At 36.7% G+C, this 288358-nt stretch overlaps 1 pseudogene; it reads left to right on the plus strand.

The window, feature by feature from the left end:
* Positions 1 to 287361: 287361 nt before the first annotated feature.
* Positions 287362 to 288358, plus strand: part of LOC117078828 — a 7679-nt pseudogene continuing 6682 nt past the window's right edge.

Raw genomic sequence — 288358 nt, forward strand, 5'->3', positions numbered from 1 at the left:
GTGATGCCTCCAGCTTTGTTCTTTTGACTTAGGATTGTCTTGGCAATGTGGGCTCTTTTTTGGTTCCGTATGAACTGTAAAGCAGTTTTTTCCAATTCTGTGAAGAAAGTCATTGGTAGCTTGATGGGGATGGCATTGAATCTATAAATAACCTTGGGCAGTATGGCCATTTTCACCATATTGATTCTTCCTATCCATGAGCATGGTATGTTCTTCCATTTGTTTGTGTCCTCTTTGATTTCACTGAGCAGTGGTTTGTAGTTCTCCTTGAAGAGGTCCTTGACATCCCTTGTAAGTTGGATTCCTAGGTATTTTATTCTCTTTGAAGCAATTGTGAATGGAAGTTCATTCATGATTTGGCTGTTTGTCTGTTACTGGTGTATAAGAATGCTTGTGATTTTTGCACATTAATTTTGTATCCTGAGACTTTGCTGAAGTTGCTTATCAGCTTAAGGAGATTTTGGGCTGAGACAATGGGGTTTTCTAAATATACAATCATGTCATCTGCAAAAAGACTTCTTCTTTTCCTAACTGGATACCCTTTATTTCTTTCTCTTGCCTGATTGCCCTAGCGAGAACTTCCAACACTATGTTGAATAGGAGTGGTGAGAGAGGGCATCCCTGTCTTGTGCCAGTATTCAAAGGGAATTTTTCCAGTTTTTGCCCATTTAGTATGATATTGGCTGTGGGTTTGTCATAAATAGCTCTTATTATTTTGAGGTACGTTCCATCAATACCGAATTTATTGAGCGTTTTTAGCATGAAGGGCTGTTGAATTTTGTCAAAAGCCTTTTCTGCATCTATTGAGATAATCATATGGTTCTTGTCTTTGGTTCTGTTTATATGCTGGATTACGTTTATTGATTTGCGAATGTTGAACCAGCCTTGCATCCCAGGGATGAAGCCCACTTGATCATGGTGGATAAGCTTTTTGATGTGCTGCTGAATCCGGTTTGCCAGGATTTTATTGAGGATTTTTGCATCGATGTTCATCAGGGATATTGGTCTAAAATTCTCTTTTTTTGTTGTGTCTCTGCCAGGCTTTGGTATCAGGATGATGTTGGCCTCATAAAATGAGTTAGGGAGGATTCCCTCTTTTTCTATTGATTGGAATAGTTTCAGAAGGAATGGTACCAGCTCCTCCTTGTACCTCTGGTAGAATTCAGCTGTGAATCCATCTGGTCCTGGACTTTTTTTGGTGGGTAGGCTATTAATTATTGCCTCAATTTCGGAGTCTGCTATTGGTCTATTCAGGGATTCAACTTCTTCCTGGTTTAGTCTTGGAAGAGTGTAAGTGTCCAGGAAATTATCCATTTCTTCTAGATTTTCTAGTTGATTTGCATAGAGGTGTTTATAGTATTCTCTGATGGTAGTTCGTATTTCTGTGGGATCCGTGGTGATATCCCCTTTATCATTTTTTATTGGGAGTTGATTTTTTCAAAAAAGCAACTCCTGGATTCATTGATTTTTTGGAGGGTTTTTTGTGTCTCTATCTCCTTCAGTTCTGCTCTGATCTTAGTTATTTCTTGCCTTCTGCTAGTTTTTGAATGTGTTTGCTCTTGCTTCTCCAGTTCGTTTAATTGTGATGTTAGAGTATCAATTTTTGATCTTTCCAGCTTTCTCTTGTGGGCATTTAGTGCTATAAATTTCCCTCTACATCCTGCTTTAAATGTGTCCCAGAGATTCTGGTATGTTGTATCTTTGTTCTCATTGGTTTCAAAGAACATCTTTATTTCTGCCTTCATTTCATTATGTACCCAGTAGTCATTCAGGAGCAGGTTGTTCAGTTTCCATGTAGTTGAGCGGTTTTGATTGAGTTTCTTAGTCCTGAGTTCTAGTTTAATTGCACTGTGGTCTGAGAGACAGTTTGTTATAATTTCTGTTCTTTTACATTTGCTAAGGAGTGCTTTACTTCCAATTATTTGGTCAATTTTGGAATAAGTGCGATGTGGTGCTGAGAAGAATGTATATTCTGTTGATTTGGGGTGGAGAGTTCTATAGATGTCTATTAGGTCCGCTTGGTGCAGAGATGAGTTCAATTCCTGGATATCCTTGTTAACTTTCTGTCTCGTTGATCTGTCTAATGTTGACAGTGGAGTGTTGAAGTCTCCCATTATTATTGTGTGGGAGTCTAAGTCTCTTTGTAAGTCACTAAGGACTTGCTTTATGAATTTGGGTGCTCCTGTATTGGGTGCATATATATTTAGGAGAGTTAGCTCTTCCTGTTGAATTGATCCCTTTACCATTATGTAATGGCCTTCTTTGTCTCTTTTGATCTTTGATGGTTTAAAGTCTATTTTATCAGAGACTAGGATTGCAACCCCTGCTTTTTTTTTTTTTTGTTCTCCATTTGCTTGGTAGATCTTCCTCCATCCCTTTATTTTGAGCCTATGTATGTCTCTGCATGTGAGATGGGTCTCCTGAATACAGCAGACTGATGGGTCTTGACTCTTGATCCAGTTTGCCAGTCTGTGTCTTTTCATTGGAGCATTTAGTCCATTTACATTTAAGGTTAATATTGTTATGTGTGAACTTGATCCTGCCATTATGATATTAACTGGTTATTTTGCTCGTTAGTTGATGCAGTTTCTTCCTAGCCTCGATGGTCTTTACATTTTGGCATGTTTTTGCAATGGCTGGTACTGGTTGTTCCTTTCCACGTTTAGGGCTTCCTTCAGGGTCTCTTGTAAGGCAGGCCTGGTGGTGACAAAATCTCTAAGCGTTTGCTTATCTGTAAAGGATTTTATTTCTCCTTCACTGATGAAACTTAGTTTGGCTGGATATGAAATTCTGGGTTGAAAATTCTTGTCTTTAAGAACGTTGAATATTGGCCCCCATTCTCTTCTGGCTTGCAGAGTTTCTGCCGAGAGGTCTGCTGTTAGTCTGATGGGCTTCCCTTTGTGGGTAACCCGACCTTTCTCTCTGGCTGCCCTTAAGATTTTTTCCTTCATTTCAACTTTGGTGAATCTGGCAATTATGTGTCTTGGAGTTGCTCTTCTCAAGGGTTATCTTTGTGGTGTTCTCTGTATTTCCTGAATTTGAATGTTGGCCTGCCCTACTAGGTTGGGGAAGTTCTCCTGGATGATATCCTGAAGAGTGTTTTCCAACTTGGTTCCATTTTCCCCCTCACTTTCAGGCACCCCAATCAGACGTAGATTTGGTCTTTTTACATAATCCCGTCTTCTTGCAAGCTTTGTTCATTTTTTTTTCTTCTTTTTTCTTTTGGTTTCTCTTCTCGCTTCGTTTCATTCTTTTGATCCTCAATCACTGATACTCTTTCTTCCAGTTGATCGAGTCGGTTACTGAAGCTTGTGCATTTGTCACGTATTTCTCGTGTCATGGTTTTCATCTCTGTCATTTCGTTTATGACCTTCTCTGCATTAATTATTCTAGCTATCAATTCTTCCACTCTTTTTTCAAGATTTTTAGTTTCTTTGCACTGGGTACGTAATTCCTCCTTTAGCTCTGAGAAGTTTGATGGACTGAAGCCTTCTTCTCTCATCTCGTCAAAGTCATTCTCTGACCAGCTTTGATCCGTTGCTGGTGATGAGCTGCGCTGCTTTGCAGGGGGAGATGCGCTCTTATTTTTTGAGCGCCTGCACAGGTTTCTGCTGCTTTTTTTGTTGTTGTTATTTAGCTGTGCCCTGTCCCCAGAGGTGGAGTCTACAGAGACAGGCAGGTTTCCTTGAGCTGCTGTGAGCTCCACCCAGTTCGAGCTTCCCAGTGGGCTTTGTTTACCTACTTAAGCCTCAGCAATGGCGGGCGCCCCTCCCCCAGCCTCGCTGCTGCCTTGCGGTTAGATCCCAGACTGCTGTGCTAGCAATGAGGGAGGCTCCGTGGCCATGGGTCCCTGCCGGCCAGGTGTGGGTATAATCTCCTGGTGTGCCCGTTTGCTTCAAGCACAGTATTGGGGTGGGAGTTACCCGATTTTCCAGGTGTTGTGTGTCTCAGTTCCCCTGGCTAGGAAAAGGGATTCCCTTCCCCCTTGCGCTTCCCAGGTGAGGCGATGCCTCGCCCTGCTTCAGCTCTCACTGGTCAGGCTGCAGCAACTGACCAGTCCGGCACTCCCTAGTAAGATGACCCCAGTACCTCAGTTGAAAATGCAGAAATCACCGGTCTTCTGTGTCGCTCGCGCTGGGAGTTGGAGACTGGAGCTGTTCCTATTCGGCCATCTTGCTCCGCCCTCTGTCTATGTCTTAAAATTTGTTGTAGTTATTCCTTCGGGTTGGTTAATCAGTTCATCTTTCTACTTAAGAGTAGTTCACACACCACAATTACAGTGTTATAATATTCTGAGTTTTTATGCGTGCTTACTATCACCAGGAAGTTTTGTACCTTCAGAGAATTTCTTCTTGCTCATTAAAGACCTGCCTTTAGCATTTCTTGCAGGACAGGTTGAGTGTTGATGAAATCCCTTAGTTTTTGTTTATCTGGGAAGGTCCTTATTTCTCCTTCATGCTTGAAGAATATTTTCATCAGATATACTACTCTAGGGTAAAAGTTTTTGTTTTGTTTTGTTTTGTTTTTTCCTTCAGCACATGTCACGCCACCCTCTCCTGGCCTGTAATGTTTCCACTGAAAAGTCTACTGCCAGATGTATTGGAGCACCATTTTATGTTATTTGTTTCTTTTATCTTCTTGTTTTTAGGGTCCTTTCTTGATCCTAGACCTTTGAAAGTTTGATTATTACATGCCTTGAAGTATTCTTCTTTGGAATAAATCTGCTTGGTGTTCTATAACCTTCTTGCACTTGAATGGTGGTATCGTTCTCTAGGTTTAGGAACTTCTCTGATATTATCCCTTTGAATAAACTTTCTACCCTTATCTCTTTCTTTACCTTCTCTTTAAGGCCAATAACCCTTAATTTGCCCTTTTGATGCTATGTTCTAAATCTCGTAGGCATGTTTTATACTTTTTATTATTTTCATTTGTCTCATCTGACTGTGTATTTTCAAATAGCCTGTCTTAAACTCATGATTCTTTCTTTTGTCTGATTAATTCTGCTACTCAGACTCTGATGCATTTTCCAGGATGTCAGTTGCACTTTTCAACTCTAGAATTTCTGCTTGATTCTTTTTAATTATCTCAATATTTTTGTTAAATTCATCTGATCAAATTCTGAATTTCTTCTCTGTGCTATCCTGGATTTCTTTGTTTCCTCAAAACAGCTGTTTTGAATTCTTCGTGTGAAACATCACATATCTGTTTCTCCAGGATGGGTCCCTGGTATCTTATTTCATTTGTTTGGTGATGTCATGTTTTTCTGGATGTCTTGATGCTTGTGGATGTTTCACAGTGTCTGGGCAGTGAAGAGTTACATATTTTTTGTAGTCTTCACAGTCTGGGTTTGTTTGTGCTCATCCTCCTTGAGAAGACTTTCCAGGTATTCAAATAGACTTGGGCCCAAAGCCCAATAATGCTGTTGTTTCTGCAGACTTACAGATGTATCCCTTTGGGGGTTTTGAATAAGATCTGGAGTAATTCTCTGGTTTACCGGGTGGAAAATTTTGTTGTTTCCCTTACTTTCTCCCAAACAAGTGCAGTCTCTCTATCTATGCTGAACAGCCTGAAAATGGGGATGTGGTGACGCAAGCACCCCTAAGGCCACCACCACAGGGACCACACTAGGCCAGCCTTGAAGACAGCACTGCACTGGGGCTTGCCCAAGCCCCACTGTAACCACTATCTGGCTACCCTCTATGTTCACTCAAGGCCCTAGAGCTCTACAATCATCAGATGGTGAAGCCAGCCAAGTTTGTGTCCTTCCCTTCAGGGTGATGAGTTACCCTAGGACCCAGGTAGGTCCAGGGAGGCTGTCTGCGTGCTGGGCATTAAAGTAAAAAACCTTAGAAATTTGCCTTATATTCTATTCTACTCTGGCTAAGCTGGCATTCAAACCACAATACAAAGTCCTACCTACTCTTCCTTCCCCTTTCCAGAGGCAGAGGAGCCTCAGACACTACCATCACTGGTCCAAAGGGGTTCTGCCAGGCCACTGCCAATGTTTACATAAAGGCCAAGAGCTCTTCAGTCAGCTTGTGGTGAATTCTGCAAGGGCTGGGACTAATCCTCCAGAGCATCAGACCCCACTCCAGCCCAGAGAAGGTCCAAAAATGCTGTCCAAGAGCCTAGGCCTGGACTTGGTGACCCAAAGTGCCTACTTGTTTCTCTACCCCATTGTGGTTGAGCTGTTATCTAACTTGCAAGACAAAGTTCCCTTCACATTTCCTTCTGCTTTTCTTAAGAAGATGGAGTCTTTCACTCTAGCTGCTATAACTGGCAATGTGCTGGGTCACACCTGTAGTCAGCTTATTCCAAAGCCCAAGGCCCACGGAATACTATCTTGGTATCACTGCTGGTTATTCAGTGGGCTCTATAGTCAGCAGGTGATGAATCCTGGAGGACTAGGCCCTTTCCTGCAAGGCAACAGGCTCCTTTTTGGCCCAAGGTGTGTCTAGAAATGTGGTCCATGAGCTAGGGCCTGAAAATGAGAGCTTCATGACCCTGTCTACTGTGGCTGAGCTGGTATCCAAGATGCAAGAGAAGGTCTTCTTTATCCATTGCTCTCCTTTCCGTAAGCAGAAGGAGGCAGTAACTTTCACTGCTGCAGGGTGCACTCCTGTGGGAGGAGTGTCATAAGCACTCCCTTAGTCACCTCAGCTAGTGTCTCCTTAGGCCATGAGCCAACCTAGTCTTCTGGATCTGAGTCCAGTCCAGCACAGGAGTTGCCTAGGAATTGTAGTCCTTATGTCCTGGACTGCCTTCACGTTTACCTAGGACGCCAGAGCACTTTGGTCTGTGGTAGCAAGGCTTGCTAGAAATTCAAGTTTCAACGGCTGAGATGGGTGATTCCCCTCTAGCCAAGTCTTGTACAAATGCTCCCTCCATGAGTGGGCAGTGACTGAGCCCAGCTTGCCTTTGCTCTACACTATGACAAGGCAACACTAAGTTCAATGTAAAATTTCCGTTTCTGTGCTCTCCCTCCCACAAGTGCACAGATTCTTCACGCCACGTGGCTGCTGCATGGGTGGGAAGATGGGGAGAGGTGATGGTACAGATTCAAGACTGTCTCTCTGACCCTTTTCAATGCCTCTTTCAGTATTAAGATGTGTTGTGATTGTTCACTTGAGTTTTGATTCTTGTGGTGGTGCTTTTCCATGTGTAGATAGTTGTTAAAAATAGGTGTTCCTGTGGGGAGGATGAGCAGTTTAGGCTTCTATTCTGTCATCTGGCTCTATGCCTCCCAGAATCAAATGAAATATTCTGCAGCCATTAAAATTGAGTATTACAAAGAAGAATAAACTCAAAATGCTGACTATAGAACAGAAAATAAGAAAAATGTGAATAAACTGGCTGACTGTGTGACATTTTCTTAAGGTGAATAGAAAAAAAGACAAAAAAAAAAGTACAACCAAATGCTACAGATGATTATGTTAGACTGTTGAGTTTACAGATTTTTTCCTGTTTTAGTAGTATCTAAAAACTATTTATATTAATATAATAAAAAGAAACATTTTAAAAACAGATCCATTATCTATCCAATTAGATCAGCTTTTATATTATAAATGGTAGTCATACTAAATTAGGATAACTGAAGTTAAAATTAATCATATATATTTTTTCTTTCTCAAAGAGGTAATTCAGCAAAAAACATTATAATTTATTGAGTTACTTTGAAAAAGACACTTTACTAAATTATTGGCCAGATTTATTTGTACAGTATATTTTTAATCACATATTTTTAATTATATATTTACTGAATAACCATTTTTTAAAAGACAGGTTTTACAAATTTGATTATAATTTATTCCATTTCTTATTTGCATAGTTTACTAGTGCTTCATGTTTTAATTAACTCACCATTACCAGCATATTGAAATTATATTTTAGTGCACCAATTGAAAAGAAAAGGTTGTCAATTTCTGCACTTAGTCATGCTGCTATAAATTTCATTGTCTCCTTCATGAGATTAAGGAGTGTACAATCAAGACAATGATTTTAATCCACAAGTTCATGAGGCATTTCCTAAGCTTTTCTTGGTTCCTACTAAATTGCATAATAAACTAGACTGTAAAGGCAAGCTACATCATAAAGAAAAATAATTATCGCCCTGTTTTGGGAATGGAAACATATTCATATAGACGTTCCCTTTCACATGAGGTCAGGAGGGCATGTTGTGAATCCTTGGTGTTTCCATTCAGACCTCCAGAAATGTGTCCTGGAAATTAATTGATTGGGCAATAGTGGATACAAAGGCCTTTGTGATGGTCAGGGATGGACAAAATTCCATTGTACAGTAAACCATTTTTTAAAATATTTTAACTGTTGGCCACTTCTGATGTTAATTCTTCTCTAAAACAACATCCTCAGTAAAACTTTTAAACTAGAAGTGCCTATAGGGAAAAGAGCTAATGCACGCTAGGCTTAATACCTAGGTGATGGGTTGGTAGGTGCAGCAAACCACTATGGCACACGTTTGCCTACGTAACGAACCTGCACATCCTGCACATGGCCCCTGGAACTTAAAAAAATAAAATCATTATAAAAATAAATGAATAAAAATAAACTGGAAGTGCTTATTTATATTAAGCACTCACACTATACAAGAATGTGTTTTATTATTCTAACTGGAAAAATAAATATAATTTTTGACTTTGCAGTGTTATCTATTCATCCATCCATCCATCTATCCACCCATCTATCTAGTCATCCACCAACCTACCCATTATCTATCTGTCTATTTAGTTTCTGTTTTCTCCTGAGTACAGTTACTTTCCCTATTCACATGTTAAAAATAAACACATTTTGTCTTTAAGAATAAAAAAGCCATAATAGTTTATAGTGGAAGTTATTAACCTTTTATTCAATGTTCAAGGTACTTATTTTTAAGCATTCCTTTTAAAAATCCCTGCACTAATTCATTTACTTAACTGTAATATCAAAACAATGATTTAAATATGTTTTAATTATTTCCTCTCATAATCTTTGGAACACCCATAAAAAGGGATGCTGTCTTTTAATAGTAATTTATTTTTATAAAGTAATCTTGCTTTGCTATTGTACGGCTTGACAATTAGGGTAAATAGTGCTATGAAGATAATTAACAGATGCTGAACTTTTTTACAAACATAGTGGAGAGATTTATAATTGTATTCAGACATTTCAGACATAATAGTTTACACTATCCTATTGCTGATTTAAAATCCAATGGTTAAGATGTAGGTAAACATGAAATTGAGTTATATCAAGGTGCTGTGTGTCACTGTGCTAGCCAGGGTATCTAATGTAATTTGTCTGTTATAGGGTTTATAAAACATTCCATCTGGCACAATATGCCTCTAAGACAGAAGGTGTTGGCATATTAAGATGCAAGTATCTCACATACGACTATTTACCCATTTATTATTTCAGCAGAACAGAAGACACTATTTAGGAAACAGTGAAGAGATTAGCAAACTCAGACATTTGATTCAGATATAAATTTGAGGACCACTGTGTCCATAATACATCAAGATATTTTAAAAGACAGTGAGATTTTTGTCTTAAAGCTAAAACCAAATATATCACAGGTACTTTTTCTTTTGTTCATGAAAATCATACCTTTTACTTTGCTTGGCTGGTTTTTATTTTAAAAGCAGATTTTCATTTTAAGAGCAAATTTTCAGCCAGAGTCTGAGAAAGGGAAACACTCCACTATAGACGAGCTTTCTCATTAAAAACAAAAGAATCACTTAGATAGTTGCTGCTTGCATTTTATGGATCTTTTAACAAAGTACAGGGACTGCTACCTTACCAGGCACTCCCACTGCTGTTTAACATGGATCATTTTTGTTTGTTTGCTTGCAGTAATACTCAGGTAATGAGATACAGAATAGAAAAAAGACGCCATCATTCCGTTAAAAGAGAAAACAGTTAAATGCGGTATTTTACATACTGGGAATAATGGAGATGCTGAAACTAATACTACATTCACATTCTCAATAATATCTATTCTGTAATCATCATTATTTGAGAAGATACCATGTAGGATCCAAATCCTATGTGGATGCTATAATTATCCATTTTATCTATGAGGAAATTCAGGCTAAGAGAGGTTAGGCAATTACTCAAGCTTGGCTTTACCCCCAATAATGTTTGGCTTCAAATCCCATGTTCCTTCCCTTGAGATTCCCTCAAGATGGAATATTACACGAAGAAGTCACACTGTAGGAGTACTAGAATAATATATGATTTAAAATAGCCTAAATCCATTAGAGGTCCAGGGGTTTTCCTGAGTAGATTATTAAATCATACTTCCCTGAATTGAAATGTGAAAAATTTATCTAACACAAATTCAGTTACCTTATGACTTAAATGCATTCCAACAGACAGGTGCCTCTAGCATTTCTCTTCTGACTGAACTGAAATTCCTTCCACTCCAAGACACTGTATTTCCATGTCTGTTTAAAACCTAAACAGAACATTTTCCACAGTGACTTCATTTTTCTCTCTGCCCAAATGTTTCCCTTTTTAAACATTTCCCTTACTGACAAAATGGTATTAAGATAATAAACTTTGATAAACTTTGTGTTCTCCCTCCTTTTTGGTTTTGTGTGTGTTTTTCACTATCAGTGCCTGCCATTTGTCACCAACTACATTTCACAGAAACATAGCTTCTTTTTCAGAATTACAGGGAAAAAAGGAAATAACCTTCCATTTCAAATAGTTTTTTAAATGCCTTTTTTTCCTCATAGGTCTTTCCTTGACATCATCTCTAATCATCTTGCTACCTATAGCACATAAGATTTTACCTAGGAAAAACAATAATAAAACTATCTTACACAATCAGAACCATATTCCTTATTCACAATTGCCTTAATCTATTTCTCTGAAATAGTGGTTTCAGCAGCTTCTCACATCTATGAAAATTGAATGTCATGACCTTTCTCTTTCTTCACAAATTAACAAGTTAACCCCCAACTATATAACTGACTAATATCTCCGTATGTCTGTTGTTTAATCTTCTGTAAGATAAACTCAATGAGCCTCTTCAAACATTACAAAGACACACACACATATACATACATACACATATACCTATGTATATATGTGTGTACATATGTATATATACACATGTATACCTACATTGTACACATATGTATATACATATGTGCTTATGTATCCATATATACCTATATATACCTATGTATACACACATATATATAAACCTATGTATACACATAACATGTACGTATACAAATATATACATAGGTACATGTATGTGTACATATATACACACACACATACCTGCATACTCTTTCCAGTCAATACACACCAACATAAGTCACTAGTGCTATAATTTCTAACACCATAGATTCGCTTACCTTTTCTTACATTTTATAAAAATTGAGTTGTACAATGTGCACTGTTTTATATCTGGCTTCTTTCTCTCAACATAATAATTTTGAGATTAATTGATGATTTACACAAATCAGTTGCTCATTTTTATTGCTGAGAATGGTCTATCATATGAACATACTATAATTTCTTCATTAATTTACCTGTTGATGGCTATGTGGATTGTTTCCAGTTACTGCACATTATTAATTTTAATGTGTAAAGATTTTTCTTATTGAATTTTTTCAAAAGACCTGGAAAAGTTGCTTTGCTCCTTTACTTTCCTCCTACCAGGAATATGCATTTCATTACTCTCTGTTAGGTCACACAACTCTCTTCTGCTAGATTGCAAATGTCTTAAGGGAAATGATTGTATCCTTTTCTCTTTCTGCCTTTTTCTGCTGTCCAGCACATGATTCATTTATGATCTCAGCCAGTAAGCATTAGCTAGACTAAATGTTGTCAAATCACTATTGAAGGTGGCTCTTTATAAAAAAAACAACAAAACAAAAACAAACATAAGATTTTATGTTTGATATAAAAAAGTTTTTTAGAGATGTTTGTTTTCCACCGCATGTTCTCACTCATAGGTGGGAACTGAACAATGAGATCACTTGGACTCGGGAAGGGGAACATCACACACCAGGGCCTATCATGGGGAGGGGGGAGGGGCGAGGGATTGCATTGGGAGTTTGACCTGATGTAAATGATGAGTTGATGGGTGCAGCACACCAACATGGCACAAGTATACATATGTAAGAAACCTGCACGTTATGCACATGTACCCTAGAACTTAAAGTATAATAATAATAAAATAAAATTAAAAAAATAAAGATGTTTGTTTTCTTTACTTACCCATTTTTATTCAAAACACATTTTTTCTGTGATGTTGTTAATGTATTTATTTTTTCAATAAATTTATATTTTTATTTAAATTTAATTTATTTATTTTTAGTTGATAAATACTAGTCATGTATATTTATGGGGTAAAATGTGATACATATTTTTAATTTTGTTTTAAGTTTGAGGTTATACGTGCAGGTTTGTTACATAGGTAAATTTGGGTCATGGGTGTTTGTTGCACAAATTATTTCATCACCCAGGTATTAAGCCTAGTATCTATCAGTTATTTCATCATGTAGCTCCCTCTTATAAATGAGAATATGTGGTGTTTGGTTTTCTGTACCTGTATTAGCTCATTAAGGATAATGGCTTCCAACTTTATCCATGTTCCTGCAAAGAACATGATCTCATTCTTTTTTATGGCTGCATAGTATTCCATGATGTATGTATACCACATTTTTTATCCAGTCTATCATTGATGATCATTTAGGTTGATCCCATGTCTTTGCTATTGTAAATAGTGCTTCAGTGAACATAAGCATGCATGTGTCTCCCATTCTGTAGACTGTCTGTTTACTCTGTTGATAAGTGTTTGTTTGTTTGTTTTGTGTTTTTGTTTTTTGCTGTGCAGAAGCTCTTAAATTTAATTAGATCCCATTTGTCAATTTTTGCTTTTGGTGCAATTCCTTTTTGTGTCTTCAGAAGACAGCTCTTTCAAGAACCCCATTTTGATACAGAAAACCCATCTCTTTCATTTATAAACATCCTATATATTCTGTCCTTTCTGTGACTTTTATTTAAGAGTCTCTGTTAAGAGTCTGGATTTGTATGTTTTCCACACACCTTAGATATCCTGGCTTGTATTTCCTTTGTGATACTCCACAGGGACCTTCAAAGAGCCATTGTCCTCTGTATATTGGTGACTGTTTCATCAGTCTAATCCCAAGATATTTTTCACGTACATACACACACACACACACACACACACACACACACACACCATGAACACATTAGTTTTTACGTTAGGAAAGAAGGGTAGAATAATTCCTTTCATTCAGATGTATCTTTTTATGGAATTAGCTCCCCAAAGGGAGATGGTAAAATATGAAGGAGTATGGAAAAGTTCAGGGGCCTCTCACTCTGAGCAAAAACAACATAAATAGAAAACACTGCAATGCCCCAAACTAACTAATAATACATACATCTTTGAAACTCAAAATCTCATTATAAAAGAGTCACAAAATAAGTTTGGAAAATCTTTCAACAAATTGAAAAATAAAACTTTCCAGCATCTGAATACAAGGGCTAACATTTTTATTCCCTCCTGATGGCATGGTATGGTAGAAATGATTGAGTCTTAGGCCACACAATTCTTACATTTTATCATGACAAAGAACCTGGAGATTATGCAAACAATTCAGATTCCCAAGCCTCATGTTCAAGTATTCTAATTCAGTAACTAAGGCACAGTAATTGAATTTTAAACCAATGTACAGGTAACTCTGATGGAAGTGTTGAAGCTTTTTCTATTCAAAGTGTGGTCTGTGGACCAGCATCATTGGCATCATCTATGGGCCTTGTTAGAAATGTAGTATCTTAGGATGCTTGCCTAGACCTACCAAGTCAGTGTAGATTTAAGAAAATCCCTAGATAACTTTCATGACCTTTAAATTTTGAGAAGCACTACTCTCAATATTCCATACTCTTTAAGAAACACAGGAAGTAGGGGTGGCTGGCAAGATGGCCCAATAGGAACAGCTCCAGTCTGCAGATCTCAGTGAGATCAATGCAGAAGGTGGGTGATTTCTGCATTCCAGCTTTGGTAACAAGCTCATCTCATTAGGACTGGTTAGACAATGGGTGCAGTACCCAGAGGGCAAGCTGAAGCAGGGTGGGGCTTGGCCTCACCCAGGAAGTGCAAGGGGCCAAGGAACTCTCTCCCCTGGCCAAGGGAAGCCATGAGGGACTGTGCAGTGAGGGATGGTGCATTCTACTCCAGATATTATGCATTTCCCATGGTCTTCACAACCCACAGACCAGAAGATTCCCTCAGATGCCTACACCACCAGGGCCCTGGGTTTCAAGCACAAAACTGGGCGGCCGTGAGGGCAGACACCGAGCTAACTGCAGGAGTTTTTTTTTTTTTCATACCCTAGTGGCTCCTGGAACACCAGCAAAACAGAACCATTCACTGCCCTGGAAAGGGGGCTGAACCCAGGGAACCAAGTGGTTTAGCTTGGCTAGACCCTACCCCCACAAAGCCCAGCAAGCTAAGATCCACTGGCTTGAAAATCTCACTGCCAACACAGCAGTCTGAAGGTGACCTGGGATGCTTGAGCATGGTGAGGAGAGGGGTGTCTGCTATTATTCAGGTTTCAGTAGGTGGTTTTCCCTTCACAGTGTAAACAAAACCACCGGGAAGTTCAAACTGGGCAAAGCCCACAGCAGCTGGGCAAAGCCACTGTAGCCAGACTGCCTCTCTAGATTCCTCCTTTCTGGGCCAGGGCATCTCTGAAAGAAAGGCAGCAGCCCCAGTGAGGGGCTTATAGATAAAACTCCCATCTCCCTGGTAAAGAGCACCTGAGGGAAGGGGCAGCTGTGGGCACAGCTTCAGCAGAATTAAATGTTCCTGCCTGCTGGCTCTGAAAAGAGCAACAGATTTCCCAGCACAGTGCTCGAGCTCTGCTAAGGGAAAGACTGCCTTTTTAAGTGGGTCCCTGAGCCCTGTGCCTCCAGATTGTGGTCGACAGACACCTCCCAGCATTGGTCAACAGACACCTCATACAAGAAAGCTCTGGCTGGCATCTGGCGGATGCCTCTCTGGGATGAAGCTTCCAGAGGAAGTAACAGGCAGCAATCTTTGCTGTTCTGCAGCCTTTGCTGGTGATACCCAGGCTAACAGGGTCTGGAGTGGACCTCCAGCAAACTCCAGCAGACCTGAAGCAGAGGGACCTGACTATTAGAAGGAAAACTAACACAAAGAAAGGAATAGTATGAATGTGAACAAAAAGGACGTCCACAGAAAAACTGCATCTGAAGGTCATCAGCATCAAATACCAAAGATAGATTAATCCACAAAGATGAGGAAAAACCAGCACAAAAAGGCTGCAAATTCCAAAAACCAGAATGCCTCTTCTTCTCCAAAGTATCACATCACCTCGCCAGCAAGGGAACAAAACTGGATGAAGAATGAGTTTGACAAGCTGACATAAGTTGGCTTCAGAAGGTGGGTAATAACAAACTCCTCTGAGCTAAAGGAACATGTTCGAACCCAATGCAAGGAAGCTAAGAACCTTGACAAAAGCTTAGATGAATTGCTAACTAGTATAACCAGTTTAAAGAAGAACATAAATAACCTGATGGAGTTGAAAAACACAGCATGAGAACTAGATGAAGCATACACAAGTATCAGTAGTTGAATATATCAAGCAGAAGAAAGGATATCAGAAATTGAAGATCAACTTAATGAAATAAAGTGTAAAGACAAGATTGGAGAAAAAAGAATGAAAAGGAACAAACAAAGCTTCCAAGAAACATGGGACTATGTGAAAACACCAAACCTACATTTGATTACTGTACCTGAAAGTGATGGGGAAAATGGAACCAAGTTGGAAAACACTCTCCAGGATATTATCCAGGAGAACTTCCCCAACCTAGCAAGACAGGCCAACATTCAAATTCAGGAAATAGAGAGAATACCACAAAGTTAATCCTTGAGAAGAGCAACCCCAAGACACATAATCGTCAGATTATCTAAGGTTGAAATGAAGGAAAGAATATTAAGGGCAGCCAGAGAGAAAAGTCTGGTTACCCACAAAGGAAAGCCCATCAGACTAACAGCAGATCTCTCTGTAGAAGCCCTACAAGCCAGAAGGGAGTAGGGGTCAATATTCAACATTTTTAAAGAAAAAAGCAAGCAAGACTAATCTACAATGTTTGAAGTGAGGAGCGTGAGGAGGAGTTCCACAGGAGACACTAGGATTGCAGTCTTTTGCAGCGCTGGTTGTGTTCTTCATCTTCATCTAGGTATTGGTTACATGGATGTGTTCTTATCATGAAAATTTAGTGACTTAACAGATCTTTGGACATTTCTGTAACTATGCTATGCCTTCCTAAAACACTTACTTTAAAACACATGATAGCAGAGGGATATTCAATAAGTGGAACATAAAACCACCACACAATGGATGGGGGTCATTAGAAGCTTATAGAATTCAACAAAATTTCTGAAGAAAGAAGTCAAGCTGCATGAAGAAGCCACACATTGGCACTCCAGTTGACAGCTCCAGCTTGCTTTTGGATTAATTTTAATGGAATCAGTATGTACTCTATGTCCGGCTCCTTTTGCTGCACATTATGTCTGTGAGAGTCAACAATGTAACATTTGTTGATTTATTCTCCTTGTTATATAATTACATTGTATGAAAATGCCATAGTTTAATTGCCTATTTTACTGTTAATGTACATTTCTTTTAGTTTTTGGCTTTTATCAGTAGTACCTTGTTGATTCTAATAGCTTATCTGTGCATTCTTTTAGATATTTTGCCTAGTCAATTATTTTGTAAATAATGACTTTCACAGTAATTTTAGAAAGTTTTGTGTTGGAGAAAATATAAATGCATTTATTTAGATTGCCTTCTTGCACCAGAAATCTGGAAAGCATGGTTTCACAAATAGATACATTACTAAATCTTTCTTCAGAAATGTTCTTTCAGTGTGTCTTCCTAACAATGCATGAATAGCAGCTTTGTTATAGATTTCTGATATTCTATACTTTTCCATACTTTTAATATTTCCAATCTCTAACCCCAAAATAAAACCTTTTAAAAATGTGAAAAAAAAAAGAAAAAAATTTTCAACCCAGAATTTCATATCCAGCCAAACTAAGCTTCATAAGTGAAGAAGAAATAAAATCCTTTACAGACAAGCAAATGCTGAGAGATTTTGTTACCACCTGGCTGCTTTATAAGAGCTCCTGAAGGAAGCACTAAATATGGAAAGGAAAAACCAGTGCCAGTGACTGCAAAAACATACCAAAATGTAAAGACCATTGACACTATGAAGAAACTGTATCAACTAACAGGCACAGTAACCAGCTAGCATCATAATGACAGGATCAAATTCATACATAACAATATTAACCTTAAATGTAACTGGGATAAATGCCCCAAATAAAAGACACAGACTGGCAAATTGGATAAAGAGTCAAGACCCATCCGTGTGCTGTATTCAGGAGACTTTAATGTGCAAAAACACATAGGCTCAAAATAAATGGTTGGAGGAACATTTACCAAGCAAATGGAAAGCAAAAAAAAAAAAAAAAAAAAAAAAAGCAGAGGTTGCAATCCTAGTCTCTGATAAAACAGACTTTAAACCAACAAAGATCAAAAACAACAAAGAAGAACGTTACATAATGGTAAAGGTATCAATGCAATAAGAAGAGCTAACTGTGCTAAATAGATATGCACCCAAAACAGGAGCACACACATTCATAAAGCAAGATCTTAGAGACCTACAAAGAGACTTAGACACCCACACAATAATAGTGGGAGACTTTAACACCCCACTGTCCATTTTAGACAGATCAATGAGACAGAAAATTAACAAGGAAATTCAGGACTTGAACTCAGCTCTGGACCAAGCAGACCTAATAGATATCTACAGAACTTTCCACCCCAATTCAACAGAATATGCATTCTTCTCAGCACCACATCACACTGTTTCTAAAATTGACCACATAATTGGAAGTAAAACACTCCTCAGCAAATGCAAAAGAATGGAAATAATAACGAACAGTCTCTCAGACTACAGGGCAATCAACTTAAAACTCAGGATTAAGAAACTCACTCAAAACGGCACAACCACATGGAAACTGAACAACCTGCTCCTGAATGACTACTGGGTAAATAACGAAATAAAGGCAGAAATAAGTAAGTTCTTTGAAATCAATGACAACAAAGACACAATGTACCAGAATCTCTGGGACACAGCTAAAGCAGTGTTTAGAGGGAAATTTATAGCACTAAATGCTCACAGGAGAAAGCAGGAAAGATGTAAAATTGACACCCTAACATCACAATTAAAAGAACTAGAGAAGCAAGAACAAATGAATTCAAAAATCCAGCAGAAGATAAGAAATAACTAAGATCAGAGCAGAACTGAAGGAGATAGAGATACAAAAACCCTTCAAAAAATCAATGAATCCAGGAGCTGGTTTTCTGAAAAGATTAACAAAATAGATAGAACACTAACCAGACTAATAAAGAAGAAAAGAGAGAAGAATCAAATAGACATGATAAAAACTGATAAAAGGGATATCACCATGGATCCCACAGAAATGCAAATTACCATCAGATAATACTATAAACACCTCTATGCAAATAAATTGGAAAATCTAGAAGAAATGGATAAATTCCTGGACACATACACCCTCCCAAGGCTAAACCAGGAAGAAGTAGAATCCCTGAATTGACCAATAGCAAGTTCTAAAATTGAGGCAGTAATTAATAGTCTACCAACCAAAAAGGCCCAGGACCAGAAGGACTCACAGATGAATTTATCAGAGGTACAAGAGGAGCTGGTACCATTCCTTCTGAAAGTATTCCAAAAAATAGAAAAAGGGGGACTCCTCCCTAACTCGTTTCATGGAGGCCAGAATCATCCTGATACCAAAACCTGGCAGAGACACAACAACAAAAAAAAGAAAATTTCAGGCCAATATCCTTGATGAACATCAATGAGAAAATCCTCAATAAAATACTGGCAAACAGAATCCGGCAGCACATCAAAAAGCTTATCCACCACGATCAAGTCAGCTTCATCCCTGGGATGCAAGGCTGGTTGCAAATCAATAAACAATAAACATAATCCATCACATGAACAGAATTAATGATACAAACCACATGATTATCTCAATAGATGCAGAAAAGGCCATCGATAAAATTCAACACCCTTCATGGTAAAAACTCTCAATAAACTAGGTATTGATGGAACATATCTCAAGATAATAAGAGCTATTTATGACAAACCCACAGCCAATATCATACTGAATGGGCTGAAGCTGGAAGCATTCCCTTTGAAAACTGGCACAAGATGAGGATGCCCTCTCTCACCACTCTTATTCAACATGCTATTGGAAGTTCTGGCCAGGGCAATCAGGTAAGAGAAATAAATAAAGAGTATTCAAATAGGAAGAGAGGGAATCAAATTGTCTCTGTTTGCGGATGACATGATTGTATATTTGGAAAACCCCACTGTTTCAGCCCAAAATCTCCTTAAGCTGATAAGCAACTTCAGCAAAGTCTCAGGATACAAAATCAATGTGCAAAAATCACAAGCATTTCTAAATACCAATAATAGAGAGCCAAATCATGAGTGAACTCCCATTCACAATTGCTATAAAGAGAATAAAATACCTAGGAATACAACTTACAAGGGATATGAAGGATCTCTTCAAGGAGAACTACAAACCAGTGCTCAAGGAAATCAGAGAGGGCACAAAGGGAAAAACATTTCATGCTCATAGATAGGAAGAATCAATCTTGTGAAAACGGCCATACCACCCAAAGTAATTGATAGATTCAATGCTATCCCCATCAAGGTACCATTGACTTTCTTCACATAATTAGAAAAAACTACTTTTACTTTCATATGAAACCAAAAAACCGTCCATATAGCCAAGACAATCCTAAGCAAAAAGAACAAAGCTGGAGGCATCATGCTACCTGACTTCAAACTATACTACAAGGCTACAGTAACCAAAACAGCATGGTACTGGCATCAAAACAGATATATAGACCAATGAGTCAGAACAAAAGTCTCAGAAATAACGCCACACCTCTACAGCCATCTGATCTTTGACAAACCTGACAAAAACAAGCAATGAGGAAAGGATTCCCCATTTAATAAATGGTGGTGGGAAAACTGGCTAGCCATATGCAGAAAACTGAAACTGGACCCCCTCTTTACACCATATACATAAATTAAACTTTTTAAAATGTTTTAAGATAGCTACTAGAAAATTTAACATTACACATGTGGCTTTGCCATCGTTTGAATGTGTTTCTCAAATTTCATGTTGGAAACTTAATCCCCAGTGCAATCATGTTGAGAGGTGGGACTTCAAAAAGTATAGGTCATGAGGACTCTGTTCCCATGAATGGATTAATGCCATTATCTCGGGAGTGGGTTCATTATTGAGAGTGACTTTGTTATAAAAGTCATTTGGGGCCCCTCTTATTCTCTCACTTTGTTCCCTTTTAGCCTCTATCGTAGGATGACACAGTAAAAAGGCTTCACATGATAGCAGCTCCTTGATCTTGGACTTCTCAACCTCCTGAACTGTAAGAAATAAATTTCTGTCCCTTATACATTACCCAGTCTCAGGTATTCTGTTACAGCAACACAAAACACATTATGACAAGCTCACATTTGTGGTCCATTATATTTCTATGGGACACCACTAAGGTATAAAACAAGAATAATAAGATTTCAAATAATCTCTCTTTTCTATGTTCCATTTTTTAAAAGTTTGCATGACTTTAAGGAGAGGACAAAGACCCTGTTTCTCATAAGGAAAAGTGATTAGAATGCAATGGAAAAATGCTTGATGTAGTTTTGAGGATATAGCTCTCTTACTCCCTTTTTAATGTAGATAATCCCTAATAATGATGAACCAAATATCTGTACTTCAGGAATAATACATCCATATAACCACTTAGTTTTAACCAAAGAGTCCTATTTCAACTTAGAAAAATGACATTTTTTTCTATTTTCAATTTACTGGTCACTGTCATTTTTGAAAGATAATTTTAAAAATACTGTTCACTCTCAGTTTCTGTGTATGGGCAGAGTCCACCCCTATAGGTTCAAGTATTGATTGTTATGAAGAATCTAGAAGACAATTCTAAATTGTCCAAACACTAATTTCCAAATTCACAAAAATTTTTTTTTAACCCGTGGATGTTCACTTATTTCATTTCTTTTGTAACATTGTCAGAAATCAGTGGAGCATATTTGTATGTCTATTTTTATGCCCTCTATTCTGTTCCATGCAGTCTTGCCATACAGTAAATTTTGCAATCAACTATACAATAAATCTTGAAATAATAAAAACTAGTATCTCCCATTTCATTTTTCTTTTAAATTTGTTTTAGTTATTCTAGCTACATGACCTGCTCATACACATTTTAGAATGAGTTTATCCATATTTATCAAAACTCTTGCTGGAATTTTTGTAGGAATTTCTGTAAATTTGTATAACAATTTGCAGAAATTAACATTCTTATTATGTGGTGTTTTCCAATTCATGAAAACAGTATGCTTCTTTATTTATCAAAATGCTTTAAAATTTCTCACATCAGCATTGTCATTTCAGCATCCTTATTTTGTTAGATTTACACCTATTTCATTTTATTTTGAATGATTGTAAGTAGCAATTTTTTAAATTTTGCATTCGTGTGTTTATTGCTAGTATATGGAAAAACAGTTGATTTCTCATATATCAGAAGCTTATCTTATATTCTGTGGCCTTGTTGAATTCACTTATTAGTTCTAGGAACTTTTTTTGTATATTCTCCATTATATTCTACATAGACAATCATGTCATCTTCAAATAGGGGCAGTTTTATTTCTTTCTTTCTAAACTGTGTGCCTTTCATTTTCTTTTTCTGTCTTATTGCACTGGCTAGAATTTCCAACACTAAGAGTAGTGACGTAGATAGCTTTGAGTCTCAAGATCTATAGCCAGTCTACTTTCTTCTCTTTATCTTTCAGAGTGTTCTTATGTTTGACCTATATATAATATCTAGGATTTTTAGTTATACCCAGTAGGAAGAATAGGGAAAAGTATGTCTACTCTATCTTCCCAGAAGCAAAGGATTTTCTCTACTGATTTTGTTATTCTTCCCCATCCTGCAAGGAGAGCAGAATACTTTAAAGGTTATGTTTTGCTCTAAGCTCTACTTGTGGACACCTGTGGATGCTCTCACAAGCAGAGTGGAGCGCTGATGTGGAACTCAAGGCATCCCTAGTTTCTTGCTAGCCTCCCTCTCTCTGACCCACTTTGCCGTTTTGAAACCACACATTGTCTTTTATAACAAGCTACTCCAGATACTTAATTAGAGAGGCACAGAAATAAAGGCACATAGGGTTGTTTCCTGACAGCATCCATCATTTGGAGAAAGCTTTTAGCTTTTTCCTCTTGTAGGACTTCTAATTATCACAAGGAACTATAAATTACCATGAATCATGTGAGATACAGGGTCAGCCAGCCCATCCACCTGTACGGTGGAAGGCCTGATTTTATTAGCTGTAACCAGTCTTGATAGATGAATGTCAAGACAGCCTAGAATTCTTTTTATAAAAGAAGCCATGTGACATTACTTAGCAGGTTAGTCACTTATTCTTACCAAGTTGTCACTGGGTTTGATGTGCAGTACAGCTGGCTAATAGAGACAACAGCAAAGGAAAAGAGGCAAAGAAACAAAAAGGTGACATGGAGGCTGTCAGTCAGAGGAGACTTAAGTGTGGGAAAGAAGATCCCCTGGCCTTTAAATTGGAAGAAATTAATACTGGCATTATATGAGTAGAAAAGGATGAGGAGGACATATTGGGCCATGCACTTACTCCTCAGCATTCTCATCTTCAAACAGGGATCGTAATGTTTTCTCTTATTATCTCTAAGGATATTTGCAAGGCTAAAATAAGAGACAGTGTTGAGAATAACTCTGCTATTCCAAGAAAAAGTGAATATAAATCTCTCAAAATTGTCAACATGGCCTTTATCAATGACTCCATCATCTATGTCCTTTGTGCTCCCCATATTTCTTCCCCTCATTATTTCCATTCAGGCCATCAAAAAGAAAGTGGAGAAAGGAAAATGTCAGTATCCATGGGGTATAGTGGAGTAGGCCTTGTGATACCTATTTTCTTTCTTTCATCATCAGCTTTGGTGGCATGAGAGTGAAAGAAAATGGAGAAGATGGAAATCTGAAGAAGAAATGGAGGTTAAGACAGGAACTTTTACTCACTTAAGAAATATGCATTAGTCACTTACTATATGGCAGCCTCTATGCTAGACTTTAAAACTTAAAAGTATATAGCCCAGTCCTCAACAGGATTCCTGTGTAGAGGGATAAAAAATGAAACAAATAATTATTATATAATATGAGCATTATCAAAGAGATTTTTGCAAGTATTTTTGGACATTTGGCACTCCTAACTCTGCTGAGATCCTCAGGAAAGGAAGAATTCACAGAGGTGAGCACTTTCAAGCATGCACAGGGTTTAACAAAAGAATGACAAGGGAATACTGGATGCAGGAAAGGTGAAGAGAAAACTTTGTAGCATCAAAGATTTGAAGTGAAAACAGCAGGATATAATTTACCAATAACAAGGGAACCACTTTTTTAAAGTGAGAGGAAAAACAGATACAACCAATACAATTTGAAAGCAAGAGAAAGTTTCATGTGTTTCAAGTTATCATAAAAAAGTTTGGTCTTCAGGGGGTCCTTTTTATCTTAGCAACATTCTATTTAGGAACAAGACTTCTCTCCACTTGTCTCTTTTCTTGAAGCATCAGAGGCTTTATGACTGAGATAGAAGAATAAAACTCTTTTGTCTTTTGATTCCTTCACATAAATAGACCATGCAAGGCACTTGATGCCATGTAGACTCACTTATTTTCTTACTGCATTTTATAGGCCATAAGCCCTGGAATTCTCTCGCAAGTATAAAAAGGCAGAACAGGGGAAGATCAAGAAGTCATTGTTGAAAGTGAATAGCATCAAAGAGTGATATTTATTCTTGCATTTGCACATGTTAAATGCACTTAGGAGCCTTGTCCAGAATCTCTAATCTCTGATCACAAACTCAAGGTCCATTTCTGTATGCAGGAAATAGATGTATTCATGTTGTACACAGAGCTTTTTAGAATCTTATAACTTTGCCCATTTATATTATCTTAATATATTGCTTCTCTGTAAAAATCAGAAGACCTGGTTTCTAGGTGCACATTTCTGCATAAAACTATGGACAGAGGATGAGGAGCTATCGCTTTCTTCTGTTTACCATATCTCCATCTCTCTCTATTTCTTACACCTGGCTAGGTTCTTCCATTTACTTTTTTTCCTGACTCCAATAGAATTGTAATTTATGAATCTTTCTATAAATAAAGCTATTTCATATATAACTCCCTTGATTTTGATGATATATCTTATTTTGGGTTTTCCCAAATGCAACATCCAATGGTATGCTGGTGTCAGCGCATACCAGTTTGTATATCCTTTTCCAATTCCTTGTTCAGTAACTCCAATTTGGCAGTTTGAAATTGTCCAAGATAGGAATATTTGCAACACAAAAATTGAGAAATGTTGTAAACCATTACTTTTTATGTCCCTGAGAGCCTGTTGTTAAACATATACCAGAACCCCAGTAATAACATCTGCACTCAATATGTCACAATTTAGCATAAAAACCTCTGAATATTCTTCCATTTCTAAACTTACTGAGATTCCACTTCACCAGAATGATTCCATGAGGCTTTCTTTGAAATAGTGATTGCCTTTGATTTATTTTTATCTTCCCTTTATCTTTTATATTTGTTTTTCCAAAAATAAATATATAGTATTTTTATATAAGTATTTTATTGTCTTTCGATTATCTGAAGGCTCAAGAGAAAAAAAAATACATTGGAAAATGAAAGTGTGTTCTGCTATCATAATATTATGTTCAACATTGAAATAATAATACTCTGTTGGGTTAACATGCCCTCTTTAGATGGCAGTAATAAAGAATTCAAGTTTAACTGTTAATGAATGAAATAAGGTCTATTCAACCTAGCAAAAGAGTGAAGGTCAGTTTAAATACCTCAATTTTAATATTATTTGTGTCATTCATTCTGAAATTTCAGGCCACTGAAATGGTCCCCTTTTCTATTTTCTAATTCAATACATAGGTAATGTTGCCCCCTATTTACTACAAAGAGATATGGTAGAACACCATTAAGGCAATTGAATTTTTGAGAAGACAGGTGCCTCATAAGTAGCAAATATTGTTATTCATATTCAGGAATGTTGCCAACTCCCACAGATTTCCTTGTGATTATTTGCCATTTTCCAGTAAGTAAAATTTTAATATTTGATGTCATTTAATCGTAAAAGAGGTATATTAAACTAGAAAAAAAGAAAAGAAAACCAAACACTTGGAAATATATATACATTGTATTCTATCTGTCCTGTAATTCAAAATTTAGAACAAGACTGGTATAATTTGAGCCTATTTAAGGATACCCTGTCATTTAGCATGAAATAAGAACGTGGGAAATAGGGGAGGAAAGCCTAAGATAACATTTCTATATCTACAATTTGATCCTTTAAGTCTCAATATTATACCACTCAAACAGATATGCTAATTATTGGATTAAAACAAGTTATTTTGCATGTAATGTGGATTCCATCTTCTTAAATATCTGTTATTATCTATCTGCTTAATCTGTTTATTGTGACACACATGCACAGATATATACACATACCCACACATACATGTGTCTCCTCTGCAACAAGGAATATACAAAAACAGGTTATTTATGGTATCTCATTTGATTTTGATGGCCATTCTAAGTGCTTTATAAAATTAATTCTATTTTATAGATGATAGAATTATAGCTCAGAAATGTCCAGACTTTGTTTTATGTGAGATACTTAAATACAGAAATATTATGGACCAAAACACTTTCTTAACTTTGTCATGGCTTGGAACACAATACTCTCAAGTATGGTACTTTGGTATGCTGAGTACTTTGAACTGGATACTAGAAGAGTCTCAGAAGCAAGGTGTCTCAGCCTCTTTTTTTCTCCCAAAACAAGTTACAGAAGACAAAATTCCTCTTGCCCAAGGTTCACAGGAACTGGAACTCTTCTTCCCAATGAAAGCCATAAAACCTAAAATGGTCACTCTCTAAAATTCTTCCTTCTTCCCTGAAGACTTTCACGTGACAAGTGTTCTACCCCATACCCAGAGGAAAGGAAAACTACACGGAGAGGCCAAGAAGAATCTAAATGGCCTTTCTGAAGATTCCTATGGCACATAAAACTTTGATTAAATAAATATATTGCTGTTTTCTCTTGTTAAGCTGTCTTTTGTTATATGAGTATTGGCCGTGACATTTGTGATGAGTGAGGAAAGGTATCATATCTTTCTGCCTCTACAACCATTATGCTACATTATCTTTCTCCTAGAATTTTGTTTTAAGAAGATGGCTCATGAAGAAATGTTTTCTGTGATATAATATGCTTGGAAAATTATACATACAATCCCTTCACCCTTGGATAATCAGAAATAATATTAACATTAAAAGCTATGTAAAATTCTATAATTTACTTAAAATCTGTTTATCTTTGTATAATTCACCATATTCTAGACTTATGTGACTTTCAAATATTTATTGAAGAACATTATCAACTTATGATGCAGCTTGTACTCCATAGAACATAACTGAATATGATAAACTAGAGAAAATATCATAGTCCCCCATTTCCCTGCTTTTTCTTAATGTTTATAATTTTACTAAAATACCTGCTTGTTTGCTCATAAAAGCTTTTAAGTTTACTGTGGCTTCTAAGTAGAATTTACAGAGATAATGCCTTAGGGTTAAGTCTGTTGTGAAAAAGATGATCGACTGCTGATCTGGAGAATTCCAAATCACTCGTAATTTATAGGTATCAATAAATCAATTTCTAGCTATCTAAATACATTGAGATTTTTGACTCCATAAAGGCACATTATTGGATGAGAATTGCTTTATTTATTTATTTTTTTTACTTCACCGTTTTCTAACTTACTAGATCATAAGTTCCATGAAGGAAGAGACTATGTTATCTTATTCACTAGAATATATCCGGTATCATTCCTGGAACATTAGAAGTGACCAAATAAATATTTGTTAACTAAAGGTCTTAAATGGCTAGAAAACTGAAAAAATTTTTAATGGAACTTATTCTCAAAACTAATCTCTGCCATTAGAATCCTGGATAGTGCTTGTCCTTGGGGTGGGGTGGGGTGGGGAGTAGTGGCTGGAAGGAAATGAATGGGGACTTCTGGGGTTCTTGCAGTGTTTGTTTTCTGGCCTTTGTGTTGGTTATTCGAGGGTGCTTAATGTATGAAAATCCATCAGGCTGCACATTTACTGTATGTTTATTTTACTCCAGTAATATTCACTGAAATCTATAAGATTCTAAAGTGACCTATGTTTTGCTCCATTTCTTCAGTTCATTCTAAATTTGTCAGGTCTTATCACTACTTGGCAACAAGAATTCATATCAAAAATTGATGATTACAATTTCATTTGTATGAGCCATCCCTAGATGGACCTTAAAAGGGCGAAATATACTGTAATTGCAGAAGTCTTGGGCTTTCTATCCCATTTTAGAAAGGTTTTTTGATTATATATTAGATTGGTGCCAAAGTTATTGCAGTTTTTGCCATTACTTTCAATGACAAAAACCACAATTACTTTTGCACCAAATGCTTCTCTCAGTGCTGAAGATGAGATTAAAGGCCTATAATAGACAAAGAAAGTAACCTACATTGTTATTAGATTTGAACTCTGTGGTTTACACGCATCACCTAATTTAGTCCATCCAACAGTTTGAGGTGGGCACTGATATAGTTTGAATGTTCCCTCCAAATCTCATGTTGAAATGTAATCCCTAGTGTTCGAGATGGGGCCTGTTGGAAGGTGATTGGATCATGGGGTTGATTTCTCATGAATGGTTTAGCACCATCCCCTTGGTGCTGTCCTCATGATAGTGAGTGGGTTCTCACAAGATCTGTTTGTTTAAAAGTGTGTGGCACTTCCCTCCTTGCTTGCTCTTGCTTCCACTTTTGCCAAATAAGTCACCTGCACCTTGTTTGCCTTCTGCCATGATTGTAAGCTTCCTGAGGCCTCGCCATAAGCTGAGCAAATGTTAGCACCATGCTTCCTGTAAGGCCAGCAGACCTGTGGGCCAATTAAACCTCTTTTTTCTGTAAATTACCCAACTTCAGGTGTTTCTTTATAGCAATGCAAGAATGGCCTAACACAAGTATTGCCTGTATCATAGATGGTGCTACTAAGGCCCAAACTACTAAGCTAATTGGTCCAAATTCATAGGGCAAACATAAAATTGAACCCAGACTCTCTAGTTAAGTCCAAACCTTTTCTGAATTCTGTACTACCATGGGTTTAACTTTTCTCTAGTGAGATAACTATCTATCTTGGTTTAAAAAGAAATAAAACAGAAAAACATCCATAGTTCATCAGAGACAAATTGGACTCCAATATATCATAATCCTAAGAGTTCAATTTGCTTTCAATACCAATGTTTAACATCCATGAATTCCATGGATTTTACTTTTTCTAAACTGTTTTAGTGACCCTTAATAAAAATAAGTATACACCTTTGTGTGAGCTTCTGAATGTGTTTATATAAACACAAATAATATATATGCACGTGAATATAAAATAGAGATAATATATTCATAATTATTAGTCAATAAGTATATATTCTGTGAATTTTTTTAAATGATATTTAATCTTCCAAATTATACATACAAAATTTAGTGGAACATTCAACATCTCATTCTCTGTTTAACAATTACAATAGCATGTATTTGATTTAATATATGTAAAATTTTGTTTGCCAGAATGGTACAATAATTTTGGAAGAGAAGTAGGTTACATGGAATGTAGTTAACTTCACATTTGCCCCAAACAGAAAGTGGAGCAATTAAAATAAGAGAAAAATTTTAATTTCATTATAATATATTTTGTTAAGGCCTTATAAATGCAAGAGATTTTATCAGGAAAAATCTAAAAGTAACTTATTTAGATTGTGTTTCAGCTGCCTTGCCAATGTGTAGCAGAAATCCAAAACTACTTGGTGCAAATTTTCTACTTTTCTTTTTTTAAAAAAAGTTGTCATTTACATGTTGGGTAATATCACAAAAATTGGGAGAAATCAGTCAACTCCAAAAGGTTCATTTAGTTTCTGACAATATTTCTCACACTTGCAGTGAACTATGCGGAAAAAGTGCCTTGATTAGCATGCACCATTAATCATTTAGGTGAAAGAAAAGGGACCTTTCATTTTCCATGAGCAGAAAAACAGTGGCAAATGAAGACAAAGTCAGATGATGACGAGTAGTTTACTTATCTCCTGGAATAAAGTCTGATTTGAGAAAAAATATTGTGATTTCAGGGGCATTCAGTTATGATTACTGAAGCCATTTATTCTGTGTGGCACACAAATATATCATTTGTCTAAATGTATTGGGTGTTGTTTTTTTATTTACCCTTGTTATTTATTTATTTTTCCATTGTTGAAGGAGAATGTGATGCTTTTAAATCTTAAAAAAAAAAAAAAAAAAGGAAATTTTGGATATTCTGTTTCTCCAAAGGACTCTTCAGAGGTAATTTGCCTGCTGCCAATAGAGAAAATTGTCATAGTCATTATGTGAAAGGTGAAAAACCTGATTACTTAATAGCAAAAAAAAAAAAAAAAAAAATGCTGTTTAAATAGAATTCTAAGTTTAGCCTTTGAGTGGAGAGGATTAAGATTGAAATGAACACATAAGCGGTGGTTGGTCAGGTAGTTCTTATAAAGTTATAGGAGTACCCATCACAAAAAGACATTTGATTTGAGTATCAGTCAGGATCCAGTCAGGAGACAGAAACCATTGAGTAAACTGAATGGGAAATTTTAACACAAAGATTTATTATATGGCCACAGAGATTAACTGCTGATTTCTTCACTAGCAGGGGTCAAGGAAACTCTGGGATAATGAAAACTCCACGAGTAAAGAAAACTCTATGGTAAAGAAAACTCTAAAGAATTCAAGAATAAGGAAGTTAGGAAACAGCCATGACCTCTAGGGCTAAGACATAGTACTAAGAAAGAAATACATTGGGAGGATTTACCCCAGCCCCTAACCAAGGTTGAGATTCAAATCTTGTTTAAAAAGGTGGCTTTTGCACACTGAATAGCAGAAAATTTTGTTGGAGGTGCTGTAGGCTAGGCCTACAAGGCAGAAAACTGGCTGGTAGGGTGCTGGTGAGAGCCACGGAAAAGCTACTCTTATGGGCACCACTAAAACTCACCAGAAAACAACCCTATGGGAACCATTGAAATTCGTTTGCAGATGAGTGCCAGTGTCATTTGTAGGTAAGTGCCAGTGAGTGTCTTGCACATCAGCCAAGTGCTGCATGAGGAGGAAGAATAAAGGACACTAGAAGCAGAAATAAAGTCATTTCCTCCTCCTGCAGGGTCTCTCCGGTGCCATCTAACAGAGCTTAACATTGTTCCAGCTGCAAAGAAGAAATATTTACAAGGGCCATCGACAGTGTCACAAAGCAGGGCAAAAATGCATGATTTGGAGATAAGAGGAAATAAATCAGTAACTTGCACAAGCTTCAAGCATGAGAACACATTTGCATATTTGTTTGAATGCACATGCAAATAAGTATAACATACAGACTCTACAAAAGTACTTCAAGTAACTAAAATTAAGATTGTCAATTTTAACTATAGATGAGTAAGATTACATCTTCTCCAAAACTTTAATCTAATTTATTTGGCAAATATTTACTGAGCTAATTATATATTTAGTCCAAGTTATCTGAGGCATATAAGTAAAAAATGCCTCCCTAAACCAACATAATTATGCTATGTTCCTGCAAATGCTTTCAAAATCCACTAAGCTGGACAAGTTAATAAACTAGAAATTATTATTAAAACATAGCCTCAATCACAATATCAAAACAACAAACAAATGCTGTCAATTAAAAAAAAACCCCTACATATTTCTCTAGTAATTGATTCTTTTCTGTCTCCAACAGAACAAGACATCATTATCTTTTTCTTCTAAAATTTCAATAGGTTATCAAGTGATTTTTTAAAATTTCAAATATCATCCATTTCTGTGTATTCTTTCTTCTTTTGTAAAAAAAGATATTTTAAAATTGTGAAATATGTTTTATCTATAGAAGAGTTTTAACACACATTATAACACATATTATAATTAATATATAATAGTACCAAATATGGGCACATGCTATAAAAAATAATAAAATGAACACGAATGTAACTATCATGCATTAGACCATTACCAACACCATTGAAAGGCTCTGAGTAACCCTGCCAAAATTGTCCTTCTTGGCCACCGCTCTTGCCAGAAGTTACCACTTTTTAGAACGTTGTGTTAATAATTAACCATTGCAATAGATATATCTGTATCCCTGAACAAGAAATTGCTCAGCTGCATTTTTTTTTTTTTTTTTTTTTTTTTTAGAGAAAGGGTCTTGCTCTGTTGCTCAGACTGGAGTGCAGTGGCATGAACATGTTAACAGTTCACTGCAGCCTGAAACTCCCGGGCTCAAGTGATCCTCCAGTCTCAGCATCTCAAGTAGCTGGGACTACAGGCATGCACTACCACACCTGGCTAATTTTTTCAGCTGCATTTTTAAAAACTTTATATAAGCAAAATCATGAAATCATACTCTATAACAATAGCTTTTTATTACTTAAACTTTTGTTGATAAAGTTACTAAAAATGATTTTCATTGCCATATGGTTTTCTCTTGTGACTATTCCATGCTTTATGTGTTCACTTTACTGCTGAAGGACTTCGAGTTATTTCTAGTTTTGTTTTGTTTTTTGTTCTGTTAAAAATAACGATATAGCAAATATATATATATCTCCTGGTACCTGTGTGTAATAGTTTCTTTTTGACGAATGATGGATTACAGATTCAGCACATTTTCAATCAATAGTGTATAGTATTATCATTGCTTTACATATTTGTGGACACTAAGAATGTCTGAATTTTTAATTTTTGCTAACTTTGTGTCTATGAATTGGTAACTTATTGAGTATTATTCTGAATTATTCTTATTACTAATGAGGTTGCCCACTATTCCATATGTTTAATTGCAAATTTATATTTCTTCTTTTGTGAAGAGGTTTTTCAAGTCCTTCACTCATTTGAAAAATTAAATTTCTATCTCATCTTACTGGTGTGTAGCAATCATTTCTAAATTCTGGAAACAAATATTTTTTCAGGTACATATGTTGCAAATGTCTTCTCCCATTAAATGGCTTTTCTTTATATTATTTTGATGCTGCACTTCAATTAGCAGACATTTTTTTTTTTTGGTGGAGGGGCTAGGGTCTCATTCTTTCACCCAGGCTGGAGTGCAGTGGCTTGATCTCAGCTCACTGCAGCCTCTGCCTCCCGGACTCAAGCCATCCTCCCACCTCAGCCTCCTGAGTAGCTGGGACTACAGCTGCACACCACCACACTCAGCTAATTTTGTATTTTTATGTAATAAAATACATAAAAAATATATGTAGAGATGGCGTTTTGCCATGTTGCCCAGTCTGATCTCAGAACTCCCAAGCTCAAGTGATCCACCCACCTCCGCCTCCCAAAGTGCTCAGATTACAGGTCTGAGCTGCTGCACACAGCCAGGCATTCATAATTTTAATGTAGTAAATTTTCTCAATTTTTTTCTTTGGGTACTTTATGCCTTTTATTTCTTGTTTAGGAAATCCTACTCTCTCTCTCTATATATATATGTTTTATATATATGTTATATATATATAACTCTCTCTCTCTCTCTCTCTCTATATATATATATATATATATATATATTTTTTTTTTTTTTTTGAGATGGGAGTTTCTCTCTGTCGCCCAGGCTAGAGTGCAATGGCATGATCTGGGCTCACTGCAAGCTCCACCTCCCGGGTTCATGCCATTCTCGTACTTCAGCCTCCCGAATAGCTGGGACTACAGGCACCCGCCACCACGCCCAGCTAATTTTTTGTATTTTTAGTAGAGGCAGGGTTTCACTGTGTTAGCCAGGATGGTTTCGATCTCCTGACCTCGTGATCTGCCCGCCTCAGCCTCCCCAAAGTGCTGGGATTACAGGCGTGAGCCACTGTGCCCGGACGAAAATCCTACAATATTTAAAGTCTACCCCAAATTCTCTATTTTATTCTAAAAGTCTAAAAAATCTACTTTTTAAATTTAAATCTTTGATGAAGTTGAAATTGAATTCTGTGTATAATATTAGAAATATTTCATAACTTTCCTTTCCATGTACATAACAAATTGTTGCAACACTATATTTTGAATATTTTAGCATTTTCCTGCTGATTTGCACTGTCAGCCATATTATACAACATGTTGCCATGTTTGAACCTTTTTCTGGGCTCTCTCCATCCCTTTGATCTATTCCATACTTATATCACAACTATTTTAATTAATATCAAAAAAATCTTTCCTGTTGATTCTCTACAGCAGTGTTTTGGCTCCTCTTAGCTGTTTGCTGTTCTTTAAATCTTTTAGAGTCAGTTCTTTGAAATATGCATTACATTTTGCTTTGCAATTTTATCAAATCGATGAAGGAAAGTCGATTCATCAAATCGATTTAAGGAAAATTAGCAATGCTGTTATATTGGGTTTTTACTCCAAAACATCATATGTTTTAAATGACTTAGTAAAGTTACATGTATTTTACCTCAAGATCTTGCATATTTTTGTTATGTTTATTCATTCAATATGAATTTTGTTTCACTATTATAAATGACATTTGAATTTCATTTCCTGGTGTTTGCTAATATATAAAGATGCAATTGATTTTTATATTAATTTTGTATTTAGCAAAGTTTCTAAACTCTTGCATTATTTTAATTTTTTTTTTCCTTTTTTTTAGACAAAGTCTCACTCTTGTCACCCAGGCTGGAGTGCATTGGCGTGATCTCGGCTCACTGCAACCTCCCCTTTCCAGGTTCAAGCTATTCTCCTGCCTCAGCCTCCTGAGTAACTGGAATTACAGGTGCCCACCACCACATCCAGTTAATTTTTGTACTTTTCATAAAGATGGGGTTTCCCCATGTTGGCCAGGCTGTTCTTGAACTCCTGACCTCAGGTGATTCATCTGCCTCCACCTCCCAAAAGCTGAGATTACAGGTGTGAGCCACCACACCTGGCCTATTTTAAATATTTTATTTGTAGATTCCTTTGGGCTTCTCTATTGACAAGCACATCATTTGCAAATAATGACAGTCTTGCATCTTCCTTTCCAACTCTTCAAGTTATGTATTTCTTTTTCTTTTCTTATTGTACAGGCTAGTACCTTCCATAAAATGTTGGATGAAAATAGCTATAGTTGTGGGTTGCCCATTTTCTCTTTTTTTTTTTTTAACAAGGTCTCACTCTGTGATCCAGGCTAGAATGCAGTGGTGCCATTATAGCTCACTGAACTTCCTGGGCTCAGGAAGTCCTTTTGCCTCAGGCATCCGAGTAGCTTAGACTACAAGCACATGCCACCACTGCTATTTTTTTTTTGGTACAGATGAGGTCTCACTAAATTGTCCAGGCTGATCTGGAATTCCTGAGCTCAAGTAATCCTCCCACCTTGGCCTCCAAAAGCGCTAGAATTATAGTCATGAGCCACCATAACCATCCTTGCTTATTATTTTAATGAAAAAATTTTGAGTTTTCAACATTGCTTGTATTATCTTTTTGTAGACTGTCATTAAGCAAGTGTCTATTGCTCACATTGAGGCCCTTGTTTATTGCTTTTAGTTCTGTATTTCAATTCATTTAGAATATGAAAACAGATATTTTATATTCTACATCTGATAATTCCAACATCTGCAGTATTTGATTTTCTGATTGTTCAGTTCATTATTTCTGTTGATTTTTTCTCGAGTGGCTTATTTCCCCATGTGTTTCGTGATTATGTTTTATTTTGAATTTTGGTTCTATGGAAGGTGGCCTGCAGTCACATTTTTCAATGTGATTTTCCTGGGAGGAGCTGAGAATGTTTCTGGTAAGCTATGGGATAATTACAACCCAAATTTCAACTTGAGTTTTTTAGATAGTGTAGATTTTAGTCACATATTTTGGTCATCTTAAGGATTCTCAGGAGACACATATTTTTCTATCTGTAGCCACACATCCAAAGGGTAGAGATGTGAGTATACCTCAAATGTAGTAGATTTTTTTTTCCTAGTTCATCCTTCAAGGATTCTGTCTTTATGTAGGTATTCCAACGATTCCCCACTGTGCTTAGATATATTGACCTGTGCATGGATCTCTAAGACTCACCCTCAGGGTTGTTAAGAATCGGCCTATATCTTTAAGGACATATGGGGCTCTCCATTTCATTATCTCTTATGAATTTGCAATTTTATTTTAGCATTGGAGAAAGTCTCTTACTTTCCCATAAGCTCAGACATGCTTTAAAAAGTTTTAAATAAGTTATAAAGCAATTTAGTTCCCTGAACCAGGAGGAATTTTTCTGTGGTTAACTAGTTTGTCATATTGCTAGACATGAAATTTTCCCACTCAAAACAGCTAGAATGAGTCTATGAAGATGAAAATCTGATATGCCACGTGAGTTCCCTGCTTAAAATCCCTTGGTGACTTCACATTGTTCACGCTGTCCTCATTCTGAGTTAATCTACCTCCTACCACCTAACCTTTGATCACGATTCTTGCATTCTCTCTCTTTTTTGAACCACCCTGGTCTTCTATTGACATCTTGATTGTGACTTGCTTTTTCCTACAACAGGTCCTTCACATATAAGCTTCATGATTGTCATTCTTCTCTTCCATGTTAATCTAGATATCTTCTATTTACCCTTTGGAGTTCAACTGACAATTAGTTCTAAGAGCTCCCTTGATTATTCTCCCAAACCTAACCCAAAACAAACCAGGTCCCTGTTATATGACTTCATTATTATCTGTCATTCTTCCTAAGTAATTAATGACTGTGTATATTTTAAGAATATGAGCTCCATGATTGCAGATTCTATGTTTGCTGTTTTCATGCTGCATTTCTAGCATCTCATACAATCATCTGCAGATGCTAAGCAGTGAATATTTTTTTTGAGAAATAGTTTGAGCCTGATCCAGGGACCATAAGTTTTCAAATTTAAGATAAACCAATATCATACATCATATACAGTAACAAGGATTATGCCTTCAATTAGACAGAATAGTAATGAAGAAAATAAAAAATAGTATTAAAAAAACAAGGAATTGGGACACGAATAGAATTAGAAACATTACAATGTAAAAGTGAATAATATGAAGATAGAATTTGGCCCAATGGTTGTCTTTGGTAGTGTGAACACGGGGGATACATATATTTTTATATCTTAGTCTCCCAAATAATTTAATAAGCATGTTACTTTAATTTAAAAAGAAATCAGTCATTTCATTTTCCTCCAGAAAATATTACACTGTACCTAAATTATATGTGTGTATGTTTATATATGTATATATTTTTTAAACACTCTAAAACAAGGTTCTTCAATCAATTTATTGGATGTAGCTTATTATCTTGCTAATTTGGGTCATAAACTTCTTATGCAATTTATAAAAATTCTTCTTGGCATAATGGTAAATTTTTTTTTCTGAGTTAGTAAAATTGGAGAATAACTCTTTGATGTTTATACTCAAATACTTCTATATGGTATAAAGTTGTGATAGAAAGAAATTATGGGTCAGGCACAGGTTCACGCCTCCCAGCACTTTGGGAGGCTGAGGCAGGCAGATCACCTGAGGTCAGGAGTTTTAGACTAGCCTGGCCAACATGGTGAAACCCCATCTCTACTAAAAATACAAAAATTAGCATGTGCCTGTAATCCCAGCTACTCTAGAGGCGGAGGTAGGAGAATCGCTTGAACCTGGGAGGTGGAAGTTGCATCAGTTGAGATGGTGCCATTGCACTCCAGCCTGGACCAGAGAAAGAGACTTTGACTCAAAAAAAAAAAAAAAAAAAAATATATATATATGTATATGGATATATAGATATATATCTATATGTGTGTGTGTGTGTGTGTATGTGTGTGTGTATATATCACCTTTGGGTCCGAAAATTTCAGTTCCTATAGCCTATATTCCTGCGTTTAGTTCAGGTCAACAAATAACTCTTGAGAACTTTTTTCTGGTGCTGCTTGCTGCAGGAAAACATAAGTTACAATTCTTGTTTAATGGAAATAGTTTCTAAAATAGAAGTATAAACAAAGCCCCATATTACAAGAAAGATAACTTGGTTTACTGAGAGGTTGGGTGGTCATGGAAATCTTCATAGTCATACTAAAATATAATTTCATTATTTTACATGGCTCTGTATGCATTGATTCAGATTAAAGTTCTTAATGATATTCGTATCCTGAAGCTGCGAGTACAATTCTTATAGCTGCGTTTCCTCCTTATGACCTCATTTGTAGCAGCAAGTTAACAAAAAACAAAACAACAACAAAAAACCCAAAAAACTATACCTAGCCCTTTCTAATTTAGAAGATGCATTTTTGAAAATGAGAACCCCAACTGAATTAGTGCTGTGTAACATTGTGATAGCAGAGATTTGTTCAGCTGTAGCAGATATTTGTTCTCAGAATTATCTTGCCCAGTTATCTTCTATTCTCTTTATGACTCTAACGCCATAACCTGCCTGCCTTAGGAGTGTCTTTCAGCTCCTTTCATAAAATTTATCAGTTTATGATGCCTTCATAAAGTCAAAAAATGTCCACCTATTCCTAAGTGCTGGGATAGATTTTATTATTTATTTCCTACTAGTTGACTTACAGGCCACTTCCTTCATCATAAAACTAGCATTTTAATGTTCAGCATTATATGATTGCCTTATTTACCTGAGTCAGCTCCAAGGCTTTTATTTGCACAGCGCTATGGTATGGAGATAGTTTATTCCCACCAAACTCATGATGAATTTGATCCCCAATGTGATGGTATTGGGAGGTGGGCCTAAAGAAAGGTGTTTGGGGTATTAGGATGGATTCCTAATCAATGACTTGGTGCCATGCTCTTCTCATTATAGGAAGTTACTTTTTGCTCTGGTGAGACTGGATTAGTTCTTGTGAGAGTGGATTCCTTCCTGCATCAGTAGGTTGTTATAATGCAGGATGCCCCTTGGATTTTGCTTCTTCATACATGCTCATTTCCCCTTGACCTTCTCTCATGTTGTGACACAGCACAAAAGCCCTCATCAGAAGTTACGTAGGCACTGGCACCATTCTCCTTGAATTTCCCAGCCGGCAGAACCATGATCTAAATAAGCTACTTTTCCTTATAAATTACCCAGCCTCAGATACTCTGTTATAGCAACACAAAACAGACTAAGACACATAGCTTTTGCATCCATTAAGGGTTCAAAACAGTTCGATAGAAAACAAAATAAAGAGGGGCTGCAGTAGAGTGACACATGTTGCAGAAACAATTTAATTTACAACAGAATGGTAGAATATCATTTGAGGAAAAAAACACATCACTCAGAGCACATGAAGAAAATGCATTATGCTGAAAAAGAATCTATTTATATTTAAAGTAAAACATTAAAAAATGAGTAGAATTATAACAAATCAGCACTACATGAAGGCAGGGTAAATGGAGTATGTATGTGTATTTTATATAGATCCAGAAATTGAAGGAGGATTAAAATCATTTATCATGTGCTAAGTCACTTCATGTGTATTTTTTTCCCCTCATCCTTCTCATCAAATTCTACAGTTGGGGACATTATTTCCAAATAAGCTATACCATTGATTAGAGAGATTACAAAGTATACTAAAGATTATTTTCTTCACAGGTAAAAAACTATCAGAACTCAAAACAAGGCCTGCCCAATCCCTGGCGGTATGTTTCTTCTGTAACCTGAGACGCTTTCCATTTATTATTACTATGAAATAGAATGCTATCCCTCCCCTAGCCCCCTACCCCTTGACAGGCCCTGGTGTGTGATAGTCCCTTCCTTGCATTAGGAGGATACCTATTAGCATTAGGAGAAATACCTAACGTTGATGACGGGTTGATGGGGGCAGCAAACCACAATGGGACGTGTATACCTATGTAACAAACCTGCATGTCCTGCACATATATCCCAGAACTTAAAGTATGAAAAAGAAAGTTCAATTTAATAGTAAATTTTATGTAAAAGAACATATTCACAATATTATTTTAATGTGTAATCCATATACAAATACTAGTGATAGATTTTACATTCTTTTCTTATAATAAGTGCTTAATATCTGGTGTATATTTTAAACTTGCAATGCATTCAGTTCAGACTACCTTTATTTCATGTGTCCAATAGCCACTAGCCAATGATTCTTACATTGGATAGAGCATCTTGGAGAATAAATAAATGGCACAGGTTTTCTTTATTCAAAAGGACTTCATGTACTGATATTACAGCAATATTTCTGTGGTCTGCTCACAATCATGTTTATGCTGCCTTATTAATCTTATATACTAGAATATACTATTTAATAGTAATATACAATTGCATATTCCAGCTTGGTTTATGTCTTCATCATATATTTATTTGTTTTTGCAACTAAAACTTGAATATAACTGCCTGGAAAATCAAGCACAAACTGAAACATTTTGCAGTAGTTCAATAGTCATAATCAGTAACATTCATCACAAAGAAAAAGATATGCTCTTGAACATTTTTTGAGTCCTCCTAAAAGACATATAAAAGTAAGCAAGGTCTGCAACTGAAATAAGAATTTATGAATAATCATTCATTTCAGAAATAAACTGTTTAACTACTTTTTAGAAGGAATTTCAGGACAAGGGAATAATCTATTTGCGGTCCCCTAACATTTTGAAAATGTCATCATTTTGCCTATGTAAATAAAACAAATGGCTAAAGCCAAAAAGTATTCTGTATTGAATTTTATTTTCTTTGGTCTTCTTTACTTTATCTATCATTATTTTACTCATCTATTGACATATTGCCCTAGTAGTCAAAAAATCTAATCACCTCCTCCCACCTCCAAGTCTACCATCCTTTTCTGAGCCACCATCATTTTCTGTCTGGAGTACTAAAATAACCCCGTGAACACTCCCTCTTTCTACCTGTGCTTCTCTACCATCTATTCTGAACATAACACCCCAAAAAAACTTTTTAAAATATGTCAGATTATGTAATTTCTCTGCTAAGACTCAACAATAGCTTTCACGTTCTCTCTGAGAGTAAACACAACAGCCCACCAAGCTGTACATGCCTCAGCCCCTCCATCACCTCTGAGACTTCAGCTTCTACAGTTCCTCCCAACTGTCACCATCCTCCAATCACATGGTTCTCAGTGGTGTTTTGGAACAAATCTACAAACTCCATCTTTGGATTATATGTTCTATTCCCCCTGCCTGGAATGCTCTTTCCCTATATGGCTTACATGAGGGATACATGGCTATTTCTCAACTTCCTTAATTCTTTCCTTACTTTCACATTTTCAGTGAAGTCTGCCTTGGCCACCATATTTTTAATTGCAAACTGACTCTATCCTTTCATCCAACCACAATCCTAATCCCACTTTCCTCCTTTTGTCTACCTCTATCTCTCTGTCTCTGTCTCTCTTTTGTAACACTTTCATTTCACATGCTATATAATTTACTAGTTGATCATATCTATTTTATTTTCTGCTTCAGTACATTAGAATGTAAACTCCACCAGGGTAGGGGTATTTGTTTTCTTTTAGTATCCCCTCCAAGTTAATGGATGAGTTTTTATTTTTATGTTTCCATATGGTAGAATATTAAATTTTAGCCTTTATTCCTCACACTTCATCTTCCTTTATCCTGCTTTATACTTATTATGTATCACTTATATATTGTTTATCACCCTTTAAGAGGCTGTTTACTTTAGTTAGCCATTTTGTTTAATGTTCCTACTCTCAGCTGAATATATGTTCCCTGGCAGCTTTATTCTGGAAAAAAAAAAAAGGAATTTGTCTGCTTTGTTCACTGCCATATCGCCATACCTAACAAAATGTAGAGGTGCCATGGTAGTGAATGTATACTCATTGAATATATAAATGAGCTTGAAGTTAGCAATTTTACACTTCAGGGAGCTACCTGGTACATTTGAACTGCAGATTAATATCAAGAGAACTTTCACTTCTGTGTGAAATCCAGAAGATGTACACTTCATAGTCCATTCGATGTCATTCATTATATTCTTACCAATGAGTACTTGACTTTTCACCAAAACTGTGCATATATACACTTGGCAATGAACATTAAGAAAAAAATAACTCAATTTGTCATCTTTGATTAATAAATTGAGGATGTTTTTATTAAGGCATAATTCATCAGGTGATGTGGAACCAGAGTCACTTCTAAATTATTGACATAGTCTATAAAGTAGAAGAAATACAAACAGGATAGGGTAAGGATTAACAAGAGATAATGTATCATGCATATACAGAAATAATCACTTTTTAAAAAAATGATTATTTTTTAAATAAACCTCTTGGGTCATGGCCTATCAATGCTAACCGCATTATTCAGTTAGTTAGGTATCCAGCAATAATTCACGTGTATTTGAAGCCAAAGATTTTCTGCAAAGTTGAGGGTGCAGCATGTATGGGTGCTAGTAAGGAGAAACAGGCTGCTCCAGCATGGACATTCTTAGCAGACACTGTATTTTTTAAGGCTACTTAAACCATTTTACAGTAATAGCAACAGATGTGAATAAATAAACCTGAAATAACTGTGTGGAGTCTCATTTGGTACTTTTCCTTCAAGCTAGTTGTTTTGGTTTTTTCTATATTTATTTATAGCTGGAAAGCTCCGTCTCATACATTACAAACTGGATGGGATGATATTATTAAATGTTTGACTGCCATATTTTAGATGTCAATAATCACACTATGTATTGGATAATTAGAAGATTAAGAGGATACAGGTTTTGCTGAAAACTTCATGGTGCTTTCAAAATTAAATGTGTACAATATTTAATTTGTTACTAAGTACATCATTTTGAAAATGTTCTCCAAAAATAAATATCCTGAAATCAATTAAACATTACCCAATATATCTCTGTTTTCTTCACCATGGGCTCTTTCATGCAAAGCCTGGATTCAGACACAAAGAATACTATAAAGCTCATTATCTATTAAATATAATTCAAAAATTTCAAATTCTTAATTCTAAAATTTAAAAATTGGTTGAAAAACAATGAGTGTTTGGTTGAATATTTAGATTATTACTTTTTTTCCAGTTCACATTTGGTAGAGACTCAAAGTCAAAGTCACCCAGATTAATAGACAGAAAATTTGGGGCTTTGGGGCTGGAGGAATTAAATACGGTGAATCTTAGTGGCCAGTGTGGCTTCCTGTAAATGAAGGTATTACCATGTCAATATTATTGATCAATTGATTTGCCATCACATAAAACTATCATCTGTGTGCTTGAAATATGTGTGCTCCAAATGTATTGTACAAGTTTGAATACAAATAAAAATGAAAAGCAATATCAGCTGTTTACATCTTTTACCCATCACTTCGTTGCTGCAGATGGCTTAGAGACCATATAACATACAGGAGTAAACCAAGCAAAAAAGGAATCTAAAAAGTATACACTAAAAAATAACCAAAGCAAAAGAATATAGATTCTAAAACAGGAAAAATGATTATTAGTGTTCTATTATTATTACTATTAATTCTATATTAATTAGGAGAAGAATTTAGCAGAATCTCTTTTGGTTGTGATTTTTTTTTGTAATTTTGTTTGTCTTTGCTTAAATTAGTCTTTAAGTCATTAGAGCTTGCCATTAAAAGAAAATGTAATTGTTTTTGAAGTTGAAATTTTACACAACCTGAATTTCACAGCAAGATCCCACACTTAGTACATAAAATCCTAATATTAGAGTATACACTAATAATCTGTTTAAACTTTTATATATATTAATCGCTGTTATGTTTGGAAGTTTTTCATAAATAATTACAGACATGCCTCAAAGATATTGTGGGTTCAGTTCCAGACCACCATAATAAAGCAAATATTGCAATAAAGTGAATCACATTTTTTTTTGGTTTCCCAGGGCATATAAAAGTTACGTTTATACTATATTATAGTTTGTTAATTGTCAAATAGCATTATATCTTTTAAAATGCACATACCCTAATATAAAAATATCCGCTTGTTTAAAAATGCTAACAATCATACGGGACTTCAGAGAAGCATAATCTTTTTGCTAGTGGAGGCTCTTGCCTCAATGTAGATGACTGCTGACTGATCAGGGTGCTGGTTGTTGAAGGCTTTTGAGGTAGTAATTTCTTAAAATCAGCTAACAATGAAGTTTGCCATATCAATTGATTCTTTGTATTACAAAAGATTTCTCTAGAACATTGGATGCTGTTTGATAGAATCTGACCCATAGTAGAACTTCTTCCAAAACTGGAATCAAGCCACTCAGTCTTCTCGAACCCTGCCACTGCTTTATCAGCTAAGTTTATGTAATATTCTAAATTCTTTCTTGTGTTCACAGCATCTTCACCAGAAGTAGATTTCGTCTCAAGAAAGCACGTTTTTTGCTCATGCAGAAGAAGCAACTTCTCGTCTGTTCAAGTTTTATCTTGAAATTGCAATAATTCATCACATTTTCAGGATCCATTTCTAATTCTAATTATCTTGCTATTTCCATTATATATGTAGTTATTTCTTCCATTGAAGCCTTGAACCCCTTAAAGTCATCCAAAGGGGTTGAACCAATATTTTCCACACTCCTGTTAATGTTCACATTTTGACTTCCTCCTGTAAATTATGCATGTTCTTAATGACATCTAGAATAGTAAGTTCTTTCCAGAAGGTTTTACACTTACTTTGCCCAGCTCCATCAGAGGAATCACTACCTATGCAGCTATAGCCTTACAAAAGATCTTTCTGAAAAAATAAGACTTGAAAGTCAAAATTAATTATTGACCCATGGGCTACAGAATGGGTATGTATTAGTATGCAGGGGCCATTGAAAACAGTATGCTAAGAATAGATAAGGCTCAAGGACAGTATCTCTAGCTAGTTGCACTTTTAATGAACTCCGGTAGTCAAGGACAGTATTTCTAGTTGAACTTTTAATGACCTCTGGTAGGCGCCAAGAAGGCAGACAAATAAGAAAGAGCTTAGAGACAAGGAACTAAGCAGAAGGTTACATCTGGGTGCAGAAAGTTTGTTTTGCATTGTGTTATTTTTGCTGACGTGGGATTTATGGAGTATAAATAAAGTGAGGCGGAGGCTCTAGGTGCGGCCACCATGTTCTCTGTTTGTCTTTGTCTCTTGTGTCTGTTCATTCTCCACCACCCCCACCGCGGTCCTCAATATTAGTAGGCATGAAAACAATATTTATCTTCATGTTCATCAGAACTTCATTCATTTCCATTCAAGCTCTTGAGATAGCGTGCACTGCCAGTAAGCAGTAATGTTTTGAAATTAATCATTTTTCTGAGCAGTGGGTCTCAACAGTGAGCTTAAAGTGTTCAGTAAGCCGTGCTGTAAACAGATATGCTATCATCCAGGGCTTGCTGAGTATTTATAGAGCACTGCAGAGAAGACTTAGCTTAATTCTTAAAGGCCCCAGGATTTTCAGAATGGTAAGTGAGCCTTAGCTTCAACTTAAAGTCACCAGCTGCATTCCCCCATAACAGGAGAGTTAGCTTGTATTTTGAAGCTTCAAAGCCAGGTATTGACATCTCCTCTCTAGCTATGAAAGTCCCAGATGACATTTACTTCCAATAAAAAGCTGTTTCATCTACATTGAAAATCTTTTGTTAGTGTAGTCACCTCCATCAATTATCTTTGCTAGATCTTCTGGATAACTTGTGGCTTCTACGTTGGCATTTACTGCTTTACCTTGAACTTTTATGTTACAGAGAAAGCTTATTTTCTTGAATCTCAAGAACCAATTTCTGCTAGCTTTTAACTTTTTTTGCAGCTGTCTTGCCTCTCTAAACCTTCAGAGAATTGAAGAGCATTAGGTCCTTGCTCTGGATTAGGCTTTGTCTTAAGGGAATGTTGTGGTTGATTTGATCTTCTGTCTAGAACACTAAAACTTTCTCCAGATCACCAGTAAGACTGTTTTGCTCACTTATCATTTGTGTGCTCACTGAAGTAGCACTTAATTTCCTTCTAAAACTTATTTTGCATTCACAACTTGGCTAACTTTGGCAAAAAGGCCCAGCTTTCTGCCTGTCTCAGTCTTCAACATGCCTTCCTCAGCTTAATCTTTCCTAGCTTTTGACGTAAAGTGAAAGATATGTGATTATTCCCTCTAGCTGAACATTTAGAGTCCATCATAAGGTTATTAGTTGGCTTAATTTCAATGTTGTGTCTCAGGAAATAGAGAGGTCCTAGGAAATGAAGAGAGACAGAGAAGGGCCAGTAGGTAGAGGAATGAGAATATACCCAATGCACATTAAGATCTCCATCCTATATGGAAGTGGTTTGTGGTACCCCAAAACAATTACAATAGTAATGTCAACAATCTCCAATCACAGATCACCATGAAAGATGTAATAATAATATTAAAAGTTTGAAATATTACTAGAACTACCAAAATATGACACAGAGACAAAAAGTGAGCATATACTAGTGAAAAAATGGCACCAGTAGTGTTGCCACACATTTTCAATTAGTGAAAAAACACAGTATCTGAGAAGTGCAATGAAGTGAAGCACAATAATACAAGGTTGGTACACATATGAAAAAGCCTGTAAAGATTGTAACAAAACATTGGTTTTACTTTTGGACTTAGCATCACAGAAAACTAATAAGCAGCAGAATAATACTTAACCTTAGCTTGTTTTATTCTCATTTTTTTAAAGAACAGTTTTTAAAAGACAGGTTATTGGCCTAAATTTATCATTGATTTTCTCTTTTGTTCCCTAGTCACTAGAACTATTAAATAGCTATTTTATTTTATAAGTGTGATTACCACGATGATACTCATCATTAGTAGCAGTAATACTTTACATTATACAAATTATATAGAAGTTATAATATCATGTATTGTGAATGTCTTTCAGAAAGACTCTCAAGAATTTTGAGGGACAGCATATTGCAATACAGCCTTAGGTTTCTTGGAATATACTGTATCTTAGGTTTAGATAAGAAGCTTTAGCCACAGTTAGATTGCAGTTAATTATTCAGTGGCTGCTTATCTCTTTTATGGATAATTCAAGTCCTTTGCTTTTCCTGTCATTAATGTAAAGCTCATAGTTCCTTTTCATAGAGAGACGAGGAGGTAAAGCTCAAAGTAGCCTTGGAGGCATTTTGGTATAGAAGGGAGTCAAAATTGTTAACCAAGAGGAAGACTTTGGGACAAGATTAGTCAGTCACACATTAGAAGCATTTTAGGTAGTTATTTGATAGGGTAAATCAAAGGCAACTTGAACAAATATAATTCCAGTGATCCAGTATATTGGTTTTCTATTGCTGTCTTGACAAATTATCACCAACATAGTAACTTAAACAACGTAAACATATTTTGCTGTAATTCTGCAGAAGTCTGACATAGGTGCTGCTCTGCTAAAATCAAGATATTCTTTCCTTTCTGGAGCCTGTAAAAAAGACTTTTCTTGCCTTTTCCAGTTGCTAAATAGTCCCCACATTCCTTGAGTCTTGACCTCCTTCTTCCATCTTCAATGTCAGTAATGTAGAATCTCTGTGATCCTTCTGCTATCACATCGCTCCCTCTCTGAACACAGGTGGGAAGAGTTCTCCACTGTTAAGAACTTGTGTGCTAAAATTGGCTAACTCAGATAATCAAATATAATATTCTTATCTCAAGACTTGTATTATTAATTGCATTTGCAAATTCCCTTTTGCCAAGTGAGGTAGTATATTCATGGGTTATGAATTACTAAGGCATGAATATATTTAAGAGGTCTTTGTTCTGCCTACCAGACTCAGTGGATCCCAAATTTTCACAATGCTCTTCTTTTTACTTCCTAGGTAAAACATTAAATAATCCTACCAAAATATATATATGTAACCCAAGAGTAATAGCTCTCATGTATAATTTTAAAGATACAAATTGCATCACACATAATTCTCACACAGGCTTATGAATTAGTTATTATTATTATCACCATTGTAAAGATTAAGAGAAGGAGAATAATGACTTGAGTCAAGTTACACAGTTTTGACTGAACACAGTGGCATAACCAATGTTCTACTCCAAATTTTCTTGGCTGTAGATTCTACCTTCTGCAAGTTTATAAGTAATTCTGAGAAATTTACACCTGGACTCAAATAGCTTTACTAGATGAAGGCTGTAAAACAGAAGGAAGAAAGAGCCCTAAAGCAGTAGTTCCCAAATGTTAGAGGGTATCAGAAGCCCCTGGGAGGTCTTGATAGAATGCAGATTGCTGAGTCCCACTTAAAGAGTTTCTCATTTAGCAGATCTTAGTAGAGCCTGAGAATCTGCATTGCAGCAGCCTGATGCTGAGATTGTTGGAGTACACTCTAAGAACCACTGACATAGTGAATGAAAAGCCTGAGTTAGGGTAGGGATCTGCCTTAAATGTTTCTGGCAGAAGGTAACCTGAAGGAAGGGATTGAAAGAACTAAAAAATCAGATAGGGGGAGAAAGAAAGAAAAGAAGAGAGAAAAGAAAGGAAGGAAAGAAGGGAGGAAGGAAGGGAAAATAGAAAAAGAAAAAAGAGAAGGAAAGTAGAGAAAAAGAAAAGAAAAAGAGAAAGAAAGAAAAAAAGAGAAAGAAGAAAGGAAGGAAGGAAGGAAGAGAGGAAGGAAGGGAAGAAGGAAGGAAAAAAGGAAGGAAGGAAGGAAATCATAAAATGTTATAAAGTAGAGGGTATGGAAGAAAGACAACTAATAAACCCGCATAATCCCTATGAAGTAGAGCAAACTTGACCAAGGCCATTTGTTTAATTAATAGCAGAGTTGGGACTAAAATCCAAGTTATCAGATATGGAAAGATCATTGAAGGTAATCATCTGGTTTTAGCCTTTCCTGCGTCTGACACTGTAAATGAATTCAGTCATCTAAACAGTCTCCATTCTCATGTCAGCCGATAAGTGAAAGGGTGGCACCCCAGGTCTGTTTGACCAATTGCTTTGAAAAAAATTCTGGAACACTTGAGGGTATAAATAAAGAATAAAATCTGGTGTTGTCCCAAATAAAGAGTAAAATATTTTTTTGAATCTATCATTTTATTAATTTGGTTTGTGTATAAAATACATCCTATTTGAACATCAGGAGGTTTTTACTACTGTTTTTTTCCTCCCAAATAACAACATTTTCGAACAAGGTCTTTGTGTGCTGTTTCTCATGTTTCTCTCTAAAGCTCCCTGGCAAGGCATGTGCTAGCAGCCTGGCTCCGCTGAGCATCTGGCTGGCACTAAGGCAATCCAGAGAGAGACAGAAGGACCTGCTCTTCATCATCTTTTTAGAAGGATTTAAACTTCGTAGAGCTTGGCAGGAAGTCATATCTTCACTTTATCATTTTCTAACATTGGCATTGCTTTTGAAAACCTATTTATTGAGGTTTCTGAAATGCCTTCTCTCACACTAAGTATGGTCATCTGACTGTAAGATAATCAAAAGAACCTGTGAAACATTTGGAGTCAAATGTATGACATGCCTTAAAATTGAGGCGAAGAGGGAAAGTGAGATGAGGCAAATGTAAGAGTTACAGCTTACGCACTGCATTTCTAGATGTCAGCAATGTTGAAATATGAAGCTTAAAGCAAATGCAGATCAGCAAAGGCTTGGAATAGAAATAACACTCTATTTCCTGGGATGATTCATTCAAAGAGGCTATTTATTGCATACATAGTTTCAAGATCACGTGCCCATTTCCTTCTATGATTGTTCATACATAAATATATTTTACTGGTCCTAAAATTAGCTTGACATTCCCATAGAATAGGGGGGCAAGTTCACTCAAAAGCCTGCAATGTCAAGATTTAAACATGCTAATAATATCCTGGTAACCGTTGATGTCTTAACATGAGGTCACCAAAGTATGATATGTGGTCCTGGATTCTTGATTTGAGTCAGAGTTTAAGTGTCACACAACTCTCCAGGGAAAAGCTTCACTGAAACAGATGAATGTGTTGATAATGTCTTTCAACAACATTGAGAGGTAAGCACAGCATAATTAGCTCAACCACTGGAAGTCTTCCATTTTGTTTCCGTGTCAGAAATCTCCCCAGGAATTATATGGGTTCTGTCTGTTATGGTATGTGTGGGATTTACCCAGGACTCAACTTCAGTTTCATGACCTTGGGTAAGAATTTAAGTTGATTCAGAGCTCATTGACCTGGAGGCGAAGCTACTCAGAGAGAGTAAGTAAAAAATCATGCCATGGGGTATAGGTATTTCTAGGCTGGTGTCTAAAAGATTTCCTGTGTATATCAAGCCCTCACTACAGAATCCAATTACCTCTTCTTGGTGACACTGAAAAGAACTCTTCATTTGCTTAGCTAGTTCTGCTTTTCTCCTTTTCTGTGGTCTCCTTACATTCAGCAATCTACTAAAGATACTTGTATTGGAAGGCTGTGCAACAAATGTAACCTACCCTCTCGACTCCCCCGACAACCTATTTTAAGGCAGTTTCTCTCCCTCTTCATGTTCCAATAGTTTATCATTGCAAACAACAGCACACCCAAATGGCTCCTTGCTGCCCTTTTACTTCATAAATAAGCAATGGGTATAACAAACAGATTTTGCATTCCATCTGCAAGCTCTTCTCTGAGAACCCATAGCATTTTAAAACTTCATTCGGAACACAGGAAATAAATGTAACGAGAAAGACACAAAAATAAGAGTTTCCCAGGTAAAAATAAATTGTAAATAAAATTCATTTATATTAGCTATGATCTCTGGAGAGCTGTTTACAGAGTATGAAACAAAAGAACTCCATCATTGCAGTGCTTCTCTGAGATCACAAAGAAAGCATATTCTATATAAGATTTACTAAGAACTCCTGAGGTTAGCAGTAGTTTATCATCATGATCATCATCATCATCATGTTTTTCTAATTTAAATCATTTAAGGTAGTCTAAGTTACCATTTAAGATTTAAGTGTAGAATAGCTAACATTTCTAAAGAACTTAGGAGCTTCCAAACATATGTTTGTGCACCATCAAATGTGTTTTTTGAGATAACTTTGTGAGTTAGCATTATTATATTTCACTTTTCAGATGAGGAATCTGAGGTACAGGAAGTGATGTGGCTTGCCTAGGATCAGACAATTGGTGACAGAACTGCCCTAAACCAAATGCTTATTTCACTACAACAGCAGTTCCAAATCCTGCCTCCAAAGCTTCTGATTATAACTCCTGGGGAGTTTTAGAGAAAAATAATGTATAGGCTCCCACCCAGAAAACTTAAATCAGAATTTCTGGGGGTGTGGCACAAGAAACAGTATATTATAGAAACTCTCTGGAAGATACTTATGAGTAGCCAAGGGTGAAACCTATAGCACCAATCTGAATGGCTTCCTTTATCATAGGTCATATTGGAACATAGATTATCTAATTAACTCTACATCTTGTGTCATAGGCAAGCAAGCTAAAAGCAAAACAACTGGCACACCATTCTTTACTTCCTATTTTCCTTCAGAAAGTGTATTAGTATTTTTTTAGGAGAGAGGATATGATGAAAACATGGAGCTGTATAATGCTAATAACTAAAATAACCCTTGATACAATGGGAACACCATACAAAGCAAACCAAGAGAAGATTTTAACTAGTGGACTCCATCGAGTATCCTACTTTCACAATTCCCATCACCTGTACACCATTCTACTTTCTTTTCATGGAAACAGTCATTGACATTGGCACTTTGGGTACGTACTCAAGGGAGAAAACGCAGACTGCATGAAGTGACTAGTGGGAAGACATCCCTCACCAAATTTACACTATTCACTTTTTTCTCTAAGTCATTTTCTAAAGAACTGTGAACTTCTCTTTCAAAATGGCCCTGACCTTTATTTTATTGGTCATTTTAAATGTTCCTACAGTTCCTAGTATAATCAGCTTTCCTCCCCTGAAACTGAGTCTTGAGGCTTATTTTCTAAAATAGAAGATAGACTGATCTGATATTGACTTGTTCAGCATGACACTGGATTATAAAACAAGATGTGGGAAAAGAGGGAATTCAGTAAATTCCATTATTCCCTCTTTAGCTGATGGGGGGCTATACTTGGAAGGTAGAGCAGCAAAAAGTTTTATGTAAGGTGATGAGGCAGGAAGAGGAAGTTTGAGAAAGGCTCCTCTCATGGCATTAGAGAGAAGAAGGCAGATAAAAAGTGGCAAAAGAAGAGAGACCTAAAATTATTTTCCTTTATTTCTGGTAATATCCAGGACTTCGATAGATTGTGATACAGTGAAAGGAACCACAATTGTGCCTCTACTGGTTGGAGTCTTTGAAGGAGAATCCTGTATATTCATTCATTCATTCATCATTCATTCATTCAACAAATATTTATTGAGTCACTACTCTGTGACAATTGATGCTCTAGATGACAGAGATTAAAGCAGCAAACAAAATAAACAGAAATCTTTGCAACATGGCAGCTCAGCAGAGGTTGGTGAGGCATTCTTCACCCTCTCTCAGTTTCTATGTAGGAGGTCAAAGAGAGGAGCTTTGTTAGGGGGTTGACTTAAATGTGAAAGACGCATCTGTTGGATTACCCAAGCAGAGACTGAGTTATTCAGAGACTAAAATATTAGATTGGTCTGAGATTAGTGACCTAAATTAATAGAAAAATTTGAATGCCCTTCCCCCAAAGGCAGACAATGTTCTAAAGTATATCATATCAGTTACTTATAAAACAAGCAAACAAAACTGTGTTTCTCTGAACACGTACTGGTAATTTTGCAACTCTTTATATTCAGGAACCAGATAATATAGTGAAACAACACAATACCTGGGAAATTGTCTCTGATAGAGTGCTGTTGTAGCCCATTGTCAGCACTGGTAAATTTAGGAGGACTCAGTGAAGAGCATCAAGAAATGGGTGGTTTGGAGAAACAAAACATTGCTAATGTTTATCTATATTGGTATATTTCCCAATAACTCTTTAGATTGAGAACCAGATCTCTGTCCCTAGTTACAAAGATTAACTCCTAGGAAAAAGAGCAGAATAGATATGCTACTTTGGCCATTGAAATTAGGGACTGACATGCTCCAAGGAGTTTGTGTGTATCTATGTATATTACAATTCTTTGAAATAGCTGTTTCAATGCTACAGATTTTGAAAAACTCTCATGATTAAGTGAAACACTATTATAAAGTATGGAAAACAAATGTTTAGGTCCTCCGCCTAAGCATCATTAGCCACATCCCAGATTTCAATCTTGATTAGATATCCACTTAGTATTTGACACTGTCTAATTTCCTTTTTTTTCTTTCACTGAAATAACCATCTTATTTTTCTGTATTCTCTCTAAATATATCATCTATAATTGTGTGATTAAAGGGTTACATAGATGATCTCAAATCTAAAAGCTTTGGCAGCGTGTAATCACTTCTGAGAAGATTCTGACATGGCAGGAAGACCATTTTTAGACTTTGTTTTTGCCCATTTAGTGTCAGTTACATATCTCCAGTGCTTGGCATGTTTCCTAAGTATAGATACATGCAATGAGATACTCAGTGGCATCCAATCACAGGTACTTAATTCTCTACTTATATATTCAGGAAAGAGCCTGAAGTGTGAGGCAATGGGTACAAGGCATGCAGTTCAGTAGTAATGATGATTAAAGTAAGCAATTTTCCTCCAAGGAAAGATCATCATTCCTCAGTTCATTAATTGGTTAAAGACCTTGGATCAGCATAAAATGTTTTCAGCTGGTAATTAGCATGCAAATAAAGCACTGGCCCACAGTCCCAGGATTTAAAAGAAATGAGACTAGGCTTAAAAGGAATACTAGAGGCAAGGACATTTTAATAAAAATAAAAAATAATTCCCTAAGCATTGGTAATATTTGCTTTATGATGTTTTCCTTTTTAACCCTGTGGACCCCACCTTGTGAATTGACTCTGTTATTAAGATTCACCATTGAAGGCATTGCAGTGAAGTATTTAAGAAATAACAGAAGAGAACAAGTTGCTTCTGGGAAAGACCTGTGGGTTTTCTATTAGGAAATTTTTGAAACCGATGTGGTGCACAAAGCTATGACTTTACACAACAGTATGTTTTACAAAGGCTGTAAAGTCATTGGAGGGATTAATACATCTAAAACCTCAATATCAACTCCACATCTCAAAATGAGTTACCACCATTGTATGTTTCAGGACAGTCCAGACTATCAGACTGTAACAAATTAACTCCAGAATTTCAGTGACAACACAACTATAGTGGATTTTTTACCCAAGCTATATTTCTAATGCAGGTGGGCAGGGACCACTTCACATTGTGCCAGAGGGACCCAAGCTGATGGAGGCTCTGCCAACTTGTAGCTGCACCATCTGGAACATATGCCTTTCCTGTGGCAGAGAAAGAGAAAAGCTGGAGCATTGCCACCAGCTCTTGAACGCTTTGCAGTAAAAGTTAAGACTCGTTACCTCTGCTCTGAGCCTACTGGCCTCAGCCCTAGTTATCTGACCCTACCTACCCGGAAAGAAGCTGAGAAACATGGTGAAGCATACAATGAACACTAAGGGCATGCTGGGAAAGATTTTACCCAAACCTTCATGTCCCGCTTTGCTACAACAAATTTAGTCAAGCTTACGTTCCCCAAAATGCTTTTATAGAACAAGAATCAGAAGACACTATGGACACTTTCACAAGAGAGATGTAACAAAAATTATTGGAGATAGATTAATTCACTAACCATTTTCATATGGTATTTACAACGTAATCTCCATTGAAGTCTACCAAAGTGCTCCTAGTTTTAAATTTTAAAAATTGTTTATCTAGATTAATACTACCTAATATTTTTTCTCCTAAGAATCCTTTTTAAGCATTTGCTTTCCTAAATGACCTTCTCATGAAATATTAATACCACAGATATACTAGTTATCTATTGATGTACTGTATGTATACCTGAGCTTTATGCATTCAAAAGAGTAAGGTTCTTCTGTCTCCCACAAGAACCAATTTGATTCCCTTAGAGGTGATATCCCTCCACTCCTATCACCCATGGCTTCTACCTTGAAATGCATGACATAAATTTAGCAGACTAAAAAAATAGAAACCTGACCTATAGTCTAGAATTGATGTAGCTGATTTTATGTACTTTGCATAGTCATATTTTTACAGCAATTATTTTTTCTCTTAAGTCGTTAGGAGTCATGTGCCCCAAACTTCATTTTTCATATTCCTCCCCCAGTACCACGAAGGCAGTGTAACTTAGTGATTCAGAGTACAGGTTTTGAAGTCAAATAGCATGTTTTCAAATCCTATCATTTTATCTTAGACAAGTTATTTAGACCCTCTAGGTCTCAGGGTTTGTTGTTTTTTTTTTCTCTCTTTTTTAATATATAAATGAGACCTTACAGAACCAATATTAGAGAATTTTTTGAGGACATAGATGTCAATGTTTTTGTATATTGCCTAGAATGTAGTTTGTGGCAAATATTCTTATCATTGTTGATGCTTATGATTATGTGAGCCTATTTCATAGTCTCCAATAGTCTCCAAATCCCAGAATTTCTTAGTGGGAGGGCAAGAAACTGAAGCAAAAACTTTTCCATTATGAGCTTTACTCCTGTGTCACCATAGGCCTTAATCTTAATTTTCCAGCAGTAGCACTGCCTTCCTGACTTCCAGATCCCAGGCCACCAAGGCCTGCCAGTATTAAGATTCTGAACAAGAAACCACAATAATCCCATTGATTTGGAAAGGGCCTCACTCTGTATGGAAGATCAAATGTGTGTGTGTGTGTGTGTGTGTGTGCACATAATGTTTTATTTTACATATATACTGTTTTTATATATGTGTACCTATATGTGTATACATACATACATACATTCATACACACATATATATGGGTGTGTGTGTGTATATACATATATAGACACAAATACCCTAAAAGTATTAAGCCTAAAGGTTCAGACACCGACACAGATTTTAATGAGACAGCTTCCCAGCAGAAGCAACAGGTGAAGGAGAATGAGTTACAGCCTCTGCTGTGATTTCTCTAAATCTGATTACAAGACCCATCTGTGAGGGAGAGTGGAAGGAACACTAACTGGGCTTGGAGTACAAAACTCGGAAGCCAGATTTTAGGAGCATAATTTAGTAGCCAGGTAAACTTGCTTAAATCACTTAATCTCATTGAGCTTTGGTTTGGAGATTAGAATGACTATCGTGTTGAAGGATTCTGTTGGGCTCAAATGACAATATTGATGTACTAATAAGGATACTTGGTAGAAATTAAGGCTTTATGTGAATTAAAAGATGATTATTATATTTACTTACTTCTATCCATATTTTAAACTGTGAATTTTTGTGACTACTATGGGATGGGGGGATAATTTTCTGATTTCTGATTTTTTCCTATCAATTTATCTCATTATGACCCTGTTCGATTAGACCTTGTTATTGAATTATAAAATAAATATTTACCCAAAAGGCTGATATTAATTTTAAAGCTGTCTGAGATTGAAAAAAAAAAAAAGACTCACTAAATCTGCCTTTCGCCCCGCTAATAATCTTTCAAATATCTTCAAGGCTAGATGGCTTTGAATGGCCAGAAACCTACATCTGCACTTACTTTTCCTTTCCTTCTTAGCTAATGGTGTAAAAATCTGTTTAAAAAACAAACAGACCAAAACTTATCTCCGTACCTTAGATGAATTTCCAGTTGTCTCTGTAAGTCAGTCTACAGACAGGGATATAAACTGAGGATTGTTAAAATCATCAGGGACATCTGCACAACTACTTTGGACAGACATTAAAGATCATAAAATGTCAGGAATTCATTTGCACAAGGTAGAATTAGAAATGTCCCAGGCCAAGGAGCAAAAGTGGCACATGGTTAGGAATGCACCTGAGGAGTTTCTTTCTGTACCTTCTTGTGCCATCCTCCTCACTTCAACATGCAGGTAAATGGGAGGACATGGATTAAAGAGACCTGAGAAATTATTGTAATTTGGGATCTTAGAAAAATCTCTCAGAATTGGATACAACAAGACATATTGGTCATTCCCATGATGTGTATCATCCTACCAGAAAAATAATAAGCCCCTAAGTTTGTGCCACATAGTTACCTTAGGGTTCAGGTGATGGGCCTCTGTTTAGCTGACAGAAGGACACTAGATTTCCTCTCCTCCGCTACATAACACGTTCTTTTCTGTGTTAGCAGGGAAATCTGAGCTACTTTGCGTGAATGTTGAACGATGAAAGCAACTCAGCGTATCACCAGTGTTTTTTAAAACATGCAATGTCAAGCTTTATAAATTAGCATCTTATTTTATTTTATTGATGGCCTGTAAGCTGACTGTGGTAACTGCTCTTGCTCTGGCATCTCTTTCTCCTGCCAGTCTCTTACCTTTTCCATACCAGTCTATTTATTGGAGCAGATGCCAGGGTATGGGTTAATTATGATTCCACATAGTGTTTATTTCACTCAGTAAGAACTCTGTGAAAGATCTAGAGTAGCAATGGTGCAGAGTGGCAAAAAATTGGTGCATCGGACATTGAGCACAGATGCATTTAATAATTTACACAGAATTAATAAGACACTGGGTTATTTTTAAGACTGACAATCAAGTGACTATTACAGATACACTTTACAAAATTGATACTTTGCTGGGAGACAAACCAAGTTTAGTAATGTAATTAAATAGAAATTAAATTGGGGAAAATGCATAATCATATTCTTATTCATATGTTAACTTTGTAAAGATTATTTGAATATTGCAGGAATTGAGCAAGATAACTGAAGCAAGTTAATTAGATTTCAAGTGAATTGCCACCATGTTAATTCATATTTTATAAGAATAGTAATTAAAATCCAACATGTTATAGCTACAGTATGGTATTTTATTATATCCTATACTAACATTTCAGTATAAGTCATTTTAGAACATCAGCTTAATGGATTAGTAAAAGTATAATAGTGTAACTGGGCATTTATTGTTAATAGAATCCAGCTTATGAAGTGAAATTTTATTATTCTTAAAGTCATTCACAGCACAATTAATGATACAACACTTACATTCTATCTGGCACTCTTGTATGCACTTTGTTCTGCAAGTGACTCTGTAGTATATTTACATCCATTAATTTAACCTTATTTTATTTATTTAAAATGTAATTTCCATGGTCTCTGGATTTGAATATCAAGAAGCAGTGGGCAGGTTAATATACCACAAGATATATGGGCTGGGATTTCATTTGGTCAGACCACCATACCAGTTTATCAAACATTTCTAAGTTTAAACAAGGGTAAGGATGTAATGGGCAATTCTGCCTTCACAGAAGAATAATTACAAAGAGGATGATGAGATAAAGGCCTATTAAAATGTGTTGAATCTAATCTTCCCACGAGCAGGTTAAATGCCCTCTTGGTCATCTGCCTTTTAGAGAAGAGAAACCTTATTGCTCTGGTGACTTGGAGTCTAGCAAGGTTCCAGTAGTTGGTGTAGCCAGTGTTTTCATTGAAAAATGTGGCATAGAAGCTAGTGAAAAATAATATCAATAGGTTGTTAATCAGATCAACTTGAGATAGCATCTGCCTTGCTGGGAGGCCTCTGCGGAAAGTTCCTATTTTGTTGGTTGAGAAGAACTTTCTCTCCTTTTTCCTCAGTGCTTGAGATTATTGAAGAGATGTTTAATTGGCCAAAGGAAGGGTTTCAATCATGTTTCCAGTAACATTGATTGTGAAGAATGTATTAACATTTCAACTTTCCAAGTGAAAAAACAGAAGTGCAGATATGTAATGTGCATTTTCTAGTATTTCTAGAGTTTCCCGGGAAGGGATAATGACTGCATTTCCCTGATGATTGCTTCACATCAACCACTCTCCACTACTGCTCTTAACACAAACTGCAACTACTTATCTGCATCTCACTTCTGTGGCTTTTAAGCTCTCAGGAACACTCTACCCAAGTATAGTAAGAGGCCTGTAGGTGGGCACGGTGGCTCACATCTGTAATCCCAGCACTTTGGGAGGCTAAGGCAAGCAGATTGCTTGAGCTCAGGAGTTTGAGACAAGCCTGGGCAACATGGCAAAACCCCATCTCTATAAAAAATAAAAAAATATAGCAGGGCATGGTGGTGCATACCTATAGTCCCAGCTACTATGGAGGCTGAGGTGGGTGGATTGCTTGAGCCTGGGAGGTTGAGGCTGCACTAAGCCATAATCGTGCTCCTGCACTCCAGCTTGAGTGACAAAGCAAGACCTTGTCTCAAAAAACAAACAAACAACAAAACAAAACAGAAAAAAACACTGTGATAGATGTTGTGATTTGGTACCAACATTATCCTTCAGTAATAAAGGATTTAATCTCCCAGCTACTGGAGCCTCAGCTTTTACCCCTTTCAGGTACTGCCTTAGATACAGAGATCCCACTTATTCAAAGTCATGTCACCTTTCTGGGATAGCCCATAAGCAATGACTAATCAAAGGTCCCAAAGCCCAGCTGTCTAACCCCCAAGTTGGAAAACTTTGAAGGTGTATCCCAGCTTCACAACTTCCTGCAGGATCTTGTGAATATCACTGGGACTGTGTTGCAGGTCAGGTTCTCATTTTGCCCAATCCTGCCGTATTCTTTTTCCTTCCATAGGTTGTATCTCAAGAACAGTCCCTAACAAACTTCCTGCACACTAAACTCCATCTCAGAGTCTACTTCCCAGTAAAAAGCAATTGTCCTGATTCTAGATCTTTAGCCATTATTTTGTGGAAAACATAGAGTTAATTCTGCACTAATGTATTTTGTATCCCCATTTTGAATACACACTTCTTGAATGGCTTAAATAAATGAAAATGACAGTTGAATTTAGATGACAGGTTTAATCAGAGATTGAGTTTACAGGATTTAAGAGGGCCCTAGTCTTAGAGAACATGAAATAAAATGAGTGAATTTTACTCATAATAATGATAATTAGATTCAGATCTTGAATACATTAATTAGAAATCAAGGATATGAATTTAAGTGAATATCTGAAAACAAGGAAGGAACATTTTTCTCTATAATCTTCAGTGCTTGATAATTAAATAAAGGTCCCAGAGGAAAGTCTATTTTTTGCCTTTGAAGCTTCAATTGTTGGGTAACTACTGGAGCAAAGGCATTAAATTTTCTACAGGAAAAGAGTTTTGAGCAAGGAAAGAAATTTTTCTTGCAAATGCTCCTAGTGAAGAACACTTACGTTCATTACCCAATATACATAATAAAGCCACTCACTGAACCTCCTGAGAGCCCCTTGGCTAAACACAATTAGGGACAGTGAGCATGGAGCCAAGAGGAAAACAATTTTTTTTCATATTAATAACACTTTTGGAACCATTTCAGAAAGGCTTTCCAAATATTTAAAAGAACCCTAAATAGATTTCTATAGGGAGTTTTATTTCGATATTCAGGTACTTTCTAGATAGCTCCGTAACTATGAGCTCTCTATGAGCTCTTAGCTCTCCCCAGTGAATTTGCATAACCTCATTTAACACACTATCTTTGTTTTACAAACTGTAGCCATAAAATTTTCCTGCTTTCCTTGAGTTATTTCAGTCTGAGATTTAGGACATTTCTAAGTTTTAACTTGTCATGTCTTCCTGGTACCATTAAATCATAGCATTGTCTTAATTTTCCCCTAGATAATATTTACTGAGGCTGAGAATTTGAAAGTTAGCTAGGGATGAATGTAAATGAGAAGTCTCTCTAACAACCTACATTAAGAAAATCATTGCCCTCCCTAATCATAGAGAAGTCTCTGACTGTGATGTGGACTTATTTGCTTATTTGCTACTTTACTTAAATAATGGTATTAGTTATGACTTCAAACCAAAATATTACTAAATATGACCTTTGAAATAGAGATGTTATGTTGAACAACCCAGCATGTTTCCCTCCCCTCCCTTCCTTCGTTTTCATCCTACCTTTTGTGCTCTTCTTTCCACACACATTGTTTGAATCTATTGTCATCACTGATAGGTGCCAGTAATTCAAAATTTGTATATTCATTTATTTCACAAATATTTAATAAACATATGTTAGACATTTTGAATACATGTGTTCCAAATGGGCATTTCTTTGCTCTAAAGGAACTCAATAGCATAAGTGATCCCTGATCTTAAGGAAGCCACTATGGAGTAGGAGACTCAGACATGCAACAGCTGTATCAAATGTGTTATACATATTAGTTACTACACAAAAATGAGTTTGAGAACTTCCCAGTTTGAGAGCTGCCTTTGGGATTCAGAAAACTATTGATAACAGAGAAATGCAGGCAAGGAAACAGCTTTGTGGGCTTAACACTGAAATCCTGGAACTGCACCTTTAGGGGGTGCTAAACTGTATGGTCTGCAAAGAAGAAGCATTGAGCATTGAGACTGAATATTAGCAAAGGGGTAGATCAGGACCTTGCATTCCTTACTGAGAAATTTAGTGATGGGAATTATGTCAAAGAAAACAAATTGACCGCCAAAGATTTGGGGACCCACTAAAGATTTCTTCCCAGCCAGGGATTACACACTCCAGTCTCTAGTAAATCTAGATGATAACTGGTGTTCACTTATTGAATGTAAGCAGCTGAATTATGTGTCATTCCCAGATCAAGGTGGTAAAAAACAATTAGTCTTCTCCATTGCTTCTTATCTCCTGTTTGAATAATGACATCCAGGGCAACCTTAGAAGACATATGTAGATGTCAGAGTCTCCAGCAACCTGAGTTATTGAATTACTGGGAATCAGAACTTCCAGCCTGGAAACCAAGAACACCTACATTAGATGAATACACAAGTGAGAAATCAACTTTTATTCTGTGATACTATTGACATTTTAAAAATTTTCTTTGTTACTGCAGCTAGTGGACTTTCTTCTGATCAACATAGCAACTATTAAAGGACTTTTATTCATATGAATATGATGTAATCAATTGTATATTTTTGAAAAATGCTGCTATTAGTGTGGGCAGGAAGATCATGTGGTTGGGAGGCATCAATAAACCACTAGAAAGATAGGATCTGTATCGGAACTTCTATAGCAGGAAGGGAAAGGATAGCTTTGGGTGTCATTTGGATGCTCCATCCTTCAGTAACTGCTCCAAGCTTAATTAGGGATAAGTCTAGATAGCTGCTAGGTTTTGAAATATGAAAGGTAAATTTTTAAAAGTTAATATGAAAGTATCCAGTGAATAATGAAATTTATGGTAAATACATATTAGTTTTGGAGCACCTAAAATGTAATTATCAGTGATGACTGTATTCAGGATCACCATATTAAAATATTTGAAATGAAAGATTATCTTTTAATGGGAAATCTACATCTCATTGTAAAAAAGAATACCTTTGGCTTAACTCTTCTTCGTAGAAAATGATTTTTTTTTTTTTTTTGTATGGAAGCTACCCACTTCACAAGGCAGGACTGCCATGATATATTTCAGGCAAGAGTGCCTAGAGACATATAAATGCATGAATAGTGGAGTTTGAAGAAAGAAATTCCCTCTGCCAGGGTGCAGAATGCCAGATAATGAATCCTTATGGAGGTGACATTACAAATTGGAATCTGGAAGGAGAAAAGAACTCAGGGAAATAAGAGCCGTTATAGAATGAATGATTGTAGTAATTAAGGTTATGGGTAAAGATGGGTTTAGTTATTGCAATGCAAATAAATCAGGAGTGTGTTTTAAGCAATGAAACAGTGTGCCTCTTGGAATTTGTCAAGTTCTTGCCATTTTTGTTTCCATATAACCTAATGCTCTAGTCAGGAAGTATCTTACAATTGTAAGACATATTGAAAAAAGTTAATTGCTAAAATATGAAAAAAGGCTTATATATACACTTAGCTTCCTTGAACTAATTTTGGATTACAACAACAAAAAGACATCAATCATATTTCTCAATCAGTATTTAGCGTATCATTACCAACCTTGGCAGGGATAAATGACATTCGTAGGTGATGTTAATGAAGATGACATTTAAATTCAGATTGGCAAAACTCAAAGCTTCTATTTGTTAAATAATGCCCTAATATGACACTAGATCTCTGAGGCAATGTTTCAATCATTAAGCCAGAATATTGTTTGGTTAAATGTTTTATGTATAAATTGATTATAATTCTATTTCTTAAAAATCACTTTTATATAATGAAGATTTCTGTTTAGTTTTTGGATTTTATGTTGTTTATTAGTTGTCTGTTTTCTGTTTGCTTTCGGGGGTTGTTTTGTCTTTTTAAAAATGTTAAGCTGATACACTATAATTGTACATATTTATGGGATACATATGATATTGAGATACATGTGTACAATATATAATAATCAAGTTAGGCCAATTACATCCATCAACTCAAACATTTATCATTTCTTTGTGTTGGGAACATACAAAACCCTCTCTTCTAGCTACTTTGAAATATAGAATAAATTATTGTAAACTGTGGTTACCCACCTGTGCTGTAGAACACTATTATTTATTACTCCTATCTAACTGTAATTTTGTACCCAATATCCCTACTTCCTCCTTCCCCTCCCAACATCTGGTAACTACTATTCTAATCTCCACTTCTATGAGATCTACTTTTATAGTTCATACATATGGGTGAGAATGTGTGATATTTGTCTTTCTGTGCCTGGTTTATATTACATAACATAATGTCCTCCAGGCTAATCCATGTTGTTGCAAAAGGCAGGATTTTATTATTTTTATGGCTGAATAATATTCCATTGTTTATATATACCACATTTTCTTAATCCATTCTTTTGACGATGGACATTTAGGTTCACTTCATTTCATGGATATTGTGAATACTGTTGTGATAAACATGGCAATACAGATAACTATTTGATATACTGATTTCCTTTCCTTTGGATATGCACCCAGTAGTGAGATTGCTGGATCATATAGTAGTTCTATGTTTAGTTTTTTGAGAAAACTTCATACTGTTTTCCATAATGGTTTTACTAATTTACATTCCTATTAATAGCATATAAGGGTTCTGCTTTCTCACACTCTCACTAACATTTTTGTCCTTTTGATAATAATTATTTTAACTGTGGTGAGATAATATCTCATTGTGGTTTTGATTTACATTTCTTTAATGATTAGTGATGTTGAGCATTTTTTCATATACTTGGCCATTTGTATGTCTTATTTTGAGAAATGTCTATTCAGATCATGTGGCTATTTTTATATGAGATTATTTATTGTTTTGCTGTTGAGTTGTTTGAGGTCTTTATATATACTGGATGTTTATCCTTGTCAGATGGATAGCTTGCAAATATTTTCTCCCATTCTTTCAGTTGATTCTTCACTCTTTTGATTGTTTCCTTTGCTGTGTAGAAGTTTTTTAGTTTCGTGTAATCCCATTTGTCTATTTTAGCTTTTCTTGTCTGTTTCTGAGTTCCTACTCAAAAATCCTTTGCCCAGACCAATGTCCTGAAACATTTTCCATATGATTTTTTTTCTAGTAGTTTCATTGTTTGGAGTTTTATATTTAAGTCTTAAATAAATTTTGCTTTGCTTTTTGAAATCATGAAAGCTAGGGGTCTCATTCAATTCTTCTGCATATGGATATCCAGTTTTTCTAGCACCAGTTATTGGAAGGACTGTTCTTTCCCTAATGTGTGATCTTGGCACATTTAGTGAAAATCAGTTGGCAGTAAATATGTGGATTTATTTCTGAGTTCTCTATTCTGTTTTCATGCCAATATGATACTGTTTTTTTTACTATAGCTCTGTAGTATATTTTGAAGCCAGATAATGTGATGCCTTCAGCTTTGTTCTCTTTGCTCAGAATTGCTTTATTTGAAGTATTTTGTGGTTTCATGCACATATTAATTATCTTTTGTTTCTGTGAATAACATCATTCCTGGGATTAAATTTTACTTAATCACAGAAAGACTAATCTTTCTGATGTACTGTTGGATTCAGTTTGCTAGTATTTTGTTGAACATTTTTGCATCTTTTTTATTAGAGATATTGACCCATAGATTTTTTTTTTTCATTGTTGTTGTTTTCTTGTGTCCTTGTCTGGCTTTTGTATCTGAATAATGCTGGCCTCATAGAATTTATTTGGAAGAATTACATTTCCTTCAATTTTTTTGGAGTAGTTTGAGAAGAATTAGTGTTAATTCTTTAAAAGTTTGGCAGAATCCAGTTACAAAGGCATCTGTTCCTAGGCTTTTCTTTTGGGGAGTTTTTTAAATTATCAATTTAATTTTATTTCTTGTTATTTGTCTGTTTAGGTTTTCTGTCTCTTCATGGTTCACTCTTGGTAGGTTGTGTGTGTCCAGGATTTTATCAATTTCTTCTAGGTTTTCCAGTTTGTTGGTGTAAGGTTGCTCTAATTATCCTTTGTAGTTCTGTAGCATTAGTTTTAAAGTTTCCTTTTTTGTCTCCAATTTTATTTATTTGGCTCTTCTATTTTTCTTAGTTACTCTAGCTAAAGGTTCTGGATTTTGTTTGTTTGGTTTTTTTTTTTAAACTTTTTATTTTATTGGTATTTTGTATTTATGTCTCAATTTTATTTATTTCTGATCTTTGTCTTTCTTTCTATGATTTTTTGTTTTTTCTTCCTTTTCTAGTTCCTTGGGGTGCCATATTCAGTTGTTCATTTGAAATCTTTTTACCTTTTTGATGTAGGCATTTATTGCTATAAAATTCCTCCTTAGTACTGTTCTTAGTACTTCGTTTAGATTTTGGTATGTTATGTTTCCATTTTCATTTGCTTCAATTTTAAAAAAATTTCCTTCTTAATTTCTTCATTGATACATTGGTCATTCAGAAGCATGTTGTTTAATTTCCAAATATTTTTATAGTTTCCAAAGCTTATTTTATTGACTTCTAGTTTTATTCCACTGTGATCTGGAAAGATGCTTGACATGTTTCCAATTTTTAAAATTTGTTGAGATTTTCTTGTGACCTATCATGTGACATTTTGTCTTGAATCCTGAAGAATGTTCTACATGCTGATAAAAATAATGTGTATTTAGCATCTATCAGATAAAATGTTGTGTACATATTGCTTAGGTCCATTCAGTCTAGATTATAGTTTAATTCCAATGTTTCTTTGTTGATTTTCTGTCTGGTTGATCTGTCCATTGCTGAAAGTGGGATGTTGAAGTTCAAAACTATGATTGTATTGCAGTCTATCTCTCCTTTTAGATATATTAATATTTGCTATACATATTTGGTTATTCCAGAGTTGGGTGCATATATATTTACAATTATATAGTCTTGCTGAATTGACTCTTTAATTATTTTATAGTGACCTGCTTTCTCTCTTTTTATAGTTTTTGACTCAAAGTCTATTTTATCTGATACAGGCATAGCTACTCCTACTCTCTTTTGGATTTGATTTGCGTGGAATATCTTTTGCTATCTCTTCATTTTCAGTCTATGTTTTTCTTACAGGCTACATGAGTCTCCTGTGGGCAGCTTATAGATGGCTCAGCTTTTTATTCATGCAGCCAATCTCTTTTAATTGGATAATTTAATTCATTTTTATTCAAGGTTTTTATTGATGGGAATTGGCTTACTTCTGACACTTTAAAAATTTTGTACTGGTTGTTTTGTAGATCTGTCCTGCTTTCTTCTTCTCTTGCTTTCTTCCTTTGTGGTTTGATGTCTTTCTGTAGTGGTGTGCTTTGGTTCTTTTACTTTTTACTCCTTTGTGTATATTATAAGGTTATGTTTTGTGGTTACATTGAGGCTTACATAAAACATCTTATACCTATAATATGTTATAAAGGTACTAAAAGCTTAATTTTGATTGCATACATAAACTATCCACTTTTGCCCCCTTTGCCAAAGTTTTATGTTTGTAATGTCATATTTTACATCTTTTAATAATATGAATCTCTTAAGAGATTATTGTACCATTATTTTAATAGTTTTACTCTTTGACCTTTGTACTAGAAATATAATTATTTTTACTACTGCTCTTACAGTATTAGTGTTTAGAATTTGACAATGTATAAATTTTTACCAATGAGTTTGGTATTTTCATGTGATTTTATGTAATTAATTAGTGCTTTCTTCCTATAGCCTGAAGAACTTAATTTAACATTTTTATAATGTAGGTCTACTGGTGATAATCTCTCTCAGCTTTTGTTCTTCTGAACATAAGTCCCTTCACTTTTGAAAGACAGAATTGCTGGGTATATTATTCTTGGTTGGAAGTTTCTTTTTTTTCAGGATTTTGAATATATTATCCCACTTTCTTCTGTTTTACAAGGTTTCTTCTGAGAAGTCTACTGATAATCTTACAGGGGGTTTCTCTATACATGGTGATTCACTTTTCCCTTGATTCTTTCGACACTCTGTCTTTGTCTTTAATTTTTGACAATTTGACTAAGATATGTCATGGTAAGAATCTCTCTCTCTCTCTTTTTTTTTTATACTGAGTCTCACTCTTTTGCCCAGACTGGAGTGCTGTGACTCAATCTCAGTTCACTGCAACTTCCGCCTGCATGGCTCAAGTGATTCTCCTGCCTTAGCCTCCCCAGTGGAGGTGGCTCTTGCCACCACACCTGGCTAATTTTTTAATTTTTAGTACAGACAGGGTTGCATCATGTTGGCCAGGCTGGTCTAGCACTTCTGACCTCAAGTGATCCAACCGCCTCAGCCTCCCAGAGCATTGGGATTAAACACGTGAACCACCACTCCTGGCCAAGGATCTCTTTTAGTTCATTTTATTTGGTGTCCCATGGGCTTGTTGAATTGAGCATTGTAATTCTTTCCTCTGAGTTGGAAAGCTGTCTATCATTACTTCTTTGAATTTGTTTTCTGTCCCTTTTTCTATTTCTGGCATGCCAATTATTCATAAATTGTTCTGCTTGATAGTGTCCCATAAGTCTCATAAGCCATTTTCACTCCTTTTTATTCTTTTTTTAAACTCCTCAAATTGTATGATTTCCAGGGATCTTTCCTCACAGAAGGTGTAGCCTGAACATGAATACAGGTATTAGTCACAGGTCCTCTTCCCTGGCTTAGTCTAGATAAAGAGGGGGAAAATGTGCTTATTCAGCCTCACTATGAAAATAGAAGTTACTGGAACTCACTTCCAGCATCCCAGTCTTTCCAAGTACATCTAAAATATGTGGCTCCTCTTATATCATTTTTTAGGGTATGAACAAGATGGGACATATTCTAAGCCCCAGGTAGGCACCAAAAACAAAGATAACAGTCCAGGCAAAAAAAAGAAAGAAACGAAGTGAGCTTGCTATATGTTCATCTGTTTGTTTCCTGTGGTCTTGGGTCACTCATGATTACAATGTTCCCTTGAAGTCCAGAAATACTTCATTAAGGACACTGTCCCTTAGGTGAAAGCTATGGAAATTGTGGTGCTTGGTGCATGGCCAAACTCCTTTCAGGAAGACTGGATGTGCCTGGATTTATCTCCTGGGTAAACTGGGAAAGGTGGGTTTTATGAAGTGTCAAGCTCTGGCTCTGACTACTGTAGTTAGATTGGTTATTTCTTTGATTGTATTCCCTGTTAGCTCCTTGATGCAGTTCATTAGAGTGTAGGCCATCACTTAGCCACCGAGAATGCGTGTCATGAGCCACTTCCAGAAAGAACGTGAGAGCTTCATGTTCCTGCCCCCTTTTCTGCATACTTCAAGTGGGTATAGGGCCTGGAAGTGTTTGGATGTCCATTTAAGACCACCTCTTTGTTCTGGGATCAAGGGAGATTCACATATGCCTCGACCAGAGCTACTAGGTTTAGAATGGAGGGTTTTAGGAGGCAGCTTTAACAACTGGGGCTTCTCATGTATGTTCTGGATCTCTTCTAGGGAGAAACAGGGAGTTATTTGTTGTTGCTGTTTTTTATGCCTCTTCTTTTCCCTAATCTTAGGGGATATAATACCCTACAAGCCTACATGCCTGTACAAGCCTACATGCTTGTACAAAAGCCATAGTCACATGGTCACTGCCTTTTTTTTTTTTTTTAACCTGTGGTTTAGAGAGACACATGCGTATGCCAGCCCTTTCTGTTTCCAGAGTTAGGAGATATCCATTTAAGACCACCTCTTTTTTTGGGATCGAGGGAGATTCACATATGCCTAGTCTCTCTGTGCCCAGAGCAACTAGGTTTAGAATGGGAGGCTTTTAGGAGGCAACTTTAACAACTGAACCTTCTCAGAGTATGTTCTGGATCTCTTCTGGGGAGAAACAGGGAGTTGTTTATTTGTTGTTGTTTTTAGGCCTCTTCTTTGCACCAATCCTAGGGGATGTAGTACCTTAAAGAGCCCATACACTTGTACAAAGCCAAGGTCACTGCATTTTTTTTTTTCACCTGTGGTTTAGAGAGACACAGGAGTATGCCAGTCCTTTCTGCTCCCAGAGCTAGGAGATTTATGATTCAGTCAGGTAGGTAGATGTTATAAGAGTTGGGGTGTTTGGTGTGGTTGTAAACTTTACTCTGGCTGCCCCCAGGTTGATAATTGACTACCTTTTTAACTACCTGATGCAAGTTGGTTAGAAGTCAGGCTACCTGCAGCCACTGCAGGGGTATTTCACAAACCCCTTCCGGGGGAAACAAAGGGTTGTGTCTTTTATACATAACTTCTCTGCACTACTCCTTGGAGAATAAAGTCCCTGGAAGTCCTGGCATGTCCTTAAAAAAACATCACTTTGTTTCCTACAGTCTTGAGAGATATGAATATGTCTACTCCCCTTTGCTCACACAGTTGGTGAATTAGAAGTCAAACCATGGAGAAACTTGGGCGTTAGGCCCTATATATAAGACCCAGACCCCCCTCACCACAGAGGGAAACTAGGTGTTGGAGAATTATTTCCCGATTTTATGTTGCAGTGCCCAAGGTGTGGTCCATGCAAGTGTGCCTTGGCTTCTCCTATGTACTCAATGTGCATGTTTGCTCAGTGGTTCGATGGGTAGGATTCCCTCAATTGCTCTCTGATTTTCTCTCAGAGGGTGCTGATTTATGGATAGATGTTTATTTGGTACATCTGTGTGTGGAGGGAGAGTCAGAAGCTTCCAATTTCCCAGTGTTGGTGACATGACTGTATTTTCTATGACTAGTAACAGAAAATATAATATACCATCCAGGAAATTGATTCGAAATTCAAGTTTTCAAATTCCTTTATATGACAACACAAAATTTTTTATTATAATTTTTTTTGTTTTCTGATAATAAAATTTTTATGTGCTCAGTCTATAGAGCTTAGAAATTATAGAAAAGTAAAAGAACATTAAAATATTTAAAAATAATGTGTCTTTCATTTTTCTTTATGCATGAATAAACTTGGTGTGCTTTTTCTTGCAATCATATATTCTAATATCAACAATATTTATTTACATAATTTTAGTAGCTGCATAATGATCTATCTCATAGATGAATCACATACTTTTACATAATTATTTTCTTCCTGAAATATGGAATATTTCCAAAATTTTGCTATTCTAAAACCACGTACACACAAAGGAAGAAAAAACTTCCACTTGGATAAATTTCCATATGATGTTTCTATATCTGAACATATTATTTTCATAGCAAAGATTCCTTGAAGTAAAATTACTACATCAAAGTGCATAAGCCTTTTGAAAGCTCTTGATAAATATTGCTAAAATGCCCTCTAGGTCACCTCTAGCAATTTACACTCTCATCATTGGCTATTCTTAAGGGGGCCTAGTGAGCTTTGATTATCATTACTGTTTCTAACCTGTGTCAATTTGATAGCTGAAAAATGAGATCTCATTGTATTTCCTGTGTTTTTTCATTTATCTGTCATAAGTGGAAATAAGTTTTTTCTTAGTCCTTTATATTGTTTTCTCTTTTAATTGACTTTCTAAACCTTTGCATGTTATTGTTTTCATGATACTGATTTAACACAGTATGTTTTTAGCAGTGTATATTCTGAAAACTTTTCTTCTAAACTCCATTTTTTACTTTTGTACATATCTTTAAATTATTCTACAGATAAATTATTTATTCATTTCATCTTTAAAATTTACCCATGACATAATCATTTACAAGTTACTTGCATTTTTAAGTTATTTTTAATATGTTTTATAGTTTTTTTTAATTTATAGATTTACTTTGGTATGTTTTGCTAGATCAAAATTTCAGTTGTAATTCAATAAAGCTGCAGGATATAAACTGAGCACACAAAATCAGTTTTATTTCTATACATTAACAACAAACTATCTACAAAAGAAATTAATAAAACAATCCTATTTACAATAACATCAAAAAGAATATACTACTTACAAATAAATTTGACTCTGTAGGTGAAAACTCTATACACTTAAATCTATAAAACATCCGTAAAAGAAATTGGAAGTTATCTTGTGTTCACGGATTAGAAGAATATTGTCAAAATATCCATACTACACAAAGTGATCTACAATTTCAGTGAGATCATTATCAAAATTCCAATATCACTTTTCACAGAAATAGAAAAAAATTCCTAAATGCATGTGGATCCACAAAAGAACCCAAATAGCCAAGGTAATTTTGAACAAAAAGAACAAAGCTGAAACCATCACACTATCTGACTTCAAAATATACTTTAAATCTATGATAACCAAACAGAATGGTATTGGCCTTAAATGCAGACACATAGATTAACGGAACAGAATAGAAAATCCAAAAATAAAGCTACACACGTATGATCAACTAAACTTCAACAGAAGCATGAAGAATACACAATAAAGAAAGGACAGTCTCCTTAGTAAATGGTATGAGAAACTGCCTATCCACATGCAAAACAACAAAATTGGATTCCTATCTTCTACCATACACAAAAAATCGACACAAAATAGATTAAATATTTAAATGTGAGACCTAAAACCACAAAACTCCTAGAAGAAAACACAAGGAAAATCTTCCTTGACATTAGTCCTGGAAATGATTTTTTGTACTTAGCTCCAAAACCGTAGGAAGTGAAAGTAAAAACACATAAGGGCATCCCCATTGAATTAAAAAATTTCTGCACAACAAAGGAAACAATCTACAAAATGAAAAGGCAATCTATGGAAAGGGAGAGAGTACTTGCATTGCAAATCAAATATCAGATTTCTTATGATGGCTATAATGAAAAATAAAAAGTAAATATTGGCAAAGATGTGGAGAAAATGGAAACCCTGTGCATTGTTGGTAGAAACATCAATTGGCACAACCATTATGGAAAATAGCATAGAGGTTTATCAAAATATCTTAAAAAGACCTACCATATTATTCAACAATCCTACCTCTGGGTTATATTCAAAGGAAATGAAATCAGTATGTCAAAGAGATATCTATGCTTCCATGTTCATTGCAGCATTATTGACAATTGTCAAGATGTGGAATCAACCTACATGTTAATCCACAAATGAATGGATAAAGGAAATATAAAGTGAGAAAATAAAATATAAAATTATTTAGTTTCAAATATATAAATCATGCCATTTGGGACAACAAGGATGAACCTGGAAGAAATTATGTTAAGTGAGATAAATGAGACACAGAAAGACAAATACTGTATGATATCACTTATATGTGGGATTTATAAAAGTGGAAAATAGGAGTGGTTACCAGAGGTTGTGGGGGTGGGGAAAATAGGGAGATGTTGGTTGAAGGACACCAACTTTCAGTTATAAGACAGATAAGTTCTGGCCGGGTACAGTGGCTCATGCCTGTCATCCTAGCACTTTGGGAGGCCGAGGCAGGTGGATCACCTGAGGTCAGGAGGTCGAGACCAGCCTGGCCAAAATGGCGAAACCCTATCTCTACTAAAAATACAAAAATTAGCTGGGCACAGTGGTGGGCGCCTGTAATCCGAGCTACTTGGGAGGCTGAGGCAGGAGAATCACTTGAGCCTGGGAGGCAGAGGTTGCAGTGAGCCAAGATGACGCCATTGTACCCCAGCCTGAGCAAAGGAGAGAGACTCCAAAAAAAAAGATAAGTTCTGAGATCTTATGTATAGCATTATGCATAGCATAATGGCTATAGTTAATAATAATGTATACTTGAAATTTGCTTAGAGACTAGGTCATAAGTATTCTTGCAACAGCAACAAAAAGGTAACTATAAGAGGTAATGGATCTATTAATTAGCTTGATTTTGTAATTATTTCACAATATGTACATATATAAAAACATCACATTGTATACCTTAAATGTATACATTTTTAATTTATCAGTTCTACCTCAATAAAGCTATGGGGGGAAAGATCTAAGTTGTTTGTGTCACACGTGTCCGTATAGAAGACCACCTAAACAGGCTTTGTGTAAGCAACAAGGCTGTCTATTCACTTGGGTGCAAGTGGGCTGAGTCCGAAAAGACAGTCAGCGAAGGGATACAGGAGAGGGGCAGCTTTATAGGACTTGAGTAGGCAGTGGAAAGTTACAGTTGAAGGTGGTTATGTGTTGTCAGCAGGGGAGGGGGTCACAAGGTGCAGGGTGGGGAGATCGTGAGAGCCATTGTCCAGGAGAAGAATGTCATAAGGTCGATCGATCAGTTAGGGTAGGGCTGGAACAAGTCATAATGGTGGAATGTCATAAGGTTGGTTACTCAGTTAAGGCAGAAACTGGCTCTTTCACTTCTTTTGTTGTTTTTCAGCTGCTCCAGACTTCTTGGCTCCTGCAGGCCATCTGGATGTATACGTGCAGGTCACAGGGGTTACAATGGCTTAGCTCTGGTTCAGAGGCCTGGCTGTTTGTTTGTGTGTGTTGTATCTTCCAAAGTTTTTGGAAAGAGAGGATATGTAAAAGGATATATAGATTTATATGTAAATCTATAAACTGATAGCTATATTTTATATGCTTTAATCAATTAGCACTTTCCTTTACCACTGTCTAAGATATTTGCAACAATCTGAGCATAGCCTCTCTCTTATATATAAAACTATACTATGTGTAAGTACATAAAAATTACTATATAAGTATATACATCTGTCTGATGATCACAATTTACAGGATGACGTGTGTTCTAGTCTTTATTAAAATATCTCTATTCCTTCACTGTGTTGTTTTATAATGCTTTTTGTATCATATCACATGTATATTATATATTATATTATTATATAGTCTCTGGTCCATATCAAAACTACTTATGTTAGCTCACTGATCTGTTATAACCATAAATCACTCATTTATTTGCTACACTTTTTTAAATGATACATTTAGAATAATCGACTGTGCAAGTGTTTTATTTCCCCTTTTCAAAATGGTTTATCTGATTTTTTTCCAAGTAACTTAAAATTATTTTGTCAAAATCCAAATAACTTTCTGTTGGTGTCTTTAATATGATGGTAGCCAATGCAAAATAATTTTAAGTGTAAGTAAAATATTTTTAAAAATTCAATATTTCCATCCAGGAAAATGCTGGTTCTTTATTTAAATTTTCATAGCTCATAGAAATGTTGTGGCTTTGTTTATGTAAATTCCAGTCATTCCCCATTAAAATTGGTTATTTCTATAATATACATATAAAATACTTTGTTTTTATTTTAGGAAATTTCAATACATTGTAAATTCTAATGGGACTTTAGTGATATATAGGAAGGCTGGTACCTTTTTAATTAGGTATTTTACTAGGCTTTGTTGTTAATTCTATTATAGTTAATCATCTGGAAGTTTTAAAAAACAAATGTGATGACATCATTGTAATAATTTTGTATTATTCTTTCCACTAGGTTTAACTCATTACTTGTTCTCTTTTCTTTTCTTTTTACTTTGACTACAGCTTTCAAAAAATGTTAAATATTAATGCCACTACCAAACTTTATAAAATTATTTATAAACTGGAGAAAATTTCATTACAGCTGTGTTTTCCAAAGTGTTATCCTTGAAGTATTAGTCTCCAGATGCTCTGCAAGAAAATATTTTGTGTTTAAAAAAAAAAGTCTGTGAAAGTTTTCATTAAGGTGTTATAATGTATTTTTGCATGGTAAAGATCTAAGAAATTCTACAGTAGTAAAAAAAAATTTAATTGTGTTTTACTTCATTTTCTTCTAACAGTTTTTTCATAGTATTTTAATTAAAAAGTTATTAGGGGCCGGGTGTGGTGGCTCATGCCTGTAATCCCAGTACTTTGGGAGGCCAAGGTGGGTGGATCACCTGAGGTCGGGAGTTCTAGACCAGCCTGATCAACATGGAGAAACCCCATAGCTCCAAAAAAAAAAAAAAAAAATACAAAATTAGCTGGGCATGGTAGTGCATGCCTGTAATCTCAGCTACTTGGGAGGCTGAGACACAAGAATTGCTTGAACCCAGGAGGCGGAGGTTGTGGTGAGCTGAGATCACACCATTGCATTCCAGCCTGGGCAACAAGAGTGAAACACCATCTTAAAAAAAAAAGAAAAAGAAAAAAGTCATTAGGATTCATTTTTCCTTGAACAAAATTATCTATCAGTTAATACCAAGAATAGGAGTGGAGATGAGAAAAAATGTTCTTCTCTGGGGGCAGACAATAAGGAATACATTGTCTGAAAAAAATTAAAAGTGTTAATAAAGCCAAACTAAAGAACAGTTTTATTATTGCTATATATCTATAATTCTCACCCCAAAAATCTTTCGTTGATCTGAGCTCTACATTTAGATAATTGTTTTTGTTTCTGTTGAGTCTGTATGATATGTGTATAAGCTTCCGTTTTGACCATTTTAAAAAATTATCCTTTAATGAGTATTATATTCTACATGGCAGTTAGTTTGAAATATTCCCATTTAGATAGTGACTCCCAAGACATACAGAATCAACTACATGTGTTAATTTGGAGAGTTCGTTGGTAGAGGATAGAATTGTCATACTTAATTGGGACAAAGTTTCTATCACTGTGGGTCTTTGTAGTCCTTCACTGAAACCGCATTTTTGAAGTAAACAATCATAACATAATGGTAGCAAAGACAAAGAAACAGAAGGTGTGTTATTTTGATTCTATGATTCAATAAGTACCCTTTGAGATTTTATTTGTGTTTAGGAGTATAATATTTGTGTTGGCTAGATGCAACTTCTGGTTCCTACATAAAAAATTTTGCTAAAATAGAATGATATATTTAAGCTGGCATTTTTAGTTATTCCTATTTGGGCAGCAGAGCTGGCCTTTGTTTTCCTGAATCAGTCATTGGTTCAGACTGGGAGTGAGGCATCTCCCATTAGGAGAAGCTAATTCTTCACAGGAGGAACTGCCGTGAGCAATTAGCACCCAACCCTCACGTGCAGCAGCTGGGGGTGGTTCACTGGCCTGGTAAGGATTCTGAGTGTGGAACCATCAGAATGCAGTGCAGCGTCAAACTTTTATTCTGTTAAAGAGTTCTTCAGTTTCTTTTTCAAAAAGACACCTGAGGTAGGCATTAAAAAATTTCCTTTCTGCTTAAAAAAATTCATTGCCTGGAATCGGGGAATTTTATCTAATATGATTAAGAAAACAGTCTTTGCAGATGTGATTAAGAATATTGAGATAGGGAGATTAGCCTGGATTTTGCAAGTGGATCCACAGTGCAATCTCATGTATCCTTATAAAAAGGAGGTTGAAGGAGATTTTGCACAAAGTCACAGAAGAGGTAATATGATTACAGAGGCAGAGATTAGAGGGGTGCCGTGGCAAATCAAAAATGGTGGCAGCCTACAGGAGCTAGAAGGAGCAAGGAATGAATTCTCCCCTAAAACCTCCAGGGGCGTGGCCCTACCAACACCTTGATCCATATTGTGAAATAATAAATTTGTCTTATCTTAAGCCACCACATTTGTGTTAATTTGTTGCAGTAGCCATAAGAAACTAATGCAACACGGTATTCAAATTCACAGGTAAATAACTCTGAATTAGGCAGACTTCCTCATTCATATCACATTTGTGCCAGATCTGTAAATAAACTTTTTCCCAATATTCATAGATTTTTCTCTTAGCAAGTTTTTTTGTCTATATTGTTGGTGCTACACAAATGAATCTTATTTTGTGCTACCTTTCATTAATTGTTTCACGTGTATTTTTTCTCTCTTATTCATTAGCCTGTAATGTCCTATTGAACAGAACCTATTTTGATAAAGGTAGAAAGAAAATAATTTTTAAAGTCAACTTTTCTTAGTTCTGAATTTCAGACCCTAAGCAAGATACTTAAAGTATTAAGCCCTCAGGTTTTTCATATATAACACAGTTGCTAATAGTACCTACGGTGTAAAGGATTATTGCATAGACTAAACAAGAAACAAATGCCGAGCACCTGGCTCAGAGTAGGAATCAGATAAAATTCCCTTTCTTCTTCTTACCCTGAGTAACAAATACATCCTTTGGCACTACCACACCTTTGGGTAAATACTGTACTTGCTTAGGACACACATACAATTAAAACTTTAAATTGAAATACTCTTAACATTTAATATTTACAGGGGGTACATATATTATTTGTATATCAATGTTATATATTGGAGTGGAAGGTGACTTGGGAACACATTAGGGCTATGAGGGCTGAATTTTTTTTTTTTTTTTTTGCCCTATTATAAATCATTCTGCATGAGGAAGCCGTCAAAAACAATTGTTACTAACACTTTTAAATCTGATACTTTTTTTGCAATCTGAACATAAGAAAGCAATCACTGGTATGCTGGCTCCTTCAAATGCACCTAGATATGGGACATCTTTTTGGTGTGGTCTGGATGTTGCTATATGTCTTTGCATATGTTAGTAAGTCTAACTAATTGTCAAGAATAGACACTAGAAATATTAGGTTGATGTAGAAGTAATTGCAGTTTATGCCATACTTTTCATAGCAAAAACCACAACTACTTTTGCACCAACCTAATACAAATGGCATTCCGAGGAACGAATGCTATTTCTGGCCCTCATAGTGAGCCATTTTCATAAGAAAGAGACCATGAAAAAAATGAAAGTTAATTAGCTCAAAAGAAAGGTGGATTTAAAGGAAACTAAAATAATTAAGGGAGATAGAGTAATATCCAATAGATATTTTGGTGACCCAGTGAGTCCCGGACATGCTGGATAGGTAGAAAAGCCAAATAATCGCAAAAGATAATATAAATACTTTTTTTTTCTTGTAATCTCAATAGCAAGTGGCCCAGGGTATGCCCTGAGCTGCTGGATCAAACTAGTTCTTAGAGTTCATTAATTAATCTAATTTGCCGCTAGATCCATTGTGAGTGTGTCTTTCGGCCTTGTCAGTGACACTCTTGCGTTGTCCTTGTTTGCCTGCAGATTCTGACCAGCAGCAAATGTGTGTCTATGTGTGTAAATAAACCCTGGCCTATACCAGGAGTATCAGGAATAATATAACTAATTTATTGAGAAGATTGGTAAGGGAAAGTGTTTGCTTTTTAAAATGTTTTTCTCTCTCTCTTTATATGTGTGTGTGTGTCTGTGTGTGTCTGTGTGTGTGTGTGTGTATATATATATATATTTACAGATTAAAAAGATTACTAACAAGGAACAGAAAACCAAACACCGCATGTTCTCACTCATAAGTGGGAGTTGAACAATGAAAACACACGGACACAGGGAAGGGAACATCATAGGGGGGTTGGGGGTTAGGGGAGGGATAGCAAAGCATTGTTTTCTTATAGTCCTCATCTGAGTTAATCCAACCCCAGCTACCCAGTAACCCAAACCAGAAATCTGGAACATGGTTTAGTGTAGCAAAGGTTTGGATAGCCTAGGTTTGACTTCACTTTTCACAACTTTGAATAACTTTGCCTCTCAGTGCCTCAGTTTCTCATATATAAAATGAGAATATAATAGTGTATTATAGTGCATTCCAGGATTCTTGTGAGGATTAAATGAGAGTTTATATATTTAGTGTTTAAAATTCAATAAATGTATATCTTTAATCCTTTTTTTATGCACTACATTCAATCTGTAAGTTTATTATTTTATTTTCTCTTATCAGAAATTTCCTTCGCATCATTATCACTTCCTTGCTTCAAGTCCTTCCAGTCTGGCTTTCCTGGATAACCTGTATCCAGTGTTTGCAAATTACTTCAACCATCTCTCTCCACTCTTCCCCTTAGACGTATTTCTTCTCTGGTAGTGTGTACTGCTGATGGAGTGTGTTTTCTTGATATGAAATATTTTACATATTTATGGAGTACATGTTAGTATTTGTTACATGTGTAGAAAGTGTAAGCTGGGCACCATGGCTCATGCCTGTAATCCCAGCACTTTGATAGGCCGAGGCAGACAGATCACCTGAGGTTGGAAGTTCGAGACCAGCCTGACCAACATGGAGAAACCTCGTCTCTACTAAAAAATACAAAACTAGCTGGGCATAGTGGTGCAAGCTTGTAATCCGAGCTACTCGGGAGGCTGAGGCGGGAGAATCGCTTGAACCTGGGAGGCAGAGGTTGCGGTGAGCTGAGATCATGCCATTGCACTCCAGCCTGGGCGACAGAGTGAGACTCAGTCTCAAAAAGAAAAAAAAAAAGAAAATGTAGTGATCACGTGAGGGGGTGTTTGGTATATCCATAACCTTGAGTATTTACCATTTCTATGTGTTGGTAACATTTCAAGTCCTTTCTTCTAGCTACTTTGAAATATACTATACAATGTTGCTGACTATAATCACCCTACTCTACTATCAAATAATGGGGTTATCTTTTCTATCTGACTATATGTTTATATTCACGTATCAACCTTTCTTTATCCCCCCTTTCACTCTTGCACCTTTCCCAACCTGTGGTATATATCATTATATAACATTCTATTTTCTAATTCCAGAAAATCAGTTTTTTTGTTTGTTTGTTTGTTTGTTGTTTTGTTTTGAGACGGAATCTGGCTCTGTTGCCCAGGCTGGAGTGCAGTGGCGCGATCTCGGCTCACTGCAAGCTCCGCCTCCCGGGTTCACGCCATTCTCCTGCCTCAGCCTCCTAAGTAGCTGAGACTACCGGCGCCCGCCACCACGCCCCGCTAATTTTTTTGTGTTTTTAGTAGAGATGGGGTTTTACCGTGTTAGCCAGGATGGTCTCAATCTCCTGACCTCGTGATCCGCCCGCAAAGTGGTGGGATTACAGGCATTAGCCACGGCGCCCGGCCCAGAAAATCAGTATTTTAGCTCTCACACATGAGTAAGGAAATGTGGTATCTTTTTGTGTCTGACTTATTTAAATTAACATAATAGGCTTCAAGCTCCATATTTCTGCAAATAACATGATTTTATTCATTTTGATAGCCCAATAGTATTTTGTTGTGTACATATACCACATTTTTAAATTTATTAATCCACCAATGACACTTGGGTTGATTCCAAATCTTTGCTATTGTAAAGAGTGTTGCAATATTCTTTTGATATACGGATTTCCTTTGGATAAATACCCAATAGTGGAATTGCTGGATAATAAAGTAGTATTAATTTTTTTTTGAGAAAACTCCATACTGTTTCCCATAGTGGTTGTACTAAATTACATTCCCACCAACAGTGTACAAGAGTTCCCTTTTCTACTCATCCTTGACAGTATCTGTGCTTTTTTGTTGTTTGATTTTTAAGTAATAGCCATTCTAACTTGGATAAAATGGTATTGCATTGTGGTTTTGATTTGCATTTCCCTAATGATTAGTGATGTTGAGTATTTTTTTATATACCTGATAGCCATTTGTATGTCTTATTAAAAATTGCATTAATGTCCTTAACACACTTTTTAATGGGATTATTTGATATTGGTTGTTGAGTTGCTTTAGTTCCATGTATATTCTGGATATTAATTAGTCCCTTGTCAGATAAATAGTTCGTAGAAGTTTCTCCCATTCAACAGATTGTTTCTTTACTCTGTGCATTTTTTCCTTTGCTGTGAAGAAGGCTTTTAGTTTAATTTAGTCCTACTTGTCTATTTTTGTTATAGTAGTCTGTGCTTTTGCAGTATTAGCCATGAAATGTTTCCCAAGACCAATGTCTTAAAGCATTTTCCCTATGTTTTTCTCTAGTAGTTTTATAGTTTTGGGTATTATATTTAAGTCATTCTTCTGTATATGAATATCCAATTTTCCTGGCACCACTTTTTGAAAAGGATGTCCTTTCCCCATTGTGTGTTCTTAGCAACTTTCTATTAAAACAACAACAACAACAACAACAAAAACAGTTGCTTGTAAATGCATGAATTTATTTCTGGACTGTCTATTCTGTTCCATTTGTCTATGTGTCTATTTTTATATCAATACCATGCTGTTTGGGGTGCAATAGACTTGTAATTTTGAAGTCAGGCAGGGTGATGCCTCCAGCTTTGTTCTTTTTTGTTCAGGTTTCCTTTGGCTATTTGAGCCCCTTTTTGTTTTCATACAAATTTTGGCATTTTTCTTAATCTCTGTGAAAATAGAAAATACTTAGGGATTGCACTGAATCTGTATATTGCTTTGTGCACTATGGTCATTTTAACAATGCTGATTCTTTTGATCCATAAGCATGGGATGTATTTCCATTTGTGTACTCTTCAATTTTTTTCATTAGTGTTTTGCAGTTTTCCTTGTAGATATTTTTCACCTCCTTAAATTTATTCCTAAGTATTTTATTTTTGGGAGCTGTTATAAATGGGATTACTTTCCTGATTTCTTTATCATCTAGCTCATTATTAGTGTATAGTGTATAGATTTTTTACGTTGATTTTATATTATGCAACTTTACTGAATTTATTAATTAAATCTACAAGGCTTTTGGTGGAGTTGTTAGTTTTTCTAGATATCTGATTATATCATTAGGTAAGAGGAACAATATGACTTCCTATTTTTCACTTTGGATGCCTTTTATTTCTTTCTCTTGACTGATTGCTCTTATCAGGACTTCCAGGACTATGTTGAATAGCAATGGTGAAAGTGGGCATCTTTAACTTGTTCCAGTTCTTAGAGGAAACACTTTCAGTTTTTCCCCATTTAGTATGATTTTAGCTGTGAGTTTGTCATATATGGCCTTTATTATTTTGAGGCATATTCCTTCTATTCCTAGTTTGTTTAGAATGTTTATCATTTTTAAGTGATGTTGAATTTTATCAAATGCTTTTTCTGCATCTTTTGCGATGATCATATTATTTTGTTGATGTGATGTATCATGTTTACTAATTTGTATATGTTGAATAATCCTTGCATCCCTAGTACAAATCCAAGTTGGTCATGGTGTATTATCTTTTTGGTGTGCTGTTGAATTCTGTTTGTTAGTATTTTGTTAAGGACTTTCTGCATCTATGTTCATCAGGGATATTGGCCTATAGTTTTCTTTTTGCTGTGTTCTTGCCTGGTTTTTGGTATCAGGGTAAGGTTGGCCTCATGGAATGAGTTATGGAGAGTTCTCTCTTCAATTTTTTGAAGTAGTTTTAGGGACATTGGTATTTTTTAAACATGTTTGGTAGAATTCGGCCATTAATCCATCCAATTCTAGGCTACTTTTTGTTGGAAGACTTTTAGTATATGATTCAATCTCACTACTTGTTATTAGTCTGCTCAGGTTTTCTGTTTCTTCCTGATTCAGTCTTGGTAGGTTTTATGTTTCCAGGAATGTGTTAATTCCTCTATGTTCTCCTGTTTATTGGCATATAGTTGCTCATAATAGTCTCTCATTCTCTTTTTCAATATTTCTCTGATATCAATTGTAATATCTCCTTTTTCATTTCTGATTTTGTTTATTTGGGTCTTCTCTCTTCTTTGTTAGTTTGGCTAGAGGTTTATAAATTTTGCTTGTCTTTCCAGAAACCCAAATTTTATTTGGTTTACCCTTTGTATTTTTTAAGTCTCTCTTATTTAGTTCTGCTGAGATCTTTATTATTTCTTTACTTCTAGTAAGTTTGTTTTTTTCCCCTAGCTTTTCTAGTTCCTTGAAGTACATTATTAGGTTGTTAATTTGAAATATTTCTACTTTTTTGATGTATGCATTTATTGCTATAAACCTTTCTTTTTCGCTGCATTTGCTGGTTTCTACAGGTATTGGCATATTGTGTTTTCACTTTCATTTGTTTCGAGAATATTTTTAATTTTCATCTTAATTCTTCATTAACTCAATGGTCATTAAGGAGCATGTTAAATAATTTCCATGTATTTGTATATTTTCCAAAGTTCCTCTTAGTGTTGATTTTTATTTTTATTCTATCGTGGTCTCAGAGGATACTTGATGTAATTTTAAGTTTTTAAAAATTTGTAGATATTTGTTTTGTGGCCTATTATAGAGTCTCTCCTAGAGAATGTTCCATGTGCTAATTAGAATAATATATATTCTGCAATTGATTGAAAATTTTCTGTAAATGTCTACAATATCCATTTGGACTAGAGTACAATTTAAATCCAATACTTCCTTATTGATTTCCTGTCTAAATTGTCTTTCTAATGCTGAGAGTGGGGTGTTGATATCCCTCACTATTGTTGTAGTAGATCTAGCTCTCTTTTTACATCTAGTAATATTTGTGTTATGAATCTGAGTATTCCAATGTTGGGTGCATATATATTTAGAATTGTTATATCATGTTGCTAGATTGATCAATTTTTAAATCATATAGTGACCGTCTTTGTCCTTTTTAAAACTGTTTTTGATCTATAATCTATTTTACCTGATATAATTATAGCTAATTCTGTCAGCTTTTGGTTTCCATTTGCATGGAATATCTTTTTCTATCCCTTTATTTGGAATTGATATGTGTATTTGCAAGTTAAATATGTTTGTTCTAAGATAGTTGGATCATTTTTCTTTATTCATTTTTCTCTATATCTTTCAAGTGGAGAATTAATCCATTCATATTGAAGGTTGTTATTGATGTAAGAGGTTTTTTTTACTATCATATTGTTAATTGTTTTCTGGTTGTTTTGTATATTCTTTTTTCCTTTCTTTTTCTCTTATTGTTTGTCATTGTAGGTTGGTGTTTTACTGTAGTAGTACCATTTAAGTCCTTTATGTTCCTCTTTGTTTATTTGGTTTACCACTGACTTGTATCCTTTCATGTGCTTTTATGACTATAATTTATCCTTTAGCTTTAAAGTTTTGAACTGCCTTGAATTTTTCTTATAAGGCTAGTTTCAGGGTGATGAATTCCTTTAGCATTTGCTTATCTGGAAAAGACTCAATTTATTCTTCATTTATGAAGGATAATTTTGTTGGACATAATATCTTTTGGTGAAAGTTTTTTGTTTTCTTCCAGCACTTTGAATATGTCATACCATTCTCTTCCTGCTTGTAAGGTTTCTGCTAAGAAATCCACTGTTATTCTGATGGGGGTACCTAGGTGCTTTTCTCCTGCTCTTTCTATTATCCTTTATTTTGCTTTGACTTGAGACAGTTTGACTATAATGTGTGATATGGTTTGGCTGTGTGTCCCCACCCAAAATCTCATCTTGGAATTGTGATCCAATCTTCAAATGTCAAGGCATAATCTTCAAATGTCAAGGGCGGGATTACCTGATGGAGGTAATTGGATCATGAGGGCCGTTTCCCCCATATGGCTCTAATGATAATGAGTGAGTCTCTTGAGATCTGATGATTTTTAAGTAACTAGCATTTCCCCTGCTTGCAGTCACTCTGTCCTGCCACCCTGTGAAGAAGGTGTCTGCTTCTCTTTTGCCTTCCGCCATGACTGTAAATTTCCTGAGGCCTCCCCAGCCATGCTGAACTGTGAGTCAATTAAAACTTTTTCCTTTATAAATTACCCAGTCTTGGGTATTTCTTCATAGTAGTGTGAAAATGGACTAATACAATGTGTAAAGGAGAAAATCTTTTTGTATTATATTTGTTTGGGGATCTTTGAATTTCTTGCATCTGGATGTCTAGGTTTCTTGCTAGAATTAGGAATTTTTCGTCTAATATTTCATTAAATATATTTTCTAACATTTTTATTCTATGTCCTTAAGGATACCAATAATTCAAATATTCACTTGTTTTCTATTGTTGCAAATGTCATGAAGACTTTGCTCATTTTTTTCTTTTTTCTTTGTTTTTATTGAATTGCATTATTTCAAAAGACCTATCTTCAAATTCTGAGATTCTTTCTCCTGATTGATCTAATATATTGTTGAAACTTTCAAATGTATTTTATATTTCAGTCAATGAATTATTTAATTCCAGAATTTTTGTTCTTTTGTTTTAATATCTATCTCTTTGGTAAACTTCTCATTAATATTCGGAATTGTTCTTATGATTTCTCTGCATTGCTATTTCAAACTCTTATGTATCTTGCTGGGTTTCTTTAAAAATTAGAATTCCGAATTCTTTTTCCAGGATTTTGTAAATTTCTTTTTGATTAAGATATGTTGCTGTAGATTTATTTTTGGAGATATCGTATTTCCTTGCTTCTCCATGTTTTCTGTGTGCTTACATGAATATAAATGTATCTAATGTAAGAGTCACTTCTCCCAATTGTTGAATTTGCGTCTATAGGAAAGGATTTTTTCCTGAAACTGTGTGTGTGTGTGTGTGTGTGTGTGTGTGTGTGCAGTATAATCTTTGTATGATTTTTAAGCTGTAAATCGTGTCAGTGGTATCCAGGATTTTCTTTGTGGTTTAGGAGGTGTTTATTAGTGGAAGCTTTGGTGAAGTTTTGCTGAGGACTAGGAAGCCAGGTGGGCCAGTCTCCAGGCCCCAGTGGCGGTGGCAGTAGGCTAAGTATGTCTGTCTTTGAGCCCCAGTGTGGCACACACTGGCACCATAATTAACAAGTCCATGGTGGCTGAATTTTGGGTTTCCAGGTGGCTTGTTCAGATGCTGGCAGTGGCAATGGTAGACCAGGATTATGGGCAGGCTCTTGTGTCCCTGGACAGCAGGCATGATGTGGATGATGGCAGAAGCAATAGTCAGGGGTACCCCCTGGTCTTTGCTGGTGGTGGTGTTGGCTATGACGGGTTGAGTAGACCAGTCCCCTAGCCCTCTAGGAGTGCATGAAGATGGGTGCTAACTATGTTAATATCAGCAGGTAGTGTTATCCTGACCACAGACCCTGGGAGAAGTGTTCAGGTGCCAACAGTGGTCAACTGGTAGGAGCAATCTCCAGGTCCCTGGATCATATGCTTGAATAAAGGGGGGTTGGGGCATGCAGGACTGGGCCAGTGTACTTGTTTCAGTCCCCATGGTCGTGTGGTCAGGCACTTGCTGTGATAGGCAATGACGGCATTATCCCCAATTTTCCAGCATAATGCTCATGTATTTTCACTGGCAGCTGCACTGTGAACCAACCAATGCAAAGGGCAGGGACCCTCTCAGCAGGAGCAGGATAATCAGGTAGCTGTGGGATGTGAAGTTTCCCTGTACCTTGATCCCACAGTGGCCTGAAATAGCAACAGTGAGATTTGTCTCTGGGATGTATGAAAGTGCCCAGTCTCACCTCTCTGTCCTTGGGCCTGTGGTGGTAGAGGCAGTGGCAGTTCTGGTCCCAGGGCAAAATAGATCTTCAGAGGCTGGGGTGTCACAATGGCACAGGTTGTGGTCCTCTCAATGATGAGGGTGGAGCCACTCTTAGTGGAAGCAGCATAGTTGGGAGTATAGTTTGCTTGAATCTTGGTCCCACAGCAGCCCTCAGCTACAGAGTGGGGATTGTCCTTGGGGTGCATGAAAGTGCCTGGCCTCCCTTCTCATCATTAGCACCAGTGGTAGCAGCAGTGGTGGCATCAGTTTCAGGGTAGGATGCAGTCCTTTGGGGGCTTGGCTCTCAGAATGGTGCCATGCTGAAGCTGCTCATGGCTCAACACCTGTGGGACTCAGCATGCGTTCCTTCCCTGAAGCAATGCTTCTGTGCATCTCTAGGCAGCTCTTTATGTTATCCTTGAGGCCCCTGTAGGTTGAGGGACTCTCCTGTAGCTAGAATTGTAAAAGTCCATGACAAGAATGTGGGGCCCTGGGGGCTGCTCACTTACCCTTTACTCGTGTCTGGGAGTTTCTCCTGGCTCCCAGCTACTCTCGGCCAAGCAGGATGCCTGCCATGTGATATGGTTTGGCTGTGTCCCCACCCGAATCTCATCTTGAATTGTAACTCCCACAGTTCCCATATGTCATGGGGAGAACCCGGTGGCAGATAATTGAATCATAAGGGTGGGTCTTTCCCATGCTGTTCTCATGATAGTGAGTAAGTTTTACAAGATGTGATGGTTTTAAAAATGGGAGTTTCCTTGCACAAGCTATCTCTCTCTTTGCCTGCTTCCATCCATGTAAGACTCCTCCTTGCCTTCTGCCATGTTGAGCCTGTGAAGCCTCTGCAGACACATGGAACTGTAAGTCCACTAAACCTCTTTCTTTTGTAAATTGCCAGTCTCAGCAGCGTGAAAACGGACTAATACAGTACATTGGTACTAGTAGAGTGGGGTGAAAATGTGGAAGCAAATTTGGAACTGGGTAACAGGCAGAAGTTGGAACAGTCTGGAGGGCTCAGAAGAAGACAGGAAAATGTGGGAAAGTTTGGAACTTCCTAGAGACTTGTGAATGACTTTGACTAAAATACTGATAATGATATGGACAATGAAATCCAGGCTGAGGTGGTCTCAGATGGAGATGAGGAGCTTGTTGGGAACTGAAGCAAAGGTGACTCCTGTTATGTTTTTGGACAGAGACTAGTGGCATTTTGCCCCTGCCCTAGAGATTTGTGGAAACTTGAACTTGAGAGATGATTTAGGGTATCTGGTGGAAGAAATTTCTAAGCAGCAAATCATTCAAGAGGTGACTTTGGTGCCATTAAAGGCATTCAGTTTTAAAAGGGAAATAGAGCATACAAGTTTGGAAATTTTGCAGCCTGACAATGCAATAGAAAAGAAAATCCCATTTACTGAGGAGAAATTCAAGTTGGCCACAGAAATTTGCATATGTAACAAGGAGACGAATGTTAATCACTAAGACAATGGGGGAAATGTCTCCAGGGCATCTTACAGACTTTTGCAGCAGCCCTGCCCATCCCAGGCCCTGCAGTTTAGGAGAAAAAAGTGGTTTCGTGGGCTGGACCCAGGGTCCTTCTGCTGTGTGCAGTCTAGGAACTGTGCCCTGTGTCACAGCCACTCCAGCCATGAGTAAAAGGGGCCAAGGTACAGTTCAGGCTGTTGCTTCAGAGGATCAAAATCTCAAGTCTTGGAAGATTCCACATGGTGTTGAGCCTGTGCATGCACAGAAGTCAAGAATTGAGTTTTCAGAATCTCTCCCTAGATTTCTCATCCTAGAGGATGTATGGAAACGCCTGGATTCCCAGGTGGAAGTTTGCTATGGGTTTGGGGCCCTCATGGTGAACCTCTGCTAGGGCAGTGTGGAAGGGAAATGTGGGGTTGGAGACCCCGCACAGAGTTCCTACTGGTGCACTACCTAGTAGAGCTGTGAGAAGAGGACCACCATCCTCCAGACCCCAGAATGGTAGATCCACTGACAGCTTGTGCCATGTGCCTGGAAAAGCTGCAGACACTTAATGCCAGCCCATGAAAGCAGCCAGGAGGCGGGGGCTATACCCTGCAAAGCCACAGGGCTGGAGATGCCCAAGGCTGTGGGAGCCCACCCCTTGCATCAGTGTGACCTGGATGTGAGACATGGAGTCAAAGGAGATCATTTTGGAGCTTTAAAACTTGACTGCCCTGCTGGATTTTGAGCTTGCATGGTGCCTGCAGCCCCTTGGTTTTGGCCAATTTCTCCCATTTGGAATGGCTGTATTTACCCAATTCCTGTAACCCCATTGTATCTAGGAAGTAATTAACTTGCTTGTGATTTTACAGGCTCATAGGCAGAAGGGACTTGCCTTGTCTCCGATGAGACTTTAAACTGTGGACTTTTGAGTTAATGCTGAAATGAGTTAAGACTTTGTGGGACTGTTGGGAAGCCATGATTGGTTTTGAGATTTGGGAGGGGCCACGGGTGGAATGATATGGTGTGACTGCATCCCCACCCAAATCTCATCTTGAATTGTAACTCCCACAATTCCCATGCGTCATAGGAGGAATCCAGTGGTAGGTAATTGAATCATAGGGGTGGGTCTTTCCTATTCTGTTCTCATGATAGTGAACAAGTCTCACAAGATATGATGGTTTTAAAAATGGAAGTTTCCCTGCATAAGCTCTCTCTCTCTTTGCCTGCTGCCATCCACGTAAGATGTGACTTGCTCCTCCTTGCCTTCCTCCATGTTAAACCTGTGAAGCTTCCCCAGTACATTAAACCTCTTTCTTTTGTAAATTGCCCAGTAAAATTGGGTATGTCTTTATTAGCAGCATGAAAACAGAATAATACACCATCCTTCCCTCTCCTTAGCTGCCAGAGCTTCCCATCACTTCTCTGTTGAATTCCATTGTTCTCTCTTAGATGATCTATTCAAAATGTCATGAGTGTGGTCCTTGACTGGACTTCTTTTCTGGTGTCAGCTAATTTCGTTGTAATAAAATAACAGAATAGCTCCTTTTAATAAGTTTTCTTCAAATTTTATACAAAAACAAAACATGGGTCTTAGAGTACATGACTTGGATTTCCACATTTAGTTTAAGGCTAGATATATTTTTAGACTACCTTAAGATAAAGTTATTTATAGACTAGGACCAGGGCAAACTCATGTTATCTTTACTGTTGACATGGATAGCAATATTAACAAGTTTCACATCTCAATGGATTTCAAATTTTATTATGTAATATGGGCATTGTAATATCAGCTTCATAAATGTTTTGTGATGAATTTATAAAGTATGAGGTATTTTACATGACAATTTTGATTTTTTTGGTGAATATATATACATTTTATATTATCAATCCTGATTCAGTATAGTTTAAAAGGCACAAACTTACCTCTGAATTCCTTTTGTAAGCAAGTCAGATTTTCTTTATCATTTTTCAATAGAATGCATCTGCCTTCATAAATTATATATAAAGTTGATAAAAGCAAAGAGCACAGCCTTAGGAAAATCTAACAGGTCAGTAGCTGTTTATAATTTGACAATTTATGAGAACAAATGTCTCCATTACATAAATAATTCGCTTGCATTTCATTTGCTTACACACCATTATTTCTAAAAGTTTGTCACAAAAAGAATGGTGATCAATTTATCTTCTTAGCTGGCACAGTGGGTAAAGTGAGCACCACTGCATTCCTTCAGTCAGCTTGCTAGGAAGATAATATTAATCTTTTATTTTATAAAGATATACCTGAATTTTAGCCAAAGGCCAATGATCCACAGAGACATAAAAAGCCCTATGAGTAATTCAGCCCTGAGCTTTTTCTGTGTATTCCAGTGATCATTTGGCTGGTTCCACTTGAGTCACTGAATGGAAATGGAAACTGTCCTTAAATATTATTCAGCCCTTTATTGTCTCTCATCAGCATAAGAGTACGAGCAATAAAACTGCTTCGGGGCATGTTTGCCAGCTTGTGTAGAAGTAAAAAGAGCCTTCCGTGTACTAAGGATTAGACAACTTGTGTTCGAATCAAGACCTCCCATTGGGTATTCTTGTGCCAATCAATCATAAAGCATTCTGAAAATCACTTATAAAATAAGAAATGCAGATTAGATATGCCCAATGATTTATAAATGACATTAAAAGCAGTGTCATTTATAAATTATAAAATCATTTATTATATAAGAAGGCTGGACCACATGCTTGAATGTGTTTTGTCAATTTGGGTAAGAATGGAAGCTATATTTCTCAAACTCCCTTTCCCTGTGTGGGTCCAGAATAGTTTGGGTCAAGAAAGAAACTTGTGTAAGATTTGGAAGGCAGAAATAAATGTGGAGTCATTACTCTTGGAAGAAACTTTATAGTCAGACACTAGGATAGCAGACCAGAAGGGCCCAATAGTCCACTGAATTCCAGTTTATCTTAACTCTCCTCCCATTCTGAGACCATAGTTGCTGGTATGTCAACCAGCAGTAACCCTATGCCTACAACCATGCACCTGACTACAAGTGCCTTAGAAGTACTAGTCATACATAGGCACCAGCTTCTTCAGAAGGGGCAGTAACAATGGGCCTCCCCATGAGTACTCTCTTCAGGGGCCCACTTAGAGATCCAGAGGCTCTTGTCTAGAATTTCCTGTAAACTAACTTGTACACACATACCAGTGCTTCATGTCAACGTGGTTAGAGCAGTTATTTCTCTGATCTCCTCACTTTCTCTTTTGTAGCATCCTCACATATTCACAATTTGCTGTGACCAAGTATCTCAGTCCAGAATATAAGTTCTAAGGGAATATAGCAAGTACAGATGCACAGATGTGACTCAGAGCATCTGGGAATACCTGGAAAGTATGCGTTTGTATTGAGCATTTTTCTGGGTAGAAGGGGTACATAATTTTTAACATATTTATAAAGAATTCAGTAAGTCCAGGCTGAGTGCAGTGGATCATGCCTATATTCCTAGCACTTTGGGAGGCCAAGGTGGAAGGATCACGTGATGCCAGGAGTTTGAGACCAGACTGGCCAACATGGCAAAACCCCAACTCTACTAAAAGTACAAAAATGAGCCAGGTGTGGTGGTGCACACCTGTAATCCCACCTACTTAGAAGTATGAGACACGAGAATCACTTGAACTTGGGAGAAGAAGTTTGCAGTGAGTCGAGATCGTGCTGCTGCACTCCAGTCTGGGAGGCAGAGCAAGATCAGTCTCAAAACAACAACAACAACAAAAGAATTCAATACAATTCATTGAGTCCAAACAGATTAAAATCAACGCTTAAGGCTGTACTGCTTAATATGGTCATCACTGGCCACATGTGACTACTTACATTTAATTAATTTAAAACTAATAAAATAAAAAATTCAGTTTCTTTATCACATTAGTCACATTTCAAGTGCTTGGTAGCCACACATGGTTAGTTAGCTATCATACAGGACAGTGCAGAAAATGTTTTCATCATTGCAGAAATTTCTGTTGGATAGTGTGCTTCCAGGATAATTAACATTGTAGGAAATGCAGAAGTTCCATTGCTTTCTATGTATGATACTAAGGGAGCTAAGCACCTTTCTTATTATTTCCCTACTTCCTCCAATTTCTCCACCAAACACAAAACCCTATTCAAGTAGAACATCAAATTCATTGAACAGCTTAGTACAACATCTATTTTTCTTTTATAAAGGTCAGTGCTTTTGGTACAGCATGATTGCATGCAGAGTTGAAAAACAGATCCAATTCACCTACAGAACCACATAAATATTTTAAGACTGTGTTTTATAAACTGTAAACTTTATTATCGGCTTTGGTTCCAGAGCAGATGAAGTCTATATATTATCAAGTCCCAGCACTCGTGGCTATTGTTTTAGTAGCCTGCTTCTTCACTCCTGCCATACACTACCCAGCAGACTGGATTAACAGCTCTCCCAGGTCCCCTTCCACCTTCCAGGAGAAATACTGATTGAACCAGAAGCAGATTCTTCCTATTCTGACATATATGTATACAAGAAAAGCCTAGGATTTACCAACAGCACAATAGGCTACAAACACGAAACCAATCACATTCCTCAGGGAAAGCACTAAGGAGTTTATCATCCTTTCAGGCCAGAAAGGTTTTGAATGGTGAACACAGACCTCTACAGCTGCAACTGACTTCTTTGCATTTTAAGGAGCAACATAATAGCATCCCCGATTAGGAACTAATTAGAGAAATAAGCAGCAGTTGTAGAATTTTGGCAGCTATCCCTCACAACCTGAAAGCAACAACAACAAAAACTCTTCAAATTCAACTGCATAAGGAAAGACTGGAGTGGGAGTCAATATTGGCTTTGTCATAAAGGGAATATAGTTATTTACCTTAAAATTATCTAGAATTTATCCTATGCAGGCCTTTTAGAAGTAGGTTCTCTGCTTATACAGTAACTCAAAAATAATATAGGGGACTGACAGTAAATTGCTCCTTAAATTGAAATATGTGTAGCACCAAAGTCTGGAATGCTTTTAGTCTTTCACCATTGAATATGATTTTAAGTGTGGGCTTTTCATATATGGCCTTTATTATGTTGAGTTAATTTCCTTTTTTTACCGACTTTCTTGACAGCTTTAATCATGAAAAAATACTGAATTGTTTTAAACACTTTTTATGCATCAATTAAGATTATGTGATTTTTTTTGTCCTTCATTGTATTAACATGATATATTACATTGATTTTTGTATGTTGAAACTTCCTTGCATCTGAGGGATAAATCCCACTTGGTCAGAGTGTATGATCCTTTTAACGTGATGTTGAATTTTTTTGCTAGCATTTTGTTGAGGATTTTTGCGTTAATATTCATTGGGGATATTACTCTGTAGTTTTATTTTTTTGTAGTATCTTTAGCTTTGGTATCAGGATAATGCTTCCCTCATACATTGAGATTGGAGGTGTTCCGTATTCCTCAAGCTTTGGAAGAGTTTGAGGAGGATTAGCATTAATTCTTCTTTAAATGTTTGGTAGAATAGCACCAGTGAAGCCATTTGGTACTGGGCTTTTCTTTGGGATGATTTTGATTACTGTTTAATCTCCTCACTAGTTACAGGTTTGTTCAGATTTTTTGTTTCTTCATAATTCTCTTGGTAGATTGTGTATTTCTAGGAATGTATCCATTTCTTCTAGTTATACAATTTGTTAATGCATAATTGTTCATAGTAGTCTCTTACAATCCTTTTGATTTCTGTGGCATCAGATGTAATGTCTCCTTTTTCATTTCTAATTTTAGTTATTTGAGTTGTCCTTTTTACTTTTTTCTCAGTTAATCTAAGGGTTTGTAAATTTTGTTGCTCCTTTTTAAAAAAGAACTCTGAGATTTTTAAATTTGTTTCTTGTTTTTATTTTCTATTTCATTTATTTCTGTTCTAACCTTTTATTATTTCCTTCCTTTTGCTAATTGTTGGTTTAGTTTTCTCTTGTTGTAGTTCCTTGTGGTATAAAACTGAATTGCTGATTTGCAACCTTTCTTCTGTTTTAAGGTAAGCATTTGCTACCATAAACTTCCTTTTTTTTTTTTTTTTTTTTTTTTTAAATACAGGTTAGGTATCCCTTATCCAAAATGCTTAGGACCAGAAGTGTTTCAAATTTTGGATTTTTTCAGATTTTGGAATATTTGTATTATGCTTATCAGTTGAGCATCTCTAATCTGACATTCTGAAATATGAAATATTCCAAAGAGCATTTCTTTTGAGTGTCATGCCAGCATTCAAAACATTCTGATTTTAGCACATTTTAAATTTTGGATTTTCAGATGAGGGATGCTCAACTTGTCCAACTTTTGCTGCATCCCATATATTTTGTTATGTTGTGTTTTTTTCATTTTTCTCAAGATAGTTTCTAATTTCTCTTGTGATTTTTCTTTGACCAATTGTTTGCTTAAGAGCATGTTGTTTAATTTCCACATCTATGTGGATTTTTTGTTCATTCGTTTCACTCCTGTTATAACTTTTTAGTTTCATTCCATTGTGGTCAGAGTAGATACCTTGTATGATTTTAATCTTCTAAAATTTCAGATTTGTTTTGTGACCTAATATAATCTATCCTGAAGAAAGTTTAATCTGTGCTTCAGAAGAATGTGTTTACTCCTTTTGTTGGTTGCAGTATTCTGTGTTTGTGTGTGTGTGTGTCTGTGTATGCGTGTGTATGTGCGTTCCAATTTATATATAGTGTTATCTAAGTCTTCTGTTTCCTCATAGATTTTCTATCTAGTTGTTCTATCTATTATTAAAAGTCAGATATTGAAGTCTCCTACTGTTATTGTGTTGCTGTCTATTTCTCCCTTCAGTTTTGTCAATGTTTGCTTCATATATTTGGGAGCTCTTATGTTAGGTACATCATATGCATTTATAATTATGTCTTCCCAATGAATTGACCACTTTATCATTATATAATGTCTTTATTTGTCTCTTGTGACAATTTTTGACTTCAAGTATATTTTTTCTAATATAGGTATAACTGCCCCGATTTCTTTTGTTACATAAAATATATTTTTATTCTATATCTTTCAGTCCACGTATGCTCTTATATCTAAAGTGAGTCTCTTGTAGACAGACTATAGTTACAACTGGTTTCCTTATGCATTCAGTCAATCTATGTCTTTTGATTGGGGAGTTTAGTCCATTTACATTTAGAACTTACTATTGTCATATTTTTTGTATGTCTCATAGATATTTTGTTTCTCTTTTTTTCTGTTATTGCTTTCCTCTGTGTTTCATTTTTTTTTTTTTTTTGTAGCAACATGTTTGATTCCGTTCACTTTTTTGTGTATCTCTTCCATAGATATTTTGCCTTTGGTCACCATGAGGATTACATAAAACATCTTAAAGTTACATCAATCTATTTTAAACTGACAACAACTTAAATCCAATCATATGCAAAAACTCTATTTCTTTTTTTTTTTTTTTTTTTGAGGCGGAGTCTCGCTCTGTCGCCCGGACTGGAGTGCAGTGGCCGGATCTCAGCTCACTGCAAGCTCCGTCTCCCAGGTTTACGCCATTCTCCTGCCTCAGCCTCCCGAGTAGCTGGGACTACAGGCGCCCGCCACCTCGCCCGGCTAGTTTTTGTATTTTTAGTAGAGACGGGGTTTCACCGTGTTAGCCAGGATGGTCTCGATCTCCTGACCTCGTGATCCGCCCGTCTCGGCCTCCCAAAGTGCTGGGATTACAGGCTTGAGCCACCGCGCCCGGCCAAAAACTCTATTTCTTTACATTTCTTCTCCCCCACAACATTATGTTACTGATGTCAAATATTGCACCTTTTTATATTGTGTATCAATGCACATAGATTTTTTTATATTGTGTGCTTTTCTCTTTTTTAAATATTTCCAACTTTTAAGTTCAGGGGTACATGTGCAGGAGGTACAGGTATATTATATAGGTAAAAATGTGCCATGGTGGTTTGCTACACAGATCAGCCCATCAGCCAGGTATTAAGCCCAGCATCCACTGACTATTCTTCCTGATGCTCTCTCCTCTACCCACTAGTCTCTGACAGGTCACAGTGTGTATTGCTCCCTCAGCCATGTGTCCGTATAGTCTCGTCACTTAGCTCCATTTGGTTTTCTATTCCAGCATTAATTTACTAAGGATAATGGACTCTAGTTCCATCCATGACCCTGCAAAGGACATGATCTTGTTCCTGTTTATGGCTGCATAATAATCCATGGTGTATATGTATCATTTTTTTAATCTAGTCTATCATTAATGGGCATTTTAGGTTGATTCCATGTCTTTGCTATTGTGAATAGTCCTGCAGTGAACATACATATGCATGTGTCTTTATAGTAGAACTATTTATATTCCTTTGCATATATACCCAGTAATGGGATTATTGGGTCAAATGGTATTTCTGCCTCTAGGTCTTTGAGGAATTTCCACACTGTCTTCCACAATGGTTGAACTAATTTACACTCCCACCAACAGTGTAAAAGTTTTCCTTTCTCTCCACAACCTTGCCATTGTTTTTTATTTGCTTGTTTGTTTGTTTTTACTTTTTATAGTAGCCATTCTGACTGGTGTGAGATGGTATATCATTGTGGTTTTGATTTGCATTTCTCTAATGATCATTGATGTTGAGCTTTTTTTTCATATGATTGTTGGCCACATGTATATCTTCTTTTGAGAAGTGTCTGTTCATGAGAACACATGGACACAGGGAGGGAAACATCACACACCAGGGCCTGTTGCAGGGGTGGGGGCTTAGGGGTGGTATAGCATTAGGAGAAATACCTAATGTAGATGATGGGTTGATGGGTGCAGCAAACCACCATGGCACGTGTATACCTATGTAGCAAACCTGCACATTCTGCACATGTACCCCAGAACTTTAAGTATAATAAAAAAAAAGAAGTGGGCCAGGCACGGTGGCTCATGCCTGTAATCCCAGCATTTTGGGAGACTGAGGTGGGCGGATCACCTGAGGTCAGGAGTTTGAAACCAGCCTGGCCAACATGGTGAAACCCTGTCTCTACTAAAAATATAAAAATTAACCAGGCGTGGTGGCAGGCGCCTGTAATCCCAGCTACTCAGGAGGTTGAGGCAGGAGAATCACTTGAACCCAGGAGGCAGGGGTTGCAGTGAGCCGAGATCATCCCATTGCACTCTAGCCTAAGGGACAAAAATAAGACTTTGTCTCAAAAAAAAAAAAAAAAAAGAAAGAAAGAAAGAAAGAAGTGTCTGTATCTGTTCATATACTACTTTGCCCACTTTTTAATGGGTTTTTTTTTTTTGAAAATTTAAGTTCTTTGTAGATGCTGGGTATTAGACTTTTGCCAGCACATAGACTGCAAATTTTTCTGGGGGTTGTCTGTTTTCTCTGTTGATAGTTTTGTTTGTTTTTTTTTTTTTTTGTTGTTGTTGTTGTTGTTGTTGTTGTTGTTGTGCAGAAGCTCTTTAGTTTAATTAGATCCCATTTGTCAATTTTTGCTTTTGTTGCCATTGATTTTGGCATCTTTTTCATAAAATCTTTGCCATTGCCTATGTCCTGAATGGTATTGCCTAGGTTTTCTTCTAGGGTTTTTATAGTTTGGGGTTTTACATTTAAGTCTTTAATCCATCTTGAGTTGGTTTTTGTATAGTGTAAAGAAGGAGTGCAGTTTTCATTTTCTGTATATGGCTAGCCAGCTCTCCCAGCACCATTTTTATCTTATTTCATTTTATTTTATTTTGAGATGGAGTCTTGCTCTGTTGCCCAGACTGGAGTGCAGTGGTGCTGTCTAGGCTTACTGCAAACTCTGCCTCCCAGGTTCAAGAGATTCTCCTTCCTCAACCTCTTGAGTAGCTGAGATTATAAACTACTTGGGATTATAAGTACTGGGATTATAAGCACACGCCATCACGCCCAGCTAATTTTTGTATTTTAATAGAGACAGGGTTTCACCATGCTAGCCAGGCTGGTCTCGAACTTCTGACCTCATGATCCACCCACCTCAGCCTCCCAAAGTGCTGGGATTACAGGCGTGAGCTACTGGCACCAAGCCAACCAGCACCATTTATAAAATAATAAATCCTTTCCGATTGCTTATATGTGTCAGGTTTGTCAAAGAGCAGATGGTTGTACGTGTGCAGTCTTATTTTTGGGTTCTGTATTCCATTCCATCAGTCTATGTGTCTGTTCTTATACCAGTACCATGCTGTTTTGGTTACTGTGGCCCTATCATATAGTTTGAAGTGAGATGCCATGATGTCTCCAGCGTTTTTTCCTTTTTCTTAGGATTGCCTTGGCTATGCAGGCTGTCTTTGGTTCTATATGAATTTAAAACTAATTTCTAATTCTGTGAAGAATGTTAATAATTTAATGGGAATAGCACTGAATCTATAAATTGCTTTGGGCAATATGACCATTTTCGTGATATTGATTCTTTCTATCCATGAGCATGGAATATTTTTTCATTTGTTTGTGTCATCTCTGATTTATTTGAGCAGTGGTTTGTAGTTCTTCTTGAAGAGGTCCTTCAGTGCTCTTGTTAGCTGTATTCCTAGGTATTTTATTCTCTTTGTAGTAATTGTGAATGGGAGTTCATTCATAATTTGACTCTCTTCTTGCCTGTCGTTGCTGTATAAGAATGCTAGCGATTTTTGCACATTGATTTTGTATCCTGAGACTTTGCTGAAGTTGCTTAAGGACCTTTTGGGCTGAGAAGATGGGCTTTTCCAGATATAGATTTATGTCATCTGCAAACAAAGATAGTTTGACTTTCTCACTTCCTACTTAACTACTCTTTATTTCTTTCTCTTGCCTGGCTGTGATGGCCAGAACTTCCAACACTATGTTAAATAGGAGTGGTGTGAGAGGATAACCTTGTCTTGTGCTGGTTTTCAAGGGGAATGCTTTCAGCTTTTAAATTCTATACCATAATTTAAATAATTTCTAAGTCACCACTATAAGACTATAGAATTCTGTATTTGTCTATATATTTACCTTTACCAGAGAGGTATACATTTTTCTATATTTTTGTGTTGTTGTATAGCATCTTTTCATTTAAACATGAAGGACTCCCTTAAACATTTTTAGGGAAAGTCCAGGGGTGATGAACTCCCTCAGCATTTCTTTAGAAAAGTTTTATTTTTATTTTTTAATGACAGTTTTAATAAATACAGTATTTTTGATTTGCAGGTTTTACTTTCAGCACTTTCTGATGTAAATATATCATCCCACTTCCTTCTAATCTGCAAGGGTCTTGCTGAGAATCCTATGATAGTCTTATAGGAGCTCCCTTGTATAAGGAGCCTCTTTTCTCATACTGTTTTAAAGATTCTGTCTTTTTCTATGACTGTCGGCAATTTGATTATTATGTGTTTCAGTGTAGGTTTCTTTGTATCTCTTAGTTGGACTTTGTTGAGTTTCTTTAATTTGTATATCCATTTTCTTTCTTACATTTGAGAAGTTTTTGCCTATTGTTTCTTCAAATCAATCTTTGTTCCTTTCTCTCTCCTCCTGGAATTCCCATAATGCATATTTGTTCTGTTTGATGGCGCTCCATAAGTCTGTTAGGTTCTTTTTACTTTATAAAATTATTTTTGACTTTTCGTCCCTCTGACTTGATAATTTCAAATGACCTGTCTTCAAGATGAATGATTCTTCTGCTTAATGAAGTCTTCTGTCAAATCCTTTTAGTATATTTTTAATTAATTTATTATATTCTCCAGCTCCAGAATGTCTATTCACTTATTTTTGTAGTTTCTATTTATTTGTTGATTTCTCATTTTATTTATGAATAATTTTCCAGATGTATATTGTCCATCTTTATTCTCTTTTAGCTCATTGAGCATCTTTAAAATGGTTATTTTGAATTCTTTGTTAGGAAATTTATAGTCTTTATGTCTTTAGGGTTCTTTTGTGAAGATGTAATTTGCCCATTTGATTGCACTATGTTTTTCTGTTTCTTTGTATGCCTTCTTATATTTAGTTGAGATTTGGACATTTGAAAAAATTAGCCACCTCTCTCAGTCATTAATGAATGGGTTTGTAAGGAGAAGGCATTCACCAACCAGCCTGGCTACAGGTTCTGAAGACTTTTCTAGGGACACATTTTCTCTAGGATTGTGAGTATAGCTTTCCCAGTTAAAAAAGTTTTGTCTTGGTCTCTTCTAAACATCCTGTAATCTCTTACTCCTCCTGGTGTCTCTCTGTGTATTGTAGTCTCTCTGGTGCCATTACAAGACACAGTGCTCACCTTTGTGTTCAGCAATCCCCAACTTGGCATCCAAGGTACAGCACTGTTTCATTCAGTGCTCCAAGTCAAGCAATACAGGAAACAATCTTTCAGGATGCCCCCTGAAAAACCAGAATGTTTAGCACATGTTCCACTCTTCTTTTTCACTTCCAAGAGAAAAGCTAGGACTTAGGAGTTTTGTCTAGATTGTACTATGCTGTAATGGGGGTAGGAGTGTAGATGAAAGAGGGTAGCTTAAGCAAATGCAGCAAACTTTCATGCCCATTTCTTTGCAGTTCTTCATGGCTTTGTGCTCTTCTCGGCGGTTGCAACCTCTTAACTGGTTTCTGGAGTTTTCATAAAGGCAATTTGGTCTGTATATTAAGTCAGTGTCTCCACAGGGTAACATGGGCTTAGGGATTCCTTTCAGCCATCTTGCTGTCATCACTTGAAAGCAAGTAATACATTAATGTATTTTCTTCCTTAAAGAAAGGAAGCTGTATAAGGAAAGGCAGCTGTATAAGAAAGTATGTATACTTGCATAGGAATCCCTTAGTTAAAATCAAAACTCCAAACTCAAAAAATGGAAGGAGGATAAAAGCTTCTAATAAAATGTCAGAATATGTTTTTGTGTGGCTGTCTGCTCAACTAGACTAAATGCTGTGTAGAAACAGAGATGGGCCCTTATTCACCTTTGTGGTTGTGATGACATTCATTGTTTCATGCTTCCAGCAATGACTACTTTCACTGAATGCATGTTAGCCCATATATTTATTGCTAGGTACAAATGGTAAGCAAACACAACCTGGTTCCTGCCCGTATGGAGTTTCTAGTCTAGTAAAGAATACAAGCATATGAATAAACACCTAAAATCTAGTGTGACAACACTCAGAAAGGCTTAATTGCAGAGTACTAGGGGAAAATAAAAGTGGGACTTGTACCATAAAATAAGAAAAACATCACATAACAAATGCCTATCTTTGCTAAATTGAATGGAAGAAAGTCTATACTTGTACCAATGTTCCAAAGGTGGTCAGCAACCCCATAACATAACCCAGAACAGCTAAAATAGTCTGTGAACTTGCGAAGCCTCAGTGAAAGCAAGCAGCAAAACTTGATACTTCTTCCATTGTTCTCATTAGATGGGGCCCCCTACTTAGCTCACCAACTCCCCAAATCTTTATCATTTTTGAGTGAGCTCTTGATTAGCCAACTAGGCATTTTTGACACCAGTCTAGAACTTGAGGAGTTAATCAATAGTGTGGAGGCTGTGGGACATGTGGAATGGATGGCTTTAGGGGACAAGAGGTGGTCAGCACTCAATTTGTCTTGTGCCTCCAGTTTCATTTCAAAAGGTCTCTATTTTAGCTCTGACATTTCAGGTGTGAAGAGCAGAGTCAGCAAGTTCCCTTAGTGAATACTTTAAAATAATGCTGCAAGACACTGGGGAGGGAGGTGTGGAAGCAAAAGCCAGACAGTGACAGGAAAATAGACAGAATTCTTAGTCAAGGGAAAAGGAACAGCATCCAGTATTCTGATATGGATGGCCACTGTTCAGGGACAGTTAGGTTTTTTTTAATGCTTCAGGAAGAAATCTATTATTTGTTTTCCACTCTTTTAGCAAATACTTTAGAAACAAATGAAGTGATAAAAAAGGATTCTTTTTAAAATATAATGTGAACACTATTTAGATAGCATATAGTATTTTAAAAGGAGATTTGCTCTTTGATTGTAAGAAAATATGTTCATAAAACTCAGAGAGAAGGACAAGAAATTGATCCCAGAGCAAAATGGAGCTGTCTAGTTTCTTTGCAAGAATACGCAAGTATACATATTTTCTTACACAGCTGCCTTTCCTGGTCATTAATGTATTTTCTTCCTTAAGTACACCTTTTAAAACTTCCCTCTCAAATTTAGAATTCCACTTAGCCATCTTAAGCTGAATATTTTACAACCATCAATGTATATCCCATAAAGTATTAGAGCCAAATACATCGGGGTATAGATTCTAGATGAAAGACAAATGTGCTCTCTAGGCTTACAGGAATGATCCTTTAATGATGGCCTTTCTGGCATTGAGGGAAGTGATACACCTATAGCAGAGCTCTTTGAGTGTGAGGATGATTTTCTAAGGTGACTTCATTCCTGGCATTTTGACAACTTCTACTCTTCTATTGCATCATGAAGGTTTCTTCTACAAAAGTGGAGATAATGAGTTGGTGTATTCTAAGTTCTCATTGCACAAACCTTGAAGAGCCCCCAACAAAGTGGTCTTGTATACATGACAAATTCTAAGTATTTATTTAATGTTGTACAGCTTTGCTCAACCAGTTCCAATTTTTTTTTGTTCAAATTGATATCTTACACTGTCTACCTTTGTGAGAATATGATTTGGTGCATGTCATCATGCAAATTTCTCAACAATCCTCTGATGCCTACCTATTCCCTAGGGAATATTCAAATCTAGACATATGACTCCTTGAAGCTTTTCCTGACATCTACAAACTTCAAATATCTTCCTCTCCACTTATCTCCTACAAGTCTTTTATATATATATATATTTGGCACTCATTATATAATCTCTCAAATTCCAGTTTTTGAAGGATGTATTCTACTGAATCATCTCAAGTTTAAGCTCCTGAGAAGAAGAAGCCATACCTCATATCATGTTTTTCCTGTCTATACATTTGTTAATGTCTCAGTCCAGTGGTTCTCTATTTGGATGGATTATATGCAGCCCACCTTAACAAAAATATATTATGTATCTTCTACATTAAACAATGGAGTTTCAGAGATGTGTAAAATAAGATCCCTGCCCTTATAAAGATAAGTAGTGGAAAAAGAAACAAGAGCTTGGTTTCCAGTAGCCACGCCCATTTCCAATAGCCAAGATCATTTCCAACAAAGCACATTGGATTGCAGGTTCCTTGAAAACAGAGACCATACTTGTGCTGTGTCTTCAGCATGTAGCACAGTTCTGCCCTGACTTGATTCTTGAGCACTAGGCTAATATATCCAACAGCCTGTGTGACATTTCTACTGCTATGGGCATCTCATACTTAGCATGGCTCACAGACAACTATTGATTTATTTTATCCCATAGGAAGCTTGCTTCTTCTATTAGCAAATGACAACAGCTTCTGCCAAGCTCCTAAAAACCCAGGAGTTATCTTTACATTCATATCATCAGCCAATCACATTAGTTTTAAATTTGAAAAATATGTTCAAGACCAGGAGCCGTGGCTCACGCCTGTAATCCCAGCACTTCGGGAGGTAAAGGTGGGTGGATCACGAGGTCAGAAGATTGAGACCATCCTGGCTAACATGATGAAACCCCATCTCGACTAAAAATACAAAAAATTAGCCAGGTGTGGTGGCGGGCACCTGTAGTCCCAGCTACTCGGGAGGCTGAGGCAGGAGAATGGTGTGAACCCAGGAGGCGGAGCTTGCAGTGAGCTGAGATCGCGCCACTGCACTCCAGCCTGGGCAACAGAGCCCGACTCCATCTCAAAAAGAAAAGAAAAGAAAAGAAAAATATGTTCAAATCTCACTATTTCTCTTGCTACAGTTGAAGCCACCAAGTGTTTCTCTGTAATAACTACTATAACCACCTCCTGACTCATCTCCCTACTTCCACATGCATGTCCTTTCCGTTCTGTTTCACAGAAAGCTTATTTTTGCTTCAGGGTCTTTGGCTTTCCTGTTTTCATTTTCCAAAATTCTCTTCTTCTTGAATAGAAATTTTATCTTATTTATCACTAAAGTCCCAACACATAGTAGATTGCCTGGTACAAAGCAATAATTCAATATTTATCAGAAGAGTGAGCACAATTTTAATTGTTGTTTAAATATATGTAGAAATGAATCGTAAATGACTTGAGTTTTTATGCCTAGAAGCTGACATAGTTTAGACCTCAAGAAGGTTATGGCTTAAATATATTTCATTCTATGGGCTATCTGTATAAATAAATGAGTAATCCTCCACTAAGTATTAGATGAGTGACTAAAATGTTTGTCCTGAGTAAGCTCACAAAACCAATGGCTGTCAACCACAATAGTTAAGCCAATAGTTAAGCAGTGATTTTCATCTTTAATACATGTTTTCATGTTAATAAAAGCTTACTCTTAGCCAGACAGGACCTCTTTTAGCCTTTAAGGATTGGAAAAGTTCCCAAGTGAACAAGCATCAGTTTCATGATTTATCTTAACTGACTAAATGCATCAGTAATTCCTAGAAGCTGGGATAGGATGAAAACAGGACTGCATTACCTCTCTGGACTACAGGGTTGTGCTGCTTTAATCCTTTTCTGGATCTCAGCTTTTAAAAACAATGTGTCAGAAAATTGGGGATAATAATAGTAACTACTCAAGGAATGGTTGTGTGTTTTTAGAAAAGTAATATACATAAATACATTAGGACAGGGTCTGGTATATACTAATTCCTCATAAATGATAATATAATAATGATGATTATGCATTAAAGCATTTTTAAGCTGTAATAGTGCTTTCTAGATATAAGGGAGAAGAAATCAAGGCCTTAAAAATACAAATTATGTTTCGCTTCTGGCATAGAGATTACATGCCTCTGTATCTCACACAGTTTTCATTATTTTCATCAGGTATGTACTAGGTACTCAGTTAAATGTTTTTGAAAAAACTATGTTCAGAATCAGAGAGAAGCAGGGTCAGAAAAATTCAGGAAATTTTTATTTTTTTATTGAAAAAATAATTCACATCATGTTTAAGTTTTCCAGTTTATAACTAAACTTTTGGGAGGGCGCAAATATTCCTTGGGGTAATTGAAGTAAATATAATATTCTCTGCCACAATACATAATTCAAAGCCTACATTTTGTTCCAGTCAAGTTTAAATTTTATTCATGACCCTTCTCTCAAGTGCAAAGTTAAGGCATAGGTTAGGATTCTGTCAAACATTAGGAAAGGGAGGTTTTATTTCTTCTGAAGTTGACCTTGATTACTTTATATCTCTCATAGTTTTCAGTACTTTAATCAGGTTTATTATAACTTCCCAATAAATACCATGTGAAAAAATGAATAAAAAGGTATTTAGAAATGACACATATAAGCTTCATGTGACTTTAGAGACACGTGCAGATAGTTGTCGAGTCCTTTATTCTCTTGTGACACAGGCCATTTGTCATGATTAATATCATCTATGACATGGCCTCTTTACCTTCTTTTGAAGCCCCTGTTTCCAAAAGACTTCCCATTTCTAGGAATTATATCCCAGCCTGGTCATCACAAAACTTCTGTTTTTCAGGCTCCAATTACAAGCTTCCCAGGGGCTGAAAAGCATCTTCTATACTTCTTAAGGCTGTGGTGACTTCTTTTCAGTCCTTTGTTTTTTTTTTTTGTTTTGTTTTGTTTTGTTTTGTTTTGTTTTTTTGAGATGGAGTCTGGCTCTGTTGCCCAGGCTGGAGTGCGGTGGCCGGATCTCAGCTCACTGCAAGCTCCGCCTCCCGGGTTTACGCCATTCTCCTGCCTCAGCCTCCCGAGTAGCTGGGACTACAGGCGCCGCCTCGTCGCCTGGCTAGTTTTTTGTATTCTTTAGTAGAGATGGGGTTTCACCGTATTAACCAGGATGGTCTCGATCTCCTGACCTTGTGATCCGCCTGTCTCAGCCTCCCAAAGTGCTGGGATTACAGGCTTGAGCCACCGCGCCCGGCCCAGTCCTTTGTTATGGAGTGTCTCTGACACTCTGCCACTCCACCAACCCACACAGACTGGTCACAAGAGGGCCTAGTCGTTTAGGCTTATTACATATGAGAAGCTAAGTCACCTTCAAAGCTGTGAAAATCAACAATGTTGAGCGCTTGAGTGTTTCTCCAGTGACTGCCAATCTGATGGGGTCTCTGGTTGGCCTTGTGGCTGCTTTCAGTTCTCTCTGACAGCAGATAGCTTTATTGTGGAGGATGTTCTTGACCTGGAGCACCATTCATCAGAGGCACCATTCCTTCTCATTGCTTTAATACTTCCTGGAATTGTTACTGAGGAGTTTAGCTTCAAAATGCATTTTAAAACTTTTTTCCTTTCCTTCTTAATCTCAGAATTTAGCCTTGTATTTTTTAGAACTGTTTGTTTCCTTCACCAAGTACTCCTATGCAAAGTGCTCACTTGTCTAACTATGTGCTTGCTTAGAAATTCCAGGGGCTAATTTTGAAGTAAAGCAGGAATAGAGACTTAGCTGCAGAATCCTCCCACTTAGGGGGAGTCACAAACAATTAGTCTACCACAATCTGGACAAAAGTCAAGGTGATTCCAACTGGACCTTCAGATGAGAGATTATTCAAGATAGCCATAAGGCCAAGACACGCTACCCGCACCCTCCTAAACCACTCCTGCATGTTTCCTTTTTAAACCCTTTCACTCAGCCCAAAAAGTGGGAATGGCCTTTTAAAGGCATGAGCCTGGCCATTTTCCAGCTGCTAGTGTTCGATTAATAAAACTTTTCCTTCGCCACGCCTTCCCTCTTCTTTTCGGTCTCTGACTGGTGAGCAGCCAGACTTGAGTTGGTTACAGAATTCCCTGTAAGAATATATCCAACTAAGATCTCAAAGTTGATTTATTTTTATTTTTCTTATATTTACAGTGGTTGTCAAATCCAGCTATAAAAGCTGAGAGTGCTTGACCAAAAACCTAGGTGGAAAAATTAAACTGTTTCTCCTTTGATCTCTGCTTGATAGAATAAAACTGGGATTTGTACGAAGAAAGTTATACTTTTGGCTGTGAAATAGGTCCCCTGCTCCAGATATGTCTACTAACATTATAACTAGGGATTGATAACTATCCCTTAACCTAGTATTTAGCCAGAACTGTCACTGAAATATTGTGAACGTCTGTCTGTCGCTTTTTGCCTACGCTGACCCCCTTGCATGTTTAGCCACTCTGGGATCGAAGACTGTGAGATGTCTGGTGGAACCTCCCTACCCTATAGCGAGGTTTTGGAAGAGCCTATTTTCTTTACACAGTGTGCCAAATGATTATACCTACCCCTGAGCCTGAGATAAACACCAGACATACAGCTTCCTTATTTAAGCTTCACTTGGTATGGTTAGCCAGCTTTATTCTGCTCTAGATTATACTGTCCTCTCCAACTTCCCCTTGGGACTGTATCTGAGCTCACACATGAGATCTTCTCTCCCTTGCCTTTTTTTTTTTTTCTACCAGTTCTTTCCACTGCCTTGGGTCTATGCCACACGTTGCTATCTTTTGTATCAATATAGATAATTAACTCTTTCATAAGACCTTGACATGAGAGAAACACTACAAACAAGACGCCCAGAACTGCTAAGAACATGACCATGAATTGCACTCAAGTTGGTTCTCACATGTCTTCTGCAGCTATTTTGGCTTCTGGCCCCTGCATCTGCTCCACTCCAACCTCTAAGAAACAGACCCCAACATTTTGCATGGCTTGTTCAACACAATGTAAAAACAGAGTAAAACTGGGAATTATATCTCACTGCTAAAAATGCAGGTTTGTGGTTTGAGTGACCCAGAAATGATAATAATAATGCTAAGTAATCTTAAAGTAATTCAATTTTCCTGACCTCAGGAAAGGAGGAGGATTTTGTTTCCTTTGTTTGGCTTACATAAATTATTTATGCAAAACCAAGGTCTTTAAGGAAAGAGAATGTAGCCAAAGAAAATATTTTGTACTTCCTCCCTCATGTAGTCCTCCACCTTGCTCAGAAGGCAGTTGCTAATTAGGTTAAGCCTGCTTTCTCCCAAGGAGCCAAATATTAGATCTGAGAGTAAATTAGTTAGAACCCCAAATATTAGATCTGAGAATAAATTATCTTCCTCCATATCTCCCACAATAAACTTCCCATTATTAAAAAAAAGTACCATTTTATTTCATAGTTTGTTGTGTTCTGGGCACTGAATCTATCTGATTAGAATAAAACCAGTGGAAAAGGGGGAGAATGAAAAAGGAAGATTTTTTTTTAATCCTTTCAATCAAGTGAGGAATTTTTAGCCAGTTTTATTCCCGTGGTTTCCAAGTTGTTCTGAATGAAAACCAACCTTCTAGCTAACTCTTACCTTTGCAGTATCTATCAAATAAAAGTGCTCATGAAACGGTTGGTTGGAGGTCAAGTGAAAAGAACACATCAAGTTTCCCACAGATTTCTTCCCCAGTAGATAATGGATGTGAATTCACTAAGAAGCAGCAAAGCATGTAAGGGGATCCCTCAAACAGTATCTGCCCAAGGAGTTCACAAGACTTCCCCCTTTAGCCGAGGGCTTCCTGTTGTGAGTATGAAAGATTTTTGATCATGTCATTTCAATTTGTCCCACACAACATGTCTCAAAGAGAGAAAGAGAAGTATTTACCTCATGAGCACTAGTTGTTAGCCCAGATCTTTTTTCTTTCATTCTTTCCGTCTTTATTTTTTTTTTCAGTAGATATGTCTCCTGAAACTTTATTCCTGCTATGACCAAAGTGCCTTCTGTTATCACAACAGGATACAAAATAACAGCTAAAGAAAGAGAGAAAAAAATAACAATGCATTGCTTTGTAGGAACTCATACTCTCAAGTCTCCTATTACTTCTGCACCCAGCTTTGCACATTCAGATTTATCTCCTCTAGACTGTACATGCTTGGAGGCCTAAATAGGTTGCCCGTATATCAGAGTAGGCTGAATAGGTGAAGCTACTAGGCAGAATTGCAGAAGTGTTTTGTAGGCCTGCCAACAAAGAGAAGGTCCGATGCTTCCTGCAAAGCTGATTTGTCAGCTATCAGATAAGAAGTCTAATTGGTCTCTCTGTCTATGCAAATGATGACTTGTAGTTCTGAATAAATTTAATTTGAAACAACCTGTGAGCCTTGTACTCAGAGAAAAGTTAAACTAATTAAGTTGAGAGACAAGGTTTTTAAACAATAATCATTGTCACTAAAGAAATGTTTTGGTTCCCTAGATGTTACATATCTGCAAATATACCCTCTCTTTTAAAAATGTAGAAGCTAAAAAGAAAAATTCTGATTCTGCTACTAAAGTTTTAAAATTTCATTCTCTCCTCTTCACATTTGGTCCCCACTGCAAATGATTGACTCTGGGATTTATGTAGTCCTTCTATATCTATGTCCTCATCTGTCAAATTAGTTGAAAATGGTGCCTACCTTGCTGGGTTGTTACAAATATGAAATGAAATACTATGGCAGGTACATAGTAAGCTCACATGGCTATAATTAACAAAGCCCTTCATTATTCCATCTGTGTCTCTCTCCAGTCTCATTTGTCAAAGTTCTGGTTTTGTGTTTCATAATCATATGATTATATACATATATAATCATATATATATGACACCCAGCATGCAATGTTAATAAGGATGGGGGGCAGAGAAATTCTAGACAGAAAAGGGCGGGTTCCTGGCAAAATCCCACCCTCGAGCCGAAAAGCCTGAAACCACAACCCAAAGTGAGAAATACCATCCCTGTTTTCCCCCTCGAATATTGCCTTTTCTTAAACTACCCATGATCCACACCAACTGTACCCCATCCTGTGCCTATAAAGACCCCCGAGACTCAGCCGGCAGACAGTAGAAGCAGCTGGACTTCAGGACTATGGCTGGACATCGGAGAGAAGTGGCCTGACTTCAGAGGGACAGCTTGAGGTGTAACTTTGGAGAAGAATCTGGCCGGAGATGGTCGGACTTCAGGGGAACATTAACTACCCGCCTCATCCTCTTTTCAGCTCCCCTTCCCATTGAGAGCTGCTTTTATTGGCAATAAAATCCCCCACATTTACCATCCTTCAGTTGGTTCGTGCGACCTCATTTTTCCTGGACAGCAGACAAGAGCTTTGGAACCACAAGTGCAGATGCAAAAGGCTGTCACATTGGCCCTTTGCCCTTGCTGGCAGAGGGCAGCTGCCCCATGTGACAAAGCAAAGGGCCCACTGAGCTGTTAACACCTAAGCCATCCACAAATGGCAGAGCTAAAAGAGCACTGTAACAAGCCCTCTGGGGCTGCAGGGGTCACAGGCACCCCATCTGCATGCTGCCACGGGGACTACACAGAGTTTGCTCCTGCCAGCATCGAAGCAGCCGCTGGTTCCAGCACTCATGCACTCTAGTTCCTGCCTCATTTGCTCAGGCACTGCCTCCCACAGAGAGTTGAGAGCAATGGGCTGAGTAAACCAGGCACCCCTGTCACGAGTTCTGCGAAGGGGTCAGGGAAATATCCTGCTTCAATTTCAGCCCTCTAGATACATGGACATCTCTACTGTCTCTGGAATATGCTTCTCCTGACCTGATTCTCATCCTTTCTACATTTGAAACTGCTTATTCAAAACTTGGTTTAGCTATTGCTTTTCTTACGGTGCTCCATCTTCCCAAAACACTTAATTATTCCATTTTTTTTCTTTTACTACTTGTAACAGATTGTATTTTCCAAAGACAGCTCAAAAATATCTCTCACCATATGCTCTTCTGCATTTGGACATTGCCATTGTCATGACTCTGTCGAAAGGTGAAATTTATTGCTCCACTCCCTTGAATCTGGTCAGACCCTGTGACTGTTTTGGCCAATAAATTACAGCAGAAATGATGCTATGATTACTATAGGCACAGGCCTTAACTGGCCTAGCAGGTAAGCTTCCTGCCTCTCACAGCTTTGAATACCCATTTAAAAGGTCCAGGCTACTTTGGGAGGCACAGACACCACATAGAAGGGCTCTGAGGTGTCAGACACATGAGTGAGGAAGCCATTTTTGATATCCAGCCCAGTTGAGTCTTCAGTGACTCCAGTTCCAGCTGTTTTCTGACTGCAACAAATAGAAGGCTCTAAGCAAAAACCACCCAGCTGAACATAGCCAAACCATAAAACCATGAGAGATGATGAGAAATTATTTAAAGCCACTGAGATTTGAGGTTGTTTCTTATGCAGCAATAGATAACCAGGATAATATGTATCTGGTTTCAAAGAACCTTTACTATTGCTTGTGTACATTCCTTTTATTGGTTTCATTTCTTTGTATGTTTGTCCCCTTTGCTAGACTATGAACATCTTAAAAATTGAGGGTTTGTTTAATAAGCATTTGTAATGTAACTACTGGGATCATTATAGGCTCTAAATATTTGTTGAAATGTACATGTACAGGGTAAAATTGTTTCTTAAAATTTGTGAGAAGATAAAATTAAAATAATTACTTATGATACTATATAGAACATATTTTTTGAGTATCCTGTTCCTCTCCTCCAACTTTTCTACCAACACCAAGGAGGATGAGAAGATAAGATGTGACTCATATACCAAAATGAATCCAATACATTGGATACATTTTGTCCTAGGGGCACCTGGGGACACCAGGGGACAGTAAATTCTTACTGGAACAAAGGTTGTTTTCATCCTTGACAAAGATATGAAAAGCTACACTCTGAACCGTTATCAGTTGCCTCCAGGGAGGGGATAGAAATTGCTGGTGGGTAGGAGTCCAGGGGTGAGTAAGGACATTAACTTTGTACTCTGTGTACTTCTGTAATGCTTCAGGGTTTTTTTTAAATGTGCATACAGTACTTTTAAATTTATTTATTCATTTTATTTTATTTTTTATTTTTGAGACAGAGTCTCGCTCTGTCACCCAGGCTGGAGTGCAGTGGTGCAATCTCAGCTCCCTGCAACCTTCGCCTCCCAAGTTCAAACAATTCTCCTACCTCAGCCTGCCAAGTAGCTGGGACTACAGGCACCCGCCACCATGCCTATCTAATTTTTTGTATTTTTAGTAGAGATGGGGTTTCACCATGTTAGCCAGGATGGTCTCGATCTCCTGACCTCATGATCCGGCCCCCTCGGCCTCCCAAAGTGCTGGGATTACAAGCGTGAGCCACCGTTCCCAGCCTAAATTTAAATTTTAAAAGATTTTAAAAGTAAAATAAAAGAAAATAGAAGATAGAAATAATCACAGATTGACTGCACACCCTATGATAATACAGGGCAGTATATCTGCTGATGGTTCATTAGTTATGCACTTGGACTTCAGTGTTATGCAGACATGAATTGAATTCTGAGTGTGCCTGGGTGACTGGGTCCAAGCACTTCACCCCTCTAAGCTCTAGTTTACTCATCTAAACAGCAGGCATAAAAAAGTCTAAAACTGTTTTGCAGACCAAGAGGTAATACGTACAAAAAGTTTGGCACAGTGCCTGACATATAGTAAGTGCTCAATTATTGGAGTAAAGTAAGAAAATATGAAGAGAATTGGAAGTAGCAGCCGTTGAGGAAGAAAAGGAGTCAGTGCTGGGTGTGGTGGCTCACACCTGGAATCCCAATGACACAGGAGGATCTCTTGAGGTTAGTAGTTTGTGACCAGCCTGGGCAATGTAGACAGACCCTGTTTCTTAAAAATAAATAAATAAATAAAGAGAGAAGTCAGTGACAATGGCCACCTTTCCCAGTATGAATGGTGGGATTCTTTATTTCATTCGTTTTTTATATTATAGTATCACCTTAGTCCACACCCTCATTATCACACACTTGAATTACTGAAATACACTCTATGTTGTCTCCCTGTCTCTAGTCTCTTTCTTTCCTTGAATCCTCCCTAAATAGCTTAATCTGGTCTCATTCCCCACTGGTGTCTAATTAGAACTGGCATGGCTTTTCAATGTCTGCCCATTAATGTTCATGCTCTCTATCGCTCAAATTTCTTATGAACAAGACTCTAGATAACTTTAGCTCAGAAAAATTCTTCCTCACCCAAAAATCTGGCATGGAAGCACTATGTAGATGTTCAATCCACTACTTTCTATTAGTATTGTAAGAAAGGATAGAATAACACATATTCATAAATTTGAAGTGCTCCATATTTAGGTATTTGTGTGTTCCCCAAATATAAATGACCCAAACACTCAGCCAATGAATTGCCCATATGTAGTTAAGCCATTGTTTTAGATGCGAGTCATGTGCGTTTGGTGCAGGATGGAGCATCATATGTCAAAGCATATGCCTGCTGGTGAAGCCAAATGCGGATAACATATGCTTGGAGGTAAAATATTTGTAAGTCTTATTGCTTATCAAAAATTAATGAGAGCAACTGTGTGTGTTTACACTATTTGGGGTTTATAAACAGATCAGCAGGGTTAATTGTAGAAACTGTTTTTGCAAAACTGTCAAGTGTAGCTTGTTCAAGCTGTGGGCCTTTCTTTCTACACTTCAACTCTGAAATACACATACACACCTACCCTTCCCATACACAGGCAGGCACACCAACATGCATATTTACTATAAGGGTGGCCACATGTCGGAAGCCCTATTAATGGGTCCTTTAGGTCAGAGTTGCTTTTCTTCACAATGCAGATAAAGTAACAGTGTAGGAGGTTACTCATTAAAAGTTCACTTGTGGAAATATTTACATTTCCACTGAGGGGGGAAATCTGTATGTAAAATTCAAACAGAAGCCATAAAAAATCTACACTATGCATAGTTACATAAAGCTTCTTTGTTTATAAAGTTCATTCACTTACATGATCCGGTATAACTTTAATATGGTGACAGATATTTTTGTTTTTGTTTTATGGCTGAATAAATTGAGCTTCTGCTTGGCAGAGTTACTTTTATAGTTGGTTTTGCTGAAGCCAGACCTTGAGCCTTTACCTGCTGCCCCACCTCTAGGGAAGTTTCAACTCCATATAGCTATTCAGCATCATTAAAGAGTGATGTCATATTAGTCATCAGCTGATGCTCTGATTAACTGCTTAATTGGTGGTGAGAGCTGGGGAAGTTGTCTCCGATATCATTACCACTAAACCTACTATTTGTAGATTTCAGAATACTTGGGATAAGGAGGTTTGGCTGCACCATCAGAGCATGCAGTGATGTCACTGGTCCTTGGTAAACCAGCAATATAAGTAAACTTTTCTTTAAAGATGGTAACATTTTCCCTTTCCAAACAAACCCATCAGAAACCTGAGTGCCAGATCTAAATCAACAGTGACTGCAGAGCTGCTAGTGTGGCTCTTTCCGAAACCTCTACATGTAATCATTATTCTAATACTGATAATTATTTTTCAGTATTGACTATACTACCCTCTCCTTTTGATTCCATGTACACTGCCTTTATTTGGGCCTCCATTACCTCTCCCTGGCACTCTAACTAAAGTCCTCTAAGTAGTTTCCTTGCCTTCAGTCTCTCCTTTCCCAATTCTACCTTACAACTCTTCCATGATAATTACTTTCCTAGTGTAACTCTTGATCGTGTCAGCTACCAAACTCCAACTGTTCTCAAGAGTCTTCTGAGCATAGAAAATTAGTTATTTATTTTTCTAATTATAGGATCAGGGTTAAGTAGCATTTTTTTTTTCATTTTATCTATGCTTGCTCTGATGCAAGATTGCTTTACATGCATGTGATATGTTTTAGGTCTTAACTATTTAAACCAGGTACCATGTAGGCCATAACACATAAAAACACAGTATGACACTATTACTGGTTACAATCGGTCTAGAACAGCACTGTGAAAGCTACACCTGCAATGTTAAATTTTCTAGTAACTATGAATTCTATAGACAGAATTTGTATGATACCCCAAATTCCTATGTTGAGATCTTACCCTCCAGTGTAATGGTATTAGAAAGTGGGATTTTGGGGAGGTGATGAGTCATGAGGGCAGAGCTCTCAGGAATGAGATGTGAAATCTTAAAAAGGAGACCCCAAAGAGCTCCCTCAACTGTTCTTCCATGCAAGGACAGAAGGAGAGGACAATTGTCTGTGATTGGGAAGGAGGCCCTTACCAAACACTAAATCTGCCAGGATTTGGATCTTGAACTTTCCAGGCTCCAGAACTATAAGAAATTAACTTTTGTTGTTACCCAGTTTATGGTAATTTATGATAGCAGCTCAAATATACTAAGATACTGCATTAAACAAAAGTAAAAGGAAAGATATTACATTCACTTTAATACTATTTTATTGGACCTAATGTGTCTAATATATTTTCATTTCAACATATAATCCTATACAATTATTGAGACATTTACTTTATTCATGCTAAGTCTTTGGAATCCAGTAAATTTACTTTATATTGACAGCACATTTCAATTTAGATTAATCACAATTCACGACATACGACTACAACCTACTGTGTTCGTTATTGCAAGGCTAGAACGCTTTGTCCTATCTGCCTTCTCTTTCTCTCCTCCCTTTCATGACTGAACTTCCAGAAAGCATCTGTCCTTGCTTTCTGGACTTAATCACCATTCAATCTCCTGAACCCCCAGCAGTCTGACTTTTATCCCACTTTTACACTGAAATAGTTCCTGTCAAAATGCTCAGCAACTTCCTTGTCACATACAATGCCAATCCTCTTTTCAGCAGGAGCTCTAAATAAGTTTAGGTCCAACCAAGAGCACATGCCAGATGTTTCAGATGGAAGAGAAGGAAACTATTTACAAAAATGGAAGACATAAAATAACCTCAAGTCTATTGGAGTGCTAATTTTAAATGAGGGAAAAGAACAACACGAATTATTAAGAAAAGTTACCCAGGGCATGATCATGCAGTATCTTGTAAGTCATTTTTAGGAATTTGGGGTGTTTGAAAGGCCGAAGAAACAAGAGCAGAAATCAAGTTAGCACAGGAAGTAACTCCAGGAAACTTTTACTATGTCTATGATAGGACAAATAAGGCAATAGGTAGCTTCACCACCACACAGGAGTGCACTTACGGCTGACACTGGTGGAAAAAAATGCTGCTGCTGGTGAAACCTCTGTTTGGAAATTTCTGACACTGGGGGAGCCCATAGTGCCTGGTGGACATTGTCACTGCTGCTGGAGGATCACCAAAAAGAATGACAGTAAAAGATGAGTAGCTTGTCCCTTCTTTACATCTTTTAATTTCCAGCCAGCACCTCTCATTGACCAAATGAAATTCACAAAGGAATCTGGAAAATGTAGTTGTGATTGGTCTAATCGTCTGCAGTACACAGATGAGCTCACAAGAAAGGAAATAAGTTGAGTACAAAGAGATAAATGTCAAGCTGAACATCCTAGTGACATTTGGTACAAAAAATGCTTTTTCCTCCAACATCTCTGATCACTCACTTCAATCTCCTTGTTAGAATACTTTCTCTTAATTGTTAATTATTAAATATTACTAAGATTATTACATATATATTACATATTAATATTATTTAAAGTCTTGTACTCTACCGTCTTCTATTGTACTCAGCGGGTGATTTCATACACTCCATCTTGATCCCGCTGTCTCTATTTTTTATAATGATGATTCACCAATCTTGAATTCTCCTCTCTTCCCTGAGTTTTGAATCTAAGCCAAAGAAACTGCCCACTGGAAAACTGCACTTGGATATACCATATGCAGATAAAATTCAGAATTTTGGAAATACAAGTCATCCTCTCCCTTCTCAATAATATACTTCATCCTCCATCAGTTATTCCATCTTGGCCAATGAATGACATCATAATCCAGGCAGAAACCCAATAAAAGTTTTCTTTAATTCCTACATCTAATCAAAAAGTCATATCTACCCTCCATTTACTAATGATTTTTCAAAATTGCCTCCTCTTAGCCAGCCACAATGGTATGTGCCTGTAGTCCCAGCTACTCGGGATGCTGAGGCAGGAAGATTGCTTGAGCCTGGGAATTTGAATGTAGCCTGGGCAACATAGCAAAATTTTGTCTTTAATAAAATTTTAAAATATTGCTTCCTCTTTCCAGAAAACACTGATGTTTTTCTACTTCAAGTCATTATCTCCTTTGTAGTAACAATTAGGTTACTACCTCAGTAATAACAACTTGTAGTAACAATTAGTTTCCTGTATCAGTCTCCTAATTGCTCTCACTATGTTCAATACATTTTTCACACTGAACTTTGAGTGATTACCCTAATATCCAGACCTAAACACATCAGTTTTTTGTCAACAACCCCTACTAGGCCCTGTAACATTTCTCTCTCCTTATATTACCAACCCCATTTTATGCCATTCCCTGCCCTCTTTAGAGGTGAACACATTGAGAAAATGGAATTAATTTCATTTCCTGCTTTCTCTCCTCTCTTGACCTTGGTGCATGCTGCTCCTTTCTTTTGCATGGCACACACTCCTCCTCCTCTTCTTTGCTTCAGTCCTCACCTTGCACCTTACCTGAATACTCCTACTAATTTTCTAGATCTCAGGATATCTTTTTCTTCATCCAAGAAGACATCCTTTACTCCTGGTACTTCAAAAATCTTGATATATCATAACAGAAAGCATTTTCTGCCTTAGGTACCTACTCTCATCATCCCATTCTAAAATATCAGCTCTTGGAGAGAAGGAGAAACTGTCAATTCTTTTCCCTGGCATAATACTTGGCACATACTAGGCATTTGATAAATATTTTTAAATCAATGAATGAATAAATGGTTGAATGAAGACATGTAGCTAGATGAAAACATGGACAATTTCCCAGTATTCATTAATGCCTTTGCCTTTTACACCCTGATATATTGCTTTAACACAGATTGTTCATCATATTTTAGACCATTCTATCTTCTTGGATATAACATATGAATTGCAAAAGGGTATATTCACTTTAACTTATTCTCTCAGTATTCCTTTCTCCAGAGATCAATTGAGAAATTATATAAAAGGTCAGTCGGGGAGGGGGTTATGACTTTGTTGAAAACTATGTCTCCCTATGTGTAGTTCTTGATATCATTAAGAATTTATTTATATTTGCAGTTCCCAATTGCCCAGGACCTAGTTGTGCCCCATAACTGTTTAGTGAATGAAATAACAAGTGAATACGTAATCAATGAAAATTTGTGTTCTAATAAATAATACTCGGATGTAAATTTTGCTCAAGAATCACTTTCTTGAAGGAAGTAAGACCAATATCAACCTGAGAAAGCAGGTCATTGGGTTTGGGAATTGTTGCAATTGCTCCATGAAAGCATGAGAGCACTGAGCTTGTGCAATTGCCCTGAAAAACCAATGATTCTTTGCAAATGTTCATGAGTTCACCAAACTATTAAGTTCTCGCAGCTTGGATGCTTAAACCAAACAATTAAATTAATCAGGAAAATAAAAAGAATCTGTGAAAGCACTCTACTTCTAAAACTAGAAGTAGACATCTTCCCATAAACTATAAAATGTGAAATTAGAAAGGGGTCTTGAAATTTCTCCTATTCAATCTATCCCCACAACCCTATGCTTTATATTATAGATAAGCAAACTGGAGCCCAGAAAAGCCAGATGACTTTCTCAAAACCACACAATTCTTTTGATTACTGGGACTCCAATTTAAGTTTCCATGAAGAAAAGGAGAGCAATAACTATTCTACACTGAGAACTTATTATGTATTTAAAATTAGCTAAGTATTGTAGCATTTGGGTTTGGGAGTTGTAGCATAATTACAAATGTAATTATTCATACAAAGGCTGACTTCAACATAAATTTCTGCCAAGATTTATTGGCATACACTAGGTGGATGCTGAGCACTACTTTTAGTTATGAGGTTGAGGTGAGCAGAATAAACTAAAGATGGTATGTAAAACAAACTGTGAGAGTTACCTTGTCTCCTTATCTCTAGATTTTCAAATTACAGTGATACATTTCATGATGATTCTATTTAGCCTTTTCCTTGACTGCCTACTGAGGAAACAAACAAAGCACACATGCACACACAAAATTCACCTTGAGACTAGCTGATTGCTTTGGGAAAAAAAAATCTGAAACAATGTGAATGAGCTGACGTAAGATAGTAAATTTGCAGGTGGTTATACTGCAAAACAGTGCCCAGTGAAGAGGCTGTGTGTATTCCAGCTCTTCCTATTTCTGTCCAATTTTTCTATAAGGCCTGCTGTGCATGGTATCTGCAGTTAACCTACACGGGGCTCCACCAGATGCTAAAGTGTCAGTTGGACAGCCACAAAGCTGCAGTGAAGGCAGGAATAAATGTTTATTAGCATCCCCATTTACTGCCATCCAAAATATTCACATGAAAACACCCACCATACTCCCAACCCACCCCTCCATCTGCACGCCGGCTGGCAAAGAAAAAACGCAAACTGAAAACTCTCTTTGAGTCCCTGTTTGCATCCAGCTTTCTGAGTAAAGATGCTGGTTCTTGTGTTATGGTCTGAATGCTTGTGTCCCCACAAATGCCTATGCTGAAACCTAATGCAGAAGGTAATGTTATTAAGAGGTTGGGCATTTGGAGAGTTGATTAGGTCATGAGAGCTGAGCCCTCATGAATGGGACTAGCGCCATTATAAAAGAGGTCCAAAGGAGCTCCTTTGCCCCTTTCACCATGTGATGACACAGATAGAAGTCCCAAATATGAACCAGGAAACTGATCCTTACCAAACACCAAGTCTACTAGCACCTTGATCTTCGATTTCTCAGCCTACAGAAACTATGAGAAATAAATTTCTATTGTTTTCAAAATGCCCATTTTATGGTATTTTTTTTTTTATAGCAACCAGAATGAACTAAGACATCCTGGGAGGGACATCTCAATTCCAGGGAAGTGTCAAACAATGCTGTGCAATGTAGCCAGGCTGCTATGACAGAGACATGCAGCCCTGAACTCTCCTAAGAAGGTGAATGTGTCCCCTAATGAAGTGCAGCTGATGGGTCCAATGCAGTCGAGCAGCTACCATGAGTGTTTCCCAGCCTGCAGTCACACAGAACCCCCATCTAGTGCAGGCTGGATGTTTTTCATTCATCCATTCTAATTGTGATAGATTGGAAGAAGATGCAAAGCACTCTCTCTCGTCAGAAAAGCCTTGGTGGTCATCAGTGTTTCTACTGCCCGAGGCTACAACGGTTTCAAGAAAATGGAAACCGTGGACAATTTCTACTGAGGACAAGTATGGGGGCTTATCCTTGGCACAGGAGCTTGTACATTTGTGTAAAAAATTCAGATCTCAAACACTCTTCATTTTCTAATAAATAGAAATAGTTCATGGATCAGATATCTTTAATTAGCCAACATCTGAGTGAGTAATTATAGAGGATAATAACCAAAATGATGTGTGTTGTCCATTTGAAAGAGATAATATCTTCTAGCAAAAATAGGCCACCACGTAATATTTGGCCACATTGATTGAATAATTGGACATATTTTTATTTGTTCACAAAAGGCCTCTCAAAGGATTTCTAAATGTTCAAAATATACAAATTCCTCTTCATCAATAAAACCTTGAGTAAGTCGGTTTGGCCTAATAGTCACCTTCGCTGTAAACCATACAGACTTGGAAAACGTATTCTGTGTCCTGACGTGAGTCCATGATTGTCCTCTGGAGCTTCTGGAATCTCAGGAAAAGATCCAATCACACAGGCCTGGTGGCAGAGACTGTAAAAATAGATGATCTTCTGCCATTCTCCCTAAGCAACCCTAAACAATGTATTTTGTAACGATCATTTTTAGCTATGAGATTGGTGAGTTGAAATGATTACTTTGATGCCATTTAATTCAACAAATGTTTATTAAACAATCAATTTCTTTCATTATATATAGAATATTTAGGACAGAATCTTTTTCAACTTCCTAGATAATTTAAAATGCATTTGAAATAGTTACAAAACAATATGAGATGGTCATGGTGAAGACAGGAAGAGCACAAAGCCAGATGAACAAAATAACAGAGAAATGGCCAGAGCCATTGGAAGGGTTTTATTTAGAAAGAGAATAGGGCTAGCATGTGGAAAAATGAAGGCACTTTCAATAAGCAGAGACAGGAAGCAAGAGAGTTAATAAATGAAGTAGTGTATTGTCAAATAAAATTGGGCCTAGAGTGAGCAGAGAACAGTAATCTACAGAGAACTTTGTCAGTAAGTCATGGAAACAGAGTTGGGTAGGTAATGTGGGTCTGTTCACAGGAAGGAAGAATAGATTCTAAAGTAGCTGAATGCCGAAAGCTATTATTTGGGAATAATCACTCTAAAATTCCTTTGAAATTGCTTTTCAAAGACTTTCTCTCATGTAGATTATAGCGTATTGAGATAAAACATGACTATATCCTGACACTTTACTGAAAATTGTTTCTATTCCAGTTCTAGTTCTTTCTTGAAGCCATTTCAGGCATAAGAGGTATGAGAAGTCATATTTGATTTAGAGCCAGATGAAAACCTCCAGAATTACCAGTTATTCCACTGAAGTAACGCACTGTTTCTAGAGGACTCCCATTTGAAGGAAAACATGCTTCTTTCTTCATTAAGTGCACACTTATTGGATGCCTTCTCTGAGCCTTGTACTGAATCACAAGAGCTAAAGCATAAACCCACCAGGAGCTAACAATACCTAACACAAGTTGATTTTTTTCAGAGTGCACTGATCACAGTAGATCATAGTCAAACATTATCTTCATAGAACAGAGCTTGATGCCTATAGGTGTGATTTCTGAGTGACTGATAAAGGTCTCCTGCTAAGGTGCTACTAGCCAGGAAGGAATCGGAGGATTGGTGGGTACTGTGGGTACAGCACAGGCCCTAGGCTAATTGGGACAGTAGAAAAAGGCACTTAAAGAAAACTGTTTCTGATTTTGTGTTTGGTCTGAGACTGAGCCTGTTCCCTGTATTGTAAAGGAATGGTACATTATTTCTTACATCTGGTCCAAGATCCAACTGCAGAGGGTGTATGCATACATCCTGAACATTCCAGAGGGACTTATCTTACAGTAGGACCAGCAAATGTTACATTTTTAGAGATTTGAACATCCTAAAATTGCACACAGCTGGCAGTAAACTTGGGAGAACAGCTTCTGTGTGTGGTCAGGACAGTTTACCCTTCTCTGGTACAACAAAAGTTAGTCAAAGGAAGTATGGGTAAAAGGAAAGGGAAAACTTTCCTTTCCTCTAGGTTTTCATTGCCAAAGAGGAAGTATCAAAATAATTTCAGTTGGCTGATGAATGGTGAAATATTCCAGGCAGGGAGCTGCACAGCTCAAAGAGAATTAATTTTATAGTTTTCTGCCAATTTTTCATTTCCCACCTCTCCCCCATAGAAATGTGATGTCTTAGTCACACACTGGATGAATAAAATGAGCACATAGCCTACTGTTCAGAGCTGGGGTTGTGGTCATCTTCTGCCCTGGAAGATAGTCAAGGACTAATTAGGCATGTGTCTCTTCCCATCAAGTTTTGACAACCTGGAAGTTTAGTGGCAGCATAAGTGGAGGCCTGCTGACAGGGCTCTTCGGTAGAAGGGACTGTTTAAGAGGCTGGGAGCCTTAACAGATAGGCATCTGGCATTATTTGTCCTGTTGTTTATTTCCTGGATCTCCCACATTAGTGCTATTATAATCTGGCTGATGATTTGATTCATTGGGGAAACTTTCTTTTTTAAAATGTGTGTGGTCTCAACCTCCACTCTGAACTTTAGTGAACAGGAATTTCTCGGGATGGGTATCAATAATCTACATTTTCAAAATATTTCAAAATATGCTTTTTGAGTGTTTCTAAAGACCATCCATGTTTTGCATCCATAATTTGAGATGACCATAAGGTTTTAACTGAAAAATGAGTGTGTTGGGGGAGAACTTATTCAATGTAAAGCCATGGAAGAAGAAATGCTTCTTTGTTGCTTTATGCATACCTGGAAGATTCTGGAGCAAAGACAGTACTTTTTTTTATTAAAATGTATTAAGGTAATAGAAGTTTAACATGAAACAGAATTGAGTAAGCCCAATTATTATCTTAAAGTCAGAATAGTTTCAACATGCAGACAGAGGCACAGTGCCTTTCTTTTTATATCTTCCTTGGGACTAATTTAATGAGTTCCATACATTACTCTGCATTAAAAACGTATGCATAAAATTGTGTTTGCTACACTTCACAGGGTTTTGCACAGTCTTTACAAAGTGAACTTAACTATATCTTATTATAATCTAGAGTGGGTTTTAGAACCTAATCCTTTCATAAAATGCTACTCGACATTTTGACCTCCAAAACATTTGATTTCAGATGTCCTCACAGGTGAAGATATATTCCTCTTTACCCAACACATTAAAAAACACTCTCCAAAATCATGTTGACTGATGTTTTGTTTGCATAGCCACTAAATAATTGAACTCATATTCTATAGATGATGACTACTTGACCAAGAATTTAAAAATTGATGATACCTTTGTGTAAATTTGTACAGATATGATGGGAGTAGGCAATGCATAGTTCTAAGCATACATTCTTTTTTTGTCCATTTTTACACAAAAGGATACAGCCAACACCAGTAGTTAGTATATGGGGTAAACTTTTGAGAATAATGAAAGCAACAAAGAGTATTTTTTAAGTAAGTCTAAAGCTCAGTTTTCTCACCTTTAAAGTGAGAGACTGGCCCAGGTGATACTTCCTTAAATGCATAAGCCTAGCTTCATCACTCTGTGCTTCTGCTAGTCTCAGAGATGACTGAGTCAGAAAAGAAGATTGAGGGCTAACTACCATTTACCAGGATGAGAGTTTCACCATAACTGTGGTTGTTCTGTTTAAAAAGCACTACAGCCAGACATGGTGACACATGCCTGTAATCACATCCTCTCAGGAGGCTGAGGCAGGAGGATTGCGTGAGCCCAGGACAATAGTGAGACCCTATGTCAAAAAAATAAACAAAAAATTTGAAAAGCATTATTGCATTAATCCCAGTGCAAATATTATATGTTAAGTGACTTCTCCTACCTTAGCCACTAACCCTCATCAAAGCTTATCATCCTCCAATCCTACAACCCAAGGATTCAGTAGTACACACAGCCAGGGTTATAATTAATAATGGGAAACCAGTGCATATTCAGGTGTCAAGAGTGTCTACCAAAGGAGGACTGAAACTCACATGTTGAGAAATCAGTGCTTATTTAGCAGAAACTGGAGTCTTCTGGCTCTGGGCAGTTTCAAGGCCAGGCAGCAGCTACCTCTCAATTCCTGGCAGAAAGCACAGGAACCCCAGAATTTTGAAGTCTTCTTCAGAGGAGACTATTTCTTCATGTTCTCCTTGCTGGATATGAGGTATTAAAGGTAAAGGAGAAGAGAAAACAGGTTAGGAAAGTATGGCCAATGAGATATATTTAGTTGTTCGTGACAATAAATGATGAGATCTTGAATAAGAATGGGATAAACCTGACGTGATAATATCACTGTAGGTTTTAAAAATGATGAATCTAATACTCGTTTTTACATAGGCTGAAGCCAAAGAGAGAAGATGTGAGATAGGAAATAGGAAAATATGTTTCAAATACTGCAAAGAAGAACAAGAATCATATAGCAGTCACTAAGATAAAAAGAGAGAAAGAACATCCAAGGTCCTTCCTACTTTTCCAGTTATTGCAACTAAACACAAATATGCAGTTTTGCCTTTTATTATCTGTTCACTAATGTGTTCTTTTTGCTTCCTTATAAACACTGCCCATGTATTTCATCCCCCGCTCATTTCATGGTATCTTCATTTTTACTTTCTTGTCTTCCAAGACTGAAGTCAGCAACTCTCAGTATGAATGTCTCTATTACAGAGCCCCATGCACTAGGAATGACCCCTGGTGCCCAGAAACCATGTCTACATTGCTTCACCCTGCTCCCTTGGTCACTGCCAAAGAAACTAGAGAGTAGACATTTGTCTAGTTGGAACACTCAGATTTTTGTCGCAAATGTATAGCTAGACATTGTCAATAACACTAAGGAGGCTTATAGTTATTGTATACTTGGTGTCTATTCCATAGAACATGTTCTTAATGAGGCATTGTTATTACCAGATAGATTCTGTAACAAATACCAAAATGTATGTGATGGGGGAGAGCGGTATCAGTAAGCAAGATTATGTGATGGGAGGGCTACAACCAGAAGTAGTTTTGATTCTATATTATGCAAATATTTAAAATTTTGTCTTGGAAAAAATATGGAAATTTTTTAGACTTCTGCTTCATTTCTGTATTAAAATATGAGTTTAATCCTGGAGTTCTTATATCACTGTTTCTACTTTTTGAATGGGGATTAAGGAATCTATACTTAATCAAATGTTTTTATATATATTATATGCATAAAATTATATTGAGGTTTCAGTGTAAAATAGTGTCCTTAATAAGAAGCACTACATGTTCCATTTCCTTTCCAGTTCATAGATTTCACAAAAGGAAAGTTGTGTTTTGATTCCAGCATCCACTCCTATTAAAGACATGAAAAGCTTCCTGGAATATTATCTGCTAGTTCCTCAGTTAGGAAAATAAAACCCTTCACCTCCTTATGTTTAACAAAACCAAGCAGTTTCAAAATAAGTTCTCTAGTTCCTGTCATAGAAACCATTTATTTAATTTGGGTTTGCCATGTCATAACTTCTGCTTGTTAGTCCATTATTTTTACCCTGTGTTTCAGAGAAGAAACTAATCCACTAGGTCTTTTAATGAGTTTCCAGAATTATCTGAGATGGAGATAATTCTCTGAGGTTAAATAACTGATACAGTGATTGACCTTCATCTTCTTCTCAAATTCAAATATAATTAATTCCTCAGCTACCTACACGTAGGTTGCTCTAAAGAGATTCATATACTTCTGACCTTGGTCCAGACTTTATCTCTTTTGCATTAATTGACTAAGAATGTTGTCCACTTGGGGAACACTATCACCCCAAGTGAAGTTGATTAGTATATGCTTACATTGCAAACTTTTAAAAAAACAGATTGGAATGAATTCAAGGTTATACACATGAAGGAAACTACCTTTACTATCTATGTAGTTTATATATGGTATGTTTTATTACATTTTTGAGTGCACAATTTAATTGTTTGAAAGACTCTACTAGAGTTTTTGTTTATATTTTATCCACAGTTACAATTGTCAAGATTTCTGTGTTTCCTTTTAAGTAGCCTGATTATGGCTCTGTGTACTAAAAAGTAGACATAAATTATAGAGGTGTTTTTACTAAAAATGAGAAAATTATTTTTCCATAATTGTCACAGAGAACTCAATTAAAATAAATGACATTAAACAGAAACTGTTAAAGAAAAATGCATTGAAAGAAAATTGCTTGTGTTTATGTGTTTGAATTCTAGTTTTAAAAAGAAAAATAAAATAAATATAATCACAATATGGGAAATTTACAAAGCAGTGACATGATGAATTATATTGATTTTCAAATTTTGAACTAGCCTAGAATACCCAGGATAAACCTACTACTTGGTTGTGGTATATAATTCCTTATATACATTGTTGAATTAAACTTGCTAATATTTGGTTAAGGACTTTTACATCTATGTTCATGGGAGGTGTTGGTCTGTAACATTCTTTTACTATAATGTTTTTGTCTGGCATGCTATTAGGGTGATGCTGGCCTTATAGAATGAGTTACAAGCAGGTCCTCTGCTTCTATATTCTGAGATATATTGTAGATAATTGGTATAATTTCTTCCTTAAATGGTTGGTAGAGTTCACCAGTGAGCCCTCTGATTTGGGTGCTTTCTGTGTTAGAAGGCTATTAATTATTGATTTGACTTTTTTAGTAGATATAGGTCAATTCAGATTGTCCATTTCTTCTTGTGTGAGTTTTGGCAGATGGTGTCTTTTAAGGAATTTGTCTATTTCATATAGGTTACTAAATTATTGTGCAAGAGTTGTTCATGATATTCCTTATTTATCCTTTTAATGTTCATGGGATCTGTAGTGATGTTTCCTCTTTCATTTCTGATATTAGTCATTTGCTTTCTCTTCTTTTTTTTTTTGTCAGCATGTTTAATAGCTTATCAATTTTTTTGTTCATTTTAAAGAGCCAGCTTTTACTTCCACTAATTATTCCTACTGATTTCCTGTTTTCAAAATTACTTTTATTTATTTTATTCTACTTACCTTGTATTTCATTGACTCCATTTTTCTAGTTTCCTAAGATGGCAACTTAGATGATTGATTTTAGATCTTTCTTCTTTTTGTTTTTTAAATTAAAGTCCTGGGATACATGTGCAGAATGTGCAGGTCTGTTACATAGGTATATACATGCCATGGTGGTTTGCTATACCCACCAACCTGTCATATATATTAAGTATTTCTCCTAATGCTATCCCTCCCCTAGTTTGCTCCCCCTGCCTCTCCCCCACCCCGCCCCACCACAGGCTCCACTGTGAGATGTTCCCCTCCCTGTGTCCATGTGTTCTCATTGTTCTACTCCCACTTATGAGTGAGAACATGTGATGTTTGGTTTTCTGTTCCCATGCTAGTTTGCTGAAAATGATGCTTTCTAGCTTCATCCATCTCCCTGCGAATAACATAAACTCATCCTTTTTTATGGCTGCATAGTATTTCATGGTGTATATGTGCCACATTTTCTTTATCCAGTCTATCATTGATGGACATTTGGGTTGGTTCCAAGTCTTTGCTATTGTGAATAGTGCTGCAATAAACATATGTATGCGTGTGTCTGTATAGTACAATGATTTATAATCCTTTGGGTATATACTCAGTAATGGGATTGTTGGGTCAAATGGTATTTCTGGTTCTAGATCCTTGAGGAATCACCACACTATCTTCCACAATGGTTGAACTAATTTACACTCCCACCAACAGTGTAAAAGTATTCCAATTTCTCCACATCCTCTCCAGCATCTGTTGTTTCCTGACTTTTTAATGATTGCCATTCTAACTGGTGTAAGATGGTATCTCATTGTGGTTTTGATTTGCATTTCTCTAATGACCAGTGATGGTAAGCTTTTTTTTTCATATGTTTGTTGGCTGCATAAATGTCTTCTTTTGAGAAGTGTCTGTTCGTATCCTTCACCCACTTTTAGATGGGGTTGTTTTTTTCTTGTAAATTTGTTTAAGTTCCTTGTAGATTCTGGATATTAGCCCTTTGTCAGATAGAGAGATTCCAAAAATTTTCTCCCATCCTGTAGGTTGCCTGTTCATGCTGATGATAGTTTCTTTTGCCGTGCAGAAACTCTTTAGCTTAATTAGATCGCATTTGTCTATTTTGGGTTTTGTTGCCATTGCTTTTGGCGTTTTACTCATGAAGTTTTTGCCCATGCCTGTGTCCTGAATGGTATTGCCTAGGTTTTCTTCTAGGGTTTTTATGATTTTAGGTTTAAGTCTTTAATGCATCTTGAGTTAATTTTTGTATAAGGTGTAAAGGAAGGGTCAAGTTTCAGTTTTCTGCATATTGCTAGCCAGTTTTCCCAACACCATATATTAAATAGGGAATCCTTTCCTCATTGCTTGTTTTTGTCAGCTTTGTCAAACATCAGATGGTTGGAGATGTGTGGCATTATTTCTGAGGCCTCTGTTCTGTTCCATTGGTCTATATATGTGTTTTGGTACCAGTACCATGCTGTTTTTTTTTTTTTTTTTTTTTTTTTTTTTTTTTTAACTGTAGCCTTGTAGTATAGTTTGAAGTCAGGCAGCATGATGCCTCCAGCTTTGTTCTTTTTGCTTAGAATTGTCTTGGCTATATAGGCTCTTTTTTGTTTCCATATGAAATTTAAAGTAATTTTTTTCTAATTCTGTGAAGAAAGCCAATGGTAGCTTCATGGGCATAGCATTAAATCTATTTTTTGGCAGTATGGCCATTTTCATGATATTGATTCTTCCTATCCGTGAGCATGGCATGATCTTCCATTTGTTTGTGTCATCTCTTATTTCCTTGAGCAGTGGTTTGTAGTTCTCCTTGAAGACATACTTCACATCCCTTGTAAGTTGTATTTCTAGGTATTTTATTATCTTTGTAGCAATTGTGAATGGGAGTTCACTCATGATTTGGTTCTCTGTTTGTCTATTATTGGTGTATGGGAACGCTTGTGATTTTTGCACATCGATTTTGTATCCTGAGACTTTCAGTAGTCCCACCTAATCTGCAGAGGATGCATTCCAAAACCTTGAGAGGATGCCTGAAACCATGAAAAGTGCCAAACTCTACATAGACTGAGTGTCCCTAATCTAAAAATCAAAAATCCCGAATGCTCCAAAATATGATATCTTTTGAGCACTGACATAAAAGGAAATGACTATTGGAGCATTTTGGATTTCGTATATTCGGATTAGGGATGCTCAACCAGTATCTATTCTGCAAATATTCTTTAAAAAAATTGAAATCCAAAAAACTTCTGGTCCTAAGTGTTTCAGATAAGAGATCATCAACCTCTATATAATATGCACAAATTTATTTTTCCTACTTCACAATTTCACAGATAAAAGATTTGTTTTTACTGTAAATCTCAGCAACCTCAGCATACAATTTTTTTTTCTTTATTCAGTCAAGAGCTTTCACCTTTTCACTTAAGAGGGTCACTTTTAAGGCTTCTCCGTGGCATATTCAAATTGCCAGCTTTACTACTCTTGTGCTTTGGGGCCATTATTAAGTAAGATAAGGGTTACTTGAACACAAGCCCTGTGATACCCTGGCAGTTGATATGATAACCAAGATACTATGTGACTAACAGGCAAGTAGTATATACAGCCTGGGTATGCTGGGCAAATAAATAATTCATGTTCCAGGTATGACAGAGCAGGATGGTTCAATACTTCATCCCACTAATCAGAATAGTGTACAATTTAAAACTTATGAATTGTTTATTCCTGAAATTGCTCATTTAATATTTTCCAACCCCGGTTAACTGCATGTAACTGAAGCTGTAGAAAGCAAAACTGCAGATAAGGGAGGAGTACTGTATGTAGTCAATGCTATAAATTCCACACTAATTACTGCATTCACTGCATTTCCCAAAGTTTGATAAATTATGTTTTCATTTTTATTTAGTTCAATTTTTTAAAATTTCTCCTGAGATGTCTTCTTTGATCAATGTGTTTTTTAAAAGTGTGTTGTTAAATCTTCAAATATTTTTGGATTTTTCAGCTATCCTTCTGTTACTGATTTCTAGCTTAATTTCATTAAGGTCTGACAGAAGACACTGTATAGCTTCTATTCTTTTAAATTTGTTAAGATGTGTTTTATATTCCAAAATGTAATCTTTCCTGGTGAATGTTCCATGTGAGCTTGAGAAGATTGTTTATTCTGCTGTTACTAGAAGAAGCACTCTATAGCTATTCATTATATCCAGTTGATTGATGATATTGAGTTCACCTAAGTCCTTACTGCCTTCTGCCCTCTGAATCTGTCCATTTCTGTTAACTGGGTATTGAAGTCTCCAACTATAATAGCAGACTCATCCAATTTTCCTTGTAGACCTATCAGTTTTTGCCTCATATATTTTGATGTTCTGTTGTTAATCACATACTCATTGACAATTGCTGTCTTTTTGAAGAATTAATCCTTTTATAATTAAGTAATATTCTTTATCCCTGATAACTTCCTTACTCTGAAGTCTGCCCTCTCTGAAATTAGTGTAGCTATGCCTGCTTTTCTTTGATTAGTGTTAGCATTGTATACCTACCTCTATTCATTTACTTATCATTTATATGCTTTATATATTCAGTAGGGTTTTTTTGTTTGTTTGTTTGTTTGCAGACATCATATAATTGAGTCTTGTTTTTTGATCCACTCTTAATATTTCTAGAAGTGGTACATTTAGAGAATTGGTGTTCACAGTGATTAATGTTATATTAAGATTTATATCTTCCATATTTGTTACTATTTTGTTCCCCTTTTTCTGTTCCTATTTTTGTCTTCTACTCTTTCTATCCCTTTGTGGTTTCAATTAAGCATTATATATGTTACTATTTTGTCTCCTTTCTTAGTATACGAGTTGTACTTTTTTTTTTTTTTAGTTTTTTAGTGTTGCTTTAGTTTGTGATATACATTTACAACTAATTCAAGTCGATTTTCAAATAACATTATACCATTTCACAGGTAATATGACTGTCTTATAATAAAATAATTCTAATTTTTCTCTCCCATCCCTTACAGAATTGGTGTCATTCATTTCACATATATAAGTTTATATATTCATGTGTTGCTTAATGATGGGGATGTGTTCTGAGAAGTGTGTCATTAGGTGATTTTTCCATTGTGTGAACATCAGAGTGTACTTACACAAACCTGGATGGTAAGGCCTACTACACACAGGTTATATGGCATAACCTATTGCTCCTAGACTACAAATTTATACAGCCATGTTACTATACTGAATACTGTAGGCAATTGTGACACAATTATATTTGTATATCTAAACACATAGGAATATAGGAAAGGTACAGTAAAAATATGATATTATAATTTTATGCAAACACCATTGTATATGCAGTTTATCCCTTACCAAAACATCATTATGTAGTACATGAATTTATTATATACATCATATTTATATGTATGTTACATATGTTATATATTTATATATACACACAGAGGAGATGTGTGTGTGTGTGTGTTGTGTGTGTGTGTGTGTGTGTGTATCATCTTAGGCTAGAATTTTTATTAAAAAGAAGCCATTGTGTCTATGGAAAAGTTAAAATATCTGTAATCATGTCATACAAAAATAGACAATATCCCTAATATAGAGAGAATTCCTGGAAGTCTAGAATACAAAGATCAGTAAAACTATAAATAGTTAATTAGAATTGACTAAAGACATAATAGACATTTCACAGAAAACAAAATGCCAAATGCTGCTAAACATGAGAGATGTTCAAATTTCTCAAACTCATTAATAATGAAAGAAATGCAAATGAAGCCTGCACTGAATGTGCAGATATAAATCTTACAGTTATCAAAATGACCTCAAGGGAATCATGCCTCCAGTTAGTAATGCTCCTCTGAGATTCCCTCCACTTTGACTCTGGGCTGGGTCCTGTGATTTGCCCTGTCACTGGGAAATCAGAAAATGTGATGCAAGGCTACATGCTGGGGTTTGCCTCCTGGAATTCTGCTGCTACCCTGTAAGAATGCCCAGTGTGGCCTTGAAGACAGAAGACTGCATGAAGAGACATGACCAGCTTTCCCAGTTATCCCATCAACCTAATGTAGCCAAATGAGTAAACCTAGGGAAAACCAGCAGAAGAATAACTCGACCAACACACAGAATGGTGAGAAAAAATAAATCATGGTTATTTTAGGTCAGTACTTTGAGAGGGGCTATTGTCATCTAGCCACAGATAATCGATACACTGAGATATAATTTTCACTTACAGAATTGGTAGAAATCCAGGAGTTTCACTGTACACCCTGGTAGTGACTCTATAGAGAAAAACACTCTCATACACTGTTGATGGAAGGGTAAGTTGATAGAATCCCTGTAGAAGGCAACTTGGCAATATCAACTAACATTTCAAAGGCTTATTGTCTTTACCTAACAATCACATTTCTAGTGAATTATTCTACAGATAGATTTACCCAGGTACAAAATTGTGTAGATGCAAGTTTATTTAGGCAGATGTAATGTTAAAAGATAAAAATAAACTAAATGTGTATTAATACAAGTCTGGGTAAATATACAATGGAATTATGATCTGTAAAATGATAAAAAATAAGGACTCATTACATACAATGTGGAAAAAACTTAAAGATATATTATTAAGCAATAAAAGCACCGTGTAAAATAAGGTTAATAGTATGCCACATATTGTGTATAAAAAGAAGAAAAATAGAAATCTGTGCTTGTGTGTTTGAATATGCATTCCAAAAACTCTGGAAGAAAAGTATAGTTGTAGGCTTGGGGTGGGGGGTGGGGGTGCGAGGCATTTGAGATCTGGGCTTACAGGGGATGGGGCAAGTGGGAACCTTTACACTGTATTATATTTTAATAATTTGAGGAACACATAAATATTAACATTTAATTTGCAAATTAAAAATAAAAATAACTTTCTTAAAAAACTTAATATTTGCATAGTACAGGGATATATTTATCTAACAAAATCCATGTAGTAGCAAATTAGGTTTTTATTAACATAATGCTGTTATAAATATCACTGCTATAAATATCCTTATGTAAAAGTTTTCCACTTCACCTTTGATAACTTTCTCAAAGCAAATATCTCAAAGTGCAACTGCTGTGTCAAAGGATATGAAAATTTTAAGTATCTTTATAGAGGTAAATAATGTTTTGTAGGAGGGCGGAAAGGTTAAATCTTTTTTAAATTGTACTATTGAATATTTTTTATTGTCTATTTAAGAATAAGATTATTTGCTTTCATGTTGACTTCCAATCACTTTAAAATAATAAATACAGTAAACTTTTGTCAAATTTATAGCATAGTATTTCCTAAATTTTGTGTTTATCTATAAATTACACAAAAGAGAAATCCTTAAAATGTAGCTCATTGTATATATAAACAACATAAGTATAATGTAGAAAGTTTAGGCTTCCAGACAATCAAAACTAAATAGAAGCAACATACTTTCACAACTTAGGATAACCACTATAAAGTAATGGTTCATATATTTCTAGATTTTTTCCCATATAAATACATTTTAACATGTCTTTGCAACCTGATTTGGTCAGAAATCATCTCCATTCCTTAAAGAAAACTTTGATTTCATTTAATCAACTATATTCAGGTATTCCCAATTATTCCAAAAATGTTTTCTACAGTTTGTTAATTAAGACTAGTACTGAATTCAGGCCCATATATCACATCTAGCTTTTATGAACCCTAATTCAATGCAATAAAAAAAGATTGTGTTAGATTAAGACAAATCCTTCATTCATCTATCTTTTTTTTTTTTTTTTTTTTTTGAGACGGAGTCTCGCTCTGCCGCCCGGGCTGGAGTGCAGTGGCCGGATCTCAGCTCACTGCAAGCTCCGCCTCCCGGGTTCACGCCATTCTCCTGCCTCAGCCTCCCGAGTAGCTGGGACTACAGGCGCCCGCCACCACGCCCGGCTAGTTTTTTGTATTTTTTTTTTTTTTTTTAGTAGAGACGGGGTTTCACCGTGTTAGCCAGGATGGTCTCGATCTCCTGACCTCGTGATCCGCCCGTCTCGGCCTCCCAAAGTGCTGGGATTACAGGCTTGAGCCACCGCGCCCGGCCTCATCTATCTTTTAAAACACTGTCAATTTGGCCTTCATTTCTGCATGTGATCTTATATCAGAAATAGTCTAGAATTTGATATTTAGAGGCGAGGAGATGCTACAAGAGAACTTAAATGGCTTTGGCTTAGTAGCTGGTTGATAGACAGTGTTGACAGGTCATTGCTGTCTGGAAAGCTGTGACCTTGTGATTTCATTATTAATTTTTTGGTCAAATTGTCATCTGTGATGTCTTGGAACTCAGACAAATTTTGCATCTCTAGTGAAATGGGTTGGAAAACTCAAAATGATGGTGTTGGTTACCTAATTTTTGTAGTTTCTGTTTTGAAAAATTAAATTGATAAAGAGACAAGAGTTAAACACATGCTAAGGATAAGAGGTGCCTCTGGCGAGGCAGTCCAACGAGTATATGAGCCTGTGCCCCCCTACCCAGTACCTCCCATTAAAAATTATCAAATTAAGAATTTTGTCTCCCCATCCCAAGCAGACTCCATCAGTACTCTGCCACCGCTCACTGTAATCTCTTTACAATTTCAGTTCATATCAACTTCCGAACTGCTTTCTCTTCCTTCAGCCAACACCTGCATCTCTTTTTTGGCAGACTGTACTTGACCTACTGGCACTGCTTTGCCTCAAACTGGGAAAGCCAGAATTATTGGCAAAAATAAATGTCTTTATTTACCCTGGGGCAGCCCCTAAACAATGACCGGTAGATATAGGAGTATAAATACCCCAGCTCCCTTGTGACTTGATTAAAACAACATTAAAAATGTGGTTTATACTACTATATCATCTCCAAAGCTCCCCTGGCTGTTTGAGGCGATGTTACCTTTCACTAGCTTTCTTGACTTTCTTAACACCTTAGTCCGCTTTTCTACTCCTTTGTTGCTTTTCCTAGATAACATGTACTAATGAAGCATTTTCACATGAATACTTATCTTTGCTTCTGCATCCTGGGAATTCCATCAGAGACATCATTCCAAGCTCATTATTTTAATAGGATTCCATTGATCCTTTACTAAGTTGAAAAACAGAGAGATGAACAGATCATTTAGGCTAGGAAATAAAGGAGCAAAATTATCAAGTATCAAATAAATGTATATTTACATTATATCTTTTGCTATTGTTTCTGGCACATAATAATTGACTGAAAGTAAGTAGACCAGAGGCCTACCAGGTTATTAAGAGTATTTTACTGTTTCAGACATCACAAGCATGAGCTTCAAAGCCTGTGGCTGTTTGACACTTAAAGCAAACCCAGAGCTGCACAACCCTCAAAAAGGGAGTTCTTTCCAATGCCCATTTCAGAAGTGGCCATGGAGGACAAAATACAAGGGAGAAACTCCAAGAGGAAAAGCCCTGGACCATAAAATAAAACAAACCCGAAAGCAAACTAACCATTACTAGATACACTAATCCAGGAACTTATTCATGGAAAAGACTAAGAATGTTCACAGTATTTTCACAGCAAGATTTAATAAGTTGTTAAGAAGAGTAACGACTGTGTATTCCCATTCCTACCTTCTCCCAAAAAGCAGTTTTTATTGCAGATATTCTGTGCACACACTCTTCTCTCCACCATTGTATATTGAATGTGATGAGGGTTGAGAGAGAAGGAAAACCACTTACATTGTAGTTTATAGGTTGCAAGATAATGAAGGAACACACGCAGAACTAAAGAAAAGTACTTCATACAACCCAAAGACCTTGGGTCTTGAGCTGAAGGTCATAACTACCTATAATTTTGACTCTTTTAGGGAGGAGTGAGTGGTTCTACCTATGAGAAAACTGAAAATATATACAAGAAGTGTGGACTATATAAGATACTGCTAGTTGTCCATACCTATGTATTCTTCTTTAATTTTTCCATCTTTAGTAACAGAACCCCTAAATTTTAGTTAGAATGTGGTGGGTTTAGCATGACCACCAGTTAAAGACATTTCCCAATCTCATTTGCAGATAGATGTGGCCACATAAAGGTCAATGGTATCTTAATAGATAGAACAAATTTAATGTTCAGTTTATGACTTGAAAGAGGATAGCTGTATCTTCCCTTGTCTTTTTCTCATCTTCTTGGCAGTTAGTATGTGTTTGTGGTAGTGAGAGCTGAATCGTGTTACCATATCCTACCTGGACAACTTAGGATTGAAATACTGTGGAAAAAAGAAATAAACATCTGTCTTTTAAACCACCTTTATCTGGGTATTTGATTTGGCTGCTTAGCTAGGATCCTAAGTAATATTCAGATAAGGATTGAATTTGGTTCAATCATATGCGTTTGAACTCCTAGGAACACTCCTTGGTGAGTATGTGATTCACCTTCTTGTATTTAGCAAGGTAAAACATTAATTGTAAATTAACTCCCAGCTGTCTAGGCTTCCCAGATTCAATGTTACTGTGACTCTGCTTGCTTCTAGCTCCTTTGATTGTAGGAAGACAAAAAGAAAAGATTTTCATTAATTACTTTAGGCAACTGGACAAAGCTAACAAAGCATGATCGACTTCTCACTTATCACAATAAATCATTAAGTTTATAATGAAAAAATATTTAACTTTCCAAAACTTGATCTCTATGTTTTCTTTTTCAAATCTTACAACATCTCTATAAGGCATGTACTAATATTATTTCTATTTTACACATGAGGAAACTAAAGCAGAGAGGCTAAGTAACAATTAGGATTAGAATCCAAACAATCCGAACCATTATTCTGGACTTTGAACCACCACTCTCTACCACTCTGAGATATCAAGTGTATTTCAAGGACTTGCCGAAGCTTCATTTATAAAAAACGGAGAGATTGATATGTCAGACTAAATAACAGATGTTAAGGTAGCTTATTATGAGATACCTCAAACCTATTTTTGTGGCCTAGGAATATAAATATTGCACTTGTTGGAGGAAAAACATGCTTACAGGCGAATAAAAGAAATACGTATGAGTTTTAAATTTAAATGCATAAGTTTTTATTTGGGTTTTTTTTTTCTAGGATGACTCTAATAGTCTTTTTTTTTTAACCTCTATTCTGAAGAGATAATACATAGAATCAGCAGACCTAAATGAAAATAATAGAATTAAGTTTGGTTCTATCAATCTTGAGAAAGTGAATTAACCCTGTAATAAAATCCTCTCGTAAAGTTCAAGTCTCCAGTCTCCTGTAGGGAATAACTCCCACTGCATCACACAGCTGACCATCCCAGTGCAGAGTCCCAGCTTAACCTAGCCAGAGGAAAGTAAAACGATGTGTTAGATTGAGTGGGTTACTTAAAGGACACTGATGGTCAATTTTAGAATCAACAGGACCATCAGGAAGGGAGACAAAGAAGGGTGAATGGACAAAGTACATGCAATTTGATTTAGGTTGGGAGTGAAAACACTATCATTATTCCAAATGGATGATAAAGAATAGCTGAAAAACATTCCAAGCAAAGTTGAAGATAGAAGTATACATTAAAAAAAAAGTCTTTGGATTAATAAACTCAATGAAATGTCAAATATATGTATGTTAATTATCTAAGAATCACCCTGATGATGGCCTACTGCCAATTTATTTGTCAAATGACAGAAGTCAGCAGCCTCCAGAAGGAAGCCATCACATGTATAACAGACAGGGAGACTTGGCAGGCAGGCAAGAAGCCTTTGACAAAGTTAATACTAAACTGTTTTCGTAAATGTAAAGCCTAAGACTGTCCTGAGTAAGCCCCAAACTCAAGACTTGGCACATTGAGAACCCAAGGACAAAAGTATACAGATTTTTTTACATATGCATGAATATGATTCTCTATAAACTGACCTAATTTAATGCAAGTTTACATGCACATAATTTTGCTTTCCTCAAACATACCTTTCATTTAATAGTAGGAATGTTCTCTCTGGTTCAGGCTTGTGATCTATACCACACAGAATTTTATAAGTATATTTATTTTCCTTCTATATAACACACATTATTTTGGCTCTGAAGACCCTTACCTAAATTAAACACCCTGCAAAGGATGACTTAATTTTCCAAGCTACTTGGGAAAGAAAATGAGGATTTGCAAGTTTCAGAGGATGAGATTTAGACAGGCGAGTATGTCAGTTATAGTGATATGAATCCAGGGGAATGATTTCCCTTTTCCAGGCCCTTAGAAAAACCCAGATATATCCATGTTCAGCCCTAGTACATGTGACATGGAAGTTGCATAATTGCCTGTTTCATAGGAGATGAGAAAGACTGAGTTAATAAAAGCTCTAATCTGAATATCTTTAGTTAAGATAATGCTACAGAAATTGTTCTTATACCTTGTCCAATTGAGAAAAACTGTGTAGATTGAGACTTCAGGAGCATGTGTTGTTCTGGTGCTGTTTCTGCAGATAATTGATCTGTGTAACCCAGTAAGTGATATATGCTCTCCAGAAAACTCTCTTATCTGTAAAATGTGTGAGAATGACTAGAGTCATTAAATTACTTAGAAAACTAAGATCTGAATTTTAATAACTCAATGTCTTAAGAGGAACAGGATTTTAGAAAAGGAGCTCCTAATCCCCAGAGGAAAAATTAAGATACTGAATGTCTGCTAATTTCTACATACACTCTTTTCCAAAGTACTATAGTTGTCTTCCTTGTAATTATTTCTTTAACTCAGTTTCTTTGTTTGTTTTATTCCTATGGAAGGCGTATTTACCCTCCATCCTTCAAATTACAATTCTTTTTTCTTACTGGTACCCTTCATTTCACTTTTACTCAATAACTTTTGTCAGGAATTATCTCAAATTTTAATGAGTGTTTTGAAGAAGTGTTTGGAAATTTCTTAGGACTACTTCTGTCAAATAGAACTTCTGAAGATGATGGAAATGTTCTTTTTCTGTGTTGTCCAATATAATATCCACTAGCCACATGTAGCTATTGAGCACTTGAAATTTGGCTAGTGCAAATAAGAAACTGAATTTAATTTTAGTTTATTTTAATTTAAATAGATACATATGCCTAGTGGCTAGTGTTTTGTACACGGTAATGTAGAAGATCAGAAAACCTGCTGCAGAAATTAAGTTAAATGTGAGTTACTGTTTAATCTTACATTTAGATGGAAAGAACCTGTCCAAAATGTTGGCAGAGATATTAGGACTGGAAATGTGGTCAGATGATGATGGTTTATGGAAACTGGAAGTATAATTTTTTTCACATGGCCCAATCAGGGTGTTTGGCAGAAACTGACTGTGTCAGTATTAAGGAGAAATTTACATTAAAGCTACAGAGAATCTTGCAGAATCAAAGGAAAAGCTTAGTAACAAGACCTCGGAAGGACAGCATCCTGTGATGGTTCAAATAAATGGGAAGTGAGAGGAAATAGACAGTCGCTTCTGGAATGGCCCATTGGGATGAGTTCCCTCCAACCATGCTCTTTCCTGGGACCTCTCTGTCTCAAACTCAAATTCTAGATATAGGTGGTCAAGACTGGATCATGTAGCACTCCTTGTTTAGGGAAAGTCAGATAAAATACCTAGATTACCATTAAAGAAAGAAAGATAAATTCAGGTTTCTTCTGTTACCAGAAGAAGAGGTCAGGGCAACCAATGATAGATGTCAGTTTTTGTGAACTGACAGGTTTAATAAATGCCATGTTCTATATTTATAGATTTGTCCCACCACAAAGACATCTCCATTTGCTTGGCCTTCATACTTAGTATGCTTTAATCTACATAGAATACACACACACACACACACATACATATACACACATATACAATGTGTATCTGTGTATGTACTATATATTTATATCTGTATATATATCTCTATGTGTATGTGTATATATGTATACATATATACATATATACACATATATATGTGAGAGAGAGAATTTATCATGTTAGGTGCTTTGATATATGCAATTTCACTTAAGTCTTAATGGAAACTTTTTGAGAAAGGGATTAAATTATTTTCCGTGTGAAAACTGCATCTTGGCATGTTTACACAACATATTTGGTTTTATATTAGAAGACAGATGCATCTGGTCCCTGCTTGAAGTTACTGTATAAAAGTCAATTTTATGCAAAAGCAGTACCACAGAATTAAATCTTCTTAGGCATGAAGGAGATAGTCTATTCAACTCCATTATTTTACAGGTGTGGAACTGAGAGTCTAAAATGGCATTGTCCATTGCAGTGGTCATGAGCTACATGTGGCTACTGAACACTTGAAATGTGGTTAGTCCAAATAAAGATGTGCTGTAAGTGTAAAATACTCACTGGGTTTTGAAAATTTAATATGAAAAATGTAAAATATCTCATAAATAATTTTTAAATTGATTGTAAGTCAACATGATAATATTTTGTATATTTTGGGTTAACTAAATTATATTTTTAAATTAACTTTACCCATTTTTTAATGGAGCCACTAAAAATCCAAAAAGACATTTGTGACTTGAATTACATTTGATTGGACAGTGATGATCTAAAAGTTAAATGACTTGATCAAATGCTTACAGACAGACAGTGATAAGGTAGCAATCAACTCATTTCTTGTGATCTTCTGTATTCTAAGACCAATGTTGCAGGCTTGCCTTAGCTAGCTTGATCATTCCTTTATTTGTTTCTCAATCTTTTTAGAATATGTTGCTGCTTTACATGACATTGTTCCATCTCTTTTAAAAATATTACCTCTTGGGAGCCTGAGGTGGGCAGATCACGAGGTCAGGAGTTCGAGACCAACCTGGCCAACATGGTGAAAACCTGTCTCTACTAAAAATACAAAAAATTAGCCAGGCATGGTGGCAGGCGCTTGTAATCTCAGCTACTTAGGAGGCTGAGGCAGGAGAATCGCTTGAATCCAGGAAGCGGAGGTTGTAGTGAGTCGAGATACGCCACTGCACTCCAGCCTAGGCAACAGAGCGAAACTCCATCTCAAAAAAAAAAAAAAATGCACTTCACGATTATATAAATTTGTTTAGCTTTCAATTATTATAATTTTAAAAAACACAGTCCAATAAAAAGCAGTAGGCAAAAATAATGTCAATTCATTTCTTTTTCATATCCAAACAGATAAGCATAGAGGGACATGAAAACTTGAAATATCCGTACACTGGATTTAAATATGGCCTTCCAGAATATTAGATGTTGCACCATTTCACTCCTTATTTAGAACACTGTTTGAGTGTAGCTGGTTCACACCAGCTAGTCAGGTTTACACCTATTCATAGTAATTTTAAAACAAACTTTCTTCCATTTTACCTCTCTATTCCTCTGCATTAGCATTTGAGCATATTAAAAGGTAGTTTTCTTTTCTTGCACATGGCAGTAGATGGACTCCTACTTGAGTCTGAGACCAGTCTTCCAGGAGGCCTCTCACAGAGCAGTCAGCAGTTAAGCCAATCTCAGGGCTGGTCTTCCCGCTTCTGTGAGAAGAATTGGGCAGCAGCATGGAGAAGATGAAGGAAAATTCAATGATTCCTCCAACCTGGAAATGGAGGAGCTCTACGTTTAAAGTGGTAATAAAGAAACAGAAGATCAGATACCTCCAGTTTTAAAATCACTGACCAACACACAGAAATAATAAGAATATTGGGTCTGTCTTTTGGGCATGTTTTACTTGGTTTTCTGCAGTCCAGTTCTACTGGCGATGTAGTGAGGAAGGTAACATAAATATTTTCAGTTATTGAAGCAGGAATGTGAAGCTTATATATGTACTATAACCAAACAAATTTACTTCTCAGAGAATAATAATTTTTAAACTGTGACATACAAGTTTTAGTAAATACTTAACTTTATATACTTATGATGCCAAGAAGACATGAAACTCTTCTGAAATTCATTGCTGCAAAGAAACGAATCTTCAGACATGAATGCCTAGCATTGCTATCTACCTAGAATCATCAGAATAATTCAATGATATCTTCAGGCCACAGCAGAATGATAAGATGAGATTTGAGAGCAGGTTTATCATTATCATCATCAACTTCCACCCGAATCCAGTCAGCCAGGTTTTGTATAGGGAGATCCTCATTCTACATATTTCTCAAATGAGGAAAAAGAATCCCAATCAGTTCAATTATTCTCACTATAATAAATAAATACCTAAGGAGCATACCAGATCTTGAATGGAAATAAAGCTTTTCTTAAAACAGAGTTGTCTTAGATTTTCTCTTTCTGCTCATAAAGCCAATGCACACATTCTTGGAATTGGTATGAGAAGCAACTGAAATAATATATAGAATTTTGAAAAAGATTACTTGAGATGATATGATAGTAGATACTAGATATTTTTTCATTTTTTTCAGCTCCTCAGTACAAACTACCTTTTAAAATTCTCTCTATTTGCCCATTACTGATGCCAAGAGCAACTGGAGGTCCCTGGGAAAGAAGACTGATAGAAATTTATCAAATATTAAAATATATTTTATCACTTGAAAGCATTTTTCAGAAAACTTTTCGCAATATATTTCTGAAGTTTTGACTCAATAATGTTTATTAAGAATTATTATGTGCCAGGTACTGCTTGTGTTACTCTCATATGAGAATTCTAACAACTCTGTGTTAATGGATTATTTTTTATTGCAAAACAACTTAACACTAAACCAAGTTAATACTAGATCTGTGATTTTAAAATTTTTTATCTGATTTAAAGGTCTATTCAATTTCTTTCATCTAAAACTGAAAATGTTACTTAAACTCCATTTAAACATAGTTGTATGTTATATATATAATATAGCAATGCATTTAACTCCTTAAGTATTTTAATTTATTAATTTTTTAGAATCCTCACTTTTTGTCTCTAACAAATGTGAAGTAAATAATATTATTCATGCTGCCTATCTGTTTTCAACATTTTCCTTGTTCTAGATTCCTTATTTCTGACATCAACAAAATTTGAAAGGAGAGGGAGAGAGAGAGAAAATATCTCAAAATTTTTATTTCCATTTGGTTTTCACTTCCTCAAGCAAGAAACCTATGGTTATAGTATACAACACTGTGAGCATAGATTGCTTCAAAATTAACCTGTCTCTGAAAAGTAAAGTTATGGAGTCAAGATGTCACAGACTCAGCAACAAATCAACAGAAGCAATGAGAAGCATCTGAAACAGACAACAGTGCCCTCATCCACTTCTGCTATAAAGGCAGAATAACCTCAAAGGTTAGGTTGTCCTGGGATGTATTGGGGCCTTTCAGCAAAAGGCATGGGCTAAATAACCTTAACTAAGACAACAACCCTGACCAAGAAAACATACTTAAGAGCGAATGTGGTATTTCTTTTAGAAATTTAGAAAAACAAATTTTAACATGGAAATTAAAACTGAGATTGACAATGTAAGACCTGAGATTAAACTGATAAACGGAACCACAGGTTTGAAAAAAGAATTGACTTGCAACTAGAGTAGGATTTACTGAACTAATGGATAGAAGTACCAATGTATTATTAATTATGTCTTGGAATTTCTTCTTTTTTTGTTGCTTATTGTGTTCTTTGTTCTGTTTGGACCTTGCAACATAGATTTTTAAGGTAAATTTTACAAATTATTTTTATCACTTGAAATATAAGTATTTATATTTAAAAGACTGATGAGTAATTTCAAAGTATCTATCTTTGTTTTCCTTAATTTCTTTCTTTCTTTTTTTTTTTTTTTTTTTTGAGATGGAATCTCGCTCTGCCCTCAGGCTGGAGTGCAGTGGTGAATCTCGACTCACTGCAATCTCCACCTCCCGGGTTCAAGCGATTCTCCTGCCTCAGCCTCCTGAGTAGCTGGGACTACAGGTGTGCACCACCAAGCCCGGCTAATTTTTGTATTTTTAGTAGAGATGGGTTTTCACCATGTTAGCCAGGACAGTCTCAGTCTCTTGACCTCATGATCCACCTGCCTCGGCCTCCCAAAGTCCTGGGATTACAGGCATAAGCCACTGTGCCTGCTCCTTCTTTTATTTAAAGTTCTTTTATTTAAACTTTCAATGCATAAACTCCTCCATGATGTAGCAAATAGTAGCATCAACTAGTTGTTGATGATAATAGGTAATAAAATAATTAGGAAGAGCTTCTCAGTTTGCTTAAAACATCAATGATAGTGATACATTGAGAAAATCAGTTAGTCATGATGTTCACCTCTGACATAAAACTCTTAAGTTGAGGGGAATAGCAAGAGTGAGAGAAAGAATAAGAGTGAAAGGAAAATTAATCAGCTCAATACTTGAGGAGGCATAGGTAAAACAGAAATTAGGTATAGTAGGAAGACTTGTTAACATATATAGGTGATCTGAACCTGCTATGCATTTAAACAGCAAGAAATATATACTTTCAATCCCAAGTGCTTTTCTCTCTGCTTTCCTGGGTAACAGTCCATTCAAAACAATGAATTAATCACAGGAAGTGCCTATCGGAGGAAGAGATGAACACATGGCATTTATTCACTGCAGGGCATTTTGAGACTCCAATTGTTCCTACTAGGAGATGCATAAGCATCATTATATGAGTCATTTAAAATGTTCCTAACAGAAAGCTCAAGGTAGCGTTCTAGAAGGATTCATTCTTCTCTGATAAGGGATGGCTGAAGGCATGGCATGAGAATTTCAATAAATAGTTTACATTAATTCACAAGCATTACTGATTTGGCACAATCAAATTGCAGTCAGTTGGAGGATATAATGCGCATTGCCAAGATGACATCTTTTCTGTAGTTTCATTATTTAATTTTTTCTCTCATTTTGATTTTTTTAAATGATACTATTTTGAAATCTTGCTTCAGAGAATTACCTCTCAAATCATTTAAGCCACTTTCTAAAATACATTTTTGTCTTCATCTGTATTACTGCACCTCAAAATCCATCAGTAAATCTTGCAGGTCAAAAATCACAATTCTTGACACAGTTACTTTTCATCTTTCTTTTTCACAGTCATCTTATCAGCAACTGGCTCACACGGCTTTTCAGTTGGCAGTCTTAATTTGAATGTACATCCATCCATAAAGTAAGGCCACTTACCTGTCCTTTCCAGACTACAAAGGACCTTATTCAAGTATATGTCTTTTATCTCGATAAGACAGACAACTCAATCAGATAGACAATCGTCAATAAGACAGACTTCAATAAGACAGACAACTCAATAAGACAAATCATCATTTCACATGATAAAAAATGAAAGTCAAATGTAAACTTTGGCACTCAGCTTGATGGAACATTTCCAAATTCTATGCTTACCAAACTTTTTCCAGATGTGTTGTCATGCAGCCTAAGGAGAGCTTGATTTTATTTTTCTTTCTCTTACACTTCTTAGAAGAAAACAATTGAGCACACATTTTTTTATTGACGCCAAAGCAGAAAGGAGAAGGGGCTTAAGGCAGCCTGGGAAGCCCAAAACAGAAGAATTGCTCTCTAAAAATTTGAAATGGCAAAGCATGAAAACCATAGGCCCTTCCACACATCCACAGACATTTCAGTGCTTGAGGACACATAGGTAAAATATAAATCAGGTGTAGGAGGAAGACCTGTCAGCATATATAGGCAATCTGAGCCTGCAGTACATTTAAAACATTCTGTTGTTAATTTGTTTCTAAAAGATAGAAGTATTTGCAATGGGTTAAAAAATATAAGAGCAGAGATTTTATACTAATTCAGATTTCACAAACTTTTTCTCAGTAGCAGGAACAACTGTTCCAGACTCTGAATATGACAGCCTCAATCCCTTCTAACTAGACAGCCATGCAAGTACATTTTCACAATATCAGATACACCCACCGTGCTGGGAGTGGAAAAGTCACAAAATATTTAGCTTTGTGAGAAATTTGCAGTTTTAAGAATGTGGTTAAGAATTTCTAAGACAAAAACACATTGACTGAAATCTACAATTTCTTCATCTTTGTTCCCTCAAACATTTAGAGCACATTACAGTTTACTTCCCAGAACTACTCATTCTTTATGTTCAGTGTCTTTCTTTTTGAGGTCACAGTATAATTATGCAGTGAGGCATTTCCTGACTCTCCTGTTCATGACTTATAGACCATATAATCTATTGATACATTCCAGTAAAACCCCGCTCCACACTTTTACCAGGTAAATGGATTTTGGAAATTTCAAGCTATAATTTCAAGCTTTCATCTTATCCCTAAAATAAAACAAAACTTGCACTTTTCTTATCCTGCCTGTCTGATTAAATTTCAGAATTTTCTACTGTAAATACCTTGAGTTCTTGTATATTTCTGCCAGGTTCTTTGCCAACAGAAAAGGACAAAGAATAGATCAATGATCTAGTAAGATTCAGAGAGTACATCGTTTAGTACTAAAGGTGTATTCAATAGGCCTAGGATGATAGATGCCATCTAGTCTCTGGTGTGTTCCTTCCGAAAGTATCATTGTGTCTAATCACAGCCCAGATGAGCTCAAAATGATTCTGCTTTCTCTGTTTGGTGGAAATAATGTATGGCGTTATCTACTTTGAGATTCAGAGGGAGATTGTTGTCTGTACACAAATGAGGAGTAGCCAGGAGTGACACTCAATACATAAGATTATTCCTATCGATCCATCTCAGAAGGGAAAAGCTTGTGTTCTTGGGTGTCAGAAGGAACACTGGTTCCATTTAATCACAGAAGAGAAATGTGCTTACACACCACACCTGTCCTTAGAACAAATCCACGGCCTTGGAAAATTCAAACACACCGAATTAATCCCCATGCTTATAGTGTTAATGAGGGAAGTTGAGTGGGGGAGAGGAAAAGAACTAACAACAATTGTCAAGAGACATTAAACTTTAACACACTGTTTTGAGGTCCAGAATTCATGTGTGGAGAAATAACTTTTACATGTTGGATTAATGCTTTTATTTCTAGGTGTCTAAATTGTCAGACCCAAAATATGGTAGTTGAAAGGAAGCAGAGATATTTTTTCTTCTCCTATGGAGGTAGCTTCAGACGGATCAAATTGTAGCAGGCTATTGGTTCAATCTCCTTCAATTATCTCCAAGCCCTATGGAATATGTTATTGAGAAGTGACAACATGCTGATGGCCCTTGCTCGCTCTCAGCACCTCCTCAGCCTCAGCGCCCACTCTGGCTGTGCTTGAGGAGCCCGCTTGAGGAGCCCTTCAGCCCACTGCTGCACTGTGGGAGCCCCTAGCTGAGGCCGCAGCTGGCTCCCTCTGCTTGTGGGGATGTGTGGAGGGAGAGGCGCGGGCGGGAACCGAGGCTGTGCAAGGCACTCATGGGCCAGTGCAAGTTCCAGGTAAGCATGGGCTTGGTGGGCCCCGCACTTGGAGTGGCAGGCTGGTGCTGCTGGCCCCTCGCAGTGAGGGGCTTAGCACCTGGGCCAGCATGGGGAGAGTGCACAGGGTCTCCCAGCAGTGCCGGCCTGCCAGTGCTGCACTGGAATTCTCGCTGGGCCTCAGCTGCCTCCCCGTGGGGCAGGGCTCAGGACCTGCAGCTACCCATGCCCAAGCCTCCCCTGCCGCCCTGTACTCCTGCATGGCCCTAGCCTCCCTGATGAGCACCACCCCCTGCTCCTTGGCACCAGTCCCATCAACCGCCCAAGGGCTGAGGAGTGTGGGCACATGGCACAGGACTGGTAGGCAGCTCTGCCTGCAGCCCTGGTGCAGGATCCACTAGGTGAAGCCAGCTGGGCTCCTGGGTCTAGTGGGGACTTGGAGAACCTTTATGTCTAGCTAAGGGATTGTAAATATACCAATCAGCACCCTGTGTCTAGCTCAAGGTTTGTAAATACACCAATCGGTACTCTGTATCTAGCTAACCTAGTGGGGACTTGGAGAACTTTTCTGTCTAGCACTCTATGTCTAGCTAGAGGATTGTAAATGTACCAATTCAGCACGGTGTCTAGCTCAGGGTTTGTAAATACACCAATCAGTACTCTGTGTCTAGCTCAAGGTTTGTAAATACACCAATCAGTACTCTGTGTCTAGCTCAAGGTTTATAAATACATCAATCAGTACTCTGTATCTAGCTAACCTAGTGGGGACTTGGAGAACATTTCTGTCTAGCATTCTGTGTCTCCTAAAAGATTGTAAAGGCACCAGTCAGCACTCTGTGTCTAGCTCAAGGATTGTAAATGAACCAATCAGCACTCTTTCAAAATAGACCAATCAGCTCTCTATAAAACGGACCAATTGGCTCTCTGTAAAATGGACCAATCAGCTCTCTGTAAAACAGACCAATCAGCAGACCAATCAGTAGGATGTGGGTGGGGTCAGATAAGGGAATAAAAGCAGGCTGCCCCAGGCAGCAGTGGTAACCCACTCAGTCTCTTTTTGTACTTTGGAAGTGTTTTTTCAGTTTTTATGATAAATCTTGCTGCTGCTCACTCTTTGGGTCCATGCCGCCTTTATGAGGTATAACACCCACTGTAACACTAACGGTTAAGGTCTGCAGCTTCACTCCTGAAGCCAGCAAGACTATGAACCCACCCACCCAGAAGAAGGAACAACTGCAGATGCGCTGCCTTAAAGAGCTGTAACACTCCTGAGGCAGGAGAATGGCGGAAACCCGGGAGGCGGAGCTTGCAGTGAGCTGAGATCTGGCCACTGCACTCCAGTCCGGGCGACAGAGCGAGACTCCGCCTCAAAAAAAAAAAAAAAAAAAGAGCTGTAACACTCACGGTGAAGGTCTGCAGCTTTGCTCCTGAAGTCAGCCAGACCAGGAATCCACCAATCTGGACACTTTATCTCGTATTTCTTTCCTTTGTCTTTCCAAATTCCTACAGCTTGGTAAAGCAGCAAGAGATTCTCAGGTGGAGAAACAGTGGGAAGTTCTAATAATCCCTAAATTCATAACACTTCTTGTCCAGGCTAATCATTTGGTGATTAGTCATGAACTGCTATGTAACTTCACACATTCTTCTGTTATCTTTAAACTTTTAGAGTTAGTTCACTATCTTTTCTTTATTATTTACTCATCTTTCATACTTATGCATGCATGTGATTATTTATTGCAAATTCAAACTTCCTTTTGTCATTTCTTTCTAATCTCTATCCAACACAAAACAAAACTTTCCTTTCACACTGACTGTTATTTATGTCTGCTTTACTCTGCAGTTAGACTTTCTGAAATAATAATGACAAAAAGTATTTTATACTTATTCCTAATCCCTTCTAATCCTAATTTGTCATCTCTCCTCAGCATCTAGAAATTTGAATTCTGTCTTCACCACACTCTTGAAAATACTCTTGCAACGGTAACCACTGACTTTGTAACTCCTTGGACATCAGATGTACCCTGGAAAGGGTGAATACTGTTTATATTTACTCCTTCTGGAATGTCTCTCTTCCTTTTTGAATCTATAATATCACTTTTGCCTGGTTTTTCTCCAGAATTTTTACTCAAACTTTGTATATTTTGTTCACTGTTTATATTTCCTTTCTAGATTTTTCCCCTTGGCTTTCAAAGTTTCTGCTATTTTTATACTCTTAGCAAGCACATGAATGCCATTGGTCCCACACTTGTTTTCTACTGACAGTTGTCTTATATGTTTCACATTTACTTGAAATTTCCAAAATTCTCCAAATTCATTCTAAATCTGCTATTCCTTATGCATCTTCTCTCAGCTAAAGGCAATAATCTCTACACTATTATTGCAGATACAATTCTTAAGAGTTGTGTATAAATCCTACTTCTCTCCCTTAATCTTAACATTCAGTGCCTCCTTGAGTGCCTGTGTTTGTAACATCCATCACTTTTACTTCCCAGGGCTCCACCTTCTCTTTGCCAAGACCCAGAATATTTTTTCTTTTTTCTTTTTTTTGAGACGGTGTCTCACTCTGTCGCCCAGGCTGGAGTGCAGTGGCGGGATCTCGGCTCATTGCAACCTCCGCCTTCCAGGTTCACGCCGTTCTCCTGCCTCGGCCTCCCAAATACCTGGGACTACAGGTGCCTGCCACTACGCCCGGCTAATTTTTTGTATTTTTAGTAGAGATGGGGTTTCACCATGTTAGCCAGGATGGTGTCGATCTCCTGACCTCGTGATCCACCCGCCTTGGCCTCCCAAAGTGCTGGGATTACAGGCATGAGCCACTGTGCCCAGCCGACCCAGAATTATTTTAAAAGCTTCCTAATTTAGTTCCATGTTACTATCCTCCTCATTGCTATTAACCTTATATTGTTTCCAGAGATATGGCTGCCATATATATAATTAGTACAAAAGATGCTACATCTCTCAAGCACCATTCATATGGCAGACATTACAGATTTTTATTATGGCAAATTTTCAGCAGATAACAGTATGGTCCTTTATTCTAATGAAACTAGTATATTAATACAATTTTTTTTCAATGTAAGGAAGGAAAATGACTTAAAGAAATATCACTTACTAATTTGCTCATAGGTGCCACATTGAGTGGCTGGGCCTAAATAAAGTTGGATTTCTAGAATATAGATGGACTCTGAGTTATTTTTCTGGTGATTGACTCTGAGTTATTTTTCTGGTTAAGTTTTCTACCTGTTATGTTTATAGAACATAATCAAAACTCTTTAGCAAGCTCTACAAGACTCTGCCCAACTCTATGCATTACGTCTTTCATACACATCCTGGTTTCAGTCCCACTTTTGAGATTTGGTGCCACAACTCTGTGTTTTACCTACTTAGGTTCTCTCCATCTTTTTCCCACTGTTTTCGATCTACTTATCAAAATCCTTCTGATGAGATACTCCCAAGTATCATTGATTAATTTCTTCACTCATGCATTTTTATCTAGCATTATAGTGAGTACACAATTGTGCAGAATTTGTTTTAGGTTGGGCTTAATATATAGGTTGGATCATATGAAATTGCCATAAAAATGATCAACTATTGGCAATTTCATATAGCTGAAACTATTGTTTTACCATTTACAGATAAAATTGCTTTTTATAAGTAATTTATTTTTATATTAAATCGCAAGTCTGCTTTGATATGACCCCTACACCAAGAATGGTTTTTACACTTCAGATGTTTGTAAAATGATAAGGAAAATATGCGACAGAGACTTTTTGTGGCCCACTAAGCCTAAAATATTTATATCTGGTGCCTACACAGAAAAAGTTTGCAGACTCCTGCGCTGAACTATTATTTATTTGGGGTAGACCTTTGTTTTGCCAACATATAGCACAGTGCTTGGAACTCTTTATGTGTTCAATAAATGCTTTCAAACTGAATTAAAAGACTGATCAATTTTCTAAGAAATAACATAGGGTTAAAATAGTCCTGATATATGTAATTTTTGTTTTCTTCAATAAAGGCTGTTTGAAAAATAGGAAACACAGACATTACTAGTTTGAGCATGCTTTTCAGCTCACCCAAACCCAGAAGTCTGTGATCAAGAACATTACAGTCAAATGATCTAAAGCAGTGGTTTTCTTGCTTTTTTTTTTTTTTTATTATACTTTAAGTTCTAGGGTACATGTGCATAACGTGCAGGTTTGTTACATACGTATATTTGTGCCATGTTGCACAAATCAACTCGTCAGCACCCATCAATTCATCATTTATATCATGTATAACTCCCCAATGCAATCCCTCCCCCCTACCCCCTCCCCATGATAGGCCCCAGTGTGTGATGTTCCCCTTCCCGAGTCCAAGTGATCTCATTGTTCAGTTCCCACCTATGAGTGACAACATGCGGTGTTTGGTTTTCTCTTCTTGTGATAGTTTGCTAAGAATGATGGTTTCCAGCTACATCCATGTCCCTACAAAGGACACAAACTCATCCTTTTTTATGGCTGCATAGTATTCCATGGTGTATATATGCCACATTTTCTTAATCCAGTCTGTCACAGATGGACATTTGGGTTGATTCCAAGTCTTTGCTATTGTGAATAGTGCTGCAATAAACGTACGTGTGCATGTGTCTTTGTAGTAGAATAATTTATAATCCTTTGGGTATATACCCAGTATTGGGATGGCTGGGTCATATGGTACATCTAGTTCTAGATCCTTGAGGAATTGCCATACTGTTTTCCATAATGGTTGAACTAGTTTACAATCCCACCAACAGTGTAAAAGTGTTCCTATTTCTCCACATCCTCTCCAGCACCTGTTGTTTCCTGACTTTTTAATGATTGCCATTCTAACTGGTGTGAGATAGTATCTCATTGTGGTTTTGATTTGCATTTCTCTGATGGCGAGTGATGATGAGCATTTTTTCATGTGTCTGTTGGCTGTATGAATGTCTTCTTTTGAGAAATGTCTGTTCATATCCTTTCCCCACTTTTTGATGGGGTTGTTTGTTTTTTTCTTGTATATTTGTTTGAGTTCTTTGTAGATTCTGGATATTAGCCCTTTGTCAGATGAGTAGATTGCAAACATTTTCTCCCATTCTGTAGGTTGCCTGTTCACTCTGATGGTAGTTTCTTTTGCTGTGCAGAAGCTTTTTAGTTTAATTAGATCCCATTTGTCAATTTTGGCTTTTGCTGCCGTTGCTTTTGGTGTTTTAGACATGAAGTCCTTGCCCATGCCTATGTCCTGAATGGTACTACCTAGATTTTCTTCTAGGGTTTTTATGGTGTTAGGTCTAACACTTAAGTCTCTAATCCATCTTGAATTAATCTTCGTATAAGGAGTAAGGAAGGGATCCAGTTTCTGCTTTCTACTTATGGTTAGCCAATTTTCCCAGCACCATTTATTAAATAGGGAATCCTTTCCCCATTTCTTGTTTCTCTCAGGTTTGTCAAAGATCAGATGGCTGTAGTTGTGTGGTATTATTTCTGAGGACTCTGTTCTGTTCCATTGGTCTATATCTGTGTTTTGGTACCAGTACCATGCTGTTTTGGTTACTGTAGCCTTGTATTATAGTTTGAAGTCAGGTAGCGTGACGCCTCCAGCTTTGTCCTTTTGACTTAGGATTGTCTTGGCAATGCGGGCTCTTTTTTGGTTCCATATGAACTTTAAAGCAGTTTTTTCCAATTCTGTGAAGAAACTCATTGGTAGCTTGATGGGGATGGCATTGAATCTATACATAACCTTGGGCAGTATGGCCATTTTCATGATATTGATTCTTTCTATCCATGAGCATGGTATGTTCTTCCATTTGTTTGTGTCCTCTTTGATTTCACTGAGCAGTGGTTTGTAGTTCTCCTTGAAGAGGTCCTTTACATCCCTTGTAAGTTGGATTCCTAGTATTTTATTCTCTTTACAGCAATTGTGAATGGAAGTTCATTCCTCATTTGGCTCTCTGCTTGTCTGTTACTGGTGTATAAGAATGCTTGTGATTTTTGCACATTAATTTTGTATCCTGAGACTTTGCTGAAGTTGCTTATCAGCTTAAGGAGCTTTTGGGCTGAGACAATGGGGTTTTCTAAATATACAATCATGTCATCTGCAAACAGGGACAATTTGACTTCTTCCTTTCCTAACTGAATACCCTTGATTTCTTTCTCTTGCCTGATTGCCCTAGCCAGAACTTCCAAGACTATGTTGAATAGGAGTGGTGAGAGAGGGCATCCCTGTCTTGTACCAGTTTTCAAAGGGAATTTTTCCACTTTTTGCCCATTCAGTATGATATTAGCTGTGGGTTTGTCATAAATAGCTCTTATTGTTTTGAGGTACGTTCCATCAATACCAAATTTATTGAGCGTTTTTAGCATGAAGGGCTGTTGAATTTTGTCAAAAGCCTTTTCTGCATCTATTGAGATAATCATGTGGTTCTTGACTTTGGTTCTGTTTATATGCTGGATTATGTTTATTGATTTGTGAATGTTGAACCAGCCTTGCATCCCAGGGATGAAGTCCACTTGATCATGGTGGATAAGCTTTTAGATGTGCTGCTGAATCCGGTTTGCCAGTATTTTCTTGAGGATTTTTGCATTGATGTTCATCAGGGATATTGGTCTAAAATTCTCTTTTTTTGTTGTGTCTCTGCCAGGCTTTGGTATCAGGATGATGTTGGCCTCATAAAATGAGTTAGGGAGGATTCCCTCTTTTTCTATTGATTGGAATAGTTTCAGAAGGAATGGTACCAGCTCCTCCTTGTACCTCTGGTAGAATTCAGCTGTGAATCCATCTGGTCCTAGACTTTTTTTGGTGGGTAGGCTATTAATTGTTGCCTCAATTTCAGAGCCTGTTATTGGTCTATTCAGGGATTCAACTTCTTCCTGGTTTAGTCTTGGGAGAGTATAAATGTCCAGGAAATTATCCATTTCTTCTAGATTTTCTAGTTGATTTGCATAGAGGTGTTTATAGTATTCTCTGATGGTTGTTTGTATTTCTGTGGGGTCGGTGGTGATATCCCCTTTATCATTTTTTATTGCATCTATTTGATTCCTCTCTCTTTTCTTCTTTATTAGTCTTGCTAGCAGTCTGTCAATTTTGTTGATCTTTTCAAAAAAGCAACTCCTGGATTCATTGATTTTTTGGAGGGTTTTTTGTGTCTCTATCTCCTTCAGTTCTGCTCTGATCTTAGTTATTTCTTGCCTTCTGCTAGCTTTTGAATGTGTTTGCTCTTGCCTCTCTAGTTCTTTTAATTGTGATGTTAGAGTGTCAATTTTAGATCTTTCCTGCTTTCTCTTGTGGGCATTTAGTGCTATAAATTCCCTCTACACACTGCTTTAAATGTGTCCCAGAGATTCTGGTATGTTGTATCTTTGTTCTCATTGGTTTCAAAGAACATCTTTATTTCTGCCTTCATTTCATTATGTACCCAGTAGTCATTCAGGAGCAGGTTGTTCACTTTCCATGTAGTTGAGCGGTTTTGATTGAGTTTCTTAGTCCTGAGTTCTAGTTTGATTGCACTGTGGTCTGAGAGACAGTTTGTCTGCTGTATTCAGGAGACCCATCTCACATGCAGAGACATACATAGGCTCAAAATAAAGGGATGGAGGAAGATCTACCAAGCAAATGGAGAACAAAAAAGAGCAGGGGTTGCAATCCTAGTCTCTGATAAAACAGACTTTAAACCATCAAAGATCAAAAGAGACAAGGAAGGCCATTACATAATGGTAAAGGAATCAATTCAACAGGAAGAGCTAACTATCCTAAATATATATGCACCCAGTACAGGAGCACCCAGATTCATAAAGCAAGTCCTTAGAGACTTACAAAGAGACTTAGACTCCCATACAATAATAATGGGAGACTTCAACACTCCACTGTCAACATTAGACAGATCAACGAGACAGAAAGTTAACAAGGATATCCAGGAATTGAACTCATCTCTGCACCAAGCGGACCTAATAGACATCTATAGAACTCTCCACCCCAAATCAACAGAATATACATTCTTCTCAGCACCACATCGCACTTATTCCAAAATTGACCACATAATTGGAAGTAAAGCACTCCTCAGCAAATGTAAAAGAACAGAAATTATAAAACAGTGGTTTTCTTATGTTGCAAGGAACAAGGTCCCTGGGTCAGAGTTATCTGTCAGTAATGTGAATAAATCCTGAGATGAACTAGGGGTGGTGGTGGGAAAGAGTGTATGTGACATAGGGCTGCTATTACCTTTAACATTTGTTGACACTGGAAGTCTTAGAAAAAAAATCTTTCCCCAAACTGAAGCATTGCAAAGTGCTTAAGAACCTTGTCCAAGAGCCCAGGCACTTCATCACTGGCTACATTCCCGCTGAAGAAGTGATCCCGAGAAGACTGCTCTTAAATCAAAAATGTGAAAGTGTACTTGGAAGCCACAGCACAAGAAAGAAAAATTCTGCTTGGAACAGCTGCCTTTCCCTGTATTTTGTACTCCCACTTTTTTCTCCTTTTCTCTCTTTTTACTTAAATTTTTATTTTTGCTATATCCTGACAGCTTTGAGACACAGGATCTTTTTCAGAATCTTCTTGAAAATAGGATCTCCTGAAATAACTTAGTGAATTAATCCCAACCCTTCACAGTTAATCTCCAAAGGTATTGTTGGTATTTTCACCATGACGGTTAAGTGCTTTGGAAATGTAGCATTATCGAAACACTCATTTCCTGTTTTAGGTCTGTGCCATATCACAGCTGTGCTCAATTAAGGCCTTTTGAAAAGCAGCAGAAAAGAAAGAAAACAATGCATTTTCCCCTCTGTTCTTTGTAATTCTTTGTAATAAATAAATAAATAAATAAACCCAACACTTTCAATTGGAACACCTCCTGCTTTTGGAATTATAGATGTATTAAAATATCATTTCTAAGCACTAGGGAAAAAAGCTCATTTCTAACTAAACAAATAGTGTAAGGAAGTTCTTTATTTTCAACTGTATCCCAGACTTGCTACAATTTCTTATTGAACTTCATAACTGCCAAACTAAGTCATTTTATAAAGCCACAATGAAAAGCTGCTTTTTTATGTTGCAAATACAACAGTGACTCAGGGACTAGGAATTCAAGGTAGACTCTTTCTCAAGAAAGTGAAAAATATGCAAAATTAAAGCATAGGTAGAACTCTCAGTCCACATTTAGGTAATTATTCAAAATTGAACTCTCTTAATCTTTTTGCTGTTGTTTGGTCTCTATTTCTCCCTCATACTGGTATACAACCATCAAAGAAATTGGTCTTAAACATGGCTGTGATAATGTTGCTGTCTGATGTGATCAGTGACACCCTAGCAACTAAAAGTGCTGATTATGAACGTTGAATAAGCATCAAAACCTTCTGCAGAGCTGTTAAGGTGTGTATATGCTCCTCTCCATCCCAAGAGTTTCTATCATTGTGTCTGGGTTGAGGATACACACATCTGCATATCTAAAACATATCCAGAGGATTCTGATGTGCAAATCTCAGGCACACAATCACTGGACCATACAACAAGAGTCAAACCCTTCAGTGTGACGTATAAAACTTTCCACAGTTGGGCTCATTATATATTTCAAGCCCACTGAGCACATTTTAGGACTGATCTTCATTGACTTCTGAACAGAATTTGATAGCACTGACTACTTATGACTTAGAAAATGCTTCTTCTTTGTATTGAGACAACACAGACATTCTTTTCCTTGGGCCTCTCCATCCTCTTCTGTTTTTCTTCTTCTTTTGTGTGTTTTTTTCTTCCAATATCTGAAATATTGGTATTACACGGCTACTTTTATAATCATTTTAGGTATTTTCTTTTTGTCACATAATACTTCTGTAACATAAATTACCTTGATGGTTAAGAGCATGGACTCTGGACTAAGAGTGCCTAGGTTCAATCCTAGCTCTGCCACTTACTAAGCTCTTTATGCCTCTGTTTACTTTTTAAAAAACAGAAAAATTGAATCTACGTCAAAGAGTAATTACGAGGATTTAAGGAGTGATAGTGTAAAGCACTTAGAATAATAACTAGAATATAGTAAGTTCTCAGTAAACATTTGGTGTCCTTATGATTACTGCCTTTATGTCGATGCCTCACCAATCTATTCCTTCAGCTCAAACCTTACTCTTCAATCCTACAGCTACCACATCTAAATCTCTGCTTCACATTTCCACTCAGAGATCATGCAAATTCCGAGAATGTAATACTTCTAAAAGCGAACTCCTGTTCTCATCTGTCAGTACCTGTTTGCTCTTTCTTCTGGAATCCACAGCTTAATAAGAAACATCACCACAAATCCAGATGCTTAAGATAGAAAATTAGGCATCAAACCTGGTAACTTTCTCTTATCCTCCACATAAAATCCATACCAAGACCTGTTGATTTGAGTGTTCAAATTTTTCCACTTCTCTTGAATGCCACTTGTCAGAACCTTATATAGAACCACCTCAACTTCCTTCCCTTTTTAGTATGTCGCATGTGACCTTTCAAGTATTGTCCTATTTCTATTCTATACTCTACACTTCAAACACAGTAAATGTTTTAAATCATGTCAATGACCACACGAATACATCCAATGGCTTTTCAGTGCCTTCAGAATGGAATTAAATATCCTTCTTGTAGCTAACCATATCTTTCTGGGTCTTCTTTGTTGTTATCTCCTACCCTACAACATTCCCAACAATTGTACTCTATATTCAGCTTAGGCTGAAATCTATCCTGTTTCCTAATAATATCTCCTGGGTCTCTGAACTTTTGTATGCCTTCTCCTCTGCCTGGAACATTCTATTACCCACCAATTGCCTCAGCCAAGATCTAGCTTCTCCTGACAGCTCTCTTAACATTCCAGGTCCCAATTAGGTGTTACATCTAGGTTCATCTTAGTTTCTGTCATACTTATCCCATTATTATTCTGTAGTTGCTATATCCATTCCTAGAATATTACTTCAAGTCAGGAACTCAGTTATTTTTCTACGTATAACAGTTAGCACACTGCTTGGCACATAGAAAACATCCAAGAAATGTGTGATGCATAAATGAATAAATATATGAATATGTAAGTTCCTTATCACATGCATTATATTTGATTCATATTAAACTTTGATTTTATCCACACCTATATTGAGAATCCTTATGATTGTCTTTCCTAGTATGTATAACTATAAATAAATTTTAAACTTCTAAAACAAGTAACATTTGGAAAGTGCTATATGTAATACAAATGTGAAATATAATCATTCCTTGACATAACAAACTTATTATGGAAAACGTATTTGGAATAGCAGAAATTCCAAATCCTGTAAGTATTGGCCCTTTGGGTGTTCATCCAAAGCCTTCCATGACTGTGGGTAACCACAGCATCTTTGACATTAATCTGAGCATCTTCTGAGATTTTTGATTCTTCCTGATTTCTGGTTTCTGGTCCCATTAGCCTGTAAAATCTGGATGTAATTCATTCTAATACCAACAAAGCAAGTACCTTATTTTAGAAAGGAAGTGAATCAAAATACCTGAAATGAACACATGGGAAAGACATTACTTCAGTTTCCAAGGAGGGCCAATGCTTATACAAGATATAATATAAAACCTGGAAGAGGTTTAAATATCAAGTCTAACCCATTCATTCTGTAGAAGAAGAAAGCAATGATTTAGCCAGAGAGGTTATGTAACTGACCACAAATCACCAGGATACTTATTAGCAGAATTGAATTTGGATTTGTTCAATCCTGAGCACTGTATGCTCACTCGCATGGCTTAGAACTTTTATGTAAAGCTTTGTAAATTCCTTTTAACCTAAGCTAGTGATTGATTACTTAGGAAAATTCACAGATTTCACTGGCTGTGAAAGTATTAAATAAAATACCATTGTGATTATTCTTTAAATGTCCTGTCTACATTTAAAAAGTTTCTCAGACTGGAAGTCACTATATACTTCCTTAGCTCAGGAAGGAGTGAGAAGGGGCAACCTAGTGGGTGAGACAAGGGAGAGGAACAAAAATGCAGCAAAGGTCAAGCAAAGTAAAAAGCTATCAAAGAATAAATAAAGCCAATGATATTTTGGAAAAATTTTAAGATTTAATATGTAAAATACGTTATCCAGTTTTATTCAGCTATCTTTGCAATCCTGATTTCCTGTATTTTTAAGGTATAGAAAAGGGGAGATGACTTGGTTACTATGGGGCAAAATAAATACTCCTATTATTGCTGTCCTTATAGGATTCTCTTAGGACTATAGCTGTCAATCTAGGTTGATATGGTTTGTCTCTGTGTCCCAAACCAAATCTCATCCTGTAGCTCCCGTAATTCCCATCTGTTATGGGAGGTACCTGATGGGAGATAATTGAATCATTTAGGGGCAGGTCTTTCCCATGCTGTTCTTTTTTGTTTAAACTTTTAAAAAATTATACTTTAAATTCTGAGATACGTGTGCAGAACATGCAGTTTGTTACATAGGTATAAACGTGCCATAGTGGTTTGCTGAACCCATCAACTCGTGATTTACATAAGGAATTTCTCCTAAAGCTATCACTCCCCTAGACTCCCACTTGCTGACAGACCCCAGTGTGTGATGTTCCCCTCCCTGTGTCCATGTGTTCTCATTGTTCAACTCTCACTTATGAGTGAGAACATGCAGTGTTTGGTTATCTGTTCCCATGTTAGTTTGCTGAGAATGATGGTTTCCAGCTTCATCCATGTCCCGGCAAAGGACATGAACTCATCCTTTTTTATGGCTGCATAGTATTCCATGGTGTATATGTGCCACATTTTCTTTATCCAGTCTATCATTGATGGGCATTTGGGTTGGTTCCAAGTCTTTGCTATTGTGAATAGTGCCGCAGTAAACATACGTGTGCATGTGTCTTTATGGTAGAATGATTTTTAATCCTTTGGGTATATACCCAGTAATGGGATTGCTGGGTCAAATGGTATTTCTGGTTCTAGATCCTTGAGGAATTGTCGCACTGTCTAGCACAATGGTTGAACTAATTTATGCTCCCGCCAACCGTATAAAAGTGTTCCTATTTCTCCATACCCTCTCCAGCATCTGTTGCTTCCTGACTTTTTAACAATCAACAGTCTAACTGGTGTGAGATGGTATCTCATTGTGGTTTTGATTTGCATTTCTCTAATGACCAGTGATGATGAGCTTTTTTTCATATCCTTGTTGGCTGCATAAATGTCTTCTTTTGAGAAGTGTCTGTTCATATCCTTTGCCCATCTTTTGATGGGGTTGATTTTTTTTTTTTTTTTTTTTGCAAATTTGTTTAAGTTCCTTGTAGATTCTGGATATTAGCCCTTTGTCAGATAGATAGATTGCACAAATTTTCTCCCATTCTGTAGGTTGCCTGTTCACTCTGATGATAGTTTCTTTTGCTGTGCAGAAGCTCTTTAGTTTAATTAGATCCCATTTGTCAATTTTGGCTTTTGTTGCAACTGCTTTTGCTGTTTTAGTCATGAAGCCTTTGCCCATGCCTATGTCCTGAATGGTATTGCCTAGGTTTTCTTCTAGGATTTTTATGATTTTAGGTCTTAATGTTTAAGTATTAAATCCATCATGAGTTAATTTTTGTATAACATGTAAGGAAGGGGTCCAGTTTCAGTTTTCTGCATATGGCTAGCCAGTTTTCCCAACACCATTTATTGAATGGGGAACCCGTTCCCCATTGCTTGTTTTTGTGAGGTTTGTCAAAGATCAGATGGTTGGAAATGTGTGGCATTATTTCTGAGGCCTCTGTTCTGTTCCATTGGTCTATATATCAGTACTATGCTGTTGTTTTCTTTTACTGTAGCCTTGTAGCATAGTTTGAAGTCAAGTAGCATAATGCCTCTAGCTTTGTTCTTTTTTCTTAGGACTGTTTTGGCTATACAGGCTCTTTTTTTGTTCCACATGAAATTTAAAGTAGCATTTTCTAATTCTGTGAAGAAAGTCACTGATAGCTTGATGGGGATACCATTGAATCTATAAATTACTTTGGGCAGTATGGCCATTTTCATAATATTGATTCTTCCTATCCATGAGCATGGAAGGATTTTCCATTTGTTTGTGTCCTCTCATTTCTTTAAGCAGTGGTTTGTAGTTCTCTTTGAAGAGATCCTCCACATCCCTTGTAAGTTGTATTCCTAGGTATTTTATTCTCTTTGTAGCAATTGTGAGTGGGAGTTCACTCTTGATTTAGATCTCTGTTTGTCTATTATTGGTGTATAGGAATGCTTGTGATTTTTGCACATTGATTTTGTATCCTGAGACTTTGCTAAAGTTGCTCATCAGTTTAAGGAGATTTTGGGTTGAGACGATGAGGTTTTCTAAATATACAATCATATTATCTCCAAGTAGAGACAATTTCACTTCCTCTCTTCCTCTCTGAATACTCTTTATTTCTTTCTCTTGCCTGATTGCCCTGATCAGAACTTGCAATACTATGCTGAATAGGAGTGGTGACAGAGGGCATCCTTGTCTTGTGATGGACTTCAAAGAAAATATTTCCAGCTTTTGCCCGCTCAGTACGATATTGGCTGGGGTTTGTCATAAGTAGCTCTTATTATTTTAAGATACATTCCATCGATACCTAGTTTATTGAGTTTTTAGTATGAAGAGGTGTTGAATTCTAACAAAGGCCTTGTCTGCATCTATTGAGATACTCAGGTGATTTTTGTCATTGGTTCTGTTTATGTCATAGATTACATTTATTGATTTGCATATGTTGAACCAGCTTGCAATCCAGAGATGAAACCAATTTGATTGTGGTGGATAAGCTTTTTGATGGTCTGCTGGATTCGTTTTGCCAGTATTTGAGCATTTTCACACGACGTTCATCAGGGGTATTGGCCTGAAATTTTCTTTTCTTGTTGTATCTCTGCAAGGTTTTGGTATCAGAATGATGCTGGCCTCATAAAATGAGTTAGGGAGGAATCCCTTTTTTTCTATTGTTTGGAATAGTTTCAGAAGGAAAGGTACCATCTCCTCTTCATACTTCTGGTAGAATTTGGCTGTGAATCTGTCTGGTCCTGGGTTTTTTTTTTTTTTTTTTGGTTGGTGGGCTATTAATCACTGCCTCAATTTCAGAACTTATTATTCGTCTATTCAGGGATTCGACTTCTTCCTGGTTTAGTCTTGGGGTGGTGTATGTGTCCAGGAATTTATTCATTTCTTCTAGATTTTCTAGTTTATTTGCATAGAGGTGTTTATAGTATTCTGATGGTAGTTTGTATTTCGGTGGGATCACTGGTGAGATCCCCTTTATCATTTTTTTTATTATGTCTATTTGATTCTTCTCTTTTTTCTTCTCTATTAGTCGGGCTAGCGGTCTATTTAATTTGTTAACCTTTTCAAAAAACCAGCTCCTGGATTCAGTGATTTTTTGAAGGGTTTTTCGTGTCTATATTTTGTTCAGTTCTACTCTGATTTTAGTTATTTCTTGTCTTCTGTTAGGTTTTGAATTTGCTTGCTATTGCTTGTCTGGTTCTTTTAATTGTGATGTTAGGTTGTCAATTTTAGATCTTTCCTGCTTTCTCCTGTGAGTATTTAGTACTATCAATTTCTCTCTAAATGCTGCTTTAGCTGTGTTCCAGAGATTGTGGTACATTATGTCTTTGTTCTCACTGGTTTCAAAGAACTTCTTTACTTCTGCCTTAATTTCATTATTTACCCAGTAGTCATTCAGGAGGAGGTTGTTCAGTTTCCATGTAGTTGTGTGGTTTTGAGTGAGTTTCTTAATCCTGAGTTCTAATTTGATTGCACTGTGGTCTGAGAGACTGTTTGTTATGAATTCCGTTCTTTTGCATCAGCTGAGGAGTGTTTTACTTCCCCTTATTTGATCAATTTTAGAATAAGTGAGATGTGGTGCTGAGAAGAATGTATATTCTGTTGATTTGGGGTGGAGAGTTCCGTAGATGTCTATTATGTCTGCTTGGTCCAGACCTGAGTTCAAGTCCTGAATATACTTGTTAATTTTCTGTATTGTTGATCTGTCTAATATTGACAGCAGGGTGTTAAAGTCTCCCACTATTATTGTGTGGGAGTCTAAGTTTCTTTGTAGGTCTCTAAGATCTTTCTTTATGAATCTGGGTGCTCCTGTATTAGGTGCCTATATATTTAGGAAACTTAACTCTTTTTGATGCATTGATCCCTCTACCAATTGGTAATACCCGTCTTTGTGTTTTTTGATCTTTGTTGGTTTAAAGTCTGTTTTATAAGAGACTAGAATTGCAACCCCTGCTTTTTTATCTTTCCATTTGCTTGGTAAATATTCCTCCATCCCTTTATTTTGAGCCTATGTATGTGTTTGCACATGAGATGGGTCTCCTGAATACAGTTCACCAATGGGTCTTGACTCTATCCAATTTGCCAGTCTGTGTCTTTTAACTGGGGCATTTAGCCCATTTACCTTTAAGGTTAATATTGTTATGTGTGAATTTGATCTTGTCATTATGATACTAGCTGGTTATTTCGCCCATTAGTTAACGCAATTTCTTCACAGTGTTGATGGTCTTTACAATTTGATATGTTTTTGCAGTGGCTGGTACCGGTTTTTCCTTTCCATATTTAGTGCTTCCTTCAGGAGCTCTTATAGGGCAGGCCTGGTGGTGACAACATCTCTCAGTATTTGCTTGTCTGTAAAGGATTTTATTTCTCCTTAGCTTATGAAGCTTAGTTTGGCTGGATATGAAATTCTGGGTTGAAATTTTTTTTTTCAAGAATGTTGAATATTGGCCCCCGCTCCTCTGGCTTGTAGGATTTCTACAGAGAGATCTGCTGTTATTCTGGATGGGCTTCCCTTTTTGGGTAACCTGATGTTTTTCTCTGGCTGCCCTTAACATTTTTTCCTTCATTTCAACCTTGGTGAATCTGATGATTATATGTCTTGGGATTGTTCTTCTTGGGGGGTATCTTTTTGATGTTCTCTGTATTTCCTGAATTTGAATGTTGGCCTGTCTTGCTAGGTTAGGGAAGTTCTCCTGGATAATATCCTAAAGAATGTTTTCCAACTTGGTTCTGTTTTCCCCATTACTTTCAGGTAAACCAAGCAATGTAGATTTGGTCTTTTCACATAGTCCCATATTTCTCAGAGGCTTTGTTCATTCCTTTTCATGTTTTTTTCTCTAATCTTGTCTTCACACTTTATTTCATTAAGTTGATCTGCAATATCTGATATCCTTTCTTCTGTTTGATCAATTCAGCTATTGATACTTGTGTATGCCTCATGAAGTTCTCATGCTATGTTTTTCAGCTCCATCAGGTCATTTTTGTTCTTCTCTAAACTGGTTATTTTAGTTAGCAATTCCTCTAACCTTTTTTTCAAGGTTCTTAGCTTCTCTGCATTGGGGTACAACACACTCCTTTAGCCTGGAGATGTTTGTTATTACCCACTTCTGAAGCCTACTTCTGTCAATTCATCAAACTCATTCTCTGTTTAGTTTTGTTCCCTTGCTAGTGAGGAGCTGTGATCCTTTGGAGAAGAGGCGTTCTGGTTTTTGGAATTTTCAGCCTTTTTGCACTGTTTTTTCCTCATCTTCGTGGATTTATCTAACTTTGGTCTTTAATATTGGTGACTTTCAGGTGGGGTTTTTGTGTGGATGTCCTTTTTGTTGATTTTGATGGTATTCCTTTCTGTTTGTTAGTTTTCCTCCCAACAGTCAGGCCCCTCTGCTACAGGTCTGCTGGAATTTGCTAGAGGTCCACTCCATACCCTCTTTGCCTGGGTATCACCAGTAGAGGCTGCAGAAGAGCAAAGATTGCTGCCTGTTCCTTCCTCTGGAAGCTTTGTCCCAGAGGGTCACCTGACAGGTGCCAGCTGAAGCTCTCCTGGACGAGGTGTCTGTCGGCCCCTGCTGGGAGGTATCTCCCAGTCAGGAGTCACAGGGATCAGGGACCTACTTGAGGAGGCAGTCTTTCCCTTAGTAGAGCTCGAGCCCTGTGCTGGGAGATCTGCTGCTCTCTTCAGAGCCAGCAGGCAGGAAAGTTTAAGTCTGTTGAAGCTGTGCCCACAGCCATGGCTTCCCCAAGGTGCTCTGTCCCAGAGAGATAGGAGTTTTATCTATGAACCCCTGACTGGGGCTGCTGCCTTTCTTTCAGGGATGCCTTGCCCAGAAAGCTGCTGTGCTGTTCTTGTGATAGTGAATAAGTCTCATGAGATCTGATGGTTTTAAAAAAGGGAGTTTCTCTGTACAAGCGCACTCTCTCTGCATGCTGCCATCCATCTAAGACATGACTGGCTCCTCCTTGCCTCCCACCATGATTGTGAGGCCTCCCCAGCAATATGGAACTGTAAGTCCATTAAACCTCTTCTTTTTGTAAATGGTCCAGTCTCAGGTATGTCTTTATCAGCAGTGTGAAAGTGGACTAATACAGCAAATTGGTACCAGTAGAGTGGGGTGCTGCTGAAAAGATACCCTAAAATGTGGAAGCAACTTTGGAGCCAGATAACAGGTAGAGGTTGAAACAGTGTGGAGGGCTCAGAAGAGAACAGGAAAATATGGGAAAGTGTGGAACTCCCTATACACTTGTTGAACGGCTTTGCCCAAAATGCTAATAATGATATAGACAATGAAATCCAGGCTGAAGTGGTCTCAGATGGAGATGAAGAACTTGTTGGGAACTGGAGCAAAGTAGTGATTCTTGTTTTTTTTTATAGCAAAGGGACTGGTGGCGTTTTGCCTCTTCTCTAGAGGTTTGTGGAACTTTGAACTTCAGAGAGATGATTTATGGTATCTGGAAGAAGAAATTTCTAAACACCAAAGCATTCAAGAGGTGACTTGGCTGCTGTTAAAGACATTCAGATTTAAAAGGGAAACAGAGTATAAAAGTTGGGAAAATTTGCAACCTGACAATGTGATAGAAAAGAAAATTCAATTTTCTGAGAAGAAAGTCAAGCCTGCTGGGGAAATTTGCGTAAGTAACAAGGAAACAAATGTTAATTCCCAAGACAATGGGAAAAATGTCTCTGGGGCATGTCAGAGGTCTTCCCAGCAGTCTCTCCTACCACAGGCCTAGAGGCCTAGGAAGACAAAATGGTTTCATGGGCTGGGCCCAGTGTCCCCATGCTATGTGCAGCCTGTGTCCCAGCCACTCCAACCACAACTAAAAGGTGCCAAGATACAGCTTGGGGCATGGCTTCAAAGGGTGCAAGCCCAAGTCTTTGCAACTTCCATGTGGTGTTGACCCTGTGGATGCACAGAAGTCAAGAATTGAGGTTTAGGAATGTCTGTCCAGATTTCAGAGGATATATAGAAATGCTTACATATCCAGGCAGAAGTTTACTGTAGGGGCATGGCTCTCATGGGGAACCTCTGTTAGGTCAGTGCAGAAAGGAAATGTGGGGTTGGAGCCACCACACGGAGTCCCTATTGGGCTGTGGAGCTAGTGAGAAGAGGGCCACCATCCTCCAGAACCCAGAATGGTAGATCCACTGACAGCTTGCACTGTGTGCCTGGAAAAGTCGCAGACACTCAACACCATCCTGTGAAGGCACCCAGGAGGGAGGCTGTATCCTGCAAAGCCACAGGGGCAGAGCTGTCCACGACCATGGAAACCCACCTATTGCATCAGCATCACCTGGATGTGAGCTATGGAGTCTGAGGAGATCATTTTGGAGCTTTAATATTTAACTGCCTTGCTGGATTTTGGACTTCCATGAGGCCTGTAGCCCCTTTGTTTTGGCCAATTTCTTCCATTTGGAATGGCTGTATTTACCCAATGCCTGTATCCCCAGTGTACCTAGGAAGCAACTAACTTGCTTTTGATTTTCCTGGCTCTTAAACAAAAAGGACTTGCCTTGTCTCAAATGAGACTTTGGACTGCAGACTTTTTGAGTTAATCTGAAATGAGTTATGACTTTGTGGTACTGTTGGGAAGGCATGATTGTTTTTGAAATGTGAGGACATGAAATTAGGGAGGGGAAAGGGGTGGAATTGTATGGTTTGGCAGTGTCCCCACCCAAATCTCAACCTGTAGCTCCCTTAATTTGCATGTTTTATGGGAGGGACGGGTGGGAGATAATTGACATGGGAGCAAGTCTTTCCCACACTGTTCTTGTGGTAGTAAGTCTTATGAGATCTGATGGTTTTAAAAATGGGAGTTTCATTGCACAAGCACTCTCTCTACCTGCTGCCATCCATGTAAGACATGACTTGCTCCTCCTTACCTTCCACCATGATTTTGAGGCCTCCCCATCCACATGAAACTGCAAGTCCATTAAACCTCTTTCTTTTGTAAATTGCCCAGTCTTGGATATATCTTTATCAGCAGCATGAAAATGGACTAATTAATAGGTTTAGAATTTTTATGCAGATTCCTACCTATGCATGTATGTCTTGGTCTCCAAAGAATTAGTATCGAATTCTCAGGTCTCTCTCTCACCAGTCATTAGTCCATTCTTCATTCTGCCACCACATTTCTTTCCAAACCAGAAGATATATCATAATGCTAGACTTTCCCAATAAACCACATCGCCAAGCATGTATGATTATTGTTTAAATCCAACAAATTTCAATGTCGTTTGTCATCTCAAAATAGATAACTACTGAAGTATTGGTAGGATAATTTTTCACTATTAGCTGTACTAGAAGAGCTTCATATTGTCCATAATCCATTGCCTGACAGGAAAGTTCATTTATTCTGTTGCCCCAACCTACCTTTCCAACTTTATTTTCTTTCAATATTTCATCCCCTCGCTTCTCCTTTCTTATCCCACCTCAGTACACTTACATTCTTACACTCCTTTCCCAGTCATGCAAACACTCCCTGAACATCTCATAATGCTCATTACCTCCTTCTATTTGAAAACCATTTCCTCCTGATCTGCCTCTTCAAGACAATAACCAAAAGATCTCAAAGAATAATTTTGCCTTAATAAATTTTTATAAAAATGTATTAGTCTTTGAGAGCTGAGAATTGTCATTTATTGATATTCAAAGACCACCTCCATCTGGGTTTTTTGTTTTTGTTTTTGTTTTTGTTTCCTGAGATGGAATGTAGTTCTGTCACCCAGGCTGGAGTGTTGTGGTGAGATCTCGGCTCACTGAAACCTCCACCTCCCTGATTCAAGTGATTTTCCTGCCTTAGCCTCCCAGGTAGCTGGGACTACAGGTGCATCCCACCACACCTGGCTTATTTTTGCATTTTTATTAGAGACAAGGGCTTTGCCATTTTGGCCAGGCTGGTCTTGAACTCCTGACCTCGAGTTATCCACCTGCCTCAGCCTCCCAAATTATTGAGATTACAGGTGTGAGCCACTGCTCCTAGCCCCATCTCCATCTCTTAAGAACATTTTCATATTAAACAACTTGAGACTAATTAATAAACTTTGAATGCCAATTTTATATCTTTTTCTTTTCCTTTGAAGGAAACTTCTAAGTTAGTTTTCTAAATTAGCACATATTTCTTCCTATAGGCAGAATTCCTTGGGAGTCAGTTTATAATCAGAAGGTAGTTTAGGTGGTGTGAGATTAGAACAGCATATTAGGACATTTATGAGTTTGTCACCATGTCAGCTCAGTCATATTTATCCTTCTTCACAACAGAAAGTCACAGGGGAATTCCTGATGTTCAACATCCTCTCCGTAGGCAGAGTTCTCAGGGCTCTGCCAACATCCTATCTGAACTTCCATGTCCCTCACTTTGATAGCTGGCCAATGTGTTCTCTCTTCAGACATCTTTGCACCTTCACTCACATTGCAGTTTAGTGTCACTGACACAGGAGCCAATCTCTTTAAGATGATTTTCCACACATATGCATTAATCTACAACATGCATATTTTAAAGTTCAAAGAGGACAGTTCTGTTTTTCTTTTTTTCAGTCTTTCTATGAAAACTTAACCTGCCACCTGCACTGGCCTCATTGCATTAGTATATATTCATCAAACTATTGTAGTGTCTTCTGCGTATATTTTCAGAGCAAGCATGTGCCCTCAATTTTAGTATAAATATCGTATTTTTGCATAACAGATACTAGTTCTGTTCAAGCAAATTTGTCAATGATAAATTTAAATAAGATATCTTAAAAATAACTACTTGCACCAAGTTGCCACAAAACCTTTCATTATCGTCATGACATTTCTGGTTGATTAAATTTAGGCATATTAAAATTCTTAAAAATAGAGGGTAAAAAATTAACATCTATGAAAATCTGTGTATTAGACATTTTATATTAGTTTTGTCTTTACTATGCAAAACTACCAACAAGGTAAAAAGAAAATTATTATCCCCTAGGTAACTAGAGATAAGAAAGAATAAATAGCTCCAGTTGCATAGCTGGTAGGTGTTATAACAAGTTTTTTAAGCCAATATTTTTCACAAAGTTTCAGAACCCAGAGTCTCAGGAGAAAAGGAGATAAGTAAGGTATATTTAAGGAACATGAGGATAAAATAGGACTGGGCCTACACAACCTTATATAAAAGTATTGACATCTGTAGGGAGAACAAAGAAGCAAAAAGAAAGCCTCTTTGATGGAGCTACCAGGAAAGTGAAGATCAAATTTGCCTATAATGAATATAATTGAGATGCCACCTGACAGAAACTGGGAGCTATTAGCCAGTCAGCTCATGGTTTCAGGAAGAGTTTTATGAAGAAAGAGAGTAGTAAGCTAAGATTTCAAAGAGAAATGTTTCTTGGAAATAGTTTTTCTCTTTTCATAAGAATGGGGAAACTTTCTGCTAATATTCTTCTGAGAAACCTCCTATAGTTGTTTATTTTCAGGAATGATACTGAGCTCTTTTTTAAAAGCACCTGAATGGGAATGTCCTCAATTTTGCGGAAAGCATCTACAATAAACCTAGAGCCAATAAAAATAAAAAGAACTGTACATAAACACTGAACTCTAATTGAAACCATTGTTTTTAGTACGGATATAAGTTAACAACTCTGATGTATTCTGGAATTGAATAGTTAAGTAAATAGATGGAGGATTATTGGGGCCAGGTTTCTTTCTATTAGAGTGTGAGGTTACCAACAAGCAAGTGGAGGAGGCTAAAGTAATCCATGTAGTAATAAAGTACAGTTGGGGACATCAGTATGAATTTATATTTAGCTTAAAATATCTATAATAGCCCTGTATAAAATATGTATTGATATGTGCATATATACAAGTTAATATATGGATGTATTTTTTGCTCTATTAGATGAAAACGCTTAAAAGCAACGACACCCTGTTAGCAATGAGCACACCTAACCCGGATTATAGTTTTTAATAAATAGAACCCCAGTTGCTCTTTAGAAAAATGGCTAATTCTAGGACTAGGGCTGAAATATATAATTGTAGAGTATCTTATATTGGCAAAAAAATAACAAACTTCTAAAATTAAAAAAAAAATTATAATGAGGGAATATATGAAAGGGACACGTGTGCCAACCTTCAGTTTCTGGTTTTTCAGCGCCCCCAGTGGTCAGAGATGGAATAAACTTGAGCACAGAATAATACCATATCGTAACGTACCTCAAAATATAAAATAAACATTCATAATTCTATTATGATATAAATAAATACTTGAATAAATAAATGGGAATAAAAACAGAGCAATTTGAAACACAGAAGACTTCCAAATAATGTATGCAGTTACTCTGCCCTCAAAGAGAAGAATAACTTCGCACTCCTTAAGTATGGGTTGCACATAGTGACTTCCTTCCAAAGACTGCAGTATGGGAAGAAAGAAAAAATAAGTAGATTTGCCACGGAGAAATCTGACAAATACTACCTCATCCAGGTGGTTGAGGTTAACGTCAACAGTGATAAATTATGTTGATGATATGTACTCTTTACCTCTCCCCAAATCTTATAACTATACTCTCAATATGAGAAACATATCAAGTAAATATGAATAAAAGAGAATCTTACAAAGTACCTGAGAAGTACTCGTCAAAAATATCAACTTCATCAAAACCAAGGAAAGTCTGAGAAACTGTCATAGTCAAGAGGATCTTAAGAAGACATGACAAATAAATGTAATGCGTTATCTTGAGTGGGAAACTTGGAACGGAAAAAGGACCTTTGGTAAAAACTAAAGATAGCTGAATAAACTATGGACATTAGTTAATAATAATGTAGTAATATTAATTTGATATTTATAACAAAATTAGTAAATGTATCGTAGTAATGTAAGATTTTAGTTATAGAGGAAACTGGGAGTGTACAAGAATTCTATGTACTATTTTCTTAATTTTTCTGTATATCTGAAAACTAGTCTAGAAAATAAATTTTATTTAAAATAATAAAAACAACTGTATTAGTCTATTTCCACATTTCTATGAAGAACTATCTGAGACTGGGTAATTTATAAACAAGAGAGGTTTAATTGACTCACAGCTCTGCATGGCTGGGGAGGCCTCAGCACACTTACAAGCATGATGGAAGGTGAAGGGAAAGCAAAACACTTCTTAAATGGCGGCAGGAGGAAGAGAGAGGGAGAGAGCGAACTGCCTGCCACGCTTTTAAACCATCAAATCTCATGAGAACTCATTATCATGACAATAGTCTGGGGAAAATTCAACCCCATGATCTAATCACCTCCCACCAGGTCCCTCCCCCAACACATGGGGATTACATCTTGGGATGAGATTTAGGTGGGGACACAGAGCAAAACCACATTAACAACTAATGACCATAGCTGAAACAATTTGAGCAACAAAATAAATAATGATAGCATTGGCTATAACCAATAAGAATAAAATTAATATCCATAACCCTAAGAATAAAATTAATATCCTTGAATTCATGCTTATATAAATAAGTGAATAAATGTAGAGGCGATGAGGAAAATAGAAAGGTATCGTTAGAACATAACAGTAGCAGTTACTGCCAGCATGAACCATTGATCGATGATAAAACTGGTGGACGTAAATTTAAGGGAAGAAGATATTTGTGTAGTTTCAAATAATCTAAGTATTTATTAATTGCAAAAAGAAAAATAATACTTTACAATGGAGAAACTCTGTCAGGAGAAAAGTTAATATTATCAGTAATAAGACGTTTGACCTCACAACACACTGAGAAAGGCATATCGCCTCTGTGGTATTTTTCCCAATAATGTATGCCAAAAATCTAGTCATAAGAAAACATCCGACAAGCCCACAAAGGACATTCTACATAGTGCCCTTCAAAAGTCTCACAGTTATGAAAGGCAAGAAAAGACAGGAATTGTCACTGAGTGGAGGAGAGGAGGGAGACACGAAAACTAAATGCTGTATTAGATTCTATATTAGATCAAGGAACAGAAAAAAAAGCAGTAGTGAAAAAACTGATGAAATATAAAAGAAGATCTATAGTTTAGTTAAGAATAGGATTGCAACAATGTAAATTTCTTAGATTTGATAACTGTACTATGGTTATATGAGATGTTAATATTAGGAGAGCCTGGGGGAAGGGGATACTGGAACACTGTACTATTTTTGTAATTCTTCTGCAATTCTAAAATTATCTGAAGAATAAAAAACATAAAAAAACAGAAAGTGAAACAGAACTTCTTTTACAAGGTTCTTTATACCAATTTGCTAACTTTCTTTGAGACCATTATTCTGAGGTAAGTGTATAATGGAAGTGGTAGTGTTTATTTAGGAATCACCAAGGGAAAAATCATCTCTGAGCTCTTAAATGATAAGATAATATTTTCCTCCTTCAAGATGTAATGACTCCTGCAAAATATGTCCTATTTCTGCATTTTAAAAATAACAGATCTCTTGTCCTTTATAATGTGTCCTAAAATACCTTCAGTTTGGGAAGGAGATTTAGTTCAGGGTCAGTTAGATTTCAATTATTTGAGGAACTGTATTTAACTATGACTCAAAGCCAGGTGCATAATAGATGCCAAGGGAAGAAACAATTCACTCAGCTAGTTCAGACTCACAGTGAATTTCGTTAGCCCAGTAAGCTATTACATTCGATGTGTATAAATGCAGGCCCCCATTTCATCCACAGCCAAACCTTTTTAGACACAGTATGACTTGGTGCATTTCATAAATTCATTCATTCCAACGGTAATTTTGTTCTCCAAGTACATTTTCTTTGTAATTTTATTCAGCTTTAGAAACTACTTACGAACTCTGGAGGAATTTGCAGGTGGAAAAGTCAGTGATTTTTAGCTGATAGTCCTATAACATGGTGGTAAGACTAGATTTAGAACTTATGCCCTTTGATTTATTTGTAAGTTAAAATTTTTTGTTAAAAAGGAACTCATGTCATTTGATCCTTTTCCCAAGGTTCTGTTTCTACTTGGAGGGTCTACTGTAAGAGAACTCTGTGAGGTTTTGAAAAGATACTACCCTCCTTCATGGGATGTTCTCCCTCCCCCTTAAGACTACTGTGAATTCCTTCTCTGTTCATTTTCTTGAACTCTATATCTTTATTCTTTGCTCTTTTATTAATTTATTTACACATTCAAAAACATTTTTCATTTATCAGGACCAACTTTGTTGTTGTAAATACTAACAATAAAGACATGAAAACGAATTACATATTAGCAAGGGTGACATACATATAAACACATTATAATTCTGTTTGAAAAGTTTATCATACGGGGCTCTTTAGGACTGCTGAAATGGCATAGGTTGTGGATTATGAATCACGGGGAGAGGTATGGAAATGCTTTCAAAAGGAATTATGAAAATTTTCCATAACATAGCTGTTGTTTCTATTGGACTGTGATGTTCTTGAGTATTATATTTTCCTCACCTTCCTTTACAAGGACTAACACTAATGATGAATGAAAAAATAAATAAGTAAATGAATGTGCTTTCTTTGGCCTCTCCAGTGGAAGCTCTAATGTAGATAATTGATGACATATTTACAACAATGCCCTTTTTTTGGGCCACTATAGAGGAAAATTCCTACATAGCATTTTCTGATAAATCATTTTAATAAGAGTGATTCTGAAGCTCTTACTCCTACTAATCTGTCACATTATCCATGGAGAATTTGACCTGACAATTCACCTCAGAATTAGGCTCAAATTATCCCAGAATCACCAATAATTTTTTGTTCTGTTTCAATTGTAGATAGCTACAAAGTTCAGGAAAATAATATTTTTATCAAGCATATAAGAAAGCATTTATAGAGTTTGTTTTTAGCCAATTTCTGTCTAACAATATTATATTTATTAGCTTTGGACTATTATGCTATTCATTGTGACCAATTTGTCTATAGATGCTCACAGTATAAAGCTTTGAACCAGAAACTGAAGATCAGAGATGAACGTCCTCATTCTCTGTACTATTAGACTGAATTATATGAAGTTCCCAATATGCGCCTGTTTTAACTTAAAATGGCTATTTTATGTTCTAAAAAAGATTCCAAAGAAAGTAATCCAATAAGATTTTTTGAGGAATCTATTAAAGTAAAGTAGGATAAATTCCATAAAGATGATACACAGAACTATTATGGAGGCTTAACTGAGAGAAATATTACTTTTAGTTGGAGATAGGAATTAGCACATATTGTTTAGAGGAGATGGCATTTAAAACAGGACTTGACACTTTAAGTTGAAGAAGGCATTCCAATCAGAAGAAGCATTATTAGATTAGAAATCAGAGTATATAGAGAAATAGAAAATGGTTAGTCACCAGTCAAGTATTATGATAAAAAAAGAATGAGGGTGTGATATAATTCTTATCCTCAAAGAACTTGCAGTAGAATGAGATACACCTGAAAACTCATTAACCACTAATATATGCCTAGAAAAGTTAGGAAAAAGGATTATTCTTAAATCATCAAGATATAAGAAGCTACTGAAAATTATTAATAAAGGAAATTAGATACACAGAAATGTGCCTTATAAATTTTATTTTTGAAGGGCTATTTAGGAAAAATTGAAGTGTTAAGGGGCAAGAGACAGGGTGACAAGCTCATAACAGGAGTCGTAAAGAGGTCATTCTATAAGATAGAGAATTGTTTTCAAATTCTACTAGTCTATATGCTTTTAGAGTAGAGATCACACCTGCTTTCTTTATTATTATTATTATTATTATTATTATTATTATTATTTTGAGACAGAGTTTCACTCTTTTTGCCAGGCCATAGTGTAATGGTGTGATCTCGGCTCACTGCAACCTCCACCTCCTGGGTTCAAGCAATTCCTCTGCCTCAACCTCCTGAGTAGCTGGAATTACAGGTACCCACCAACAGGCCTGGCTAATTTTTGTATTTTTTGTTTTTTAGTACAGACAGTGTTTCACCGTGTTGGCCAGGCTGATCTCAAACTCCTGACCTCAGGTGATCCACCTGCCTTGGCCGCCCAAATAGCTGGGATTACAGGCATGAGCCACTGTGCCCAGTCTTCACTATTATATTCTCAGTGTGTAGTTTACTATCAGTAAATTTTGTTGAATTAATGAATATCATCCAAAAACCATTCTTGTAAAAAAATTAAAAGTTATATCTGTAAAGAGATACATTCATAAATAATCGTATGAATCAATATTGTGTGTGTGTGTGTGTGTGTGTGTGTATGAACAGAAAGAGAGTAAAATAGAAGGCAAAAGAAACATCATGTATATGCACATACACATACATATAAAATGAGAAAAGATAGAGAAAATGTGGCCAGAAGGAAAAATCAGTTATGTCCTGGAGCAAGTATAGAAAGTTTTTAATAAAAAATTAAACACATTTTAAGTAAAATGTAGGATACACTTTACTGAAGAAGGAACATTACACATAAAGACACAGTATGAGAAATAGAGGGTACCCTAAGATACAAGTGAATTGCTATGATAAAGCTACACGAGCAATGAGCTTGAATACATAAGATAAAATATTTGACTTTATCTGATAGCTATTGTAGTTCACTAAGGAGTAATAATAACAAATGGCATGGGCTTGAAGGAACATTGATTTGATCAAACGATTTAGAGGAGAATGTGACAGCAGCTTGAGACCCAGTTAGAAGGTAATACACATGTATAGATAAGTGATAAAAATTCTTGACCCAAAATAGTACCATTGTTAATGGAAAAGGAAAAACTCCACAACACTTTAGAAGTGACTTGGTGCAAATGGCAAATCCATCAATCTATACTTTGTGCTTCCCACATTGGCCACCATATTTACATGCAATAGTTCCATCTATTAAAATGGAAGCCAATATTGTGAGTGACTGAGAGAAGCCTTTTCAGGCCAAGAAACATGATCATATGTTTTGGAGAATTTATTTATATGATGTAAAGAATTTAAAATAATGGAAATATATTTTGGAAAATATTAGTATGAACTGAACTTGTGTTTGGTGAGAAATTCACATTTTTCCAGCACCCTGAACTGTCCCACACTTACTATGCACAGATTATGGTGTGGTGGAGCTCACACTCAACTCCATGCCCAGGAAGATCTCCAGACATTCAAAGTATCTGCTCACCTGGAACAATAGTCTAAGTCACCCCAGCCTTTCTGTGCATAAATCCTGGTGCAGGGGGCCCCCTCCACTCCATACCTAGGCAGATTTTCAGGCATTCAGAGCAACTACTTGCGCAGAACCAGGCTGAGCCACCTAACCCCATCTGTGCAGGGTCCCTCTCTGCTACGTGCCCAGGTATATCTCCAGGCATCTGGAGTACCCATTCATATGCATTAGCAACCCAAACTGCTCCACACTCCCTGTGTAAGCATTGTGGTGCAGCAGGGCCCTCTACATCACATGCATAAGCAGATCTCTAGGAATCTGGAACACCCACTCTCCTGGATCAGGATTTTAGGCTGTCCTCCATCCCCACACAAAGAACTGGGGCCAAGAAGGTTTCCAAACTCTATGCCTGGGCACACCTCTGGGCACCTGGTGGCCACCCACTGGATTCTCCCTTGGCACTGGTGCTTGTACCTGCCAACAGGGGACATGTAGGTGGGCTCATCTGGTTCAACTTGGCACATATTGCCCCCCAGACACCCCAGGTCTAAGCAGGGAGCTCACTTCTCTCCACAAATCAGTACATTTTTTGAGGCAACAGAGAGCTTCTCCCAGTAAATAAAAATCAAGTATACAGCCAAGCTGGCCTCATGTAGTTATTGCCCATAGCGCCATCCACTGACTTGTAGGTCAAACTGCCAATATAAGCCTGTCTATAGAAGGTCTTGAGGCTACAGAAGCAAAGCCAAAACTCCCTACCCAGTATTCTCTAGTCACACCCCATAAACAGTGGGGGAAAGGTAAAGGAAAAAAGCAATAATATTATATGAAAAGAAAGAAAAGAAAAAGAAATCCCACCCATACGAAAGCAATACAAAAATTAGAAGGGCCAGCATCTCCAGATGAGAAAGAAACAGCACAAGAATTCTGGCCTATGAAAAATCTAAGTGTAGTGGCAATACTAGTGGTTCACACTAACTCTTCAGGATTGGTCCCTAAACAAAATGAAGGCTCAGAAATGTCAAACAAAGAATTCAAAGCATGAATTGCAAGAAAAGTCAACAAGATCAAAGACAAGATTTAAAATTAACACAAAGAAGCTTCTAAAACAATCTAGGATATAAAGAAAGAGATAACATCTTACAAAGAAACCAATCAGAGCTTTTGGAATTAAGAAACTCCTTTAGGAATTTGAAAATACAATTGAAATGTTTTTCAATAGACTCAACCAAGCTGAAGAAAGAATTTCAGATCATGAAGACCAGTCTTTCAAATTAACCTTGTCATACAAAAATAAAGGAAAAAAAAAGAATTTAAGAAAATAAACAGTCTTTGAAAAATATGAAATTAGATAAAGTGACCAAACCTACAAATTATTGGCATTCCTAAGAAAGGAGAAAAAGTGAACAATCTGGAACATATATTTGAGAGAATAATTCAAAAAAATTTCCCTAATCTTGACAGAGAGATAAACATCCAGATATGAGAAATCTAGACCACACCTGTGAAAAAGTATACAAAATAAACAACACCAGGGAATATAGTCACCAGACTGTCCAAAGTCAAATATAGAAATAAATCTTAAAGGCAGCTAGAGAAAAAGTTTATATCATATACAAAGGGAACCCCGTCAGGCTAAAAATGGACTTCTCAACAGAAACCTAACAAGTCAGGAGAAATCGGGGGCCTATTTTCATCATTGTTTAAGAAAAGAAATTCCAACCAAGAATTTCATGTCTTGCCAAACTAAGCTTCATAAGCAAAGGAGAAATAAAATAGCTTTCAGACAAACAAGCAATAAGGGAATTTGTTACCATTAAATCAGCCTTACAAGGAATCCTTAAGAAAGTCCAAAACATGGGAATAAAAGAACAATTCATGCTACCACAAAAACACACTTAAGTACATAGCCCATAAACCCTAAAAAGCAAGCACACAATAGAAACTACAAAACAACCGGGTAACTTCAAAATAGGATCAAAACTTTACATATCAATATTAACCTTGAATGTAAATAGTCTAAATGTCCCCACTTAAAAGGTATAGTTGAATTAAAACAGAAAGAAACACAAAAAACAAGGCTCATCTGTTTGCTGTTTCCAAGAGACCTATCTCACATGTAACAGCATCCATGTGCTCCAACCCCATAAGGCATGAAGAAAGATCTCTCATACAAATGGAAAACAAAAAAGACCACAGGTCATTATCCTTATATAAGATAAAATAGACTTTCAACCCACAAAAGTAAACAAAGACAAAAAAGGGTATTATAATGGGTTTAATTCAATAAGAAGACTTAACTATCCTAAAAATATATGAACCCAATACTGGAGCACCAAGATTCATAAAACAAGTACTTTTAGAGGTACAAAAAGACTTAGAAATCCACACAATAATAGTGGAGGACTTCAACACGTCACTGACAGCATTGGACAGATCATCAAGGCTATCTTGGACCGAAGTCCAAGATGTCTGTTGGGTCCAATAGAACAGACAGAATACCCCACTCATCACCCACAGCATATACATTCTTCTCACCTGCACATGAAACATGCTCTAAGATCAACCACATGCTCAATCATAAAGCAAGTCCCATTAAACTCAAAAAAATGGAAATCATACCCACCTTCCTCTCAGATCCTAATGAAACAAAAATAAAATTCAATACTAAGAGGATCTCTTAAAATCACACAATTACATGGAAACTAAACATCTTGCTCCTAAAGACATTTGGGTAAATGATTATATTAAGGTGGAAATTTAAAAAATATTTACAACAAATGAAGAGACACAATCTACCAAAATCTTTAGAATGCAGCAAAAATAATATTAAAAAGAAAGTTTATAGTGATATACACCTGCCTCAAAAAGCTAGAAAGATCTCAAATTAACAATGTAACATCACACCTAGAGGAACTAGAAAACAAAGAAGAAACTAACCCCAAAGCTATCAGAGGAAAAGAAATAACTATAATCAGAGCAGAACTAAATGAAATTGAGACACAAAAATTGTTAGGATCAATGAAACCAAAAACTGGTTCTTTGAAATGATAAAAAGGTTAACAAAGAAAAAAAAAGAGAAAAGATGACAATAAGTACCATCAGGAACAACAAAGGTGACATTACAACCCATCTCACAGAAACTTATATAAAAGATGCTCAGAGACTACTATGAGCACCTTTATGCACACAAATTGGAAAATCTAGAGGAAATTAGTAAATTCCTAGAAACATCCCAAGACTGAATCAGAAATAACTTAAAACCCTGAACAGAACAAAAACAAATTCCAAAATTGAATTCATAATTTAAAAAATCTCCCAACCAATAAAAGCCCAAGACTAGATGCATTGACAGACAAATTAAACCAGACACACAAAAGAGGAGCCAATGCCAATTCTGCTGAAAGTATTCCAAAACATTGAAGAGGACAGATTCCTTCCTAACTCAGCCTATAAAGCCATACCCCTCTGATAACTGAAACCTGGCAAAGACAAAATTAAAAAGAAAACTACAGGCCAATACCTCTGAGGAACATAGGTGCAAAAATCCTCAACAAAATACTAGTAAACCTTGAGAGAAAAAAATGAAAAATAGGAGTCAGAACTAACTTGAAACTTCCACTCAGATGGACAGAACAGCATGTGGAGACCACATTGTGAACTTTTGCTCCAAGAACCACCTCAAAAACATAATAGGAAAACCAAAAAAATTCACAGACCCTTTGAAAGCAGCAGCTTGCTGCTGCAAACTCCATCAGAAAGGTGAAAACTGTGAGTGCCCAAGGTGTGAGAGGGGGAAATACCTCTTCCAAACACACATCCTCACTGGGGAACCTGAAAATCCAGATCATGGGAGAAGTATTTAACCTTACCTAGAACTGAAACAAATTTAGAGAGCTGAGCAAAATATAAAAGTAAAAGCAGCAGCAGGAAGAGCCCTGTAGGCGCTCCCAGTCCCCAAGGAAGCCCAGGTAAGCCATTTAAGACAAGGTAAGACAAAGTAAGCCAGGTAAGATAAAGCCCAAGACTTTGTCTCACACAGGTCCTTGGGGAGGGCAGCCAGTGGAATTGGGGAAGGGCCACAGGGAGGAGACTTCCAGCTGAGTTGTGTAATAATTTCAACTGAGCACAATTTTTTCTGGGCAGAATCTGTAGGGCGGGAGTGGGTGCAAACAGGAAGTGCAGATATGAGTACAGAAGCCACAGCAGGCAGTGAGGGAAGAGGAACAAAAGCCCTGCTTACTTTCTGAGTAGGGGAGGCTTGTATTCTGGGGCAAGATCTCAGCTCTTTGCACTGGAGGCCTGGATATAAATTCAGCTCTGTTGGCTGTTGGGGGAGCACAGCAAGAGTGAGACTGACCTTGCTGGCTGTGTAGGAGCTGGGTGAGGCCCGTCACGGCTGGCTTTCCCCCACTTCCCTGGTGACCTGGGAAGGCAGCCATAATCCTCTTTGGAACACAATTCCATTGTCCTGAGAACCACCCTCCTGTTCCCACAGTGGCTGCAGCAGGCCCCACCCAAGAAGAGTCTGAACTCAGACATGCCTAACACTGCCCTCACCTGATGGTCTTTCTCTACCCATACAGGTAGTCAAAGACAAAAGACTATAATCTGTGGGAGCTCTATGGCCATTCCCAACACCTGAGAAACCCAAATACCTACCCAGGTGACCTTAGGGCAAGCTTGTATCCCCTCTATACTACCACAGTCGATGCCCGTTTGAAAGTACCACCTCTTGGTTGGAGGCCAATCAACTCAAGCCATTTCAGCAACTCAGAACAACCCTGCTCTAAGAAAAGAGAAAACAACAGCTCATTCCACCACCTGTAACATCCTTTTTAACCAGGATCCTGAGTCTGTCCACATGACAGCTTCACTGGTATCATAACCAGCATGCAAGAAAACCAGTGCACTGAACAAAACTACTACCAAGGACTCTCACAGAGTCCAATTCACTCCACTGCTAATTCCACTGGAGCAGGTGCTGGTATCCATGGCTGAGAGACCTGAAGACTGATCAAATCACAGGACTCTGCAGACACTCCCTAGTACCAGCCCAGAGACTAGTAGCTCAGCTAGGTGGCTAGACCCAGAAAAGCAATAACAATCACTGCAGTCTGGATCTCAAGAAGCCCCATCCCTAGGGAAAGGGAGAGAACACCAAATCAAGGGATCACTCCATGGGACAAAAAAACCCTAAATACCAGCCTTTGAGTCCCAGATCTTTCCTCTGACATAGTCTACCCAAATGAGAAGGAACCAGAAAAACAATTCTGGTAATATGACAAAACAAGGTTCTATAACAGCCTGAAAGATCACACTATCTCACCAGCTATGAATCCAAACCAAGAAGAAATCTCTGAATTGACAAAAAAAAAAAAAAGAATTCAGAAGATCGACTATTAAGTTACTCAAGGAGGCACCAGAGGAAGGTGAAAACCAACTTAAAATAATAATAATAATAATAATACAGGATATGGACAAAAATATCTCCAGAGAAATAGATATCATAAAAAACAATAGAAACTTCTGGAAATGACAGACACACTTAGAGAAATACAAAATACACTGAAAAGTTTCAACAATAGAATCGAACAAGTAGAAGAAAGAACTTCAGAGCTCAAAGAAAAGGCTTTCATATTAACCAAATTTGACAAAGACAAAGAAAAAAGAATTTTAAAAAATGAACAAAGCCTCCAAGAAGTTTGGGATTATGTTAAACGACCAAACCTAGGAATAATTGGTCTTCCTGAGGAAGAAGAGAAATCTAAAAGGTTGAAAAACTTATTTAGGGAATAATTGAGGAAAACTTCCCTGGCCATGCTAGAGATCTGGACATCTAAATACAAGAAGCTCAAAGAACACCCAGGAAATTCATTGCAAAAATATCATCACCTAGGCACATAGTCATCAGGTCATTTAAAGTTAAGATGAAGGAATGAATCTTAAGAGCTGTGAGGCAAAAGCATCAAGTAACCTATAACCGAAAACCTATCAGATTAACAGCAGATTTCTCAGAAGAAACCCTGCAAGGTAGAAGAGATTGGGGTCCTGTCTTTAGCCTCCCTAAACAAAATAATTATCAGTCAAGAATTTTGTGTTCATCAAAGCTAAGCTTCATAAATGAAGAAAAGAGAAAGTCTTTTTCAGAAAAACAAATGCTGTGAGAGTTTTCCAATCCCAAGACAGCACTACAAGAACTGCTAAAAGGAAATCTCAATCTTGAAACAAAATCTTGAAGTAAACCAAAATAGAACCTCCTTAAAGCCTAAATCTCAGAGGTCCCATAAAACAATAACACAATGAAAAACAACAACAACAAGGTATTCAGACAACAACTAGCATGATGAATAGAATAGTAACTTACATCTCAATACTAACATTGAATGTAAATGGCCTAAATGCTCCAGATAAAAGATACAGAATGGCAGAATGGAAAAGAATTTACCAACCAATTGTCTTCCATCTTCAAGTGACTCACCTAACACATAAGGAGTCATATAAACTTAAGCTAAAAGGGTGGAAAAGATATTTCATGCAAATGGACACCAAAAGTGAGAGAAAAAAAAAACAGACTTTAAAGCAACAACATTTTAAAAAAGACAAAGAGAGACATAATATAATGAGGAAAGCACTAGTCCAGCAGAAAGATATAATAATCTTAAATATATATGCACCTAACACTGAAACTCCCAAATTTATAAAATAATTACTACTAGACCTAAGAAATGAGAAAGACAGCAGCACAGCAGCACAGCAGCACAATTGAAATTGGAGAATTTCAATACTCCACCGACAGCACTAGACAGGTCATCAAGACAGAAAGTCAACAAAGAAACAATGGGCTTAATCTATACCCTAGAACAAATGCATTTAACAGATATTTACAGAACATTCTACTCAACAATTGCAGAATCTACATTCCATTCATCAGCACATGTAGCATTCCCTAAGATAGACCATATAATAGTCCACAAAACAAGTGATAACAAATTTAAGAAAATCAAAATTATAGCAAGTACTCTCTCAGTCCACAGTGGAATAAAATTGGAAATCAACTCCAAAAGAAATTCTCAAAACCATACAAATACATGGAAATTAAACAATCTACTACTTCTGAATGATCTTTGGGTCCACAATGAAATCAAGATAGAAATTTAAAAATTCTCTGAACTGAACAATAATAGTGACACAAGTTATCAAAAGCTCTGGGATACAGCCAAAGTGGTGCTAAGAAGAAAGTTCGTAGCATTACATGCCTCAATCAAAGAGTCTGAAAGAGCACAGATAAACAATCTAAGGTCACACCTCAAGGAACTAGAGAAACAAGAACAAACCAAACCGAAACCCAGCAGAAGAAAAGAAATAACAAAGATCAGAGCAGAACTAAACAAAATTGAAACAAAAAATTACAAAAGATAAACAAAACAAAAGGCTAGTTCTTTGAAAAAATAAATGAAATTGATAGATCATTAGTGAGATTAAGAAATGAAGAAAGAAGATCCAAATAAACTCAATTAAAAATGAAATGGGAGATATTACAACTGATACCACAGAAATATGAAAGATCATTCAAGGCTACTATGAACAACTTTATGCACAACTAAAAAAGCTGAGGAGATAGATAAATTACTGGAAATATACAACCATCATAGATTAAACCAGAGAGAAATAGAAACCCTGAACAGATCAATAACAAGCAGCAAGATTGAAAGGGTAATAAAAAAATTACCAACAAAATCTATGTCCAGTACCAGATAGATTCACATCTGACTTCTATCAGACATTTAAAGAGGAATTGGTACCAATCCTACTGAAAATAGTCCAAAAGATAGAGAAAGAGGGAATCCTCCCAAAATCATTCTATGAAGCCTATTACCCCATTACCAAAACCAGGAAAAGACATAACAACAACAAAAAACTACAGTCCTAGCCAGAGCAATCGGATAAGAGAAAGAAATGAAGGGTATCCAAACCAGTGAAGACGAAGTCAAACTGTCTCTGTTCCCCAATGATATGATCATATATCTAGCAAACTCTAAAGACTCATCACAAAAGCTTCTAGATTGGATAAATGAATTCGTTAATGTTTCAGAATACAAAATTAATGTATACAAGTCAGTAACACTGCTATACACCAACAGTGACCAAGCTGAGAATCAAATCAAGAACTCAATACCTTCTACAATAGCTGCACAAAGTAAAATAAAATAAAATAAAATACTTAGGAATACACCTAAACAAAAAATGAAAGACCTCTACAAGGAAAACTACAAAACACTGCTAAAAGAAATCATAGACAGCACAAACAAATGGAAACACATCCCATCCTAATGGATGGGTAGAATCAATATTGTGAAAATGACCATACTGCCAAATGCAATCTACAAATTCAATGCAATTCTCATCAAAATACCATCATCTTTCTTCACAGAACTAGAAAAAACAATCCTAAAATTTACGTGGAACCATAAAAGAGCCCACATAACCAAAGCAAGACTAAGCAAAAGAACAAATTTGGAGGCATCACATTACCTGACTTCAAACTACACTACAAGGTTATAGACACCAAAACGACATTGTACTGATATAAAAATAGGCACATAAACCAATGGAACAAAATAGAGAACCCAGAAATAAACCCAAATACTTACAGCCAACTGATCTTTGACAAAGTCAACAAAAACATAAAAGTGAGGAAAGGACACCATTCAACAAATGGTGTTGGGATAACTGGCAAGCCACATGTAGAAGAATAAAACTGGATCCTCATCTCTCATCTTATACAAAAATCTACTCAAAATGAATCAAAGACCTAAATCTAAATGCCAAAACCATAAAAATTCTAGAAGACAGGCTTACACCTGTAATCCCAGCACTTTGGGAGGCCGAGGTGGGAGGATCACCTGAGGTCAGGAGTTTGAGACTAGCCTGGCCAACATGGTGAAACCCTGTCTCTTAAAAATACAAAAATTAGCCGGGCATGGTGGCAGGTGCCAGTAATCCCAGCTACTCGGGAGGCTGAGGCAGGAGAATTGCTTGAACCCAGGAGTTAGAGGTTGCAGTGAGTGAAGATCACACCATTGCACTCCAGCCTGCAGGACAACTCGAGACCTCGTCTCAAAAAAAAAAAAAAAATCTAGAAGATAACATTGGAAAAACTCTTCTGGACAATGGCTTAGGCAAAGACTTCATGGCTAACAATCCAAATGCAAATGCAACAAAAACAAAAATAAATAAATGGGACCTAATTAAACTAAAAAGCTTCTGCCCAGAAAAAGAAATAATCAGCAGAGTAAACAGACTAACCATATAGTGGGAGAAAATTTTTGCAAACTATGCATCCAATAAAGGACTAATATCCAGAATCTACAAGGAACTCAAACAAATCAGCAAGAAAACAAAACAAAACAAAACCAAAAACAAAAAAAACAAAAAAAGAAATCCCATCAAAAAGTGGGCTAAGCACATGAATAGACAATTCTCAAAAGAAGACATCAAATGGCCAAAAAACATGAACAAATGCTCAACAACACTAAATATCAGAGAAATGCAAATCAAAACCACAGTGCAATACCACCTGACTCCTGCAAGAATGGTCATGATTTAAAAATCAAAAAATAATAGATATTGGTGTGAGTGTGGTGAAAAGGGAACACTTAACACTTTTACATTGCTGGTGGGAATTTAATACAGCTATGGTAAACAATGTGGAGATTCCCTGAAGAACTAAAAGCAGATCTACCATTTGATCTAGCAATCCCACCACTGGGTATGTACCCAGAGGAAAAGAAGTCATTATACGAAAAAGACACTTGCACATGCATGTTTATAGGGCACAATTCACAATTGCAAAATTATGGAACCAGCACAAATGCCCATTAATCAACGAGTGGGTTAAGAAAATGTTATATATTTATATATATAGAAAACATTTATATATATAGACACATTTATGTGTATACACATATACATACATACACACACACAATCCTGAGTGAAGTAACTCAGGAGTTAAAAACCAAACCAAACATCTTATGTTCTCATTTATTAGTGGGAGCTAAGCTATGAGGATGCAAAGGCATAAGAATGATCCAAGGGATTTGGGGGACTTGGGGAAAAGGGTAAGAGTGAGGTGAGGGATAAAAGACTACACATTGGGTACAGTGTACCCTTCTCAGGTGATGGATGCACCAAAATCTCAGAAGTCACTACCAAAGATATTATTCATGTAACCAAACACCACTGGTTTCCCAAAAATTATTGGGAAAAAAAACTAGCAATATGAATTCAGCAACAAATCAAAAAGGTAATTCACCATGATCAAGTAGGCTTCGTTCTTGGAATGAAAACTTGGTTAACATACACAAATAAATAAATGTGATTCTCCACATAAACAAAATTAAAAACAAAAAGCGTATGATCATCTCAATAGGCATAGGAGAGGCTTTCAATAAAATCCAACATTCCAGCCAGGTGCGGCGGCTCAATCCCAGCACTCTGGGAGGCCGAGGCAGGCAGATCACGAGGTCAGGAGTTCAAGACCAGCCTGGCCAATATGGTGAAAGCCTGTCTCTACTAAAAACACAAAAATTGGCGAGGCATGGTGGTGCGCGCCTGTAGTACCAGCTACTCAGGAGGCTGAGGCAGAAGAATCACTTGAACTTGGGAGGCGGAGGTTGCAGTGAGCTAAGATCACACCACTGCACTCTAGCCTAGGCGATGGAGTGAGAATCCCTTAAAAAAAAAAAAAAAAAATCCAATATCCCTTTGTGATAAAAATCCTCAAGAAACTAGGCACCAAAAGAACACATCTCAAAATAATAAAAGCCATCTATGTCAAACTCATGACCAATATCATACTGAATAGGCAAAAATTGGAAGAATTTTTCCTTAAGAACTAGAAAAAGACAAGGATGTCCATTCTTACCACTCCTATTCAAATATTACTAGAAGTCCTGGCTGGAGCAATCAGGCAAAAGAAAAAAATAAAAGGCACCCAAATAGGAAAAGAAGTCAAACTATCTCTCTTCATGAACAATATGATTTTATACCTAGAAAATCCTGAAGACATCACCAAAAGGCTCTTGGAACTAATAATCAACTGAAGTTGATAATCAAGTGAAGTTTCAGGATACAAAAACAATGTACAAATGCACTAGCATTTCAATACATTATGGAAGCATTACAGCTGTTCCTCAAAAAATTAAAAATAGAACTACCATTTTATATGGTCATTTCACCTCTGGGTATGTATCCAAAGGAAAGGAAATCAATATGTCAAAGAGGTATTTGCACTCTCGTGTTTATTGTGGCTTTACTCACTATAGTCAAGATATGGAATCAACTTAAGCATCCACCAATGAATGAATACATAAAGAAATGTGATAGACACATATGTTAACACAAAATGGAGTACTATCAGCCTTATATATATATATAAAAGAAAATTACATCATTTGTAATAACAGGAATAAACCTGAAGGACATTATGCTGAGTGTAACAAGCCAGGCACAGAAAAACAAATGCTACACGATGTTATTTACAAGTGGAATCTAACACTCATAGAAGCAGAGTAGAATGCTGGTTACTGGGGGCTGGGAGGCAGAGGTAGAAGTGTGTTGAGAGCATGGGAATATATTAGTCAAAAGATATAAGTTTCAGTTAGGAAAAATAAGTTCCAGAGACCTATGGTACAGCATGGTGATTATAGTAAATAATAACGTTTTATATACCTGAAAATTGCTAAAAGAGTAGATTTCAAATGTTCTTATCACAGAAAAATAAGTATGTGAGGTGACAGATATGTTAGATAGCTTGATTCAATAATCTTACAGCGTGTACATTTTCCAACATCACATTGTACACCATAAAATACACTTTATTTTTAATTAAATATAAATAAAAATAACATAAAACAGAGAAATATAAATTGAATATTTAGAAAAAAAAACCAGAAATTGAGAGTAGGCAATCATTTAGAATTAACCATTGGCTGGATCACATGGCATTGCAGCTAGTAGAAAAATTAGAAATTATAGAATCCAATCTTATTTTATATGAGTGAGATGACTGAGATCCAGAGAAAGCAAAGGGCTTGCCCAGAGCAATACACTTCTTTGTTGAGTCAAACTATAATACTGAATTTGACTCCTGAGTCAGTTTTTGTATCACATTATTGTCTGAACATATATCTCCCCAAAATATACTTTCAATGTGTACAGATACATCTGTTTAAGCATGTGTAATAATATGGTTACAGGACAAAATCCACGTGTAGAATACACTACAAAAGCCAGTTTTCTTCTTCATTTTTCCCACTCCATTACTCATACTAATACTCACATTGTTTACCCATCTGCCTAACTCATATTTTTACTCATTTCCTCTAAGAATTCCTGGATCTTACTACTATTTTTAAACCAATTATCAAAAAGCATGCATAGAAGTTACAAAAACCTAACTTAGGAACATTAAAAAATATTCAAATAAATGGAAAGGTTTTTCTTGGCTTTTATTAGGATTCAATATTACATATATGGTAGTTCTTAAATTAATAATGGAAATTTTTGGTGAATAAAAATAATAAGATAAACAGGCTTTTCCTATTAATACTTAAAATATATTTCAAAACTGAAATAATTAAAGCTCTGTGGCACTAGTATAAAAATAGACATAAAACAAATTCATGTTTAATTTTTTTTGCAGACATGTTTTCACTTCTGTTGTATAAAATCCTTATAAACAGTTACTAGTTCACATCGTAATTATATGTTTAACTCAACTAGAAACTGCCAAAATGTTTTCTAAAGTGTTGTACTATTTTTGATTCCCATCAACAGCATATATGTCCAGTTGTTTCATATTCATTCAGTCAACAATTGGGATAGTCTGTGTGTGTGTGTGTGTACTTGCTTTATAATGATTGTCTATGGAGTATCTTACTGTGGCTTTAATTTGTCTTTCCATGATGAGTAATTATGTTGACTGAGCATCTCTTCAGGTGCTTATTGGTGATTCATATTTCTTCCAATCTATGGTGACAGAAAGAAGACTGGCAGTTACTTGGGGGCTGGTGATGAGAGTTTGAATCCAAAGGGGCATGAGGAAGCTGAGTTGATGGAAATGTTCAACGTCTCAACTGTAGTGGAAGTGTATATATTAGTCAAACTTTACCAAACTACACACTTAAGATGGATACATATTTCTTTAAATAAATTATACCTAAAATCTGCATTTTTTTAAAAAAAGGAAATGAAATATGAAAAAATACATTTATAAATGAATTTGAATAGGATGTCAGAATTCCTATTCCAATGTTAATATTTCTTAAACAGATAAAATATATATTGACTTATTTAATGGGGTAGACTATAAATCAAGATTCTTTAGGTGTGATTGTATTCAAAATAATGTCCTTTGTTAGAATAACATAGACCTACTTAAAATATAATTATTAGATGGCTTTTATTGATATATAATATACATAGTATACATTTCACTCCTCAAAGTGTACAGCTCAATGATTTTTTTGTATAGTCACAGAGTTGTACAACTCTCACCAGAAACTAAATTTTGAATACTTTGTACCCCTTAAACAAACCCAAAGCCCATTAGTATCCACTCCTCATTCACCTCCCCACCTCCATCCCTAGACAAACACTAATTTTTCTTTATAGATTGCCTATTCTGAACATTTCATATAAATGAAATGGTACAATCTATAGCCTTTTATAACTGGCTCTCATGCAGCATAATGTTTTCAAGGTTCATCCATGATCTAGACTGTATTTGTTTTTAATTTATTTTTATGGCCAAAAAATATTCCATTGTATGCATATACTATATTTCATTAATCTTTCATTAAATGATGCACATTTGTGTTGTTTCCACATTTTGGCTACTATGAATAATGCTGCTGTATTATTCTGCTTAGGCTTCCATAACAAAATACTATAGATTAGTTGTCTTAAACAATGTAAATTTATTTTTCACAGTTCTTGATGCTGGGAAGTCCAAGATGAAGGTATTTGCTGATTTGGTTTCTTCTGTGGGCTTTCTTCCTTTTTGTAGATGGCCACTCTCTTGCTGTGTCCTCACACAGCAAGATTTTAAGGCCCCACCCTTAGATTTTAGCAAACCTTAATTACCTCCTTAAAGGCCCTAGCTCAAAATATAATGATATCGGAGGTTGCTTAGGTCTTCAACATGTAACATTAGTTGGAGAGAGGGACATAATTCCCCGTAGCAGCTGCTGTGAACATTCATGTAAAAATCTGGGAGGAAAGTATATTTTTATTTCTCTTGGATAAATACATAGGAGTGGAATTGGCAGATTATATGGTAACTCTATGTTTAACTTTTGAGGAATGGTCAAACTACTAGAAAAAGCCTAGATTGCCATGAAAGAAAGTTAAGGATGATTCTGGGGAGGGCTCAGAAGAAGAGGCAAGCTGTAGGGGAAGCCTTAATCTTCTAAGAGATTACTTAAGTGATCATGATAAGAATGTTGGTAGAAGTGTGAAAACTAAAAGCAATTCTGATGAGGTCTTAGATGGAAATGAGGAAAAAAATATATTGGAAACTGGAGGAAAAGCCATTCTTGTTATAAAGTGGCAAAAAACGTCACTGAATTGTGTCTGTACCCTAGCGCTTTGTGGAGGGCAAAACTTACAAGTGATATACTAGGATAGCTGGTGGAAGAAATCTCTAAGCAAAATTTTCAGAGTGTAGCATCCTCCTCTTGACTGCTTCTAATAAAATCCAAGAAGAGGAAAATCAATTAAAGATGGAGTTTAAAAGAGAAGCAGAACTTAAAAATTTGGAAAAAACTTTCAGTGCTGCCATGTAAAAAATAAAAAGTATGTTTAGGAGAGGGTGTAGCCCAAGGGTGTAGCCAAGTGAATATTTGATAAGGAGATTAGTATGGATATAAGTAAGCCAGATGCTATTAATCAAAACAAGGAAAGAATGACCTCAAAGGCATTTTGGATATCTTCAAGGCTGCCACTTCCAAAACAAGCTCAGGGTACCAGGGTCTTGAGGGTAAAAGGGTTTCAAAGGAGGTGCCCAGGGCCCTCCTGGAACACTGGGGCTTGCTGCTCAGCACCACCTCAGGTCTCTGCCCCTGTATCCCTGTGCAGTTCTCCTTGGCTGCCCCAGCTGTGGTTCAAGGGAGTCCCAATTTGGCTCAGGTAGGCACAAATGGTAAGGTTTAGTGGTGTCTCTTCAGTGCCAACTCTAGGCACACGGAGTGCAAGAGCTGTGGAGTCACTACACAGAGCCCCCACAAGGGTTATGCCTAGTGGAGTCATGGGAGTGGAGCCACCACAGACGGTCCCCACTAGGCCAACAGTCAGAAAGCTGTGGGCTTGGGGCCACCACAGAGAGCCCTCACTGTCTATGGAAATGAAACCACCTCCAAGATGCCAGATTGTAAAGCCAACAATATGTGATTCCAGCCTAGGGAAGAGCAGGAATCTGATCTCAACACCTCAGAGCTGTGGTGTGGGTTGCACCCAGTGACGCTGTGAGGGTGGGGTCACCCTAAGCCTTGACCCCCTGTCTCAGCATGTCCAGAAGGCAAAATATGGAGTCAAAAAGGATTATTCCCAAACTTCATGTTTTAATATTGTCCTGTTGGTTTTGAATTTGCTTGGGACTGCTTTCTTCTTGCTTATTTCTCCCTTTTGAAATGGAAATGTATATTATGTGCCAGTCCCATCTTTGTATTTTGAAAGCATGTAACTTGTTTATTTTCAGAGGCTTATAGTTGGAGCGGAATTTGCCTCAGGGTCAAATACGTCTTTGGGTCTTACCCATATTTCATTTAGATGACACCCTGAATTGTAGACTTCTGAATTGAGGTTGGAACAAGTTAACACATTCAGTATAAAATGAATGTATTTTACACATGAGAAGAACATGAATTTTGGAAGGCTAGGAGTAGAAATGCTATGGTTTGAATGTATATGACCCTCCAAAATTTACATGTTTGAACTTAAACAAGTAGGTGATAGTGCTAAGAGGAGGGGATTTGTGGAGGTAATTAGGCCATGAGGACTCTGCCCTTACAAATGGAATGATATTATTGATTTATAAAAAAGATTGAAGAGAGAAAGCTAACCCATCTCTTCTGCCATGTGAAGACAGCTTTCATCCCTTCCACCTTTTCCACCATGTGAGGATGCCACTAGAAAACATCATCTGTGGAACAGATCCTCACCACACACTGAATATACCAGTGTCTTGATCTTGGACTTTTTAGACTCCAAAACCATAAGGAAATAAATTTAGATCATTTATAAATTACTCAATCTAAGGTATTTTGTTATAATAGCAGGAGTGGACTAAGTCTATCTAAAATGTATCAATTTTGTTAATCTTTTTTAAAGAAGAAGGTTTGGGGGGTTTATTTTTCTCTATTATTTTTCTATTCCAAACTTTATTAATTTCAATTAATTTCTAAATCTTTTTTCTCTGAGGACCTGGTAATTTTTTTTCCTGTTTAATGACTTGTTTAAACTGTTTTTTGAGGTCTATTTTTTCCATAGTTCTTCTTTGATGGTGCACCTTTAAGCATGCAAACAATCACCCTGGATGGCAATGTTTTTAGCAAGTCTCTCTTCAACTGTTGCTCTTCCTGATCTTTGTCATCTGCCTGGTTTGGTATCACACTCAGCTATGTGGCCCCACTAACGGGCAACGATTTGCTCTATTGTTTTTGATAATAAATGCCTGGGGACATAAATTATTTCACAGTCTGATCCAATTAAACGCAGGCCTTGTTGCAGAGGTAGTTTTACAGGCCAGTCTTTGAGGTTTGTTCTGACCCCCATAGGTCTCTTTGTTTCTATTTTTTTTTCTGGTAAATTTCCTAGCATATAGTTTAATTTGTTGCTCTTATAGAGCTATCAGTCTTTTTAAAAGATTGTTTACTACCAAAATCTTTATATTTTTGCAAGTGCCCTTAGGCTTGAATTTCTCCACAGTTTCAAATGTAGTCAATTTTTTTTGAGAAAGTTTTTGAGCTCTCTCTTCGCAGAAGTGTTTCTCCCACTGCCCAAAATCTCTGAGCCACGGGCCTCAGAGATTAGGGTGAAAGTCACACCTTTGTTTACAAGCATGGCAGAGAATATGGGTGGTAGCCTCTTGTCTTTTCACATTACTTTCTCTAGTACTGAACGTCTGCTCTACCAGTGAGCTAGTGTGAGAGTGATAAGGAACTCAGTATTTCTGGCCTGCCTCATGAAAATAAGGACTCCATTCTATGAATGTGTTGGGGTGGAAGAAGTTTTAAGTTTACAAGAATTGCCAAACTTAGTAAAAATCTTGCCAGATCAGTGTTGTTGTAATAATTATTTGTTTCCTAATAAAATCTAGTTAATTGTTATCTATCTGGTTATTTCCATTTCTTACAATGTGAGAATTACTAATCAGGCATGTTTTACTTACTGATATTGCTATGATATTTAATTTAGCAATTTTTCCAAGGCCATAAACTAATTTAGACATTCTTTGTCCTTTTCAAAACTCTAACTGATATTCCTGAGTCTAGTAATTTAAGTTGACAGAGGCACATAGACTGGTATGTAGGGTGAAAGAAAGAAGATTAAGAAATTAGTCTTCTTAATATGCTATAATTGTTCAAATGATTCTATAATGTGTGTTTCAATGTGTGGGTTATTGTCTGCATGTTTAAAAAGAAGAGAAGATCTTAAATATTACTCAATTCAATATGTTTTTGTGGAATTCTGAGATAAATATAAAAATTAAGCTGGAGCAGAGAAATTCCTCTTCAAGAGACTGATAAACAGTGCCTGTTTTGACTAATATCAGAATGTTATCTTCATTTTTCTGGTCTCTCATACAAGAAACTGGAAAACAATAAGGACACGTTTCTTCATGCTTTCACTCTCATTGTTTACATAACAAATCCATGTCAAAATCCTCTAGTCATTACAACATACAGTAAAAATCTTTGGACTTTCATTAATTTATATATTTTATGTAAATCATTCTGGTGCAAGCCACCATTATCTCCCACCTGAATTTGTGCAATAACCTTCTAACTGCTCCTCACCTCTCATCGTGTTTAACTTTACCCTTCTCAAAATTCTTCTCTATATAGTGCTAGACTTTTTAGTTACAAATCTGATAAAAATGGCCACCTGATGAAACCCTTCAATGGCATTTTATTTGAGGTAAAATTTCTCATCTTCATTCTGCTCTACAAGAGTCTGTACAATCTGACCTGTATGTATTTCTTCAGTGTCCTCTTGTACCCTCCTCTAACCAGATGCTTACCACCTCAGGGCTCTTTTTCATGCTGGGCTGGTTGCCAAGGTGGCATTGTTTTTTCCACTCTTTGCCTCACTTTTCTTTTCATTTAACTTAAATTAAATGTCCTTTCCTTAAAGACTGACCCTCCCAATCTAAACCTGATACTACTCTGACAATCTCAAATTTATTAACTTCATATTATTTGCCACTACTTAAAATATTAATAGCATGTTTGTGTGATCAAAACATCATAATATTCAATAGCACACCCAGGAATTTCAAGCTTGCTTAACTTCACTCTGCAAACTCAATCCCCCAAAAACACACCCCACCAATCAAGGTTCAGGTTTTGAAGGATCCACATTTGGGTTTACAGAATTCCCAAAGTATAAGGGAAAGGTATCCACAAGTGATAGATAGCAAGTAGCACAAGGAAGTCATGTGATCCAACTGCCCATTTCCTTCTGCATGATAATTAACCTTAAAGGCCCAGATATAGATGAAGTTAAGTTTCCCGCCATCTCATAGATGAAACTGAAGGATTACCTCATCATATAACTCCGTTCAGGTGATAGGAGATAATCACTTGTAAGAGAGCTGCTGAGTACATTGATCCAGCAAAGTGCCAGAGACACTCCTGGGTCCAATCTCTGGCACTTCCTTAGTGCTTGTCTCATCTCTGGCAACCAGAGTTGTAGCTACTTACTCTTCCTTACTTACCATACACTGAATTATTGATCACACTTAATTTTGAACTATTCTCTGTCTAAATTAATTTGTATGTGTATACAAAACTTTATTTCATATAAATATATTAATTTACCCAAAATTCATATTGCAAGTAACTTGCATAACTCTCTCATAAGACAAAACATTTCTTCAAGTCAAACTATTCTTTCAATTAAATGTATCATACATATTCTTGTCTCTGAGCCCATTAACCCTATTATAATCTATTTTTCTGTTTTCTCTGTGTATATGAGTGCAAACATCTTCCCAGGGCTTAGCTCAAATTTTTACGCTTTGAATGACTTCTTTCTATTCTTTCTGTGTATATTATTTCCTACTACCCAACCTGTTATGAAATTTTATATTGCATTTTATATGACTTACTTGGTATCTGTGCCTTCTTGTTTTACTAATCTTTTTTACATATGTGTCTTTTCTATCCAAGGGAAAGTTCTACATTTCTACTACTGAGGAGTAGGAAAGTGGTTTTGTATTCCTATAAGATTTTATGTATATGTGTATATATACATATATATATATATGAAAGGAATGATACATTAATGACAATTCTAGATATTTGTAAGCTATGTATATTCTTCAGAATTAGCTTGCTAACATCTTTATTCTCTGGGTTTTTAAGAGTTTTATCTATAGGTATTTGTATCACTTAGATCTCCCAGTCTTTTCTTTTGCTTGCATAAGTCAATATAGGGGATATATTGATCCTATTATATAGTCTGTTTCCCAGAACTAATATATTGCCCTATATATAGTGGCAGCTGCATACATATGTATGTTGATAATGACACTATTGCAACTCATATTCAATGTCTGCCTTTTTCGTATTCAAATAACTGAGCATATTTTTAAATGTATGTGTTCAAATACTATATAATCACAATGATTATATAGATTGTAATGCACCTAAACAGAACATTATGCAAGAAGCATAAAATACTATCCATTCTCAATAATGAAATTAGCTTAGTTTCAGAATTTAGGGAGAATATAGCTAGCATGATCCTTCTCAAGGCTGTTTGTTGATTCTTTTTTAACAGAATGCCTCTGAGTAGCTATTAAAAAGTTAGTCAAAGAGAACCGGAGATCATGTCCTCATACACAGAATTGTACATGCTGAGGTTAACAGCCACAGTGAAGGGAGTCTGGATGAGTATGTGCTCTGGTAACTGGAAAACAACTAAAGCAAGATACTTTTAGGATACATGGATCAGGTAGACCTAGCGTTGAAGCATATTGACAAATAACAACTGACTGATGCTCCTTTCATTCATTCATTTTACCAAGATTTACTGAACATCTACTATGTGTCCCCTGAAAATACGAAGGTGATTAAGACAAAGCCACTTCCGACAAGGTGTATATGGTCCCAGGTTGAGCTAGAATGCTATTCTTCCTTGGGAGTAAAGTTTTTTTGTTTTTCAATCTAGTTTTTATAAAGGCAGAAGATAAGTTCTTGTTGGTAGTTTCAATGATGTATCTTGGACCAAAAATCAGAATCTATTTTAGGAAAATAGAAGCAAATATTAGAAAAATCATAGCATAAACTATGTCCTCTCACTTCCTCAGTGGCAACCCAGCATTATTTTAGTGTTTTCTATCTCTTTTGATCTTACTGTTCACTTTCTTTATTATAAAGATAAGCCCTGTAAATCTTTACATCTGTCAATATCCACGTTCTTTTATCAAAAAACATCTGAAACACATTCACACCCAATAACAAATGGCTTAAAGTCCCTTAAACCATATTGTCTCCCCATAGGTATTTTCATTTTAACCAGAAAAAAAAAAAAAAGTAATGGCGGTATGTTTGAGGACCATTGGGTAGTACGTTGCAGGCCAACCACACTTTAAAGATGGCTACATATACTAATTACATCTAAATCCCCCTGTTGAATAGAAAGTCCTAACACAAGCAAAGAGTGATGAGATTGGATTGACAATCAGATTTAATGAAGAAGATAATCATTCACTGTTGTTAGCTCTCAATAAGCAAAATTCTTTTCTATAGGAGTTTTCATAAAGTTGACAAATCATGGTATTGAACCTCACCTGGCACAGCTCTGAATCCCAGGTGAAATGAGCAATATGAGTTAGTGCCTCCTTTGTCAAGTTCTGTTAGCACTCTGATTTCCATGTTGACAACATGGAATAAGTTTGTTTATTTATCACTATCACTTTTGACTTTTGTACCAGTAATGGCAGCCAAAAGGCCCTTAGTCATTGCTGTTTTTCCTATATTTATTCAGAAGCATTTGAGGATTTAAGATCAGGTCAGAATATTTTCCTTCTGCTCAGGAAGATAAAACCGTATTAGAATTCAAGACGGAGTTATGTTTCTCATAGCTGTTTAGAGCAAAAATATACAGAAAATTTAGTTGCAATATAGTTATTACAGTTGTAGCTTTAAACTAATGCTACAGTCACTTGTGGGAGTGATGGTTCCATTGCTAAAAATTCAGCCTTACAATTGGCTGAGTAGATACTTAGGTTGTGATTTATCTTCCATGTGATTTATATTTCTGCTTCTGTACAAACTTCTTAATCAACTTGATCTCAAAGTTGGAGGTTTCTTATATACAGGGATGTGAACAATTATTCTTCCTCTGTAAAATTTAAAGAGAATTAGTTTCCATTTTCATTTTGCTTTCTTTCTTTTTGGTCCATTTACTTTTGCCTAACTTGGTAATGCAATGCTCTCATTTATTAGCAAAGTTTCTCTATACAGAGTGCTAAATTCCTCGCGATAATTGTTTACTCCGCCAAGGTTTTAAACTATGAGAAAAGTTTTCTAAAATAGGCTGGGGAAAAGAAATCAAATGCTATATTTGAACATCAGAAACACATTTTTCTTCATCAAAGAGAAAATGGTTAGGAAATATAAGCCTAAAAGTTAGCCCAAAACAGAGATTCATTTTAATTAAGGCTCAGAAAAAGATGACAAGAGTATTGATAAATGACTTTCTTTGCTTTGCTTTCCTTTCCATTTTCTTTCACGGTGTATGCTTGAGGTCAGAAGATTTTCTAGGCTTCAGTAGAGGCTCATTATAGAGTAAAAAATCATGGCAGTTTCAGGAATTCCAAATGAAGAGTCACTAGTGTTAGGCATGATATGATGCTAAGGTGCATCCTCAGACTTCATAATTATTTTAGTCTCACTGAGCTCCTGCTAACTAAAAGACATTGATCTACACACACAGGGAATACAGAGATTAGATAGACTTTAAAAATCCAATCTATTGAGCTATTGACATAGACATACATTAACTATACAAGGGCCCAATGAGAGGCAGGGAAACTGGGCTACAATTTCTTGTTGAATACAGGAGTAAATTAGGCTTCAATGAGATCAGTGAATACTGTAGTGTCCAGGGAGGGCTCTGCATCCACATGGACCTAAAATGTACAAGGGAAAGGAAGCTACTATTGATTAAGCACTGAATCAGTATTAGGCATGCCAGTAGGAGTTTTATCGATACTTTCTCATCTTTAATTATTACAACAGTCTTGTGAAGTAGACATCACCTCCAATTAGAAAATTGAGGCTAAAATGATTACAAAGTGATCTCCATTAGAAGTCATTAATTAAAATCTGTATATTTCAACATGGTTTCTGTAAACTCAGTAGACCCTAAGTAAAAAATATATATAAATTACTGGTTGATTACTTCATGTATTTATTATGAAAATTCTGCCTCGCTGTATTTTACTCTTAAGCAAGGTCTTTCTACCTTTCATCTATTTCAATATATAGGGTGGGTAATGTTCAGAATTTAGAGCATTCTTCCAGGAATGTAATCAGAATCTATCCCCCAGCATTCCTCAAAAACAGTAATTTTGAAAACAAATTCAAACCAATAGAGAAGCTGAAAAAATGGCCATACATTCAACACTTGTAGTATGTTCATTATTCAACAATTGTCAAAATTTTGGTAAATTTCCTTTATCATGCCTTCCATCCACCATTCTTCTCTCTCTCTCTCTCTATCTCTCTCTCTCTCTCTCTCTCTCTCTCTCTATGTTTTCCCAAGAATCCAGTCTAGCTAGTTGTCTTGTAAGATATCTCACAATCAGAGTTTACAGGATTACTTCCTCATGATTAGACTCAGGAGAAAAGATTTTTAGTAAGAATATTGTGTTATATAATGTTATTTATATCTTTTTTAAAATCACATTGGAGGTACATAATAGCAGGTTGCTCCCTGAATGGCAATGCTAAGTTTTGACTCTGGGTTTGTGTGGTTTTTACCATATCTCTTCCTTATAAAAGAACCATTTCCTTTTTATAAGTCATAAGAAGTCTATGGAGTATATGGCATAAAACTTAAAGATAAGCAAATATTATGTTTCTTAACAATCTTTCACCCAATAATTTTAGCATTTATTAGATGCCCTTTGCCATGAAAAAATACCATAATGTAGTTATATAATGATGATTTTAAAATTTGAACATTCCTGCCATGTATTTTAGTTGACATGTAACATATAGTATTCAGTTTATCATATATGTAAAAGCAAAGTATATGAAAATCATACCACATAGGTTAAGAAGAAAAAAATTAAAGTATATTAGTTTGTTTGCTATGCTGTATGTGTAATGACATATTATCACTTGAAAGTAAACTGTAATAAATTAAGATATATATTATGAACCCTAAAGTGATTACTTAGTTAACAATCTAAAAGTTATAGATAGTAGGCTAACAAAGAGTAGTTTAAATCATTTTAAAAATTTAATTGATCTAAAAGAAGGCAGAAAAAAAGGAAACAAAAAAACACATAGTACAAATGTAAACCAAATAGATGATAGAGTTAAACCTAATCATGTTAATAATCAAATTACATGAAAATGATCTAAACACCTTAATTAAATGAAAGAGATTTTCATAATGAATAAGATAGTAAGATCCAACTATATGCTGCCTGAAAAAGGAACTTCAAATGAAGACACAAACAAATTAAACATAAAAGTATGGCAAATGATATACAATACTAACACTAATAAAAAGAAAACTGAAGTAGCTATACTTTATCATAGAGAGTAGATTTCACAGTATATAATATTAGCAGGGCTAAAAAAGATAACTTCATAATTATAAAGGAATCAATTCTCCAATAGAACACAGCAATCCTAAACATTTATGCACATAGTAATAGATCTTCAAAATACATGAAGAAAAAAACTGATAGAACTGCAAGGAGAAGTAGACAATTATCATTGAAAATTTCAATGCAACTCTCAATAAAAGATAGAAAAATAGAAAATAATCAAGAATATAGTAGGTATGAAAAACTCTATTAACTTATTTGACTCAACTGACATTTTTAAAACACTCCATGCAACACTTCCTTGGATAGACTATATATCGTGGGCAATAAAACACATCTCGGTAGATTACAAATGATGAATATGCGAAAAAGTATATCCTCTGATCACAATGGAATTACATTAGAAATTAATAACAAAACAGTACCAGAAAATTTTAAAAGGCTAATCATAATGACTATTGGCAAGAATGTGGAACAACTGAAACCCTCACAAACTGATAGGACATACTCACTTTAGAAAAATTCCGCCGTTTTTAAAAAATTTAAACATCCACCTCCCATGTGATTCATTAACTCCACTCCTAGAGAACTGAAAGCATGTAACCATAAAATCCTTGCATGTAAGTATTCTTAGCAGCATTATTTGTTAGAGGCAAAAATTGTAAGTAATTTGTTAGAGTCAAAAACTATAATGGACATCACTGTCCATTAATATTTGAATGGATAAGCAAATTGTTGTATATATGTATATATACTATATATACACTATATACATATGTACAATGGAATACTATTCAGCGATATAAGGGAATAAACTATTGACACACACAACAGCATGAATAAATCTCAACATAACTATGTGGAGTGAAATAAGCCAGAAAAAGTATATACTATGTGATTCCGTTTGTATATAATTTTAGAAATAGCAAACTAATCTAGCGTGACAGCTGACACTTAGACTGTATACTTTGAAAATGTGCAATTTATTTGATGCCAAATTTACCTTAATAAATCTGACTAAAACTAAGTAGAGTAAAATTCATGGCTGAAAAATAAAAGATATATAGAAACAGCTATGTATAGACCTCAGAATAGTCTTCCCCTCACCTCTGTATCTTTCACCACATATCATACAACAGAATAAATTACTAATGCATAAGATAAAACAAAAATAAATATTCAAGTCCTAGAAAAAGCATAGATAAATGTATTTTAGCTGGTTACTATTTTAATATAGGAAGGCCTTAATTTTGGTTATTTTAATTGTATATTTTATCCTTTTCTGAATTATTGTATTATTTGTGTTAGCTCTCTCATAGATTGCCTTGGGTATATCATATCATATCAGCTGCAAATAGAGAGATTTACTTCTTTTCCAATTCTTATGTCTCCATTAGATATGTTAATAACAGTTCTGTCAAAAAAAGCATATGCCTTGTGTTGAATACCAAAGATTCATAAACACCCCTCATGAGCAAAATTTAATCTGATTCTCTTTCTTATTCGATATCAACTTAAAAAAATCCTAACTGAAACAATGTTTAAGGCTATTTAAACATTCATATACCTAGTATTTAAAGGAAAAGAAACACTGAAAAGAAGTCATTTATCTTCAAAAACTGCAAGTTGCAAACACATTATGTGCATCAATGAAGTTCTCAGGATTCGAAAAAATGATATGGCAGAAAAATAGTTTTCATTCATTGCCTTATTTAATTCTCAGAATAGCCCAAGATGGTAGGTAATATTAGTATTATCATTTTATACACAAAGTCCCTGAGGCTAAGAGGGTTTTAATAAGTTGACAATAGTCACCAAGTAACTAATCATGGAGACACTATTTAAATTCAGGTCTGCCTCATTTCAAAGTTCATGATCTGACCACTGTTTTTGACTAATTTCAGACTATATACATTTTAGAAATTTATATTGAATTATCTATTATTGTGCAACAAATCACCCTAAAACTTAGTGGCTTAAAACAGCAATTAGAAAGGCTAATATGTGGGCAGGATTCAGTACAGAAATCTTCTCCATTTCCCACAGCATCATGTGTGTTGGTTTGAATGGGGCTGGAGGATCAGTTTGGAAGATGGCTCACTCATATGGTTGGCAAGTTGCTTAGCTCTTAGCTGAGTGCTTAGCTGGGATTGCTGGACAAAATACCTACACATGGCCTGTTCAAGTGGACTCTTTGCACGAACTAGTTGTGGCTTCCTCGCATGTATAGCAGCTGCATGCCAAAAACAATCATCATAAAAGTATCATGAGGAACCTAGATTGTTTCATAACCCAGTACCAAAAGTCATACAGCATAATCACAGCTTACTCAAATTCAAAGGGAAGTTACATGAACCCCTCACCTCTTACTTGAGGTATGTCAACACCATATTATAAGAAGACATATGGGATAAGGTATAATGTGGGAGCTATCTTTAAAATATACAATCTACTATAGAAACATCCACAATATCTATTCTCAAAGCATATTCAATTAAAATCATCTGACATATATCTTAGTCTATTTGTGCCACTGTAACAGAATACCTGAGACTACATTAAAAAAAAAAAAGAAAATTATTTTCTTACAGTTCTGGAGGCTGGAAAGCCTAAGATCGATATGCCAACATCTTGCAAGGCTTTCTTGCTGCATCTTCATATCGTGGAAGATGGAGGGGCAAGAGAAGGCAATGGGGGGTCAAACTAACCTTTTTATAAGCATTAATTCCACCCACAAGGGTGAAGCCTTTATGGCTCTATTACTCCCCACAGGTCCCAACTCCTAACATTGCCACAGTGGCAACCAAATTTCAACATAACCATAGCAACACACATACCAAAATAATGATTCTTAAGTACCTGTTGAGAATTAAATAATTTAAAGCTTTGAGATCAAGGTCTGGGAATGCACTTTTTTGTTTTGTTTTTGAGGCGTCTTGCCCTGTCGCCCAGTGGCACAATCTTGGCTCACTGCAACCCCCACCTCCCGGGTTCAAGCAATTCTCCTGTCTCAGCCTCCTGAGTAACTGGGACTACAGGTGCATGCCACCACGCCTGGCTAATTTTTGTATTTTTAGTAGAGACAGGGTTTCACCATATTGGTCAGGCTGGTCTCGAACTCCCAGACCTCAGGTGATCCACCTGCCTCAGCCTCCCAAAGTGCTGGGATTACAGGCCTGAGCCACCGCACCCAGCTGGAATGCACATTTCAAACAAATTATTTTGGTGGGTTTTATGCATCCTAAACTTTGAGATCTACTTGTCCAGTCCAATATTCTTATTTGAAGGAAAAAGAAAACAAGAACTAATGAAGTTAAATTACTATCCCAAGAACACAATGTTAAATATGGTATTTTCAGCCTCTTCTTTGGAGCATGAATTATTAGGAACAGTTATTTTTTATTTATACAATAAATGTAGTAACTATAATAAAGAGCAAATCTGAGCGAGAACACTAAAAACTCCAATGCCTAAAGGGCAATGAGTGTGGAAGACCTGGCATTAGATACAATGGGAAATTTAGGAAAAAGTGATGAACAGGAAACAGAATGATCAAAGGTCATAAGTTGCTTTTGGCTGAAAGACCTTTAGAGAGGCCTCACTCTCACTAGATAGTGCCTCACTCCATTCATAGTGAGCAGGAGATGTTTATTGAATGTTTATTGAATAACCAGTAGGATTGCCTGAAAGAAGGAAGGTTTCAAGGCCTGCAGGAAGTAGCTGAAAATGAACCAATGATATGCACTGATTTGTTTGTCTTAGATTTTAAATGGATGCACATTCTGTTGTTCCTTGTCTCTTTGGGTACAGGTACACAGAGATATACATAAAAATACACAAACATACACACTTACATGAATAAAAGCCTTTGTTGTTACCATGATTGGGCAGAAATAATTCCTTTAAAATGTATAATTTTGTGAATACTCTGTCACTTCCATAGATGATAAAGTCAATGAGGAATTTATTGTTTTCCCAAACCAGTAGAAGTTCTCTAAAAGACTGACATCAGCGTTTTCCAATGGACAGGATCCCTGCAGACCCTTGTTTGTGACCCTTTAAGTGCTTGCCCTCTCTAAGCTCTGTGAACAACAGGCAAATACTCAGATACCCTTATTTCTGTGCAATATATATATTCTAATTCTGATGAAGAAACTAACTTTGGTCCATCAAAGTACTTCTAAATGAAGCAGAAACAACCCTCTCCTTTAATAAAAAATAAATAAATAAAACTCCAAGGTAAATAGCCAGAGGCATAGTGGCAAACATAAGACTTGTGTTTAAACTTCTGGGACAAGGGATAAAGTGCATTTAAAAGAATCAAAACCAGCTATAAAAAAGAAAAAAGAAAAAAAGTGCTGCTGCTGCTGCTGTTAGTATCTTTGCTGATGTGAACCTCTCACTGGCCTTTGCCTATCGCAGGCAGTTGAGATTCATCCACATGCCCGTTTTGTCTTTCTGCTATTGCTGATTGCTAATTTTGTGGGTATTAATTACAAAGTTCAGTCCTTCCCCTATTGAGTCTGAAATAGAGAATGAGGGCTAAGTATAGAACAAAAGCTGTCAAATTCCCCTATCCACTCGGTACATTTAAGGCCAAGGACATGCAAAGCAAAGAAACACATTCCTCCCCTCTCAGGAAATTTTCTGTGAAATTAGGATGACTCAAACTTTCCTTCTAGGTCCTTCAAGGGTGGGTGTGTTACAGACATTCCATTTTTGAATGGCCCTAAAAAGTCTTTCTCTGTAAGATATGGGCAGAGGGGTAAAATTATCTCAGCTCATTGAACATAAATGTTCTGGCCATTCCTTCCTGCATGATTAAACCATTGTCTTAGTCACAGTCTGGCTTCTGATTGTCAAATTAATTCATTGCTTTAGAGTTGTTTTTCAAGAGGAGAAAATAAGAAAAAGAATTTTGATAGAATTAACTATTTCACTTTTCATCTCAGGGACAAATCCCACACTCTGGGACTGCCAACTGGTTGTTTCGGCCACAAGGTTCAATATGTGGCACATCCTCAACTTCCTTCCCAAGAAAGTGTTTCCTGGTTGGCAGTCTCCATATGAACCAGAAAGGAGCGTCAGACAAAGAAAAAGCCAATCCACCACACTAGTAGATTTAACAGATGGCAGTGATGAACCTTTCTCTGCTAATTACAAAGATAATTTGACTCCAGTGTACCATCAAGGAACTTGTTTTTCCCTCTTCCTTCTCTTCCTGCCCCATCACTCTTTTTTTTGTTCTCCCTCTCTGCAAAATATGTGTCCCATACAGTTCTGTAGCTATTGCTTGTTGAAACTTTATTATGTCTTTGAGTTTTCATTTTTCACTCTCCATTGAGTGAGTGGTTTGAGGGTATGAAAGGTTTCTCCTAATCTCTTAACTATTTATGAAAATATTAGTTCAAGCACTTCTACCTTCATCTCCTGGACTTACAGCAACGACGTTCTCTTTTCATCTTAGATCCTTCAAGAGCTACTTTTCCCTCACTTATATCACCTTTATATTGTTTTGCTGTGGTGGTTTATTTATTTTGCTAAGTTATTCTTAGAATGAGAAGAAAGAAATGCTGATTGTTCCAAAGCTTATCTCTTAGAATGTTTTAAGGATGTGAGAATACGGAAAAACTTTTAAGTGTGGAGGAATTAAAAGTAGGTCAAAACAGAAATGTAATATAGCAATTACCTGTAGATTTTTATTAAATGGACTTAAATAAGTTTCAAAGTCACTTTATAAACTTTAGAATAATCTCTGGGCAATCGGCATTTTCTCCCCTTTCTCCTGCAAAATTTTGCTTTCCAAAGCCAGGCAATTTAAAAAACAATGAAGAATGGCACTTCTTCCCATATCCTTTCTGGTTCCCTGTTATTTCTATAATGTCTACATTTCTGAAAAGTTTGCCATTCAGAAGAGTTTTTCTCTATGTAGATGAATGACTCTAAATGTTTAAGTTTGTTATGTTTGTTAAGTACAGATGAAATTAGATCTTTTATACATTTAAATTAGATGAAAGAATAAACACCTGTCTGCCAAAAATACAAAAGCCCCTTTCAAGATATGATCCTGAAAAAAAAGTAAAAGCCCATTCCTATCATAAGTCTCAATTTGAAAATCTGTGTTCATCTTTTAAAATACTTTTTGGAATTAATGTGCTTTCATGGAGATAAAAATGGAAAAATAATTAGACACTATCCTTCTTATTTGCATTCTTCAAACCCATTCCTGATTAAATAAAATTAGTAGGATTTTTTTCTTCATTGATGGCATTTTCTGCGGAGTGGTAATTAAGTCTCAGCCATGATGAGTGACCCACCGGCGCCATAGGAAACCCATTTCCAGAGACACAGCTCTCAACTAGCCTTTCTAATAAGCAGTTGTTTATGAAATGAGGATTTTACAGGCTGTGCAGCATTAGAACCAACATTTGGGAACTCCATAAGGCAAACTTGAGCTGAAATTTTCCTTTGCAAACTGCTGAAATCCGGCCACAGTTACCCTGGTGTGTGTGTGTGTGTGTGTGTGTACAACGAGACTGAAAGGAAAAGATTCAAAAATCTCTGTAAACTTGCTAACACAATGTGCAAATCACTGAACCAAGTTACAGTGTCTGTTGGGTAGAAATGGCAAGAAGCCAGAGCTGAAAGTAATGGTGTGGACAGCCTCACTCCATTACTTACAAAGCAATTGATTCTGCTGTAGCCATTATATCACTCTCAATTTAAAAAGAAAAAAATGGAGGTGGTTTATCATCTCTCCCTCTAATGGATAAGAATATAAATTTGCTCTCAATGTGGGATAAGTGAACTAAATATAAGGTGTTCAGCTTGTCAGTCTCTGCATCCAAGGCAATGATGAGAAGACATATGCTCAACTCTGTTGCCAACTTTCATATTTGCTTCCTGTGAGAGGGAGTTCCTGGGTTGTATGCTTGTCTAAATGGCTTCTGATAGTCAAACCAGACTGAGGAAAAAATAGATATTTATCAAAGTCTGTCACCCCAAATGCTTGACTCTAGTGTATGATGTGATGATAAGACAGCAGGAAGATTTTTTAGGGTCTGGCATCAGTACTGTTTTCTGTCTTTGGATATGTGATTTTTGCTGCATTTATACTATTAGCTGGAAAGAAATAGATTATTGATGAAAAATACTTATATCATTTTATGGAGAAAGTATTTTAAAAAAATTTAAGCTGATGACTCCCTAATGCTAAAGCAAGTTAGAGAAAACTCTGTAGTTTCCTCTCTGATACTCAATACAAAACACATAGTCGAGCATACATGATATGCTTTTTATTAGAAACTTATTCTGCTAACACTGGTTTAAAAATAAACAAATAAATAAATATATCCAAGAAGACAATAGGATATCAGACAGGAAAGTTAAGAGAGCAAATTAAGAATAAGGAAAGATATGTTTTATCAGATTGCAGTTGCTTAGTAAATAGTTTATGCAAATTGCTCTCTGCCTGTTGGTTTGATTGCTGGGTATGAAAGGAGAAATCTGGACATGGTTATAAAGGGCTTTGCAGCATTGTTCAAGTTGGCAAGGTTATGATCAGTTCGTGTCTCTGGGTTTAATATAACAGTTCTCAAACTTGGCTGAACATTGGAATCACCTTGGAGCTTTAAAACACACTGATCCCTGTGTTTCACACTCAGAAATTCAATTGAACCATCTGGCTTTTCATCTGGTTATCAAGACTGTTGAAAGCTCTGAAGTTGAGTCCAATGGGCAGCCAGAACTCAGAACCTTGACTTTCAGAAGTGAGATTCCCCAGTCATGTCCAACTGTTTCTTAAATGTAGGCAACTTGAGCTCAACTTAGTCTGGGTCTTAGGAAATCCCTGTTACCATTAAAGTAAGAACAGGTGACATCTGTTGAAAAGGTGAAACACAAGGATATTTTAGAGGAGTGAAACTATTCTGTATAATATTGTAATGGTAGATGTACACTATTCATTTACCAAACCCATTAAACTTTATAGCACAGAGTGAACCTTAATGCATATACATTAAAAAAATTATTTAGGAGGTTAATGTATTTCAGTATAAAATTTCAAATGCAACAAAAGATGTAACTGTGTTACAAATGTATGAAATAACCTCACTGAAGGAGAGAGAAGAAGGTGCTGACCTAAGTAAGTTTGCAAATGAGTGAGGTCTGTGAAACCAAAAGTGAAAGTTATCTAAACACTATATCGTAGTTGATAGATTGTGTTACATGTCAGTACAGGTTAAGAATTCTGAAACTACTCTGGATGCACACTGGACCTGAACAATTAATGAAATGGATGGCAGATGGTAGAGGGAGATTTCTCACTGGTGGAGTGTAAGATTACAGAGAGTGATCTATGTGGTAATGAATTAGTATTGGAAATATCAGTATGAGCTCCTATTTAGCTTAATATTGATAAAAGTGTTTGAAGTAAAAATATTTATAAATATATGTATTATATATATATGTATATAGACATGGGTTTGTTTACACATATATATATTCCTTCTCTGTCAGCTCAGAGGGTTTAGAAGCAATGATACTCTATTGGAAATGCAGAGATATAGCACCTAGATCTTGGTTTCTAATGCATTCTACAGTACAATGTAGAGCTCCTTGCAGAAATGGCTGATTATGGAATTGGGGTAGAAGTTTACAAGATGAGCCTGGAGTATTTGATAGTGCCAGAAATTAAGAAAAGCCATTCCAAAGAACAAAACAAAACAAAAACACAATGATAGGGTGTGTTAAAGGTTCACAGGAGGCATCTGAAAGAACTCCCAATAGCCAAAGTTAGAACAATTTGAACAACAAATAAAGTGATATCTGATTACAACTCAAAGTATAAAATTAATATCCAGATGTAACTTACAGGGTGGTGGTACTTTTTAAATGTAGTTTGCACATAGTGACTTCTTTCCAAAGCATACAATACGGAAAGCAGGAAAACAAAAAGATAACTTAGAGTGGAGAATCGCACTCAACAAACGCTATTCATCCACACCATCAAGGTTAATATCAATAGTGATAAATCACGTTGGTATGATAATATTATAATATTATAATTTATTTTATAAAATGCAATGATATTGGACTTGACTGTAGAAAGAAGACTGTGGTCTTCCTTTCAAAAACTCATTAATTCTGTTTTATCTTGAGAAAAATATCAAACAAACAATAATTCAAGGACATTGTACAAATACCTGACCAGCATTCCTCAAAATTCTTGAGATCACCCAAAAGAAAGTGACAACAACAATAAGGTGGAATAGGAGTTTTCTAGTTTCACTGTCTCTCACAGAAATCCAACTAGCAACTATCCACAGGCACAAAGACCTTTGCGAATATTCTAGAACTCAGTAGTGAGGCTGAGACACGTCCTTGGATCACAGAACTGAGAAAAGCTACATTCAAAAGGTAGAAGAAATGGTTCTCTCTGACCACAAACCCCCATCCCCAAGACAGCACAGTGCCACACAAAGAGGATTTCCCTGGACCTATGGTTTCTTTAGTGGGAAAAGTAAGTTGTGTGTGGACAATCAGCTTCCTTATTATTCTGGGACCATTCACAGATGACTCACACCTGTTTCATTAGACTTAACAAGAGCGTCAGGACTATGTGGGGAAGATGGACTTGATCTGGTGGACCTCTGGACCATGCTTCCTGCAGCATAATGTCATTGGCTAGTCTCTCTAGTGAATGCTTCCATTAGCTGAAATGCAGAGCAATGGCCAAGGTCTAAGCACTGGTTCCAGTGAGTCCCACCCCTTTTCTGTTTCTAACTGATCCCAAATGGTCTAGTCACGCATGGCTCTATTTAAGCCTATTATAGGTTAGGAGGTAAAAGCAAGTCTACCCATATCTGTGAAGCATAGCCTGTAGCCCTGCCCACCCTGTGTGGCTGAGGAGCAAACACAGAGACTTCACCCAGCCTCAAAGACCAGCACACATCCCTGTCCAACTACAGATTTCAAACCACAATATTGCCCAGCCAGGGAGTACAGACTGCAACTCTGCCCAACAGAGATAACTACACAGCCCAGTCAGCAACTTCACCTAATGGCAGACTCTAGCCAGTGATCTCACTAGACCCCAGAGCACAGTCAGCAGTAGCATTTGGCCTCAAAGCACAGGAAAGCTACCCAGCTCAACTACAGAACTTGACGCCAAGGTCTGCCTGTCTAGGGTTAGTACTAGCCAGCCCATCCAGAATTCCAGCCTAGCCTAAATAGTAAAGGTCTATCACCGTCAAGAATATATGCAAAGGCAGAAAAGGTGGCTATATCCTCTAATGCACAAGCATAAATGTAAGGACATAGGAGAATAAAAAATTAGGAAAATATGACACCACCAAAAGAAACTAACAAAACTCCAATAATGGACTCAAGAAAAAGAAGATTTATGAAATAACAAATAATTCAGAATAATCTCCTCAACTTCTTAGAGTTTAGAGAACTCTAAGAAAATACAGATAGAAAAATAAATGAAATTTGGAAAACAAATCATAAGCAGAGTGAGAAGTTTGACAGAGAAATAGAAACACTTAAAAAATAGAAATAGGAGATAGTACATTTGAAATTATCCAATCACAGGAACAAAAAGGAAAAAAAAAATAGAAAAGGTCGATAGAAAATATGGGACATCATTGAGCAAACTGACCTTCACATAATAGGAAATTAAGAAACAGATGAGAAAGAAAAATGCCTGGAAAGCATGTTTAAGAAAATAATTGCAAAATTTCCTGAAATTTGGAAAAAGATGACAACATCAAGATTCAGGAAGCCTCAGGGGTTGCCAGTCAAACTCAAAGAGGAGTTCACTAAGACATATCATAATCAAATTTTCAAAAATTAAAGACAAAAAAAAGAATACTGAAAACAGTAAGATATAAACATATCACATTAAAGACAGCTCCAATACAGCTTTCAGAGTGTTTTTCAGCAGAAACCCTACAGGCCAGGAAAGAGTAGAATGATATGTTCAAAACACTAAAAGAAAAAAACCCGCTAACCAAGAATATCTGGTAAAGCTGTCCTTCAGAAATGAGGGAGAAATAAAAACTTTCACAGACAAACAAAAGCTAAGGGAGTTAATCACCACTAGGCCTTCTGTACAGGAATTACTAAAGAGAGTTATTTAAGTTTAAATAAAAGCTTTCTAATTAACAACAAAACATATGAAAGTAAGGAAAACAATAGCAGACATATTCATACACATAATTTTCTCATACGAAAATTTGTAAAGCAATTTTTTCCAAGTATAAATGATAAAAGACAAAACAATTAAAAACAACTGTAGCTACAATAAATTATTGACAGATAAAGATTACCAAAAAATGTAAATTTTGACATCCAAATCATAAAAGATTGAGGGAAAGAAAAATGCAAAGTTCCTGTATTCAATTAAAGTTCAGTTGTCATTAGCTTAAAACAGCCTATTATAAGGATACGATATTTTGTGTAAGCCTCATGGTAACTACAAAGCAACCTATCCTAGTTGCACAAAATATAAAAGGAAGGGATTCAAAGCACACCACCACAGAAAACCATCAAAGCACAAACGATGACAACAAGAGAGAAAGAAAGAAACAAGGGACCAATGCCACAATTAGAAAACAAGTTACTACTCATACCACAGAAATACAAAGAACCATTAAAAATTGCTGTAAGCAATTACGTGTCAAAAAAATGGATAATTTAGAAAAAAAATCTATAAATTCATAAAAACATAAAACCTACCAAGATTAAATCATGAAGAAACAGAAAATGTGACAGACTAATAACAAGTAAGGAGATGGAATCAGTAATAATTCTTCCACCAAACAAAAGCCCAGGCCTAGATATCTTACTGCTGAATTCTACCAAACAGCTCAAGAATAACTAATAGCAATTCTTTTCAAATTCTTCCAAAAAATAAAAGTGAAGAGCATACTTCACATTAACCTAACTCATCTTATAAAACCAGCATTATCCTGAAACCAAAGCTAGACAAGGACACTACAGGAAAAGAAAATTACAGGCCAGTATTTTTGGTGAACCTAGATGACAAAATTCTCAAAAATTTTAGCAAACTGAATTCAACAGCACGTTAAAAGAATCATTCTTCAGGATAAATGTGATTTATCTCTGGCATGTAAGAATGATTCTACATAAGCAAGTCAATAAATGCAATACATCATATTAACAGACTGAAGGATAAAATTTATCTCAATTATCTCAGTAGGTACAGAAAAAGCATTTGATAAAATTCAACACCCTTTCCTGACAACACTCTCAACGTGTTAGGTATGGAAGGAATGTACTTCAGCACAATAAGGCCATTTATAACAAATCTGTAGCTAACCTTATTCTCAATAATGAAAAGTTGGAAGCTTTTCCTCTAAGATGAAGAAAAGTATACCCACTCTTACCACTTCTTTTTACCATAGAAATCTTAGCCAGAGGACTAGGCAAGAGAAAGAAATAAAAGGCATCTCAACAGAAAGAAAAAAAAAATAAAATTTTCTTTTTTTTCTGATAACATGATCTTATATATAGAAAACCCTAAAAACTCCAACAAAAAACTTAGAACTAAAAAACAAATTTGGTAAACTTGCAGTATTCAAAATCAACATTTAAAAAGTAGTTTTTCTATTTACTAATAATGAACTATCTGAAAATGAAATTCAGAAAAAAATCTCTGATTTTTGTTGTTATAATGACAACAAAAAATATTAAATTCTTAGATGTAAGTTTAACCAAGGTATAAAAGACTTGTGTAGCAAAAATTATAAAACTGTGCAAAAAACTGAAGAAAACACAAGTAAATGGAAACGTCCTGTGTTCATGGATGAAGAGTGAATTAAACATTGTTTAAATATTCATACTATCTACAGTAATCTCCAGATTCATTGCACTCACAATCAAAATTAGAGTGTCATTTTACAGAAATGGGAAAAACAATCCTTAAGTTCATATGAGTTGCAAAAGATATCAAATATTCAAAACAACCTTGAACAAAAATAACATAACTGGAAGCACCTCACATCCTGATTTTAAGACATAATATAAAATGAATGTAATCAAAACAGCATGGAATGGCATTAAAAACAGACACATTAACCAACTTAAGAGGTTAGAAAGCCAAAAAATAAACTGAAAAATTTATGGCCAATTGGTTTTTGTTAAAGATGTCAAGAACACACAATAGGGAAAAGACCGTCTCTTCAATAAATGCTGTTGGGAAAACTGAATATCCACATACAGAATAATAAAATTGGATCCTTGGCTCACATGATATACAAACATCAATTCAAAATGAATTAAGGATTTAAACATGATACCTGAAACTGTAAAACTACTAAAAGCTAAAATTGGAGAAAGTTCCATCACATTGGTTTGGGCAACAAATTTTTGGATAAGACCCTGAAAACATGGGCAACAAAAACATCAGACTGAAAAGCTTCTGTAAAGTGAAAAAAAAAAAAAAGTAAAAGTAAAAGAAAAAAACAATTGACAAAGTGAGGAGGAGACAACTCAGAGTGGGAGAAAATGTAAACCATATACATTAGTTAGTTCTCATGCTGATAATAAAGACATACTTGAGAGAGGGTAATTTATGAAGGAAAGAGGTTTAATTGACTCACAGTTTCACATGGCTAGGGAGGCCTCACAATTATGGTGGAAGGCAAATGAGGAGCTAAGTCATGTCTTACATGGCAGCAGGCATGAGAGGGAATGAGAGCCAAGTGAAAGGGGAAACCCCTTTTAAAATCATCAGATCTCATGAGATTTATTCACAGCCATGAGAATAGTATGGGGAAACTAACCCCATGATTCAATTATCTCCCACCAGGTCCATCCTACAACACATGGGAATCATGAGAGCTACAATTCAAGATGAGATTTGGGTGGGGATGCAGCTAAACCATATCACCATGCATCTGATGAATAGTTAATGTTCAAAATATATAAGGAACTCAATTAAGGAGCAAGAAAACAAACAATTAAGAAATGGGCAAAGGGCCCAAAGAGACATTTTTAAAAAAGAAAACATACAAATGGTCAACAGGTACATAAAAAAGCACTCGGCATCACCAATCATTGGGAAAATGCAAATCAAAACCAGGCTGAGATATCATTTTACACCTGTTAGAAAGGCTTTTATCAAAAAGATGACAGATAAATGTTGGTGAGAATGCAGAGCAAAGGGGGCTCTTGTACATTGTTGGTAGGAATGTAAATAAGTACAGTCATAATGGAAAACAGTATGGAAGTTCCTCAAAAAACTAAATATAGAACTACTATAAGATCCAGTAATTCCACTTCTGAGTGTATATCCAAGATAATTGAAATCAATATTTTGAAAGGATATCTGCATTCTTATGTTCATTACAGCATTATTCACAATAGCTAAGGTATGGAATCAACCTGTGTCCATCAGTGATTGAGTGGATTAAAAACATGTGGTACGTATACAATATAGAACAATAGTCAAACTTGGAAAAGGAGAAAATTCTGTCATTTGTAGCAACATGAATGAATCTGGAGGAAATTAAGCTAAGTAAAATCAGCCAGACACATGATCTCATTTATATGTGGAACTTTAAAATGTTGAACTCATTGAAGTACAGAGTAGAATGATGGTTCTACTCTGAGAACCAGAGGCTGAGAGGAGGGGATCAGGAGGGAGGGAATGGACAGTTTTTTAAATCAAAGTTTACAAAGTTTCAGATACATGGGAGTAATAGGTTTTGAGATCTATTGCACAGCAGGGTGACTATAGTCAAAAATAATGTACTGTGTATTTCTGAATATCTAAGGGAATAAATTTTTAATGTCTTATCCAAAAAAATAGGTAAGCAAGGTGATAGATATATTAATTAGCTTGATTTATGTACCCCATAAAGATATACAACTATGATTTTTTAATCAAAAATAATATTAATAATAAAAAGAGAAGAAAATAGAAAAAACCTCTGAGATCATCAAAACAAGAAGTCAGAGAAGTTGTCAAACATGAAAGGAGACATGGCAACTAAATATAATACCATTTCCTGGATGGGATGCTGAAACAAAAAAGCAACATTATCTAAAAAGGAAGGGAATATGAAAATCTTATGAGCTTTAGTTAATAAAAATATATAAATGTGTTTGTTATCATAAGTAGACAATAGTATTGTAATACGTTAATAATAAGGGAACTGGGTATGATGAATATAGAAATTCTGAACTCTCTTTGTAATTTTTCTGTAAATATAAAATTATTATTAAAAACAAAGTTGATTGCAAAAACATTCATGTAGTGTATCTCATCTGTCAAATTCTTAAATGTTTCAAAGATATTAATGATTTACCCCTTGCAAGCATGTTGTATCTGCAAAAAGATTTTCTGCTTGCTCCTCTGAACCTGTTTTTTCTCCTTATTAGTCTTTGCGAGCATGTGCGTGTACATGTGTATGTAAAGTAAGTCCTCACTTAATGTTGTCAATAGGTCTTAGGAAACTGTGACTTTAAATAAAATAACATACTACAAAACCAGTTTTACCATAGGTTAATTGATATAAACAAGAGTTAGTTTCCTACCGTATATTTCTGATCACAAAACATCACCCAACTTTTAAAGAAAGGCCAAAACACACCTAATATTAAACATTGAAATAAATGTAAGCTATATATACGTTTAAGAAAGAATAACAAAAACGAGTACAATAATTATTTACTCAATTATTTCAGTTCAGGGTTGCTAATGGCCAAAATCTATCCTGGCAGCTCAGAATGCAAAGTGGGAACCAACCATGGACAGGACATCATTCCATCGCAGAGTACACCCACAAACACACCCACACTTACTTATACTGTGATAATTTAGACATATTAATTAACCTAATATGCACATCTTGGGAATGTGGGAGGAAATCAAAATACCCAGAGAAAACCATGCAGACATGGGAGAACAATCGAAGCTCCACAGACGGTGGCCCTATCTGGGAATTGATTTGTTAAATATATTAAATAAATATATTTAAATATATTTACATTTAAACACAAAATTTACTTCATCCATGCCAACATAAAACCTATAGAGCCATCTGTTTATTATCATATAAAATAGTTATTTTCTAGTCTGCATTGTTAAGACTCTTTGGCATGTCTTTAGATAGATTACATTATTTTAATTATTTCTCAAATTTGTTTTTCTTTGGGAAAAGCCTACATTTTTGTTCTGACAAATGTGGATTACAGTCAGATTGCTTTCTTTTAAAGAGAACTGGTTTTAATCCACTAGATTAACTTTTAACAACACATTGAAAAACAGTGATTAAGACTTTAAAGCAGAACTATAGTTTTTAATATAGAAATGTACGATGTTTGATCTTTAAATAATCAACAGAAATTAATTTAATAATTGAGATTCATCAGCCTTTCTGGTTTCCCCCATTTTCTGTATTAGAGTCAGCAATATAGTGGCTTGTGAAAAGCTGGTGACTCAGAGCGCCTGCCTTTGGAGGCACATTTACTATGGTACCTGAACGCAAACACAAGCAGAATCATAAAATGGCAGATTGCATGTTCAGATGCCAAATGGCAAGACCAGATTGCTATTTACACCTACAATTACAAACCAATCACACAGTGCATGACATATTCCAAAGAGATGTGAGACTACATTTCACAGGCACAGCCTGACTGCTGGAAATCATGGCCTTCGCTGCTACACATAAGATTTCCTGGAGCAAGATGGCCGAATAGGAGGAACAGCTCCAGTCTCCAACTCCCAGCGTGAGCGACACAGAAGACCGGTGATTTCTGCATTTTCAACTGAGATGCTGGGGTCATCTCACTAGGGAGTGCCGGAAAATCGGTGCTGGTCAGCTGCTGCAGCCTGACCAGCGAGAGCTGAAGCAGGGCGAGGCATTGCCTCACCTGGAAGCGCAAGGGGGAAGGGAATCCCTATTCCTAGCCAGGGGAACTGAGACACACAACACCTGGAAAATCGGGTAACTCCCACCCCAATACTGCGCTTTAAGCAAACAGGCACACCAGGAGAATATACCCCACACCTGGCCGGGAGGGTCCCATGCCCACGGAGCCTCCCTCATTGCTAACACAGCAGTCTGCGGCGATCTATCCGCAAGGCAGCAGCGAGGCTGGGGGAGGGGCGCCCGCCATTGCCGAGGCTTAAGTAGGTAAACAAAGCCAATGGGAAGCTCCAACTGGGTGGAGCTCACAGCAGCTCAAGGAAGCCTGCCTGTCTCTGTAGATTCCACCTCTGGGGACAGCCCACAGCTGAAGACCAACATGGGAAGCAGCAGGGGCCTGTGCAGACGCGAACGACTCTGTCTGACAGCTTTGGGGAGAGCCGTGGATCTCCCAATGCGGAGGCTGAGATCTGAGAACGGACAGACTGCCTGCTCAGGTGGGTCCCTGACCCCTGAGTAGCCTAGCTGGGAGACATCCCCCACTAGGGGCAGTCTGACACCCCACACCTCACAGGGTGGAGTACACCCCTGAGAGGAAACTTCCAAAGTAAGAATCAGACAGGTACACTCGCTGTTCAGCAACATTCTATCTTCTGCAACCTCTGCTGCTGATACCCAGGCAGACAGGGTCTGGAGTGGACCTCAAGCAATCTCCAACAGACCTATAGCTGAGGGTCCTGACTGTCAGAAGGAAAACTATCAAACAGGAAGGACACCTATACCAAAACCCCATCAGTACATCACCATCATCAAAGACCAGAGACAGATAAAACCACAAAGATGGGGAAAAAGCAGGGCAGAAAAGCTGGAAATTCAAAAAATAAGAGCGCATCTCCCCCTGCAAAGGAGCACAGCCCATCACCAGCAACGGATCAAAGCTGGTCAGAGAATGACATTGACGAGTTGAGAGAAGAAGTCTTCAGTCCATCAAACTTCTCAGAGCTAAAGGAGGAATTACGTACCCAGTGCAAAGAAACTAAAAATCTTGAAAAAAGAGTGGAAGAATTGAAAGCTGGACTAATTAATGCAGAGAAGGTCATAAACGAAATGACAGAGATGAAAACCATGACACGAGAAATACGTGACAAATGCACAAGCTTCAGTAACCGACTCGATCAACTGGAAGAAAGAGTATCAGCAATTGAGGATCAAATGAATGAAACGAAGCGAGAAGAGAAACCAAAAGAAAAAAGAAGAAAAAGAAATGAACAAAGCCTGCAAGAAGTATGGGATTATGTAAAAAGACCAAATCTACGTCTGATTGGGGTGCCTGAAAGTGAGGGGGAAAATGGAACCAAGTTGGAAAACACTCTTCAGGATATCATCCAGGAGAACTTCCCCAACCTAGTAGGGCAGGCCAACATTCAAATTCAGGAAATACAGAGAATGCCACAAAGATACTCTTCGAGAAGAGCAACTCCAAGACACGTAATTGCCACATTCACCAAAGTTGAAATGAAGGAAAAAATCTTAAGGGCAGCCAGAGAGAAAGGTCGGGTTACCCACAAAGGGAAGCCCATCAGACTAACAGCAGATCTCTCGGCAGAAACTCTGCAAGCCAGAAGAGAGTGGGGGCCAATATTCAACGTTCTTAAAGAAAAGAATTTTCAACCCAGAATTTCATATCCAGCCAAACTAAGTTTCATCAGTGAAGGAGAAATAAAATCCTTTACAGATAAGCAAATGCTTAGAGATTTTGTCACGACCAGGCCTGCCTTACAAGAGACCCTGAAGGAAGCCCTAAACATGGAAAGGAACAACCGGTACCAGCCATTGCAAAAACATGCCAAAATGTAAAGACCATCGAGGCTAGGAAGAAACTGTATCAAATAACGAGTAAAATAACCAGTTAATATCATAATGACAGGATCAAGTTCACACATAACAATATTAACCTTAAATGTAAATGGACTAAATGCTCCAATCAAAAGACACAGACTGGCAAACTGGATAAAGAGTCAAGACCCATCAGTCTGCTGTATTCAGGAGACCCATCTCACATGCAGAGACATACATAGGCTCAAAATAAAGGGATGGAGGAAGATCTACCAAGCAAATGGAGAACAAAAAAAGCAGGGGTTGCAATCCTAGTCTCTGATAAAACAGACTTTAAACCATCAAAGATCAAAAGAGACAAAGAAGGCCATTACATAATGGTAAAGGGATCAATTCAACAGGAAGAGCTAACTCTCCTAAATATATATGCATCCAATACAGGAGCACCCAAATTCATAAAGCAAGTCCTTAGAGACTTACAAAGAGACTTAGACTCCCATACAATAATAATGGGAGACTTCAACACTCCACTGTCAACATTAGACAGATCAACGAGACAGAAAGTTAACAAGGATGTCCAGGAATTGAACTCATCTCTGCACCAAGCAGACCTAATAGACATCTATAGAACTCTCCACCCCAAATCAACAGAATATACATTCTTCTCAGCACCACATCACACTTATTCCAAAATTGACCACATAATTGGAAGTAAAGCACTCCTCAGCAAATGTCAAAGAACAGAAATTATAACAAACTGTCTCTCCGACCACAGTGCAATCAAACTAGAACACAGGACTAAGAAACTCAATCAAAAGCGCTCAACTACATGGAAACTGAACAACCTGCTCCTGAATGACAACTGGGTACATAACGAAATGAAGGCAGAAATAAAGATGTTCTTTGAAACCAATGAGAACAAAGATACAACATACCAGAATCTCTGGGACACATTTAAAGCAGTGTGTAGAGGGAAATTTATAGCACTAAATGCCCACAAGAGAAAGTAGGAAAGATCTAAAATTGACACTCTAACATCACAATTAAAAGAACTAGAGAGGCAAGAGCAAACACATTCAAAAGCTAGCAGAAGGCAAGAAATAACTAAGATCAGAGCAGAACTGAAGGAGATAGAGACACAAAAAACCCTCCAAAAAATCAACGAATCCAGGAATTGGTTTTTTGAAAAGATCAACAAAATTGACAGGCCGCTAGCAAGACTAATAAAGAAGAAAAGAGAGAGGAATCAAATAGATGCAATAAAAAATGATAAAGGTGATATCACCACCGACCCCACAGAAATACAAACAACCATCAGAGAATACTATAAACGCCTCTATGCAAATCAACTAGAAAATCTAGAAGAAATGGATAATTTCCTGGACACTTACACTCTCCCAAGACTAAACCAGGAAGAAGTTGAATCCCTGAATAGACCAATAACAGGCTCTGAAATTGAGGCAACAATTAATAGCCTACCCACCAAAAAAAGTCCAGGACCAGATGGATTCACAGCTGAATTCTACCAGAGGTACAAGGAGGAGCTGGTACCATTCCTTCTGAAACTATTCCAATCAATAGAAAAAGAGGAAATCCTCCCTAACTCATTTTATGAGGCCAACATCATCCTGATACCAAAGCCTGGCAGAGATATAACAAAAAAAGAGAATTTTACACCAATATCCCTGATGAACATCAATGCAAAAATTCTCAATAAAATACTGGCAAACTGGATTCAGCAGCACATCAAAAAGCTTATCCACCATGATCAAGTGGGCTTCATCCCTGGGATGCAAGGCTGGTTCGACATTCGCAAATCAATAAACATAATCCAGCATATAAACAGAACCAAAGACAAGAACCACATGATTATCTCAATAGATGCAGAAAAGGCTTTTGACAAAATTCAACAGCCCTTCATGCTAAAAACGCTCAATAAATTCGGTATTGATGGAACGTACCTCAAAATAATAAGAGCTATTTATGACAAACCCACAGCTAATATCATACTGAATGGGCAAAAACTGGAAAAATTCCTTTGAAAACTGGCACAAGACAGGGATGCCCTCTCTCACCACTCCTATTCAACATAGTGTTGGAAGTTCTGGCTAGGGCAATCAGGCAAGAGAAAGAAATCAAGGTATCCAGATAGGAAAAGAAGAAGTCAAATTGTCCCTGTTTGCAGATGACATGATTGTATATTTAGAAAACCCCATCGTCTCAGCCCAAAATCTCCTTAAGCTGATAAGCAACTTCAGCAAAGTCTCAGGATACAAAATTAATGTGCAAAAATCACAAGCATTTTTATACACCAGTACCAGACAAGCAGAGAGCCAAATCAGGAATGAACTTCCATTCACATTGCTTCAAAGAGAATAAAATACCTAGGAATCCAACTTACAAGGGATGTAAAGGACCTCTTCAAGGAGAACTACAAACCACTGCTCAGTGAAATCAAAGAGGACACAAACAAATGGAAGAACATACCATGCTCATGGATAGGAAGAATCAATATGGTGAAAATGGCCATACTGCCCAAGGTTATTTATAGATTCAATGCCATCCCCATCAAGCTACCAATGACTTTCTTCACAGAATTGGAAAAAAACTGCTTTAAAGTTCATATGGAACCAAAAAAGAGCCCGCATTGCCAAGACAATCCTAAGTCAAAAGGACAAAGCTGGAGGCGTCACGCTACCTGACTTCAAACTATAATACAAGGCTACAGTAACCAAAACAGCATGGTACTGGTACCACAACAGAGATATAGACCAATGGAACAGAACGGAGTCCTCAGAAATAATACCACACATCTACAGCCATCTGATCTTTGACAAACCTGAGAGAAACAAGAAATGGGGAAAGGATTTCCTATTCAATAAATGGTGCTGGGAAAATTGGCTAGCCATAAGTAGAAAGCTGAAACTGGATCCTTTCCTTACCCCTTATACAAAGATTAATTCAAGATGGATTAGAGACTTAAATGTTAGACCTAATACCATAAAAACCCTAGAAGAAAATCTAGGTAGTACCATTCAGGACATAGGCATGGGTAGGACTTCATGTCTAAAACACCAAAAGCAACGGCAGCAAAAGCCAAATTGACAATGGGATCTAATTAAACTAAAGAGCTTCTGCACAGCAAAAGAAACTACCATCAGAGTGAACAGGCAACCTACAGAATGGGAGAAAATTTTTGCAACCTACTCATCTGACAAAGGGCTAATATCCAGAATCTACAAAGAACTCAAACAAATATACAAGAAAAAAACAACCCCACCAAAAAGTGGGCAAAGGAGATGAACAGACATTTCTCAAAAGAAGACATTCATACAGCCAACAGACACATGAGAAAATGCTCATCATCACTCGCCATCAGAGAAATGCAAATCAAAACCACAATGAGATACCATCTCTCACCAGTTAGATTGGCAATCATTAAGAAGTCAGGAAACAACAGGTGTTGGAGAGGATGTGGAGAAATAGGAACACTTTTACACTGTTGGTGGGATTGTAAACTAGTTCAACCATTATGGAAAACAGCATGGCAATTCCTCAAGGATCTAGAACTAAATGTACCATATGACCCAGCCATCCCACTACTGGGTATATACCCAAAGGATTATAAGTTATTCTACTACAAAGACACATGCACACGTATGTTTATTGCGGCACTATTCACAATAGCAAAGACTTGGAATCAACCCAAATGTCCATCTGTGACAGACTGGATTAAGAAAATGTGGCACATATACACCATGGAATACTATGCAGCCATAAAAAGGATGAGTTTGCGTCCTTTGTAGGGACATGGATGCAGCTGGAAACCATCATTCTTAGCAAACTATCACAAGAAGAGAAAACCAAACACCGCATGTTCTCACTCATAGGTGGGAACTGAACAATGAGATCACTTGGACTCGGGAAGGGGAACATCACACACTGGGGCCTATCATGGGGAGGGGGGAGGAGGGAGGGATTGCACTTGGGAGTTATACATGATATAAATGATGAATTGATGGGTGCTGACGAGTTGATGGGTGCAGCACACCAACATGGTATAAGTATACATATGTAACAAACCTGCACGTTATGCACATGTACCATAGAACTTAAAGTATAATAAAAAAAAAAGAAAAGAAAAGAAATTAAAAACAATCCTAACCCTTCAAAAAAAAAAAAGATTTCCTGCCTATAATCATAGTTGCAGTAATGTGGCCATTTTGAAGTTATTATTTGGAGGAGCCTTCCATTACAGCTTTAAGGCTGCTTCTTTTGCCAAGGAGAGGAACTACCAGTGCAAGCAAAGTAACTAAGGGGATAATTTTTATTTGTTGGTGGTAGGCATTTTGTCATTTGGGATCTCTGAGGGCCTCAGATTATTCCACTGAAAGTTTATTATAGAAAAAAGGCGAAAAAAAGAAAAGAATATGTATGATGAAACTCTTGGGTGAAATGTTCTATAAATGTCTGTCAGAACCATTTGGTCTGTGGTGCAGTTTAAATCCAGTATTTCTTTGTAGATTTTCTGTTTAAATGATCTTTCCAGTGCTGATAGTGGACTGTTGAAGTCCCCAACTATTATTGTATTGGGATCTAGCTCTCACTTTAGATTTAATAATATTTGCTGTATGAATCTGTGTGCTCCAGTGTTTTATACACATATATTTAAAATGGTTATTTCCTCTTGCAGGTTTATGCCTTTATCACTACATGGTAACTTTCTTTGGGTTTTTTATTTGGTTGGTTGGTTGGGTTTTTTTACTTTTTGACTTAAAGTCATTTTGTCTGGTATCTGCTTACTTTTGGTTTCTGTTTGTATGGAGTATCTTTATTCATCCCTTCACTTTCAGTCTATTTGTGTCTTTACAGATGAAGTGAGTTTCATGTAGGCAGTATATAGTTAGGTCTTTTTTTTTTTTAATTCATTTGGACAGCATACTCCTGTTATTTGGGGAATTTAATTCATTTACATTCAGGTTATTATACGTGAAGACTTACTCTTATCACTATATTGATTTTTTTTTTCTTGCTGTTTTGTATATCCTTTATTTACTGCAGAATGCACATCATTTTCATCAGCATATGGAACATTCTCCTGGATTGACCATATATGAGGACACAAAACAAGTCTCACAACATTCTTAAAAATTGAAATCACATCAAGTATCTTTTTAGACCACAATGGAATAAAACTATAAACCACTAACAAGATGAACATTTGAAACTATATAAATACATAAAAGTTAAACAATATGCTCCCAAATGACCAATGAGTGAAGGAAGAAGTTAAGAAAGAAATATAAATATTTCTTGAAACAAATAAAAATAAAAACACAATATACAGAAAAACCTGTGAAACACAGCAAAAGCAGGATTAAGAGGCACATTTATAGTAATACATGCCTACATCAAAAAAGCAGAAAGATTTCAAAATAACCTAGAAATGCATCTAAAGGAACTAGCAAAGGAAGAACAAACTGAACCCAAAATTAACAGAAAGAAAAATAAAGATCAGAGCAGAAATAAAGGAAATTATGACTAAAATAATAGAGAAAAACAATAAAACAAGAGGTTGGTTTTGAAAAGATAAACAAAATCAAGAAAAAAAGGTAGATATTTTTAAAAAGAGAGAATAAATAAATAAATCAGCCCAAATAAAAAAATCAGAAATAAAAAAGGAGACATCACAGCTAATACCACAGAAATTAAAAAAAATTGTTAGAGACTATTATGAACAACTATATACCAATAATTTTTTTAAACCTAGAGGAAATTGATAAACTACTGGACACATACAACTTACAAAGATTGACCCAAAATGACCCAAAATGAAATAGAAAATCTGAACAGATCAACAATGAGTAATGAGATTTAATCAGTGATATTACATCTCCAACCAAAAGAACTCCAGTACTGGACAGGTTTACTGTTGAATTCTACCAAACTTCTAAAGAGGACTAATACCAATTGTTCTCAAGCTATTCCAAAAAATTGAGGGAGATGGAATAACTCCAAACTCCTTCGATGATGCCAGCATGACCCTGAATTCAAAACCAGATAAGGATACAACAAAAAAGAAAATACAGGCCAATATTCTTCAGGAACATAGACACAAATAAACTATTTCAAGACCACAGAATATAAAAATTGTGAGTATACATAACATGACAGAATTGCAAGCTAGAATATAGAAGACAAAATAAATTACATAATCAGTGATGTTGGCAGATATGGGAAAATAGTTCAAAACCAAGTTATAAAGAAGTAAGATATAAAATTTCTTGTAACTAAAATTAGAGACATGGAAAAGGACAGCAAAATTCCTGAAAATTAGAAATAAACAAAACAGAAAAACATTAGAAATATAATAGAAGAAAACTATAATGAATCCACAGTTTAAAATAACTCAGCATATCCTGGTGTTTACTAGATAAAAAGCAAATTCTAACCCGGCAAACAAAACACTGAAGATCATTTCAAAGGTTCAAAGAAAGAAGATTCACAGAAGCCTACAGAGAGGAAAAACAAGGCATGTAGAAGTTGCAAAATTACAGTTTGGCCACAGATTTCCCCACCATCATGTTTAATAACCGATGTGAAACAATATCTTCAGCATTTATTAACAATTGCATAATATTACACTATACATATGTACAAAATTATCCCTTCTTGTAAATATCTTAAATACATCCACTATTTTTATAGACAAATTTTATAAACCAGACAGTTCTTTCTTTGGTAAAATAACAGCTTCATAAAGTCACACATTGACAGATTCAGATAGTCACTCTCAGAAGCTGAGGTTTTCTAATCTCTTGATACATAAAACTTAGAAATAATTCTAGAAAAATTATTCCACAGCTCCTCTCATTCCAGGGGTTGGAGGAAGTCATTTTATTCAAAAGTTTTACATATTCATTCAGGCCAGTAAATGTTTCAATAACTTTTTACATGCCAGGCACTATGCTGAGTAATTAGGTTAACATAAGTGAGACAAACTGATGTGGTGCTTTGCCCTCATGGGGTTTACAATCTTGTGAAAAGACAGGATTAAACCAAATAATCATACAAATAAGCACAAGCCTTGGTAACTGTTACAAAATGTAGGGTACATGAGGGCATGTAACAATTGAGAAAGCAATGTTTTTACTGTAAATTGAAGGAATAGAAGTGGGTGATGAGAAAGAGATTTCTGTATCAAGGAAATAGCAAGGGCAATCTCTCTGAGGAAGGACACATGATGGCACATTTAGAGGGCAGAAATCTCACATGGTAACCATTCTGAGAGATACTGTGGAAAGTGGCAATAGAAAAAGCCAGAGACCTTGAATGGATTTGAAAGGTTGCTCATGATAAAATTAGAGGTAAATTGATGTGCGTGTGTGGGAAAGGAGGTGGTGAGGGCATTTAAGAGGTCTGTGCACCTGGAAAAAGTTGAGGGCTTTCTTTACAATAGAAAATACTGTAAAAGTACTGGTATAAAAGTGGAAGATGATTTTTGGTCAAGAAACACCAAATTTGTAGTTCCTGTGAGATGTCCCAAATGAGATGTTGAGTAGACATTTGAATATGTAGGTCACATCTCTTTGTAGTATGCCATGCACTGTGTAATTTGGTTTGTAATTGCAGGTGTAAATAGCAATCTGGTCTTGCAGGGTTGGCATCTGAACATGCAATTTGCTATTTTATGATTCTGCTTATATTTGTGTTCAGGTGCAGTAGTAAATGTTCCACCAAGAGGCAGGCACTCTGAGCCTCACCATATTTCACAGTCCACTGTACTGCAGAGTAATTTGGAGAATGCGAGAAACCAACAATGTCGATGAATCTCTATTATTAAATTAATGTAATAATATGTTTATATGTATTATATATGCATTTTTAATACAGGATCTTTCTGGAATTTAGGAAAGAAATCAGAGCACACATTTATGATAGATAGACAGATAATATGTAATAATTATGCCCATCACACAAAAAGCAATTTCAGAAACTAAAGATTGTTTTTACAAAATCACATTAGACAGAAGGAGATTGGTAAAAGGGACAATGTCTCTGCTGATCTCTTTTATGGTTTTGGTTTTCCTGGTTGGAATGTAAAAGGTAGAAACCATGAGGCAGAAATAACACAAAAATTCCTTTCTGCCATGTTCCAGTAGTTTACGCTTCCATTTCTGATTGTTTCTAAAATTATCTTGAAAATGAGAAGATACCTTGCCTAAGTAAAAGAAATTAGCCCAGCGAGGCCAAGGCAGGCGGATCACAAGGTCAGGAGATCGAGACCATCCTGGCTAACATGGTGAAACCCCGTCTCTACTAGAAAAACAAAAAATTAGCCAGGCGTGGTGGCGGGTGCCTGTAGTCCCAGCAATTCGGGAGGCTGAGATAGGAGAATGGCATGAACCCGGGAGGCGGAGCTTGCAGTGAGCCAAGATCATGCCACTGCACTTCAGCCTGGGTGACAGAGCGAGACTCTGTCTCAAAAAAAAAAAAAAAAATTAACTCACCATAATAGAATTTTTTCCTTCAGGTCATGTTAGGCTCGTGTTAAGTTAAAAACATTTATCTGAGAAAGACCTGAAAGATACTGGTCAGAATTGGCCGGGCACTATGGCTCACTCCTATAATCCCAGCACTTTGGGAGGCCAAGGTGGGTGGATCACCTGAGGTTGGGAGTTTAAGACCAGCCTGACCAACATGGAGAAACCCCGTCTCTACTAAAAATACAAAATTAGCCAAGCTTGGTGGTGCATGCCTGTAATCCCAGCTACTCGGGAGACTGAGACAGGAGAATTGCTTGAACTCGGGAGGCAGAGGTTGCGGTGAGCCACTGCACTCCAGTCTGGGCAACAAGAGCAAAACTCCATCTCAAAAAAAAAAAAAAAAAAAAAAAAGATACTCCTCAGAGTAGAATATGATAAGAATCCAAATAAAAAGTGCAAAATCAATGAGTTTATAGACGTTGAACATGAGGGATGGAGTTAGGGTCTTGGACAAGGCCTGCTAGATGGAAGCAGATAATAAGTTGCTCTTGGTCAGCAACTGGTGAATCAAGAACCAGGAAAATAGCTTCATAGCAAATACAAGTACTAGCAATAATTTTTTGAAACAGTCCTTTTTTACTTTTTTGGAAAATTGCTTTTTTTTGTTTTTGTTTTTTCCTAGGATGGGAGCCAATCAAAATGCAAAGCCCGTTCTGTGGAAACAAGTTTTGAATTTGTCAGTTCAAATATTTGATTGAAGTGAAGCATGTAAATATAAAAAATATCTTCTAATAGCATTCCAATAGCAAATTCTATAACATAGAATTGCTAAAGTTGGCTACAAAGGATGTTATTTAGTTGTCCTTAGCTGAAGACAGTTGCCTCACCTAAGATCTCATCATTTTTCTAGATAGCCTGCATCTGGTAAAATGTAGGTACAAAGGTCTGGACTTTTTGGCGAACACTGGGATAACTCTGAAGGTACAACCCAGTCCATAGTACTCTGGGTTCATCTGACCTTTTGTTATGATTATATTATGGACCAATTTCTTGCTTTGCTCAATCCTGCTTCATTTCTTTCATACATTAATGTAAACCCAGAGGGGATTCCCTAATTTCCCAAATGCTAATCACTGCATCAAGGATGTTTTCCCAGGGAATTTAACCTGCAATATTATCCAGAGATGGTTAATTGAGCGGTTTTCCAGTCAGGCGTGGTGGCTCACACCTATAATCCCAGCACTTTGGGAGGCTGAGGCAGGTGGATCACTTGAGGTCAGGAGTTCGAGACTAGCCTGACCAACATGGTGAAAACCTGTCTCTACTAAAAATACAAAAATTAGCCGGTGTGGTGGCCGGCACCTGTAATCCCAGCTACTCAGGAGGCTGAGGTAGGAGAATCACTTGAACCCAGGAGGCGGAGGTTGCAGTGAACCAAGATCGTGCTTCTGCATTCCAGCATGGCCAACAGAGCGAGACTCCAACTCAATAATGATAATAATAATAATAATAATAATAAATGAGTGGTTTCCTTAAGATGGAATGAATACTCTATAGCTGTACATTATTATGAGTTTGAAAAATACATGTATCTTATCAAGGTACAGAACAGCTCATAATGTGACATTGAGTAAAAAAGAAGCAAGATATAGAATAAGATTATGAAGAAACATGAAAGGCAAAGAGAAAGAGACAAAGATCTGAAGGTACATGTCCCGAAATGCTTATATAGGCTCCAGGCTCTAAAATCAGTAATCTTTCTCTTTGTGCTTTTCTGTGTTTTTAGAAAATGTAGCAATTCATATATACCACTTTTCTATTAGAAAGGAATATTTAAATGGACATCTCAACCCTTGGTCTAATAGCATAGAGCATCATAGGAAATTTTGGTGTCAATATGATGATTTTGTGCACATAGCTGGGATGACTTTTTTGCATTTATCATTTTAAGGGAGCTATGGTCTTTTTCATGCTAGTCACTGTAATAATTTTTATGATAAAATCACATTTTATAGCTTCCTTTAAGATGAAATATTGAATAATTGTTATTTTCAAATGTACACCCTTAATGAGAACTTCCTAGCTTCAAATCTGACTTGTCTGCCTTTGAACAAGAGACATAGGAATGCACATTTTACATCTTGCAGTGCTCAAATATGAGAACGGGGATGTGTGTAGGCTGCTGTGCTTGGACTGTGACAAAGCATCCAATCCACAGGCATCAACTCTCTGCCCATTAGGACCCAGGCTTCCTAAAAATGCTTACCAGAATGCTCTCTGGTCAACAATTTCCAATTTCAAGCTATGCTCCTTTATACTCATGACTCATTTCCCATCTGATAAATTTATTATCCCCTCTCATTCCTCCAACATTGCCATCTAATCTTCAGCCCAAGAGCAATAAAGGCAGCTGAAAAACAGGTGTGTGTGTGTGTGTGTGTGTGTGTGTGTGTGTGTGTAAAGGGACAAGGTGCTGTCTTTTTTAACAACCAATTCCCTCAAGAACTGATTTCTTCTAAATTGAAAAGATCCTTTATTTTGACTGACTGACTGATGTGATGTCTGGTTAAGTGATTGCTTTCTGAGTTCTGGCACTAGTGATGGATACAGGTTGACAGGCCCAGGTAACTGAAACAGGCATCCACTGCCAACTGTTGCTAAATGAACCAGGGAAAGAAGAGGATTAAAATGTCCTACAACTGTGGTCCCAAGAATGAGAATATAGCAGCACAGTACTAACAGGAGCAGTGAAATAGAGGTATTAACTAGCTTTCTATTCTTGTTACCATTTTAAGAAAAGATGGCTCTGCATTTTGGAGGTAAATCTCACTCTTATTACGTATTTTCTAAAACTCATGTGATTTATGCAAGTGTCATGCTACCCTGAATCAGCCATATACATTCCATTCCTTTTGTTCCTTTTCCTTTTAATATTCTCTCCCAGCAAAATCATTATATCTAGCAAATAGAAGATGAAGCATGTGACATTTGTTAGGAAAAGAAAAATAATCTTGCCTTGTTTTTGGCAACGTATTTCTACTTTTGTGTATCCATATTTCATTTTAGTTATTATTTTGAAACAACTTGGACCTTTAAAACTGGCCTAATAACCTGTATGGCAAATATAGCTTTCAAAAAACCTGGTTCGTTGGACAAAGTTTGCCAACAAATTAAGGGGAAAGATTATTACCCAACAAATGTCACTATGAGCTGAGGTTCTGTATTATAAAATCATTTCCAAGGCCTAATCAGCAGCTCATCTATTTTCAGCTACATTTGACACAAAATAATGCCACTGCATCAAAGACATGTGGACAGTCTTACGGCATTCTTGACTGTGATCCATTTGACTAAGTGAAGAAAGTTTTGGTTTATTCTGGAATCTTTGCTTCAAGTGCAATAACGTAGAGCTGAGTATGCTGGAAATCATTGACTGCTTCCCTCCCTATGTACCAAATTTGGCATACCTTCACACGGAAGTGACTTAACCCAGAGGAAAGGAAGCAGATTAACCACATATCTAATCATTACTGGCCAAAGAGCCCAAATTAGGCGTATTCATTAAAAATAATTAAACTCACTGAACAAGGAAAAGTTGGTAATATTAACTACACAGTAATGTGTGTGTGTGTCATATTTGTGAGTCTTTAACTTAAAAAGAGAATACAAAATAATCAAGAGGTGAATGGTTGATTTAATATGACTGACAAGCACAATGTTTGAAATGAAAATGGAGGGAATTATCTTGATAATTGCCTTTATAACAATTGAGACTAAAACGTTCCTGAAATATTCAGATAGTTGTTTTACTTATCCATCTCATTTTGTACTTGAAAATAGAGAATTTTGAGATTTCACCTATCAAAATTTATCAAATGAATAAACATGGAAAGAAATAGATGTGCTGCATACAAGTTACATAAATTATTTTAAAAACAGATGAATACATTTAAAAATTAATATGAATGAATGAAGCTGATAGCAATTTAGTACCTTCTAGATTTCAAAGATGTTCACATATGTTTTAAGTGTGAATGGTTAACAATAAGACATATACAAAATTCAAATTTGAAATTCCAGTTTGTTTCTTTATTTCTCATTGCCACCTCTACCACCAATCTATCCTAAGCCCTCTACCCCAATTACTTATAAAATGAAAATACATAACAGATAGTAATGTATACCACCTGACTTATCAGCAGGCACAACTTTACTCATCCATTTTACTTTCTTTTCTTACACTCATGCATTAATTCACTCATCCACTTAACAAATATTAATTTCCCAATACTAACTAATACCGTGATATATACAAAAAAAATAGGCATAAACTTCAGTTTCCTATTTCTAGGTGCTTATTCCACATGTGATAGGCTGTGTAATGTAGTAGGGAGTAGGTCAGTGAGATCTGGGTTGAGAATCTGACTATATCACTTACTAGCTGTGTGTAGTAAAGATTGCTTGCTGCCTAACCCAACTCTATCTTTGACTTCTTTAGAAATAGAGGCTTTTCCTTCTAAGTGCCATTGTATCCATTCCTATGATACTGTGATTGACCAACAGCATGTGAGAGAGTGTTTTTTGTGGAGTGTTGGGTCTCAGAACACGATACCCCCAAATAAGCACCTTGGCAATTGAGAAAACAGAAGCAAGAAGGTCACTCTAACCTTCTTACACCTTTCTCCTCTGTGCCACAGTCGTAAAGGAATTATTTGACTTATCTTGCCTGAATGTAGGTCATAAGAACCTCATTCCAGGGAGATTCTGCCCTATAGCAATAAGAATCTGAACAAACTGTTTGCTAAATGCCCCCAGTTTATTACCATTAGGTCATACCCTCTTTTATTCCAACCACGCTTCTGCACAATTGTCCATAAAATACACTATGAAATTTCCCTTATCTTTGGGTTTTCATTTCTTAAGGCTCCTATGTTACATAAAACTTCAATCAAATGAATTTTTGCTTTTCTCTTATTAATCTGTTTTTTGTCATATGGGTTTCAGCCATGATCCTTGTGATGAGGGACGAAAAGATACTACTTTTTCTCCTCTACAGGAGGCTCCAAGAAAAGGACAGCCAGATAGAAAACGGACCTTTTCTATCTTTGCCCATGCTTAATTTTCTTTCCTGCCTGAAATGTGGATGTGAGTTCCATAGCTCCAGCAGCCACATTGGATAATGAGGCAAATTTCTGGATAAATGTCAAGCACCTTGGTTGGCAGAGCAGGAAGAGAAGGAGCATAAGTCCATGACAACTTACTGGAGGTTGATACCTACTTCCAAATTTGTTTAACCTGTTATTAAAATTAATTTCTATTATGTTTTAATTCACAGTCTTTTTTTTTTTTTTTTTTGAGACGGAGTCTGGCTCTGTCGCCCAGGCTGGAGTGCAGTGGCCAGATCTCAGCTCACGGCAAGCTCCGCCTCCCGGGTTCCCGCCATTCTCCTGCCTCCACCTCCCAAGTAGCTGGGACTACAGGCGCCCACCTTGTCGCCCGGCTAGTTTTTTGTATTCTTTAGTAGAGACAGGGTTTCACCGTGTTAGCCAGGATGGTCTCAATCTCCTGACCTTGTGATCCGCCCGTCTCGGCCTCCCAAAGTGCTGGGATTACAGGCTTGAGCCACCGCGCCCGGCCAGTTCACAGTCTTATAACAACAATTCCTAGATGATTAAATGAGTCATCTTGGTTAGTCTCTCATTTTCTCTAAGCCTGCTTGTCTTCAGCTTTAAAATAATGCTAAATTTGTAAAAGGTTTAATTTAAAGGTTTAATCTATGTAAAACAATCTGTACTAAGTAGGGGTATGCATAGCAGATATTTTCTGGGCTTGGAACCCTCTGACACAGTCTTACTGCTTCATTATAATGGGTTCTGTTTTGATGGGTCAGAATCTACATCATACTAGAAATTGATCTGGCTTCAAATATCATCACAGAATATGCAACAGAAATTAGCTCCTTTTGTCTAAACTAAAGAAAATTCTTACCTACATAAACACTGAAATCATAATAGTATTTAAATAGAAGGGAAGAAAAGCCAGGAGGGTTGTCTATCAGCGAGGAGTCAACTATTGGGTGCCAATCATAGTGCTTTTCCTTTTGATTTGATAGGGTTACTGGGGAGAGGGAGTATCAATGAGGAATATTGAGCTCATCGCCACGGTATGTTGTCATTCATGGGAGATGAGGCCATCAGAAAATTATAACACATACAGCATGCCACAAGGAGATATGAAAAGTAGAAAAATACCATATGAAAAAGCTGTAGTCGTGTAAACAATCAATGTCTAAATTGTTATTTGCAAACCAAATGTAGGTTTTGTACATGCTTTTGAAGCTTAATTATTATTTAATCATTTCAAGTACTCCCCAAGTATTTGTGTCTATTTTAACCTATATCAAATGCTTTTTGGAAATAAGTGAGTATACAGTAAACATTATTTATTAAGCAAGTGCATTGACAAACAGATACGGAAGAATGTAGTGAAAATGTTTATAATTAGTTTTGTCCTTGCTTGGTTTTAGGATTTATTATTTAACAAAGGATTTATTATTTAAATCTTGTTATGAAATGCAGAACATTTTCAAAATAATATTTGGAAGTTAGTTTTAGGCTTTGATATTTAACCTAATTAACACAAATAAAGAAAATGATAATACATGTCAGCCCCTACACGATGTTTATGGCCCTCAGTGTGTAAATTAGGGGAAATGCTTGACATTTTGAACGATGTGATAATTAAGTAAAGAAAGGAGAAGAATCCATTGTCACAACCATAATGAAAGATGTAAAGCCTTTCTAAGAACACAGTTTGCCCTCAGGACTTGCACAAACTCTGCTCAAGGCCAGAAAGGGAATACTTGAACATCTTTGCAGCCTGTATTTATAGAAGTTTAGAGTTAGTTTTGAATCTTCAAGATATTTCCTTTAATTACTATACCACAGAGTACATATAATTTAACAAGTGAAAAATGTTACACTTTATAGTTAAAGAGGAAGGGAAGTATCAGACACAATGTAACAGACAAATTAGAAGAATTTTGGAGATCCAAAGTTTCTTTTCATACAGAAGAAAATTGGGGCCAAGAAGGGCAACAGTAATTTTTTAGAAATGTTTCTGAAACAAGAAAATGTGACAGAGGGCTTTTAGGGTCAAAGTACATGAAGGGCACCTTACGAAAATGATATGAATCAATTTCTTTTGTGTTTAAAGTAGTTTCAGTGAAATTTCTGTCATTTGCAAGTAAAGGAACATTAATTCAGTTTTCAAAGCTCTCCATTTTATAAACCGATGAAGAGAAATAATGATGATAAAATAATATTTAGACCAAAATTGATTCAAGTTGAGAAGATAAGCAGATAGCCTAATATGTGTCAAAGATGAAATAAAAAACACAGCTCTTAGGGCCTTTGATGGTGGCAGTAGTATATGTGTGGGGAAGGGGGTTACCAAATAAGATCCAAACTGAATAACTGGATATGTATTAAAAAGGTTAGAAAAAAAGTTTTAGTGGTAAGTTCTAGAGTAGGCTGAACTTTTCAATACATAAAAATGAGGCTTGGCTGGGCGCAGTGGCTCACGCCAGTAATCCCAGCACTTTGGGAGGCCGAGGTGGGCGGATCACGAGGTCAGGAAATGGAGACCATCCTGGCTAACATGGTGAAACCCCATTTCAACTAAAAATACCAAAAAATTAGCCGGGCGAGGTGGCGAGCGCCTGTAGTCCCAGCTACTCGGGTGGTTGACGCAGGAGAATGGCGTGAACCCGGGAGGCAGAGCTTGCAGTGAGCGGAGATCGCGCCACTGCACTCCAGCCTGGGCGCCAGAGCGCGACTCCCTCTCCAAAAAAAAAGAGGCTTTTCATTTTTTTGAGGACTTTTTGTTGGTTTGTCTCATTTGACTTCTGAAAAGGCAGAGTGAGTGACATAAGAATGAAGGGTAGAGCAGTTTTGTAGACTATTTGAAGGATATTCAAAAACAGATTTTAAATACTCAATTTTAAATTATTTGCATTTTTCCAATATCAAGCTCTTCTACTTCCAAAACTTTCAATAAAATCTGTGATACACACGACAACCTAGTGTGAATGGCATATGGATGAATGTGTGTGAATAAAAAAGGGTCTGAGTTCATGGTAAACACACACACACACACATACACACACAACTTGTAGCAGATACACAAAAGAAAAGAGAAAAAACAAAGCATACCACTACAAAAATATCAACAAATCACAAAGAAAGACAGCAAGACAGGAATGAAGTACAAAACAGAAAACAACTAACAAATGGCAGTAATAAGTCCTTACCTATATAATTACTTTACATGTAAATGTATTAAATTCTTCAATCAAAAGACACAAAGTGTCTGCATGAATTAAAAATAAAATCCAACTATAAGTTGCCTTTCAAGAGACTCGTTTTAGCTTTAAGGACACACATAGACAAAGTGAAGGATTGAAAAATGTATTCCCTGCAAATGATAAACAAAACAGCAAAAGCAGCTATATTTATATAAGATAAAATTGAATTTAATTCAAAAACAGTAGTGACAAAGAAGGTCATTATATCATGATAAAGAGGTCAGTTCATCAAGAGGATACAACAGTTGTAAATATATACACCCAACATGAGAACACCTAAATATATAAATAAAATATTAACAGAAATGAAAAGAGAAGTAGCAGTATAATAATGAGAAACTTCAATATCCCATTTGCAACCATGCACAGATTATTCAGACAGAAAAATCAATGAAGAAACTGTGGACTCGTATTATACTATAGACCAAAGGGATTTAAAAGACATATATAGAACCCTATCAACCAACAGTAGCAGAATACACATTCTATTCAAGCACACATGGAATATTCTCCAATATAGATCATATTGAGAGAAGAGAGACAGACCCTCTCATATTATTTTACATTGTTTTATACTCAGAAAAGGAAAGATATGCAAAACAAAAAGCAGGTAGCCCGGCGGCGCCTAGGAACCATACCCAAAACCAAGGAACCAGACCTGAAACCAGGTCTGATTCTAGTGGATTGTGCCTGACCTAAGCCTGGTAGTTAAAATTCCACCCCTGACGTAGCAACTGATGTTGCAATCTATAGATTCCAGACACTGTATGGAAGGACATGGTGAAATCTCCCGTTTTGTTCTATTTCACTCTGACCAACAGCACTTGCAGCCCCTGTCACATACCCCCTGGCTTGCTCAATCGATCACAACCCTCTCATGCAGACGCCCTTGGAGTTGTGAGCCTTTAAAATGGACAGAAGTTGGGCACCTGACAAGCTCAGATTTTAAGATGCTAGTCTGCCGATGCTTCCAGCTGATTCACTCCCTTCACTGTCTTGGTGTCGGAGGGGTTTTGTCTGTGGCTCGTCCTGCTACAATATGTTATGCCACAAAACAAGTGTTAACTAATTAACAAGACTGAAATCATATCAAGTGTTCTTTTGACCACAGTTACATGAAATTAGAAATCAGTAACATGAGGAGAACTGGAAAACTTACAAATATGTGGAAATTAGACCTTATACTTCATAAAGACCAATTGGTCAAAAGGAAATCAAAAAGAAAGTCAAAAAATATCTTGAGACAAAGGAAAATGGAAATACAGCATACCAAAACCTATAAGATGCAGGAAAAGCAGGTCTAAGAGGGAAGTTTATAGTGATAAATGCCAACATTAAGAAAAAATACCTCAAATAAACTAGCTAACTTTACGTCTCAAAGACAAATAAAAAAAAAAGAAGAACAATTAAGCCCAAAGTCAATCAAAGAAAATAAATAATAAAGATTAAAGTAGAAATAAATGAAATAGAGAATAGAAAAATAGTAGAAAATAGAAGTAAAACTAAAAGTTGGTTTTCCAAAATGGTGAAAGAAATGTACAAAAAATTAACTAGACTTAAGAAAAAAAGAGAGGACTTAAATAAAAGAAATGAAAGAGGAAACATGACAACTGACACCACAGAAATACAAAGGATAATAAACTACTATGAATAATCATATACTAACAAATTGGATAAACTAAAAGAAACAGACAAATTCCAAGAGGCATACAAACTATCAAGACTTAATCATAAATAAATAGTGAATCTGAACAAGTCAATGTATAAGAAGATTGAATCAATAATCAGAACCTCTCAACAAAGAAAATCCTAGGACTTGATGACTTCATGGCTTCACTGGTGAATTATACCAAACCTTTAGAGAAGAATTAATACCAATTCTTCTCAAACTCTTCAAAAAAAAAAAAAAAATCAAGGAATAGGGAACACTTCCAAACTCATTTTGTGAGGCCAGCGTTACTCTGATACCAAAGTCAGACAAGGACACTATAAGAAAAGAAAGTTTTCAATGAATATATACACAAAAATCCTTAACAAAATACTAGCAAACCAAATGTGAAAAGTATATTTGCATAAAAGGATATATGCATAAAGCATAGTAAAAGGATCGTACACCAAGAACAAGTAGGATTTATCCCAGCAATGCAGGGATGTCTCAACACATGCGAATTAATGTGTCATGCCACATTAATTGAATAAAGGATAAAAACCATATGATCATCTCAAAAGATGAAAAAAAAGCATTTTACAAAACTCGACATCTTTTCATGATTAAAAGTGCTCAATAAATTTAGGTATAGATGGAATTTACCTCAAGGAAATAAAGGGTATCTATGACAAGACCACAGCTAACATCATTTTCAATGGTGAAAGTCTAAAACCTCTTCCTCTAAGATCAGAAACAAGACAAGGATGCCCATACTCATTATTTGTTTTCAACATAGTACTAAAAATCGTTGGCAGAGTAATTAAACAAAAAAAAATTAAAGATATAAAGTTCAGGAAGACACAAAGCAATGGAAAGATGACCTGTATTAATAGATTGGAAGAATTGATATTGCTAAAATTTCAATACTACCCAAAGCAACTTACAGATTCAATGCAATCTCTATCAAATTCCAATAGCATTTTTCACAGAAATAGAGAAAACAATACTAAAGTTTATGTGGAACCACTAAAGACCCTAAATATCATCTGAAGAGCCAAAGCAATTTTGAGCGAAAATTTACAAAACTGGAGGTATCACACTACCTGATTTCAAAATATACTACAAAGGTAGTAACAAACAGTATGGCATTGGCATAAGAACAGATATATAGAACAATGAAAGAAAATAGAAAGCCCAGAAATAAATACATGTATTTATCATCTACTGATCTTTGACAAAGTTGCCAAGAAAACACAATGGGGAAAGAAAAATCTCTTCAATAAATGGTGTTAGGAAAACTGGATATACACATTCAGAAGAATAAAACTTGGACCCTTGTCTCACACCATATATAAAAATCAACTCAAAATGGATTAAAGACTTAAATGTAAGACCTAAAACTGTAAAATGAATAGAAAAAAAAGGGAAAAGCTCAGTGACATTGATTTGTGCAGTGATTTTTTTAGATATGTCTCCAAAAGCATAGACAACAAAAGCAAAAATGTACAACTGAGATTACATCAAACTAAAAAGCTTATGTGCAGCAAAGGAAACAATAAACAGAGTGAAGAGACTACCTACAAAATAGGAGAAAATATTTTCAAATCATACATCTGATAAAGGGTTAATATCCAAAACATACAAGAATTCAAACAATTCAATAGCAATAAAACAATCTGGTTGAAAAATGGGCAAAAGACTTGAATAGATTATTTCTCAAAAGAAGAAATACAAATACAGAAATAGATATTTCTAATAAATACCTCAGCACATTTTTGAGAAATAGATATTCCTCAAAAGAAGGGAGGCAAATGGCCAGGTATATGAAAAAATGCTCAACATCACTAACCATCAGGGAAATGCAAATAAAAACCATATTGAGCTATCACCTCACACCTGTTAGAATGGCCATTATCAAAATGACAAAAGGTAAGTGTTGGTGAGAATGTAGAGAAAAGGGAACTCTTGCATTGTTACTGAGAATGTAAATTATACAGCCATTATGAAAAATAGTATGGAAATTCCTTTAAAAATTAAAAATAGAACTACCATATGATCCAGTGGTTTCACTTCTAAGTATATATCCAAAGGAAATGAAATCAGTATGTCAAAAAGATATCTGTGTTCTCATGTTCACTGAAGCATTATTTGCAATAGCCCAGATATGGCATTAACCTAAGTATCCATCAAAGACTGAATGGATAAAGAAAATGTAGTATATGTATAAAATGAAACACCATTCAGCTTTAAACCAGTGGAAATACTCTGATTTGTGATAATATGGATGAACCCGGAAGACATTATCCTAAATGAAATAAGCTGCGCACAGACAGATATTACCACAAAATTCAACAAAAAGTACAGATTATATTTGCCTTTCCATAAGGCACGACAGGATGATTTAGCCATTTTTATGTATCACTGGTCAGCAATAAAATATGGACAAGCATGATATTCTCCAATAAAGAGTACATGAACTTTAGTATAAAATATGGGTTCATGTTAAATATTTCAGTGAAGATGGGTTTATAACAGAAACTATTCCTTAAAATAAAAGCCTTCAGATTTCTCACAAATCTGCTATCAACATGCATACCAATGTTGAAATCTACTTATAACCAATTTTATAAACAGGGTAAACTTAGGGATGTTCAAACATGAAAACATCATATTGTTTCACAAAATTGACTTCAGTGATGTTCTTTCCACTTCCATTTTCTGATTCTGGATCATTCCAGTCACTTTAAGTAAACCTTTTATAGCCTCCCTTCATCCTTCAGGCCAAGTCTGTATCCGCTTTTGCCACTGGAGATACATCCTACAACCACTCAATCCAGGCATGCTCAGCCTAGTCACAGCAGCATGTGGCTACATTCCAAGGCACTTAACCCATAGGAAACCTGTGGACTCTTGCCATGCTCAGAAGCAAAATGATAAACTGCTCCATTGTGAAAAGGAGAGAAAAGTCACAATCTCTTTTTCTAAACAAATGACTCAGAACTCCAACAATGTCTTTGAATTACCCCTTCACTACTGACATCTTTTTGGGATGGTTATAGTAGAAGAGCAAGTTACCCACCATGGATTGGATCAGTCCTCAGGATACATACGTCCCCGGTAATGCTCAGCTCCCAGTGGAGTGTGAAACATCATCTTTTTCTCATTCTCAATAATAGAGGAATAGACTTCAAAAACAGACCTATTTCTGTGGGATCAGTGGTGATATCCCCTTTATCATTTTTCATTGTGTCTATCTGATTCTTGTCTTTTTTCTTCTTTATTAGTCTGGCAAGTGGTCTATTTTGTCAATCATTTCAAAAAACTAACTCCTGGAATCATTGATTTGCTGAAGGGTTTTTCATGTCTCTATCTCCTTCAGTTCTGCTCTGATCTTATTTATTGTCTTCTGCTAGCTTTTGAATTTGTTTGCTCTTGCCTCTCTAGTTCTTTTCATTGTGATGTTAGGGTGTCAATTATGTCTTTCTTGTTTCTCCTGTGGGCATTTGGTGTTATAAATTTCCCTCTAAACACTGCTTTAGCTGTGTCCCAGAGATTCTGGTACATTGTGTCTTTGTTCTCATTGGTTTCAAATACCTTATTTATTTCTGCCTTAATTTTGTTATTTATCCAATAGTCATTCAGGAGCAGGTTGTTCAGTTTCCATGTAGTTGTATGGTTTTGAGTGAGTTTCTTAATCCTGAGGTCTAATTTGATTGCACTGTGGTCAGAGAGACTGTTTTTATGATTTCCATTCTTCTGCATTAACGGAGGAGTATTTTACTTCCAATTATGTGGTCGATTTTAGAATAAGTGTGATGTGGTGCTGAGAAGAATGTATATTCTGTTGATTTGGGGTGGAGAGTTCTGTAGATGTCTATTAGGTCTGCTTGGTCCAGAGCTGAGTTCGAGTCCTGAATATCCTTGTTAATTTTCTGTCTCACTGATCTAATATTGATAATGGGGTGTTAAAGTCTCCTATTATTATTGTGTGGGAGTCTAAGTCTCTGTGTAAGTCTCTAAGAAGCTGCTTTATGAATCCGGGTGCTCCTGTATTGGGTACATATGTATTTAGAATAGTTTAGAATAGTTAGTTCTTCTTGTTGCATTGATCACATTACCACTATGTAATGTCCTTCTTTGTCTTTTTTGATCTTTGTTGGTTTAAAGTCTGTTTTATCAGAGACTAAGATTGCAACCCCTGTTTTTTTTTTGTTTGTTTCCATTTGCTTGGTAAATATTCCTCCATCCTTTATTTTGAGCCTATGTGTGTCTTTGTACGTGAGATGGCTCTCCTGAATACAGCACACCAACGGATCTTGACTCTTTATACAATTTGGCATTCTGTGTCTTTTAATTGGGGCATTTAGGCCGTTTACATTTAAGGTTAATATTGTTATGTGTGAGTTTGACCCTGCCATTATGATACTAGCTGGATATTTTACCCATTAGTTGATGTAGTTTCCTCATAGTGTCGATGGTGTTTACAATTTGGTATGTTTTTGCAGTGGCTGTTACTGGTTTTTCCTTTCCATATTTAGTGCTTTCTTCAGGAGCTCTTGTAAGGCAGGCCTGGTGGTGACAAAATCTCTCAGCATTTGCTTGTCTGTAAAGGATTTTATTTCTCCTTCACTTTTGAAACTTAGTTTGGCTAGATATGAAATTCTGGGTTGAAAATTCTTTTCTTTAAGAATGTTGAATATTGGCCCCCACTCTCTTCTGGCTTGTAGGGTTTCTGCAGAGACATCTGCTGTTAGTCTGACTGGCTTCCATTTACGGGTAACCTGACCTTTTTCTCTGGCTACGCTTAACATTTTTTTCTTCATTTCAACCTTGGTGAATCTGACGATTATGTGTCTTGGAGTTGCTCTTCTCAAGGAGTATCTTTGTGGTGTTCTCTGTATTTCCTGAACTTGAATGTTGGCTTGTTTTGCTAGGTTGGGGAAGTTCGCCTGGATAATATCCTAAAGAGTGTTTTCCAACTTGGTTCCATTCTCCCCGTCACTTTCAGGTACAACAATCAAACGTAGGTTTGGTCTTTTCACATCTTCCCATATTTCTTGGAGGCTTTGTTCGTTCCTTTTCATTCTTTTTTCTCTAATCTTGCCTTCACACTTTACTTCAGTAAGTTGATCTTCAATCTCTGATACCCTTTCTTCCACTTGATCGGATCAGCTACTGATACTTGCGTATGCTTCATAAAATTCTTGTGCTGTGTTTTTCAGCTCCATCAGGTCATTCATATTCTTCTCTAAACTGGTTATTCTAGTTGGCAATTCCTCTAGCCCTTCTTCAAGATTCTTAGCTTCCTTTCATTGGGTTAGAACATGCTCCTTTAGCTTGGAAGAGTTTGTTATTACCCACCTTCTTAAGCCTACTTCTGCGAATTCATCAAACTCATTCTCCATCCAGTTTTGTTCCCCTGCTGGCAAGGAGTTGTGAGCCTTTGGAGTAGAAGAGGCATTTTAATTTTTGGAATTTTCAGTCTTTTTGTGCTGAATTTTCCTCATCTTCGTGGATTTATCTACCTTTGGTCTTTGATGCTAGTGACCTTCGGATGGGGTTTTTGTGTGGATGTCCTTTTTGTTGATGTTGATGCTATTCTTTTCTGTTCATTAGTTTTCCTTCTAACAGTCAGACCCCTCTGCTGCAGGTCTGCTGGAGTTTGCTCGGGGTCCACTCCAGACCCTTTTGCCTCGATATCACCAGTGGAGGCAGCAGAACAGCAAAGACTGCTGCCTGTTCCTTCCTCTGGAAGCTTCATCCCAGAGGGGCACCCAACAGATGCCAGGTGGAGCTCTCCCATATAAGGTGTCTGTTGACCCTTGCTAGGAGCTGTCTCCCTGTCAGGAGGCACGGGGGTCAGGGACCCACTTGAGGAGATTACTATAAACACTTCTATGCAAATAAACAAGAAAATCTAGAAGAAATGAATAAACTCCTGAACACATACACCCTCCCAAGACTAAACCAGGAAGAAGTCAAATCCCTGAATAGACCAATAACAAGTTTTGAAATTGAGGCAGTAATTAATAGCCTACCAAACAAAAAATGCCCAGGACCAGATAGATTCACAGCCGAATTCTACCAGAGATACAAAGAGGAGCTGGTACCATTCCTTCTGAAACTATTCCAAACAATAGAGGAAAAGGAACTCTTTCCTAACTCATCTTATGAGGCCAGCATCATCCTGATAACAAAACCTGGCAGAGACACACACAAAAAAGAAAATTTCAGGCCAATATCCTTGATGAGCATCAATGCGAAAATCCTCAATAAAATACTAGCAAGTCGAATCCAGCAGCACATCAAAAAGCTTATCCACCACCATGTCAGCTTCATCCCTGAAATGCAAGGCTGGTTCAACATATGTAAATTAATAAACGTAATCCATCACATAAAGAGAACCAATGACAAAAACCATATGATTATCTCAATAGATGCAGAAAAGGCCTTTGATAAAATTCAATACTCCTTCATGCTAAAAACTCACAATAAAGTAGGTATTGATGGAACATATCTCAAAATAATAAGAACTATTTATGACAAACCCACAGCCAATATCATACTGAATGACCAAAATCTGGAAGCATTCCCTTTGAAAACCAGCACAAGACAAAGATGCCCTCTCGCCATTCCTATTCAATAGAGTATTGGAAGTTCTGGCCAGGGCAATCAGGCAAGAGAAAGAAATAAAGCATATTCAAATAGGAAGAGGGGAAGTCAAATTGTCTCTGTTGCAGATGACATGATTGTATAATTAGAAAACCCCATTGTCTCAGCCCAAAATCTCCTTAAGCTGATAAGCAACTTCAGCAAAGTCTCAGGATACAAAATAAATGTGCAAAAATCACAAGCATTCCTATACACCAATAATAGACAGAGAGCCAAATCATGATTGAACTCCCATTCACAATTGCTACAAAGAGAATAAAATGCCTAGGAATACAAGTTACAAGGGATGTGAAAGATCTCTTCAAGGAGAACTACAAACCACTGCTTAAGGAAATAAGAGAGGAAACAAACAAATGGAACAGCATTCCATGCTCATGGACAGGAAAAATCAATAATGTGAAAATGGCCATACTGCTCAAAGTAATTTATAGATTCAATACTATCCCCATTAAGCTACCATTGACTTTTTTCACAGATTTAGAAAAAACTACCTTGAATTTCATGTGGAACCGAAAAACAGATTGTATAGCCAAGACAATCCTAAGCAAAAAGAAAAAAACTGGAAGCATCATGTTACCTCACTTCAAACTATACTACAAGGCTACAGTAACCAAAACAGCATGATGCTGGTACCAAAACAGATATGTAGACCAATGGAACAAAACAGAGGCCTCAGAAATAATGCCACACATCTACAACCATCTGATCTTTGACAAACCTCACAAAAACAAGCAATGGGAAAAGGATTCCCTATTTAATATATGGTGTTGGGAAAACTAGCTAGCCATATGCAGAAAACTGAAACTGGACCCCTTTCCTTACACCTTATATAAAGATTAACTCAAGATAGATTAAAGGCTTAAACATAACACCCAAAACCATAAAAACCCTAGAAGAAAACCTAGGCAATATCATTCAGGACATGGGCATGGGCAAAGGCTTCATGACTAAAATACCAAAAGCAGTGGCCACAAAAGCCAAAATTAACAAATTGGATCTAATTAAACTAAAGAGCTTCTGCACAGCAAAAGAAACTATCATCAGAGTGAACAGGTAACCTACAGAATGGGAGAAAATTTTTGCAATCTATCCATCTGACAAAGGGCTAATATCCAGAATCTACAAGGAACTAAAACAAACTCACAAGAAACAACAACAACAACAACCCCATCAAAAAGTGGGCAAAGGATTTGAACAGACACTTCTCAAAATAAGACATTTATGCAGCCAACAAACATATGAAAAAAAGTTCACCCTCACTAGAGGTCATTAGAGAAATGCAAATCAAAACCACAGTAGACACCATCTCACCAGTTAGAGTGGCGATCATTAAAATACCAGGAAACAACAGATGCTGGAGAGGATGTGGAGAAATAAGAACGCTTTCACACTGTTGGTGGGAGTGTAAACTAGTTCAACCATTGTGAAAGACAGTGTGGCGATTCCTCAAGGATCTAGAACCAGAAATACCATTTGACCCAGCAATCTCATTACTGGGTATATACCCAAAGGATTATAAATCACTGTGCTATAAAGACAGATGCACACGTATGTTTACTGCAGCACTGTTCACAATAGCAAAGACTGGGAACCAAGCCAACTGCCCTTCAATGATAGACTGGATGAGGAAAATGTGGCACATATACACCATGGAATACTATGCAGCCATAAAAAAGGATGAGTTCATGTCCTTTGCAGGGACATGGATGAAGCTGGAAACCATCTTTCTCAGCAAACTAACACAGGAACAGAAAACCAAACACCACATGTTCTCTCTCATAAGTGGGAGTTGAACAATGATAATACATGGACACAGGGAGGATAACATCACACACTGGGGCCTGTCAGTGGGTGGGGGTAAGGGGAGGGATAGCATTAGGAGAAATACCTAATGTAGATGACGGGTTGATGGGTGCAGCAAAGCACCATGGCACTTGCATACCTATGTAACAAACCTGCAGATTCTGCTCATGTATCCCAGAACATAAAGTATAACAATAATTTTTAAAAACCTGACCTATTAAAAGGACGACATAACACTAAAATAATAAACAGATTTTGTAAATAATTGAATTAAAATGACTATTGTTTTGCTTACTGACAACACTAATACAGAAGACCCAACTCTAAAGATGGACTGCTATTATGCAGCCACATTCCTTTTCCGATGAAATAAAAGCTAAGAGATAAACCTGTCTCTTAACATATGTATGCAAATTTTAATATGTCATTGAAACCTTTAGTTCTACAGGAGGAATTGTGCTTTAGTTAAAGCAAGATAGCTTTAGGCTAGATATAAGTAAGAAATTCTTGTCAGAGTGTGATTAAACACTGAAGTAGGATGCTCAGAAAATATTTAAATGATTTCAAATGATATGTGGAATTAGCTATAGAAGAACTGGCTCAGTCACTCCAAATGATGAATCCTTTCTCCCTGTGTTGGACCTAGCCTCCCTTAGAAACAGCACCTGGATTTTAAAACTTTTCAACTATATAGATGGTTTCAGTGGGAGTCTTACTGCCTTCTAGACATGAATTGGTAATATTTTTCACTGATATGTTGATTGGTGGCTACTAATAGGCATTTACTGGGTAGGAGACTGATATGATGGACATTCTACAATACTTGAGACTATCTAACACAATAAAGAAATGTTTTACATTGTGCACAACTTTTGAAGAATACTTCACTAAATCATTAAGTAGGTGAAAAGCCTATTTGTATTCATCTGTAGCTACTTTCCATCATAAAACCAAAGTATGTTTAATACAGTTTTAATGTATACTAAATGTTCCAGAAATGCCACTACTGTGTTTATGGAGTGAATTTCTTGTTTTGTAAAAAAAATTTATACAGAGTTGTTAGTTATTTCAGAAAAACACACCCCAACAGTATTGCCATTCATGATATTTGGGCTTCAGTACACACTCCTATGTGTACTCATAGCTGTCACATTTTAAGGATGCTACAACTTGGTGGAAACATCTAGCTATTTACACTAACACAGTAGTGCCACAGGATTTGTATATTGAAAAATTCATTATTTTATTATAAATTACATTGCTTGTACTATAATTTTACATAATCATTTGGAATTATATTAATCTTTAATGCATATAGATATAGTTCAATAAATCTATGATTTTTAAATTTCAGGTTAGTAAAGAAGCATTACAGAATCCTTGCTGTCGAAAGGGGACAGTGGAGATGATAGTCTGATTAATGACAGAACTAGATTATCTGAAAGCTGTTGGTCCTGGGCACTGGAATTAGAGAGGTTTCTCATTCAATTCTAAGAGGATTGCTATTTATGTGAATGGCTGAAAACTAACATTATGAAAACTGGCAGACTCAAAAGTAACCCCAAAGCAACTGTTAAGGGTTTTATATTAAGTCCCCTGTATGATATATAATTGAATGCACATTGTCTAAACACCTGCTTGGCCAAAAGGTCTGCCAGACCCAACAGGGCAGAGGGAGGAAGTGTTTTCTGAAGTCACAGACAGGGATAGCAGATTTTGTTGGGGTTGTAATAGAGTGAAAATCTTTTCTGAAGATTGTGGGATGATGCCTAAAGACAAAGGTTTTTTTATAAATGAAATACAAAATAATATCAGAATATTCTAGATACTTTCTATATTATGAGTCAAAACACAAAGTATAAAAGTTCAGGTACAGAGATAAATGTGGAAATCTTCCTTTCCTCCAAAAGGAAGATAGTTACATAAGTCAGGAGTAAACAAACGGTGAATATATTCGGGTGTGTTGAAGTCATTGGCATTGCTCAGAATAAGGACTATTTCACCCTGTTCCTTCCCCAGCATGGGATCCTTCATCCAGTTACATCAAGGTAAGAAATATAATTACCAAGGTATATCAGAGAGAAGATGGGACATACTCTCAGCCATTGCTTCTCTTCCTCCACAGCAGCATGTCTATAATGCCAGAATTTATGTTAGGACTTCCAAGTGAAACCTATTATATCACTGTCTTTTATAGATTGAAAGACACTATTCTAACTCAAAACTAGTTTTAATGTGTTGGCAGCAGACATGGATAAAAAGTTAAGATAGACCATTGGTGGCCCTCAATGATCCATGCTTCCCTTACTCACCTCTTGTCCAATCCCTTCCCATTACTGACTCTGGACTTGACCATGTGACTCATTTTAACCAATAGGACACAAGCAGAGGAATGATAAGCACTTACACATCATGTCTTCCTACCAGGAAATTCTCTCTTGAAATATTCATAGTGTGAGGAAGTTCAGTTTAGCCACATGGAGAGGCCAAGTAGAAAATAATGAAGGGAACTAGACAACAGCCAGAACCGAGGCCCAAGATAGATGGCTCCAGTGATACAGTCACAGGCAGCTCCCAACTATTTGAGCTTCACAGCTGAAGCCCTGGAAAAGATGAACAGACAATCTATCTTCGTGCCATGTGTCATTTCTTGGCTTGCAGAAGGAAAAAACAAAACACACACACACACACACAGTATTTGGTTCAAATTACTAAGTGATGTCAGATAAGTGAAACAGGAAGTCTTTATGATTCCTCAGCTAAGGGGTCAAGGCTGCTGTAGGTGTGAAAGCAAAGATGATCTGTTTCAACTCTAGTTTTTCATAGAAATGCTGCTAAAAGTCCCTGTCCTTCCTTCTGGACTGAAATTCAAAGTACCTCTGGATGCAATGAACACTATTTTCCAATACAAAATAATATAAGAGCTTTGGCATAATGTGGATTAAATTATTTTCTATTTGCTTATTTTAAATGTCAGTGTCATGGCATTGCTATGGCATCACTGGAAATTCTCAAAAATAGAAAATGATGTGGAAGATTGTTAGTTTGACTTCAAAAATTAAAAACTTACTAAATACAACAAGATTACATTTAGAGAGTGGAATTCACAGTCTACAGCTCACTGCATTTGCACATTAATATCTTTATTATTAATTTAGTGGTATATAGCTTACTAGGCAAATTGGTCTTAACTTCCATGTACTGTAAGACAGTTAGAAATATACAAATATTTGAATCTTTTAAATTCTCAAATTTAGCTCCACATCCCATTGACTGTCTTATTGCCTTCAGTGGAACATGAGGGTCATGGTATTTTATTTCCTTCATCAAGTATCTATTTGAAAATTGCACACCAACTACCTAAGATTTGGAAGTTCTCCATTAATGCCAGAAAGGCCACCCCCAACCCTCCACCCTGGCCATGCTCACATCAGCCCTGATGTCATTCTGATTGAATAACTGTTTTTATAAAAGTGTACGTAAGCACTCAGCAGAGCAGAAATTAGTAGTTATGGGGAAAATATTGCTTCACCCTGCTACCAGCTTGAAAGGACGTGCTGTCTCTAAATGTACGCCATTTGGTAAACACGCGCTGGGACTTCCAAAGGCTCAGAAACCATCAAGGTGGAAGGTAGCTCAACAGCAAAATTTCAGCTGTTTTCTTCCCTCTCTGTTCTAATATGAGACATGGAACAACCTACAAAACTTCTCCAAGTCCCAGTTTAGTGAGAAGTAGACTTAGATTTCTACATTGTATGGTTGTTGAAAATAAAATTAGAAGATACAATTATATGCAGATGTGTTATGATGTGTTAGTAGTTTCTAGTGGGGAAAAGAGGAAACTGTTTGGTAATAAATATTACTGTGCAAATCCAAGATAGCATTTTTAAAAACATTGTTTTTGAAGTATCTAAAGTTTGAACCAAAGAAAAGTTTACACCGACCTCGAGATTGGCAATTTGTAAAAATTAAGAGTAAAGTTTTTATTAGTGGTAGGTATTGAATAGATTCCCACTTACTTTAACAACAAAAAGTTTTAATTAAATTTAAGGTTGTTTCCTTTTTTTATAATGAAATTAATTTCCAAGATAAACCAAAATGTATACAGATGGCTACATCTCTGAGCATACTTAAGCAGCTAAATTATTTTAGCCTTGAAATATTATGCAATGCTTTTGCAGAATTAATTTAAAATGGCATTTTCTTCTGTTTTATGTTCCACTATGTACTAGTTGTATAAACTTACCTAATACTTCAACTATGACCTAATCCAATAGGAGATTATCATACTTTAAATATTATTTCTGGAATTCTGTAGAAAAGGAAAATGTAGGTTGAAAAATATAGCCATATTTGCAGACTAGAAAGGGGAATCTTAAATGAGAAGCTAGAAACCATCACACCATTGCAGTTTAAATAAACATCCAGGGCAATATTAGAAGAAAGAGGTAGGAGACTGTGATTGCAGAAGGAAATTGAAGGGACATGTGGGTAACGAACTGAAGAACTTCCATGCTGATGTCAACTTAATTTCATTAATTCTATTTTGCTATTATATAACAGTTTTACCTCACTCCTCCCAAATCTACTGTCTTGTATTATTTCTATTTTTCTTTGTGGCTGTGCATAACTTCATACAGCATGAACTTTCAATACAATTTCCATATGCTACGAAGTTCCATATGCTACGAAGTTCCATAGGCTAAGAAGATTGTAAAGGCCTTCAAATCTCCCAAAGAGTCAAGGATAAATTCCAAAAGTGAATTCTATGGAATAATGGAAAATAAATTGTCCTAAATCCCAGAAGTCATGGGTTCTTTCTTACTCCTACAAGGTGCATTTGTGCAAGCCACTTAACCTTTCTTAGCCTCTATTCCTGTTCCATGTAAAAATGAAATAACAATGGCTTTATCCCAAGGTCGTTGTGGATTCTGAAATAAAATAAAAATGTAAAAAGGTTATGTGTGCCTGACGAGCTTCTTCACAAGAAAAAAGTGTAGGAGATCGGTCAAGGTGTTGGGAGAAATTACAGAAAAAAAAGTTGCAAACCTTCTTGGAAGGCCAGGAGGTTTTACAAAAACTTCAAAAGAGGATTTGGCTAAAGGCAGCCAGATTCTCTTATCTGGAGCCTGAAAGTAAAGGTTAGATAACAAGGGGATATAAAGAAATTGATCTAGATAAGTTACTTAGGCCTTGGAACCTGGCTGTTAATCATCTGCAGGCAGGACTGCTGTCTCGGGGAGTGTGGGGGTGGGGGCGACCATGTTAATTGCCCCACAAGTGTGTTGACTCAAAGCCTTTGTCATTAAGTCTGTACTAAATAAATGCCTGCAGCACTGGCTTTTTGGGTTTGCATCTGCTGTGACTCTTTACGGCACCCTCCTCGATGTCTGTGAGTGGCCCAGTCCCCTAGTCACACAGCTAGGGAAAAAACCTGTGTCTGCATACATTTTTCATCCATTGTTTGGCCATGGTCTGTGGGTCGGGCCCAGCAGGTGGTGCCCTGCGTGAGGAACGCTTCAACGGATCACTACAGAACCCTCAAAAATGAAGGTGAAGAGACTGTGCAGTCAGTAAGTCAGTAAGTCCCTGGTGCCCATTAGGGATTTCCAAGTTCGAAGGAATTGTTCAGGCTAGGTTTCATCATGGTACAAGAGTTATCAGCTCAACAGCAACAGCATATAAAAATATTGAAACAGCTGCTTAAAGCTAGTGGAGCCTGGGTTTCACAGGCTCAAATAAGGGATTTAATGCAAACTGTTTTTTCCCATTGCCCATAGTTCCCAGAAGAAGGCAAGCTAGACTTAGAGCTCTAGGAACAAGTGGGAAGCAATCTTAAACATCATCATGCACAAGGGTAATGGGTTACAGTAACATCTTTAACATTATGGGCTTTAGTTAGGACTGCTTTGGTCCCACTATACACAGAGAGCCTATAAAGGGAAGGGAGGAGGAACCCTCACCTACCTTGCTGCCTCTTTCTCTCTCAGGCCCGCCATTTCCGGGCAAAAATACCAAAGAGGAAACGGAGGTTTTGTCCCAGCCCCCTCCTCCAATAAATTGGAAAAAAGACAAGGGATACGCTACAGCTATGGGACCCTGTCTTAGGCCTAAGAGGCATTAGAAGGGGAGCGCTAGACCTGCCTGGTAATGCAAAATCGACAAGGCAATCAGGTATATGAACCCATTTCTTGTAACGCTTATAAAGAGATAAGAAGAAACATTAAAGAAAACGGAGCCTCTAGCCCATTTATGAAAGGAATGATTGAAGCCATGGCAGACACTTTCCCTGTGACCCCATGGGTCAGTGCTAGCTAAAACAACCTTGGAGCCCAGCCAGTACCTCCTCTGGAGGGCAGAATATGATGAGTTGTGCGAACAACAAGCCAACCAGAATCAAATGGCCGGGCAAGACATAACAGCTGCTATGTTCCAGTGCAGGGGTCCCCATGCCGATGTACAACAACTAAATTTTGATCCCTGGGTCTATACACAAGTTTCTTTGTGCGCTCTTAGGGCTTGGGATCGAATTCCCAAAAGGGGAGTTCAACAGGGATCTTTTATAAACGTTCGACAAGGGCCTCAGGAGCCATTTGTTGAATTTATCAATTGGTTAACCCAGGCAATTAATAGACAAATTAATCATGCCCAGGCCGCTGATATCTTACTGCTGCAATTGGCTTATGAAAATGCTAACCTCGACTGCCAGCAAGCAATGCAGGCAGTCAGAGGAAAGGCAGCCACAGTCGGGGAACTTATATGAGCATGTCAAAGAAGGAAGTTGTCTTCCTTCTTTATTCCTTCCTTCTTTATTTCATCTAAAGATGAAGAAATAAAGAAAAATAAGTAAGAGATCTTAATTTTCATCTCTGAATGCCAAACACATTGCCACTATGCAATAAGTGTACATATGTCTGTATGTTTGTTTTTTATACTCTATATGGTAGTATGCTAGGGCTGAAGGTTTCCTTTTAAAATGTAATTTTGTAAATGTATCTTTAGATTCATACAGTAAAGAGTCATAAGGATAGCTAATAAGATGAAATGGGTATGCTAGCAAATATATAAATATTATCTATTTATCTATTCAGTATGAAAGTGTGTCATTGTGTTTTAGTCTGAAATATCATTTCACGTGGAGAATTCCTTACTGTCAACCAGTTCCTTGTTTAGTTTATAGTGAATGATATTCATTTGTATCAGATGGCACCAACTATGCTCAGTAATGAGCCAAGTTTTAATATTGAATTGAGCTCAGGTTGTGCCTGTGTGATAACTTTTTTGTGCAAGGCTGACATTGTAAGTCATAGGAAAGCACACATCAATGTGTCAAGCACTCTGTGCCTGGCACTTTGCTAAGAAATTTATGTATATTTTCTCAATCATCACAAAATCCTCCGGTGAAGTAGACATTTCACAGTTAAGTGCTTTATAAGCATTATCACATTAAATTCTTACAACAAATTTCAAACATGGATACTATTACCCCTTCTCTAGAAATTAAAAAACACACACACACACAAATGTTTAAAAAAAAAGTTGAATCAGTTGAACAAGGTCCCTTAGATAGTAAGCATGGGAGAACAAATTCAAACTCAGGTCTTTTAGACTTTACTACTATACCACATGGCATAGTTTTAGCAGAAAGAAGAATGCAGACATTTTAGATAGTAAACTCAAGTGCCAGAGCCAAAGCATTTGGCAAATTTAAAGGAGAAATTCCCTAATAGCATCTCTGTGAATCAATTTGCATTCATCCAGTTCAGTCAACTTTTGTCCTTGCCTTGTGAGATTTTATACCATGTAAACACCATCAAAATATTACACAGAGGAAAGAAACTTGTGGAGACGAAGAAAGAAGGAGAAAGAGGTTAAGGAGGAGCAGGTTGTCCATGATGACTGAAACCATAGTTTGGCTGTGACTTACCAAAGGAAGTGTATTAGTCCACTTTCACGCTGCACATAAAGATATACCCGAGACTGGGCAATTTACAAAAGAAAGAGGTTTAATTGGACTTACATTTCCACGTAGTTGGGGAAGTTTCACAATCATGGCAGAAGGCATGGAAGAGAAAGTCCCATCTTACATGGATGGTAGCAGGCAAAAAGAGAAGAGGGACAAGCAAAATGGGTTTCCCCTTATCAAAACATTAGATCTCGTGAGACTTATTCACTACCATGAGAACCATGTGGGAGAAACCGCCCCCATGATTCAATTATCTCTCACTGCATCCCTCCCACAACATGTGGGAATTATGAGAGTACAATTCAAGATGAGATTTGGGTGGGAATGCAGCCAAACCATATCAGAAAGCATCCCTTAGTCTCTTGTGATAAACACACATAGAAATAACTGACAAGAGTTTATACAGATTTTAGCAAAACCCTTTTCTTTTGCCTCCTTTGGAATAAAAACAAATTTACTGAATTATGCTATGTACCAAGTACATATGGCTCTGTTTCTTGTATGTTATTCATTTTGATTCCACAAACTTTTATCGAGGGACTATTGCACCAGGCACTAAGGGCTGCCGGTTGCAGATATATACAACGTAGAGTCACAATTCTCAGTGGCCACACAAGGTAGCCTGATATCCTCATTTCCTTTATTCTAAGGAGTTTGTATGCTTCCAGCCCATGAATTCTGGAAATGATTACTTGTTCGCAAATCGGGCTGGAGAACCTCTAAACATTCATACGTGGTGGCAGTTGAAACTTGGGCACCCAGTCAGTAGGACTGTCCAATGTAGATCCATAAAGGAACCTCGCCTTGGCTTTCACAGATTGGATTGGTTGTCCGTAGACGAGTTGGCAAAATCAGAACTTTCACTCTCTGCAGCCACATAGGCAAGAAATTTCTCATTAGGGCACTAAAAGAAGGGAATAAGAAGAGAGGAATGAAAAAAGGAAGGGATGGAGAGAGGAATACAAGAAAAAGGAAGGGAAGAAAGAGAAGAAAAAGTGAACATACACTTTGTATATATTTATAGATCTTCAAATGCCACATACTTTGGCCTTTGAATATCACTAAGATGTACCTGCTTTTGACTTAAGCTTTTGCATTATGTATTTATGTAAAATACATTTAACCAGGAGGAGACTTTGAAATTCTCATTACTTTTCCATGTGGGAAAATTATAAAGCTGTTCCTGCTCATACCAACTCAGGGAGAGTTGTCTGAGGTCCTCAGCAACTTAATTATTTAATCTGAACCTAACCATGATATGTCCCTCTTCTCTTTCCTGTTACCTGATTGATTGACATGAAATTATACCAGTTATTACATTTTATTAAATCTGTTTTAGTGTTTCCATTTTGTTGCACCATTGTTGATTTTAAATGCATTACATATGATCAGTTTAATCCCAGCTATATTATATCTAATAGTTTGCCACCTACAGAATTTCCAGGTGCACTTTTGGTTTACAGAATAAACAAGAGAATTTTGGGCCTCAGCCCTGAGTGAAAATTGCAAACACTTACTAGAATGGTAGAAACTGAAAGGACTGACATCCAAAGATATGAGCTGTTTTTATTTTGTAAGACTTGAATATTTTAAGATAACTTTTAGCAAATAGTTTATTGGATGCTACCAATCCCCCGAGTGAACAATTTATTTATGTAAAAACACAGCAAAGTCTATTAAAAAGATAGACATTGTAGTATTTTTTTGCTTTAAGGCCTAAACAATTAGATAACATAAAAATACAGTTTACTTGTTCTGTAAGTATGAGTTTTAACAATCTATCTTTGACTTTGTCTATGGACTAACTTCCATGCCTTGCATCAAGATAGTACAGATTTAATTTTTAATATTTTGGATATTATGACTATGTTTTCTGACAGTTTAGATAATGAAAATGAGAACAATTACAATACCAGTGCTAGCATGACCCAGATTTCTCCAAAAAGAGGGCTAAATATCTGTATTATTTTAATCAAACGAGAAAATATACATATAACTGGACTTGGGAGGGAAATGATGTAAAGGGAGTACTGGAAATAATTTGGGAATAAGTAGGAAGGAGAAGAAGACATGAAAGCACATATGAAATCTAAACCTCACAAGTTTAGAGTTAGATAGGCTAATTAAGATTTTTTCATCTCCCTAAAAGATGATTCTCAATAAAAAATAGCAGCCACTGAATTAATGTGGGCATTGTTTGCAAATGAACACACACTATTGTTTCATTTCCTATATTGCCCTATGAAACTGAATAAAGTTACGTTTCTTGACTCAGATGTATCAACTGAAATCTTTATGGGTAAACAAAAGGAGATATTTGAAAACAGATATGTTAACCCCCTACAGTGTACAGCTGATTCTGTCAGATTATATCAACAATCATACTTTTTATAGTATATCAAGTGATAAGCTGAATCTTGGCAAAAATATTCTTTAAAAACCTGCTCTCTTTTGCTGGTACATACTTCTACTTGAATAATGCAGTTTGAAATTGTTTTCTTGATTTTTATGAATATTTTAATAAAAATTCAGTAAATGTAAAAAAAAAAAGATTGCTGATAACTTGTCCAAATGCAATCGAAACTTTGCTTAGAAATCTGCATATTTGATCAACAAGGCAAATGTAAACTTTTGCAAGCTTCATTCAGTCTGTAAACAGTTTATCAAATAAAATGGAAAGATCTTACCTGATAAATGCCCTGCATACCTTGTACACAACACTGTTAAAAAGAAATGTTATTGGTTTCCTATGATATTGAGAATTTATAATGAAAAAAATTTTATTACTTTTCTCTTTCCTCAAAATGTGTAAAAGCAGTTAATGATTTTCTACTTTATTGAAATAAAAGGAGACAGACTTCCATGTGCCTGCAAGATGACTCTCTTTGATGTCCTTGATATGAAAATGTTGGCCTATTGTAAAATAATATTTCAAAGTTTGAGAAAAAAATGTTTTCCCATTTCTCAATATCTTTACTCATATTGTAACTTATTTGAAATCCAACTCTGATTTTACAAGTTCATATTATCTCTTTGTATTAAAACTGCTTTCCTGGAGAGATTTAAATGATGATGAAATCCAATGTGCTTCTAAATGATTAAAAATGATGAACATTTTAGACATTCATAGTCAACATTATGATTTATACAAAAAGACCTGATTGGCAAACAGTTCATTTATCAAAACAAGCCTATAGATAGAAAGTGGATGACATTATTGTCAGTGTTTCAGATTTTAGCAATTCTAATAGGTGTGTAGTTGAAATATCTCACTGTTATTGTAACTTGCCATTCCCCGATGACATATCATGTTTTATATTCTTATTTTCCATCTGTATGTATTTTTTGGTGACGTTCAGATATTCAATGTATTTTATAATTGGGTTGTTTTTTAATTGTTGAATTTAAGAGTTCTTTGCATATTTTAAATACAAATCCTTTGTCATCTGTATATTTAGCAAACAGTTTCCCTTAGTCTGTAACTTACCATTTCATTCTCTTAACACTGTCTTTTCACAGAGCAGAAGTTTTAAATTTTAATAAAGTTCCATTAAGTTTTTTTCATGAATTATGTTAGTGTAGTAATATTTAAAAATTGATCCTCAAGGCTGGGCGTGGTGGCTCACGCCTGTAATCCCAGCACTTTGAGAGGCCGAGGCAGGCGGATCACGAGGTCAGGAGATCGAGACCCTCCTGGCTAACACGGTGAAGCCCCGTCTCTACTAAAAATGCAAAAAATTAGTTGGGCATGGTGGCGGGCACCTGTAATCCCAGCTACTTGGGATGCTGAGGCAGGAGAATGGTGTGAACCTGGGAGGCGAAACTTGCAGTGAGCCGAGATCGTGCCACTGCACTCCAGCCTGGGCGACTGAGCGAGACTCCATCTAAAAAAAAAAAAAAAAAAAAAAAATTTGATCCTCAAACTCAAGATAGTTTGACTGTATTTTTGTAGGTTTAATTCTGGGATCTCCAGTACGTTTCATTTGATTAGATTGTCTGTCCTTTCACCAATACCACATTGTCTTGATTACTGTTACTTTATGGTCTGTAATGTCAGGTAGCATCAGTCCTCCAATCTTGTCCTTCATCTTTAATATGGTTTTAACTATTCTGAGTCTTTAGCTCCTCCTTATCCATGGTTTCACTTTGTGATTTTAGTTACCCACAATCAACCACAGTCCAAAAATATTAAATGGAAATTTCCAGAAATAATTCGTAAGTTATAAATTACACACCATTCTGAATAGCATGGTGATATCTCACACTGTCCCCTCTGGACGTAATTCATTCTTTGGTCCAGTGTATCCACACGCTATACCGTAGTTGCCTGTTCATCATTTAGTAGCCGTCTTCGGTTCAGATAGACTGTCCCAGTATTGCAGTGCTTGTGTTCAAGTTACCCTTATTTTACTTCATAATGACCCCAGAGTGAAAGAGTACTATGCCTAATTAATAAATTAAACTTCATAATAGGTATGCATGTTTGGGTAAAAAACATAGTGTACATAGAGTTTAGTACTAACCACAGTTTTAGCTGTCCATTGGGATCTTGGAATGTATTCCCTGTAAATAAAGGAAAACCATATTTTTGAGTAAGTTTGTAAATATTCACAAGATAACATACTAGAATTTGAACTGAGATTGTGCTGAATATATTGATCAAGTTGGGGAAAACTGATATCTTAAAAATACTGAGTCTTCTTATTCATGAACACGAAATATCTGTTTTTTTCATGTAAATCTTCTTTGACTTCTTTTATCAGTTTTTTTAGTAGTCTTCATGTAGGTCTTATACATATTTTGTTAGGTTTATACCTAAATATTTAATTTGCAGGATGTTAATGTAAGTGGTATTGTGTATTTAATATTGATTTCCAATTGTTCATTGCTGGTATATAGTAAAAGAACTGGCTTGTGTATATAATCTTACTTTCTGCAATCTCACTATAATTGCTTATGAGTTCCAAGAGGTTTTTCTCGCTGTTGATTATTTGGAATATGCTAAATAGACACTCATGAAATCTGTTAATCATGAGTTTTTTTTTTTTTCCTTCCAGTCTGTATATTTTTTATTTCCTTTTCTTGTTTTATTGCATTAGTTAAGATTTTCAATATAATGTTAAGAGAGGCGAAAGGGGACATGCTTGCTTTGTCCCTGATCTTAGAGAGAAAGCATCTAGTTTCTCGTCATTAATTATGATGCTACCTGTAGGTTATGTTTACTGTTTGCTCTAGTTGTAGATTTCAGGGGCTAAAATTTCCTCTAGTTCCCTTTTTTTCTCCTTTCCCCACTACTGCCCTAGGGTTTTCTTAGAGATGCCTTAAATAGGGTCTAAGACTTGGAGTTCTTTCAAAATAATCTCCTGTGTTATATAGATGTGATGGTAAAGTATGGGATTAGGGAAAGCATTCTGTAGTTGTATTATTAGGTCTCAGTCTTTGAGGGTAGGCTGTGCCCCGGGCTGTGACCTTTACACGTGATCCTCCACTTTTGTTTTTCTCCTCTTACTTACGTGAGACAGGAGAGCAAGAAGAACTGGAGCTGAGTATTTTCCTCTGCCCAGGTCAGTTGAACACTGATAAAACCCAAGACAAGACCCTTGTGCTCTGGCAAAACTGTTTCCCTAGAGGGCAGACTTTTGTTAAAAAAAACAGAATGCTCTGGACTTACTTTATAAATGACTGTTTTCTCTCTGCCTATTCCAGAAGCATGAGAGGATTTTTCTCTGATCTTCATCCTGAGAACCTAGTGGGGCTTTTGCATGTGAAACTCACAAAAGTATGGGGATGATCCTCCCAAAAATGGAACCCTTGAAGCTTTTAACTCCTAAGTTTGCAGTTAGTGGTGGCTCCAGTGGTAAACTTCTGCTCTTGGGCTCTGTTCCTGGTGAACTGTGAATCTCTTTATTTACCTGACTCTCCTATCAAAGTTTTGAACAGTGGCTTGACCTGTGATCTCAATTCTTTGAGGGATCCAAGAAGAGTTGATTTTCAGTTTGTTTAGCCCTTTCCTCACTGTGAAAGTCGGGGTCACAACATCCAAACTCCTATGTTGTACTAGAAACCGGAAGTCTCCAGATGACATTATTAAAAAGCTGTAAAGTAATCCCTATGAATTGCAAAAGTCTGCTATTGCTAGTAAGTAAAATACTAAGTGCTTTATTGCCCATTGCTTTTGTTGAGAGGATATTTAGTTTGATGTTATCTTAATGGATTGACACCAGGTATGAATGTAATGTGACTCTGATAAGAGAAAAGCTCAAGTCAAAGTGAATTTTATATTTGGCTATATTCAGTTTTGTTACCACATAAAAGAAAAAAAAAGAATATACTAAAGGCTATAAGCAGATCAGAGAAGTGTTATTGGAAAAAGAGACAGAGTAAAGACATCTTCTTACATTATAGGACAGAAAAAAAGTTATTATTTTTATTTTTCATTAAAGATGATATCTATCAATTACTCTGATTGCATTTATGTTCACCTTTTAAATGTTTTAAATTTATGTATGCTAAGAATATAGCCTACAAAATGTAAATATCCAATGTAGAATTTTCTAAACGTTAAATTGCTATTAATATATATAAGATGACAGAAAGGAACATTATGAAAATAGTTATATTTTCCACACATTATTTATTTAATTAGTCTAACTGTTAATTACTACTAATTGTCACTGTTACTTTATCCTATTGCTGTTTTGTTTAAATGCTGAAATAATAGCATTTATGTAATAGAACATTAAATAACAGAATAATACATAATTTCAAAGAAATATCCTGTTTTTCACATTTGTATGTTAATGTAATAACAGTGAAGAATTATATAATATACACTATATTGTAATATTTTAGGCCTGATATTGCTATATTCTGGGCTGGCTCTCTAAAATTTGTTCACCCTATTTGACCTTCACTCTAAAAAGTATCAGCTTTCTTAAGGCAACTTGGAGCAGGAGGCAACAGGCTAAGGACTAGTGAAGGAAGCACATCATCATATGCCCTGCGAGTCTAGGCCAAGAGCCTATCCAAGTCCATAAAGTATATATCAAAGTCATTAGATCTTAATGTAATTTTAAAATAGATTAAAAATCCTATTAAATATCGTCAGCTTTCTTCAGTACTTCAGGGAATAGAGGGAAGGGACTCTATATATGCTTGGAAAATGGTGGTAAAGAAAGAATATGTGCTCTACATACCAGCAGAGGCCCAAGATGAAAATCAGGAGGAGGCATTTATCATCTCTGAGTCTCAGAGGGAAGAATAAAAACAGGTTACTGAGGACAGCTTGGTGTTGACCAGGAGGCCAATCATATATGAGACATGGAATCTAGAGCATCACCAAACCAGAAGAACACAGAAGGGCTTCTCCATAGAAAGAGTCACACAATTGCTTAAGAATGACCTGTCAGAACATGTGTGGTGTTTATAAACTCCTAGAACTATCAGAAGGAATAAGAAAGCTTGAAGAATTTGCATGGGTGGGAGAAGGGTATAAAGAAAGAGAATAGGTTGCTATAAAGTTGGGAGCTGCAAGCCACAAAAACATGATATACATATTCATATGACCTTATTTGCACATAGAGAAGGATGAGCTTGGTGCCATTTAGGTATGTGTATCTATAAGGTTAACCCTTATTAGTTATATCATTCAGATCCTTATATTAGACATATGTTACTTATTCCTGCTCAGCTTTCTTTTCCTCCTTGGAAACAAATACTTTAATTTTCCTATCCATGTGATTTGAGTGAGACTGACCCTACCCTAGCCTCAGAGTTAAGCATCTGTCCTGGTGCTAGCCACTCAGGATATTCAGTATTCAGTCATAGATACTGAATCACAGAAACCCACTTGATTCATAACAGGAAAATATAGATGTATTTGCTAGAATTGTTAGGAAAAATACAGACTCTATATATTTATATTCCCAGTTATACAGATGATATAAATATGAAGCTATGTATAGAGAGCCAAAAACAAAATACAAGAATGTAGGACCTAGAGGTAAAGAAGGAAAAAGGGAGAGAGCAAGGGCACTAGATGGGGATGGGTGGGGTCTCAGTAATAATAAAATCAAGATTTCCTATCTTTGGACTTTCAACCACAGATTCCTTACTTGAATCCATTTAAGTTTCATTTATTAAAGTTTCACCTAATTTAGCTTTCACTTGAATCTATAAGACTTGTACCACAGCCCTCTGTATTTACTTTGAATAATCAAGGACTGATACAGATTAACGTCTTGCCATGTTTTTCGTATTTCTTTAAATGTATTATGTTTCCAACAGTTTTTGCCTTATATATTTCATTACAAGCTGCCTAAAGATTTATGGTCATATCTTCAACAAAAACTTCTTGTTATGTGGCCTTTAATTTATTTAACCTGGAACTCTAGTTTATTTAATTTTACTATGAATCCCAATTCCTTTTGTTTGCATTTCAATGTTATGATTTTGCCCATCCTTTTTGTATCTCTACCTTGTTAAATCCATTTTCTTGAGTCTGTTACAAACAGCTCGAGATTGGGTTTTTTTTGTAATGCAAACTGAGATTGCATGTGTATCTGTTTGTAGATTACATTGTTTCATTTTCAATTATTTCATGACCTCTTTATTGCCTCATTTTTCTCATTTTGTTCTATTTCCTGGCTTCCACTTGATCAGAATATAAATTGTTTTCTATAAAAGTGAATTGTAACTGCTAATATTTTAAGAATGTTTGCATCTGTATTCAGGAGGGATATCTGTAGTTTTCTTGTACTGTCTTTGTCTACTTTTTGTATCAGGGTAACACTAACTTCACAAAATGAATTGAGAATTATTTCTTCATTTCAAGTTTCTGAAAGAGATTGAGGAAAATTTTTGTTAATTCTTTAAACATTTGGTAGAATTATCCAGTGAAGCCATCTGAACTTGGAGATTTCTTTTTTGGAAATTTATTAATTCCAAATATAATTTCCTTACTAGTATGAGGATGCTTCAAGTTATCTACTGAATATTGTGTGAGTTATACTAGTTTTTGATTATTGAGAAATTGACTTATTTTGTTTACATTGTCAAATTTATAGTGTAGAGTTGTTTGTAGTGTTATTATCCTTTTTATTTCTACATGGTCTGTATTGATATTTCCTGTTTCATTCCTAATATTGATAATTTCTGGGTTTTTTTCTTTTCCAGTCTTGCTAGTTGCCAATTTTATTGACATTTCAAAGAACCAGCCTTTGTTTCATTGATTTTTCTCTGTTGTTTTTCTACTTTCAATTTCATTGGTTTCTGTGGTTATCTTTATTATTTCCTTCCTTCAGGTCCCTTTAGAATTATTTTTATCTTCTTTTTCTAGCTCCTTAAGGCCTGACCTTAGATTACCAATGTGAGATTTCTCTTTTAATGTAAGTATTTAATACTAGAAATTTCCCTCTCAGCACTACTATAGTTAGGTCCACAACTTCTGTTATATTTTCATTTTTGTTCAAGTTCAATACATTTTTTAAGTTTCTTTAAGACTTTCTCTTTGAGTCAGGGGTTATCTAGAAGTGTCTTGTTTAGTTTCCAAGAGTTTGGAGACTTTCCAGCATTTCTATTATTTGCTGGGTTAACGATATTAGTTCTATTACTCAGATCCTTGTTGTAGACATACGCTGCTTGTTCCTGCCTAGTTTCCTTTTCCTCTTTGGAAACTAATACCTTAATTTCCCTACATAATCATCCTATCCAATGTGTGTAAGAGATGTAATTTCTATGGTTATAAGTCTTTTAAGTTTTTCGAGATTTATTTGTTGCTGCAGGATATGGGAACTCTCTCAAAAGCTGCTCATTGTACAACTACTTTTTTGGTACAACAGTTTGGCAGTGTGTTAGAGTTCTCTAGAGGGACAGAACTAATAGGATAGATGTATATATGAAGGGAAGTTTATTAAGGAGTATCGACTCACACAATCACAAGGTGAAGTCCCACAATAGGTCATCTGCAAGCTCAGGAGCAAGGAAGCCAGTCTGAGTCCCAAAACCTGAAAAGTAGGGAAGTTGACAGTGCAGCCTTCAGTCTGTGACCAAAGGCCTGAGAGCCACTGGCAAACCACTGGTGTAAGTCCAAGAGTCCAAAACCTGAAGAATCTGGAGTCTGATATTTGAGTGCAGGAAGAATCCAGCATGGGAGAAAGGTGAAGGCCAGAAGACTCAGCAAGTCTGCTCTTTACATCTTCTACCTGCTTTATCCTAGCCAAGCTGGCAGTTGATTGGATGGTACCCACCCAGATTGAGGGTAGGTCTGCCTCTCCCAGTCCACTGACTCAAATGTTAATCACCTTTGGCAACACTCTCACCAACACACCCAGGAACGATACTTTGCATCCTTCAATCCAATCAAGCTGACACTCAATATTAACCATCACAAGCAGTTTCTTAAAAAATAAAACATATATCTACCATATGACCCAGACATTTCACTCTTAGGTATTTAACCAAGAGAAACAAACCCATATGTCTATACACTGATCGGTGTGCAAATGTTCATGCTAGCTTTATTTGTAATAGCCCAAAACTGGAAGCAACCCAAATATCCATCAACAGTTGAATGAATAACAAATTGTGGTATGCTAATACAATGGAACACTACTGAGAAATAAAAGGAATGACTTATTGATACATGAAACAATATAGTTAAATATTGAAATGGTTACTCTCAGTGAAAGAAGCCAGACAAAACAAAATTACATACTGCAAGGTTCTGTTCAAATATAATTTTAGAAAATACAAATTAATTTCTAGTGACAGAAAGCGTGACAGAAGTGGTCATATGAAAATGTGTGGTGTATATGAAAAAAGAGGACAGGGTGAGTTAACATGTAAAACTTAGTTGGATATGTCTATTACCCTGATTGGGTGATGGTTTTATAAATGTATACATATTAAAAACTTAATTTATGGTATACTTTAAATATATATAGTTTATTGGATGTCAATTATAGCCCAGTAAAGCTTTAAAAAACAAAAAAGTTATCTTTGCAACAGAAAGTTTTTTTCTGTTTATTCCAACATAACTCTTCTGCCTCTATAGATAACCATTTTAAAATTTGATATAATTTATATAATTTGTTAAATTAGTAGCATTCCATAGACAAGTTCTTCCACCCTGCTTTCTCACAGTGATATATCCTGAGTCATAGCAATATGTGGATATATTCTTCATTCCTTTTTCCAGTTGCATAATTCTTTATTATGCGAATATGCCATGGCTTAATTTTTTAATATTAATCATATTAACATTTTAAGTTATTTTTGATATTTAAATACATAAATAACATAAAAGAATGGTGCAACGGGTTGTCTTTATTATTATTTTTATACTTTTGGTAGTGTACTTTTGTAATATATTATTTGAAATGGTTTTTCTGAATGAAAGTGCAACGATTTCTGATTGGAAACGCCATGTAGGTTTGCTAGAGTTCACCAAATTCTCTTTCACAGGGATTGTAACATTGTATTCCCACTATCAACAAACTAAGTGCCTGTTTTCCTACATCCTGACCCATGGAGTTTATTTTCCAATGATTGGATCTTTGCCTGGGTGAAAAATGAGACATTTTATTATAGCCATTTTGCTATATTAGACACGTGTCAATATCTGGACAATTTGGCAAAAATAGAACACTTCTGTATTCTTGCTGTTACATGCCAAAAACTTGATACTTCATAGTAGCCTTAAATTACCAAATGATAGGTGTCATGGGCTGAATTGTGCTGCCCCCCACCCCTCACCAAAATTCATATATTGAAGTCTAAAAATCTATTAAAATGCCATTAATGGCCAAAACTGAATTACGTTTGCACCAATCTAAAAGTACATCATAATGTAATTGTATTTGGAAATAGGATCTGTAAAAAAGTAATTAAGGTTAAATAAGGTCATATGGATGGGCCCTAATCCATGTGACTATATTTGGAGATACGACCTCCTAAGAGGTGACTGAGTTAAAATGATACCAATGGGGTGGAGCCCTAATTTCATATGACTGGTGATCTTGTAAGAAGAGAAACACAGTTACTTGTGAGACTGAGGTGAGAGGATCACTTGAGCCCAGGAATTTTAGGTTGACAGTGAGCTATGATCCCTCCACTGCATTCTAGCCTGGGTGACAGGATAAGACCCCAATTCTTAAAAAAAGAAAAGAAAAGAAAAGAAACAAACACCAAAAATATTCATGCACAAAATAAAGGCCATGCAAGGACATAGTGTCAATGAAAAGAGTCAAACTCTGTAAAATATTTGAAGAGGTTTATTTTGAGCCAAATATGAGTGACCATGGCCTGGGACACAGCCCTCAGGAGATCCTGAGAACATGTGCCCAAGGTGGTCAGGGCACAGCTTGGTTTTATACATTTTAGAGAATCAGGAGACATCAATCAAATACATTTAAGAAATACATTGGTTTAGTCCAGAAAGGCGGGGCAATTCAAAGGTGGGTTAGGGCAGGGGAGCTTCCAGGCTATAGATGAATTTAAACAATTTTCTGGTTGACAATTGGTTGAGTTTGTCTAAAGACTGAAAGAAAGAAAGGAGTTGAAAGAAAGGGAAAGTAGGTAAAGATTATGGAGATCAAAGTTCTTTTGCAGTTTTATAGTGGCTGCCCTTAAATACAATAGATGACAAATGTTTCCTATTCAGATCTTGGTTAATCTCTTTAGGATTGGGAGGATCTGGAAGAAAAAGATCCAGCTATGTTAATAGAAGTTCTTTACAGATGCAGATTTTCCCCCACAAAGAATAGCGTTGGAGGGCCATTTCAAAATATGGTAAAGAAACAAGTTTTGGGATAAAATATTTTGATTTTCTTCCTTGTCTCATAATGTTGTGTCAGAGTCAGGAAAGTAAGTCACAATATATAGGGTTAAATAAAACCCATCTGATGAGAATTTATGATTTGTAGGGCATGACTTCTAGACCCCTTAGATAGGAATTTGGGCAAGTAAAAAGAATCAGAGTTTAGTCCTCAATAGCAGGAAGGCAGCCATCTGCAAGGCAAGGACAGAGGCCTCAGAAGAAATCAAACCCACTTGATCTGGGATTTTAGCCTTCAGAATTTTTTAGAAAATATATTTTTGTTGTTTATGCCAACTAGTCTTTTTTAATACTTTTTAAAAATGATAGCCCTAGCAAACTAATACAGTGGATTTACCATGTATTAAATACTGAAGTCTTCGAGAATCTGGCCATTGCTCCATTCATAAATTGGTAGTTACTACCAATGAGTAAAGGTCTCATAGACATAATTCAGAAAATGGAATAAAAATGTTGATATTCTGACAATGAGGCAAGGAACATGATATTATATGCCTACTATGCGCTACTCAAAGTATCAACTACTGCTAGCCAAAATATGCATGGTTTCAATCATACTTTCTTCTAATCCAGTGAGTCTCAAAGTGTGGGAGCAGCATCTCTGGAAGTTTGTTAAAAATGCACATGTAAAACCCCACTCGAGGGACACTAAATAAAAAACTTTGGTGGTACGCTTCAGAAGTTTGTGTTTTAATAAATCTCCCAGGTGATCTCAATACACTCTCAGGTTTGAGAGCCACTGTTCCAATCCACCTCCACCAACCACCAGATTAAACTAGAGATCTAAAATTCAGGATTGCTTATGACTCTTCCTCCCTGTTCAACACAATTCAGTAAGTTGTTTGTAACCCACAAAATTATCACTAGGACTTATACTAGGAGAAGTGGTCAAATGCTTATGGGTTAGGAATTGACTTCCACAGGTTTGAATCCCAGGTCTACCATTTATTCACTCTGCGTTCATGGAAAAATTAACTTCCTCACACATAAGTAAGGTAATGGGGTAAATAATAATCTTTAGCTCAAAGGCTTACTAAGAGGATCAAAATTAGTTGATACACATAAAATGCTTCTAACACAGCACATTGTATAGCAAGTAGCCAAGAAGTATTACCTGCTATTAGTAGTAGTATTATACCACACCTCCCTCTTCAATTGCCATATTCCATCTCATATTTTGGTAACAATAATACAGAACTACTCATGGTTACCCTGCCTATACTATGTTGTTTATTTTATCCTTTTACTTGTACTATGCCTTTACTTGTATTATTTCCACTGCCTCAAATTCTCTCTCTTATCCTTTGTCGTCTAAATTATGTTTATTCATTTTTCAACAAAACCCAGTTACAGACATATCTTGTTTTATTGTGCTTTACTTTGTTGTAATATACAAATACTGATTTTTTACAAATTAAAGATTTGTGCTAACCCTGAATCAAGCAATTTTTAGTGCCATTTTTCCAAAAACATGCTCACTTGATGTCTCCGTGTCACATTTGGGTAATTCTCATACTATTTCAAGCTTTTTAGTTATTTTTTTATCTGTTATGATGATATGTGTTCAGTGATCTTTGATGTTACTATTGTAATTGTTTGTGGGTACCATTAACTGTGCCCATGTAAGATGGCAATCAACAAATGTACTGTGTATACTAAATTCTCCACCAACCAGCCATTTTTCTGTCTCTTTCCCTCTTTTTGAGCCTTTCTATTCCCTGAGTCACAACAATACTGAAATGAGGCCAATTAATAACCCTAAATGGTCTCTAAGTGTTCACGTGAAAGGAAGAGTCACACATCTATCAATTTAAATCAAAATCTAGAAATGATGAAGCTTAGCAAGGAAGGCATGTCAAAAGCTGAGACAGGCTAAAAACTTATGAAGTCAAAGGAAAAGTTTAAAGGAAATTAGAAGTACTGCTCCAGGGAACACACATACGGAAAAACAGTAAAACGGTCTTCCTGCTGATATGGAGAAAGTGTTAGTGGCCTGGATAGAAGATCAAATCAGCGACAATATTCCCTTAAGCCAAAGCCTAATCCAGAGCAAGGTTCTAACTAACTTCAATGCCATGAAGGCTGAGAGACATGAGGAAGCTGCAAAAGACAAGTCTGAAGCTAGCAGAGGTTGGTTCATGAAATTTAAGGAAAGAATTCATCTCCACAACATATAAGTAAAAGGGGTGAAGTAGAAAGTACTGATGTAAAAGCTGCAGCAAGTGATCCAAAAGATCCATGCGAGATCATTGATAAAGGTGGCTACACTAAGCGATACATTTTCAATGCAGATGAAACAGCCTTCTATTGGAAGAAGATGCCATATAAGACTTTCACAACTGGAGAGAAGTCACTATTTGGCTTCAGAGCTTCAAAGGACAGATTGACTCTCTTGTTAGGGAATAAGGCAGCTGAGGACTTTTACTTGAAGCCAATGCTCATTTGCCATGTTGAAAATCCTAGGGTTTTAAAAATTGTATTAAATCTACTCTGTCTGTGCTCTATAAATGGAATAAAGCCTGGGTGACAGCACATTTGTTTACAGCATAGTTTACTGAATAGTGCAAGTCCCTTGTTGAGATCTACCACTCACACAAAAATATTCCTTTCAAAATATTACTGCTCATTAACAATGTACCTAGTCATCCGATAACTCTGATGGAGATGTACAAGATTTATGTTGTTTTCATGCCTATTAACACCCATTCTGTAGCCCACAAATCAAGAAGTAATTTTAACTGTCAAGTATTATTAGTTAAGAAATACGTGTTGTAAGGCTATAGCTGCCATAGATAGTGATTCCTCTGATTGATGTGGGAAACATAAATTGAAGCCTTTTGGAAAGAATTTACTATTATGGATGCATTTATGGATATTTGTGATTCATGGGAGGTGGTCAAAATATCAACATTAACAAGTTTGGAAGAAGTTGATTCCAACCTCTATGAATGACTTTAAGGAGTTCAAGCTTCAGTGGAGGAAGTCCCTGAAGATGTGGTAGAAATCGCAAGAGAACTAGAATTAAAAGTAGAGCCTGAAGATGTGCCTAGATTGCTGCAATGTCATGAGAAAATTTTATGGATGAAGGATTTCTTCTTATGGATGAGCAAAGAAAGTGGTTTCTTGATCTGGAATCTACTCTTGGTGAAAATGCCAGGAACATTGTTAACATGACAACAAAGGATTCAGAATATTACATAGACTTAATTGATAGGTAGTGGCAAGGATTGGGAAGATTGAGTGTACTTTTGAAAGAGGTTCTTCCATTGGTAAAATGCTACCAAACAACATCACACGTTACAGAGAATTTTTGTGTGTGTGTGAAAGGAAGAGTCTATCAATGTGGCTGACTTTATTATCTTATTTTAAGAAATTGCCACAGCCACCCCAACCACCACACTGATCAGTCGGCAGGCATTAACATCAAGGCAAGACACTGTCAGCAAAAAGATCACAACTTGTTGAAGGCTCAAATCATTGTTAGCATTTTTTAGCAGTAAAGTATTTTTAAATTAAGGTCTGTACATTGTTTTTTAGACACCATGCTATTGAACATTTAATAGACTACAGTATAGTACAAACATAACTGTTATATGCACTGGGAAATCAAAAAATTTGTATCCCTCACTTCATTGTAAAATTCACTTTATTGTGGTGATCTCAAACTGAATAAGCAATATCTCCAAGTCATGCCTTGTATTATTTCCTCCCAGAACTTCTCATATCTCTTTTACAACTCACTGCAGCTGATTTGGGGAGTCATGCTCTGTGTTTTCTTAGTATCTGTACTTAACTCTGGGTTGCAGAGGCTATCCAGATGTTCATAAACCACTTTATTCTTCTTCCTGTGCTCATAGCTCAATGGCATATTCCAGTCTCCCCGGCAATTAGGTGAGGCTATGTATTTGATTTCTGACAATGAGATACAAGCAGAAGTGACATGTGACTTACCAGCCCTGGCCTTGGAAAACCTTTCTAGTATAATCCTCCATCCTGTTTGTGTGCTACTCTGTAGATTAAGCAAACACTTTCAGAGAAGGGCAGACTCATAAGACAAAAGGATCCGGGATGCTAAATAAACATGGCGGAGGTCATCCACCTGCCCATTAGGAACATATATGTTGAAGTTATGAAAAAATATTAAAATACTGGGGTTATATGTGTTGTAGTAATTAGCATTTCTTCCAAAATACCCACTGATTATACTAAAAACATTGTATTGAAATTATATTTTTATATATAAAAATATATTTGAAAGATCAAAACTTTCAAAAATTCCAGAAGTAACTTTCCTTTCTAGGGAAGGCTTATTACATGTTATTTTACTAAATATTTTTGATATATCATTTACATCTATTTTGTTCTATAAAAGTCTTTAGGTTTATCATTTGAATAAGTATCCTAGGTTTTTTATGGAAGAGATAAAGTGATTTTTCTTTAAACAATGAGGTAGTGTATGATTTGATCCAAAATAAAATACCAGTGACTTGTTATCTTCCAAAGAGAACTCTGCAGTCCTTTGCTTGCACACTCCTTATTAGTTTCCTTGGCAACGGGTAATCACTTGTTTCCCTTAAATAGATGAGATGCCAACAAATATGTAATAGTGGTTTGATACATCAGCAAAGAAAAGTGCTATAATGACAGCATAATAAATCTGAACATGAAAAGTTAATAGTCACAGTAGTGACAGCCTAACTATAGTGTGAGAAGCACACAGAGCTTGAATTTTCTGCTTCCATTTCATTCTTTTTGTGACACTCGGTTCTTCCTAGAATGCCCTCCTCCTCTCTCCCTCCCTTTGCATAGCATGAAACCTATAAAGGAATACAAACTCGCTGGGCGGGGTGGCTCACGCATGTAATCCCAACACTTTGGAAGGCCCAGGCAGGCGGATCACTTGAGGTCAGGAGTTTGAGACCAGCCTAGCCAACATGGTGAAACCCCATCTCTACTAAAAATACAAAAATTAGCTGGGCATGGTGGCAGGTGCCTGTAATCCCAGTACTCAAGAGGCTGAGGCAGGAGAATCACTTGAACCCAGGAGGCAGAAGTTTCAGGGAGCCAAGATTGGGCCATTGCACTCCAGCCTGTGCGACAAGAGCTAGACTCAGTCTCAAAAAGAAGAAGAAGAAAAAAAAAAGAATAAAAACCCTTCAAAATGAAAACAGATCTGTTAATAATTCCTTTTTTAGCCCTGTAAGAAAGTATGCTAAATTTATTTGTCTCCTGGTAAATTATTATATTAAAAAATATGATTTCAGGAATATCCCTAAATAGTTAAATATATAATTTAAATCCTATATATTTACCTAAATATATTCCATTTTGGGAGAGTCACCTTGATTTATTCTAGTCAGGGTCATCAATCTCCATCAGGGTTTACTTTCTACTCACTCATTAGGTATGCCAACTCTGTCGTAAAGGCAAATGTAGAACTTGCTGTGGTCCTCTCACAGTGGCACCAGCAATAGCTGGCATAGGCTTAGAGCCATTGCCTCTAAAGATACAGCTAGGAACAGTAACTCTGTTTGACCCCTGGGTAGTTATCTCCCCTTCTCATTATTGTTGGGTACATATGGACACTGGAAGTGGCCAGTGGAAAGCCATTGCTTTAACATTCATCCCCAGAATTCACCACACCTAGCACTAGCAGCAGATTTAGGCCAAATGAGAAGCCTGTTATACAGGTCTATTATATCTACTCCCTCCTTTGTTTTTAGCTCTACTTTCTCCACTTCTAATGGTTCCTCCCAGTCTTCATCTTTCCTTAATTCCTTAAACCCAATTCTGATCTTTTCCCATGACAGAGTAGCAGAGCCATCTGAAAAAATGTGTCTCCTCTACAATATTAAGTAGTCCAACATAAAAAGGTGACTATAGATTAAAACAGATTGGAGAAGTAAAAACCTAAATAAATATAACTAATATAGTAATTTAACAATTGTTGGCATTGTCTGCCAAGTAGTTAAGCATTTATCAAGCAGTGGACAAATTTTGTGTACATTATTTCTATTGAATCCTTACAACATGGGTATTATTGTCTTGATTTTATAGGCAATTGATATTTTCACAGGTGTTAAACATTTTGTTTGGGATTACATGACCTGGAAGTGGCAGAGTCAGGATTTAAATACACATTAGCTTGTTCCAAAGCCAGTGTAGAGTGGAAAGAATCATTCAACGCTAATTAATAATTTACTACAAAATGCAGTCATCTTTAATCTAGAATTCTTGGAGGGTTATTCATCAACCTGTAAATAGTTCTAGACTCCTGCTTTTCAAGGCATCTACTCTGTTATTAAAAATAAGAGGAAGAATAGCTCCAATTTATGTAATGTTTGTAAAGTTTCGGGCACATTCCTAAGCCCAGAATATGATCAATCATTATAACTATGGGCTCTGGAGCCAGACTACCTAGGTTTGAATCCTTACTTCACCATTGTGAGACCTTGGGCCTCGGTATGTTAATACCTCAGTTTTCTCATTTGTGAAGGGGGGAATAATAATATTCCCTATAATGTAGAGTTACCGTAAGAATTAGGTGAGGTAATATACATATAACTCTTGGGACTGTAACTGTCCATAGGCGGCATTCAATAAATGGTAACTAGATTGTTAGTTGTTTCTATTGTTTCATGTAAAGCAAAGTGCTAAGCAATTTACATATATTATTTCACCTGGTCCTCTTAGTAATTCTGTGAGGTATGCATTATGTGTGTCCTCACTTTACAAAAGGTGTAAAAGATGAGGCAGGGGTTATATAATTTTCCTAAGGACACAGAGCCAGGATTCTAACACAGACTATGTGTCTCCAAAGCCTGTCTTCTCAGCAGCAGTTGTACACTGGTTCTTTACTGTTGGACAATGTGAATGCTTAGAAAACATGTTTCTATTTTAAGTCGAACTATGCCCATAACACTTCAACCTCTTGATTTTTGTTGTAGTTATTAATAGTTTACACACATCGCTGAACCCTGAGAACTTTTTCCTCTTTCTCTTTCCTCTCTTCCAATGCTCCACACCCCTCTTCATGAATCCCCACTCCAACGGTCTTACTTCACCACCTTTTCATCAGAAATTTGTTAAAGATATTTGGGAAGAATGTGCAAAGCAAATGTATGTAACCCAAAGCAATAAAATAGATTTTTCATTTGTTTGACCAAAAGTGTGTTTTAAACAATAAATGCAGAGCTACTCAGGAATCAGTGCTTTTCTTATGATTTAAAATAATCAAGAGGCAACACACTAAACCTGGGAATTTCTCAGCAAATTCTCTGAGAAGAGTCAGATCTGTATCTTTTTCTTTCACCAAGAGAAGAGATGAACATGTCCAGATTTCACGCTGCCCCAGAGGGGCTGGGGGGCTGGCTTGGCAACCCCGGGTACCACACGATCACAACGCAGGGGGACTGCCTTTCAGGATCAGCAAATTCAGGGAAGTTATGTGCCTGTTGTGAATTTGTATCCAAGCAACACACAGATTTTTAATAAATAAATGGCTCTCCAAATAACTTTATTCACTGAGGAGAAATTTCAAGTTTTTGTCTCTCAGTCTGAATAGCACTTGATGTTCTGTTCTTCCTGTGTTGAATCTAAAAACCACACAAACTTTGTTCCCCCTCTGTAAATTATTATCACAAGTGGAAAGTGCTTTAGTTTTCAGGGGATGATGAAGCATTGCTTTTCAAAGTTCTCCAGTTGTTACAGAAACAATGTTAGGATGAGAGTTTGATTTAAAGGGGTAGATGTTTGTCAGATATCAATTTTTGAATCCCCTGCTGGAACAGGGAATTGGCTAAAGAGACGTTCTGATTTCATTGCCAGTCAACTCACAGCTTGAGTGTTCTTCTGAAGAATCTTGCAGTGAAGTTGGAGAAGGGGGATGGTGGAGTGGAGTAACAGGAAAAAAGTGATACAAGATACGACATTAAATAATTTTACACATAATTGTGTGAGAAATTATGTAGCTGAACCAATGGAATCAGCCTAAGTTCCAATAAATCTCTGTAGGAATGCCAAATATGTCTAAATCTCTATCTGTTTGGAAAATACTTGCCCAGCCTCTGTAGAGCAGAACTTCATCCTTTAGAAAGATCATAGCATCCCTTCCTGTGTAGTTCAAGAAAACATTTGGCTCACTTTTTTTTTTTTTTTTTTTTTTTTTGGAGACGGGGTCTCGCTCTACTCCCAGGCTGGAGTGCAGTGGCGCGATCTCGGCTCACTGCAAGCTCCTCCTCCCGGGTTCACGCCATTCTCCTGCCTCAGCCTCCCGAGTAGCTGGGACTACAGGTGCCCGTCGCTACGCCCGGCTAATTTTTTTTTGTATTTTTAGTAGAGATGGGGTTTCACTGTGTTAGCCAGGATGGTCTCGATCTCCTGACCTCGTGATCCGCCCGTCTCGGTCTCCCAAAGTGCTGGGATTACAGGCGTGAGCCACCGCGCCCGGCTGGCTCACCTTTTTTTTTGGTTTGGTTTTGTTTTGTTTTTTGAGATGGAGTCTTGCTCTGTCCCCCAGGCTGGAGTGGAGTGGTGCGATCCTGGCTCACTGCAACCTCCACCTCCTGCGTTCAGGCAATTCCCTTGCCTCAGTCTCCTGAGTAGCTGGGATTACAGGCATGCACCACCACACCCAGCTAATTTGTGTGTGTGTGTATAGTTTTTAGTAAAAAGGGGGTTTCACCATGTTGGCCCAGCCGGTCTCAAACTCCTGACCTCAGCTGTTCCACCTACTTGGAGTGGATAGAGAGAGGATCCACCAGCCTCTCAAACTGTTGGGATTACAGGTGTGAGTCACTGCGTCTGACCTTGACTCACCTTTCTTTCTGAAATGCTCTAACATATGGAAAGCCTTCCCTGACCTCCCTTCTTCCCCTTCCACCTGGAAATTAGGTAGCCTCTCTTTTAGTTTTCATAACATTTTGTATATTCCCCCCAGCATAATCCACATTTATTTGTTTGCATGTGTGTTTACCTTCTAAAGAGTGAACTTAAGACAGATGCTATGTCTTAGGCTTTAAAAAAAATTCCAATTGCCTAACAAAGTGCTGTTTCAAGACATCTTCGTTGGATGGGTGGATGGGTGGATGGCTGAATGGATGGATGAATTAAATAATGAGACATAATAGTAGAAATCTTGGCATCACTACATTTAGTGGTCACTAATTAAATATTCATTAATTAACAAGATGATTAAACAGGGTGGAAATAGCAATTGGCTTTGAAGTAATAAAAGTCAGGTCTGAATATCCATTCCAGTACTTACATGCTATTTTGTCTTGCTTTGATTGCTTGACTTCTTAAACCACCAGCTATCTCTTTCATAAGCTTATAAAACTTACCTCCCACAAATTTTATAAAAATTAGTTAAGATTAAATACATAAAAAGTTTGATCAATTATAGTAGCCATTATTATATTGACACCAAACACTCCTCTACATTTTTAAACATATTCTTGTTTCAAACTAAATTTTCTGAAGACCTCCCAGAACACACAAATACATGCATAGACATTTCTACCTTAACACTAACTTTCAAACCAATCGATGATTTATGCACACACACACAAGCACACATACACAATCATGAATACAAAATATGTGTTTTTCATTTAAAACACTAGTTTGGGCTTAAGAACTCTTGCCTTTTTTTAGAAATAAGACTTATAGATAAATAATGAAAATTATAACAATAATGGTAATATTTGCACAGCATTTATCCTGTACCAGGTGCCATTTTAAACCATATATATATATAAATTGGCATAAGAACACTATGATATAGGCATATTACTAGTATTTCCATCTAACAGATGGGGAATTTTAAGCACAGAGTACTATAAATAAATAATTAACCTATGCTCATGTATTAGTAAATAGCATCAGTTTGGAAAATTCATTAAAGTAGCAGTTACATAATGTTACTCATGAAACAGGTGTCTGTGCAGGAGCCATTCGATATTTGCAGAATAGAACATACCCAACCTTATAAGCTAAACATTTTGGAAAGGAAGACTCACTTATGGAAGCATGCTCTGCAAATCTAAGATAGTCATGGTGGAAACAGAAGTCTTCAGATTCGCACCACAGTGAATAGTGTCTCTGTACTCTTTGAAACTACTGGTTTCCAAAATGTTAAGCCTTTCAAGCATGGTGGGTGACAGGCAGGAGCAGTCACTGTAGTCACTCTGGGTACCATTGGGATTTGGCCTCTCAATATACTGTTTGTAGTTTGTCCCTGAAGTGGAATGCATAGATATCCGAGGCATGTAAACTTTCCAGAAGCTACCTCAGCTATGTAATCTTATAAACTGGTATCTAAACCCTCTCATTTTTTTCCAGTTTCTCTGCATAATGCTTATATCTATGAAACACCATATTCTGTCCCTTATGATGGAGACTTAAAGAGTCATCCCTGAAATGAGTATATGTGTGTGTATGTGTGTGTGTGTGAGTGTGAGTGTGTGTACATTTTGTTCCTGATATACATATATATATAAATAATTAGCCTATGCTCATGTATTAGTAAATAGCATCAGTTTGGAAAATTCATTTAATTCATTAATTAAAATTCATTAAGCAGTTACATAATGTTACTCATGAAATATAAATATATATATATATGTATATATATTCCAGATTGTTTATTTTATCTATGGAAGAGATATAGTATAAATGAATATCAAGTTCTAAAATAATGTACCTTCTACTTAATGCTTAATGTATCTTCTACTTAAATAGTGTATCTGTCCATTACAGAAAATCTATGCCATGGTGGAAAAAGCCTTTTGGTGGAAGAAGCCTGGTCACAGTAGTGACAGTATTCCAGTGTTCTGTATCATGCCGAAAACCATAAAGGAAGGCTGTAATGTCAGAACTAGCAGCTCTTTTAGATGGTGGTTTAATGTACGTAGGAATCACTAAGAGCTGGAAACAGGAAGGTTTCTGGGCATCTCCTTTAGAGATTCTAATTCTCTGTTGGGTAGAGTTCAAGAATTTGTATAACAAGCTGTCCTAATAATTCTGACAGGGGTGGGCCAGGGACCATATTAGGACAAACACTGCTTCAGGGCATCTTTTGTTATTTAATAGTTAATACTATTTATTTTAAACACTTCAAAAACTGTAAAGAATTATAAAAATTATCTCTTAATCATTGTGTCATCTGCCCCAGATCTTAAGATGTGCAGACATTCTTGCACCAGGAATTGAAAGGCAATTAGTCTCAAATGTATCATAGTTTACAACAGAATTATCCATTAAATGATAGAGACATTTTAGTTCTCAGAGCTTTTAGGGTGCTATTTGGAAGGCAAATTTTGTCTTGCAATCTGTTCTATCACTTAAATAATATTTACTTTATGTTCTACATTTTACCCCTAATTAGTTGCTCATAGGCAAAACACCTTGCCCAAAAGCCCTGGCTTCTGAGATTTTGGACTTCTGTGAAACAATGTAAATTCAGCAAGGCATCTTATTGCTGATGAGTAATTGATGACCCTTCTAACATCAATCTCATCGTTGTATTAAAGCAACTGCAACACACTGAAGACTAAATAAAAGAAAACTGATATTTGAATGCAATAGGTATTGATAAGAGCAGTGAAAAGGTAGATGAGCAGGCACAGATTTTGCACATTGGTCTTAAGACCCTAGGTCACTCTACTGTGAAAGAAAAGATTGTAGAAAAACAGTGATATGCTCTAAACTTGAAATGAGCTCAATGTCATTATCACCATCATCATCATTATCACTGTGATCATTGCCATTATTATTATTCCTAAACAAATTTAAAGTTTGAACGTTTGTTCTGTACTAAAAGTGATGTCTACTTATCTGTTCTTTTGCTAGATTCAATAAAATTGTTATTCTCCCTGTGAAATAGCTTGACAGAAAATCTGACATTGTTTGATAGAAAAAAATAGGCATTGAAGTTCTTGATTTAGATATTTTCTCCAAAGATCATCTACTGTTTATCTCAGGGGACCTGTTTGACTCCCATGATATTAGTTATTTTACATTTGTAACAGGGGATAGTAATATTTTTCTCTGGTGATCACTGAGAAGATGAAACAAAATATGCATTTGGCATTTTCAGGGGAAGGTTTCAAGATAGCTGACTAAAGAATTCTGTATTCACTTCCTCCATGAAGAAGATCCAAAATAGTGAACTGGAATTCAACAGAAAATTGACAGGCAACACGTAAAGCAAGGAAGGAGAAGGAAGTGAGACAGCCTGGTCAGCCAGGATCACCTGGGAGCCAAGAAAGACTTCTCAATTTAGGGAAAGGGTGAGTAAGAGACCCTCAGGGGTCCACATTCTCACCATGGACTCCTACAATCCTGAACACAGGCAAGCCATCTCATGAGTCCTGAAACTAACATAAGGAGTTGCTGGAAAATTGTACCACAGGCACTGCCCCAGGGAGGAAGCTCATACTGTATCTTTCACATTCCCCGAGACCTAAGCAGCTACAACAAGGTTCCATTTTAGGACTCCACCCACAAGAGACTACACACTGTCCTGGACCCAGTAGCCCTGGGGCTGATGTGTAAGAGAGTACGGCTGCTGCCCCCATGGCTTAGGCACAAGTGACTGAGAGCTACTGCACCCAGCATGGAGGTGCAACTAAGGCACATGCTTCCACCCTTAAGACTGACGCATGAGTGAGGCATCATTCTAGAGCCCCACCCCCAACAGACTTCACACTGTCTTGGAGCCCAGGGCTGCTGAGGCTTAGGCACAAGAAAAGAGCTGACTGCTGACTCTAGGGCTGAAGTTCAAGCACCACTTGCATTGACACATGAGTGAAGTGTGTTCTATCACCCAGCAGCCTAGGCTACTGTCACTGAAGGTGGCACTTCCTTCTCCCCCAGTGGCAGGGAAGTAGTGTGGCCTTTGCCACCGTCTACCAAAGCATGTTATCTGTGGCCTAGGGTCCGCCTCACCCCTCCTTACCATGGCCAAACACTGTATACACCATTGAAGACCTTGTAACGAGCCAGCATAACCCAGCTTTTCCCCTTCCTCCCATGCCAGAGTTCACAGTCTGGGGACCAGGCGATTGCCCAGTGCGATCTACCACCATTGGCACCTGAATGAACACTCCTTCCAGGAGACTGACATTGGGACTATGTACCTAGCCACTGCCACGCCAGCTGGCACCTATCTAATATGTGCTACCTACAGACATGGAGACTGGCCCACCCACCATATTTCAGCCACTGCCAACACTAGTGCATACCATGGGGGCCACAGAGGATTGTTACACTATGGCGACTGTCATTGCCCATGCCATATTGGTAGGCCAGAAGCCTTGGAACCCATGAACCTTCCAGCCAATGGCTGCCACCACTGGCATCTGAGTAAACAACATGGAGACACCAAAATTGGCCTACCTGGACCCACTGGTTTACAAACAGGCATGCCCAGCTCACTACTGCAACCACTGTGAATCAAAGATTGGCCTAGCTGGCACCCCAGTGGCCAGCAAAACTGTACTACAACCTCCACTAATAACTGCATAAGGAAATATCAGATACTACTGATGCTGCCTATAGCTGTAGAATTCATACAGAGACTACATCACTGTATGAACACAGAATCAAAGCCAAAGTGCCCAACCAAACCAACCCCTTAGATTCATCCTCAGGAAAATGTTCTTTCCTTTGACAGCAAATTAAAAAAATTGGAAGAAGCAACTGATACACTAGATGTGAAGATATTAAGATATTAACACAAGCACAAGAGACATGAAAAAGTAAGAAAGTATGACACCCCCAAAGGAACACAATAATTATCCAGAAATAGATCCTTAATAAAAAGGAATTAACAAAATCCTAGAAAAAGAAGTCAAATTATTGATTCTAAAGCAGCTCAGTGAGATGCAGTAGAACTCCACAAAGCAATACAAACAAAGAAGAAAAACAATTCAGTATATGCATGAGAAATTTAGCAAAGGGGCACCTATCATAACAAGAGAACTAAACAGACATTCTGGTACTGAAGAATTCATGGAATGAAGTACAAAATACATTCAGAAGCTTCAATAATAGACTAGATGAAGCAGAAGAAAGAATCTAAGAACCCAAATACAGTTCTTTTGAAATAATCCAACCAGAGAAAAATTTTAAAAGAAATGAACAAACTTTTGTGATATTTGGGATACTCTAACCAAATATGCGAATTATAAGAAGTACAGAAGGCAAAGAGAGAGCAAAAGAGTTAACAAATTTGACAAAGTAATAGATGAAAACTTCCCAAGTATAGAAACAGATTTACAGGACACAGGAGGCCCAGAAATCTCCAGATACAATGCAAAAAATCTCCATAGCACATTATAGAAAAAAAATCTGAATTCAAGGCCGGGCGCGGTGGCTCAAGCCTGTAATCCCAGCACTGTGGGAGGCCGAGACGGGCGGATCACGAGGTCAGGAGATCGAGACCATCCTGGCTAACACAGTGAAACCCCGTCTCTACTAAAAAATACAAAAAACTAGCCGGGCGCGGTGGCGGGCGCCTGTAGTCCCAGCTACTCGGGAGGCTGAGGCAGGAGAATGGCGTAAACCCGGGAGGCGGAGCTTGCAGTGAGCTGAGATCCGGCCACTGCACTCCAGCCTGGGCGACAGAGTGAGACTCCGTCTCAAAAAAAAAAAAAAAAAAAAAAAAAAATCTGAATTCATTGACAAAGAGAGAATTCTAAAAACAGTAAGAGAAAAGCATCTAATCACCTATAAAGGAACCCTCAACAGATTAACAGCAGGTTTCTCAGCAGAACCTTACAGGCCAGGAGAAAATGGGATGTCATATTCAAAGCAATGAAAGAAAAAAAAAACTGCTAAAAAAGCATACTATATATATCCAGTAAAAATATTCATAATGAAGGAGAAATAAAATATTTCCCAAATAAGCAACAGCTGAGGGAATTCATCACCACTAAGTCGACCTTACAAGAGATGCTCAACCAAGTCCTAAATCTGGACGTGAAAGGACAACATTTATCATCATGGAAACACACAAAAGTATAAAACATAATTGTAAAGCAAACACACAAATGAAAATAATGAAAGACTCAATAGTGCCACTATAGATAACCATCAAATCACAATGACAAACAATGAGAGGAAAAAATTGCAATAAAGAATATACAAAATAAACAGAAAACAATTAAAAATATAAAAGAAAACCTCATATATCTATAATAACAATGAATTTAAGTTAAATTATCCACTTAAAAGACATACACTGGCTGAGTCAATTTAAAAAACAAACACCTGATTCAACTATATGTTCTCTACAAGAAATGTATGTTAATTGTAAAGACACATATAGACTAAAAGTAAAGGCAGAGAAAAAGATATTCCATGCAAATGAAAATCAAAAGTGAATAGAAGTAGTTATACTATCAGATAAAACAGACTTTAAGGGAAAAACAGTAATAAACAGTAAAAAAAAAAAAAAAAAAAAAGAGAAAAAACCACAAAGGTCACTAAATAATGATAAAAGGATAAACCAGCAAGAAGAAATAACATTCTCAATATGTATGCACCCAACACTGGAGCATCCAGACTCATAAAGCAAACATCACTAGATCTAAAGAGAGCAACAGATTCCAGTACAATAATGTACACCCCACACTTAGCATTTGACAGAGCATCCAGACAGAAAATCAACAAAGTAACAGTAGACTTAAACTGGGCTTTAGACCAAATGTACCTAACAGACATTTACAGAACATTTCATCCAATGACAGAATATACATTCTTCTCATCAGCACACGAAACATTCAGGCTAGACCATATGTTAGGCCACAAAACAAGTGTCAACAAATTTATAAAAATCAAAATTCTATTAAGTATTTTATCAGAACACACTGAAATAAAACTAGGAATCAATATCAACAGGCACTTCAATAACTATGTAAATACATGAAAATTAAACAACATGAAACAACCATTGAGATAATTTAAAAATTAAAATGAAAATCAAAACAAATTTTGAAACAAAATGCAATGGAAATACAACATATCAAAACATGTGAGGTACTACAAAAAAGGAAGTTGATAGCTATAAATGCCTACATCAAAAAAGTAGAAAGATTTTAAATAAATAATTTGACAATGCACCTCAAAGAACTAGAAAACCAAAAGCAAACCACGCTCACAATTAGCAGAATGAGATATTAAACATCAGAGCTGAACTGAACAAAATACAGACTAAAAAAATACAAAGGATAAAAGATCAATTAAACAAAAAACTGGCTCTTCAAAATGATAAACAAGATCAGGCATGGTGGCACACGCCTATAATTCCAGCACTTTGGGAGGCCGAGGTGGGTGGATCACCCAAGGTCAGGAGAGCATCCTGGCCAACATGAGGAAACCCGGCCTCTACTAAAAATACAAAAATTAGTTGAGCGTGGTGGTGCATGCCTATAATCCCAGCTACTCGAGAGGGTGAGGCAGGAGAATCGCTTGAACCTTGGAGGCTGAGGCTGCAGTGAACCGAGATCACACCACTGCACTCCAGACTGGGCGAGGCAGCGAGACTCCGTCTCAAAAAAAAAAAAAAATGGATAAACAAAATCTATCAATAACTAGCTAGACTAACAACATCAAAAAAATCATTAGAGACTATTATGACCAAATATGCACTAAGAAACTAGAAAACTTAGAGGATATGAATAAATTCTAGGAAACATGCAACCTACCAAGATTGAATCAGGAAGAAATATAACATTTAAACGGTCAATAATGAGTACCGAGATTGATTAATAATAAAAAGTCTCCCAAGAAAGAAAGGCCTGGAACTGCATAGATTCACTGCTGAAAGCAAACATATAGAGAACTAATACTGGCCAGGTGCAGTGGATCATATCTGTAATCCCAGCACTTTGAGAGGTGGGGGATTCCTTGAGGCTAAGAATTCAAGATCTGCCTGGGCAACATAGTAAGATCCCATCTCTACAAAAAATTATTTTGAAAAATAACCAAACATGGCAGCACATGCCTGTGGTCCCAGCTACTTGGGAGGCTGAGGCAGGAGGATCACTTGAGTCCTGGAGATCAAGGCTGCAGTAAGCTGTGATTATGCCATTGCACTCCAGGTGACAGAGTGAGACTGTGTCTCAAAAAATAATAATAATAATCATGAAAATAACAAATGGAAACCCTCCTGCAACTGTTCTATATTTTAAACAGAAAATAATTCTTCCTAACTCATTTGACAAGGCCAGCACTACCCAATACCAAAACCAGAAAAACACAACAACAAGAGAAAACTACAGGCCAATGTCATTGATAAACAAAGATGCAAAAATTCTCAACAAAATACTAGCAAATTAAATTCAACAGCATATCAAAAAGATAAGACACCATGATTAAGTGGGATTTGTACCAGGGATGCGAGATGATTAAACATACACAAATCAATAAACATGATGTATCCCATTAACAGAATGAAAGACGAAAATTATATTGTTATCTCAATAGACTCAGAAAGAATATTTGATAAAATTCAACATCTTTTCAAGATACAAACTTACCATTAACTAGGCATAGAATGAATATACCTCAGTAAAGGCCATATATGACAAACCCACAGCTAACATCATACTGAATAGAGAAACGCTGAAAGCCTCTCTTCTAAGAATAAGATGTCTACTTTCACCACTTCCAGTCAACATGGAAGTCCTAGTCAGAGTATTCAGACAAGAGAAAGAAATGAAAGGCATTCATATTGGAAAAGAGGAAGTCAAATTGTTCCACTTCGAACACAAACAAATGGAAGAACATTCCATGCTCATGGACAGGAAGAATCAATATTGTGAAAATGGCCATACTGCCCAAGGTAATTTATAGATTCAATGCCATCCCCATCAAGCTACCAATGACTTTCTTCACAGAATTGGAAAAAACTGCTTTAAAGTTCATATGGAACCAAAAAAGAGCTCGCATTGCCAAGACAATCCTAAGCCAAAAGAACAAAGCTGGCGGGAATCACGCTACCTGACTTCAAACTCTACTACAAGGCTACAGTAACCAAAACAGCATGGTACTGGTACCAAAACAGAGATACAGACCAATGGAACAGAAGAAAGCCCTCAGAAATAATACCACACATCTACAACCATCTGATCTTTGACAAACCTGACAAAAACAAGAAATGGGGAAAGGATTCCCTATTTAATAAATGGTGCAGGAAAACTGGCTAGACATATGTAGAAAGCTGAAACTGGATCCCTTCCTTACCCTTACACAAAAATTAATTCAAGATGGACTAAAGACTTAAATGTTAGACCTAAAACCATAAAAACCCTAGAAGAAAGCCTAAGCAATACCATTCAGGACATAGGCATGGGCAAGAACTTCATGACTAAAACACCAAAAGCAATGGCAACAAAAGCCAAAATTGATAAATGGGATCTAATTAAACTACAGAACTTCTGCACAGCAAAAGAAACTACCATGAGAGTGAACAGGCAACCTACAGAATGGGACAGAATTTTTACAATCTATCCTTCTGACAAAGGGCTAATATCCAGAATCTACAAAGAACTTAAACAAATTTACAAGAAAAAATCAAGCAACTACATCAAAAAGTGGGGGAAGGATATGAACAGACACTTCTCAAAAGAAGACATTTATGTAGCCAACAGACACAAGAAAAAATGCTCATCATCACTGGCCATCAGAGAAATGCAAATCAAAACCACAATGAGATACCATCTCACACCAGTTAGAATGGCGATCATTAAAAAGTCAGGAAACAACAGGTGCTGGAGAGGATGTGGAGAAATAGGAACACTTTTATACCGTTGGTGGGACTATAAACTAGTTCAACCATTGTGGAAGACAGTGTGGCGATTCCTCAAGGATCTAGAACTAGAAATACCATTTGACCCAGTTATCCCATTACTGAGTATATACACAAAGGATTATAAATCATGCTGCTATAAAGACACATGCACGCTTATGTTTATTGTGGCACTACTCACAATAGCAAAGACTTGGAACCAACCCAAATGTCCATCTGTGACAGACTGGATTAAGAAAATGTGGTACATATACACCATGGAATACTGTGCAGGCATAAACAAGGATGAGTTCATGTCCTTTGACATGTGACATGGATGAAGCTGGAAACCATCATTCTGAGCAAACTATTGCAAGGACAGAAAACCAAACACCACGTGTTCTTACTCATAGGTGGGAATTGAACAATGAGAAGACTTGGACACAGGATGGGGAACATCCCACACCGGGGCCTGTTGTGGGGTGGGGAGAGGGGGGAGGGATAGCATTAGGAGATATACCTAATGTAAATGATGAGTTAATAGGTGCAGCACACCAACATGGCACATGTATACATATGAAACAAATCTGCATGTTGTGCACATGTACCCTAGAACTTAAAGTATAATAAATAAATAAATAAAATTGTTCCTCTTTGCAGACATGACCTTGCATTTAGAAAAACAAAAGATTCCATTAAAAAACTTGTAGAGGTAACAAATTCAGTCAAGTTGCAAGATGCAAAATCAATATACAAAAATCAGCTGCATTACTTTGTATATATATATTTTATTATTTTTTTTTTTAGACAGTCACCAGGCTGGAGTGCAGTGGCACAATCTCAGCTCCCTGCAACTGCTACCTCCTGGATTCAAGTGATTCTACTACCTCAGCCTCCCCAGTAGCTGGGATTACAGGTGCACACCACCAATTGCAGCTAATTATTTTTGTATTTTTAGTAGAGACAGGGTTTCACCATGTTGGCCAGGATGGTCTCGATCTCTTGACCCCATGATCCGTCCGCCTCGGCCTCCCAAAGTGCTGGGATTACAGGCGTGAGCCACCGTGCCCAGCCAATCAGCTGCATTTCTATATTCCAAGAATGAAACAGCCAAAAAAAAAAAAAAGACAGCAATGTGATTTACAACAGATTCAAAAAATAAAATACCTAGGAATACATTTAACCAGAGATATGAAAGATCTCTGTAAGGTAAACTATAACACATTGATCAAAGAAATTGAAGAAGACACAAACAAATGAAAAGACCATCCCATGCTCATGGATCAGAAGGTTATCATTAAAATGACCATATTTCCCAAAGCAATCTACAGATTCAATTCAATTCCTATCAAAATACCAATGTCATTTTTCACATAAATAGAAAAAAAATCCTAAAGTTCATAGGAAACATTAAAAGTCAAAATAGCCAAAGCAATCCTGAGCAAAATGAACAAAGCTGAAGGCAGCACATTGCCTTACTTAAAAATATATTACAAGGCTGTAGTTACCAAAACAGTATGGTTACTGGTATAAAAATAGACACATAGACAGATAAAACATAATAGAGAACCCAGAAAAAAATGCACATATCACAGTCAACTGATTTTCTACAAAGGCACCAAGAACATACACTGGAGAAAGGACGACCTCTTCAACAAATGGTGCTAGGAAAATTGGATGCCTATATTCAGAAAAATGAAACTGGACTTCTATCTCTCCTCATCTATAAAAATCAACTCAAGATGGATTACATACTTAAATGTAAGACCTAAACTTATAAAACTACTAGAAGAAAACATAGAGAAAACAATTCAGAATATTAGTCTAGGCCAAGATTTTGTGGCTAAGACCTCAAAAGCACAGACGACTAAAACAAAAATAGGCTAACCGGACTATACTAAACTAAAAAGCTTCTGCACAGCAAAAGACACAATTAACAGAGTGAAGAGACAACCAGTTGACAGTTGAATGGGAGAAAATATTTGCAAATCATTCATCTGACAAGGAATTAATATCCAGAATATACAAAGAACTCAAACAATTAAACAATTTTTTAAAAATTCCATTAAAAAGTGAGCAGAATGAAGCCAGGCATGGTGGCTCACACTTTTAATCCCAGCACTTTGGGGAGCAGAGGTGGGTGAATCACTTGAGGTCAGGAGTTCAAGACGACCAGCCTGGCCAACATGGTGAAACCCCGTCTCTACTAAAACTACAAAATTAAGCCAGGCATGGTGGCACACACCTGTAATCCCAGTTACTTGGGAGGCTCAGGCAGGAGAAGCGCTTGAACCTGGGAGACAGAGGTTGTAATGAGCCGAGATTCTGCTACTGCATTCCAGCCTGGGTGACAGAGTGAGACTGTGTCTCAAAAAAAAAAAAAAAAGCGGGAAAGAACTTGAATAGACAATTCTCAAAAGAATACATACATGCAAATGGCCAACAGGTCTATGAAAAAATTATCAGCATCATTATTTATCAGGGAAATACAAATCAAAACTAAAGATTACATATCATCTTATCCTAGTTAAAATGGCTATTATTAAAAAGACAAAAAGCTAGCTGGATCCTGTGCCTGGCCAGCCCTGCCCGGCTTTCCCTCCGGCCCACCTGACTGCCATGCGTCTCTCCTCCTCCCCACTTCGTGGCTGGCAGCAACCCTCCAGCTTTGGCTCGGTGGACTAGGTCTCCCAGAGCAGCTGCTCAGGGCCGACCCACACCCCCAGGCCTGCCGACGTCTCCTCGGGGAGCCTCCCTGGCCCTGGCCAGACATTCGGCGCCCGGGAGACCCCTCAGGTCGTCAGCACCAAGGAGGCTAGCTGCTCAAATCTCCGTCAGCACCAAGGAGGCTAGGCTCCTCAAATCTGCCTGCGCTGGAGAGGGCCGTGGCTGGGTTGAGTAAGGAGCCATATGCCGGCCGGGCCTCCAGTGTCCGCAGCGCAGCCTTCACCAGGGAGCAGGTTCGCGCCTTGGAGGGCGTCTTCCGGCACCACCAGTACCTGCACCCTCTGGAGCGGAAGAGGCTGGCCAGGGAGATGCAACTCTCAGAGTTCCAGATAAAAACCTGGTTTCAAAATCGCCGGATGAAACACAAACGGCAAATGCAGGACTCCCAGCTAAACGGCCCCTTCTCGGGGTCTCTCCACGGGCCCCCTGCTTTCCACTCACCATCTTCTGGCCTTGCCAAGGGTCTGCAGCTGATGTGCCCTTGGGCACCCCTGCCTGGGCCGCAGGCTCTGATGCTGCCCTCTAGCTCCTTCTGGGGTCTCTGACGAATGGAACAAGAGGCCCTGGTTTCTTCGTGGGCTTCCTGCTGTGGGCAACCTCTGAGGTACCACCCCCCAGGAAGTGGCGTTCATACGCTGGGACAAACCCTGTCCACGGGGCCCTGGGGCCTGTGTGTTCTGCCAGAGACAGGGGATGCATTTGAGGAAGCGCCTCTGACTCCATGCCTCCCGCACACGCGATCTGTGCAGATCGCACCTGAAGCCTACCCGGAGGACTCAGTTGTTGTGTTTACATCGTGGTGGCACCAAAGGTTCAGGAGATTTCTGGAGAATATATTTGTTAAAGCCACCTCTTCACTAAAAAAAAAAAAAAAAAAAAAAAAAAAAAA

This window comes from Trachypithecus francoisi, unplaced genomic scaffold (genome assembly GCF_009764315.1).
Source record: "Trachypithecus francoisi isolate TF-2019V2 unplaced genomic scaffold, Tfra_2.0 Lachesis_group0, whole genome shotgun sequence".
Lineage (NCBI taxonomy): Eukaryota > Metazoa > Chordata > Mammalia > Primates > Cercopithecidae > Trachypithecus > Trachypithecus francoisi.